At 45.9% G+C, this 288,358-nt stretch overlaps 1 protein-coding gene across 4 annotated transcripts; it reads left to right on the top strand.

Annotated features, from left to right (window-relative positions):
- The first annotated feature begins 79,987 nt into the window (after positions 1-79,987).
- ELMOD1 (ELMO domain containing 1) lies at positions 79,988-255,807 on the top strand. 4 transcript variants are annotated; one of them, XM_073583016.1, is made up of 13 exons: positions 80,014-80,106; positions 147,066-147,154; positions 185,481-185,548; positions 198,855-199,000; positions 200,353-200,381; positions 205,394-205,491; positions 228,857-228,986; positions 230,538-230,671; positions 244,187-244,255; positions 245,734-245,757; positions 250,453-250,503; positions 253,642-253,775; positions 254,921-255,807. In XM_073583016.1, the coding sequence occupies exons 4-13, from the start codon at positions 198,856-198,858 to the stop codon at positions 255,091-255,093; spliced, it is 987 nt and encodes a 328-aa protein (XP_073439117.1). In that variant the 5' UTR covers positions 80,014-80,106; positions 147,066-147,154; positions 185,481-185,548; position 198,855; the 3' UTR covers positions 255,094-255,807. The 4 variants fall into 4 exon arrangements, with proteins under 4 accessions (XP_073439115.1, XP_073439118.1, XP_073439117.1 ...); XM_073583014.1 differs by lacking the exon at positions 185,481-185,548 and having other exon boundaries at positions 79,988-80,106; XM_073583015.1 differs by lacking the exons at positions 80,014-80,106; positions 185,481-185,548 and adding an exon at positions 80,188-80,206.
- Positions 255,808-288,358: the final 32,551 nt, after the last annotated feature.

Raw genomic sequence — 288,358 nt, 5'->3', positions numbered from 1 at the left:
ACTGGCAGGGCGAGGGTTCTCTGGCTCCACTGCTGGTGTGGCTTCTGCTGCCTGATTTTCCTGATCCTCAGGATTTCCTGGAGTCACATCTTCCTGTGCTACCAATTGGGGAAACAGCAACACTGGAACCACTATAGCATCGTTCACCTTAGTCCAATTCTCAGGGAATTCTCCAAGCACTGTGCTGACCTTCTCTTCTTCCACTATGGGTTGGATGTTATCTGGTTCTTCTTTTCATTCTTTTAACTGGTCAGGGCATAACTTCAAATGATCTCTCGATACCGCTGCTGAGGTCTCTCCTCCATCTTTACTAACAAGGCATACCTTACTATTATCAAAGCTCGAGGGCAGAATGGTATAAGGTTCAGCTTCCCATTGATCATCAAATTTGTGCAATCTTCTCTTTCTTTTCAAGACTTGCTCCCCCGGCGACAAAGGAACGGCAGGTGCATTTTGATTGTAAAGCTTCTCCTGCTTTAGCCTTGCCTGAGCCAGACTCCTTTCCACGCATTCTTGAACTCTCCGGTACTGTTGGTGCCTCTCCGTGTCCCAATCAGCATCTGGTGACGCTACTTCAGGTGTCAGGACTCCCATGTCTAAGTCAATAGGCAGCTTACCAGGTCTGGCTCTCATTAAATAGGCTGGGGTACAGTTGGTGGAGTTCACTGGGATATGGTTGTAGAGATCCACTAGATCGGGCAACTTCTCTGGCCACAGATTCCTCTCCTCCAAGGGCAAAGTCTTCAGGAGGTCCATCACTACCTGGTTCATCTTCTCGCACATGCCATTGGTCTGTGTTGTCCGGATCTTCTTACAGCCATACAAGTTACAGAATTCTTGGAACACTTCTGCCTCGAAAGCTGGACCTTGATCTGTCAGCACTCTTTTAGGATATCCATGTGGTCTACAGAAGTGCTGTTGGAATGCTCTGGCTGCTGTCCTGGCTGTCTGATCTTTGACAGGCACAACTACCAGGAATCTTGAGTAGTGGTCCACAATGGTAAGAGCATAGATGTAGCCTGACCGGCTTGGAACCAGCTTCACATGGTCCAGGGCTACCAACTCAAGGGGCTGTTTGGTGATAATTGGCTGTAGAGGAGCTCTCTGGCTGTCCCGATCCTTTCTGCGCAGGTTACATTGTCCACACTCCCAGCACCACCTCTCAATGGCTTTCCTCATACCAGCCCAGTAGAACCTCTCTCGGAGCAATACTTCCAACTTCTTCCATCCGAAGTGTCCAGCTCCATTGTGGTATGCTTCCAGGACCATTGATGCCTCTCTCTTTGGGACTATCACCTGCCAAACCAGCTCATGAGTGTGGGCATTGATACTCCTCTGACACAGCTTCCCTTCATAAATGAACAGCCGGCCTCTCTCCTTCCACAACTGCTGAGTTTCTTCAGGAGCATTCAACTCTGGACGTGAGTCAGCTCGTGTCAGCAGCTCCTTCATCAGGCGGACTGCAGGGTCACTATCTTGCGTTTCTGCCCAATCATGATGGGGCAATGGATTCAGGGTGACCTCCTTCAAGCCAGACCGTCTGTTTCTCACTCCTTGAGCACGCTGGGCCGCAAGTAGCCGGTGGAAGGGAGGTAGCTATATCTCTTCAAGAGCCTCAGGGTCTTCTCTGTATAAGAGAAAACAAGGGCGGGGGCGCAGACATAGGGCTTCACCTGGTATAAATCAATTAAAATATAAAAGTACTCTGGAGTACTCACCCTTTATGGGTTGTGTTCAGACACAACCACTCTCAACGTTTGTTGCAGTCATATAGCTGCTGCAGAGCTCGTGCAGGTGGACAGCGTCCACTAGGTATCATAAGTTGAGGATCCAAGAAAAGCACTTCTGAGCATCCGCGCTGCTTTAGTGATAAGCATTCTTCAGAAAGCCATCTAAATCTTTCAAGTTCTTTATTATATGTACTACAGAAACTACGCGTTTCAAGGTGACAAACCGCACCTCTTCTTCAGGTTTACAGTACAGAGTTGTGATCGGTCTATACAAATGACAGCTTTATGTGCTGTGTGGGCGTAACCCCCCGTTGTGAGAAAAGGGCGTCAACCTGCACATGCTGCACATAAAGATATTTGAAAAAGACAAGCAAAGTGACATATATATATAGAAAAACATATATTCCGGATAGTGATAGTATTGTGTATCCTATTCAGACAATCAATACAATATCATGGACTTTTATAATTAAATAAAAAGAAATATGTGAAATATGTAGAACACAAAAAAAGGGAACAAGAGAGGATAAGAACCAGTTTCATTGTGGTGAGTTTGAGACAAATGTCTGGCGGTTTCACCACTGAGCTATCATGAGTGATGAGCTACCAGTGGTGAGGAGTAGTGGAGAGTAATTACTCATTTGATATAACTAGTGAAGATAGAGAGTGCAAAAAGCTTCCTTTCACCAATAGTAGTGATAAATGGGAGTGTATAAAAGGAGCTATATTTGGAGAAATTATGTATTTTAAACCGATGTAATTTTTTTTTTTTTTTATGTTGCCATTTACATGGCAGGTCTATGAAAGAACTAGAAGCACATTGCCACAATTCCCAGTGTGCAAATATGCGAGTGAAAAATATAAAACCAAAGTGTTTAATTAAAAATGTGTTTTAAAATTATTTAAAAAATTATTTAAAAATAATTTTGTGGGGAAGTTTTTAAATCCCAAAAACCGACTGAATGAAAGGACTGATACAAATTAAAAACAAATGTATTTAAAAATGAGAATTAGCGGTGAACCCAACTGTAATATAATTATGTCCACCAGAGGGAGTAGTGCTGAGTGAACTAGAATGACCCAAGGGATCTCTGAGGTATATCCCGGCCAAGAGCGTAGTAGGGGGAAAAAAAACCAAAAAAAAAAAACCATTAAGAAATGTATCTCACGTAACATATATTATTTTCTCATAAAACTTCTTTTCAATTCACCAGATAAAATGTGAGGATATCAGTATATGGAGAATAGGAGAATCTCTACTTCTTTCTCAATGCCATTATTCAATCCAGGTGAGATCCCCAGTACTTCCTCTGATCTGATTAATTTAGATGAAATACAGCTCTCCCTACATGAAAATACACAACCGAGTGAGAGCCAAAACACTGTTGTCATAGATAACAGTAGAAATAATTCTGAGTGCCTAGTACCGTTCCTGCCAGGAGCAATACCTAAGAAAAATAATATTGAGGATTTTTTTCTGGTAAAAAAGAACAAAAGAAAATTCCCTATAGAGGCTGCAGGGGGGGGGAGGAAGAAAAAATCGTAGTAAAGAGAGGAAAAATAGATCCGAACAAAAAAACAATGGATCAAACATCTTCAACCTCTCCTCCTATGCTCTAAAACCATTAGAAAAACAAGTGTTGTCCAAAGGACTTTCCTATTGTCCAACGTACACACCTAAGGATTTTGACACTTTCTTGGACATTCAAAACTTTTTAAGAAATCTTACCTTGAAACGACACTTCATTATGAATAAAAACAAAACCGCTAACAAATTAGAACAGGCACCAATACATGAAAACCCAGAAGTGAATGCACATGCTGAGGTAAAACCCAAATCAGGTTTTTACCCCACTGAAAGCAAAGGGAACCATATAACTGTATTTGGGGATATCATTCTTAATGAGATGAAACAATTGGGATTGAAAAAATCTGGAATAAAAAATAGATACAAAAACAATTTAACAAAGAGGGAAAAAAATGCCATTCAGGATCTTCTAGAGAATAATGAAATTGTTATACGCCCTGCTGATAAGGGAGGAGATAAACAGACAACACATGACCATAGTCCAGTCAATAAAAAAATATATATATTTTATTAGATAATACCATAAAAACAAGGTTAATTCATAAATAGGCAAAGCATCACATAATCATCTAGTTAGAAATTGAAGGGTCAACTAACCATAATCTTGAAAAGAGGTTACATATATGTGTAGGATCCCATACATCAAAAAATATGAAATAAATTATTTAATTGACGTGACCACTAAAAAGAGTGTACAGAATCATGATATGTTCATGAACCAATAGTGTTACATAAAAAAATAATATAAAAATATATATATATTAGTGTCATGAAAAAAAGTGTGTTACCACAACAACATAACAATAAGAACAAAAATAAAGTGCAATATGTGTGCAACCAAAAAACGATAAATATAATTGATAAAAAATAAATAAAGTGCAAGGTGCAGTAATGTCCAGCAGGGGTTGCTACACACAGATAAAATTATGATCTTGTGACCATGACCATATAACCCTTAACAAGTGAGAGCATATAAAGGCGTAGTTCGGAGATAAAAACACCACAGTTAATAATAGAGCAATCAGGAAACGAAAAGGTTGCTGCCAACAACCCAACTATACTATTAAATAATTATACCTGTGGATTATAAATGCTCCTACACGCCAGAGGTAGCTGACCTTCCCCAACGCGCGTTTCGGCCAATTGCCTTCGTCAGGGGGGATAAGGGAGGAGGTATAGTGGATTCAAAACTATGATATATACTGCCAGGAAGCTAACCGTATCTTATTGGATCCAGATTTTTATAGTGTTGTAAAAAATTACCCTTCAACTGAATTAACAACAACCTATTCGGATTTAATAAAAAGAGGGACTGAGGAAGGAATATTTAATGAAAAAGAAAGTAAATTTCTGAAAATAAAAAACCCTAACATACCCTTCTTCTATCACCTCCCAAAATTACACAAAGATATTAACAATCCCCCCGGATGTCCGATAATATCTGGAATAAAGTCCATCTCGAGTAATCTTGCAGAGTATATAGATAAATTAATGAAAGTACATGTGACCAATTTACCCAGCTACTTGAGGGATTCATCTCATCTTATAGAATTATTGAATGAATTTACATGGAAAAAATCCTATGCATTTTTTACCTTAGATGTAGCAGCCCTATACTCGAATATTCAACATGAATTGGGATTAACAAGCTTTTATCATTATGTTAGAAATGATGAGCGTTTTTCAGTGGCACAAAAGAGGTTTATTTATGATGGATTATTTTTTATTCTTAAGAACAACTATTTTACTTTTTTAAAAAACACCTATCACCAAAAGAAGGGAATGGCAATGGGGACAAAAGTGGCGCCAACTTTCGCAAATCTCTTTGTGGGGAGATTCGAAGAGATTTTTATTTATAAATCACGCTTTTACGATTGTATAAAATTTTTTAAACGTTTTATTGATGACATCTTCATAATATGGGACAGTAGTAAAGGGAATATTGAGGATTTTGTCATAGATCTGAATAATAATGATTGGAGGATGTCCTTTTTTCCATGCCACAATGAGAAAGAAATTAACTTTTTAGATCTTAATATTTATATTGAAAACCTTCAAATTAATACAAGAACATACTTTAAGAAAGTGGATGCGAATAGCTTCTTGCATTACCACAGTGGCCATTATAACAAATGGCTGGTAAACATACCTGTGAACCAGTTTAAACGAATTAGGAGAAATTGTACTACTGAAATTGATTTTTTGAAACAAGCTAAAATACTAGAAGAAAGATTTGAGGAAAAAAAATATCCTAAGAAACTAATAAAGGAATCCCTGGGTCATGTGCAAAGTAATTATGATCAAAAATCACTTTTAGCTAAAAAGATTAAAACTAATACTGACGGTTTTAATCTTAATTTTATTACCACTTTTAATAAATACCATAAGGAAATGCGTGAAATTTTAAAGGATAATTGGCACATTCTTTTAAATGACCCCATCTTAAAAACCATTTTACCGAAAACCCCAGGTGTTACCTTCAGGAGGCCACCCAATATTAGAAACCTTGTGGCTCCGAGTAGATTGAGAGGACAAAAAATCTCTGTGACAACTAAAAAGAAAACTGCAGTACCACCAGGAATTTATAAATGTGGGAAAAAGAAATGTTTGTGTTGTAGGGGCATTGGTCATAAAAAAACCCTTTTTAATTCAACATCAACGGGTGAAACTTTTACTATTAAAGCCAATCTCACTTGTGAATCAAGTTTTATTATATATTTAATACAATGTATTTGTGGAAAACAATACGTGGGACGAACTACTCAGTGTTTTCGAAAAAGGATGAACTCCCACAGGCACAACGTGAGGATTGGCTATATGAAACATGGACTATCTAGACATTGTGCCCTACATCATAAAAATGATTTTTCTTCTCTAACATTTTTTCCCATTGACCATATACCTGAAAATGCTCCAAATAGATTTCTGCAACTTAGTAGAAAATAATTGGATTTATCGACTCGATACTATTAATCCAAAAGGTTTAAATGAAATATGCGATATTTTTAATTAAGTCTTACCTTGAGGAATGTTTTTCATATTTTTCTGTATATTTAATATATTAATTTATTTGTAAAAAATTTTTAAAGTGTTCCTGGCAGGAACGGTACTAGGCACTCAGAATTATTTCTACTGTTATCTATGACAACAGTGTTTTGGCTCTCACTCGGTTGTGTATTTTCATGTAGGGAGAGATCCAGTAAGTCTTCTACCTGTATTTCATCTAAATTAATCAGATCAGAGGAAGTACTGGGGATCTCACCTGGATTGAATAATGGCATTGAGAAAGAAGTAGAGATTCTCCTATTCTCCATATACTGGTATCCTCACATTTTATCTGGTGAATTGAAAAGAAGTTTTATGAGAAAATAATATATGTTACGTGAGATACATTTCTTAATGTTTTTTGGTTTTTTTTTCCCCCTACTACGCTCTTGGCCGGGATATACCTCAGAGATCCCTTGGGTCATTCTAGTTCACTCAGCACTACTCCCTCTGGTGGACATAATTATATTACAGTTGGGTTGACCGCTAATTCTCATTTTTAAATACATTTATTTTTAATTTGTATCAGTCCTTTCATTCAGTCGGTTTTTGGGATTTAAAAACTTCCCCACAAAATTATTTTTAAATAATTTTTTAAATAATTTTAAAACACATTTTTAATTAAACACTTTGGTTTTATATTTTTCACTCGCATATTTGCACACTGGGAATTGTGGCAATGTGCTTCTAGTTCTTTCATAGATCTGCCATGTGAATGGCAACATAAAAAAAAAAAAATTACATCGGTTTAAAATACATAATTTCTCCAAATATAGCTCCTTTAATACACTCCCATTTATCACTACTATTGGTGAAAGGAAGCTTTTTGCACTCTCTATCTTCACTAGTTATATCAAATGAGTAATTACTCTCCACTACTCCTCACCACTGGTAGCTCATCACTCATGATAGCTCAGTGGTGAAACCGCCAGACATTTGTCTCAAACTCACCACAATGAAACTGGTTCTTATCCTCTCTTGTTCCCTTTTTTTGTGTTCTACATATTTCATATATTTCTTTTTATTTAATTATAAAAGTCCATGATATTGTATTGATTGTCTGAATAGGATACACAATACTATCACTATCCGGAATATGTTTTTCTATATATATATGTCACTTTGCTTGTCTTTTTCAAATATCTTTATGTGCAGCATGTGTAGGTTGACGCCCTTTTCTCACAACGGGGGGTTACGCCCATGTAGGGAAGGTGACCTGACGGACGGACGGACTAGTCAGAGTGAAGAAAGATAGGTTTGCACAGTGTAGGTAGGAGACAGTGATTACAGTGGGGAAACAACTAGAAAAGTGTAGTGGACGTGCAGTACCTTGGGATGACCATTAGATGGCAGGGTGGAGTGTGAGCAAAGGACTTTACAGCAGCTTAGGGCTTTAGAAACCGTTGGTCATGGGGGGCGTGGTGACAGTTAGTGACAGTTTCAAGGAACCGGGGAAGTTATAAATTCTGAGGGAGGGTTCCAGAAGGTTCCAGTCCCCAGGGGGAGCTCAGGTGACAGGAGGACTTCGCCAGTCTGTGTGTCCTGAGGAGAATCCGACCAAGGGGACTGAGGAGAGGAAACGTCAGGGGGTGGTCCTGACAGAAAGATACCGCAGGAGAGACGAGGCAGTGAGTGCCACATACCGTATTTGACACGACGACTGACCAGTGAAAGCGCTGTTGGTTATTGGGCCTAGGGCGGCCACAGTGGCGGACCTGGCAGGAGCGTCGAACAAGTGAATGAGGGACGGTACGCATATGTACGTCCTCACTGTAAAAGTACGGTGTGTAAACGGCTCTGGAAACGGAGGGCCGATAAGTGAAGACACGTGCGGTGTGCTGCGGAGGCCGTCAGGCGGACGGCAAGTAATGAAATAAACTTGGACCTGTTGCACCCAGAATCTGCCTCATCGTGTCTCTGTCATCATCTCTGCGCGGTACAAAAGTAGGACCACCCTCTATCACCCCCCAGCTCGGCACCCCACCACCGACCCTACATTTGGCGTAGTCGGCAGGATCGCCGCCGCTAATACGCTATCTTCTGCGGCAGGCCTGCAACTGAAGGACTGAGGAAAACTTAGACTGCTCTATTTCGGATTATAAATACCTGTGGACTAAAAATTACTGACCTGTGGATTACAAATTGGGACGCTGTGTCGGATCTGTGTTGCTTGCAGAGGATCCAAGGCAGTAGCTGATTCTGCCCAAGATGGCGGTATTACTTCAGCGCAGAGGAGAGGTCCGGGTGTTTGCAGTTGTTCAGAATGGACTGGGACCCCCTCCAACGTACCCCAAAAGGAAGCAGTATATGCCCGGAGACCGACGTTTCCATATATTGGACCCTGGCAGATGGATGGAAAGGTCTGCCAACGCCCCACCCAGCAGGAGGAGTGGCACAGAAGAAAAACTTGGCTGCGGCTGTCTGACGCCATTCGAGTGCTGCCCAACGGACGATATGAGATGCTGCGGGTGTCGGGGCATCGGCCGCCTAGAGTGGCAATGGCGGCGAGATATGGAGCTGCACCAGAAGTCATCTTCAGATTTACGGGCAGGCAGCGGGATGCTGAGCCGGGGAGCGGAGCCTGAGGGGAGTCAGCGAGAACGGCTGCCACCAATACCAGCAGAGGACTTCTCAGCGGAGCCCCCGAGTCCGGAGGGAAGGCCCGCAGGACAGTGGAGCAAGGAACGGAGGCTGCGGGGGAAACTGCGTGATGATGAAACGGAGGCCGCAGCGCCGGGGAAGGTGAGAGTACCCCCGGCCCTACCAGTGCCTCCGCAAGCGGCCCCCACCATTCTGCTGCAGCACGCGGCCCCCTGCGCACCGGAAGGCCTAGTTACCACGGGCCCCGTGGTGTATGCAGAGCTGAGCGAGGTCCCCGCTCATGTCCCCGAACTACCCCGCCGGGAGTCACCAGTGCAGAGCTCACCCAAAGAAGATGCTGCTGCGCTTTCCCTGCTAATAGCAGCTGCATTGTTGAAATCGGCCGTTACTCCGACTCCGTTGGAAGTAGTGGATGCGGCCTGTCCTGAGGCCGCGGTTATGCCGCTGCTGGAGTCGGCTGCGACCGATTTAGCGGGCCCTGTGATTCCAGCCCCCGAGGACCCGGTTCTCCCCATTTGCCACCTGACCCCAGCGGCTGCTGGGCCGCAGAAATCTTCGGCCGTTTCTGTCTTGCGGTCTTTTTCCGCGGAGTCCCGCCCACCGGACTCCAGGGCCCGTGCTGTTCCCTCCGTGTGGGAAGCGGAGGTGATCAGGAAGAAAAAGGCCCGGGAGCAGGAAGTGTGGAACCTGCTCCACACTCAAGGAGAGGCCGTCATGGAAAAGAAGAGGACTTGAATGGACACCCTCAGTATCCCCGCGGAGCCCTCACCTCTGTCCATTGAGAGTGGTATAGACTGTCAGGAGTTCGATGCACCGTTGTGCAGATTATAAGGACAGTTGCATTTAGAAAAAAGTTTTGTTGTTGTTTAACTGATGCAACTATTTTCTCTCTCTCTCTCTTTCTTTCTTCTTTCTATGTTCTTTATATACGAAAATATGTTTACCTGACAGAACGGGGATATGGAAAGCGGAGGAGTGTCCAGGTCCAAGGAAGGGGGGAGGAGGAAAGAAGACATGCAATGTTATGTTGTTATATGTTGGTTTTAAAATGAGCAAAAGAAAACGAAAAAAAAAAAATTATAAAAAAATGGGGTACTTGTGCTATTATAAAGTTGTATGATGTATAATATGCAAAGTAAAATGCAACAGGTCCGGGTAAGGGAAGGTCTGCGGGACCAAAGGAAAGTGTGAGATCCGGTAGGGATCTAAGAGTTGAGGTCTGGGAGACCGGGACGCCGACCATGACATGTAATTGAAAGAAGGAAAATGAGTTGGAAGACGTGAGAGAGACAGCCGTCCTAGGTCAGGTCCCCAACACCACGGACACCCCTGAAGAAGGAAAGGCGGGCGCCGGCAATGATCTGGTAGGTGAGTGGCCTCCATCATGGCGTACCGGATAGTGAAAGGTAACAGTAGGGGAGAGTAGGGGAAAGATACACGCCGTAGAGAGAATACGGGTGTACCTTGCCCAATTTGAAAGGCGTTGTCATGTGGCGTGCGCGCTGGTGAGTAGCAGTAGGCTGCTCAGAGCATAGTGCTACCAGTATGGTTCGGCCCCCGCGGATAGTGGGTTTGGCTCAACTTCTGGTCCGACAACAGAACGTAGGTGTAGATTCAGAACGACGAAGGCAGGGATGACGATTGTCGAGGACGACAATGGACAAAGGAAGGGGGAGTGTAGGGAAGGTGACCTGACGGACGGACTAGTCAGAGTGAAGAAAGATAGGTTTGCACAGTGTAGGTAGGAGACAGTGATTACAGTGGGGAAACAACTAGAAAAGTGTAGTGGACGTGCAGTACCTTGGGATGACCATTAGATGGCAGGGTGGAGTGTGAGCAAAGGACTTTACAGCAGCTTAGGGCTTTAGAAACCGTTGGTCATGGGGGGCGTGGTGACAGTTAGTGACAGTTTCAAGGAACCGGGGAAGTTATAAATTCTGAGGGAGGGTTCCAGAAGGTTCCAGTCCCCAGGGGGAGCCCAGGTGACAGGAGGACTTCGCCAGTCTGTGTGTCCTGAGGAGAATCCGACCAAGGGGACTGAGGAGAGGAAACGTCAGGGGGTGGTCCTGACAGAAAGATACCGCAGGAGAGACGAGGCAGTGAGTGCCACATACCGTATTTGACACGACGACTGACCAGTGAAAGCGCTGTTGGTTATTGGGCCTAGGGCGGCCACAGTGGCGGACCTGGCAGGAGCGTCGAACAAGTGAAGGAGGGACGGTACGCATATGTACGTCCTCACTGTAAAAGTACGGTGTGTAAACGGCTCTGGAAACGGAGGGCCGATAAGTGAAGACACGTGCGGTGTGCTGCGGAGGCCGTCAGGCGGACGGCAAGTAATGAAATAAACTTGGACCTGTTGCACCCAGAATCTGCCTCATCGTGTCTCTGTCATCATCTCTGCGCGGTACAAAAGTAGGACCACCCTCTATCACCCCCCAGCTCGGCACCCCACCACCGACCCTACACCCACACAGCATATAAAGCTGTCATTTGTATAGACCGATCACAACTCTGTACTGTAAACCTGAAGAAGAGGTGCGGTTTGTCACCTCGAAACGCGTAGTTTCTGTAGTACATATAATAAAGAACTTGAAAGATTTATATGGATTTCTGAAGAATTCTTATCACTGAAGCAGCGCGGATGCTCAGAAGTGCTTTGCTTGGATCCTCAACTTATGATCAGGGTCTTCTCTGGCATCTGGTAGGTTAGACATTCTGGACAGCTATTCCAGAAACACTATTGGAGCTGCCCAGGGGCTACAACTGTCTCTGATGACCCCTGCCTCCTTCATCTCCCTCAACATACTCTTAGCACATTGGTATTGTGTTGGGGGTATAGGTCTGTACCTCTCTTTTATGGGTGGATGTCTCCAGTGGGGATATGATGATGAACCCCTTTTGCCTGCCCAAAATCTAGTGGGTGTTTGCTGAATACCCGCTCATACTCTTGTGTCACTCTGTAAACCCCATTTTTCTGGTAGGAGGGCGTAGAGTCATTTCCCACCTGCAGTTGCTGGCACCACTCCTATGGCTGCTTCACAGAGCCATTGTCCTCCACCTGATCGGATGAGACCAAGGGCTCTGCTGCCTGCAAAGAGTTGTTGTTGACAGTGAGCAGCTTAGCAACTGTGGTGTACCGAGGTATCGTGGCCTCCTCTTCCCCACAATTCAAAAGGCGTACAGGTACTCTCCCTTTTCGTACATCAACCACCCCTCTGGCTGTCAGGACAGTGGGCCTGCTCTCGGAGTATACTGGTTCTACCAATGCCTGGTAATCTCTCCCGCTAAGACCTATAGCTGCTGACACCAAACCAACATTTCACATCTGGGGGGTATTGCAATGTGTAAGGGGTCACTCACTCTGACACTGCCAATTTCTCCGCCAGAGAGTTCTACCTGTTGTCTTTGCATCAGGGTTTCGGATCTCCTTCTGCAGGACTCGTTGTTCACTGGAACCAGCAGTCTCAGCCACCTGTTGCAACAAGACAATAACCTCGGACAGACAGTTTTCAATTGCATTTGTACCAAGAGTCATCATGGGATTACATTCACGTCGATCAATATCAACAACTATCAGACCTTGAGACTTTAGCTCTACCCGACCCACTTTAACAGTAATTTCCTTACATCCTATCTGCGGCAAAGACTGACCATTACTGGCAACTACTGTCATCAGTTGGGCCACAGGTAAGTTCAGAATCAGCCCAATACCTCTTGTAAAGAATGTACGGCATAGTGGTCACCTGGGAGCCAGTGTCAAGCAGAGCGTTCATGGGGATACCGTCAGTCACCACTGGAAGGATTGGTCCCCCTCCAACATACTTGGCTCTCCAGTTCTTTGGGCCTGGGGATCCTATTCCTGAGGGTTGGCCATCTGCCCCAGGGGTTGCTCGTTTAAAGGACAATATCTTGCAAGATGTCTGGCCTTGTAACAGCGACGACAGATGGGATGTCCGTCCTGGTCATAGCGATCGTTGTTCCTCCCTCGAAGTGGCGGGGCTCTCCTTCTGCGGAGCCACGGGACATCCTCTGGACTGGAAGCAAGCTGGATCTTTTCCTTGGAGGACACCTGCAGTGACTGCACGGTTTTGGTAAGTGCAGCCATCCCTTTGGTCAACTCCTGGACCTAAAGACGCAGCTCCTCAGTTGGATCTTTATCCAGAGTCTGTGCATCAGACTCTACCGGGATGGAAGGAAAAGATGTTGCTTCCTGATGGTAGGTGATCGCTGGGCGCCTAGGGGGCGCTGGGTGGCTGTCAGATGAGTCCTGCAGTACCCGAATAGCCCTGTCCTTAAAATCAGCAAAGTCCAGGTCAGGGTTTTGCAGGGTTATGATACGCAACTGTCCTCTGTGGGTACTGGATAGGAGTCCTTCAATGAACTGCTCCTTTAACAGCTTATCCTCCTCCTTCACACTGTCAGGATCAACTTGCTTAACTGCTCGCAGGGCCTCCTGCAGGTTGAGAGCAAAGTCCCTTATACTGTCCTGTGCCTTCTGTTTACAGTCAAATAACCTCATCTTGATTTCAGCTGCATCGCGGGTGTCAAAGGTGCTTCTCAGCTTGGCCAGGATCTTTGCAACAGTCTCTTTATCAGTGTCCTGCCAGGCTTTCACTTCTCTCTGCTCTGCACCCATTAGCTGTCCAATCAGGATATTCACTTTCTGGCTCGTAGTCAGAGGGTATACTCTAAACAAACTGCACAGTCTCTCTTTAAATTCACTCAGGGTATGTGACTCACCCGAGTACTGGGGTAGCCAGGCCGCTCCCGGTATGTAGGGCATAGACAGCGGCATTATGGGGACCGCTGCGGCAGGCGCTTCTCTTTGCGGGGCTGCTGGGTTGGCGGCGGCGTCCGCCGCTGCATTGTTGCTCGGCACAGACATTCTCTTCCCCCCTAGTTAACGTTAGCCAGGGCCGGGGGTTGTGTGAGCTCACCAGCGGCCGCTTCGCAGGCCCGATGCTCCGGGCTGTAGGCCTCAACTCGTCCTCTTCTCGTGCGCTGTCCTCTCTTCCCATGCGGCACTTCACTTCTTCGCGCTCTGTGGCAGGCTCCGCCCACAAAGGCCCGCCTCTTACTTCCCGCGCGCGCCAAGCAGCGTGGCAATGGCGGCAATTGGTGCCAATTTTCACACAGTCTTTTACACAGTCTATGGCACACAGGACCCGGGGGGTACCGGGCACTGTAATCCTGTTCGTGACACCAAGTTCCATCTACCAAAGGGAGCAATGTCATGCTCAGGTACTGTGGGTCGCCCTCCCAGGGCTGTGGGATACTCGGTACCGGGCCGGTATCAGTGGGACGAGTCACAGCAGCGGTGACCCGGACCGTGGCCCTGGGCGCCCAAGTAAAGGGGAGATGTTAATTAAATGAATAGTTCGTGACGCCACCTGTGGTGTTCGGCAAGGGAGGTGTTAAGCCGATGCTGCATGCAGATCCGCTGGGACCGTTGGTTTGGTGCAGCAAAGATGTAAAAGCTCCCCACAGGTGAAGCTATAGTCCCAGGGCAGTGTAGATGTGGTTGGCACAGGGATGTAGCAGTGCTGGAAAGGTAGGAAGCAGACAAGACACAGCGGGGTGCAATTTCTGTACCTTTACTTGATAACTGCAATCCAGGGTCCTGATTACAGCTGGTATTGGAGCAGGCTAGCCTGGAAGCAATTCAGGAATTCTCTCTCTGCAGACGGGCTGTGCAGTCTCCTTACTAGCGCTTGTTTGCGGGATCTCCAGTACTGAGTTACTCTGAAGTTCCTCTTGTCATATGGTCTTAAGAACCTCACTTGCACGGCAGACAGCTGTAGCCTATCTCGGGGACTCTCTACTCTTAAGTCCCGGCTCACTATCCAAGCTGCTGTTGTGCCCTCAAGTCTTAGATGGGAGTAGGGCATTTACAGCCTCCTACTCCTCTGGTGTCTGTTGCAGGACCGTTAGTATCCGTACAACTGTGGAGACCAGGCTCCAGTTCATGCGCTCTCTCCAGAGATGAGCTCTTCCTCTCAACTCTATCTCAGCGCTCCTTCCACACGTCTGCACACTTCACCCTCCGCAGACTAAATCTCCACTCCTTCCCCTTGGCCCTCAGAGAGCACTCCTCCCCTTAATCCTGGTTCAGAGTTCCCCCTGCTGGCCTGGAGTGGAACTGTGTTGCATGTATGGATTGACTGCAAGAGAGACCCATCATTGCCTCCAAGCCTGGCATTACCCTCCCCTGGAGGAAGGCAAAGCCACTGTGGCGACCATACCCCTGGGGCGCCACAACTGCTGTCATGCTCAGGGACTGCAGGGAGTGATGTCAAGGTTCACGTACTGCAGGGAGCGATGTCAGGATCAGGTACTGCAGGGAGCGATGTCAAGGTTCATGTACCGCAGGGAGCGGTGTCAGGTTCAGGTACTGCAGGGAGCGGTGTCAGGATCAGGTACTGCAGGGAGCGATGTCAGGGTTCATGCAGTGCGGGTACAGCTTGAGGCACAGGTATCACAGGAAGTGGTGTCAGGATCAGGTGCCGCAGGGATCAGTGTCAGTGTTCATGTACTGCGGGTGCAGCTTGAGGCACAGGTATCTCATGGAGCGGTGTCATGCTCAGGCACCGCAGGGATCGGTGTCAGTGTTAATATACTGCGGGTGCAGCTTGAGGCACAGGTATCTCATGGAGCGGTGTCATGCTCAGGTACTGCAGGAAATGGTGTCAAGGTTCATGTACCGCAGAGAGTGGTGTCAGGCTTCGGTACTGCAGGGAGCGATGTCAGGGTTCAGGTGCCACGAATGCGGCTTCAAGGCGACGGTACCACTGAAGCGGCTTCAGAATTCAGAGCTACACAACAAAGGGTAAAGGGAAAGATTCATACTAACACAGTACAGGATGCAGGGACCTGGCAACTCACTAGTTGCACATAATACCACTAAATGGAGAACGTTGCTCCTGTGGTGTGACTGGTGGTCACATGGTTAATGGTAGGTATGTGTCACAGGGATGAATGCTCTCTGCGATGCAACCCGGAGTATTTTGTTGTTAGTGCACAGGAGCAATAATATGGCATTTAGTGCACCTGGGTCTGGGTTGCAGGTAGCTATGAGAGATGGGGGGGTCTGGCTACCCATATTACCTCACCTCTGGGTGAGGCTGCTAACTGAAGCGTTCTAACTATCAGCTTCTTAGATAATTGTATAACTCATACTCACACCACCAGGCGTCCGCAGATAGTTTAACTCCACCGGCAATGCAACTGTAGAAAGACCAGGAGAAACGATACTGTTTTCTTCCAAAATCTTGTATTAGTTTACAATGAACAGTAGGTAAAAAGGAGTAATCTGTACAGGGGAGTACACATGCGTCTATAGTAATGGCTGCTGTAGGGTAAACTGAAGAAGAAGGGAGGAGCAACCGAATACAGAGCCCAACTACAGGAGGGACATAGGGACAATATTCACTCTGTCTAGTTCTACCTAGCAGCAACAGGGAATTTTGCTGATTGGAGGAAAAAACAACACAGAGAATATACACTACCGGGTGTTCCCATTTGTGGGCCACAACATTACCCCTTTTTCCCTGTGTGTATGGTCTGAGTTTCAGGACCTGCAGTGAGGTCATGACCATGTGATCAGCCCATGTGATCATTACCTCACCTGTGGGTGTGGTTACAGGCTATGTAATCGAGGCACATGGGAGTGAGTGTTTGGGAGTCTGGCAGTGTGCACAGACTTCCATGTATCCAGGTGGGACACTACAGAGTCGTCTGTGTGCAGGGAAGGAGGAGCATTCCTGTGTCTGTGGCTTCAGATAGAGCTCTGCTATGGACATTGATGCTGTGTCTGCCTGATGTAAAGACTGTTAACCTCTTTTGTTGCGGATTTGATGATTTATGGAGCAAATAAACTCACATGGACGTTGAAGAGAATGTGCCTCCAGTTTCCTCCCACACAGCTGAGTGACTACAATCATTACAATTGGTGCTAGACTGCGGGCAACGGTCCAAGAAGCACATGTTGCAGTGCTGGCTAGTCTGAGCCAGAAGAGTGGACGGTCTGACAACCGTGAGCATTACTGACTGGGGTCAGTGAGAAATGTTTGTGGGATACCTCAGAGGAAAAGAGGCATCCGGAAACCTGTGTGGCCGTCACCAACAGGTTGCAGAGTCTGTTATGCTGACTGGGGTCAGTGAAAGACTGTGTTCATGGTAGTGAGAAGTGGCTATAGGGTGCCTCTGAGGATAAGCAGTATCCAGGGACCTGTGTGGCCGACCCCTACAGATAATGGACAGGAGTGCGTGTCGTGCTGACCGGGGTCAGTGAGAGACTGCTTTTTAAAAAACAAAACAAAAAAAAAAACAGTGTGAGATGTGTTCTGTGGCTCGGCGGGGTTACAGAGCTTGCTGTGGATCGGCAGGTCCATGAAGTCTGCGGTGCGGTGCAGGGACTTGCGGTAGCGGGAGCTGCAGTGGCAGCAGCAGCGGCTTGCGAGCAGCATCCGGAGGTGCCGGTGGCTTGCGGCTGCAACAGGAGCTGGTGAGGTATCATAGGAAGACAGTGTGAACCAGGTCACACAAACTCTTAGGCTGTGTTCACACACAGCGTTTTTTTTTTGCGTTTTTCCTGCGGATTTACCAAAAAATCAGCTAAAAAAAATGCTTAAAAGAAGCTTCCCATTCATTTTAATGCATTTTGCACTTTCTGTGCATATTGATGCGTTTTTTTACCACGAAAAAAACACTTTGCGGTAAAAAAACGCAGCATGCTCATTAATTTCACGGTAAATTCCGCATTTCTGGCTATTTTCTATGTGTCTGGGGACGCGCGGAAAAAACGTGCGGACAAAAACGTGCTTTTTCTGGGAAGGAGTCCTGTTTTTATGCAGAAATTTTCTGCATACATGTGCACATAACCTTAAAGGGCAGTACAAGCCCAGAAAGACATAAGTGTACTGTGGTACTGTTGGGGCAGATAGACTGAAGGAACAGGTGGAACTCTGAAGAGGCACAGTGTGGGTGGGCAAGAGAGCCCATCTGTAAATCTAATTAACCCCTTCCTGACATCCGATGTACTATCCCGTCCACGGTACCCGGGCCCGTATGACCGTGGACGGGATAGTACGTCGGGCCCTTTAATGCGATACCGCGACTAAAGTCGCGGTGATCGCATTAAAATTCCGGCGCCATCTCACCTTACAAAAGATGGCGTCGGCATCCCGGGCTGCGATCCCGCCCCCCCGGCATCCAGAGCGCTGTGATTGGCTGTTCAATTCTGAACAGCCAATCGCAGCGTTTCTCATTGTTTCAGCCAATCAGCTTGGCTGAAACAATGATGTCCTAGGCTGGGATCGAGTACTGATGTACTCGATCCTAGAGCCGGTGCCTGGCAACGCCAGGCACCGGCAAAAAGCACCCGGATTGGCGCGATCGCCGATCTGATCGATCGCGCCAATTGCAGTGCACAGCGGCGCTATATCGCCGCTGTGCCCTGCCAGTACCGGCCAGGATCGGTGCTATATTAGCACCGATCCTATGCTGGAGCCTGATGCAGGCCCAGCAGGGCCTGCAGGAGTTGGCTGGCGCAATCGATTAGATCGGCGATCGCGCCAACCACAGGGCACAGCTGCGGTCACCATGTGACCGCTCTGTGCCCTGCTGGTGACCTGGGCATGACCTGCCTAGTAATCGGAGCTGTGAGCTCCGATTCTAGGCAGTTGCCATGGTCACCAGGCAGATCAGATCAGATTACATCGATCCCACCAATGACAGGTCACAGCAGCGATGTGACCGCTCTGTGACCTGCCTCTGACCTGTCTGACCTGTCTGCAGGGGTCCTCACTCTAGCTGAGGATTCCTGCAGAGAGGTCGGACGCAGCAAGAGCTCCTGTGCTGGGTATTGTGGTGCCACAGCTTGTAGAATCACAATCCCTGCAGAAGAAAGAAGAAAGAAAACTACAACTGTAAGTGTTAATTGATCCCTGATCCCCTGCCCAATCTTTCTTCACCCCCCAATCTATCTTCACCCCTCCAATCTATCTTCATCCCCCCTTTTACCCCCCTCCACCCCACTTTTGCGCCACCTCTGTGCGCAGCCGGCGAGCGTTGATCGGTGACGCAGTTCACCGATCAACACTTGAGCTCGCTTTTTTTTCCTTAGCCCCCTTTGCGCCACTTCCGTACACCCATGCCGCAGCCGCAAAAGTTGGATAAGTGACACACGTCACTTATCCAAGCTTGTGCCTGCCGTTTTTCATTTTTTTCACCCCCCTTTGTGCCACCTAACTACAACCCTAACTGTTGATCCCTGCCCAATCTTTCTTCATCCACCCCAATCCCCCATCCCCCTTCCCCCTATTTTTACCCCCTCCACCCCACTTTTGCGCCACCTCCGTGCGCAGCCGCCGAGCGTTGATTGGTGACACAGTTCACTGATCAACACTCGAGCTCGCTTTTTTTCCTTAGCCCCTTTGCGCCACTTCCGTACACACATCCCGCAGCCGCAAAAGTTGCATAAGTGACACACGTCACTTATCCAAGCTTGTGCCTGCCGTTTTTCATTTTTTTCACCCCCCTTTGTGCCACCTAACTACAACCCTAACAGTTGATCACTGCCCAATCTCTCTTCATCCACCCCAATCCCCCATCCCCCTTCTCCCTATTTTTACCCCCCTCCACCCCACTTTTGCGCCACCTCCGTGCGCAGCCGCCGAGCGTTGATTGGTGACGCAGTTCACCGATCAACACTCCAGCTCGCTTTTTTTTCCTTAGCCCCTCCGTACACACATCCCGCAGCTGCGAAACTTGGATAAGTGACACAGTTCACTTATCAGTGTTTGTGCCTGCCGTTTTCCTTTTTTTTTTCCACCCCCCCCTTGCACCACCCCGTGCGCACATCCAGCAGCCTAGTTTTGATAAGTGACACTTATCAGCTAGGGCCTGCTGTTTTAGACTTTTTTCCACAGCTTTTTCTTTACAGAAAGTTTACACCAATCACTCCCCCCCTCACGTACACATACAGTTTTCAATAAAGTGTACAGTCATGGCCAAAAGTTTTGAGAATGACACAAATATTAATTTTTACAAAGTCTACTGCTTCATTTTTTCTAATGGCAATTTGCATATACTCCAGAATGTTATAAAGAGTGATCAGCTTAACAGCAATTACTTGCAAAGTCAATATTTGCCTAGAAAATGAACTTTATCCCCCAAAACACATTTCAACATCATTGCAGCCCTGCCTTAAAAGGACCAGCTAACATCGTTTCAGTGATTGCTCCATTAACACAGGTGTGCGTGTTGATGAGGACAGGGCTGGAGATCAATCTGTCATGATTAAGTAAGAATGACACCACTGGACACTTTAAAAGGAGGCTGGTGCTTGGCATCATTGTTTCTCTTCTGTTAACTATGGTTATCTCTAAAGAAACACGTGCAGTCATCATTGCACTGCACAAAAATGGCCTAACAGGGAAGAGTATCGCAGCTAGAAAGATTGCACCTCAGTCAACAATCTATCGCATCATCAAGAACTTCAAGGAGAGAGGTTCCCTTATTGTCAAAAAGGCTCCAGGGCGCCCAAGAAAGACCAGCAAGCGCCAGGACCGTCTCTTAAAAGTGTTTCAGCTGCGGGATCGGGCTACCAGCAGTGCAGAGCTTGCTCAGGAATGGCAGCAGGCAGGTGTGAGTGCATCTGCACGCGCTGTGAGGCGGAGACTCTTGGAGCAAGGCCTGGTCTCAAGGAGGGCAGCAAAGAAGCCACTTCTCTCCAGGAAAAAAATCATGGACAGACTGATATTCTGCAAGAGGTACAGGGAGTGGACTGCTGAGGACTGGGGTAAAGTCATTTTCTCTGATGAATCCCCTTTTCGATTGGGACATCTGGAAAACGGCTTATTTGGAGAAGACCAGGTGAGCGCTACCACCAGTCTTGTCTCATGCCAACTGTCAAGCATCCTGAAACCATTCATGTGTGGGGTTGCTTCTCAGCCAAGGGAATGGGCTCTCTCTCAGTCTTGCCTAAAAACACAGCCATGAATAAAGAATGGTACCAGAATGTCCTCCAAGAGCAACTTCTCCCAACCGTCCAAGAGCAGTTTGGCGATCAACAATGCCTTTTTCAACATGATGGAGCACCTTGCCATAAAGCAAAGGTGATGACTAAATGGCTCAGGGAACAAAACATAGAGATTTTGGGACCATGGCCTGGAAACTCCCCAGATCTTAATCCCATTGAGAACTTGTGGTCAATCATCAAGAGACGGGTGGACAAACAAAAACCTTCAAATTCAGACAAAATAAAAGCATTGATTTTGCAAGAATGGACTGCTATCAGTCAGGATTTGATGCAGAAGTTGATTGAGAGCATGCCAGGGAAAATTGCTGAGGTCCTGAAGAAGAAGGGTCAACACTGCAAATATTGACTTGCTGCATTAACTCATTCTAACTGTCAATATAACCTTTTGCTACTCATAATATGATTGCAATTATATTTCTGTATGTGATAAAAACATCTGACAAACACACATAAAAACCAGAGGCCAGCAGATCATGTGAAAATATAATATTTGTGTCATTCTCAAAACTTTTGGCCATGACTGTACACCCAAGCACCATATTTACACAAAAATGTCATCAAATTCATCCCAACAGCGCTATTCAGTGGAGGAGGCATATGCTTTACTTGCCTCCGACACTGATAGCGATTTGGATGACGATCCGACTTTTCTTTATTTTTCGGATTCTTCATCCTCTTCTTCTTCCTCTTCCCCCTCCTCATCTTCCTCCTCGGGTCCTGCGGAACCGCCACGCAGACGCTCCAGGACAGAAGATGAGGCAGCGCCCACCATGCCTGCAGCTGACCCAGTGCTCCCCGTATGGACCTCGCCCCCGAAAATTACGAGCCACTGATTCCTGATTTTGTGGCAGAATCAGGAATCAAGTTTGACACCACCGGCCTCACAGAAATTGACTTTTTCAAAGTCTTTTTCTCTGAGGATTTTGTTAACCTCATGGTGGAGCAAACTAATTTGTACGCTCGTCAATTTTTGGAGCAAAACCCGTGTTCAACATTTTCAAACTGGTCTCCTGTAGACGCAGTTGAAATGACGCAGTTTTGGGGCCTGGTCCTCCATATGGGGATACTGAAGAAGCCGGAAATTCGGCAATATTGGAGTGTTGATATTTTATACAACACTCCAGTTTTCCAAATGGTCATGGCCCGGATGCGTTTTGAGGCCATCCACAAGTTTCTGCATTATACTGATAAAAGGGTCGGACTGGGGTGTCTAGGGCCCACCAAGGGAATTAATTTTAGGGGCCCACCTACAGTAATGTACAACTCAACATTTAGGCTTTGAGATCGCGGAATTACACCATGGGTTCTTTGGCCGTATATCCCACGCCAAATCTGCATCATTTCAGCATCCTAATTCTACTAAAAGCTGCACCGTTGTTCATATGCTGCAGATCTTTCCGCACTACGATTCATTTAATCCATTAGGGCCGCAGGCCTGTTTTCACCTTAATGCCCAGGCCATTTTTTGCAAATCTGACCTGTGTTACTTTGAAGTTAAAAAGTGACCCCATTTTGGAATCTACACCGCTGGTTACATTGTCTAATAATCATTATATTTTATATATATTTTGAACGGAGGTTACTACATCGACATGATACGAGAACGGAGCTTACAAGATAGACATGATACGAGAACGGAGCTTACAACATAGACATGATACGAGAACGGAGCTTACAACATAGACATGATACCAGAACGGAGTTTACTACATAGACATGATACCAGAAGGGAGCTTACAACATAGACATGATACCAGAACGGAGCTTACTACATCGACATGATACCAGAACGGAGCGTACTACATAGACATGATACCAGAACGGAGCTTACTACATCGACACGATACCAGAACGGAGCTTACTACATCGACATGATACCAGAACGGAGCTTACTACATAGACATGATACCAGAACGGAGCTTAGTACATCGACATAATACCAGAACGGAGCTTACTACATCGACACGATACCAGAACGGAGCTTACTACATCGACATAATACCAGAACGGAGCTTACTACATCGACACGATACCAGAACGGAGGTTACTACATCGACATGATACCAGAACGGAGCTTACTACATAGACATGATACCAGAACGGAGGTTACTACATCGACATGATACCAGAACGGAGGTTACTACATCGACATGATACCAGAACGGAGCTTACTACATCGACATAATACCAGAACGGAGCTTACTACATCGACACGATACCAGAACGGAGGTTACTACATCGACATGATACCAGAACGGAGCTTACTACATTGACATGATACCAGAAAGGAGGTTACTACATCGACATGATACCAGAACGGAGCTTACTACATAGACATGATACCAGAACGGAGCTTACTACATCGACATGATACCAGAACGGAGGTTACAACATCGACATGATACCAGAACGGAGCTTACTACATCGACATGATACCAGAACGGAGCTTACTACATCGACATGATACCAGAACGGAGCTTACTACATAGACATGATACCAGAACGGAGCTTACTACATCGACACGATACCAGAACGGAGGTTACTACATCGACACGATACCAGAACGGAGCTTACTACATAGACATGATACCAGAACGGAGCTTACTACATCGACATGATACCAGAACGGAGCTTACTACATCGACATGATACCAGAACGGAGCTTATAACATAGACATAATACCAGAACGGAGCTTACTACATAGACATGATACCAGAACGGAGCTTACTACATCGACATGATACCAGAACGGAGCTTACTACATCGACATGATACCAGAACGGAGGTTACTACATCGACATGATACCAGAACGGAGCTTACTACATAGACATGATACCAGAACGGAGCTCACTACATCGACATGATACCAGAACGGAGGTTACTACATCGACATGATACCAGAACGGAGCTTACTACATCGACATAATACCAGAACGGAGCTTACTACATCGACACGATACCAGAACGGAGGTTACTACATCGACATGATACCAGAACGGAGCTTACTACATAGACATGATACCAGAACGGAGCTTACTACATCGACATGATACCAGAACGGAGCTTATAACATAGACATAATACCAGAACGGAGCTTACTACATAGACATGATACCAGAACGGAGCTTACTACATCGACATGATACCAGAACGGAGCTTACTACATCGACATGATACCAGAACGGAGGTTACTACATCGACATGATACCAGAACGGAGGTTACTACATCGACATGATACCAGAACGGAGCTTACTACATCGACATAATACCAGAACGGAGCTTACTACATCGACACGATACCAGAACGGAGGTTACTACATCGACATGATACCAGAACGGAGCTTACTACATTGACATGATACCAGAAAGGAGGTTACTACATCGACATGATACCAGAACGGAGCTTACTACATAGACATGATACCAGAACGGAGCTTACTACATCGACATGATACCAGAAAGGAGGTTACTACATCGACATGATACCAGAACGGAGCTTACTACATCGACATGATACCAGAACGGAGCTTACTACATCGACATGATACCAGAACGGAGCTTACTACATAGACATGATACCAGAACGGAGCTTACTACATCGACACGATACCAGAACGGAGGTTACTACATCGACACGATACCAGAACGGAGCTTACTACATAGACACGATACCAGAACGGAGCTTACTACATCGACATGATACCAGAACGGAGCTTACTACATCGACATGATACCAGAACGGAGCTTATAACATAGACATAATACCAGAACGGAGCTTACTACATAGACATGATACCAGAACGGAGCTTACTACATCGACATGATACCAGAACGGAGCTTACTACATCGACATGATACCAGAACGGAGGTTACTACATCGACATGATACCAGAACGGAGCTTACTACATAGACATGATACCAGAACGGAGCTTACTACATCGACATGATACCAGAACGGAGGTTACTACATCGACATGATACCAGAACGGAGCTTACTACATCGACATAATACCAGAACGGAGCTTACTACATCGACACGATACCAGAACGGAGGTTACTACATCGACATGATACCAGAACGGAGCTTACTACATAGACATGATACCAGAACGGAGCTTACTACATCGACATGATACCAGAACGGAGCTTATAACATAGACATAATACCAGAACGGAGCTTACTACATAGACATGATACCAGAACGGAGCTTACTACATCGACATGATACCAGAACGGAGCTTACTACATCGATATGATACCAGAACGGAGGTTACTACATCGACATGATACCAGAACGGAGCTTACTACATCGACATGATACCAGAACGGAGCTTACTACATCGACATGATACCAGAACGGAGGTTACTACATCGACATGATACCAGAACGGAGCTTACTACATAGACATGATACCAGAACGGAGCTTACTACATCGACATGATACCAGAACGGAGGTTACTACATCGACATGATACCAGAACGGAGCTTACTACATCGACATAATACCAGAACGGAGCTTACTACATCGACACGATACCAGAACGGAGGTTACTACATCGACACGATACCAGAACGGAGCTTACTACATAGACATGATACCAGAACGGAGCTTACTACATCGACATGATACCAGAACGGAGCTTATAACATAGACATAATACCAGAACGGAGCTTACTACATAGACATGATACCAGAACGGAGCTTACTACATCGACACGATACCAGAACGGAGCTTACTACATAGACATGATACCAGAACGGAGCTTACTACATCGACATGATACCAGAACGGAGGTTACTACATCGACATGATACCAGAATGGAGCTTACTACATCGACATGATACCAGAACGGAGCTTACTACATCGACACGATACCAGAACGGAGGTTACTACATCGACACGATACCAGAACGGAGCTTACTACATAGACATGATACCAGAACGGAGCTTACTACATCGACATGATACCAGAACGGAGCTTACTACATCGACATGATACCAGAACGGAGCTTATAACATAGACATAATACCAGAACGGAGCTTACTACATAGACATGATACCAGAACGGAGCTTACTACATCGACATGATACCAGAACGGAGCTTACTACATAGACATGATACCAGAACGGAGCTTACTACATCGACATGATACCAGAACGGAGGTTACTACATCGACATGATACCAGAACGGAGCTTACTACATCGACATAATACCAGAACGGAGCTTACTACATCGACACGATACCAGAACGGAGGTTACTACATCGACATGATACCAGAACGGAGCTTACTACATAGACATGATACCAGAACGGAGCTTACTACATCGACATGATACCAGAACGGAGCTTATAACATAGACATAATACCAGAACGGAGCTTACTACATAGACATGATACCAGAACGGAGCTTACTACATCGACATGATACCAGAACGGAGCTTACTACATCGACATGATACCAGAACGGAGGTTACTACATCGACATGATACCAGAACGGAGCTTACTACATCGACATGATACCAGAACGGAGCTTACTACATCGACATGATACCAGAACGGAGGTTACTACATCGACATGATACCAGAACGGAGCTTACTACATAGACATGATACCAGAACGGAGCTTACTACATCGACATGAAACCAGAACGGAGGTTACTACATCGACATGATACCAGAACGGAGCTTACTACATCGACATAATACCAGAACGGAGCTTACTACATCGACACGATACCAGAACGGAGGTTACTACATCGACACGATACCAGAACGGAGCTTACTACATAGACATGATACCAGAACGGAGCTTACTACATCGACATGATACCAGAACGGAGCTTATAACATAGACATAATACCAGAACGGAGCTTACTACATAGACATGATACCAGAACGGAGCTTACTACATCGACATGATACCAGAACGGAGCTTACTACATCGACATGATACCAGAACGGAGGTTACTACATCGACATGATACCAGAACGGAGCTTACTACATAGACATGATACCAGAACGGAGCTTACTACATCGACATGATACCAGAACGGAGGTTACTACATCGACATGATACCAGAACGGAGCTTACTACATCGACATAATACCAGAACGGAGCTTACTACATCGACACGATACCAGAACGGAGGTTACTACATCGACATGATACCAGAACGGAGCTTACTACATAGACATGATACCAGAACGGAGCTTACTACATCGACATGATACCAGAACGGAGCTTATAACATAGACATAATACCAGAACGGAGCTTACTACATAGACATGATACCAGAACGGAGCTTACTACATCGACATGATACCAGAACGGAGCTTACTACATAGACATGATACCAGAACGGAGCTTATAACATAGACATGATACCAGAACGGAGCTTACTACATAGACATGATACCAGAACGGAGCTTACTACATCGACATGATACCAGAACGGAGCTTATAACATAGACATAATACCAGAACGGAGCTTACTACATAGACATGATACCAGAACGGAGCTTACTACATCGACATGATACCAGAACGGAGCTTACTACATAGACATGATACCAGAACGGAGCTTATAGCATAGACATAATACCAGAACGGAGCTTACTACATAGACATGATACCAGAACGGAACTTACTACATCGACATGATACCAGAGTGGAGCTTACTACATCGACATGATACCAGAACGGAGCTTACTACATAGATACGATACTTACTACTTACACGCAGAATGTAACTATGGCTTCTCCCCTGTAAATTTGATGCTGAAATAAAAATGTACATATCACACTTTCTGAACATAACTGTGGCTTCTTCCCTGTGTGAATTCCCTGATGTACATTTGATTTCTTTGGAGTTGATTTGACAGAAACAAATTGTGAGTGAATAATTCATTGATTTTGAATGGAGCTTACAACATAGACATGATACCAGAACGGAGCTTACTACATCGACATGATACCAGAGGGGGCCACTACACAGCCCAGGCAGAGAGGGACCCACTACAAGGCCCTGGCAGAGGGGGGCCCACTACATGGCCCGGTAGAGGGGGGCCAATACATGACCCAAGCAGAGGGGGGCACACTACACAGCCCAGGCAGAGGGGGGCCGCTACACAGCCCAAGTAGGGGGGGCACACTACAAGGCCCTGGCAGAGGGGGCCCGGCCCACTACACAGACCAGGCAGAGGGGGGCCCATCACACAGACCAGGCAGAGAGCGTCCCTGCCCACCACACAGTCAGACCAGGCAGAGAGGGGCCCACCAGTGCCACCACACAGACCAGGCAGAGGGGGCCCATTACAAGGCCCAGCGCAGCGCTAGATGCCAATGCATTCCTCCTGAGTCCTCCTGTACATTGGTGGCAGTGTGGGTGGCACTGCACTTTCACTTACATACATTACATTAATGCAGAAGCAGCAGCAGGCAGCAGCGCTGGATGCAGTCACAGGCAGCCGAGGTCACATGAGGAGGGACACCAGCCCACTACAAGGCCCTGGCAGAGGGGGCCCACTACATGGCCCGGTAGAGGGGGGCCAGTACATGACCCAAGCAGAGGGGGGCACACTACACAGCCCAGGCAGAGGGGGGCCGCTACACAGCCCAAGTAGGGGGGCACACTACAAGGCCCTGGCAGAGGGGGCCCACTACATGGCCCGGTAGAGGGGGGCCAATACATGACCCAAGCAGAGGGGGGCACACTACACAGCCCAGGCAGAGGGGGGCCGCTACACAGCCCAAGTAGGGGGGGCACACTACAAGGCCCTGGCAGAGGGGGCCCACTACATGGCCCGGTAGAGGGGGGCCAATACATGACCCAAGCAGAGGGGGGCACACTACACAGCCCAGGCAGAGGGGGGCCGCTACACAGCCCAAGTAGGGGGGGCACACTACAAGGCCCTGGCAGAGGGGGCCCGGCCCACTACACAGACCAGGCAGAGGGGGGCCCATTGCAAGGCCCAGCGCAGCATTCCTCCAGAGTCCTCCTGTACATTGGTGGCAGTGTGGGTGGCACTGCACTTTTACTTACATTAATGCAGCAGCAGGCAGCAGCGCAGCGCTGGATCAGATCATGCAGACTCAGTCAGGCAGCCGAGGTGGTTCTGCAGAGGCAGCGCGCGTTCCCGGGCTGCACACAGACAACGCGGTCACGTGAGGAGGGACACCAGGGGTGGAGTCGGCGCTGCTTTCCTGCCCTGTGTGCTGTGCTGTGTGTGGCTGAGTCGAATGGCGGAGGCGGGTGCCGCACTGTACGGGCGGGCCAGGGGCCGGGCAGACGTGATCGGGGCGGCGCCGGCGCTGGATGATCTGATTCATCAGTGACTCAGTCACAACACAGGTATGACTCAAGCGACCAGTGACTGTGACCTGTGAGTGACAGTGACATTCGGGGGCGGGGCCCACCGAGGGATCCAACGATACCTCGGTGGGCCAGTCCGAGCCTGACTGATAATGCAGAGTGTCCCGCACAAGATGACCCCAACTTTGACCATCTGTTCAAAGTTCGGCCGGTCATCGAACACTTCAACAAAAAGTTTGCTGAAGTGTACGTGCCCCAAAGGGACATCTGCGTGGATGAGTCCTTGGTTCACTTCAAGGGAAGGCTGCGATTCCGTCAATACCTGCCCAGTAAGAGGGCCAGGTACGGAATCAAACTCTATAAGCTGTGTGAGAGTACCTCAGGGTACATCCACAAGTTTAGAGTTTACGAAGGGAAGGACACCCGGATTGAACCCCCTGAGTGTCCTCCTTTCCTGGGAGTGAGTGGGAAAATTGTGTGGGATTTGGTGCACCCACTGCTGGATAAAGGTTATCACCTCTACACTGATAACTTTTATACCAGCATCCCACTCTACAAATCCCTCTCTGAGCGACGTACCGCAGCCTGCGGTACTGTCCACAAAAATCAGAGAGGCCTCCCGAAGACGCTACTTGGGCAGATGCTCCGAAAAGGTGAGAGCAGAGCCCAATGTAGCGACCACCTGCTGGTGGTCAAGTACAAGGACAAGAGAGATGTCCATCTCTTTACCACTATACACGGTGATGGCAGTACCCTCTGCACTGTACGGGGTACCTCTACACAGGTCCGCAAACCGACATGTGTAGTGGGGTACAACAAAAACATGGGGGGAGTTGATCTCTCTGATCAACTCCTCCAACCGTACAATGCATTGAGGAAGGCCAAGGCGTGGTACAAAAAGCTGGCCGTGCACATCGTCCAAATGGCAATGCTCAACGCATTCCTGCTGTCACAATGTGCATGCCCCAGCGATACGACGTACCTTCATTTCCAGGAGGTAGTGGTTAAGGCCCTGATGTTTGGCGCTCAGGAAGGAGCGGGCCCCAGTACTTCTGGTACTGAAGGTGCTCGTATTGTCCCAGGTCAGCATTTTCCGGGGGTGGTCCCGCCAACCCCAAGAAAAGGTAAGCCGCAAAAAAGGTGTCGAGTGTGTTACAAAAAAGGAATACGCAGGGACACCACTTATCAATGCGACACCTGCCCCGAAAAACCTGGCCTGTGCATGAAGGATTGCTTCAAATTGTACCACACCTCCATGCACTACTAATTTACATTAGATTAGTTGGGGGCACAACTAGATTTGTTCTTTGGGGGTCTAGTATCCAAAATGATGTCATATGTGGGTTTTTTCCTGTTTAGGCACATCAGGGACTCTGCAAATGGAACATGACGCCAGCAGACCATCAAAGTCTGCATTCCAAAACAACACTACTTCCCTTTCGAGCCCCGACGTGTGCCTAAACAGTTTTTTCCCACATGTGGGGTACCAGAGTACCCAGGACAAATTGGACAACGACTTTTGGGGTCCAATTTCTCCTGTTACTCTTGGGAAAATTAAAAATTGGGGACTAAATGATCATTTATGTGGGAACAAAACAGGATTTTATATTTTCACGCCTGGGCATTATAATCTTTAGTGAAACACTTGGGGGTTCAAAGTGCTCACCACACATCTAGATAAGTTCCTTAGGGGGTCTAGTTTCCAAAATGGGGTCACTTATGGGGGGTTTCTACTGTTTAGGAACATCAAGGGCTCTGCAAATGGAACATGACGCCCGCAGACCATTCCATCAAAGTCTGCTTTCCAAAACGTCATTACTTCCCTTTCGAGCCCTGACGTGTGCCCAAACAGTAGTTTTCTCCCACATGTGGGGTATCAGGGTACTCAGGACAAATTGGACAACAACTTTTGGGGTCCAATTTCTCCTGTTACTCTTGGGAAAATTAAAAATTGGGGACTAAATGATCATTTATGTGGGAACAAAACAGGATTTTATATTTTCACGCCTGGGCATTATAATCTTTAGTGAAACACTTGGGGGTTCAAAGTGCTCACCACACATCTAGATAAGTTCCTTAGGGGGTCTAGTTTCCAAAATGGGGTCACTTGTGGGGGGTTTCCACTGTTTAGGCACATCAGACGCTCGTCAAACGTGACATGGCGTCCGATCTCAATTCCAGCCAATTTTAGGTTGAAAAAGTCAAACAGGGCTCCTTCCCTTCTGAGCCCTGCCATGTGCCCAAACAGTGGTTCCCCCCACATATTGGGTATCAGCATACTCAACACAAATTTGACAACAACCTTTGGGGTCCAAATTCTCCTGTTACCCTTGGGAAAACAAAATATTGGGGACTAAATGATCATGTTTGTGGAAAAAATATGATTATTTATTTTCACGCCCGGGTGTTATAAACTTCTGTGAAGCCCTTGGGGGTTCAAAGTGGTCACCACACATCTAGATAAGTTCCTTAGGGGGTATAGTTTCCAAAATGGGGTCACTTGTGGGGGGTTTCCACTGTTTAGGCACATCAGACACTCGTCAAACGCGACATGGCGTCCGATCTCAGTTCCAGCCAATTTTAGCTTGATAAAGTCAAACGAGGCGCCTTCCCTTCTGAGCCCTGCCATGTGCCCAAACAGTGGTTCCCCCCCACATATTGGGTATCAGCGTACTCAGGACAAATTTGACAACAACCTTTGTGGTCCAATTTCTCCTGTTACCCTTGGGAAAACAAAATATTGGGGACTAAATGATCATGTTTGTGGAAAAAATATGATTTTTTATTTTCATGCCCGGGTGTTATAAACTTCTGTGGAGCCCTTGGGGGTTCAAAGTGGTCACCACACATCTAGATAAGTTCCTTAGGGGGTATAGTTTCCAAAATGGGGTCACTTGTGGGGGGTTTCCACTGTTTAGGCACATCAGACACTCGTCAAACGCGACATGGCGTCCGATCTCAGTTCCAGCCAATTTTAGCTTGATAAAGTCAAACGAGGCGCCTTCCCTTCTGAGCCCTGCCATGTGCCCAAACAGTGGTTCCCCCCCACATATTGGGTATCAGCGTACTCAGAACAAATTTGACAACAACCTTTGTGGTCCAATTTCTTCTGTTACCCTTGGGAAAACAAAATATTGGGGACTAAATGATCATGTTTGTGGAAAAAATATGATTTTTTATTTTCATGCCCGGGTGTTATAAACTTCTGTGGAGCCCTTGGGGGTTCAAAGTGGTCACCACACATCTAGATAAGTTCCTTAGGGGGTCTAGTTTCCAAAATGGGGTCACTTGTAGGGGGTTTCCACTGTTTAGGCACATCAGACGCTCGTCAAACGCGACATGGCGTCCGATCTCAATTCCAGCCAATTTTAGGTTGAAAAAGTCAAACGGGGCTCCTTCCCTTCTGAGCCCTGCCATGTGCCCAAACAGTGGTTCCCCCCCACATATTGGGTATCAGCGTACTCAGGACAAATTTGACAACAACCTTTGGGGTCCAATTTCTCCTGTTACCCTTGGTAAAACAAAATATTGGGGACTAAATGATCATGTTTGTGGAAAAAATATGATTTTTTATTTTCACGCCCGGGTGTTATAAACTTCTGTGAAGCCCTTGGGGGTTCAAAGTGTTCACCACGCATCTAGATAAGTTCCTTAGGGGGTCTAGTTTCCAAAATGGGGTCACTTGTGGGGGGTTTCCACTGTTTAGGCACATCAGACACTCGTCAAATGCGACATGGCATCCGATCTCAATTCCAGCCAATTTTAGGTTGAAAAAGTCAAACAGGGCTCCTTCCCTTCTGAGCCCTGCCATGTGCCCAAACAGTGGTTCCCCCCCACATATTGGGTATCAGCGTACTCAGGACAAATTTGACAACAACCTTTGGGGTCCAATTTCTCCTGTTACCCTTGGGAAAACAAAATATTGGGGACTAAATGATCATGTTTGTGGAAAAAATATGATTTTTTATTTTCACGCCCGGGCGTTATAAACTTCTGTGAAGCCCTTGGGGGTTCAAAGTGGTCACCACACATCTAGATTAGTTCCTTAGGGGGTCTAGTTTCCAAAATGGGGTCACTTGTGGGGGGGTTTCCACTGTTTAGGCACATCAGACGCTCGTCAAACGCGACATGGCGTCCGATCTCAATTCCAGCCAATTTTAGGTTGAAAAAGTCAAACGGGGCTCCTTCCCTTCTGAGCCCTGCCATGTGCCCAAACAGTGGTTCCCCCCCACATATTGGGAATCAGCGTACTCAGGACAAATTTGACAACAACTTTTAGGGTCAAATTTCTCCTGTTACCCTTGGGAAAATAAAAAAATTGTTGCTAAAATATTATTTTTGTGACTAAAAAGTTAAATGTTCATTTTTTCCTTCCACGTTGCTTCTGCTCCTGTGAAGCACCTGAAGGCTTAATAATCTTCTTGAATGTGGTTTTGAGTAGCTTCAGGGGTGCAGTTTTTAGAATGGTGTCACTTTTGGGTATTTTCTGCCATATAGACCCCTCAAAGTGACTTCAAATGTGAGGTGGTCCCTAAAAAAAAATGGTTTTGTAAGTTTTGTTGTAAAAATTAGAAATCGCTGGTCAAATTTTAACCATTATAACTTCCTAACAAAAAAAATGTTGTTTCCCAAATTGTGCTAATGTAAATTAGACATGTGGGAAATGTTATTTAGTAACTATTTTGTGTCACATATTTCTCTGTTTTAAGGGCATACAAATTCAAAGTTTGAAAATTGCAATATTTTCAAAATTTTCGCCATATTTCTTTTTTTTCATAAATAAACGCAAGTTATAGCAAAAAATTTTTACCACTAAAGTGAAGTACAATATGTCACGAGAAAACAATCTCAGAATCGCCTAGATCCGTTGAAGCGTTCCAGAGTTATAACCTCATAAAGGGACAGTGGTCAGAATTGTAAAAATTGGCTCGGTCATGAACGTGGAAACCACCCTTGGGGGTGAAGGGGTTAAAGAACTGATGGTGCGACATGCGCTGGCCAAAAGAGAACAGGATCACGAGATAGGGCTGTTTAAAGAGACAGTGAAAGAGCTTGTTGAGCGCCCCTTTAAGAACCGTCGAGCACATGCACGCACTAGACGCAATGCTGGGAGACCTGTGCGGCGAGCACAGCAGGGAATGAGAACGCCATCGGGGTGGTGAAAATGTCCACGTCTCTGCCGGGAGAACGAAGAGTGACCACACAGGAATGCAGGCATAGCGTTGCACATATACAGTAAATATGGTGAGCAGCAGTTCACATCTCAGACTAATAGAGGGGGTCCTAAGTTATGGATCCTCTTTATATCATGCCTCATCTATACACCTTAATGGGGCATACAGATTGTGGTCCTCTAGATGAGACAGTGATTCTAGTCTGAACATGTACCATAAGTTGAAAATGAAATGAAAGTGCAGATTCATTAATAATGAAGACTCGGAATTGAGTTACCTGTAGAAACACGATCCGCAGGGAGATCTCATAGTCACCTGTCTGAAACAAGAGCCGCCAGTCAGTAGGGCCCAGGTATCAATGAGCTGGTAACGTACACCACTCTGCCCATGGCCCCCAGGTATTATCAGTAGGTGGGTGCCTCTTAAGGGGGTTTTACACTAAGCAATATCGCTAGCAATATCGCTAAAACGTCACTGGTTTTGTGACGTTATAGCGATATTGCTAGTGATATCGCTATGTGTGATACTTACCAGCGACCGGCTCCCCCGCTGCTCATCGATGATCGCGCGAGAATGTCCGGCTCCATTTCTCGTCGTCTGCTTCCTGCTGGGCTTCCTGCTGTGTGAGACGAGCGACGCTGGACGCGGGCGGGAGGACGCAGGATCGCTGTGTGTGAATGGTAAGTATCGTGCGCTGCGTCGCTGCTGCATCGCTGTGAGATCTTTCTGTATGAAAGCTCACTAGCGATCATTTAGCGATGCACCAGCGATCCTGACCGGGTCGGATCTCTGGTCGGATCGCTGGTGCATCGCTAAATGTAAAAGGGCCTTTAGCTGTGAATACAGAGGGGCTTACTACATCAATGCTACATATAACAGGCCGGGTAATTAAAGCCGCAGTCCGGTGACTAGTAAGACTTGTGTTCAGGCTGGATATGACAGGTGGATCAAATTGTAAGGTCCGTATACATTGTCCATGTTGGACATTAAAATGTCGCCGATTAGCTACATGAAAATCGTTCCGTTGTTTAGTGGCCTGTTCTGACGCCCCCATGCTCACGGAATGATTGTCATATTATCGCTCTGAGCTCATACATGCTCAATGTTCTCCTTTTCCTGTAGAAAACAATTTAAAACAAGCATAAAAATTACTTTACACTACGAACTAGAGATTTGCTGGTTCATTGAGTGATCGGCAGCCTGTTTACAATGGACGATTCTCAGGAAATGATTGTTCCTTGTAACACTTGTTCCAGGCAATCGTCCAGTGTGAATGCACCCTTAGGACGCAGTCAGATGACTGTATCAATCGAAAGAGATCGGATCGCAATGCATGGACTGGCCAGCGGGTCTCCCCACCTCAGCGGTCAGTCCGTGCATTGCTCACCAATCTCGATTCTACGGTCATCTGACTGAGCCCTTAGGGTGGTTTCACACTTACTGTATTTTTGTGGGCTGATTTTGAGCTCCCAATAGCTTCCTATGGGTCCGCAAAATCGGCCCACAAAAATTCAATGGTGCGCCGTGTGCCGTACGGCCGTGAGTGAAGTGTGGCAATTGGGTTACTCCCACAGTCCTGTGTACAATGAATGGGGGCGGTGGTCGGGCACGCATACATCCTCTCCATTCAAGACAGGATTCTGCAGAGCCCCATAATTGTGATTCATGGCCCCAGTTCTCAGGATTGCCCAGCACCCCCATTCCATAGGTAGGGAATAATGAGCAATTTGGTAAATCATTAATTGGGCTCCATGTGTCCAGCACACATTGTAAACCCATCTATTTATCTGTCTGTCTAATATCTACAGTCTGTCTGTCTACTAATATATCTACTAGTAATATTACCCCAGTATATGATATATCAGGTTCATTATGACCCCAGGATATTATTATTACCCCAGTATATAATATATCAGGTGTTTTCTGACCCCAGTATATAATTGTGACCCCAGTATATGATATATTAGGTGTATTGAGACCCCAGTATATGATTGTGACCCCAATATATGATATATCAGGTGTATTATGACCTCAGTATATGATATATCAAGTGTATTGTGACCCCAGTATATTATATATCAGGTGTATTATGACCCCAGTATATGACTGTTACCCCAGTATATTATATATCAGGTGTATTATGACCCCAGTATATGACTGTTACCCCAGTATATGATATATCAGGTGTATTATGACCCCAGTATATGACTGTTACCCCAGTATATGATATATCAGGTGTATTATGACCCTAGTATATGATTGTGACCCCAGTATATTATATATCAGGTGTATTATGACCCCTCAGGTGTATTATGAGCCCAGTATGTGATATATCAGGTATATTATGACCCCAGTATATGACTGTTACACCAGTATATGATATATGATGTGTATTGTGACCCCAGTATATGATATATCAAGTGTATTGTGACCCCAGTATAATATATATGGTGTATTTTTACCCCAGTATATGATATACCAGGTGTATTGAGACCCCAGTATATGATTTATCAGGTGTACTATGACCCTTCAGGTGTATTATGACCCCAGTATATTATATATCAGGTATATTATGACCCCAGTATATGATATATCAAGTGTATTGTGACCCCAGTATATGATTTATCAGGTGTACTATGACCCCTCAGGTGTAATATGACCCCAGTATATGATTGTGACCCCAGTATATGATATATCAGGTGTATTGTGACCCCAGTATATGATATATCAAGTGTATTGTGACCCCAGTATATGATTTATCAGGTGTACTATGACCCCTCAGGTGTAATATGACCCCAGTATATGATTGTGACCCCAGTATATGATATATCAGGTGTATTATGACCCCAGTATATGATGGTGTATACTATGAGTTATTTTTAATGGTTTCAACACTCCAATTAATTAATACCAACTATTGATATAATTTCAATCAGCTCTTTGAACCTTCCAAGAAGGTCATTGAAGCTTGTTTCAACCAGATGGTCAAATTGTCCAAGCAGAGCAAATAACTGGCTTACACTTATCTACCAACAAAGGACCTTCATTGCCATCATTAGATTGGGTGGGTAAACATTCCTCCGAAGCCCCTCCTCCAGCTTGCTGTATTACTGCCATGTAGCACACATGAGGCCCCTTTCCTCCAGCTTCTTGTATTATGTACTGGTTAAAACAGGTATTGAGGGGATGTGTTTATAGCCAATGGACAATAGACTTGTGACATCATTCCCCATATGGTGGGGCTGGATACACCTTTTAGCTGGACATTTTAAAAGAACTAGGACACATGTTCTCTGGCTCTCTTGGCTCATGGAGGATGACTGGTCGACGTCTATCTGAATAATGTAATGTATGAATAATGCCTGTTTCTGATTAATGCATTTGTATTTATAGTTTTATATTGTTTATTATTTAATCTTATCACTTATTAAGTAAATCAATTTAGTAAATTCAATTCTTGTGTGAGCATTTTCTTATTCATCACAATCCATTGGAACCCTTACAATACAGATGGTTACCCCAGTATATGATATATCAGGTGTATTATGAGCCCAGTATATGATATATCAGGTGTATTATGACCCCAGTATATGATGGTTACCCCAGTATATGTTATTTGATTGTCACGCCGTCTCTGCATACTCACCCGACCATCGATCCCATGCTGCAGCCCCTCGCCGCCTGACAGCCACGGCGGTCACCTCTGACAGGAGCACGGCCAACGGCGTCTTTGCATGCAATGCGCATGCGCCGCGGCCGCGTCTCCCTTCTGCTTCTTGTGCTTCGGCTATGCCTGACCCGGAAGCACCCCCTGACCAATGGCAGACCAGACAGGGGCATATCAGGCCGCTTCCCCCTGAGGGAGGCGCCTGATCGTTGTGTTTCCTAGCACACTGGGCCTCGCTTCATCGTGTGCTCTCTGCAGTCCCGTTCTCGTCTGCTCCCTGCAGCAGCCTCTCAGTCCTGTTATCTGAGTTCCCTGCTGTATTCCGCAGTTCTGCCTCCGGTGCTCCCTCCGTCCTTCTCCAGTCATGCCTGCGGTTTTCCTGTTCCATCCTGCTCCAGACCTTCCGTCCTACTCCAGCCCTGCCTCCAGTATTCCTGTTCCATTCTGCTCCAGTCCTGGCGTGCTACTCCAGTCCTGCCTCCAGTGTTCCTGTTCCATCCTGCTCCAGTCCTGCCTCCGGTGTTCCTGTTCCATCCTGCTCCAGTCCTGCCGTCCTACTCCAGTCCTGCCTCCAGTGTTCCTGTTCCTTCCTGCTCCAGTTCTGCTGTCCTACTCCAGTCCTGCCTCCGGTGTTCCTGTTCCATCCTGCTCCAGTCCTTCCGTCCTACTCCTGTCCTGCCTCCGGTGTTCCAGTTCCATCCTGCTCCAGTCCTACCGTCTTCCTCTAATCCTGTCTCCTGTGTTGCTGCTCCAGCCATCCCTCCACGTTCCAGTCTACTGTCTTACTCCACTCCTGTCCCCTGTGTTCCCGCTCTATTCTGTCATCTACACTTCAGTCCCACAGTCCTACTCCAGTCCATTCTGAGCCGCCCCTCTCGGTACCTGCTACCGTGGTACTCAAACCCCTGGGCCTGCTCCTAACGGTCCCTGTATAGGGGTCGGTTCCACCTGGCAGCTCGCCCGAGGCCCCTCTGTGCCACGGCCCAGAGGGTCCACTCCTGGAGTTCCAGCTCCAGACCAGCCACGCTAACAATGATGTGTATTGTGACCCCAGTATATGATGGTTACCCCAGTATATGATATATCAGGTGTATTATGACCCCAGTATATGATATATCAAGTGTATTGTGACCCAGTATAATATATATATGGCGTATTTTGACCCCAGTATATGATTGTGACCCCAGTATATTATATATCAGGTGTATTATGACCCCAGTATATGACTGTTACCCCAGTATATGATATATCAGGTGTATTATGACCCCAGTATATGCTATATCAAGTGTATTGTGACCCCAGTATACGATATATCAGGTGTATTGAGACCCCAGTATATGATATATCAGGTGTACTATGACCTCTCAGGTGTTTTATGACCCCAGTATATGATTGTGATCCCAGTATATGATATATCAGGTGTATTATGACCCCAGTATATGACTGTTACCCCAGTATGTGATATATCAAGTGTATTATGACCACAGTATATGACTGTGTGGCGCCACAGAGGTACTGCACTGCACCTCCTCCTGTGGTGTGGTACCCCACCATTTAGGTAAGGTGGAGACCCCTGACCACACTCCAACACCTGCATCCCACACAACACAGTAGTGTAGCAAAGCACCCTTTGGTGGCTCCCTGCTTGGATCACGAAGCGTGCTGGGAGGCGGGTGGAGTTTAGTTTGCACTAAAGAGCAGGAAGAGGATAGGATATAGAGAGTTAGTCACAGGAGTCTGACGAGGTCGGACCTGTGTAAGGAGATCCCCTGAGAGGGATGAAGGAGGGAAAGTGCCGCAGCCGACCTCAGTGATCTGGGTCCGCTGGCACAGGAAAGGAACACTGAAAGAAAGCCTGACTCTCCATAAGAAGGAAAGGATTAGTACGGAACGGGAGGAGAGAAAGAGAACAGAGGATTGAGGGTTAGAGCAGAACCCTTCTCAAGTTCTAGGCGCAAGGCCGGGGTCCGGTCCGCGAGGTTGTTTGGATACTAATGGTCCCGCAACAGACACCAGAGGAATAGAAGTTTGTCATCACTTTATTCTCACACAAGACTTGGGGGCACAACAGCAACGAGATAGAGAGCCGGGACTTAGAAGCAGAGAGTCCCCGAAGCAGGCTGCAGCTGTCTTCCGTACAAGTAGAGTTCATAGGAACATCGGACAGGAGGAACTCCAGTGTAACTCAGTACTAGGAGTACTTCACTTAAAGGCGCTAAGAGGGAGACGTTCAGAAAAGGCACATAAGTTGGAGGAGTGTTGGAAAGGTGTGCTTCATCTTGCCTGGAGGTTGGCTGAGCTCCTGACCCGGAGGACACCGCACCGATGCGGGCTCTTGAGCCACCACAGACTGTGAGTAAAGCTTTGGAACTACATGCCCTGGTGTCCTCCACTTATTCCTGCGTCAACCTGCCCAGCACTGCTACATCCCTTGCACCCGACACTACACCATCTAAGTGTCGCTACATCCACTCTGCCCTGGGACTACAGCCCTGCCTGTGGAGGGCTATACCATCACTGCTGCACCACCCCATCTGTCCCAGAGGAACTGTCTGCAGCGACGGCTTAACATCTACATTGCCGAACACCACAGGTGGCGTCATGACTTACACATTCACACTGAACATTTACAATGGGCGCCCAGGACCATGGACCGGGTCACCGCTACTGTGACACTTCCTTGTGAGATACCGGCCCGGTACCGAGTACCCCACAGCCCTGAGTGTGAGGGCGACCAATTTTTGTCGTCATGAACAGGATGACGAAGCCCGGTGCCACCGGGTTCTGTGTGCCTACGATTTATTGAGCTTAAAAGATTGTGGAAATGTGCAGAAGACCCAATTTGATAGACTGTAAAATGAATGCTAAAAATGGCCTCTGGCGCGGAGAAGAAGGGCGTGATAATATGGGTGGTCCTAAGACCGCGAGCGATCCAGGGCCTCCCCTGTCTGAACTTCTATGCGACAGCAACATGGCCCACCCCCTGAGGGGTTAGTATACTGGCCTGGTATGGAGGAGTAGGAAGAAGACGCTGCCCCCAGAAGGAGGAGCGGAAGCCAGTGGCAGGAAAAGAGCAGAGACAGGAAGAAGAAGGAGAGAGGGAAAACGTCATGATGGAAGGAGCGCAGAGGCCAGAAGAAAATGGCGGGGAGAAGCCATTCTCCCCCTAGCAACACCCGCGGAGCATACGGCCGCTGCGACACCCTTTACAGCGGCCGCCACCACCTCCAGGCCAGTGCTGTCACTGGATGCGGCCTGCCAGAAGAAGGTACATGAGGGTTTCGGAGGCTGTGGGTCAGGAGCTGAGTCCCAGCCTGGTTCTAGCGCGGCCGCGCAGGCTTTTACCGGCATGCCCCCGTCCTGTGCCAACACGGATGCAACTACCGGCCGTTCATCAGTCCACCCCCGGGGTTGCGGCTGCCATCATTCGTCTCCCGGTACCTAAGCAGGAGCCAGCACATCACAGGGAAGCATCGGGTATAGTCGCTGCCCCGGCCATGATCCTGGTACTAGGAGCTGTGCCTGTGGACAGAAATGGTCCGGTGATTACTCAAACCATGAGTGGTGGCACTCCAATGGCATCCAGCCCACAACAACCGGCCATAGCACCGCCAACTGTGGTACCACTTAGAATCGCAGAGCAGCATCTATCGGTACCGGCTACAGTCCTTGCTGACTTGTTGGCAGCAGAAATACCACCTGTAACAGCTGATGTGCAATCTGTACCGGAAGCAATGCCAGTCGCTGCCACTCTACCTATACCAGTAGATGCCAATCTCACTCCAGGAGAAAAGGAGTACCTGCAATTTGTAGACAGCCAGCAACAGGATGAAGACACCCAGAGCATCTTCCATGGAAGCAGCAGCCAAGAAAACCAGCTTCCAGTACCCCAGGACGGGACCCCCAATAAAGAAACATTCCATTAACTTTGTTACCCAGGAGGGTATTTGCACCGTTGTGCCTTATTTGTTTATCATGGTACTTTTTCTGTTTTCCAGTTTTTATTGCCCAGTTGCATTGGCAGCATATTTTTCATAATTGAACTGAGGAGATCATGAACACTGAGTGATCCGAACTGTGTATGTAAATAGTTTGCACCTCCTTAGGTGCCCTCTCTTGGTTTTACATAGGTCTTCTGAAGATAAAGACTACCTCATCATGGAGCATGGCTCCATTCTAAGGACACTGCAAGAGATCCCGGCTGGGAGCGGTGTCCAGCACTTACAAGAATTATTGAAGTTTTTGATGTGAAGTATTTGATAATGTGTCTTATGAATGTATTACTAGTAGAAAACAGCTTTTATGAAGAATGTAGTTAGCCACAGTAACTTTTATAGGAATGTTTTAATAAAGAAATGAGAATAAAGATTTGAAAGATGTAGGTGATGAACCAGCGGTAGAAAATATGATGAAGAAATGTGTTGATGCAGAATACTTGAAGTGGTAGTGAGTTATTGCCAAAAGCACTTTTGAATTAGGTACTGTATTGAAACATAGATAGTTGATTAAGAATTGTTTGCAACGTTCAAGAATGATTGCCTCTCATATTGAGAAGATTAGATAAGTATTGTTTATTAAGCATCCCAAAAATTTTGTATGTTCCTGTATTTGCCAACTTTTGTTTTCTTGCAGCTCGCGGACGAGCTGTGCTTAACGGGGGGGTATGTGGCGCCCCTGAGGGTTCAGTCGCCACAGAGGTACTGCACCTCCTCCTGAGGTGTGGTACCCCACCATTCAGGTAAGGTGGAGACCCCTGACCACGCTTCAACACCTGCATCCCACACAACACAGTAGTGTAGCAAAGCACCCTTTGGTGGCTCCCTGCTTGGAACACGAAGCGTGCTGGGAGGCGGGTGGAGTTTAGTTTGCACTAAAGAGCGGAAAGAGGATAGGATATAGAGAGTTAGTCAAAGGAGTCTGACGAGGTCGGACCTGTGTAAGGAGATCCCCTGAGAGGGATGAAGGCGGGAAAGTGCTGAAGCCGACCTCAGTGATCTGGGTCCGCTGGCACTGGAAAGGAACACTGAAAGAAAGCCTGACTCTCCATAAGAAGGAAAGGATTAGTACAGAATGTGAGGAGAGAAAGAGAACAGAGGATTGAGGGTTAGAGGAAAACCCCACTCAAGTTCTAGGCGCAAAGCCGGGGTCCGGTCCCCGAGGATGTTTGGATACTGCAACAGACACTGGAGGAATAGAAGTTTGTCATCACTTTATTCCCACACAAGACTTGGGGGCACTACAGCAACGAGATAGAGAGCCGTGTGTTGTGAACTCATTTTCTGGTTTACCTCTGGCTTCTGGTGAGGGTGGTGGAGCTGGCTGTGTTGACAGAGGAGTCGTGAGTTCTCCATCCAGGCTCCCTCTAGTGGTGACAGTAGGTAATGAAGCTGATCTAAATGGCAGAGACCTGCCACCAGAGGAGGAGGACTGTGAGTGGACATCAGGAGTCTCTGACTGGATTTAAGACAGCCGACTCCCTAATTTTGTGCTGGTGATTTTTCCTGCCCTGAGGTTCTGGTTTCCAGTTCTGTTCCTGCCTTCTCAAGCTAAGTGTGCTCTGCTATTTTTTCACATGAGATTTGGTCTAGTGTTATGAATGAGTCACCGTAGGAGGCAAAAACAGAAATACAAGCTAAGTCTAGAAAACCAGAGAAGTTGGCAACTATCAGATTGCAGACCCCTGAACCTATCAACACAACTAGCAGTAGCCGTGGGGGGTTCCTACGATGCCCTAGACCCCTCGATCACAGCCGGAGAATTAAATAGGCCTAAAGAAAGAAAGGGGAAATCTAAACTGCCCCAGAGCAGACCCCAAAGCAATAGGCAGCCCCCAACATATAATGACGGTGAAGCAAGATGAAAACAATAACACAGACAGAAAGATAGACTGAGCAAAGACGGGGCCCAAAACTACCTAGATAGGAAAGGACAGGAAGGCTGCTGTCTGCAATCTGCCAAACCCTATCAAAGACATAAGCCAACAAGCTGATATGAAAAAGGCCCTGAAGCAGCTAGGCTTCAAAAACTAAATCAGCACTCAGGTATTTTCAGAAGACAGAGCTAAAGGAATTCAGCACACCCCAGCAGGGAATGGCAGAAATCCTGAAAAACAAAGCAAACAAAGTCAAAGCACAAATGCAAAAGGCTGAGCAGCAAACTTAGCTTTAGAGGAGCAGGAATTCAGACTGGTCTCCAAGGATCCCACAGAGAACTCACCCGCAGGGCAGAAGGGTGTCGGCAGCCTTATATCCAGTCAGTAACTCCACTCAGCCAGTCATCATCATCAGCCTCAGGTGTATGATAATCAGGCTCACTACCTTTCTTTACCAGAAGAGGGAGTTCCTTGGGCCTCAGTAATGAAGGGGAAAATGAACTCACAACAGTACCTCCCCCTTGAGGAGGGGTCACCGAACCCTCAACTACACCACCAGGGCGATCAGGGTGAGCCCGATGAAAGGCATGCACCAATCTTTTGGCATGAATATCAGAGGCAGAGACCCAGGAATTATCCTCCTGACCATAACCCTTCCACTTAACCAAATACTGGAGTCTCCGTCTAGCCAGACGGGAATCCAGTACTTTCTCTACCTCATATTCCATGTTACCTTCAACCAATACAGGGTCTGGAGGTGCCACCCCCGGAACAACAGGTTCAACAAACCTCTTCAACAAAGATTTATGGAACACATTATGGATTTTAAATGTGACAGGAAGAGCCAAATGAAAAGAGAACCCGGATTAATAATCTCCACAATCTTGTAAGGTCCAATAAATCTAGGCTTAAACTTAGGAGAAGCCACCATCATAGCAATATTTTTTGATGATAACCACACCATATCACCAACCTTAAACTGGGGACCAATGGTCCTATGTTGGTTGGAAAACCGCTGGGCCTTTTCTTGGGAGAGAGATAACTTATCCACCACTTGGTCCCAGATCTGGTGCATTCTCTCCACCACAGTGTCAACACCTGGGCAGGCAGAGGGCTCCACCTGCCCTGAAGAAAATCGAGGATGAAACCCAAAGTTACAAAAAAAAGGTGACATCAAAGTGGCAGAACTAGCTCTATTATTTAAAGCAAATTCGGCCAAGGGCAAAAATGAAACCCAATCATCCTGATCAGCAGAATTAAAACATCTCAAATATGACTCCAAGGTCTGGTTTGTTCTCTCTGTCTGCCCATTGGTCTGAGGGTGAAAAGCAGAGGAGAAGGACAACTGAATTCCCAGCCTGGAACAGAAAGTTCTCCAAAATCTAGACACAAACTGGACTCCTCTGTCAGATACAATGTTCCCAGGAATCCCGTGCAAACGAACCACCTGTTGTTAAAACAGGGGCACCAACTCAGAGGAAGACGGCAACTTAGGGAGTGGTACAAGATGAACCATCTTAGAGAACCTATCACAAATCACCCAAATAACAGTCATCCCTTGAGAGACAGGCATATCAGAGATGAAATCCATTGAAATATGGGTCCATGGCCTCTTGGGGACAGGCAAAGGCATCAACAACCCACTAGAGCGAGAACACGATTTAGACCGGGAGCACGTCCCACAGGACTGCACAAAATTCCTGACATCACGAGACAAGGAGGGCCACCAAAAAAAACGACTCACCAGATCTCTAGTACCAAAAATACCTGGATGACCAGCCAAAGCAGAGCAATGAACTTCAGACATCACTCTCTTCTTCCACTGGTCAGGAACATACAACTTTCCACTGGGACAACGCTCAGGTTTGTCCTCCTGGAACTCTTCCAGAGCACGTCTCAAATCGGGCGAGATGGCAGAAAGAACTACCCCTTCGCCTAAGATGGTAGCAGGCTTGGTCACCACAGGAGAATCAGCAAAGAAGCTCCTAGAGAGGGCGTCTGCCTTGACATTCTTCGTTCCAGGAAGAAAAGAAACCACAAAATCAAAACGTGTAAAAAACAAGGCCCACCTAGCCTGTCTAGGGTTCAAGCGCTTAGCCGACTCTAGGTAAATCAAATTCTTGTGGTCAGTGAGGACCACGACTTGATGCTTAGCTCCCTCCAACCAATGTCTCCACTCCTCAAATGCCCATTTCATGGCCAACAGTTCCCTATTCCCCACATCATAGTTACGTTCAGATGGAGAGAACTTTCGGGAAAAGAAAGCACAGGGATTCATTTTAGATGTTACAGGATCCTTTTGGGACAAAACAGCTCCTGCACCAATCTCAGAAGCATCCACCTCTACCTGGAATGGAAGTGAGACATCAGGTTGCCGCAAAACCGGGGCGGAGGTGAATCTTCGCTTCAGCTCCTGAAAGGAAGAAACAGCCTCTGGAGACCAATTTAACACATCAGCACCCTTCTTAGTCAAATCAGTCAATGGCATGGCAATACTAGAAAATGTTGCTATAAATTTCCGATAAAAGTTAGCAAAACCCAAAAACTTCTGGAGGACCTTCAAAGAAGTGGGCTGAACCCAGTCGTAAATGGCCTGTACCTTGGCCGGGTCCATTTCAATAGTTGACGGGGACAAAATAAATCCCAAAAAAGAAATCCTCTGTACTCCAAAAAGGCATTTAGATCCTTTGACATACAGGGAATTCTCCCTCAAGATCCGGAACACAGTCCGAATATGTTCCACATGAGAATTCCAATCCTTGGAGAAGATCAAAATATCATCCAGATAGATAATCAAAAATTTATCGACAAAATCTCGGAAAATATCGTTCATGAAGCACTGGAAGACGGAAGGGGCATTAGTGAGCCCAAAAGGCATCACCAGGTCCTCAAAATGTCCCTCCGGAGTATTAAATGCCGTCTTCCATTCATCCCCATGCTTAATGCGAATAAGATTATACGCCCCCCTGAGGTCAAGCTTGGTAAACCAGCAAGCACCTTTAACTCTGGAGAATAGATCAGAAATCAGGGGTAACGGATACTGATATTTAACAGTAATTTTGTTGAGGGCACGATAATCAATACAAGGTCTTAATGATCCATCCTTTTTGGCTACAAAAAAAACCCGGCACCTAAGGGTGACGAGGATGGTCTAATATGACCCTTCTCCAACGCCTCCTTAATAAATATAGGATCGCATAGCCTCGTGCTCGGGTACAGATAAATTGAAGAGCCGACCCTTGGGAAATTTACACCCCGGGCTCAGTTCAATTGCACAGTCATAACTCCTATGAGGAGGCAGAGACGCAGACTCATTCTCACTAAATACATCATAAAAGTCCGCCAAATAATCAGGAACATCATGCGACTGAGGAGAGGTGGAAAACACCGGAGCCTCACTAAAGGCACACCGACAACCCCAACTCACCACAGACACAGATTTCCAATCCACAACTGGATTATGAATTTGTAACCAGGGAAACCCCAGAACAATAGTATCATGCAGATTATGCAACACCAAAAATCTGCAATTTTCTTGATGGTCTGGGGCGACCCGCATTACCACCTGGGTCCAAAACTGAGGTTTATTTTTAGCCAAAGGAGTAGCATCAATCCCCCTCAAAGGGATAGGCGTCTGCAGAGGTGTCATCGGAAATCCACAACGTTTAGCAAAATCCAAGTCCATTAGGTTTAGGGCTGCTCCCGAATCCACAAAAACCTTGGTGGAAAATGTGGACAGGGAGCAGATCAGAGTAATAGCCAGAAGAAACTTAGGTTGAACACCCCCAACAGAAAACGTGTGTGCAAAGCGTTTCTCTCGTTTAGGACAGACAGAAATAATATGCGAGGCATCTTCACAGAAAAAACACAACTTATTACGCCTTCTGAACTCCTGACGCTGCTCTCTGGAAAAAACTCTATCACATTGCATAGGTTCAGACATTTGTTCAACAGGTGGCAACACCTCTCGTGCAGCTTTGCGTTCGCGCAAACGCCGATCAACCTGAATGGCTAATGACATAGAATCGTCAAGACCAGAGGGAAAAGGAAATCCCACCATAGTATCTTTTACGGCTTCTGACAACCCCTTCCGAAAGAGAGCAGCCAAGGCATTATCATTCCAGGTAGTAAGTACTGCCCATTTTTGGAATTTTTGACAGTACAATTCTGCAGAATCACGACCCTGGTTCAATGCCAGCAGGGTCTTTTCAGCCTGATCAATGGCATTAGGTTCGTCATACAACAACCCCAAGGCCTGAAAAAATGCGTTCACATTAGTCAGAATAGGATCATCTGGTTTCAAAGAAAACGCCCAATCTTGGGGATCGCCACGCAGCAAAGAGATGACAATTTTAACCTGCTGCGCGGAGCTCCCTGACGAGTTAGGCTTCAAGGCAAAAAATAATTTACAATTATTTTTGAAATTCAAAAATTTAGACTGATCCCCAAAAAATACATCAGGTGTAGGAATCTTTGGTTCAGCAGCATGTGAATGAGCAAGGTAGGCGGAAATTCCCCGCACTTCCGCAGCGAGCTGCTCCACACGATCAGACAATTGCTTTATCTCCATTGAGAGAAAAAAAAATTCCCCCTACGGCCTCAGAGATATAGAGGAAAAAATATACACACCTTTTTTTTTTTTTTTTTTTTACAATTCTTTCCTGCTATTGAGTACCCTAGGATCTGCGGTATGGCGGGTGATTCTGTTATGAATGAGTCACCGTAGCAGGCAAAAACAGAAATACAAGCTAAGTCCAGAAAACCAGAGAAGTTGGCAACTATCAGATTGCAGACCCCTGAACCTATCAACACAACTAGCAGTAGCCGTGGGGGTTCCTACGATGCCCTAGACCCCTCGATCACAGCCGGAGAATTAAATAGGCCTAAAGAAAGAGAGGGGAAATCTAAACTGCCCCAGAGCAGACCCCAAAGCAATAGGCAGCCCCCAACATATAATGACGGTGAAGCAAGATGAAAACAATAACACAGACAGAAAGATAGACTGAGCAAAGACGGGGCCCAAAACTACCTAGATAGGAAAGGACAGGAAGGCTGCTGTCTGCAATCTGCCAAAACCCTATCAAAGACATAAGCCAACAAGCTGATATGAAAAAGGCCCTGAAGCAGCTAGGCTTCAAAAACTAAATCAGCACTCAGGTATTTTCAGAAGACAGAGCTAAAGGAATTCAGCACACCCCAGCAGGGAATGGCAGAAATCCCGAAAAACAAAGCAAACAAAGTCAAAGCACAAATGCAAAAGGCTGAGCAGCAAACTTAGCTTTAGAGGAGCAGGAATTCAGACTGGTCTCCAAGGATCCCACAGAGAACTCACCCGCAGGGCAGAAGGGCGTCGGCAGCCTTATATCCAGTCAGTAACTCCACTCAGCCAGTCATCATCATCAGCCTCAGGTGTATGATAATCAGGCTCACTACCTTTCTTTACCAGAAGAGGGAGTTCCTTGGGCCTCAGTAATGAAGGGGAAAATGAACTCACAACAGTCTGGTTTTCTCAGTTTTTGTGGTCAGCCAGCCCCTGCTGGGGCTGTGCTGAATTTCCATTCTTATGTCTCTGTTTATGCCAGTTTGCTTTTTGTCCCTGATCAGATTGGTCTCTTTTTGCTCTGTCTTCAGAATATACCAGAGTGCTGATATAGGGAATTGAAGTCTAGCGACTTCAGGGTTTTTGTTATCAGAAAGTGTTGGACATTTTTTGGCAGGGTTTTGTGCGTGATTGCAGACAGCATCTTTCCTTTCCTTTCTAGTTAGTGTGGGCCCCATCGTTTGCTCAGCCTATTTTTCTATCTGTGTTTGTGTTTTCATACATGTTTGGGGGCTGTCTATTGCTTTGGAGTCTGCTCTGGGGCACGTTAGATTTCCCCTTTTCTTGCTTTAGGCTTATTTAGTTCTCCGGCTGTGATGACGCGTCTAGGATCATCGTAGGTACGCTCCACGGCTACTGCTAGTTGTGTGGCTAGGATCAGGGGTCTGCAATCCACTTAGTTACCAACCTCTCTGGTTTTCTGTGGCTTAGCTTGTTTTTGTTTTTCCTCCTTGGTGACTCAATCATAACAGAATCACCAGTCATACCGCAGATTCTAGGGTACTCAAAAGCAGGGGAAAAAAAAAAAGTGTCAGAATTTTTTTTTTTATACAGTATGAATTTTTTCCTCTTTTTCTCTGGGGCTGTAGGAGGATTTTTTTTCCTTAATGGAGATTAAGCAATTGTCTGATCGTGTGGAGCAGCTCGCTGCTGAAGTGTGGGGAATTTCCGCCTATCTCGCTCAATCACATGCTGTTGAACCAAAAATCCCTACTCCTGATGTGTTTTCTGGGGATCGGTCTAAATTTTTGAATTTTAAGACTTGTAAATTATTTCTTGCCTTGAAGCCTAACTCATCGGGGAAAATTGTCATCTCCTTGCTGCGCGGTGATCCCCAAGATTAGGCGTTTTCTTTGACACCTGAAAATCCTATTCTGACTAATGTGGATGCATTTTTTCAAGCCTTAGGGTTGTTGTATGACGAACCTAATGCTATTGATCAAGCTGAGAATGCCCTATTGGCATTGAACCAGGGTCAGGATTCTGCAGAGTTAAACTGTCAAAAATTCCGAAAGTGGGCGGTCCTTACTACATGGAATGATGGTGCCTTGGCAGCTCTCTTTCGCAAGGGTTTATCAGAAACCGTAAAAGATATTATGGTGGGATTTCCTGTTCCCTCTGGTCTTGACGATTCTATGTCATTAGCCATTCAAGTTGATCGGCGTTTACGTGAACGTAAAACTACACGAGAGGTGTTGCCACCTTTTCAACAAATGTCTGAACCTATGCAATGTGATAGAGTTTTGTCTAGGGTGCAACGTCAGGAGTATAGAAGGCGTAATAAGCTGTGTTTTTTTCTGTGGAGATGCCTCTCATATTATTTCTGTCTTCCCTAAACGAGAGAAACGTTTTGCACACACATTTGCTGTGGGTGGCGTACAACCTAAGTTTCTTTTGCCCTTATCCACCTTTTCCACTAAGGCTTTTGTGGATTCTGGAGCGGCTTTGAATCTAAAGGATTTGGATTTTGCTAAACGTTGTGGTTTTCCCATGATACCTCTGCGGATGCCTATTCCTTTGAGGGGTATTGATGCTACTACTTTGGCGGAGAATAAACCTCAGTTTTGGACCCAGGTGATAATGCGGGTCGCCCCAGACCACCAAGAAAATTGTAGATTTTTGGTACTGCATAATATCATTGTTCTGGGGTTTCCCTGGTTGCAAATCCATAATCCAGTTTTGGATTGGAAATCTGTGTCTGTGGTGAGATGGGGTTGTCGGTGTGCTCTTGGTGACACTCCTGTTTTCTCCACCTCTCCCCAGTCTCATGATGTTCCTGACTATTTGGCTGATTTTTATGATGTATTTAGTGAGAGTAAGTCTGCGTCCCTGCCTCCTCATAGGAGTTATGACTGTGCAATTGGGTTGAGGCCTGGGTGTAAATTTCCCAAGGGTCGGCTTTTCAACTTATCTGTACCTGAACACGAGGCTATGCGATCTTATATTAAGGAGTCGTTGGAGAAGGGTCTAATATCCTCTTCACCCTTAGGTGCTGGGGTTTTTTTCGTGGCTAAGAAAGATGGTTCATTAAGGCCTTGTATTGACTATCGTTCCCTTAACAAGATTACGGCTAAATATCAGTATCCGTTACCCCTGATTTCTGAGTTATTCTCCAAAATTAAAGGTGCCTGCTGGTTTACTAAGCTTGACTTCAGGGGGGCGTATAATCTTATTCGCATCAAGCATGGGGATGAATGGAAGACGGCATTTAATACTCCGGAGGGACATTTTGAGTACCTGGTGATGCCTTTTGGGCTCACTAATGCCCCTTCTGTCTTTCAATCCTTCATGAATGATATTTTCCGAGACTTTGTGGATAAATTTTTGATTATCTATCTGGATGATATTCTGATCTTTTCCAGTGACTGGGATTCTCATGTGGAATATGTTCGGACTGTGTTCCGGATCTTGAGGGAGAATTCCCTTTATGTTAAGGGATCGAAATGCCTTTTTGGTGTACAGAGGATTTCATTTTTGGGATTTATTTTGTCTCCGTCAACTATTGAAATGGACCCGGCCAAGGTACAGGCCATTTATGATTGGGTTCAGCCCACTTCTTTGAAGGCCCTCCAGAAGTTTTTGGGTTTTGCTAATTTTTGTCGTAAATTTATAGCTAATTTTTCTGGTATTGCCAAACCACTGACTGATCTGACCAAGAAGGGCACTGATGTGCTGAATTGGTCTCCAGAGGCTGTTTTGGCATTTCAGGAGCTGAAGCGGAGGTTCACTTCTGCTCCGGTTTTACGGCAACCTGATGTCTCACTTCCATTTCAGGTAGAGGTAGATGCTTCAGAGATTGGTGCTGGAGCTGTTTTGTCCCATAAAGATCCGGGGACTTCTAAAATGAATCCCTGTGCCTTCTTTTCCCGAAAGTTCTCCCCATCTGAACGCAACTATGATGTGGGGAATCGGGAATTGTTGGCCATGAAGTGGGCATTCGAGGAGTGGAGAGATTGGTTGGAGGGAGCTAGACATCAAGTCGTGGTCCTCACTGACCACAAGAATTTGATTTACCTGGAGTCGGCCAAACGCTTGAATCCTAGACAGGCTAGGTGGGCCTTGTTTTTCACGCGTTTTGATTTAGTGGTCTCCTTTCTTCCGGGCACTAAGAATGTTAAGGCAGACGCCCTTTCTAGGAGTTTCTTTGCTGATTCTCCTATTGTGACCAAACCTACTACTATCCTAGGTGAGGGGGTAGTTCTTTCTGCCATCTCGCCCGATTTGAGGCGTGCCCTGGAAGAATTTCAGGAGGACAAACCTGAGCGTTGTCCTATGGGAAAATTGTATGTTCCTGACCAGTGGAGAAAGATAGTGATGTCTGAAGTTCATTGCTCCGCGTTGACTGGTCATCCAGGTATTTTTGGTACCAGAGATTTGGTGAGTCGTTCATTTTGGTGGCCCGCCTTATCTCGTGATGTCAGGAATTTTGTGCAGTCTTGTGGGATTTGTTCCCGGTCTAAACCCTGTTCTCGTTCTAGTGGGTTGTTGATGCCCTTGCCGGTGCCCAAGAGGCCATGGACCCATATCTCAATGGATTTTATTTCTGATCTTCCTGTCTCTCAGAGAATGACTGTTATCTGGGTGATTTGTGATAGATTTTCTAAGATGGTCCATCTTGTACCACTCCCAAAGCTGCCATCTTCCTCAGAGTTGGTGCCCTTGTTTTTACAACAGGTGGTTCGGTTGCATGGGATTCCTGAGAACATTGTGTCCGGCAGAGGAGTCCAGTTTGTCTCCAGATTTTGGAAAGCTTTTTGTTCCAAGCTGGGAATTCAGTTATCCTTCTCCTCTGCGTTTCATCCACAGACCAATGGGCAGACTGAGAGAACCAGACTTTGGAGTCCTATTTGAGATGTTTTATATCTGCTGATCAGAATGATTGGGTCTCATTTTTGCCCTTGGCCGAATTCGCCCTAAATAATAGAGCTAGTTCTGGTACATTGATGTCGCCCTTTTTCTGTAACTTTGGGTTTCATCCTCGATTTTCTTCAGGGCAAGTGGAATCTTCATCCATGCTCAATGTGGTACACACAAGGACACAGGACAGAGGTTGAGTCAACTTTAATCCATGTCAACTGGCTGCAAGTGTGATTTAGTTATTGCCAACACCTGTTAGGTGCCACAGGTAAGTTACTGATGCTATTAATTACACAAATTAGAGAAGCATCGCATGATTTTTCGAACAGTGCCAATACTTTTGTCCACCCTCTTTTTTATGTTTGGTGTGGAATTATATCCAATTTGGCTTTAGGACAATTCTTTTTGTGTTTTTTTAATTTAAGACAAATTATATGAAGATAATAATACCAAAGAATTTGTGTTTGCAATCATTTTCAGGAAGAAGCTGAGTATTATCTGACAGAATTGCAGGGGTGTCAATACTTTTGGCCACAACTGTATATCAGGTGTATTATGACCCCAGTATATGATATATCAGGTATATTATGACCCCAGTATATGATTGTGGCCCCAGTATATGATATATCAGGTATGTTATGACTCCAGTATATGATTGTGACCTCAGTATATGATATATCAGGTGTATTATGACCCCAGAGGGGGTTCCTCTGCCAGGCACCCACCCTCCCTCTGCTCCCTCTGGTAAGCCACCACACTGTGGACCAATATTTGGATTTATTGTCTGCCCTATGTCCCTGGGATAATGTGAGATGTCTGTACATAGATGTCTCCTTTATAGTACTCTGTGATCTATCCCTGGGACTTCTATCATACTAGTGGCCAGTAGGCGTTATGTTTTAATAGGGCATATACATATATATATATATATATATTCACACACAGTTAATTCATTGTGGGATTTACCTTAACCAGGGGGAGGTTTCTTCCATCTTGGTTGGAGACGTGGGCTGTCGTGGGCATGTTTTTTCATCTGCAATTAAATTGGCACTTTATATGACGTTGTGCACTTTATATGATATTTAATAAAATTTATTGACATTTTTTGCAATTCATTGATTGCTCCTCTTTTTCTCTGGTGTATAAATGTATCATAACCCCAGTATATCATAGATCAGATGTATTGTGACTAGAGTTGAGCGATACCAGCCGATACTTGAAAATTTCGGATCGGAATGGATCGGCCGATCTTAAAAAAAAGTATCGGTATCGCCGATTCCGATACCGGGAACCAATGCAAGTCAATTGGGCCAAAATATCGGAATTAAAAAAAACCCTTTCTTTCCTTGTAGGTTAATTCTACATGAAGAAAAACAACGAAGAATAATGTAGAATGTATTGTGGGAGGTGGAGGAGACATTAAAGCCATAGAGGTTTAGCCCAATCAAATGGAATAGCAGGAATTAAACTTTTTTTTTAAAGACGTTACAAAGATATTGACTATATTAGCCTCATTTATATTTTGCCAGACATGTATGTCTTCTTCTTTCTTCTTTCTTCTTCTTTCTTATTCTTCTTCCTTTTTTTACCTTCTTCTTCTTATTATTATTCCTTTTTTTACATTCTTCTTCTTCTTCTTCCTTTTTTTACATTCTTCTACTTCCTTTTTTTACATTCTTCTTCTTATTCCTTTTTTTACATTCTTCTTCTTCCTTTTTTTAAATTCTTCTACTTCCTTTTTTTACATTCTTCTTCTTCTTCCTTTTCTTACATTCTTCATATTCTTCTTATTCAACAATTATTATTCTACATATTCAACTTCTTCATCTTCTTCCTATTCTTCTTCATCATATTCTTGTTTGTGTCAGGCATTCCTGTAGTTGTTATCTAGAAAAGTTAGAAGTTTACACCTTCCGTTCTGCCTGTCACAAAAGATTTACAACAGGATTTGTCCACGTTCAGTTTGGCCTGCAGCAGCAGGCCTTTTCCAGGGGCACCACGAGGAGGAACGGACTCACCCCCATACACTGCTTAGTCTTCTTCTGCTTATAAATAAGATAATATCATTTGCTCAGAGTATTAGTCTTATGCTTAATGTTCTTCTGCTTTGTTTTCTTATGCTTCTTTGTCTTCTCTCTCTTGTTGTTCTGCATCTTGGTGGTTGTCTTCCTGTTCTTTGTCCTCTTGAACCAGCTGACGGTACTGGCACCCGGAGGGGCAGCAGAAGGAACAAGAGCCAATGGCACTACCGAGGACCAGCTGACGGTGCTGGAACCCGGTTACTAAGCAGGAGGTACCTGTGCTACAAAGCACTACCAAGGACCAGCAGACGTTGCCGGAACTCGGATACCGAGATGGAGGCACCTAGGCCAAAGGCTCTGACGAGAACCAGCTGACGGTGCTGGAACCCGGAGGGGTAGCATAAGCTGCAAGAGCAAATGGAAATAGCGAGGACCAGCTGACAGTGCTGGCACCCGGAGGGGCAGCAGAAGGAATAAGAGCCAATGGCACAACCGAGGACCAGCTGACGGTGCTGGAACCCAGTTACTAAGCAGGAGGTACCTGTGCTACAAAGCACTACCAAGGACCAGCAGACGTTGCCGGAACTCGGATACCGAGATGGAGGCACCTAGGCCAAAGGCTCTGACGAGAACCAGCTGACGGTGCTGGAACCCGGAGGGGTAGCATAAGCTGCAAGAGCAAATGGAAATAGCGAGGACCAGCTGACAGTTCTGGCACCCGGAGGGGCAGCAGAAGGAATAAGAGCCAATGGCACAACCGAGGACCAGCTGACGGTGCTGGAACCCGGTTACTAAGCAGGAGGTACCTGTGCTACAAAGCACTACCAAGGACCAGCAGACGTTGCCGGAACTCGATACCGAGATGGAGGCACCTAGGCCAAAGGCTCTGACGAGAACCAGCTGACGGTGCTGGAACCCGGAGGGGCAGCTGAAGTTACCCCTGAAAAGCAAAGTTGGCATGCCGCAAGCTGGCCGCAGTTACCGAATCACACAGTCCTACAGGGGGTGCTTGTCCTACTGGCACTACGGAACAAGCCTTTCTTACCAGAACCCGCAGTCCACATAGGAAGCACCTAAACTGCTGGCACCCTAGCCTCGGCTAAACCAACCGCAACACGACATGGCAACTTGGGGTGGCAAACTGACATTGACACTTCCCGGAAACAGCAGGCAGGGCTGGAACCAAGTTGGGCTGGAGGGAGTACCCATGCCAAAGTCAGTTATGAGCAGCAACTGGCGATGTTGGAGCCCAGGGACAAGCACTTAGCAGGCTGAGGCCTGATGTGCTGTCAATTGGGAGGCAGCAGGACAGATTGCCATCAAAACAGCAGGGGAACAGCTGACGTTACTGAACCCCACAAACACAGGAGCTAGTGTTTTACTCTGTGAAGACGGCACTTCCGAGCAACATCTGGCTGTGTTGAAGCCCAGGGACAAGCACGGAGCAGGCTGAGGCTGCATTGAAGAAATTTTAAGATCATAGAATCATAGAATCATAGAATCATAGAATCGTAGAGTTGGAAGGGACCTCCTGGGCCATCTGGTCCAACCCCCTGCTCAAAGCAGGATTCGCTAAATCATCCCAGTCAGATGTCTGTCCAGCCTCTGTTTGAAGACATCCATTGAAGGAGAACTCACCACTTCTCGTGGCAGCTTGTTCCACTCATTGATCACTCTAACTGTCAAAAAAAATTTTCTAATATCTAATCTGTGTCTCCTCCCATTCAGTTTCATCCCATTGCTTCTAGTCTTTCCTTGTGCAAATGAGAATAAAGATGATCCTTCTACAATGTGACAGCCCTTGAGATATTTGTAGACAGCTATTAAGTCTCCTCTCAGTCTTCTCTTTTGCAAACTAAACAATCCCAAATCCTGCAACCTTTCCTCATAAGACAGGGTTTGCAGACCGGTCACCATTCTGGTTGCTCTTTTCTGAACTTGCTCCAGTTTGTTGATGTCTTTTTTAAAATGTGGTGCCCAAAACTGGACACAATATTCCAGATGAGGTCTGACCAAAGAGGAGTAGAGGGAAATAATGACTTCACGTGATCTAGACTGTATGCTTCTGTTAATACATCCTAGAATTGCATTTGCTTTTTTTGCTGCTGCATCACACTGTTGACTCATATTCAGTTTGTGATCTATTAGTATACCCAAGTCTTTTTCACATGTGCTGTTGCTTAGCCCTATTCCTCCCATTCTGTATATGCTTTTTTCATTTTTATTGCCCAGATGTAGTACTTTGCATTTTTCCCTGTTAAAAACCATTCTGTTAGTTGCTGCCCACTTCTCCAGTTTATTTATATCTTTTTGAATCCTCTCTCTCTCTTCTCTAGTATTAGCTATCCCTCCTAGCTTTGTGTCATCAGCAAATTTAATCAGTTTACCCTCAATTCCTTCATCTAAATCGTTGATAAAGATGTTGAACAATAAAGGGCCCAGGACAGAGCCCTGTGGTACCCCACTTGAGACATTCTTCCAACTGGATGTGCTGCCATTTACGACCACTCTTTGGGTCCGATCACTAAGCCAGTTATGAATCCACCTAACAGTTGCCTTGTCCATTCCATACTTAGTCATTTTTTCAATAAGGATTGTATGAGATACTTTGTCAAATGCTTTGCTGAAGTCAAGATATACTATATCTACAGCATTTCCTTGATCCACCCAAAGATCGGTTGTAGACTTCTACTAATTTTAACCAAGCTCCACTTAGGCCTGTGGCTTCACTGATATTCGTATTTCCCCTGTCCTCCAACCCCGCCAGTTACAGCTCCGAAGTGGCGTCTGCACAATCCACACTTGTTCCTGTGTTACAGGTGTTCAGTCCGGTCAGTTAATCCCCTGATGTGTGTCCGGCAATGTCGCCTGCTCTGTCCCGTTAATTCCCATTAACTGGCAGGGTTGGAGGACAGGGGAAATACGAGAGACAGTGGAGCCACAGGCCTAATTGGAGCACGGTTAAAAATCAGTAGTAGTACGACTGTGTAGGCAGCAGGAGACTTTGCCATCCACACAGCAGGGGATCAGCTGACGTTACTGAACCCCACTGAGACACGGGAGCAAGTGTCTCTTTCCGTGTGGACGGCACTTCCGAGCTACAACTGGCTGTGTTGAAGCCCAGGAAATAGGAGGGTGTAGGCAGAGGCCTACTGTATTTGGAATGTGGTGACAGCAGGAGAGACTGCCATCCACACAGCAGGGGATCAGCTGACGTTACTGAACCCCACTGAGACACGGGAGCAAGTGTCTCTTTCCGTGTGGACGGCACTTCCGAGCTACAACTGGCTGTGTTGAAGCCCAGGAAATAGGAGGGTGTAGGCAGAGGCCTACTGTATTTGGAATGTGGAGACAGCAGGAGAGACTGCCATCCACACAGCAGGGGATCAGCTGACGTTACTGAACCCCACTGAGACACGGGAGCAAGTGTCTCTTTCCGTGTGGACGGCACTTCCGAGCTACAACTGGCTGTGTTGAAGCCCAGGAAAAAGGAGGGTGTAGGCAGAGGCCTACTGTATTTGGAATGTGGTGACAGCAGGAGAGACTGCCATCCACACAGCAGGGGATCAGCTGAGGTTACTGAACCCCACTGAGACACGGGAGCAAGTGTCTCTTTCCGTGTGGACGGCACTTCCGAGCTACAACTGGCTGTGTTGAAGCCCAGGAAATAGGAGGGTGTAGGCAGAGGCCTACTGTATTTGGAATGTGGAGACAGCAGGAGAGACTGCCATCCACACAGCAGGGGATCAGCTGACGTTACTGAACCCCACTGAGACACGGGAGCAAGTGTCTCTTTCCGTGTGGACGGCACTTCCGAGCTACAACTGGCTGTGTTGAAGCCCAGGAAATAGGAGGGTGTAGGCAGAGGCCTACTGTATTTGGAATGTGGAGACAGCAGGAGAGACTGCCATCCACACAGCAGGGGATCAGCTGACGTTACTGAACCCCACTGAGACACGGGAGCAAGTGTCTCTTTCCGTGTGGACGGCACTTCTGAGCTACAACTGGCTGTGTTGAAGCCCAGGAAATAGGAGGGTGTAGGCAGAGGCCTACTGTATTTGGAATGTGGAGACAGCAGGAGAGACTGCCATCCACACAGCAGGGGATCAGCTGACGTTACTGAACCCCACTGAGACACGGGAGCAAGTGTCTCTTTCCGTGTGGACGGCACTTCCGAGCTACAACTGGCTGTGTTGAAGCCCAGGAAATAGGAGGGTGTAGGCAGAGGCCTACTGTATTTGGAATGTGGTGACAGCAGGAGAGACTGCCATCCACACAGCAGGGGATCAGCTGACGTTACTGAACCCCACTGAGACACGGGAGCAAGTGTCTCTTTCCGTGTGGACGGCACTTCCGAGCTACAACTGGCTGTGTTGAAGCCCAGGAAATAGGAGGGTGTAGGCAGAGGCCTACTGTATTTGGAATGTGGAGACAGCAGGAGAGACTGCCATCCACACAGCAGGGGATCAGCTGACGTTACTGAACCCCACTGAGACACGGGAGCAAGTGTCTCTTTCCGTGTGGACGGCACTTCCGAGCTACAACTGGCTGTGTTGAAGCCCAGGAAATAGGAGGGTGTAGGCAGAGGCCTACTGTATTTGGAATGTGGTGACAGCAGGAGAGACTGCCATCCACACAGCAGGGGATCAGCTGACGTTACTGAACCCCACTGAGACACGGGAGCAAGTGTCTCTTTCCGTGTGGACGGCACTTCCGAGCTACAACTGGCTGTGTTGAAGCCCAGGAAATAGGAGGGTGTAGGCAGAGGCCTACTGTATTTGGAATGTGGTGACAGCAGGAGAGACTGCCATCCACACAGCAGGGGATCAGCTGACGTTACTGAACCCCACTGAGACACGGGAGCAAGTGTCTCTTTCCGTGTGGACGGCACTTCCGAGCTACAACTGGCTGTGTTGAAGCCCAGGAAATAGGAGGGTGTAGGCAGAGGCCTACTGTATTTGGAATGTGGAGACAGCAGGAGAGACTGCCATCCACACAGCAGGGGATCAGCTGACGTTACTGAACCCCACTGAGACACGGGAGCAAGTGTCTCTTTCCGTGTGGACGGCACTTCCGAGCTACAACTGGCTGTGTTGAAGCCCAGGAAATAGGAGGGTGTAGGCAGAGGCCTACTGTATTTGGAATGTGGTGACAGCAGGAGAGACTGCCATCCACACAGCAGGGGATCAGCTGTTACTGAACCCCACTGAGACACGGGAGCAAGTGTCTCTTTCCGTGTGGACGGCACTTCCGAGCTACAACTGGCTGTGTTGAAGCCCAGGAAATAGGAGGGTGTAGGCAGAGGCCTACTGTATTTGGAATGTGGAGACAGCAGGAGAGACTGCCATCCACACAGCAGGGGATCAGCTGACGTTACTGAACCCCACTGAGACACGGGAGCAAGTGTCTCTTTCCGTGTGGACGGCACTTCCGAGCTACAACTGGCTGTGTTGAAGCCCAGGAAATAGGAGGGTGTAGGCAGAGGCCTACTGTATTTGGAATGTGGTGACAGCAGGAGAGACTGCCATCCACACAGCAGGGGATCAGCTGACGTTACTGAACCCCACTGAGACACGGGAGCAAGTGTCTCTTTCCGTGTGGACGGCACTTCCGAGCTACAACTGGCTGTGTTGAAGCCCAGGAAATAGGAGGGTGTAGGCAGAGGCCTACTGTATTTGGAATGTGGAGACAACAGGAGAGACTGCCATCCACACAGCAGGGGATCAGCTGACGTTACTGAACCCCACTGAGACACGGGAGCAAGTGTCTCTTTCCGTGTGGACGGCACTTCCGAGCTACAACTGGCTGTGTTGAAGCCCAGGAAATAGGAGGGTGTAGGCAGAGGCCTACTTTATTTGGAATGTGGTGACAGCAGGAGAGACTGCCATCCACACAGCAGGGGATCAGCTGACGTTACTGAACCCCACTGAGACATGGGAGCAAGTGTCTCTTTCCGTGTGGACGGCACTTCCGAGCTACAACTGGCTGTGTTGAAGCCCAGGAAATAGGAGGGTGTAGGCAGAGGCCTACTGTATTTGGAATGTGGAGACAGCAGGAGAGACTGCCATCCACACAGCAGGGGATCAGCTGACGTTACTGAACCCCACTGAGACACGGGAGCAAGTGTCTCTTTCCGTGTGGACGGCACTTCCGAGCTACAACTGGCTGTGTTGAAGCCCAGGAAAAAGGAGGGTGTAGGCAGAGGCCTACTGTATTTGGAATGTGGTGACAGCAGGAGAGACTGCCATCCACACAGCAGGGGATCAGCTGAGGTTACTGAACCCCACTGAGACACGGGAGCAAGTGTCTCTTTCCGTGTGGACGGCACTTCCGAGCTACAACTGGCTGTGTTGAAGCCCAGGAAATAGGAGGGTGTAGGCAGAGGCCTACTGTATTTGGAATGTGGTGACAGCAGGAGAGACTGCCATCCACACAGCAGGGGATCAGCTGACGTTACTGAACCCCACTGAGACACGGGAGCAAGTGTCTCTTTCCGTGTGGACAGCACTTCCGAGCTACAACTGGCTGTGTTGAAGCCCAGGAAATAGGAGGGTGTAGGCAGAGGCCTACTGTATTTGGAATGTGGTGACAGCAGGAGAGACTGCCATCCACACAGCAGGGGATCAGCTGACGTTACTGAACCCCACTGAGACACGGGAGCAAGTGTCTCTTTCCGTGTGGACGGCACTTCCGAGCTACAACTGGCTGTGTTGAAGCCCAGGAAATAGGAGGGTGTAGGCAGAGGCCTACTGTATTTGGAATGTGGAGACAGCAGGAGAGACTGCCATCCACACAGCAGGGGATCAGCTGACGTTACTGAACCCCACTGAGACACGGGAGCAAGTGTCTCTTTCCGTGTGGACGGCACTTCCGAGCTACAACTGGCTGTGTTGAAGCCCAGGAAATAGGAGGGTGTAGGCAGAGGCCTACTGTATTTGGAATGTGGTGACAGCAGGAGAGACTGCCATCCACACAGCAGGGGATCAGCTGACGTTACTGAACCCCACTGAGACACGGGAGCAAGTGTCTCTTTCCGTGTGGACGGCACTTCCGAGCTACAACTGGCTGTGTTGAAGCCCAGGAAATAGGAGGGTGTAGGCAGAGGCCTACTGTATTTGGAATGTGGAGACAGCAGGAGAGACTGCCATCCACACAGCAGGGGATCAGCTGACGTTACTGAACCCCACTGAGACACGGGAGCAAGTGTCTCTTTCCGTGTGGACGGCACTTCCGAGCTACAACTGGCTGTGTTGAAGCCCAGGAAATAGGAGGGTGTAGGCAGAGGCCTACTGTATTTGGAATGTGGTGACAGCAGGAGAGACTGCCATCCACACAGCAGGGGATCAGCTGACGTTACTGAACCCCACTGAGACACGGGAGCAAGTGTCTCTTTCCGTGTGGACGGCACTTCCGAGCTACAACTGGCTGTGTTGAAGCCCAGGAAATAGGAGGGTGTAGGCAGAGGCCTACTGTATTTGGAATGTGGTGACAGCAGGAGAGACTGCCATCCACACAGCAGGGGATCAGCTGACGTTACTGAACCCCACTGAGACACGGGAGCAAGTGTCTCTTTCCGTGTGGACGGCACTTCCGAGCTACAACTGGCTGTGTTGAAGCCCAGGAAATAGGAGGGTGTAGGCAGAGGCCTACTGTATTTGGAATGTGGAGACAGCAGGAGAGACTGCCATCCACACAGCAGGGGATCAGCTGACGTTACTGAACCCCACTGAGACACGGGAGCAAGTGTCTCTTTCCGTGTGGACGGCACTTCCGAGCTACAACTGGCTGTGTTGAAGCCCAGGAAATAGGAGGGTGTAGGCAGAGGCCTACTGTATTTGGAATGTGGTGACAGCAGGAGAGACTGCCATCCACACAGCAGGGGATCAGCTGTTACTGAACCCCACTGAGACACGGGAGCAAGTGTCTCTTTCCGTGTGGACGGCACTTCCGAGCTACAACTGGCTGTGTTGAAGCCCAGGAAATAGGAGGGTGTAGGCAGAGGCCTACTGTATTTGGAATGTGGAGACAGCAGGAGAGACTGCCATCCACACAGCAGGGGATCAGCTGACGTTACTGAACCCCACTGAGACACGGGAGCAAGTGTCTCTTTCCGTGTGGACGGCACTTCCGAGCTACAACTGGCTGTGTTGAAGCCCAGGAAATAGGAGGGTGTAGGCAGAGGCCTACTGTATTTGGAATGTGGTGACAGCAGGAGAGACTGCCATCCACACAGCAGGGGATCAGCTGACGTTACTGAACCCCACTGAGACACGGAGCAAGTGTCTCTTTCCGTGTGGACGGCACTTCCGAGCTACAACTGGCTGTGTTGAAGCCCAGGAAATAGGAGGGTGTAGGCAGAGGCCTACTGTATTTGGAATGTGGAGACAACAGGAGAGACTGCCATCCACACAGCAGGGGATCAGCTGACGTTACTGAACCCCACTGAGACACGGGAGCAAGTGTCTCTTTCCGTGTGGACGGCACTTCCGAGCTACAACTGGCTGTGTTGAAGCCCAGGAAATAGGAGGGTGTAGGCAGAGGCCTACTGTATTTGGAATGTGGTGACAGCAGGAGAGACTGCCATCCACACAGCAGGGGATCAGCTGACGTTACTGAACCCCACTGAGACATGGGAGCAAGTGTCTCTTTCCGTGTGGACGGCACTTCCGAGCTACAACTGGCTGTGTTGAAGCCCAGGAAATAGGAGGGTGTAGGCAGAGGCCTACTGTATTTGGAATGTGGAGACAGCAGGAGAGACTGCCATCCACACAGCAGGGGATCAGCTGACGTTACTGAACCCCACTGAGACACGGGAGCAAGTGTCTCTTTCCGTGTGGACGGCACTTCCGAGCTACAACTGGCTGTGTTGAAGCCCAGGAAATAGGAGGGTGTAGGCAGAGGCCTACTGTATTTGGAATGTGGTGACAGCAGGAGAGACTGCCATCCACACAGCAGGGGATCAGCTGAGGTTACTGAACCCCACTGAGACACGGGAGCAAGTGTCTCTTTCCGTGTGGACGGCACTTCCGAGCTACAACTGGCTGTGTTGAAGCCCAGGAAATAGGAGGGTGTAGGCAGAGGCCTACTGTATTTGGAATGTGGTGACAGCAGGAGAGACTGCCATCCACACAGCAGGGGATCAGCTGACGTTACTGAACCCCACTGAGACACGGGAGCAAGTGTCTCTTTCCGTGTGGACAGCACTTCCGAGCTACAACTGGCTGTGTTGAAGCCCAGGAAATAGGAGGGTGTAGGCAGAGGCCTACTGTATTTGGAATGTGGTGACAGCAGGAGAGACTGCCATCCACACAGCAGGGGATCAGCTGACGTTACTGAACCCCACTGAGACACGGGAGCAAGTGTCTCTTTCCGTGTGGACGGCACTTCCGAGCTACAACTGGCTGTGTTGAAGCCCAGGAAATAGGAGGGTGTAGGCAGAGGCCTACTGTATTTGGAATGTGGTGACAGCAGGAGAGACTGCCATCCACACAGCAGGGGATCAGCTGACGTTACTGAACCCCACTGAGACACGGGAGCAAGTGTCTCTTTCCGTGTGGACGGCACTTCCGAGCTACAACTGGCTGTGTTGAAGCCCAGGAAATAGGAGGGTGTAGGCAGAGGCCTACTGTATTTGGAATGTGGTGACAGCAGGAGAGACTGCCATCCACACAGCAGGGGATCAGCTGACGTTACTGAACCCCACTGAGACACGGGAGCAAGTGTCTCTTTCCGTGTGGACGGCACTTCCGAGCTACAACTGGCTGTCACGCCGTGCTCACCTGGGGGCGGGACCTCGGTCCCGACGTCATCTCTTCCGGAGCTGCGGTCACTCCGGGGGTCCCGTAGGGTGCGCACGCGCAGCTCTCGTCCCCGGGCCTCCTCCTACATGTCACGTTTGCGCTTGCGTGCTCCTGTCAGTGCTGTATAGGGCTCGGTCCTCTCTATGGTAATGGAGGACCTGACCCGGAACCTGTAGTGGTCCTGTGCTTTCTGGCTAGTTCCTGACCCGGAACCAGTAGTAGTCATGTGCTATATCAGACGACCTCCCCCTAGGGGAGGTGCCTGATTATTGTTGTGCTTCCTGGCTTGGTCTGCCGTGTCCCTGCCTGGCTGTGCGCTGTACTCAGGTCCTCTGCCTTGCACTCTGTTGTGCCTCTTGGCACACGCTCTGAATCTGCACTCTGCTTTGAACTTGGTTGTGCCTCCTGGCACACGCTCTGATCCTGTGTTCTGTCTCGTACTCGGTTGTGCCTCCTGGCACATGCTCTGACACTGTACTCTGTCTCATACTCGGTTGTGCCTCCTGGCACACGCTCTTACCGTGTACTCTGTCTTATACTCAGTCGTGCCTCCTGGCACACACTCTGATTCCGTGCTCTGTCTTATACTCGGTTGTGCCTCCGGGCACACACTCTGATCCTGTACTCAGTCTCTTACTCTGTTACACCTCCTGGCACACCTGCTGCCTGACTCAGTGCTCTGACGTGCTCCTTGCACGCTTCCTGCTTCACTCACACCCGGACGAACGAAGTCTCTGTATACCACGTGTTCCCGTGTCCACACTTTACACGTTCCTGCAGACACTCTCACCCACTCGTGTTTCCTGTGAGCCGGCCGCCTGGTGCCAGCAGTCGTGGTGCCTCACCCCCTGGGGCTTGCCCCTGACACTCCCTGTATAGGGGGTGGTCTTCACTAGGTCAGCTCGCCCTGGGAGGGTTGGTGTCACGACCCAGAGGGTCCACTCCAGGAGTCGTCACAGTATAATCAGGCCATGGACCCCGCTGGTGCCACCACCTCCATCCAAAAGGAACTGGTGTTCCTACGGGAGAGTCAGACCAGGATTATGGTCTTTTTGAAATCCATGGAGTCTCGTTTGTCGGCCATACAATCCGTTTCTGCCCAGTCCTCGGCCCCGCACCCGATGCCGCGCCTCGGCAAGCCACCCCGATATAGCGGGGACCCTAAGTTTTGTCGAGGATTTCTGAACCAATGCCGGTTACATTTTGAGCTTTTGCCGCAGCACTATCCCACTGAGCGCGCCCAAATTGCCTTTATTGTTTCACACTTAGAGGGGGAGGCATTAGCATGGGTGAACCCCCTCTGGGAGCGCAATGACCCACTCGTCTCTCGGCTTTCCACCTTTTTGGACACCTTCCGCAAGGTGTTCGACGAGCCGGGTCGGCTGGCCTCTATCACCGAGTCCCTCTTTAACCTCCATCAGGGTACGCTACCGGTAGGACAGTATGCCATCCATTTTCGTACCTTGGCCTCCGAACTCGGTTGGAACAACGAGGCTCTCGTAGGGATCTTTTGGCGTGGCCTGTCCAGTCGGATCAAAGACGTACTGGCAGGTCGGGATACTCCCACCTCTTTAGAGGATCTGATCTCACTGGCGACACGCATCGACCTGCGGTTTCAGGAACGTGCCCGTGAATTAGCCAGAGAGAGGAGCTCCTCTCACCTCCTCCGTTCCTGCTCCAAGAAGCCGGGAAACTTCTCCGCCTAGGGTTGATAGGAGAGGCCTCCCTAGGTGTACGTGATTCCTCTCCTCCCCTGCTCGTGTCCGTATTATTGAATCTCGGTGCCAAGCGTTATTCTGAGGAGGCTTTCCTCGATTCTGGCGCGGAGGGGAATTTTATCACACTCGAGGCGGTTAAAAAATACCGGATTCCTGTCAGATCCCTGGAGACTCCTCGGTCGATTGTTTCGGTCAATGGTACGTCCGTGCTGGAGTCCGTTACCCAGGCCACTGAAGAGATCGAGCTGCAGATCGGAGCCCTGCACCTGGAGAAGATCTCCTTCCTCGTCTTGTCCACCATGTCTCACGCACTTCTTCTAGGCCTCCCTTGGCTACGGACTCATGAGCCAACCCTGGACTGGCGGTCGGGCGAGATACTCCGGTGGGGACCGTTCTGTCAGGAGAAGTGCCTGTTGCCCGTTCGTCTGATGAACTCTGCCGGTCCATCCCCGGCACCTACAGGTCTGCCGTCGGCTTACTGGTCCTTTGCAGATGTTTTCGACAAGAAGGAGGCCGAGACTCTGCCCCCCCATCGGCCATATGACTGTCCGATTGACCTCATTCCTGGTTCTACGCCACCCAGGGGTAGGATATACCCGCTATCCCCTGCTGAGACCCAAGCTATGTCTGACTATATCCAGGAGAACCTTGCTAGAGGTTTCATCCGTAAGTCCTCCTCGCCCGCGGGAGCGGGATTTTTCTTTGTAAAAAAGAAGGACGGCTCCCTCCGTCCTTGCATAGACTACCGAGGCCTGAACAATATCACGGTCAAGAACAAGTACCCATTGCCATTGATCCCGGAGCTCTTTGACCGACTTAGAGGAGCTCGAATTTTCACCAAACTGGATCTTCGTGGGGCCTACAACTTGATCCGCATTCGTTCCGGGGATGAGTGGAAGACCGCCTTTAACACCAGAGACGGTCACTACGAGTACTTGGTCATGCCCTTCGGCCTCTGCAATGCCCCAGCGGTTTTCCAGGAGTTCGTGAATGACGTCTTCCGGGATATGCTGTACTCCTGCGTGGTAGTCTATCTGGATGACATCCTCGTTTTTTCTCCAGACCTCTCCGCCCACAGAAAGAACGTGCGTCAAGTCCTCCAGCGCCTGAGGGAGAACCGCCTTTATGCCAAGCTCGAGAAATGTGCCTTCGAGCAAACGTCCCTGCCATTCTTGGGGTACATTATCTCAGAATCAGGTCTATGCATGGATCCGGCAAAAGTGTCCGCCGTCCTCCATTGGCCACAGCCCCATGGGGTGAAGGCAATCCAGCGCTTCCTTGGTTTTGCGAACTACTACCGACAGTTCGTTCCTCATTTTTCCTCGTTGGTTCGCCCCATCTCGTCCCTTATCTGCAAGGGAGCTAACCCAAAGGCTTGGCCCTCTGAGGCTGAAGAGGCCTTCCAGTCGTTGAAACAAGCCTTCGCCGCTGCTCCGGCGCTTCACCGACCTGAGGTTAGTAGACCTTTCACTCTCGAGGTAGACGCATCCTCTACTGGGGCTGGCGCAGTCCTTCTGCAGAAATCCTCTTCTGGACGTTTTGTCACCTGTGGCTTCTTTTCTAAAGTATTTTCCTCCACTGAGCAGAACTACTCCATTGGCGACAAAGAGCTATTGGCCATTAAGTTGGCCTTGGAGGAGTGGAGGTACTTACTGGAGGGTGCCATACATCCATTCAAGATCTTCACAGACCATAAGAACCTGGCGTACATCCAGTCCGCACAGAGGCTCAATCCTCGGCAAGCCAGGTGGTCCCTATTCTTCGCCCGCTTTGACTTTGAGCTACATTTTCGGCCCGGCGATAAGAACGTTAGAGCGGATGCGTTGTCAAGATCATTCCTGTCGTCTGATGCAGAGGAAGAACCCTCTCATATCATTGATTTATCCAAAGTAATTACTGTGGCTCCTGTCAAGTTAACCACGTTACCTCCGGGAAGAACCTTTGTGGCTGAGAATAACCGAAAACGAGTGCTAAATTGGGGACATTCGTCCAAGATTGCCGGCCACGTTGGTGTCAAAAAGACTTTGGACTTAATCTCTCGCCATTATTGGTGGCCTTCACTCTCCCAGGATGTTAAAGACTTTGTAGCATCTTGCCCGTCCTGTGCCCAGAACAAGATACCCAGACAACCACCCTCCGGTCTTCTGTTCCCGCTTCCCATTCCGTCGGCTCCATGGCAGCACATAGCCATGGATTTCATTACTGATCTGCCTTGTTCTTCCGGTTGTACTGTGGTCTTGGTGGTTGTAGACCGATTTTCAAAGATGGCTCACTTCATTCCTCTTCCCGGACTACCCTCTGCTCCTGACTTGGCGAAGATCTTCATTTCCCATATCTTCAGGATTCACGGCTTCCCCCAGCACATCGTGTCGGATAGAGGGGTCCAATTCACCTCCCGGTTCTGGAGAGCTCTATGCGGACTCATGAAAGTGTCATTGGATTTCTCTTCCGCCTATCACCCCCAAACCAATGGGCAGGTGGAACGTACCAACCAGATCCTTACATCCTATCTCCGGCATTTTTCTAATGCTCATCAGAATGACTGGGTCGGTCTACTTCCTTGGGCTGAGTTCGCCTACAATAATCACTCCAGTGAATCGTCTACCAAGTCTCCTTTCTTCATCGTCTTTGGACAGCATCTCAATGTGCCTCTACCGGTACTTCCTGTCTCGGGGGTACCTGCTGCCGATTCTCAGTCTGTGGAGTTCTCCAGGGTATGGCAGGAGACCAAAACCGCTCTCGAGAAAGCACGGGACAGAATGAAATTACACGCTGACAAGAGGCGCCTGGACGTTCCTCCATTTCTCCCTGGTGACAAGGTGTGGCTCTCCACCAAATACGTCCGCCTTAAGGTACCATCTTACAAACTGGGTCCCCATTACATTGGTCCTTTTGAGGTCCTCAGGCGGATTAATGATGTTGCTTACAAATTGAAGCTGCCTCCTTCACTCCGTATTCCCAATTCCTTCCATGTGTCTCTCCTAAAACCTGTGGTTCTTAACCGATTTCATCCTTCTCCAGGCCACACACCCCAGCCTGTTGGCTTGGGGGATGAGTTTGAGGTGAATGACATTTTGGCCATGAAGAAGGTAAGAGGGAGAACCATGTTCCTGGTCGATTGGAAGGGTTTTGGCCCCGAGGAGAGGTCATGGGAACCCAGGGAGAATATCCACGCACCCCAGATTTTGTCTAAGTTCCTCTCCAGTTTTAGAAAGAGGGGGCGTAAAGGGGGGGGTACTGTCACGCCGTGCTCACCTGGGGGCGGGACCTCGGTCCCGACGTCATCTCTTCCGGAGCTGCGGTCACTCCGGGGGTCCCGTAGGGTGCGCACGCGCAGCTCTCGTCCCCGGGCCTCCTCCTACATGTCACGTTTGCGCTTGCGTGCTCCTGTCAGTGCTGTATAGGGCTCGGTCCTCTCTATGGTAATGGAGGACCTGACCCGGAACCTGTAGTGGTCCTGTGCTTTCTGGCTAGTTCCTGACCCGGAACCAGTAGTAGTCATGTGCTATATCAGACGACCTCCCCCTAGGGGAGGTGCCTGATTATTGTTGTGCTTCCTGGCTTGGTCTGCCGTGTCCCTGCCTGGCTGTGCGCTGTACTCAGGTCCTCTGCCTTGCACTCTGTTGTGCCTCTTGGCACACGCTCTGAATCTGCACTCTGCTTTGTACTTGGTTGTGCCTCCTGGCACACGCTCTGATCCTGTGTTCTGTCTCGTACTCGGTTGTGCCTCCTGGCACATGCTCTGACACTGTACTCTGTCTCATACTCGGTTGTGCCTCCTGGCACACGCTCTTACCCTGTACTCTGTCTTATACTCAGTCGTGCCTCCTGGCACACACTCTGATTCCGTGCTCTGTCTTATACTCGGTTGTGCCTCCGGGCACACACTCTGATCCTGTACTCAGTCTCTTACTCTGTTACACCTCCTGGCACACCTGCTGCCTGACTCAGTGCTCTGACGTGCTCCTTGCACGCTTCCTGCTTCACTCACACCCGGACGAACGAAGTCTCTGTATACCACGTGTTCCCGTGTCCACACTTTACACGTTCCTGCAGACACTCTCACCCACTCGTGTTTCCTGTGAGCCAGCCGCCTGGTGCCAGCAGTCGTGGTGCCTCACCCCCTGGGGCTTGCCCCTGACACTCCCTGTATAGGGGGTGGTCTTCACTAGGTCAGCTCGCCCTGGGAGGGTTGGTGTCACGACCCAGAGGGTCCACTCCAGGAGTCGTCACACTGGCTGTGTTGAAGCCCAGGAAATAGGAGGGTGTAGGCAGAGGCCTACTGTATTTGGAATGTGGAGACAGCAGGAGAGACTGCCATCCACACAGCAGGGGATCAGCTGACGTTACTGAACCCCACTGAGACACGGGAGCAAGTGTCTCTTTCCGTGTGGACGGCACTTCCGAGCTACAACTGGCTGTGTTGAAGCCCAGGAAATAGGAGGGTGTAGGCAGAGGCTAATGTATTTGGAATGTGGAGACAGCAGGAGAGACTGCCATCCACACAGCAGGGGATCAGCTGACGTTACTGAACCCCACTGAGACACGGGAGCAAGTGTCTCTTTCCGTGTGGACGGCACTTCCGAGCTACAACTGGCTGTGTTGAAGCCCAGGAAATAGGAGGGTGTAGGCAGAGGCCTACTGTATTTGGAATGTGGAGACAGCAGGAGAGACTGCCATCCACACAGCAGGGGATCAGCTGATGTTACTGAACCCCACTGAGACACGGGAGCAAGTGTCTCTTTCCGTGTGGACGGCACTTCCGAGCTACAACTGGCTGTGTTGAAGCCCAGGAAATAGGAGGGTGTAGGCAGAGGCCTACTGTCTTTGGAATGCGGAGACAGCAGGAGAGACTGCCATCTCCACAGCAGGGGAACAGCTGGCAGTGCTGAACCCCACTAACACTTGAACGAATGTGTTTGGCTCTGTGGAGACGACACTTCTGAACACCAACTGACGCTGTTGGAGCCCAGGATTAGGCGAGGAGCAGGCTGGGGCCTGTTGCTTTTGGCAGGTGAAGGCAGCAGGAGACTTGCCATCTCCACAGCAGGGGAACAGCTGGCAGTGCTGAACCCCACTAACACTTGAACGAATGTGTTTGGCTCTGTGGAGATGACACTTCTGAACACCAACTGACGCTGTTGGAGCCCAGGATCAGGCGTGGAGCAGGCTGGGGCCTACTGGATTTTGGCAGGTGTAGGCAGCAGGAGACTTGCCATCTCCACAGCAGGGGAACAGCTGGCAGTGCTGAACCCCACTAACACTTGAACGAATGTGTTTGGCTCTGTGGAGATGACACTTCTGAACACCAACTGACGCTGTTGGAGCCCAGGATTAGGCGAGGAGCAGGCTGGGGCCTGTTGCTTTTGGCAGGTGAAGGCAGCAGGAGATTTGCCATCTCCACAGCAGGGGAACAGCTGGCAGTGCTGAACCCCACTAACACTTGAACGAATGTGTTTGGCTCTGTGGAGATGACACTTCTGAACACCAACTGACGCTGTTGGAGCCCAGGATCAGGCGTGGAGCAGGCTGGGGCCTACTGGATTTTGGCAGGTGTAGGCAGCAGGAGACTTGCCATCTCCACAGCAGGGGAACAGCTGGCAGTGCTGAACCCCACTAACACTTGAACGAATGTGTTTGGCTCTGTGGAGATGACACTTCTGAACACCAACTGACACTGTTGGAGCCCAGGATAAGGCGAGGAGCAGGCTGGGGCCTGTAGCTTTTGGCAGGTGAAGGCAGCAGGAGACTTGCCATCTCCACAGCAGGGGAACAGCTGGCAGTGCTGAACCCCACTAACACTTGAACGAATGTGTTTGGCTCTGTGGAGATGACACTTCTGAACACCAACTGACGCTGTTGGAGCCCAGGATCAGGCGTGGAGCAGGCTGGGGCCTACTGGATTTTGGCAGGTGTAGGCAGCAGGAGACTTGCCATCTCCACAGCAGGGGAACAGCTGGCAGTGCTGAACCCCACTAACACTTGAACGAATGTGTTTGGCTCTGTGGAGATGACACTTCTGAACACCAACTGACACTGTTGGAGCCCAGGATTAGGCGAGGAGCAGGCTGGGGCCTGTTGCTTTTGGCAGGTGAAGGCAGCAGGAGACTTGCCATCTCCACAGCAGGGGAACAGCTGGCAGTGCTGAACCCCACTAACACTTGAACGAATGTGTTTGGCTCTGTGGAGATGACACTTCTGAACACCAACTGACGCTGTTGGAGCCCAGGATCAGGCGTGGAGCAGGCTGGGGCCTACTGGATTTTGGCAGGTGTAGGCAGCAGGAGACTTGCCATCTCCACAGCAGGGGAACAGCTGGCAGTGCTGAACCCCACTAACACTTGAACGAATGTGTTTGGCTCTGTGGAGATGACACTTCTGAACACCAACTGACGCTGTTGGAGCCCAGGATCAGGCATGGAGCAGGCTGGGGCCTACTGGATTTTGGCAGGTGTAGGCAGCAGGAGACTTGCCATCTCCACAGCAGGGGAACAGCTGGCAGTGCTGAACCCCACTAACACTTGAACGAATGTGTTTGGCTCTGTGGAGATGACACTTCTGAACACCAACTGACGCTGTTGGAGCCCAGGATTAGGCGAGGAGCAGGCTGGGGCCTGTTGCTTTTGGCAGATGAAGGCAGCAGGAGACTTGCCATCTCCACAGCAGGGGAACAGCTGGCAGTGCTGAACCCCACTAACACTTGAACGAATGTGTTTGGCTCTGTGGAGATGACACTTCTGAACACCAACTGACGCTGTTGGAGCCCAGGATCAGGCATGGAGCAGGCTGGGGCCTACTGGATTTTGGCAGGTGTAGGCAGCAGGAGACTTGCCATCTCCACAGCAGGGGAACAGCTGGCAGTGCTGAACCCCACTAACACTTGAACGAATGTGTTTGGCTCTGTGGAGATGACACTTCCGAACACCAACTGACGCTGTTGGAGCCCAGGATTAGGCGAGGAGCAGGCTGGGGCCTGTTGCTTTTGGCAGGTGAAGGCAGCAGGAGACTTGCCATCTCCACAGCAGGGGAACAGCTGGCAGTGCTGAACCCCACTAACACTTGAACGAATGTGTTTGGCTCTGTGGAGATGACACTTCTGAACACCAACTGACGCTGTTGGAGCCCAGGATCAGGCGTGGAGCAGGCTGGGGCCTACTGGATTTTGGCAGGTGTAGGCAGCAGGAGACTTGCCATCTCCACAGCAGGGGAACAGCTGGCAGTGCTGAACCCCACTAACACTTGAACGAATGTGTTTGGCTCTGTGAAGATGACACTTCTGAACACCAACTGATGCTGTTGGAGCCCAGGATTACGCATGCCGCATGCAGAGGCCAATGGGCAGCGGTTTTTATGGAGGTTGTTGACTACTACTGATTCTAACCATGCTCCACTTAGGCCTCTGGCTCCACTGTCTCTACTATTTACCCTGGCCTCCAACCCCGCCAGCTACATCTCTGAAGTGGCGTCAGCACAATCTACACTTGTTCCTGTGTTACTGGTGCTCAGTCCCGTCAGTTGATCCCCTGATGTTTGTCCGGCAAGTTCGCCAGCTCTGTCCTCATTCCCACTACTGGTTATGGGAATGTGGACAGAGCAGGAGACCTTGCCGGACACACATCAGGGGATAAACTGATGGGACTGAGCCACAGGAACACAGGAACAAGTGTAGATTGTGCTGACGCCACTTCAGAGATGTAGATGGCGGGGTTGGAGGTCAGGGGAAATAGTAGAGATAGTGGAGCCAGAGACCTAAGTTGGGCACGGTTAAAAATCAGTAGTGGTTTGAATGTTGATGGAGCTGGTGACTTTGCCGTCCACACAGCAGGGGATCAGCTGGCGTTACTGAACCCCACTAACACAGGAGCTAGTGTGTTTCTCTGTGCAGACGACACATCTGAGCGACAACTGGCTGTGTTGAAGCACAGGGATTATAGTTCAGGTGGTAGAAAAATGAACACACCAGCAGACCTGGATACAGTTGCCAACCACTAATTTAGTGTGTAAGAGGAATGGCAAAGTCTTTGGAGATCCAGGCCTTGTTCATTTTCAGAAAAATCAGCCGGTCAACATTATCGGAAGATAGTCGCGTGCGACGGTCTGTTAGTACACCACCTGCGGCACTAAAGACACGTTCCGATAATACACTGGCAGCAAGGCAAGCCAGCACCTCCAATGCATACTGGCTAAGCTCTGGCCATGTATCCAGCTTAGAGACCCAAAACTTGAAGGGGGAAGAGCCATCTGGGAGTACAGTGACAGGGCAAGACATGTAGTCTGACACCATCTGACGGAAGCGTTGCCTCCTGCTGACTCGAGGCGTCGCTGATGGTGTAGACAATTGTGGTGGACACACAAAACTTTGCCACATTTGGGCCATAGTGGTCTTGCCTTGTGCTGCGGCGCTGCCTCTGCTCCCTCTTTGTGCAGAGTTTCCTCCACTGTCTCGACGCACAGAGCTGCTTTGTAAAGCACTAGCAACAATGCTGTCGGGTGGAATGGAAAACATTATGGACTGCACCAGTGACTCTTCGTACTCCCGCAGTTTACGCTCCCGGTTCAACGTTGGTATGAGCCTTTGTACGCTGTCCCGGTAGCGAGGATCTAGGAGGGTGTACACCCAATAATCAGCCGAGACGAGAATGTGGGTGATGCGGCGGTCGTTTCTCAGGCACTGCAGCATGAAATCAACCATGTGCTGCAGACTCCCAACTGCCAAAGAACCGCTGTCCCCTGTTTGAGGCGTGACCTCGGCCTGCTCTGCATCACCCCACCCTCGCTGTACATACTGAGTAGAGGTTTGTGTACCTCCCTCCTCTGGAGAGATGTCTTCCTCCTCCATCGACTCCTCCTCATCCTCCTCACAAAGTGTCCCCTGCCTAGGCCTTTGTGAGGAAACACGTGGCGCAGACTGTCCAGAAGCAGATGGCATTTGGGACTCCTCATCCTCCACCTCTTCCGAAACCTCATCCCTTAGTGCTTGCAGTGTTTGTTGAAGCAGGCAGATAAGGGGGACAGTCATGCTGACTAGTGCATCATCTGCACTCGCCATCCGCGTGGATTCATCGAAGGCACGCAAAACGAGGCAGATGTCCTTCATAGAGGCCCACTCAATGGTGCTGAAGTGTGAACGGCGCACAGTGCGACTTGTTTGCGCCTGATGCAGCTGGTACTCCATGACTGCTGCCTGCTGCTCACACAACTGCTCCAACATATGTAACGTTGAATTCCACCGGGTGGGTAGGTCACATATGATGCGATGTTCCAGAAGGCCAAATCGTCGCTGCAGAGCAGCGAGGCGCGATCTTGCCGTGCTGGAACGCCGCAAGTGAGCGCACTCTATGCGGACCTTGTGCAACAGTGCATCAAGATCCGGATAGTCCCTCAGAAAGCTCTGCACGACCAAGTTAAGCACATGTGCCAGACATGGGATGTGTGTGAGGTTGCCTAGGCCAAGAGCTGCCACCAGATTTCGGCCATTGTCACACACTACCAAGCCCGGCTGGAGATTCGCTGGCCCAAACCACACATCGCTCTCCTGCTTGATAGCATTCCAGAGCTCCTGCGCTGTGTGGCTTCGATTCCCCAAAGAAATTAATTTGAGTACAGCCTGTTGACGTTTGGCTACGGCTGTGCTCATATCGGTCGTAACAGGCTCCTGCTCTGCTGTTTCTGAGGAACTTGAGTAGGAGGAGGAGTCTATGTGTACAGACTGGAGTCCTGCAATCCGTGGCGTTGGAAGAACACGTACAGCGCCACTCTCCAGATCTGTACCCGGCTCCACAACATTGACCCAGTGGGCAGTGAGGGAAAGGTATCGTCTCTGTCCATGGTTACTGGTCCACGCATCGGTGGTCAGGTGGACCTTGCTACTAACGGCGTTTAGTAGCGCATGTTTTATTTTGCCCTCAACATGTTTCTGCAGGGCAGGGACGGCTCGCCTGCTGAAATAAAAGCGGCTGGGCACGTTGTATTGGGGGACTGCCAATGCCATTAAGTCCCGGAAGGTGTCAGTGTCCACCAGCCTGAATGACAGCATTTCAACTGCCAGAAGTTTGGCAATGCCAGCATTCAGAGACTGTGCTCGGGGATGGTTTGCCGAGTAAGGGCGCCTTTTATCCCATGCCTGTGCTACCGATGGCTGTGATGGATGGGAACGTGCTGCTATGGGTGGAATCTGACAGGGTCTCCGGACAACAGTGGCAGAGGTTCTTCCTTGGCGATCCTGTGAGGAAGCCGAACCAGCAGTGTGTGAGCTGGAGGAAGAGGCCCCAACACGAACTGAAGAGGTGGTAGGTGGTGCTGTACGTTGGCCTACGTCTTCAGGGTGTTTCTGCAACTCCAACTCGTGCTTGGTGCGCACGTTTCCACATATTTGTGGTATTGAGGTTGCTGACATTTCTCCCTCTTTTGACTATCTGATGACACAGCTTGCATTTGACAAAGCAAATGTCATCTGCAACTGTGTCAAAAAAGGACCACGCACTGCAACTCTTGGGAGCGCCCGTTTTGCCTTTGGAATGAGGAATGCTCCTAACGGGTGCCGAAGTGGAGGGTACAGGCAACCAAGTCTTCCCCTTCCCTCTGCCTCCTGTTTTGGCCGGTAGGGGAATCTCTTCCTCTGAGCTGCTCCCACCACCTTCCTGTTCCTCACGCCATGATGGGTCAAGGACCTCATCATCTTCCCTCCCCTCTTCAAGCAGCTGCTTCTCTGGGGTTGTCTCGCCAGCACCGTACGCACCAGAAAGTGGCAACTGAGTCTCGTCATCATCTGATGCGTACTGAGGTGTGCTGATCATAGGCACTGGCCCACTCGCCTCTTCAGATTCAGAGGGACAAAGAAGTTGCGCATCACTGCATACTCCCTCTTCTTCACATTCAGGAATGCTGCTTGGCTGGCCCCCTCTTTCCAAGCCAACAGATTCCGAGAACAGAAGTAGAGACTGTGATGGCTCCTGTCCATGTCTCTCTGACTGCCTGGGCACTTTGGCAGGTGGTGAAGAGACAGATGGTTGCTCTTCGGTGCTCTGGTCCTGAGAGGCTGTGGAAGTAATTGAAATCGATGCGTTAGCTGCCATCCATCCGACAACGGCTTCAATTTGTTCCTCCCGCAGCAGTGGGGTACGTTGAGGTCCTACAAAGCTGCGCATAAAGGACTGTTGCCTGCTAAAACTGGGGGATGCTGATCCACTGGTGCCCGCAGCAGGCCCAGAATCCCCACGTCCTCTACCTGCAGAATCCCCACGTCCTCTCCCTGCAGAATCCCCACGTCCTCTCCCTGCTGAAACTCCACGCCCACGCCCACGCGCCTTACTCCCTGCCTTCTTCATCTTGCCAGACTGCTTAAGATAGGCAGAAAAGTACAAAGGGGGGCCTTAGTGTGCTTATTCCTGAACAGCTGGTTACAGGTACAAGAAACACTAATTTTATGAAGTGTGTGTGTGTGGACTACACTTTAATAGGAGCTGATGTGGCCTACACAAGTTCCAAATGTAGTGTTTGGTGAACTTTTTTTGTGGTTTCTTTGTTGGAAACAAACTCAAAGTATGTGAACAAAGAATTGAAACTGATAGTATCACCAACTTTTTGGAGCTATTACAATGCAGGCAGGTAACCTACAATGCAAAAGATGAGGCTCCAAAAAAATTGGGTAATACTAATCTGGCTGCGCCGGCAGGGCACAAGCCAGAAAAAAAGGCTCCTCTATCTACTCCTATATAGTGTTTGCAACCAACCAATGTTGATGGATACGGATGGATGCACACTAATAGGAGAAGAAAAAATGAGCTGCACTCAAAGACAAATATGTGTGAGGCAGTGACGCACGTTGAGCGTCCTACAACCAGACGTAGCTGCAGGGCACTCTACTCAGCGTGAGCTGCACTCACACACAGTCAGAGGCCTCTCAGACAGCCGTCAACAGTGCAGCTAAGTGGGCACTGGCACTGACAGGCTGCAGAAAGGCTCCGCTGTGTACTCCTTTATAGTGTTTGCAACCACCGTAGATGGAGACGGATGGATGCACACTAATAGAAGAAAAAATGAGCTGCAATAAAAGAAAAATGTGTGAGGCACTGACACGCTGAGCGTTCTACAACCAGACGTAGCTGCAGGACACACTACTCAGCGTGAGCTGCACTCACACACAGTCAGAGACCTCTCAGACAGCCGTGAACAGTGCAGCAAAGTGGACACTAGCACTGAAAGGCTGCAGAAAGGCTCCGCTGTCTACTACTAGTGTTTGCAACCAACGTATATGGATACGGATGGAAGCACACTAGATTGAAATTATGTAAAAAATGCAGCTCAAAAAATAAAAGATGTATGAGGCAGCAGTGATCACACTGGGTGGCCTACAGCCTGACGTGGCTGCAGGACCCACTCCACAGCGTGAGCTGCACTCACACAGCCCTTGCAGACAGCTGTGAACACTTGGCTTAATCAAAGCAAGCAGGCTCATAGCATGATGGGAACTTCCGATTCCGGTATCCGATATGACAAAAGTATCGGAAGTCAGTATCGGAATTCCGATACCGCTAATATCGGCCGATACCCGATACTTGCGGTATCGGAATGCTCAACACTAATTGTGACCCCAGTATGTGATATATCAGGTGTATTATGACCCCAGTATATGACTGTTACCCCAGTGTGTGATATATCAGGTGTATTATAACCCCAGTATGTGATTGTGACCCCAGTATATTATATGTCAGGTGTATTATGACCCCAGTATATGATATATCAGGTGTGACCCTAGTATATGATGGTTACCTCAGTATGTGATATATCAGGTGTATTATGACCCCAGTATATGATTGTGACCCCAGTATGTGACATATCACAGGCACCATTGCTCCTCGCCACTGCACACGGCAGACATGTAGCTGCACTGCTCTGGCACTAAGGTGAGCAGGTGGGCGTGGTCTGAGCCAATCCCCCTCTCTCATTGGCGGAGGTTGTCGGGGTCGCGCCTGTGTTGTTTCTCTGTGCGCGCCCCCGTGCAGTGGAGCAGCAGCCGGATCATGGGACCTTGAGCCCCCCGGAGCAGCCATCATACAGGTGAGAGGCCGGAGCATCTGTGCGCCCTCACCAGCCTGTGCCAGGTGCTGCGCTGCAGCCATTCACACGGGAGGGCACAGTGACGCCGCGGCATCGGCAGGTTACTGATGGGCTCGGAGCACGCACGGTGCATGCCGGAGCAGGAGAGCGCAGGCTGGGAGGCGAGGGGTTAACCCAGAGAGCGGCGGGTGACAATAGACGCATCCTGCGGGAGACCGTGCGCAGCGCTCCCAGCCAGTGATGGAGGCAGCGGTCAGGCGGGGGCTGTGCACCTGGCAGCCGCGTGATACAGGTCGCCTCCCTGCGGGGCAGACAATGGGGGCTTCGCTTGTAGGATTCCCGGATCGTTTGGTGCAGACGGTGGCGCCTGTAGGAATATTATTATTAGTGCACCATTGGTTCCGCATGTTGGGGACGGTCTGCGGCGGCATCTCCAGTGTCTGAGATATATGTGTGCAGTAATGTGTGTATGTAGTAGTGATAATCTATCCTATGTAATAGTAACTAATAGAATAATGTATACTATAACTGTAGTAGTGATAATTATGTGATAATGTAACAATGTATGTAATATATATTATGTCATAGTAATAACTAATGTATACAATGGCTATGTCTGTAGTAGGGATGGTTATGTAATAGTTTGTGGCATGTTGTAGTAATAACTAATAATGTTTAATAGCTATATATGTAGTAGTGATAATATAACAGTGTATGTAATATGTTATGTCCTGCTAATGTATATAATAGCTATGTATGTAGTAGTGATAATATATTTTGTCATAGTAATAACTAATATAGTAGTGTAATAGCTGTATATGTAGTAGTGATTTTATATAATAATATTAATAATAATCTGTGCTTTTTGTGCTCATATCCATCTTTCCATATAAATAAATAGCAGAAAATAAAATCCCGGGACTATCTGAAGGAGCAGCTGAGGATATTGTTGCTGCTGTTTGGCCTCCAGTATATTGGGGGCTCCAGGGGTGCGGGATTGTCAGGCGAGCTCTTATAAGCTACTGGCCATAACCCGGGTCATCTATACCGGGCTGGCCTAATAAGCTAAATCTTTGTTCCAGGTGCTAGATGCCAAAAGGACAGGCCAGTGAGCCCGCATCCAAACCGGCGAGCCCAGATCCAGGCTAGTGAGCCCAGATCCAGGCTAGTGAGCCCAGATCCAGGCTAGTGAGCCCAGATCCAGGCTAGTGAGCCCAGATCCAGGCTAGTGAGCCCAGATCCAGGCTAGTGAGCCCAGATCCAGGCTAGTGAGCCCAGATCCAGGCTAGTGAGCCCAGATCCAGGCTAGTGAGCCCAGATCCAAACTGGCGAGCCCAGATCCAGGCTAGTGAGCCCGTATCCAAACTAGCGAGCCCAGATCCAGGCCAGTGAGCCCGTATCCAAACCGGCGAGCCCAGATCCAGGCTAGTAAGCCCGTATCCAAACCGGCGAGCCCGGATCCAGGCCAGTGAGCCCAGATCCAGGCTAGTGAGCCCGTATCCAAACTGGCGAGCCTGGATCCAGGCCAGTGAGCCCGTATCCAAACTGGCGAGCCTGGATCCAGGCCAGTGAGCCCGTATCCAAACCGGCGAGCCCGGATCCAGGCCAGTGAGCCCGAATCCAAACCGGCGAGCCCGGATCCAGGCCAGTGAGCCCGTATCCAAACCGGTGAGCCCGTATCCAAACTGGCGAGCCCAGATCCAGGCCAGTGAGCCCAGATCCAAACCGGCGAGCCCAGATCCTTACCAGTGAGCCCCGCTGCTTTACCAGGCTCTCTATATGCAGGATTAGGGCAGCAAATTGTTCCCCCGGTGATAGAAATGCCTGCACTAGCTTACCTGTCATGTGTGCACTTGTTACATTATATCCTACATTACTGTTATAATATCCGCTTACAATTTGTAACGGGCAGATGGTAACAATAAGCAGAGATCAGAATTCAGTGTTTTCCATCTGTAGCTTCCAGGAGTAGATACATCTGTAGGTATATAATATACTGAAGTGTTGTCTTTTAACTAAAGATGATCTTGTTTCACTAAACAAAGTGCTTAAAGTGATACTTAAGGGAGACATTTGGGGAGGCTTCTACCCCCTCCGCATACTTAAAGGGGTTGTCTGAGACTAACATATTGATGGTTATCAATATTAGATCAGAAGGGGCGTCCAAAACCTGACACCTTCCAGTAACCAGCTGATATCTTCCCAAGCCATGGCAGTATGAAGACCATGTACGGAGCACAGTTTCTTACATTGCTCAGTGGTCACTTCCAAGTGCTGCACTTTATCCCTCACTGATCTGAGATTCGTCACATATTTTGCAGGTCATCATTACGTTATTAGTCCTGGACAGCTCCTTCAAAGTGAGCGTGACAGTGTATTCCTGCTGCCCAAACCGTGTGCAATATGAATCGGCCAAGTATTGTTTCCTTTGAAACGCTGCAGAGTTTCAGAGAACCTACTTTTAAAAACCGAGTAGGGTCCATGAATGTCAGATGACTAGTCCCGGAGGCATCTTCCCTCTCGTCTTGTCTAGACTTACAAGCCTCTCCCTTTACACACAGGATAGGGAGAGACCCGTCAGTCATGTGAGGTGGGGAAAAGCTGCTGGGGACCTGCAGTTTGGGCTACACATCCCATACAAATAGTCCCAGGACTCCTTTTATAATTGTGTTTGCTTTGACACTTAACAGCGTTCATAGTAAAATATTCATGGTTCCAGTAATGGAGCTAGTGTCTGATTTATGCTGTCTGGAGTCTCCGGTCAGATTCCTTTTAAGCTGTCCATACACACTACATGACAAATGAATGTTCGTCAGTCCAATGATCATTTGCTCAGTGATAGGCACATACAGACATCAGATTACACCAGCCGGTGGTCTCCACTGACTGCATCAAAAATCCAGACCAAACATTTGTCGCTCCATTTCAACAGTCCATATGATGACTGGTCATTACACGCGTAGTGTAGTGTCGCTATTGAAACTTTCAGGCGTTCATGGCTGACCTGTGTCTTTTTGGGACCCTCAAGGTCAATGTTACATGCTACAGGATGTGGAGTATGAGGAAGAGGTTTATAGATAAATATTATCTGATGTCTGGAGGAATTAAATTGTCAGTTTCTATCAAGTATGTTCTAATGTGTATGGACTTCTCTTAGAGTTGGTGCTAATCAATTCACAGGGTCTGTCGGTGACGTCGGTAATCTGTGGCTTCTGGATGGGAGCCTTTAGAACCATCTCCTACTTGATGGCATCCGCGGCTCTTCTTTTGATTCTCCCTGCCTAGAGAAATTTGACTTGTACGTCACGTCAGGCTGATTAATCACAACGAGCTGGGGATGCCGACAGGTACAAGGCTGTTCTATAGGCATCCCATCCAGCAGCCTCAGATTATTGATGTGGCCAATGGACCCTGCGTCCTGTAAATCAGCTTCAAGCAACTCTAATACCTTTACTTGGCTTACTTATTTCTGGGGTCTTTGGAAGTCTTCACAAAGGCAGCTCCTTTACGACAGAGGTTTGCATGAGCTCCACAGTAACCTCCTTACATATTCCCAGATGTGCTTCTGTGAAGGCACAGGTGGACAGATACAGAGACCCTCAAGAATGATGACTACAAGTTAGCTCTTCAGTTAGGTGTATGAAGAGCTCTGGAGCCAAAACAATAATCGAAAAGCTAAATCCAGTCTTCAGTGTTAGTAGCTTTCAGAGTGTACAAGTGTTTGTGGCATCTATCAATGAAGGGTAGTGCTGTTCACTTTCATAATAGTTTCTTAAGCAGGAACTTTTAGAGGATCTGGGGTTTTTTTCCACCTAGGTGTAAATGATGCTGTTCTCCTTAAACTGGTGTTATCCTTGTTCCGGCCCCTCTCAATATGTGAGATATGACCCTCACTTCCATGTATTTTTAGCCATGTGGTTTGGATCATCAACTCTTCTCTATTGACATAATCATCAACTTTTCTTTATATATGTCTTCTAGTTGACCACACCCAGTTGGCTAAAAGACTAGATTTACATACAGAGAAGAGGGGGTCTTATCTCAGGAACAAAACGGTGGAGGAACAAAGGATGAACATCGCCAGATTCAGGAGAACAGCAGCATTTATACCAGATAAAAAATTACACATTTATGTCAAATGACTGTTCCTCTTGGGTGGTGGCACCATTCCAATGGTGTCGGCTTTGGCTGTCCTGGGGCTTCATTGACATTATGTCATGCGATCCATGCGGCCAGTCAGCGTTGGCCTAACTCTACTCTCCTATGGACGTACCTGACCTCCAGCATGTGTTGGAGCATCTGTACGAGTAGCGTAAATCATTGATTGACTGTACTATGCAGCAACAAAATTGGAGCATGGGTTACTTTGAGATCTGAAGTTGCCAACTGATGAAGTTGGTGTGTCTCTTCTGAAGCCCTCCAAAGAAATGACAAAAGTTGTTAGTAAAAACAAGTTTGGTATCATTGATGTCATCCCCTTTGTGTTTCTCCTGTTAAAAAAAAAAACACCAATATACAAGAAAAGATGGTGAATGAACAAAACTTTCACGCGTTCATGGCTGCCCTAGTTTTTTTTTGGGACCCTCAAGGTCAGTGTTACATGTTACAGGATGTGGAGGAGGAGGAGGTTTATAGATAAATATTATCGTATGTCTAAGGGAATCCAGTAATATTTGGGTTTGTAAAGGGAAATATACATTTGTAATGTTTTTATTTTCTCATATAAGCTCATGCTAGAAATCCAAGTATATGATGATAACTTAAATTTATCGTCAATTATTTATCTGCTGCATGGTATCTGATTTTTAGAGTTTACGTATAAGATTAGTGCTGGAGCATTTCTGAACTAATTAGAGTCCTTTTGAGTTTTTTATAGTATCATAGCAGGCAACACACGTGATGATAGACCTTCAGCAGATTTTCTGTTTTTTTGTTTTTTTTTATATATATATCCAGTTAGAGGTTACTATAAACCTCAGAGATCACATCACAAATAATGCGAAGTATACATTGCAGAAAGTGACTGCTGAGCAGCAGAGTAGCCTAAATGAGAATGGTCCTAATCGGCATCTAAATTGTCCCAATAGAGAAGGTGGTGTGAGCTCAGCGCAGAATCAGCAATTTGAATTGGAATGAAGGGCAAAATATGGGGTTGTGCAGTGTCGGGCTGGAGTGGCAAGGGCCCACCAGCAACATTGACTCTGGGAGACCAATGTTCTGTTAAATGCAACTGTTGTGTTACATACACAAATTAACCTCTGTTTCTGTATAATAAAATCAGTCATTTGAGAGAATTATGAGATGCCACTTTTGTCTGTATTTAGTGAATGAATCAAATGTATTGTGCCAACTATTGCTCATGTTGGGTGTAAGTGACTTACTCCTGTATAAGAGCCCACCAGGGGATTCTCCTGTTCCCCATTGGGCCAGTCCGAGTCCGGATGTGTTCAATGTAATGTAGTAGCAAAAGTTTCTTCTCACTGCCTTTGTGAGTTGGATTAGGAAGACCAAGAGGTCGTAGTATTAATAACAGTAACTAATCAATTACTAATAGTCTCTAACCTCTCTGTATTTCACAGTAAGAGTATATATTTTCCAGGCTTGTAAAGTAGGGCAAATGATATGATGCACGTAGCATGCCACATCATCCTCTAATTCCAATCCCCAAAGGTTTCACAAGATTTTGGCAACATTACAATGTGTTCACCTCTCTCATTACTTCTATGGGCTGTGACTAACCTGTGTTGGAAGTTACAGGACCCCCGTTGCCCCATTGGGTTAGAGTCTCGGGGCTGGAACTTTCTCCTATCAGTTTATGCCTGTCAATGTTGGTACAAGTCTTTCTGCACCAGACTGTGAGTACCTGACCAGATCCATCATGCATGATCGTACTTCACGCAAACACTTTTGGACTTCTGGACATTTTGATTGGAATGGCAATGCTCATGTTGTACTGCCCCTCTCGATGGATAGGATTAGTGATAATCATTGTCTACGTCCTTTAAGTATCTTCATCAAGAAGCTTTTGCTGTTCACTAGACAGACCACTGTCTATCAAGTGCCATGTATTGGAAGCAGCTACCCCAAAAAGTCATCAGGTCTCCATTCTCCGTTGGTTTCTTTAATAAGAGCCCATTCCCGACACCCCCCCCCCCCAATCACTGGACACTTGAAAGCATTGATACAATTAGACATCTGATTTTGTTTTGTTTCTTATACAGTACTTATGATTTTATATATAACTGTGCAGAAAAATGCAAAAAATTTGCATTTTCTATTACAATCCCCTTTTGCTTTCACCTCTCTTTTCTTATGTTGCCCTACCTAAGGAGGAGATGGTAACGTTGGTCACCTGGGCTCAAGTGCACATGGGCTGCAAGAGTTTTTTGGGTTATGGTAGTGCACACGAGTGATGGTCCTTGTGGAAAAAAAATCACAGCATGCAGTGGTCTCATCCATTCTGTGGACGAGTCAGGGCTAGGTTCAGTGGCACATAGCGTATGCACCTGTTCTCGGTACAGACAAACTCACAGAGCTGGACATGGGACTGACATGTGAATTTTTACCTTCCAATGAAGGTAGACTTAAAGGAATTGTCCATTTTTTTTTTTTTTTTTTTTTCTGTTGGGCGTTCCCATATCTTGTCGTGTCCTGGACTTCTCAGCTAAACAATCCTCAACCCTTCCTCTCTGCTTCTGAGTAATGGCAGTAATTGCTGCAGCAGACTCCTGGATAGACATCATTCGAGAGCAGATTAGTAGAGGAGCATTTAGTGCTCAGAGCTCAGGACAATTTTCTGCAGATTCTGGGATCAAAAAAAGTGAATAGGTTTGAAATCTGCATCTAGAGGTTTAATTGCAACCTGCAGGTAATTGATCACTGTAAGAGTACGTTAAAGGGAACCTGACACTCGATTCATGCTGCCCAAACAGCAGGCAGCATGAATCCGACATTTTCGTAAACGTATAGTTTAAAGGTCCAATCGGGGACTATAACTTGAGAGAAGACTAGTCTGGCCCCGCCCCTGGCCTGCTTTTCCCAGTGACGTTCCAGGTGAATGACAGGCTTCTCCCTATGTACACAAATGAAAGCCACCTATCAACACCTAGAATGGTGCAAGAAGAAAAGGGCTGGACTAGACTCCTCTCAGAGTATTGTCCCCGGCCGGATCTCCAAACTATACTGTGTCTGAAACGCCAGAGCATTTCCTAAAAAATCGATCTGGCTGCAAGTGCACTGCGAGTGCCTGATTCATGATGCCCGTGGTTTGGGACCGATGACGAGTTCTCTTTAAATTGCAGATTTATTGTAGATTTTGACTTATTGAGGTCAAATGGAAAATACACATAAAGGTCTAATGATATCAACACGGACTCATTATAGTCTATGATTCTATTCACATATCTGTTTTTTCATGGATCGTGTGTCCGTGTAAAACTCACGGAACATGTCTGTTTTTCTTTGGTATTTCGGATGAGAAAGGGCCAATACAAGTGTATGGGTCTGTGAAAAACGCGTACAGCACATGGATGGCATCGGTGCGCCATTATGCCATCCGTGGGCTGCCCATATTTAACATTGCAAAGTATAGGAGAAGCTTTGTCATTTACTTATCCATCCGTAAAAAACACTGATGACTGATGGTAAAAACGGGCACACGGATGACACATGGATGGTAAAAACGGGCACACGGATGACACGTGGATGGTAAAAACGGGCACACGGATGACACATGGATGGTAAAAACAGGCACACGGATGACACGTGGATGGTGGAAACGGGCACACGGATGACACGTGGATGGTAAAAACGGGCACACGGATGACACATGGATGGTAAAAACAGGCACCCCGAAGACGCATGGATGGTAAAATCCAGGGCTGTGGAGTCGGAGTCGGTGCTCATTTTGGTGGAGTCGGTATAAAATGGACCGACTCCTAAAATATATAATAAATTGGGTACAGTAGTTCAATGCAGAATGTGCTGAATATTTTTTCATAGGAATTTGGGAAAGTTATGAAATCTCCTATAAATGGCTGTTCTATTTCTGATCTAAGGCTACATTCACACACAGCGTTTTTCCTGTGTTTTTTGAGGATATGGTTTTCAGCTGCAAAAGCAGATCAGGTTTTTAAAAAACCGCATCACCTGAAAGGTTTTTGAGCTCATAATGTTTTCAATAGCAAAAGCAGATTAGAAAAACGCCGCACAAACTGACATGCTCATTCAGCCCAGATACGGATCCTCACAAAAAAATGTGTCTGAATGTCATATCTTGAAGACCATTATCTTTGCTGGGATGCCCAGAGTCACTGCATTTTACTGCGAAAAACAGATCTGCAAAAACGCTGTGTGTGAATCATGGCAGTAGCCAGCGAGGGGCAGGGGGGGCAGCTGCCCCCCCCCAGAAGCAGGGGCACGCACCTATCAAAACTCGTATGCTGCAGTGCTCCCGTCCTTCATCGGCTCCAGACTGCAGGGGGCAATCTCCCCTCCTTTGTCTTGTCTTTTGCCGTCTTCACCAGAGAGAGGAGGGGGAGGGATGCCTGCCCTGCACAGGATCCGATTCCTGGGCCCTGAGCAGGAGAAAGTGAGAAAGTTGTGCACACGCTGCAGCTGGCAATAAGAGATAGTCAGTTTGCAAGAGGGCCATGCTGGAAATCTGATTGGAAAAGTGAGGAAATTGGTTATTGCTGCCTGAACCCCTAAAATTGATTCCATCTTGAAGAGACGTGCTGGGAAAGGGGCAATTGTCCATCAAGCCACTTGATGGGGCAGCACTTATTTACTGATTGAGCGATTGCTTGAACTAAAACCGTTTCTTATAGATATGGCGAACCCTCAGGTAACCCTAAATGAAGGTCAATGGACACAGGTGTCTGAATTGAAGGAATTGCTTAATCACCCATTTACCGTGACTAGAAAATTACAAGCTGAAGATTTAGCTCCTGGCATTTTCATAAGGGAGTGGAAGAACTTGCTATTTTGCCTGTCCCAAAGAGGAGCTTTAATCGCAGATGGCATTTCTGCTTCAATGAAATGGAGAGAGTCACAGCTAATGGAAAATAACATTTTTCTGGCAGCTGTTTATGTGGACCCAAGTCATCGTATACTGCTTGATGATCAACAGCTTACTAAAGGAAAAGAAGCTCGGACTGAGGTAGCAGTTAGGATGAGTGGCCTACAGGAGGACTGCCAGGCGCAAGAGGACTTGGGTTCTGACGGCGCTACTGCTGCCATATCTTCATCCTCATCAGATGAGGAGTTTGACTTTGACAAGTATTTGGATGACATGGAGCAGGCAAAGCGTTGCCGCAAGGAACAAGATTTCACTCCGTCTCCTATAGCAAGCAGATTGACCATATTTCAGCAAAATGTTTCACTTGCTCTCAAAGAAACAGAAAAATTCAAACGTTCATCAAAACTGACTGTGCACGAGGCAATTCCTTTATACCCGGACATTGTTAGAGATGTTCCCATGTGGCTACGGCTTTGCCTCCAACCCAAGTTAGTGTAGAGAGGTTGTTCTCTGGCCTTAAAATAATGAGGTCAGATTTGAGGTCATCTATGAAGGAGGATCCGATGGAGGCAATTCTATTTCTTAGAACAAATTCATAGACTGCACAAATGTTATTTAGTATGGTTTTGTTGAAAACTGTTTTTTGCCACTTGCATAGTTTTACATTGTGATATAATATATATATATATATATATGTAATCGATATTACATAGTGTATTACATATTTACAGTTTATTACAGTTTTTTGTGTTCTAAAGTTGTATTCCAGTAAATCTTATGTTCTATCTAAATATCTTGATTATTGGATCATAGAAATGATTAAATGTCTGATGGTCACATTGTACTACAATAAATTATTCACTTAAATATAAGCAATATATGTGGGAGTCGGTTTCGGAGTCACAGGTTTGGCTTACCGACTCCACAGCCCTGGTAAAAACGGAAACACGGATGACACACTGATGGTAAAAATGGACACACGGACGACACACCAATGGTAAAATCGGGCACAAGGATGACACATGGATGGTTAAAACGGATACATGGATAACATGGATGGTAAAAATGGGCACACAGTTGACACACTGGGAAAAATGGAGACATGGATGAAACACTGATGGTAAAAAGGGGAACACGGACGACGCACTGATGCACAACACTGACAACACCGGATGTTTAAACATGGCCATGTGAATGAAGCCTAAATCTGTAACCAAGCCTCCAACAAAATGTACATGCTGCACCCCACCGCAGGATCTGCAGCACTTTAACACATCTCATCCACGCCAGCTCCTATAATCTGTGCGGACCTTCCCTAGACCATTTGTAATATTGTGAACAGAAGTGTTTCAGTGCGACTGTCCATGGTCCTGAAATTGCAGATGCCGCACCTTATTCTGTGCCAGGACACACAGTCATCTATAATGCACCCGGCTCCATTTTGCTCAGTTAGCATAGCTGTGTCAGTCTTCGCCGCCATTCACATAGGCGCATTTATACATTTGTCTCCAGGCAGCTCCTAGCAGTCTGATGTATCAACCAACAAAGTGAAGATTATTTTTTTTTATATATAGCAAAATGCATTGTAAAACGCACAAGCAAGATGGCCGTCCCGGAATTCAAACCCCGGGGAATAGTACAGGCAGGTGTTTCCTACCTCTGGCTCCAAAGTTGGAGCCATTTACATAGCTGTTGATGCAGAAAACGTGTCTGTGTGTAAAATAGGCCTTGGAGGAATCATTAGAAGACGTCATCTACACGGCAAGAATAAGAATGGAAGCGTTAATGACTTTGCCTTTCCATATTGTACAAGACGCTGGCTGCTTTTAAACAGCTGCCAATTAGCCAGGCTGCCTTTGTTCCCATGCCCTAAAGTCTTTGCGCCACTCACACCGCTCCTTATTACCCTGCAATTTACTGACGGCTATTTTTGGTGCATGTGTTTTATGTACAGTACGTTGGTTTATGGATATTTTATCGCTTGTTCTACGATCTGTTTTTTTTTCCCTCGTACCAGATGTGGATTTCCAGCTTTAGTGATTTTTTAGTTCTCATTTGTGATCTGTCTTCAGTCGGTAGGGGTTCTGTAGACTTGGAGCATGTACTCGGTAGCCATCATGTTTTGTGAATTATGAAAGCACAACAGGATGAGTGCACTGATCTTGGCGTAAGCAGTGACCTGCCCACTCGTGGTTGTGTTACTGGGGACTTAAGTAGATGAGATAGTTAGCGGTATGGAGTAGACAGAGAAAGAAAGCTCTGTAGCCAAGTAGAAGGAATACTGAGAAGATCAGAAGAGGAGTGCTGATTCTTATGCAAGCAGTGACCTATCCAATTATGTAGTAATGTGAGTGAGAACGGAATGTGATAGAGTTAGGGAAATGGAGAAGTGGCAGGCAACTTATTTTAGTAGCAAAAATTAGATGGGACTGGCTAGCTTTGACTAAGATCCAGGAAATGGGTTCACCCTTGGTCCATCTGCTGGATGTTGAGCAGAGTGGATTGTGTTGAAGTTGATGAGGGACCAGCCAAAATGTGAGCTGTAGAGTGAAAGATAAGCCAGGGTCTCTCTCTGAATGGAGACTGCATGGGTCTTCTAAGAAAGCTGAGCAGTCTGTGTGTTGAAGCTTCAGATTAACATGTGGATCCTGCAGCCTATTTACTGTGAACTGTGCATTGAGAACACTTCTGTTGGTGTGGGAAGTTGTTGGAGGTCAGGCTGAAGGTGATATCGATATTGGTAGGACAGTATCTCTTCCTTGTGTAAAGTTTGCTCTTGCAGAAAGGACTGCAATCCGTTCGGGTGAGCGTACTCTGACATATGTGACTGCTGAATATTCTAGTTATTTGCTGTGATACTTTTGTTCCCAGAAGAGGCTGTTTTTGGTTTTGAATCCCTTAGAGTTTTGAGAAAGCAGTAAAACTGCACGTTTGAACCAAACTGCATTGCCTGTGTGAACGCTGCCTAATGCCTACCTCACAGTGTGAATCCCTTCATCTTGTAGATTAAAGGAATGATGATGAAAACAGCAGAAGAAATGAGTGCTGATTTTTAGGTAAGCAGTTATGTTACTGAGAACAGGACTGTGATAGGTAGTAGTCTGTAGTTAAAAGGCTGGATGAGAGGCAAATCTTTGTACCCTAGTAGATGAAAGGAATTATGATAGCAGCAGAGGAAGAGAATGCTGATTTTGTTGTAAGCAGTGACCAGTCCAATCATATAGTTGCCATTGTGGACTTACCTGCATGTGATAGATGTATGTAGTAGAGGGCGTAGGACTCTCTTTAGCAGTGGTCCCAAACCTTTCTGACCTTGAGAGCCACATTCAGCTTAGAGAGAGTCGCAAACCACATCCAGCTCCTACCCCTTTCAAAGTAGTGTCAACCAAATCCCCCATTACAGGTATAATGATAACCAAAGCTTTTCCACAGAAATCACTCCAAAGCAGTACACTGAGATCCAGGTGTTCCCACAATACCCCCATTCTCCCATCACACTGTCACATCCAGTTTTGAGCACCTCCTCTAACAGGTACTACCATCCTCCAGCATACCATACCTAAAACATCTCTAAACTCCTAAGACCAGTATATGTGCATCCAGATCTGCTCTTCTGTGCTGGGCTACTCACAAAATTCACCATTTTGAGATGTGCTCTTCATACCTGTTTGCTAGACCTGGAGCTAACGCACCAAGCTGGAAGACAGTCGCGAGCCACAACTCATGGGACTGCGAGCCACAGGTTGGGTACCCCTGTTCTTTAGATTAGTAAGTTAAGGGAATTGTAACAAAGAAGTGAGTGTTGATTTTGATGTAAGCAGTGACTTATTCAGTCTTGTAGTTGTGTTTCGAAGGACAGGACTGCACATTATAGGTATATGAAGGTGTCAGATAAAGAGAGTGGAGAGTGTGCGGTCCTTATGGAAAGGAATGACCTGTGCAATAATGTGGTTATATTACTAGACCATCTATGATAGGGTGATAAGAATATGAAGTAGGTGAGGAGATAACAGCCTGCAAGTCCCAACATGGCCGAATACCTAGGCAGGGAGCACGTGACATGAGCAGGCTCAGTGCTTTATGGCTTACTCGTTCCACTCTGAAGCGGGCCAGATCTGTCCAACTTCAGTCCCCCTGGCCTTCTCCCAAGTTACACAGGTAAAGCTGTTCCTGGTGGGAGCACAGTTTGGATCAGGTGACAATGCTGCTCGTCTGAACTGACTGTCCTCAGGCCTCTATGCTGCTCGTCTGAACTGACTGTCCTCAGGCCTCTATGCTGCTCGTCTGAACTGACTGTCCTCAGGCCTCTACTGCCTCTGGCAAAGCGGTAAGCCGGGAGCCGGTGTATACCTGAAGCTGCATCTTGAGTCAACCTGTTTAAGGGCATTTTGTCACCAAATTTTTGCCATTTAATCAGAGTGTCCCTTAAGGAACAGAAGGGTGGACACGGATAGAAAACCTTTTTTTTTGTAAGGTGCACTAAAATACTTGGTCTAGCCAAGGGTACACCGAGGAGTGCCTGTGCTTGATTCAAACAGTGATTTTGAACTGACCGACCCCGTTTACACTTTTACCATACGTACTAATTTCTGTCAGTCTTCCAACTTCTCGTAGATATCTGTTTATTATAGTATATCTTTAATTATATACCAAACATGGATAAAAAGTATTTTTTCCATCCCGAGTAACTATAAGAGAAAAATAAAGTTTGAAACTATTTTACTTATGCGAGGCTCCAGGGTAATAGAGACAGTTGTGAGGTTTATTGAAAGGCTTTCTGGGCAATTTTTCTTTTTTTTTCTTTTTTTTTTTTAATCCTCGCCAAGGTTCTGTATTTTGACTTTTTGATCTCTGATATTTTTCTTTTTGTGAAGACTGTTGTTACTGTGGACACATGGGGGAAACATTCCTAATTAGAAATTTTAAGGGTTGGTACCGGAATTTTGGTTCTTTTTTTGTATAGTACTGAGCATAAACAGTCCTTAGTATGATGACTTATTTTATACATATGTGGAATTTTTGTAGTTTACAGGATTTTACAGTCTGGAAATTATATTGAAAGGGATTGCCCAGGATTTGAAAAACATGACTGCATTCCTCTAAAAAACATCATCATTTCGAGAGGAAGATTAAGCCCACAGCAAATAGATTTGGGCGTCTTTGGCTGTCCCCATACCCATCCCACTTTCACTGCTGCCCAACTCCTCTTTGGTCTTTTTCCTCCAGGTCATCATGTGGCTTCCCTAACTGACCAGACCTCTAGTCAGCGGTGGTGCCCACTGGAATTCTGGAAGGGGAAGACCAAAGAAGAGTGCCGATCATAGAATAGAACAGGGAGAGTTGGTGGCCAAAAAAGGATGAGAAGGACCCAGGAAAGGAGAGTATAAGAGTACATTATTATTTTTAAACCCCTGCCTGCCCTTAAAATCCAGCAAAATGGCGGCTGGCTGTCATTTTGTTGGATTCCTGCACATTGCGAAAATTCTAATTTGTTTTTTTTAGAATTTTTGGGATAATTCATAGCGAATTCAGTTTTAGAATCGATTTGCTCATCTCTGTAGGTAATAGTAGAGCTGAGTCCGATTCACGAGCTGAGTATAAGTATGATACCGTTTTTGGAAAAGTGCAGCCATGTTTTTTTTCCATTGCTAGACCAACATTGTAAAGGCCCTATCACACTAAGCGAGATCGCTGCTGAGTCACTAGAACTGTGACGTTATAGCGATCTTACCAGCGAGATCGCTGTGTGTGACAGTGACCAGCGACCGGCCCCCCTGCCGGGTATCGCTGATCGTGCCCGAAATGTCTGGACATTTCTTTGGTCGCTCATGTCCCGCTGAGTCGCTTGTATCGTCACGTTTGACACCTAGCCTAACGACCTCGTTAGCGACTCAGAAGCAAGACAAGGTGGGGATTAGCGTTCCCGACATCGTTACAAAGGTCGCTATGACACTCTAGATCGTTGCTCCGTTGTTGGGTAGATTGGACTGACTGACCTCTCAATAGCGACCACATAGCGATGCGGCAACGATCCCTGTCATGTCGTATCGCTGTCGGGATCGTTATAGCGTCGCTAGGTGTGACAGGACCTTAAGGAGTACTTTGACAAAATCGAAAAGGGGGATCCTACTCCTGACAAATTCTGCCCTCCTGTCTCTTGTACGCCTTTTCTTTTAGCCCCCTTGCGTGTTTTTTTTTTTTTCGGATGTTTGCATCATTTTACCCTGCTTTAATCTAAGGTTGATTTTGATGTTTAGAGACATTAATAATACATCATCTTTGAAGCTAGTAAATTCTGGGAGGAAGCATTTCATCTGAGAAGACGCAGGAGCAGTCTGATGACGGTCTCGTTTCTGATGAAATGTAACAGAGGAAATAGATTCTTAACTCTGGCACAATTTACTTTTCTCAGAGGAGCAGTTATGCTCGTTTTAATTATCTTGTTCATGCAGAATTAAAGCCTGGGCGTACAGAAGATGTTCTTTGTCTTTTAGACTAGACATGAATATTGTGCAGCCCATTTTTTTTTTTGTTGTCTGCTGTATACAGCATATCTTGGATTTTTACCTGCATTTTTTTTTCTATTTTTCTCCATTTTTTTTTTTCATGCAGTATTTAAATTTTTAACAGAAAAATTTTGGCACAAGGGAAATAGATATTTGAAGGCGACACTTCCCCATCACAGTGGGGCACGATGTTAACAACCGGGGGCATTCTCAATAGTAAACTGATGGGGAGCCGAACTGGCGAAGTTCTTACAGTTAATTGTTTCACCAGTTTTTGGGTGTGGAGTATGGCTTGTATGTGGTCACTCACAATTCTAGATTTTTCCGGGATCACTTAGGTTATCCACTCACATGACATCGGAGACTTCTTCCGGTCCGTAGCCTATTTTCTTTATCTATTTTAAATCAATCTCCCATATTTCTTTATTAATCTGGCCATCTTAAATACATTTATTTCATATACGGTAATGTCTGTCTACCTTTGTAATTAAAAAAAAATTTCAATCCCCTTCAAAAATAGTTTGTTAGAAACATTTGCAAATTTTCAGCAGTTTTCTACAAACCAATGAAACAAGAACAATGCAAATAGCTTAATACAACTTTTATAATAAGTGCTCTCCTTAAATTCAGCACCAAATGTGTCTTTTAATGACTGATGTAGTCACAGAATTATTCATGAAAAGTGTCTTTAGTACTTTTTAGGGACCTTCTGGCTGTTATGACCTGCTGCAAATGTGATGCATAGCCAGCCAACAGCTTATGGAAGCATTCCTGAGGAATATCAGCTTCTCCTGGGCAATATTCTAGGGTTTACATGGTGTCACTGCATTCTTCAAAGCTCATGAAAATTTTTTATGGTGTTTAAAGGGTTTATTCAGTCATAAACTACAAGTCTGCAGTCACTGTGTGGCTTCTCCTGTGTTGGCTCCGGGAGAGGGCGGTCATGTGTATGTGATATGCATACTCCTGGCCACATTCCGACTGGACTGTCTTCGACCTTGCTGAATACACTTGCATTGAGCGAGACTGGAAACAGTCTAGTCGGAATGTGGCCAGGAGTATGCGTATTCTATAGATGCGTACACATAACCTCCCACTCCCAGCACCGACACTGGAAAATGCTCACAGCGCGCGATGTGAGCATTCACAAGTCTGCAGTCGTTTAGAGTGACTGTAGACTTATAGCTTAAGGCCACTTAAGGCTACTGTGACAGCCACTCCAGAATCTTTCAGGACTAGTTCTGAAGCCAAGCATTTGTGAACTTTGAGTTGTGCAATACTTGGTTGGGATCACGGTCCAATGATGCCCAATCTTCGACTTCCTCTTCCCTTTATCTCGAATTTATCTAATATAAATCTATGTAATTCCTGTTTATTCCAAATGTCTACGTATACATCTTATCTATTATTGTTATTTATTTTTAGAGCACCATTGATTCCATGGTGGTGTACATGAGGAGGGGTAACATACAAGTATAAAATACGGTGACCAATGACAGACTGGTACAGAAAGGAGAAGGCCCTGCCCTTACGTGCTTACAGTCTACAGGGTAATGGGGAAGTAGACAGTAGGTTGGGGGGTTTCGGCAACTCTGGTGGTGGTGATGTAACAGCAGGGTCATTGCAGGCTGTAGCTTTCTTGACAAGATGGGTTTTCAGGTTCCATCTGAAGGTTTCTAGTGTGGTGGATAATCCGATGTGTTGAGGCACAGAACTGCAGAGGATGGGGAATACTCGTGAGAAATATTGGAGGCAATTGTGTAAGGAACATATGAGTGTGGAGGAGAGAGGGAGGTCTTGGGAGAACCGGAGATTGCATGTTGGAAGATATCAGGAACTATACGGAGGAAACCAATTATGGACGGCTTTGTAGGATCTGATACCTATGTATACAGCACTCCCAAGTTTTGTCATCAAGAAACCAATTTATCTTTTATCCTGTAGTGCTTGCAAAGAGATGTAAATGAGTTCGGTTGATATTGATGGTTCTGCTCCCTAAGGGTTAGTCCACATTGATGGATTATACGCAATTTACCTATGGTGCATTTATTATGGGTGAACTGCATCTCACCCTCCTCCATCATGGGTCATTGATCCCTGGTACATACGCTACACTCTCTCCGCACACAGTACAGCTGCTCATCTCTCCAAAACATTTCTTCTATGGGAGAATTAGTCATAATACCAAATCCAATATCCGTGTGAAACCAGAAGCATAGAGATTACCCAAAGCATAGGGGCTGTGGCAACTGTTGTATTCTCGTGCCCGTGTATTCTCGCCACTCCTCATTGTTATGTCTCTGCATATCTGTATAATAAAAGGTGCAGTCTGCAGCAATAGCGCAAATGTAAATGCCAAACACAAGTCGTATAAGACTGAAGATATATACACTGTAACGTGCATCCGTATAAAGCAGGTGTAATACAGCGGCTGAAAATGCCCAACGAAGAACAAAGACCTATAAAATACAGTAAGCTGCCAAAGACGGTGCAAAATTCATTGCGCTTTTAATGATAAATATACAACTAACAGGTTAGGCCTGTTTCACATTTCCGTTTTTTGACGTCAGTCAAAATCCGCAAGTTTGTGAAAAAAAACGGATCCGCCCCTTTTTTTGACGGAACCGCTTTTTTCCACCATAGACTTGCATTAGTGGCGGATGTTGACTGACGGTCGTCCGTTGGTTCCGTTTTTTGACGGATCCGTGAGAATTTTAGCAGTTCCCGGGCGGAACTGACAGACCCTGAATCATTTTTTTGGATTGACGGTCCGCTATTTTTAAGTGCGCATGCCCGGAAGCATTGCTACGGGAAAGATGTTAACCATGAAATACCGTCCTGGGATCGGCGAAAAATTCTCTCTCTCCTTTTCCAGGCCGCGGTCGCTTTGAATTACGGCACTTTGCATCTTCCGCGGATCCGTCCCAACAAGTGGTCTGCTGACATCCGTATGTCACTAAACGGAGACGGATCAGTTGTTCTTTTACCTTTGGCGGATTTCAGTTGACCGCCGACAACGGAAATGTGAAAAGGCCTTAAAAACTGATATGTCAGACCGTAACCAGACCCACTAGTTCAGGATACTTTTGTGGCTGCCATATAACTGCTCCATAAAATGTAAGGCGTGCTTACACCTCCTGACTTGTGGGATTAAAGAACACTCGATCAGTAAATATTTAATGATCGGCGGTCAGTTAATAACCTGCTTACACAAGCGAGCCCGAACACAAGGCCATGCAGACAGCGTCAGCATCGCCATTTTCCAAAGCCAGTAGCATTTTCAACTTTCGAGATATAGTGCTGTGTGAGGTTTTTTTTCCACACTAAGCTGAAATTTTCACTGATTTTGGGGTAAATATGATGTTTTGATCACCTCTTATTGCAATGTTGCGTCTGCCAAAAAAACGTAATTCTATCGATTGATTTTTTTACAGACGAAACAATACCAAATAAATGTTTTTTTATTTATTTTTAAAGGGGCAAAAGGGGAATGATTTGATTTTGTTTTCATAATTTTTGAAAGCATTTTTATTTTACTGTATTTAATAGTCCCCTTAGTGAACTTGAAGCTACGATCATCTGTTCGCTTGTACTATACATAGAACTGCATCAGCTCTGCTATGGATAGAGAAAATCATGACCTCCTATGTATGCCAGCTAAACGCTGGCTTTCAAAGAAGAATCATATTGACAGGCACGGGGGTCTACAGCAGAACCCCCGGCTTTCATGGCGACCCATCGGCGCCCTGTGATCACGTCACAGTCGCACTGAAGGACACTGCCTCCCCTGCCGGAGAGTATTAAGTGCCGCTGTTGGAGATTGCTCCGCTCCACTCACACCTGTTAGAGGCAGATGATGGCTGAATAATTCAGCCATCATCTGCCAGGAAAGATGTGGGCTTGAATTCAGGGACCCAATATCAAATTCAGGGACGTGACATCTGACGGAACTATGTTATATGTCGGGAATAATAGGTTAATATAAGTTATAAAAGTGTAGAAGTTAGAACTCAGCTTTTGGGGGACATTCAGGGAGTGTTCTTACCACTTTTATAAGTAACTTATGTAAGGTGCCCAGGGCGGTAGCTGTGGGCAAGCAGCTTCTTCTCCACACCCTGGTAATCCACAAGCACAGTGTCCCAGTCCACGTGTAGTGTGCTGTGAATGTTGCATTGTACTCACTTACAGGCCAGAGAACTTCTCTGCGTCTACGTCCTCAAGGCTAGGATCAGGCGCACACACATCAAGGGACACCCGGTTCGTAATAACAAGTTCAACTTTGCTGGACAGGTCAAAAATATCAGTCTTTGCACAGTATGAGGCTCAGCACCATCCAGTTCCATTTTCATCAACACAGTACATTTCAAGCCTCTACTTACATTCAGTTCGTACTATCCCTATGCTTAATACTCCTTTCCGCCCCAGGGATTTCCCATCTGGCCCCACAGCATTCCCGAGATCTGTGGGGACAAATGACACCGCAAGAAACGACCTGGAAACCATCTGCAGTGACTTAGAAAACTTAGGTAAGAAAGTGAAAGAACTGGGAGCACAGGTGGTCTTCTCTTCCATCCTCCCAGTGGATGGCCATGGAACAAGGAGGTGGAATAAGATTCTGCAGGTGAACAACTGGCTACGTCGATGGTGCCGTCAGCAACGATTTGGATTTATGGATCACGGAGTGAATTACCTCTACGATGGACTACTTGCTAGAGATGGGGTGCACCTTACAAAGACTGGAAAACATGTATTTAGAAATCGCCTTGCTACACTTGTAAGGAGAGCTTTAAACTAGAACAACATGGGAAGGGAAGCAAAAGAAAAAGCCATACACCTGACAAATGCTATTGAGAACTCTGCTATTAGAAGTGGAAAGGAAGAACAAAGAAAAAAGAATCTAAATAAGAAAAATATTGGAGAAAGAGAAAACCAATCACAAACTAAAATGTTTCTATACTAATGCACAAAGCATGGGCAACAAACAAGGAGAATTGGAACTACTAACACAGGAAAAGAAATATGATGTCAATGGAATCACTGAAACTTGGTGGGACGGTACACATGATTGGAATACAAGGCTAGAAGGATGAAACAGATTTGATAAATGAGGAGGAGGTGTCACATTGTATGTTAGAAACGCGTATATCTGCACAGAGATTGAAGCTTCAGAGACTGGGAGTTCTGTGGAAACTGTTTGGGTAAGAATACAAGGACAGAACAATGGAAAGAACACCATTGTAGGCATTTACTACAGGCCGCCTGTGCAAGCTGAAGATATGGATGAACTCTTTATGCATCAGATGGCCAAGTTCTCCAAAAAATATGACATAGTTGTCATGCGAGATTTCAGCTATCCAGACATTTGTGGGGAATCTCTCTCAGGCAAAAATAACAGGTCAAGGAAATTCTTATCCTCTCTTGCTGACAACTTTATCTTCCAAAAGGTAGGGGAGAAAACAAGGGGATCTGCTACTTTGGCTCTACAGTTGTGGGCAAAAGTATTGACACCCCTGCAATTCTGTCAGATAATACTCAGTTTCTTCCTGAAAATGATTGCAAACACAAATTCTTTGGTATTATCTTCATTTAATTTGTCTTAAATGAAAAAACACAAAAGAGAATGAAGCAAAAAGCAAAACATTGATCGTTTCACACAAAACTCCAAAAATGGGCCAGACAAAGGTATTGGCACCCTCAGCCTAATACTTGGTTGCTAAAGATAGGGGACGCAGGTCGCATGCAGCGTCATGCGCCCCTAGGCAGAGCTACCAGAGGATGCGTGGCAGGGGGTGGGGCTTAGCGGCGGCCATGCGCAGGCCGACGGTGCTGCATGAAACGCCAATGTGAAACCAGCCTTAGTGATCGGACCCAAAGAGTGGTCGTAAATGGCTGCACATCCAGTTGGAAGAATGTCTGAAGTGGGGTACCACAGGGCTCTGTCCTGGGCCCTGTATTGTTCAACATTTTTTATTAATGATTTAGATGAAGGAATTGAGGGTACACTAATTAAATTTGCTGATGACACAAAGCTAAGAGGGATAGCTAATACTAGAGAAGAGAGAGAGAGGATTCAAATAGATATAACTAAACTGGAGCAGTGGGCAGCAACTAACAGAATGGTGTTTAACAGGGAAAGATGCAAAGTACTACATCTGGGCAGTAAAAATGAAAAAGCTTATACAGAATGGGAGGAATAGGGCTAAGCAACAGCACATATGAAAAAGACTTGGGTATACTAATAGATCACAGACTGAATATGAGTCAACAGTGTGATGCAGCAGCAAAAAAGGCAAATACAATTCTAGGATGTATTAACAGAAGCATACAGTCTAGATCACGTGAAGAAATTATTGCCCTCTACTCCTCATTGGCCAGGACTCATCTGAAATGCTGTGTCCAGTTCTGGGCGCCACATTTTAAAAAAGACATCAACAAACTGGAGCAAGTTCAGAGAAGAGCGACCAGAATGGTGACCGGTCTGCAAACCATGTCTTATGAGGAAAGGTTGCAGGATTTGGGAATGTTTAGCTTGCAGAAGAGAAGACTGAGAGGAGACTTAATAGCTGTCTACAAATATCTCAAGGGCTGTCACATTGTAGAAGGATCATCTTTATTCTCATTTGCACAAGGAAAGACTAGAAGCAATGGGATGAAGCTGAATGGGAGGAGACACAGATTAGATATTAGAAAACACTTTTTGACAGTGTGATCAATGAGTGGAACAAGCTGCCATGAGAGGTGGTGAGTTCTCCTTCAATAGAAGTCTTCAAACAGAGGCTAGACAGACATCTGTCTAGGAAGATTTTCTGAATCCTGCTTTGGGCAGGGGGTTGGACCAGATGACCCAGGAGGTCTCTTCCAACTCTACCATTCTATGATTCTATGAGCGTTCATTCTTCTGACAGTTGTCTCTCGCTACGTACTCCCTTATATTCTGGAAAGCTCGGCTCAAGTTCTTGATTAGCGGTTGTAATACAACAATGTGCAAAAAAAAAATACTACAAAGTCTATTAGTCCTAAAAATCTAATTTTTATTGAATCCATAAAAATAGCTGCACGGTAACAGCACATGGTTTATTGAGCTTTAAGCCTCAATTCATGTGTAAAAATGAATAATTTTGCTTCATTGCTCTTCCCGGTCAGATCTCGTCCATTTTTATCCATTTATAAAATCAGAATAAAGTTCAGAATAATTGTGTTTTTTCATTCCTGTGAGGGGGGTCCAAGTCCGTTATTTAGCATGGTGGCCCGCAAGAGTTATTTGCGCAGTGGCTCCAACCAGTGTTAAGTCAGCTTTGCTTGACCAGTTAGCGATGGATTCTCAGTATATTTTATAGAAGGTGAGGACATTCCAGGATAGCGTTACCATGGCAGGTATGAGATACCGTTCCTTTGATAAAGTATTCATACCCTCTGAACTTTTCCACTTTTTTCCCGTTACACCCACAAACTTAAGTTGATTTTATTATGATTTTTTTTAGTGATATTCCAACATAAAGTCGAAAGAATTTGTGAAGGAATCGATACATGGTTTTCTAGATATTGTAAAAATATAAATTTTAAAACTGTGATGTGCATTTGTTTTCAGCCTCCCTGAGTCAATTCTTTGTAGGACCACCTTTTTCTGCAATTACTGCTGAGGTCTTTTGAGGTCTGTCTCTACTAGCTTTGCATATCTAGAGGTGACATTTTTTCCCCTTCTTCTTTGCCCACTCGCTACCGCTCAGTGAGATTGGATGGAGACTTCTGTGAACAGCAATTTTAAAGTCTTACCACAGATTCTCAGTGGGATTTAGGTCTTGTCCGTGACTGGACCATTGACACACAGGTATATGCTTTGCTCTAAACCATTCATTATAGCTCTGGCAGTATGTTTAGGGACATTGTCTTGCTAGAAAGCGAACCTACATCCCAATCTCAAGTCTTATGCAGCCTCTAACAGGTTTTCCTTCAGGAGTGCCCTGTATTTATCTCCCTCCATCTTCCTATTAACTTTGACCTGCTTCCCTATCACTGCTGAAGAAAAGCCTCCCTACAGCATGATGCTGCCACCACTAAGGCTACGTTCACACGTAGCGGAACTCTCGCGGAAGTTACTGCGAGAATTCTGGAATGACTTTCCGCGGGAAAATCGCATTTTAAACTCCCGCGATTTTCCCGCGGAAAAACTAGCGATTTGCAAGCGTAAATAGCTTGCGGAATGCTAGCGTTTTCCAAGCGATCTGGAGCATCGCTTGGAGAACTGATTGACAGGTTGGTCACGCTCGTCAAACATAGTGTTTGATGAGTGTGACCAACTTTTTACTATTGAGGCTGCCTATGCAGCATCAGTAGTAAAAGATAAAATGTAAAAAATAATAAAAAAATATATATATATTGTTATTCTCACCTTCCGGTGTCCCGCGCAGCCTTCCCGCCTCTCTCCACGCTCCCGGTCCCAGTAATCCTTTGCGCAATTGACCGCGAGAATGACTGTGTTAGTTTTCCGCCATACATGGCATTTTGTCCAAAAAGTTCTGCTTTAGTATCATCTGACCAGTTCACCTTCTTCCACATGTTCACTGTGTCTACTACATGGCCTTTTGCAAACTGCAAATGGGACTTCTTATGGCTTGCTTTGAGAAATGGCTTTCTTCTTTCATAAAGGCCAAGTGTGTGGAGTGTACAATTGATAGTTGTCCTGTGGACAGATTCTCCCACGTGAGCTGTGGATCTCTGCAGATCCTCCAGAGTGATCATCGGCCTCTTGGCTGCTGCTCTAATCAGTGCTCTCCTTGCTTGGAATGTCCATTTAGGTGGGCAGCCATGTCTTGGTAGGTTTATTATTATTATTATTATTATTTATTGTTATAGCGCCATTTATTCCATGGCGCTTTACAGGTAAGGAGGGGTATACATAAAAACAAGTACAATAATCTTAAACAATACAAATCATAACTGGTACAGGAGGAGAGAGGACCCTGCCCGCGAGGGCTCACAATCTGCAAGAGTTTGCCAAATTTCTTCCATTTTGCATGATGGATTTAACAGTGCTCCTTGATGTTCAGAACTTGAGCTATTTTTTTAACAACCTAACCTTGTTTTCCTCTTCTTCACAACTTTATCCCTGATCTGTCTGGTGTGTTCCTTGGTTTTCAAGATGCTGTTTGTTCCCTTATGTTCTTAAACAAACCTTTGAAGCTTTTACAGAACAGCTACCGTTTTATACTGAGAATATATTAAATTCAGTTGGATGCAATTTACTAATTATATGAATTTTGGAGGCATTTGGTCTCTCAGGATTTTATTTAGGGGTATAATATTACAGGGGGCTGTAATAATTATAACTTTTGCGTCTTTGTGCGGTTGCCGCACACGTCAAATTGCCGCATGCGGATGCATCCGCATACAACGCATGTCCCTGCGTACCTAATGTTAAAGATAGGTACACAGGGAAAAGCAGGACGCATACAGAAGTAGGCGGAGCTTCAGGGAGGAAGAAGTAGGCAGCTATCCGCAGCCCTCCTGAATGCAAGTGTGAAACCAGCCTAAGTGGGTTTTGGGTTGCAGTTTGAACACTTGGTCTCCAAAAGGTTCGCCATCACTGCCCTATGGGTATGTTTTATAACGTGGATTTTTCAGACCGGAAAATACACGTGTAAAAATGGATTCTAAAAACATGTGGTTTTTTATTTTTTTGAAAAGATACTGTTTTGGTGCTTATTTTTGGCGTGTTTTTTCCACACGGAATGTAAAAATATGATGTGGTTTTGGAGCATTTCATATGCAAAAAACCCTCTAAACACAGCATGAAAATTACATGCTTTACTGCAGATTACGTTTGAAAAGTATGACAAAGAATTGACAAACTACATTTTTTCACGTAAAATTGCATTTTTAAAGACCATGCAGAAAAAAACATGACTTGCAGTTTAAGCACGTTTCCTTACTGAAATGAAAGGGAAACTTATTGCAAGCAGATATGATTTTTTTTTTCCCGTTTTAAATGTGGATTTAGGCACAGAGTCCATTCCAAAAAGTGTGTCAGAAAACATCTGGGAATGTTAGAGGTTTTTTTTTTTCTTTTTTTACACAGTACATGGGCTTTGAAGCAGAATCTGTTCAAAGCCCACATCAAAGAGAACTTGATGCTTGTAATGTGGATTTTGAACTAGAGTAAAAACTTCCATGTGAACGTACCCAAAAATCTCCGGGTGGGCAGGTGTATTCCCACTTATCCAGTTCATCATGGAATAGTTGGGAACCAATCATACAAAAAAATACTGTGTTTTTAGCATGTGCTCTGGGAAAGGTCCTGACATACATGTTAAACATGTCCATAGGGTTACATTAGCCTAATGGAGGCCAAAAGAGTGTCCTCTTGACCTACTGTTCAACAGAGCCGGACCTACCCAGGAAGGGGAGTAACTAAGCAGCTACCTTTGTGTTCAGTAGAGTCTCTAGTGGTGAGGTCAGGCTTGTGCTTCAGATGGCTGCCAGGTACCGCTCCTGGGCAGAACCCAGGGCTGCATCTTCTGACTCCAGGGTTCAGGTACGCTGACACTGATTTAGGGCTTAGTTCAGACATACCAGTCTAGGATTCAGGATCAGGGATAGGCCACTTATGGACCGACGAATAGTATTCATGCACTGGGACAAGGGGACTTGGGGAACAGGACTGGCCGCTCCGGGGCCAGAGGGACAGGGTTCAGGCACTGTCCGCTCTTGGACCAGGGGACATGTCTCAGGCCCTGGCTGCTCCTTAACTAGGTTCAGGCACTGGCCACTCCGGGATCGGGGATCGAGGACTGGCCACACCGGGACCAGGGAATAACATTCAGGTGCAGGAGGGACACGCTGGGAGACAATGCTGCGGGGCTGGGCCAGCGTCCCTGCATGCAGGGGGAAGAGGAATCCTGCAGGGGCATCGGCAGTAGTGCTAAACATATGACATGCAATTGGGGTATCTTGCTTGCATCCGATATAACCCAGGTGTTCACCAACCCATCTTCTAAGATCTCTGGTAGTCTTCACAAGGTAGTCTAAAGGGCACGTGCATGTTGATCTATAAACCACTCCAGAGGATTTACAATTACCGAAGTCCTGGATAGAGAAAAGTCTGCCCTTTGATGCACTTTTAAAGACTTTACAGCCGTCGGTCCATTCATTTGTACATACAACAGTTTCCATATTTGAAATAGCCACAAATCCTTCTATGAAGCCAGGACCCTGGTTTTCGGTGGTCTCTGGTACAGGCAGTGCACCTGACAGTCACCGATCGATCTTCCCCTTCTATGTGTGATGTTAGGGGTCGCTGAAACTAATCTTTTAGATTTTGATATGCCAGTAAGGATACCCCAATATTTTTTGAGAGTCTAGTAGACTGTCGGCTTAGTTGTCAAAGATCCCAATTACTTGTGATGTTGGTGTCCTTTTTTTCTTTTGAATTATTAAAAAGGGATTGACTTTCTTTCCTCAGAGCATGGGAGTATGGTAGATCAAGGACCTGATGAGAATAGCCCCAATCTTAGAATATTTGATATAGATCAGCAGCTTGTGTTTTGAAATCACTGATTTGGGAATAGTTTCTCCTGATACGGAGGTACTCGCTTTTTTTCAAAGCTAATGGATGGTGGCTATCCCATTTTAATAGGCTATCGGGAGCCATTGACTTTCGGTACATGCGCGTTCTAAGGCATCGGTTTTTTTGCTTTTGTTTGGTAAGATGAAAAAATGTGATCTCATTAATATTACATTCGAAGGTGAATCTAAAACCTATCTCTTTTTTTATTGAAACATTCGACAAATGACTGTAAATCGGCCTCCATGCCCGACCAGAGGACTAGGATGTCCTCTATATATCTGGCCCAGATGCCGATCTGTGAGGGCCATCTATCCTGCTCCCCATAGACCACTGTTTTCTCCCATCAGCCCAGGAGCAAGTTTGAATAAGTTGGGGCACATGGGCTCCCCATCACTGTACCCCTGAGCTGGTACTTTTTGTCAAATATGAAATAATCGCGTGTTAAGGTGAATAGAAGAAGGTCCTCAACAAACTGATTTTTGTTCCAAACATTGTACTGCCCTTGTCTTTAAAAAATGTTTTGCTGCCGTGAGTCCTGGATCATGTGAGATACTGCTATAGAGGGCCTCCATATCAATGGAGGCAAAGTTGGTTTTGTCCTCTATAGTAATATCTTCCAGTGGGTAAGAAGACTTAACGTATCATGGAAGTGTAGTGACAGAGGGACTTAGTATCTTATCAGTATCTACTCCAACATTTTGAGTTATTCAATCGATCCCCAACACTATAGGGCAGTGCTTCAGCAGATCAAGGCACATTTGACTTTTTGGTAGGTCATAAAATGTAGAAAAAATGGTATGGAAAAGTCAGCTTACCAGCATGGATGTGTATCCTCCCAATTGCAAACCAACGCCTCCCAGAGAAGAGGGTGAGGCAGCCACAGCAAACAGTCCAAAAATAAGGGGAGGAATCCAGCGAAAGGCGAAGGTTGCTAAAAAAAAAATAACTTTTAATCCAAATAATTAAAAGTTATATTAACATGTTGTGTCCAGTACTATAACACAATTGTGAGGAAAGATCAACGCGTTTCAACTTGTGTCTTATAATCTGAGATGAGAATAACGAGATCATGAGTAAGACGCAAGTCGAAATGCGTTGATCTTTCCTCACATGTATATTATAGTGGAAGACTGGAAGATATTATAGTGCTGGACACAACATGTTAATATAATTTTTACTTACTTGGATTAAAAGTTATTTTTTAGCAACCTTCGCCTGTTGCTGGATTCCTCCCCTCCTTTTGGGCCTAAAATGTAGGTATGGTAGCTACCTCTGGTACTAAGTATTTGTATTCGCTGTTCGATAGAAGAGATTTCTTCCTGACGACATCAAGAATGTCTACAATTGTCTTGGTATGTATTAGACTTGGATCAGACGGTTAAACCTTGTAGGTCTTTTGATCATTCAAGATAGACGTGCACATGGTCAGATATTTTGAATGATCCAATAGGACAAGGTTGCACCCCTTAAATAAAATAGATTACGGTAACTGTTCATTTTGGGTAAACTCTTCATAGCATGTTATTGCCAGTTCTTCAAAAGATGATCGCCAGAAGGTGTGGTGTGTATGTGGGGTGTCCTCATAGTTTTCATGAGTGGAACATCTTTGTTGGGGCGTAATTGCAGGAGACAGAGAGGCTGCAGTTCTTCCTGGTTCCTTGGTTCTGAGGTGACTTAAATGATTCCATATCTGGAAACCAATATTATAAAATCGGGAGGTCATTTTTGAATGATTCTGTTACAGATTTTACATCTGAGCCTAGTAGATCCTCTGCCTGTACGTACCGTTACTTATGGTTTTATTACACCATTTTATAAGAACTAATTTCCCTAATGCTACACCGGCCTGTCAGTAACATTCAGTACTAAGATACTGGTACAACACACTGTGCCGCCCCTACATCCACGCCGCCATGATATTGTGTTCTCTGTAGCCGCTGCGTGCCGCTTAGCAACAGGGAATCAATTAAACATGTAGCCCAGATTCTGTGAACAAGGAGATCTCGGAGAGCAGGGAGCGAGGAAGAAATAGGAGGGGAGGGGGGAAACAATAAATCCTCGGCCTGAGTGGAGGACGATGGCTGCATTTGCTGCATGAGATGAATGTAGATATCTTATTAAGAGCGCTGTGGCATCCATAGCCATGCTCGCCTCTCATGCCTCACTCCACATCTCTCTGCAATGAGTTGAGACCATGAAACAATCACCAATGTGGAAATCGCTAAGGGAGCAAATTATTTTGCCATGGGAGTGTGTGTGTGTGTATATATACATATATATATATATATATATATATATATATATATATATATATATATATATATATATATATGAGTGTCAGCTCTTATGTGCAGGGTCCTCTCACCTGTAGAGTGTCAGTTCTTATGGGCAGGATCCTCTCTCCTGTAGAGTGTCAGTTCTTATGGGCAGGATCCTCTCTCCTGTAGAGTGTCAGCTCTTATGTGCAGGGTCCTCTCTCTCCTGTAGAGTGTCAGCCCTTATGTGCAGGATCCTCTCTCCTGTAGAGTGTCAGCCCTTATGTACAGGGTCCTCTCTCTCCTGTAGAGTGTCAGCCCTTATGTGCAGGGTCCTCTCTCTCCTGTAGAGTGTCAGCTCTTATGTGCAGGGTCCTCTCTCTCCTGTAGAGTGTCAGCCCTTATGTGCAGGATCCTCTCTCCTGTAGAGTGTCAGCCCTTATGTGCAGGATCCTCTCTCCTGTAGAGTGTCAGCCCTTATGTGCAGGATCCTCTCTCCTGTAGAGTGTCAGCCCTTATGTGCAGGATCCTCTCTCCTGTAGAGTGTCAGCCCTTATGTGCAGGATCCTCTCTCCTGTAGAGTGTCAGCCCTTATGTGCAGGGTCCTCTCTCTCCTGTAGAGTGTCAGCTCTTATGTGCAGGGTCCTCTCTCTCCTGTAGAGTGTCAGCTCTTATGTGCAGGGTCCTCTCTCTCCTGTAGAGTGTCAGCTCTTATGTGCAGGGTCCTCTCTCCTGTAGAGTGTCAGCTCTTATGTGCAGGGTCCTCTCTCCTGTAGAGTGTCAGCTCTTATGTGCAGGATCCTCTCTCCTGTAGAGTGTCAGCTCTTATGTGCAGGATCCTCTCTCCTGTAGAGTGTCAGCTCTTATGTGCAGGGTCCTCACCTGTAGAGTGTCAGCTCTTATGTGCAGGATCCTCTCTCCTGTAGAGTGTCAGCTCTTATGTGCAGGGTTCTCTCTCCTGTAAAATGTCAGCTTTTATGTGCAGGGTCCCTCTCTCCTGTAGAGTGTCAGCTCTTATGTGCAGGATCCTCTCTCCTGTAGAGTGTCAGCTTTTAAAGAGGACATATCTTAAGCCAAAAATGGCCAGTTTTTTTTCCTTATTTTACGCCCACTGATCTTTACAAGGGAGTGTGGCTCACAAAGCAGCCTATAGACGAGCCCCCTTGAGAATCCTGTGAGCACCACCCCCTTGGTAAATACTATAAAATTTAATACTAATTAAAAAAATCCCATATATCTGGAGCGATATGGTGGGAAACATAAAAGCCAAAACTGGCCCTTTTTGACCTGACATGCCGCCTTCTAGGGCAGGAACCCCCTTCTTCTGTACTTACACTGGTGCTGTAGAAACGACTTTTATTATCTAAGCAAATATCTGGAGCTGAAATTATTTTGTAAAATGTTGTGGCATTTCATAAAGAATAACCTTTATTTGCAAAAAACAGAATACTCTTTAAGATTGTTGAAAGTGGTATATTTTGTATATTGGATAAAACCTGTAATTTTTCTGACTCTACCTACATAAATATGTGATGTAGATTTGTTTGGAGAGTTTCTCTGCATAAATAAATGAAATGGGGCATACGATGTGCGTGGAATTAGAAGTATAAAGTGCAGGAACAGTGTGAACCCTGAAAGCTCGCAGCCATTATGTATCCTCGACGAAGCACTTAGAAAGCAGGTTCATGTCGCGGGGCTTCGGAGCTTCTATGTCTCAAGAGTGCTTCACGGCACATAGCTCATGTGGCGTTTATAGCTTCTCTCTAAGCCGAATACTAATATTAAATGCTTTTTCTGCAATTTTATGCTGCATAAAGAGATTATTTAGTTAAGTAACCTTTTCGTGTGCCAGCTTAATAAAAATGCTGGGTTTGTCAAAGCCGAAACTGGATTTATGTTCATATGTCTTGTTTGAAGAGTATTAGTAATTCTAACTCTAATGAGCTCAAATGAATTAATATTATCTGTTAATTATTTATTGTTGGTTTCTTATACTCAATTTTACCGAGAGAGTGCCCACCCATAATTTTCACCCATAAAGTCTAATTCATTAAGACTGGTGTTGTTCGCGACGGTCTTAATTATTATTTATTATTAAAGCGCTATTTATTCCACAGCTCTTTACATGTGAAAAGGGTTATAAATAATAGAACCAAGTACAATAATCTTGAACAAAACAAGTCACCAACTGCAACAGGAGGAGAGCGTACCTTCCCCGTGAGCACTCACAGTCTACAAGGGACGGGCAAGGATACAGTAGGTGAGGTGAGAGCTGGTTATGGTGGAACGAGGGTTACTGAAGGTTGTCGGCTTGTCAGAAGAGGTAGGTCATCCGGTTACTTTTGAAGGTTTCCGCAGTAGGCGAGAGTCTGATATGTTGGGCTAGACAGTTTCAGAGTAGGAGGGATGGATGGGAGAAATCTTTTATGCAATTGTGGGAAGAGGAGACTGTGAGACTAGGTCACAGATGTATGGAGGAGACAGGTTGTGGATGGCTTTGCATGTTATGGTTATGGTTTTGAACTGGAGTCTGTGGGCAATGGGGAGCCAGTGAAGTGATTGGCAGAGAGGAGAGACTGGGGAATAGCTGGGGACCAGGTGGATTAGTCGGGCAGCAGAGTTTAGGACAGATTGGAGTGGTGCGAAAGTGTCAGAAGGGAGGCCACAGAGCAGGAGGTTGCAGTAGTCAAGGCGGAAGATGATGAGGGCGTGCACTAGTGTTTTGGCAGATTTTTGATTAAGGAATGTACAGATCCGAGAAATATTTTTGAGCTGAAGTCAGCAGGAAGTGGAAAGGATTTGGATATGTGTTTTGAAGGAGCAATTAGAGTCCAGGGTTACTCCCAAGGCAGCGAGCTTGTGGGACCGGGGAGAGTGAGCAACCATTGACTTTGATGGATAGGTCTGTAAAGGGGGTTGAGTGAGATGGGGGAAAGATGATGAATTCTGTTTTATCCATATTAAATTTTAGCTATCTACCAGAGAGAGAGGATAAAATAGCAGACAGACATTGTGGGATTCTGGTTAGTAAGGAGGTGATATTTGGTCTAGACGGGTAGATCTGTGTGTCATCAGCATAAAGATGATACTGAAAGCCGTGGGACTGTATGAGCTGTCCAAGGGCCGAAGGATTAGATGGAGAAGAGCAAGGGCCGTAGAACTGAACCTTGGGGAAAACTGACAGATAGGGGGCGAGATGAGGAGGTGGTGTGTGAGTGGGAGATGTTGAATGTCCGGACTGCTAGGTATGAAGTGATCCAAGATAGGGCAAAGTCTATTATGTCAAAAGATGAGAGAATCTGTATTAAGAGGGAATGGAGGACTATGTCAAAAGCAGATGACAGGTCCAGGTGGAGGTGGACAGAGTACTGTCGCTTGGATTTGGCAGTTAGTTAGTAGGTCATTGGAGTCTTTAGTCAGGACAGTTTCAGTGGAATGATGTAGTCGGAAGCCAGATTTTAAGCAGTCACAAAGGGAGCAGGAGGAGAGGTGAGAGGACAATTTAAAATGGACATGCTGTTCCAGTAGTTTTAAGGCATAGGGGAGAAGTGATATGTATCCCCCCTACTCTGGACCTCTCTGCCCCAACATATCAGAGTGTTGCTTACTGTGTAAACCTACAAAAGGAACCTGAAGACCTCTTCCGACAAGCCTACAACCTACAGTAATCCCCAAACCACCATACCGCTGCATGATCAGCTCTATCCTCACCTTCTGTATCCTCATCCATCCCTTATAGATTGTGAGCCCTCACGGGCAGGGTCCTTTCTCCTTCTGTACCAGTCGGCAACTCGTTTTGTTTAAGATTATTTTATTTGTTCTTTTATATCCCCTTTCAAATGTAAAGCACCATGGAATAAATGGCGCTATAATAGTCATATGTGGCGATAGCTAGACACAGAGAATGGGTCAAGGGAGGGTTTTTTTTAACAATGAGTATTATCAAGGCATAAGGGGAATACACCAGTTGTTAGTGATAGGTTGAAGAGATTGGTTAGCATTGGAATGAAGACTGTGGTAAGGTTTGGGAGGAGTTGGGATGAGATCAGGTCGACTGCACAGGTGGTGAGATATGATCAGGATTCCGAAGTTGAGTGGAAATCAAGGTGTTTGAGATTTCTCCAAGGGTGTGCAAATTTTTGGAGTGGGGATTGTGTGCCAGGAGATGAGAGAGAAGAGAGTGTGAGAGGTTAGATAATGATCAGATCCAGGTGAAGATGAGGTCCGGTGTGTGGCCATGTTTGTGAGTGGCTGCAGAAGACCATTCTGCAAGGCCAAATGAGGGAGTGAGAGATATAAGCTTAGAGACAATGGAGTGGGAAGTGTCAATGGGGATGGTGAAGTCACCCATGATCATAGTGGAGATGTGAGTGGAAAGGAAATGAAGTAGCCAGGTGGTGAAGTGATCAAAAAAGGTGGTTACTGACCCTGGGGGGGAGGTAAATGACAACCAGTTTAAGGTTGGAGAAGGAGTAGATGCGCACAGAGTGCACCTCAAAGGAAGGGAGAGTAACAGAGGGTGGTAGTGAAATTGGGGTAGAGGAGGGTAGAAAACCAATTTCACCATGCTTCTAGGGTGGGAGTGGAGGGGGGGAGAAAGATGGAGTCCTCCATAAGAAAATGCAGCTGGAGAGGCTGTGTCAGAGGAAGTGAAGGTTTAAGTGATGCTAAGGAAGGAAAGTTTGTTAGTAGCGATGGGCGAACCCGAAGAGTAAAGTTAAGCGTCCGTAACGAACACCTACTGTTCGGGTACAGACACCGAACATGGACTTCTGATCGGCGGTGAAATCATCCCCACCAGTCAGAGAGCCGCGGTTCCCACTCTATCAAAAGACAGCATAAGCGCTCAGGTGTGATCGAAGGTATAAAGTTTACCTCTGGTTACTGGTGTCAGCGGATGGGACAACAGCTTCCATCATCCAACACCTGCTGCTACTAATAACAGCGAGAGCAGGAGCAGTGGTGGGAATCAACATTAGCTAGCTCCTGCACTGTAAATAAATAACAAAAAAAAAAAAAACGACATGGGTTCCCCTGTATTTTTGTTAACCAGCCAGGCAAAACTCACAGCTGGGGGCTGCAACCCTCAACTGTCAGCTTCAACAAGACTGGTTATCAAGAATAGAGGGGTCCCCGTGCTGTTTTTTTTTTAATTATTTAAATAAATAATTAAAAAAAAATTGCATGGGGTCCCCCCATTTTTGACAACCATCCTTGCTAAAGACGACAGCTGGGGGCCGGTATTCTCAGGCTGGTAAGGTCTGCTTTAGCAGGGCTGGTTGTCAAAAATGGGGGGACCCCACTCCATTTTTTCAAATTATTTAAATAGTTATAAAAAAAGAGCGTGTGGACCCCTCTAATCTTGATAACCAGCTTTTTTGAAGCTGACAAGTGAGGGTTGCAGCCCCCAGCTGTGAGTTTTGCCTGGTTGGTTATCAAAAATACAGGGGAGCCCACACAGGGTTTTTTTAAATTATTTATTTACAGCACAGTAGCCGGCTAATGAATACTCTCATAAGCCGCTCCTGCTCTCACTGTTATTAGCGGTAGCAGGTGTCAGATGATGGGATCAGTACTCCCATCTGCTGACACCAGTGACAGGAGGTAAACTTTCTACCTACGATCACAGCTGCGCTCTCATGCTGTCTTTTGACAGTGTGGGAACCGCGGCTCTCTGACCGGCAGGGATGATTTCACCGCCGATCAGAAGCGGTGTTTGTCATGTGCATGACAGCGCGACAGTGTGGCAAACACTGGATGTTTGGGCCCCCCATTCAAGTGAATGGAGTCCGGGTACTGTTCTGGTACCTGAACTTTTTAAAACTCTTCAGCCAAACCCGCCGGACCCGAACATCCAGGTGTCCGCCCATCTCTGTTCGTTAGTAATGAAAAAATATGGATGTAGGAAAGTTTATTGCAGACAGAGCGTGAGCGTTCCATAGAGCTCCTGTTAGAGGGACTGGGGGAGTTGGGGGCTGGGCGAATGGGTGTGAGGTTAGAAAGGTTGCAGAAATTTGTGATAGGTCATGGACGGGAGGTAGAATTGACAGTAGGAATGTGGTGAGGAGGCCCAGGATTTGGAGACATATCACCGGCAGTGAGGAGGTGCAGAGAAAGTGTTAGTAAGTGACAGCAGGAGAGGGCATGAGTTGGTTGTCTGTGTTTGGAGCTAAAGGAATTGTATGTTGAGGACCAGATCTGAAGAGGTGGTGAGGTGGATGGGGAGGATGGAGGGAAAGTGTGATGGTTACGTGTGACTGGACATACCGCCTCCAGCAGGGTGAATTTCTCTGACACACGTGACCCTGGATACACCGCCTCCAGTAGGGCGAATTTATATAATATAACGTGCAGCCGGATACACCGCCTCCAGCAGGCGAATTTCAGAATTACACGTGTATCTGGATACACCGCCTCCAGCAGGGCGGATTTAAATAATAAAGGGAAACACCAGGGAAACCGATACAATGGAGGACCCTGGCATAGGGAACGGGGACGTGGAGACCTACTGGACTCCCCTGAGTCAGTGTCTCTACACTCCTGACAGTCCCTATGCAGGTTCCGCACCTGGCGCCGAGCAGGATACCTAAAAACCGTAGCTCGCCCTGCACCTAGCCCTGTCTAGTGAAATGGACGGTGCAGAAACTAATCCCACCACTGCACTGAAACACATAAAAGGAAAGGTACAAACAGGGATAACACCACTTAGCTTTGCGCTGTCAATCTTGCTCCCAGCAACAGAGTCCAGCACCAGAATGCAGCTTTCCTCCTGAATAGCTGCTGCTTCGCCAAGCTTTGTCAGAGCTGCAAGGAACTTCTCTCTGAGGCTCCTTCCACACCAGGACTCTGACTGAGCTGCAAGGAACTCTCTCTAGCTCCTTCCTCCACCAAGGATGGTTGAAATGACCAATATCACCAACACTGATTGCAACACCTGACACTTTTATAGGTCAGAGCCAGAGCAATCTCAGCTGCTTTATAATCACATGCACTAAACTAAAGTAACCAGAGTGCAATGACCCTAATGGCCACCGGGGGCAAAACTAGAACTGAAACCACCACAGTGCAATGACCCTAATGGCCACGGGGGCAAAACTAACTTTAAGCACACAGCTTAAGGAAAAAAAAGGTTACTTGTGCATTTATCTGTCATAATCCAACCTGGATCATGACAGAAAGATAACCAGTTCGTTACTACGTGTAGGGATTAGGGAGTTTTGTATGAAGTGATGGTCTACAGACAGTGTCAGGTTGGCGCCATTATACTGGTTACAATTATACATGGTGATGTAATCTGTCCTGTGGTTGTTTAATCTTTTATTTGTAGTTTCCATGTAATGAGATTCTTGTGTTCCGGAGCGGCCTGTGGATGGTCTTTATATGGTTCTCTGCTTACATATTCATCTGTATGGCTTATGACAGGTCACTGATCTCTCACTGACCTGCCCCCTATTTTACAAACTACATATGGTGTGGTTAGAACCAAAAAATTACATTAAGCAAAATGGCAGCGACGCATGTGCAGTAACATGTATAGCATTATTCCTATAGTATTGCCGGGTACCAAAAAAAAAAATTCCTTCATCAAAATCCCACCGGCAGGGGCGCATGCGTAGTAACATCTGTCGCATTCCGATAGATGCTACTGCGCAAGCACCATTTTACTGCAGCCATTTTTTTTCTCTCTGGCAAAAAGGCACCAGCGACTCTTGCGCAGTAGCATCTATTGAAACGCGATAGATGCTACTGTGTAGGCGCCGCCGACACCATTTTACTCAATGTAATTTCCCCCCCCCCCCAACCCACTATAGTAAATGCGGTATGTAAAATAGGGGGCAGGTCTCTGAGGAATCAGTGACCAGTCATAAGCCCATACAGATGAATATGTAAGCAGAGCACCACATAAAGACCCCCCCACAAGCCGCTGACAGCCCCACCCACAGGCCGCCCCGGAGCACGAGAATTAACTGAATTAACTGAAAACTACAAATACAGATTAAACAACAACCACAAGACGGATCATCACCCAGGTATCATTGTAATCAGTATAACGACGCCGACCTGACACTGTCTGTAGTTTACTGAGCAAAATCTGTGCAGGTTTGATTTAATGCGAACCTTTCAGCACTTTTGACTGATGTAAGATGAGGCCACCGCCTTTCAGGGCTTGTCTACAGCATTCTGTAATGCTGTAGATAAGCCCCCAATCCGACCTGAAAGATAAGAAAAATAAGCTTTATTATACTCACCCGGGGGCAGTCCAGTCCCATGGGTGTCGCAGGTCCGGGTCCACCGCCTCCCATCTTCTTGCGATGCCGCCTTCCTGCTTGGTTCTTGACTCCCCGGCATCGCTCTCTGCCCCTCTGTGTTCTACATAATGCATGTCTAATACAATTCATTACTAGTATTTTACTTTTCACTCCTGAGTCACACGTTGTCCCCCATACCTTGCACTAGCATAACAGAAAGCTGCCGTTTTGCCCAGAGTGCTGCTTTAACTCCACAGTATGCACATCTACATTTTGCCTGCCATTGCCCTTTATAAATGTATGTGGTTTGCTTTCACTGCAGATCACACTGCATAGCAAAGAAGAGGAGCATGCTGGGAGGACATGATCTGTGTCATCTCAGCATTTCTCTCCATGCTGATGATTAATAGTGAGCTGACGTACAGCAGGTGTCCATTCACTATTATTTGTGATCTGCATACAGAGGCATGCTGGGATAATACAGATTGCATCTTCCTAGCGTCTTCTAGCTGCTGGAAAATAAATTCTGCAGGCGGGTGTGCATTCTGCACTCAAGTTTATTCACCCATCCCATGTACCACTTAAACGTCAAGAAAGGTGTTAAAAAAAAATCTAGATTTTTGAAAATCTACATTATTGGCTATATAATGCCAAGTATCATTGTACACAGAGGTTGTAGAATAAATTTGTATAGCTAAACAATAGCATAAAATGAGAGAAAAAAGGATAAAAAAAATTTATTTATTTTTTACAGCCCTGTCATTAGGTCAAAAGTGGCTCTTATAGGATCCTCTGGGGCGTGACTTGTAGGATCCTCTGGGGCGTGGCTTGTAGGATCCTCTGGGGTGTGGCTCAAGATTGCTTTGCATTATTATTACCTAGAGATTTATGTCCATCTTGGTAAAGGCAATACAAATCCGTGCCAAATAAAAATGCTCATATCTCTGGAGCTGTACCAAGGATTTAAAAAAACAAAAACAGAATCAAAGAAGCAGTGAGAAAAAATAACAGCATGAAAAAGATAAAACTCCTGTTGTTGTACAGCAACATTAAGCATCATAAAATGGCAGAAAAATAAAAAAAATTTGTCTAAAATATTAAGTAAAAAAAATTTTTTTTTGCTGTGGGCATTCAGGTATCTGAAGGCATTGGCCTTGGAACGGTGAAACTGGCTACAATTCCCATTTTCAATTATTTACTTTAGAACTTCTGACAAAATAGAGGGGCGTCCGAATTTTGGACGTCTTCCACTTACAATGGCAAAGCGTGGCCACAAAGAGTGTATGCAATGCTTTATTACATTGGCGTTGGCAATCCCAGGACGATCGAAACGACCCCCATTTGTTTGTGGATTTTATGTAATCCACACACCTTTTTGGTCGAGGGCACTGCCAGGATTGTTTCTTAATTTTTTTTTTTTTTTTTTTTTAAGACAACGCTGGCAAACTGGGTACAGCTGGCATGTTTGGTGCTGTTGTATTTTATTTCATCCAGCCACTGTTAAATCTATATATTTCCCGCCTTCACCATGGGAAGTTGAGCATGTGGTCTTCAGTCTGACAAATAATCCCGTACGCTGATGTGTAGACAGGAAGTCAGGGCATTGTATGTCACACCCACACCGCCTGCCAACGCTTAATATTAAAGGGGGCAGTCTCAAATTTGGAAGTTAATACTTATCCATAGCATGGGGGATAACTGCCTAAATGCTGGGGCCTCCACTGATATCAAGAACGGAGGAGCAGAATTACACTAGTTACATAGGGGCAGTATTATAGTAGTTATATTCTTGTACATTGGGGCAGTATTATAGTAGTTATATTCTTGTATATAGGAACAGTGTTATAGTAGTTATATTCTTGTGCATAGAACAGTATTATAGTAGTTATATTCTTGTACATAGCAGACAGTATTATAGTAGTTATATTCTTGTACATAGGGGCAGTATTATAGTGGTTATATTCTTGTACATAGGAGCAGTATTACAGTAGTTATATTCTTGTACATAGGAGACAGTATTATAGCAGTTATATTCTTGTACATAGGGGCAGTATCATAGTAGTTATATTCTTGTACATAGGGGGCAGTATTATAGTAGTTATATTCTTGAACATAGGAGACAGTATTATAGCAGTTATATTCTTTTACACAGGGGCAGTATTATAGCAGTTATATTCATGTACATAGGGGCAGTATTATAGTAGTTATATTCTTGTACATAGGGGCAGTATTACAGTAGTTATTTCCTTGTACATAGGAGGAGTATTATAGTAGTTATATTCTTGTATATAGGAACAGTGTTATAGTAGTTATATTCTTGTGCATAGAACAGTATTATTGTAGTTATATTCTTGTACATAGAGGCAGTATCATAGTAGTTATATTCTTGTACATAGAGGCAGTATTATAGTAGTCATATTCTTGTACATAGGGGCAGTATTATAGTAGTTATATTCTTGTATATAGGAACAGTGTTATAGTAGTTATATTCTTGTGCATAGAACAGTATTATTGTAGTTATATTCTTGTACATAGAGGCAGTATCATAGTAGTTATATTCTTGTACGTAGAGGCAGTATTTTTTTTATTTTAAACTCTATTTTTATTAGAAATTTTTTTTGTTAACAACAAAAGAAAGTACAAAAAGAAAAAGCCATACAAATACATATCATGTTACAAATTTGCATTCTTCAGAGAGACGCAATATCACGGCTCTAATCAAGAGCATGTATCCCTGGTAACAATCTGTCCAGAAGTCGATGGCGTCCACTTCTTCCTTAAGATTACATATTTAAAGAACAGCTTTAACTCTGCTACCCTCTTCCCTCCCCAACAATCTCTCCCCCCCCCCAACACCCTATAACCTTTTCCTCCCTTGCTTTGTGGAGAGCCTACCCACTCACAGGCTCTATGACTCTCCATAATTGACTTTCATTGGCTCACAGAAATCATTTGCCTCAGTTCAGTTTTAATCTTCCCAGTGTTCCCCCCAAAGATTCCTTGTGGTACCATGTTGTGTCCCTGAAAGGAATAACTATGCGTTGAATTTCCTCCTTGTTACAATGTTCCACAATATAATGCCTCCACTTTGTAAAAAATCTAGATGTTTCGCAAGACTTCCTCTTTTCTGCTTCCAACCTTTCCATTAGCATTACATGTTTCAGGCGACCCGAGAGTTCTTTTATGGTGGGCATGTCCTTTTGCAGCCAATTTGTTAGTAATATTTTTTTCATGAGCATTATGATTATATGGACGACATCCGGGGGTCCTCCCCCCCCTTCATGAGCAACGGGGGACTTCTCCCAATAATGAAATAAGATCAAATCTCTCGGGATTTCATCACCCCAATCCCATATGTTCTTTATATATTTTCTAACCGCACCCCACATATCCGCCACGTGCTTGCAAGTCAGCAGGCCATGGAGTAAGTCAGTAAATGGGACATTACACTTGGGACACTGCGTGATTCTATCTGGCTTATCAGAACTCCTTGGAAACTGAAAGGCGTATATTGCCCTATGTATTATTTTGAATTGAGTTTCTCTCCAACTCTCATTAATAAGGGACTGTCGAGCTTTAGTCCACCCCTTCCTTATTTTGTCTCCAATAGCCCTGTCCTCCAGCTGCGATTCCCATTTTTTATAGAAGATATCTGGATGACTATCTAAGAGCACCCCTCTCATCGTGTTATACAGCAATGTAATAGACGAAAAATTTTTTGCTGCATCAACCATTTTATCAAACTCGTTGCATGTGAACTCCGCCTGCGTGTCTACTAAGTGGGACATGATATGATACCTAATCTGTTCAAATTGTAACGTTTGAAATTTTTGGAGATCAAATTTTTCTATTATTTCGTTTTGTCTTAGCCATCTGTTCTCTGTAGGATGAACCAGATGAGCTATCTCCTGTATACCCCTATCTCTCCATTCCTTAAACAGTTTATTCTCTACTCCCGGTAAAAACTCTATGTTGTTCCACATTGGGAGGTATTTAGATATTCGGAACGAAAGTTTATATTTTTTTCTCACCGTCTTCCAGGTGGCAATAGTATCCCGGAATATCAAAGAATTTTTGATTTTGGCTGGGAGCATCTTTAATCTTGCATGCAACAAGGACCTAAGATCCCAAGGTTGGGCATATTCCTTCTCTATGACATAGGCCGAATATTTACTCTCACCATGCAACCAATTTAAAAAGTACCTTGTCAGACACGCTATATTATAATTTCTAATACTTGATAAGTTTAAGCCCCCTTCCGTCTTTGGATTCATCATCTTTTTAAGACTTATGCGTGGTTTTTTGTTCCTCCAAATAAATTTGGAGAACGCAGAAGTCAATGCTTTTACATCCGTGTGTTTCAGCAGGAGTGGGATTGTTTGAAGGTGGTACATTAATTTCGAAGTACTCATCATTTTAATAAGTTGTATTCTCCCTGTCAAATTTAATGGCAGATCTTTCCACTTTACTAGATCATTTACTATATTTGTTATTAAAGGAGGGTAGTTTAATTTGTATATAGAAGATGGCTCTCCCCCTATTTTAATGCCTAAATATTTAATATAAGATTTCGCCATACCCACCCCCAATTGAGCTCTATTTAATTTCTGTCTATTCGTCTCGTCCCACCTTCCCAGGGGAAGCAGTTCGGATTTAATCTTGTTAATTTTAAAACCCGCATAATCCCCATATGTATTTATCGTTTCTATAGCCGGTTCCACCTGCGCAAAGGGATCCCTAAGGAAAAGCAAAATGAGGCAGTATTATAGTAGTTATATTCTTGAACATAGGAGACAGTGTTATAGCAGTTATATTCTTATACATAGGGGCAGTATTATAGTAGTTATATTCTTATACATAGGGGCAGTATTATAGTAGTTATATTCTTGTACATAGGGGCAGTATTACAGTAGTTATTTCCTTGTACATAGGAGCAGTATTATAGTAGTTATATTCTTGTACATAGGGGGCAGTATTATAGTAGTTATATTCTTATACATAGGGGCAGTATTATAGTAGTTATTTCCTTGTACATAGGAGCAGTATTATAGTAGTTATATTTTCGTATATAGGAACAGTGTTACAGTAGTTATATTCTTGTATATAGGGGCAGTATTATAGTAGTTATATTCTTGTACATAGAGGCAGCATTATAGTAGTTATATTATTGTATATAGGGGGGGCAGTATTATAGTAGTTATATTCTTGTATATAGGGGCAGTATTATAGTAGTTATATTCTTGTACATAGGGTCAATTTTTATTATAAAACCAAACATAAATACAGTTGTAATAAAACAATTCATCCAGCATTACAAAACACAAATCACTTAGGTTATATATACACAAGCACTAAATAATCAGATCATATTCATAAATAAAGCGTCCACACCTGGGGATGAAAAAAGAAAGTTAGAGATCATATTTCCTAACTGAATTTTACGTTCCTCCATAACGTAATGTTTCTCGGACTCCTTCCAACTTCTAGTGATTTTATCCACCGGAGATCTGACATAACCTGATTGGCTGCAGTGGTGTGATCGAACGGTTCATTGTGCAGTGACACCCGGGTTCTCATGTGCCAGTGATAGTATTTGATGACACTGATTATAATGTACATCGTCTCTCTGTCGATGTCACTAACAGTGGAGGGGACACCATAGATTATGTCAGGGTACTTTAGGGTCCGCAGTCTGGGGATTTTTAGTGTATCTGACACTTCCTCCCAGATCTTCCTCCCTCCCCAGCAATCACATATAAAGTGCTCCATTGTCTCCTCCTGTTGACAACCAAGGGGACAATTCCGATCAGAGACACACAGATGTTTCAGGTTCCCCCTAACAAAGAGCTGACTATGTAGTGAAAGCCAAGTGATATCGAACAGTTTAGGAGGAAGTCGTTTCCATTTAGGAACCTAAGACTTTCCTGCAGGGTGGTGGTGACACAATCTCTCAGGGCCAGTGGAGCGTAGAAGAAAGTCCTTCATACACGAGCATACAGGTCTCTTCTCGTACTGCTTTCAATGTAAGACTTCTCCAGTCCCCACCTCCTAACACATTTCAGACTGTAGTCCAGATACTGGGGGAGGTGGTCACCTGTCCATCTCCTCCTCTTGAGACTGCCGCCTCGCACCCAAGATTCTGCAAAAGGCCATATCCAGTACCTGATACTATTTACCCACAGGGAGCTACTGTTTGAGTCCATGTTCCCAAAATTCACCTTTAGAAACAAGGAGTCAAAGAAAACCCTTGGATTCAACATATCCAACCCACTCTCTCTCCGCCGTAGGTACGTTATTCCCCTCTTTATTAGGTTCAACCTATTCCCCCACAAGAGCTAGAAGAACAGGCTGAAGAGCCTCGCTGAGAAAGATTCTGGCAAAGGGAAAATGACAGAGACATACAAGAAAACGGGGACCAGGTAAGTCTTCAGCATTGTGACCCATTCTCTGTAGGTCAGCCTCCAGGTCTTCCATCACTGAACCTTTGCATTTCCGGTTTCCAATTTCTCCTCCCAATTTAGCGTGGCATTATCATCCCTCCCAAATTTATCCCCTAGGATCTTAATATGGGTGGAGGCTTTGGCAAACTGCGGCAGATCAAAGCTGAGCTCAGTATCTAATGTCCACAGAGCTTGACTCTTTTCAAGGTTGACCAGAGACCCGGAGGCATCTGAGTAGCTTTTGATGGACGCAGATAACATCTGCACCTCTCGAGGATTGGAGATCACCGTCACATCATCCGCGTAGGCAACAACATTCAGAGGCGGGCAGTGGGGGACTGGCACCCCCTGAAAATCGCACTCCTGCAGTGACCTCAGAAACGGGTCTAGGGCAAAAACATACAGGAGCGGACTCAGTGGGCAGTCCTGCCTCACCCCCGCCCCAACTCCAAAAGTGTCACCCTGCCATCCATTAATCAGAGGAAAGCTCACCGCCTCTCTGTACAACGTCTTCAGCCAATCCACAAATTGTCCCAGAATACCGTACTTTGACAAAGTGGCCCACAGATAGTCATGATCAACCCTGTCAAAGGCTTTAGCCTGGTCCAGACTAACAACATATCTCCCACACCGCAGTGCTTTACTTCTCTCAAACATCTCCCTTATCGAGATGACTGCTCCAGAGATGTTCCGCCCTTTTACTGTGCCAAACTGAGAGCCTGCCAGCAGTGCTGGGGACAAACAGACTAATCTAGAAAATAGGATTTTTGCTAGAGTCTTCTTGTCCACATTCAAGAGGGCAATCGGCCTCCAGTTCTTGATGTCGCTCGGCTCTTTACCTTTAGACAGCAGTACCAACGAGGACACTCTCATGGATGGAGGCATCAGGTGATTTTCTAGACAATTTCTATACACATCCACGAGGATTGGAGCCAGGAGGTCTCTGAATTTCTTATAAAAGTCTGCCGTTATACCATCTGGACCTGGTGCCTTCTTCAGATATAATTTATCAATAGCCTCCTTAACTTCCTTCACCGTTAATTCTGCTGTCAAAGGAGAAAAGTCCAGATCATTAGTATCAGGCACTGGAGTTGCCTCCAAGAATTGCGCCATCTTATCTTTATCCAAAACGTTCCTCTGAAACAAGTCAGCATAGTAAGATCTCACCACCTCCAGGATACCCTCCCGTGAATCCTGCAATACACCCTGGGAGTCAATGAGACCTGTGACCATTTTTTGGGCCACCCTCTCCCTGCAATTCTCAAAGGGATCAGTGGCCCCTAAGGACCCATAATCCCGTTCAAGAACCAGGGAGGTATACCTGCTATACTGATACTGCCTTATCTCAGATTTCAGCCGGTCAATCTTCACTTTGTCATCCCCGCCCGCCGAATACAGTGACTCCAATTCTTTGCACAGCTTTAGGTACTGGCTGTACTTATTCCTCCCTTTATTAACTGACAGTCTCTTTAAGAGGGATCTGATATCCTCCTTGACGTCCTCCCACCAGTCGGACATGTTGTCATAGAAGTCAACCCTGTCTAGATGAAGCTGGATAAGGGAGTGGACACGGCTCTGAACATAGGCATCATCCAGGAGACTGGAATTGAGCTTCCACAACCCTCTACCAATGTCCGGACGGTTAGAGGTCCCCAGAGAGAAGCACAAGGCGAGGTGATCAGAGTAAAGGATGACCTTCTCGCTCAGGGCGCCGAGAGCCTCAGTAGGACTGACAAAAGCAAAATCTATTCTACTGCTCCTGTTGGAACATGAATACGTGAATTTTGGCTGTCGACCACCCTGTGTGAAAACGTCAGTCAGTCCTGCCTGCATTATGACGTATGTCCTGTCTGAGGAGCTGTCACTTGATGTCGTCAGTAGGGCATTAAAGTCCCCCGCCATCACCACTGGAAGAGAAGTGAAGAGGTAAGGCTTGACGTCATTAAACAGCTGGATCCTGTCAGTCACCGTCTGTGGCCCATAGATGTTAATAAGCCGGAGTCGCCTACCATGGATAGTGACTTCCAGAACCAGACATCTTCCCATGACCACCTCCATCATCCTATACACAGTCACATCGGTGTTAAACAGGACAGCGACCCTGGCGTAAGGCTCCACAGCCAGTGACCAGAAAGGAGGACCGGACTGCAATTCCTTCTCAACCTCTCTCATAAGCCCCAGAGATGTCAGCCGTGTCTCCTGCAGGAAGATGACATCTATGTCCAGATATGTGAGATGTTCATACACCGCGTGTCTTGTCCTCCTCAGCTTAATGCTATTCACATTACTCGAGGTCACTGTCAATGAGAACCCCGCCATCACAACACAATATAGAAGGAGCAGAGTAACAGCCATCATCATGAGTCAGAGATGTTCTGTCCACCACTGGTGTCCATGTCAGACTCTACCTGAGGGTCTACAGATAAGGGCTTCCGCTTTGGCGGGGGATGGTCCTCTATGTCCCTGTCACACTCGGCATCAACTTTCCTCAACTCTTCCTCATAATCGTCACCATTGGAGTCAGATAAAACTCCATTCTTGTTGGACACGACCATCACTCCTGCAGAATTCTGAACCTTCTTACTAGCACTCTGACCAGTGTCATATTCTTCCTCAGGTTTACGGGAGGATGTGTTCTTTTTCTTCCTTTTATTTTGATTAATGCTCCAGTCATCAGATACAGACAGTGATGCTGAAGGGGGGGGCTATCTGAGGCTGTTGGACCTGAGGGATGACCTCCATGTTCCCCTCTGCACCCTGCTTCTCTGGTGCTACCTGAGTGGACTCCTGGTGTGCATCTGAGCTGGTCAGCATATCTCCTGACATTAAATCCTCCCCATTTGCCCCTACCACCACATCCTCATCCTCCTGAGCCTCTGCCCCTGCCATCACAAACTCATCAGGGAAGACTCTACAGATGTTGTGCCAGGTGTCTGGACAGCCCCTGTGAGGGTGGCCCATCTTACCACAGAGGTTGCACCTGACGTCCCGGCAGTCTGCAGCGACATGGCGGATTGCCCCACACAGACTGCACTTCAACACTGTAAAGCCGTTAGCCAGATGACCTTTCCCACCACATTTGAAGCACTTTCTGGGTTGCCCGGGATAATAACATCTTCCCTTCTCCCTCCCAATGAAGAAGGAGTTGGGTAAGTGGGCAGTGATATTATCATATTGCCGCAGTTTCACCAAGATCCTCCAACCCATTGTCCTGATACCATCCTCATTTCTGACCTTGGTGAGTCCAGAGACGAGGTCACAGTGTCTCCGGAGCCACACCTCGATGTCCTGTGGAGGAACGGCCTCATTCCAGAACGTGATGTTTACTGTGACAGTGTCCGGCCTGGAGATAGGAACCAACACAAACTTATTCCAGCCCTCAGCATCTCTGAACTTGGGGTAATTGGCCCAGAGTCTATCCAGGTCAGACATGAGCTTGAAGCTGACCTCGTAGCCCTGCCTGTCCTGAAGATTAGACACTGCCAGTATCTCATTTGCCACAAACCCCATCTGGCCGCAGAGCAGCTCTCTCACCACATACCTGCGTTTTGGCAGATCCTCCTTGGCACCAAAGTATTTAAACCGCACCACATTAATACGTTTGAATGTCTGGCCGGTATACCTGGCGCTGGAAGTGAAGGATGGGGCACCGCGGCTCCAGGCATTCCTGGGGGGCACCTGCCGGGTCACACTGGGCCGACTGACAGGGAGAGGGCCTGCAGCAGGGGGGGCTGTCACACCTTGTGGACTAGATGGCAAAGGGGGATAGTCACACATATCATGCACATTATCATGAGCAGCATCATTATCATCAGACAGTGCGAAGTCCATTACAGAAGGTGAAACCCCTCCAACCCCCGACCCCATGGACACAGCATCACCAGCCTGTCACGCGGCGGCTGCCGCGCGCTCCTCTCTCTGCCTCCTCCCGGCCGCAGCTTACCCTTCCTCCGGCATCCTGCTTCCCTCTGCGCCGGCGTCCTCGGTCCTCCCCGGCTCCTCTTCTCTGTCCGGCGGTCCCCTTCGTCCGGTCTTCCGGACCGCGCCGGGTGCACGCCCCCGCCCCTCCTGCTCGGCGGGCGCGCGCACATACTGTACCTGGGCACGCGCGTTTCTCCTCCTCCTCCTCCTCCTCCTCCTGAGGACGCGCGCCTGCTCCTCCTCCACTTTAGGTCACGACCCGGAAGTCCTCCTACTAGCCCCTATATCTGGCCGCCTCTTCCTGCCAGCGGTGCCTGAGTATCACTGCTTTTCCCTAGTGATTCTGGCCGCCCTCTATGCACGCTATCGCGTCCTGTCCATCCGTTGTTCGTTCACCTCTCCATTTTTCCTCTCTCCTAGGTCCTGTGTCTCCCAGCCGTGCCCACCTGTCCTGTGTCTCCCAGCCGTGCCCGCCTGTCCTGTGTCTCCCAGCCGTGCCCGCCTGTCCTGTGTCTCCCAGCCGTGCCCGCCTGTCCTGTGTCTCCCAGCCGTGCCCGCCTGTCCTGTGTCTCCCAGCCGTGCCCGCCTGTCCTGTGTCTCCAGGCCGGTACCGTCAGTCCTGTACCCCCAACTCGGCTCTAGCTGTCTGTCTGTCGTTACTCTCCAGGGTACCAGCTGCCGTGGTAATAGTTACCCGCGGGCTTGCCCCAAACGCTCCCTGTATAGGGGGTGGTCCACCTGGTCAGCTCGCCCCCGGGAGGTTCGTTGCCACGGTCTAGCGGGTCCACCCCAGGTGTACCTTACAGAATACTCAGGCCATGGATTCCGCTGGTACCCCGACCCCGACCCAAAAGGAACTTTTGTTCCTTCGTGAGAATCAGGCGAGGATCATGTCGTTCCTCAAGTCTATGGAGTCCAGACTTTCATCTCTGCAAACCTCCGATCCGGGGATTGCCTCCCAAATCTCCGGCTTACAGCAGGAGCTTGCTCAGCAGCGCGACACCCAGGCCCATATTTTAAACTACATAGCCTCTGTAGATAACCGCCTTCTAGCTCTACAGACGGCGGCCGCTGTCCCTGTGCCTGCGGCAGCTTCCCAGTCCTCGCCCCGCTTGGCTAAACCCCCACGCTATAGTGGGGATCCCAAGCTCTGTCGGGGGTTCATTAACCAGTGTCAGTTGCACTTCGAGCTGGCTCCCCTGCAGTATCCCTCCGACCGGGCCAAGGTGGCCTTTATGATTTCCCACTTAGAGGGTGAGGCATTGGCTTGGGTGAATCCTTTGTGGGAGCGAGATGACCCGATAGTCTCCCAGCTCGCAACCTTCTTGGAGACATTCCGCAAGGTCTTTGATGAGCCCGGGCGTCTGGTCTCCGCTACCGAGTCCTTATTTTGCCTTCGCCAGGGTGCTCTCTCTGTGGGACAGTACGCCATCCAGTTCCGTACGTTGTCTTCTGAACTAGGATGGAACAATGAGGCTTTAGTAGGGGCTTTTTGGCGTGGCTTGTCGCCCCGAATCAAAGATGAGTTGGCAGGCAGGGATACACCTACGTCTTTGGAAGATCTCATCTCGCTGGCAACGCGAATTGACCTGTGTTTCCGAGAGCGTTCCCGCGAGGCCGTCAGGAGAGAAGACCCACTCGGTTCTCTCCTCCGATGCGCAGTCCTCCCCGCGCTCGGCCTTCCACCTCGGCGTCAGCCCCTGAACCCATGCAGGTTGACCGACTCAGGCCCGCAGAGCTACGCCGCCAGGAGAGACTCACTCATGGTCTCTGTCTCTATTGTGGCAGTGTCTCCCACCTTCTACGTTCCTGCCCTGTGAGGCCGGGAAACTCCTCCGCCTAGGACAGGTAAGAGAGGCCTCCCTAGGTGCTTTCGACACCTCTCTACCTTTGACCCTTCCTGTTTTGTTTATCCAGGGATCCAAACGTTTCTCGGAGCTAGCCTATATTGACTCAGGGGCTGCTGGTAATTTCATCCAACTCGAGGCGGTGAAGAGATTGGGGATACCTGTTAGGTCCTTGGAGGTTCCCCGGCAGTTAGCCTCAGTCGACGGGATTCCCTTGCGCGAGACCGTAACGTTGGTCACTGAAGAGCTGGAATTACAGATCGGGATCCTGCACCGTGAGAGAATAACCTTCTTCGTGCTGCCGTCTCTATCCCACACCTTGCTCCTGGGCCTTCCGTGGTTGAGGATGCATGAACCTGTCCTAGATTGGCGGACCGGAGACATCCTTCGCTGGGGCTGCGTTTGCCAGACTAGATGCCTTCGTCCAGTACAACCCCTCAAATGCTCGTCTCCTGTCTCGGGTCCTGCGGATTTGCCCTCGGCCTATTGGGCTTTTTCAGATGTCTTTGATAAGAAAGAGGCAGAGGCTCTTCCACCGCACCGGCAATATGATTGCCCCATCGAGCTTGTACCCGGCTCGACTCCGCCCCGGGGGTGAATCTATCCGTTGAGTCCACTCGAGTCCCAGGCCATGTCTGAATATGTACAAGAGAATTTGGCCAAAGGCTTCATCCGAAAGTCTTCTTCTCCCGCTGGGGCTGGCTTCTTTTTTGTTAAGAAAAAGGACGGGTCTCTCCGCCCCTGTATTGACTATCGAGGTCTTAACCAGATTACCATCAAGAACAGATATCCTCTGCCTCTCATCCCCGAGCTGTTCGACCGGCTGCGAGGTGCGCGAATCTTCTCTAAATTGGATCTCCGTGGAGCCTATAATCTCGTCCGTATTCGCTCCGGAGATGAATGGAAGACCGCCTTCAACACCAGGGATGGACACTACGAGTACCTCGTCATGCCCTTCGGGTTGTGCAACGCTCCCGCAGTTTTTCAAGAATTCGTGAACGACATCTTCCGAGACCTTCTGTACTCCAGTGTGGTTATATACCTTGACGATATCCTGATCTTCTCTCCCGATCTGTCCACCCACAGAAGAGATGTCCGCCGAGTGCTGTTCCGATTGAGGGAGAATCGCCTGTACGCCAAATTGGAGAAGTGCGTCTTTGAACAGTCCTCCCTTCCATTTTTGGGATATATCATCTCCGACTTCGGCCTGCGTATGGATCCGGTGAAGGTGTCTGCCGTGCTCAACTGGCCACGTCCCCAAGGGGTGAAAGCCGTTCAGCGATTTCTCGGCTTCGCAAATTATTATCGGCAGTTCATCCCTCGTTTTTCCTCTTTGGCCGGCTCTATCTCATCTTTGATTCGTAAAGGAGCCAACCCGCACGTCTGGACCCCTGAAGCAGAGGAGGCCTTCCTATCTCTAAAACGAGCTTTTACCACGGCTTCCGTACTCCATCGTCCTGAGGTCAACAAACCGTTCGTCCTCGAAGTGGATGCATCAGCAACTGGAGCCGGAGCGGTTTTGTCTCAAAAATCTTCTTCCGGTAAACTCGTCACGTGCGGCTTCTTTTCCAAGTCCTTTTCCACCTCAGAGCGGAATTATTCCATAGGGGACCGAGAACTGCTGGCCATCAAGTTAGCTCTAGAAGAGTGGAGATACTTATTGGAGGGCGCCGCACATCCCTTCACAATCTTCACAGATCATAAGAATCTAGCTTATCTTCGGTCTGCGCAGAGACTCAACCCACGCCAGGCCAGGTGGTCTCTGTTCTTCGCTCGATTCGATTTTGATCTACATTTTCGCCCAGGCAACAAGAACCTCAAAGCTGACGCCTTGTCCAGGTCCTTCCTTCCCGCAGATGTCGAAGAAGAACCCACGCATATCTTGGATCCATCCCGGCTCATCACGGTGGCACCACTCTCTCTTCTCTCACCTCCACCTGGCAAGACTTTTGTGCCGGAGAAGGACCGAGGACGAATCCTTCACTGGGGACATGCTTCCAAGCTGGCTGGCCATCTCGGGATTAAGAAGACACTTCACCTGGTATCCCGCTACTACTGGTGGCCGACTCTTCCCCAGGATGTCCGGGATTTCGTCGCCTCCTGTCTCTCCTGTGCCAAGATCAAGGTGCCTAGGCAGCTGCCTTCTGGGCTTCTACACCCGCTTCCTATACCCTCGTCCCCCTGGCAACACATTGCCATGGACTTTATTACGGACCTACCCCACTCTGCCAACTGTACAGTCGTCCTAGTGGTGGTTTTCTAAGATGGCACACTTCGTTCCCCTTTCCGGCTTACCATCAGCCCCAGCCTTGGCGAAGATCTTTGTTCAGCACATCTTCCGTCTTCATGGACTGCCCCAACATATTGTTTCTGACAGAGGAGTCCAATTTACCTCTCGCTTCTGGAGAGCCCTATGCAGATCAATGGATGTCACTCTCGACTTCTCCTCATCTTACCACCCCCAGTCCAACGGTCAGGCCGAACGGACAAATCAGTGCTTGGTGAACTACCTCCGGCATTTTTCCAATGTCCACCAGAACGACTGGGCTGAACTTCTCCCGTGGGCTGAGTTTGCCTATAATAACCACGCCAGCGAGTCTTCAGGCAAGTCCCCTTTCTTTATCGTCTATGGACAACATCCTGGTGTACCTCTACCGGTTCCTCCTGCCTCGGGTGTACCGGCGGCTGACCTTCTGACCGGGGAATTCTCCAGGATCTGGCAGGAGACCAAGGCCGCTCTCGAGTTGGTACGTAACAGAGTTAAGAGACACGCCGACAAAAGACGCCTGGATGCTCCGCCATATCACCCTGGTGATAAAGTTTGGCTGGCCTCCAAGTTTATTCGCCTCAAGGTCCCTTCCCATAAACTGGGTCCCCGTTATATTGGACCTTTTGAGATCTTGTCCCGTATTAATGATGTCTCCTATAAACTACGGCTTCCTGCCTCTCTCCGTATCCCTAATGCCTTTCATGTGTCCTTGCTAAAACCAGTAGTCTTCAATCGTTTCCTTTCTAAGGCCCCTCACTCACCTCCGCCTGTCTCCGCAGACGATGTATTTGAGGTTAAAGATATTTTGGCCATGAGGAAGCAAAAGGGGAGAACCTTTTTCTTGGTTGATTGGAAGGGCTTTGGTCCCGAGGAGAGGTCCTGGGAGCCCCAAGAGAACATCCAGGCCCCTCGAATCTTGGCCAAATTCTTTTCCGGACTGCGGAGGGGGGCGCGTAAGGAGGGGGGTACTGTCACGCGGCGGCTGCCGCGCGCTCCTCTCTCTGCCTCCTCCCGGCCGCAGCTTACCCTTCCTCCGGCATCCTGCTTCCCTCTGCGCCGGCGTCCTCGGTCCTCCCCGGCTCCTCTTCTCTGTCCGGCGGTCCCCTTCGTCCGGTCTTCCGCACCGTGCCGGGTGCACGCCCCCGCCCCTCCTGCTCGGTGGGCGCGCGCACTTACTGTACCTGGGCACGCGTGCTTCTCCTCCTCCTCCTCCTGAGGACGCGCGCCTGCTCCTCCTCCACTTTAGGTCACGACCCGGAAGTCCTCCTACTAGCCCCTATATCTGGCCGCCTCTTCCTGCCAGCGGTGCCTGAGTATCACTGCTTTTCCCTAGTGATTCTGGCCACCCTCTATGCACGCTATCGCGTCCTGTCCATCCGTTGTTCGTTCACCTCTCCATTTTTCCTCTCTCCTAGGTCCTGTGTCTCCCAGCCGTGCCCGCCTGTCCTGTGTCTCCAAGCCGTGCCCGCCTGTCCTGTGTCTCCCAGCCGTGCCCGCCTGTCCTGTGTCTCCCAGCCGTGCCCGCCTGTCCTGTGTCTCCCAGCCGTGCCCGCCTGTCCTGTGTCTCCCAGCCGTGCCCGCCTGTCCTGTGTCTCCAGGCCGGTACCGTCAGTCCTGTACCCCCAACTCGGCTCTAGCTGTCTGTCTGTCGTTACTCTCCAGGGTACCAGCTGCCGTGGTAATAGTTACCCGCGGGCTTGCCCCAAACGCTCCCTGTATAGGGGGTGGTCCACCTGGTCAGCTCGCCCCCGGGAGGTTCGTTGCCACGGTCTAGCGGGTCCACCCCAGGTGTACCTTACACAGCCACAGTCTGTGCTTCAGCCTCAGCCTCGGCCTCATCAGCACAAACAGTCTCACATATACTGTCCTGCTCCTGTGTGGGGCATTCTGGGACCTGTGGTGCCTCTGCTGGAGTCTGAAGTGTGTGCTCCTGTTCACACTGAGCTGCCTGCTGCTGCATTTGTTTCCCCTCCTGGAAGCAGAAGCGGGCAGCCTGTAACACTGGCCGTGTCCGCTGCTGGGGGGTCCCGTCCTGAACATCAGGGGTCCTGGCCTCTGCAGCACAGTCCTGCTTATAGGAGGCGAACCGCTCCCGGTTCCTGTAGGTCTCTGCCAGGGGCCCCATGCTCTCCAGCACAGATTCAGTGTCCTGCACAACACTCGCCAGCTGTACACCCAGTGTGTTCAGTCTCAGGTCATAGGCGTCATTACTGGCAGGATTAGTGGTCTTTAGACTATAGATGAAGTCTACCTCCATTTGCAGTGCTTTTATTTGCTGCTGTAACTCACCCATTTTTCGTACAAGTCCCGGTATCTCATCCGCTAGCTGCAGCTCGGGTGCACGCGCCGGCCCCACAGGTTTAGTCTTGACCAACTGGTACAGAGGTTTGAAGACAGTCTTGTTCCGTTCCTCCACGGATGGTTTTGTGACCCCTTGGCTGGATGCAGGCTCCGCAGCAGGTTTATCGCTGCCACCTGATTGCGACCATGTGTGTCCTGACCGCGCCATACTGCCAAGTTGCTGTAGGTTCTCCTGCATTGTCTGTCTTTCCAAAGACGTTCGTCTCTGTCTGGGAGCAGGAGACGTGATCTGCACAACTGGGGCCGATCTCACCTGTGCACCTGGCAGGAGCTGCTTACTGACTGGGGAGCTACAAGACTTCACATTCAGCTGGATTCCATCACTCACTGACACATTGCCTTCTGGCTTCTGTGCTGGGCTTGGAGAAGGTTTTCCTCCCAAAACTTTACTCGCAGCTTTTTCCTCCTTCATAGAACTGCTGCAGCTTTGGCTCGCTGCATTCACTGGTCTGACAGTGGCTTTGGGATTAACATTCCCATTGGTAGAAGCCTGGGAAGCTTGTCCCAGTGTAGGCCGGGAAGCCTGGGCCTTGCCTGGGGAGCTTCCCCGCCCAGGGTGGCCCCTCCCCGGGCTTGCTCCAGACATGAGGAGATCCACAAAACACAACCTCACAGCTAGGAGGCAGTATTATAGTAGTTATATTATTGTATATAGTGGGGGCAGTATTATAGTAGTTTTATTCGTGAACACGGGCACAGTATTATAGTAGCTATATTCTTGTACATAGGAGTAGTATTATAGTAGTTATATTCTTGTACATAGGGGCAGTATTATAGTAGTTATATTCTTTTACAAAGGGGCAGTATTATAGTAGTTATATTCTTGTACATAGGGGCGGTAATATAGTAGTTATATTCTTGTACATAAGGGTAGTATTATAGTAGTTTTATTCTTGTACATAAAGGTAGTATTATAGTAGTTATATTCTTGTACATAGAGGCAGTATTATAGTAGTTTTATTCTTGTGTATAGGGGCAGTATTATAGTAGTTTTATTCTTGTACATAGGGGTAATATTTTATTAGTTATATTCTTGTATATAGGAGCAGTATTATAGTAATTATATTCTTGTATATAGGGTGTGAGGCAGTGACTGGTGTTACATGTGAGGGTCACTGTATTTCCCCCCCCATGGAGGCACACTGAGGCCATGACAGGGCGTCGCTGTGGTTGCAATACAGACTAAAGTGAGTATATGTCTTGGACATTCTGGTTGTCCAAGGCAGATTTAAGGAAAACCTGCTCTGGGCTTTTGGGTTTTGAAACAAACTACAGATGGTAGTGGTGCAGTCTGTTTGAATCCGGGCTGGGTTTTCCATGTGGCTGAAGGCCACAGGTTGCCAGTTAACCCTGCAGTATAAGGTTTGGGTTTGTCACGTTCAGAGTCAGTGTAAGTTTGGTGTTTGAAGGAGTACAGAGCAGAAGGCTCTGCAGAGCTCCACCTGTGTGAGGGAACACAGGTCAGTGGAGCCAAACAACCAATGCAGCTGAAAAAGCCTGACACCCACAGTGTAAACAGCGGTGCAGTCGCCCACAGCATCAAGTCTGAGGAGGACTGGCATGTTTAGTGACTGTAAACTGAGGGATATGGTTCCCCCTGCAATTTGGAGGATTTCGTGTCCTGTGAGTAGAACATTAACACGGTGGTGCAGTTGCCCACGGCAACCGGTCAGAGGTGGACTGGCGTGTTTAGTGACTGTAATCCAGATGATATGTGTCCGGCTGTGAACTGGAGGTGGACTGTTTTGTTCCCGACTGCGATCGGGAGGTGGAATGTCCTGTTTCCCTGCTGCGATCCAGAGGATATTGTGTGCTGTCTTTTGTGAGTTGAACATTAAAGAGCCGTTTTGCTTTGAACTTTGCTGGGTCACTGCCACATCACTGCACAGTTTGCTACCGCTGCACTACAAGAGGCAGTATTATAGTAGTCATATTCTTGTACATAAGGGCAGTATTATTGTAGTTTTATTCTTGTATATAGGGGCAGTATTATAATAGTTATATTCTTGTGTATCGGAAGCAGTATTATAGTGGTTATATTCTTGTACATAGGGAGCAGTGTTATAGTAGTTATATTCTTGTACATAGGGGGCAGTATTATAGTAGTTATATTATTGTACATAGGGGCAGTATTATGGTAGTTATGTTCTTGTACATAGGAGCAGTATTATAGTAGTTATTTTCTTGTACATAGGAACAGTATTATAGTAGTTATATTCTTATGCATAGGGCAGTATTATAATAGTTATATTCTTGTACGTAGGGAGCAGTATTATAGCAGTTATATTCTTTAACATAGGAGCAGTATTATAGCTGTTATATTCTTGAACATAAGAGGCAGTAGTATAGTAGTTATATTCTTGTACATAGTAGTAGTATTATAGTAGTTATATTCTTGTACATAGTAGTGGTATTATAGTAGTTATATTCTTACACATATGGGGCAGTATTATAGTAGTTATATTCTTGTATATAGGAGCAGTATTATAGTAGTTATATTCTTGTACATAGGAGCAGTATCATAGTAGTTATATTCTTGTGCATAGGAGCAGTATTATAGTAGTTATATTCTTGTACATAGGAGCAGTATTATAGTAGTTATATTTTTGTACATAGGAGCAGTATTATAGTAGTTATATTCTTGTATATAGGAACAGTGTTATAGTAGTTATATTCTTGCATATAGGGGCCGTATTATAGTACTGATCAGATAAATAATTTTGCGCTGATTTCAGGTATATTGTCCTCTTATAACCTAATAGTATCCTGATATATAGTAATAACACAACACTCTAGTCAATGTAGAATTCCATTACCTTGTTTCAGCCGTGTGCAGTGTAGATCCTGTGGAGATGCTGCTGTACTCGGAACCTTACAGAAAAAAGTCCAGGGATAAAAGATTGTCCCAGTTAGGGGGCACTCTGGATGACTGGTATACTTGTGGGTAACGTTGCAGCGCTGTCCCGGCCAGTGACAGGCGCTGGAGATCAGTGTCCTGTGGTACTAAGAAGAGCACGTGTTAGCGCGTCTACCGGCTGTAGGACCTGCGTGACGTCTTCAGTCACGTGACTCTCCCACGGTCATGTGGTGCGCACTTATCCACAACGGAGGATGATATCAGTTATATTCTTGTATATAGGAGCAGCATTATAGAAGGTATATTATTGTACATAGGGGCAGTATTATAATAGTTATATTGTTGTACATAGGAGCAGTATTACACTAGTTATATTCTTGTATATATGGGCAATATTATACTGTAGTTACGGTATATTCTTATACATAGGGGCAGTATTATAGTAGTTATATTCTTGAACACGGGCACAGTATTAAAGTAGGTATATTCTTGTACATAGGAGCAGTGTTATAGTAGTTATATTCTTGTATATAGGGGCAGTATTATAGTAGTTATATTCTTGTATATAGGGACAGTATTATAGTAGTTATATTCTTGTAGGTAGGAGCAGTATTATAGTAGTTATATTGTATATAGGGGCAGTATTATAGTAATATTCTTGTATATAGGGGCAGTATTATAGTAGTTATATTCTTGTATATAGGGGCAGTATTATAGTAGTTATATTCTTGTACATAGGAGCAGTATTATAGTAGTTATATTCTTGTATATGGGGGCAGTATTATAGTAGTTATATTCTTGTATATGGGGGCAGTATTATAGTAGTTATATTCTTGCATATAGGGGCAGTATTATAGTAGTTATATTCTTGTATATAGGGGCAGTATTATAGTAGTTATATTTTTGTAGATAGGAGCAGTATTATAGTAGTTATATTGTATATAGGGGCAGTATTATTGTAGTTATATTCTTGTATATAGGGGCAGTATTATAGTAGTTATATTCTTGTACATAGGAGCAGTATTATAGTAGTTATATTCTTGTATATAGGGGCAGTATTGTAGTAGTTATATTCTTGTACATAGGGGCAGTATTATAGTAGTTATATTCTTGTGCATAGGGGCAGTATTATAGTAGTTATATTATTGTACATAGGGGCAGTATTATGGTAGTTATGTTCTTGTACATAGGAGCAGTATTATAGTAGTTATTTTCTTGTACACAGGAACAGTATTATAGTAGTTATATTCTTATGCATAGGGCAGTATTATAATAGTTATATTCTTGTACGTAGGGAGCAGTATTATAGCAGTTATATTCTTTAACATAGGAGCAGTATTATAGCTGTTATATTCTTGAACATAAGAGGCAGTAGTATAGTAGTTATATTCTTGTATATAGCAGCAGTATTATAGTAGTTATATTCTTGTACATAGTAGTAGTATTATAGTAGTTATATTCTTGTACATAGTAGTGGTATTATAGTAGTTATATTCTTACACATATGGGGCAGTATTATAGTAGTTATATTCTTGTACATAGGGGCAGTATTATAGTAGTTATAGTCTTGTACATAGGAGCAGTATTATAGTAGTTATATTCTTGTGCATAGGAGCAGTATTATAGTAGTTATATTCTTGTACATAGGAGCAGTATTATAGTAGTTATATTTTTGTACATAGGAGCAGTATTATAGTAGTTATAGTCTTGTATATAGGAACAGTGTTATAGTAGTTATATTCTTGCACATAGGGGCCGTATTATAGTAGTTATAGTCTTATACATAGGGGCAGTATTATAGTAGTTATGTTCTTGTGCATAGGGGCCGTATTATAGTAGTTATATTCCTGTACATTGGGGCAGTATTATAGTAGTTATATTCTTGTACATAGGAGCAGTATTATAGTAGTTATATTCTTGTACATAGGATCAGTATTATAGTAGTTGTATTCTTGTACATAGGGGCAGTATTATAGTAGTTATATTCTTGTACATAGGGAGCAGTATTATAGTAGTTATTTTCTTGTACATAGGGAGTAGTATTATAGTAGTTATATTCTTGTACATAGGGAGTAGTATTATAGTAGTTATATTCTTGTATATAGGGGCAGTATTATAGTAGTTATATTCTTGTACATAGGGGCAGTATTATAGTAGTTATATTCGTGAACACAGGCACAGTATTATAGTAGCTATATTCTTGTACATAGGAGTAGTATTATAGTAGTTATATTCTTGTACATAGGGGGCAGTATTATAGTAGTTATATTCTTGTACATAGGAGCAGTATTATAGTAGTTATATTCTTGTACATAGGGGGCAGTATTATAGTAGTTATATTCTTGTACATAGGAGCAGTATTATAGTAGTTATATTCTTGTACATAGGGGGCAGTATTATAGTAGGTATATTCTTGTACATAGGGGCAGTATTATAGTAGTTATATTCTTGTACATAGGGGGCAATATTATAGTATTTATATTCTTGTACATAGGAGCAGTATTATAGTAGTTATATTCTTGTACATATGTGCAGTAATATAGTAGTTATAGTCTTGTACATAGCAGTATTATAGTAGTTATATTCTTGTATATAGGGAGCAGTATTATAGTAGTTATATTCTTGTATATAAGGGGCAGTATTATAGTAGTTATATTCTTGTACATAGGGGCAGTATTATAGTAGTTATATTCTTGTACATAGGGGGCAGTATTATAGTCGTCATATTCTTGTACATAGAGGCAGTATTATTTTAGTTATATTCTTGTACATGGGGGCAGTATTATAGTATTTATATTCTGGTACATAGGAGCAGTATTATAGTAGTTATATTCTTGTATATGTGGGCAATATTATACTACTGCAGTTATATTCTTGCAAATAGAGGCAGTTATATATGTGCACAGAAATAAAAAATATTTTCCAGCATTTGTCTATAAATCAGTTGGGACTTGTAGTTCCATAAAATCTAGAATCACTCCTGAGTTCTGATAATTTGGGATCATAGTCCTTGAGCTGTTGATGGGAAGTGTGTGTGATTTCCCCGTTTCTGCCCGGCTCCAGGAACTTTGTGACTGTACTGACAAGTGACAGCCAAAGCTGGTGATCCTGTATCTCGCTCTGTTACATGCGCGGACCATCCTGACGTGCGCTTTATCCGCTCAGACAGACGGCTCGAGCTCACCCCCTCAGACACCATTCTCATGGTAGCACAATAACCAGGTCCCTGAATGCGTCTTGCTCTGTCACAACAATCACATCCCCGCTGAAATCATGTCTTACAGATTGTTATTTGAGCATAATGTGAACCTACAACTGCGCAAGACAGTGATGAGCTTATTGCCATAGTCCATCTCCAGATGGGTGTAAACTCCTGAGGGCCGTCATTAGTTGATGTGCAAAATCTACACCATTATTTTTTTTTTTCTGTGCCCTAGTTTTGTTTTTTTTTCTTTTAAAGAGCGTGATGATTCCTTATACCCTCTGAGCAGATCAGGAAAAAAGGAAAAAAGATTGATCTAAATGAATACAGTATTTTTGTCACCACTAGGAGGCGCTAACTGCATACAGATATGGGTCGCCCTCCCAGGGCCGTGGGGTACTCGGTACCGGGCCGGTATCAGTGGGATGTGTCACAGCAGCAGTGACCCGGACCGTGACCCTGGGCACCCAAGTAATGGGGAAATTGTGAATATTGAAATGTAGTTAGATGGAATAGTTTGTGACGCCACCTGTGGTGTTCGGCAAGTGAGATGTTAGGCCAACGCTGCTTGCTGATCCTCTTGGGCTGGTGATGGGTTGCAGCCAAGATGGTGAAGCTCCCCACAGGTGGAGCTGTAGCCCCAGGGCAGTGTAGATGTAGGGGAAGAGGAGAGGCGCAGGCGGTGTAGAAGCTGGTACCCAGATGTAGCGGTGCTGAGTGTGTTGGCGCAAGAATCAATGGAGGACACCAGGGCTTGTAGTTCCAAAGCTTTACTCACAGTCTGTAGTACACACAGGTGCCGGCCTCCATGCCATGTCCTCCGGGTCAGAGACTCAGCCAACCTCCAGGCAAGATGGGTTACTCCCTTCCAACGCTCCGCCAACATGTTCCTTTCTGAACGTCTCCTCTTATAGTGCCTTTTAGTGTGAAGATCTCCTAGTACTGAGTTACACTGGAGTTCCTCCTAACAGATGTTCCCAAGAACTCTACTTGTACGGCAGACAGCTGTAGCCTTCTTCGGGTACTCCTTACTCCTGAGTCCCGGCTCTTTATCCGTGTTGCTGTTGTGCCCCCAAGTCTTAGATGGGAGTAGTGCATTTACAGCCCACTACTCCACCGGTGTCTGCTGCAGAACCATTAGTGTCCATACAACCTCGGGGACCGGGCCCCGGCCTTGCGCTTAGAACTTCTTGGCAGGGTTCTTCCTCTAACCCACGTCCTCTGGGTTCTCTTATTCTCCTACGTTCCATACTTGTCTTTCTTTCCTATGGAAGCTCAGGCTTCAGTTCAGTGTCTTTCTCCTTTTTGTCTTTCCCGTGCCAGCAGACCCGAGTCACTCAGGTCTGCTGCAGCACTCCTTCCTCCATCCCTCTCTCAGGGATCTTCTTTCCTCAGTCTCTCCGACTGCCTGACTCACGACTCACCTCAATCCTAAACCTTCCCACTGTTTTATGTATTCTTAACTCCACCCACCTCCCAGCACGTTTCGTGTTCCAAGCAGGGAGCCACCAAAGGTGCTCTGCTATACTCCAAGCAGGGAGTCGCAATGTGGCTTTGCTGAACTACCCTGTTGTGTGGGGTGTGAGTGTTGGAGTGTGGTCAGGAGTTCCCACCTTACCTGGATGGTGGGGCACCACACCTTTGGAGGAGGTGCAGTACCTCTGTGGCGACTGAGCCTCAGGGGCGCCACAGATACATTATTGAGTACAAACGGTGCTGCATGAATGCATCGAGGCCCCTCTAGTGGCAGCCGCAGGCGGGCGGAATTTTAACATTTTAAGGGAACCTGCCATGTTGAAAGTGGTATCTGATCAGCAGGCAGGAGGAGATTAACAAATTGACATACATTTTTAGTGCGGCATGTCATCGTAAAACTTGCGTTTTATTGATTGAAATACTTGTTGATTATACTAATAGGAGTTCAGTGAGCAGTTGTATTCAGAGATTGACTTCCCTATATGACTGGGCATGCAGATAACTAACAATGTAGTACAAAAACTTGGCACTCAAAAGAAAAATTGATTTGACAGTTCCTTTATTGTAAAAGGCATCCAGTTAAATATACTTCTTTTACTTCTTTAAACGTTTTCGGTCATACAATTGACCTTCATCAGAAACAGAATTTTTTCACAGTTGGTTTTAACTAGAATGAGTTTACAAGAAGACAAGACAGTATGGTTAGTGAACAAATAAGTATATAACAAATATCTGAGCAACAGGATGCTGATAATGACCGTATGAACATCATGTAAAGTTTAGACGAAAGGTCGATGACTAGATAAATACTGAAATAGCGAATCCTGAGATAAGGTTCAAGTGAGCTTAGTGAAACTCCACAGGTTCCATGGGCAGTGATAGAGAGTCCGTGCTGTGATGGTATATAAGGAACATATGTAAAAGACGTGCCCTAGGAGGTTAAAAAACAAACAACAAGTGTGACACTGGTCAATAAAGGATACAGTGAGATTCGTGGTCGGCTGGTGCTACAGGATGTGCAATACCACATGAAAGGTAATAGCCGACTGGAATGAGTGCCAAGACAGGTACCTGAGAGGAACTGTAATGGAAAATTCCATATATTATTATTAAAGAACCCGTGGGTCTGGTGATTTCCTACATGAATGGGTAATTTAGTTCATATTACGTGCATATCCTCAGCCTATCTCAGTACACACATTTATACTCTTTTTATCATCCTCAGTGTCCTTTCATCCTCAGTAGCTGCTGCTTCCCAGACGTCTGTTTCTCCACATTATTAATGAATATACCCAGGTATTAATTGACTGTTTTGGACTTTTTCTCCTTCCTCATTCACATAACATCGCCCAATATGTTTATGTGCCATAGTCACTCACCGTCTTGATCTTTTTCTTTTTTTCCAGTACTGAATAGTGCCTACTTATGACAGCGGTTCTTTAATAATAATATATACTTATTTGTTCACTAACCATACTGTCTTGTCTTCTTGTAAACTCATTCTAGTTAAAACCAACTGTGAAAAAATTCTGTTTCTGATGACGGTCAATTGTATGACCGAAAACATTTAAAGAAGTAAAAGAAGTATATTTAACTGGATGCCTTTTACAATAAAGGAACTGTCAAATCAATTTTTCTTTTGAGTGCCAAGTTTTTGTACTACATTGTTAGTTGGCTGGATACCCGACTTGTGCACCTCCCTCCTCATTGAGTGCCGTGTTTTTTCTATTGGGCATGCAGATAGCTGTCAATCACTGAGTAGGAGCGCCCACTTGACTCTATTTCCAATAAACGTATATATCATTCTGCTCAGCTTCTCCTTCTATATACAAGGCAGCCCACAGATCAGACTGCATGTACATCGTTTTGCTTTCCCTTAACTGGACAGTTGTGAGAAAGGAAGCAGAACACCTAACTGAAAGCCGGTTCCTGGGAGGACATGGTCTTAGTTCCTCCTGGAAACCTCCGGCTTTCAGTCATAGAGGCGTGGACAGCGAGGCTTTACTCACCGCTCACTGCACTATAAGCATGCCCCAGCACTCTGCACACCTGTGCTGTAGAGTGAGCTGTCAGTCAATGTGCAGGGGCATTCTTACAGCCCCCGCCCACTGTGTACTGACCAATGACTGCGGCCGCTCTGGGCACACCCCTATGACTGCAAGCCAGCATCTTCCAGGAGGAATAAAGTTATTTTTCCTCCCAGTGTCTGCACTTTCAGTAAAGCAGACAGATAGCATTGGAAAGCTGGTAACCTGCTGGTTAATAGCGTTTGGGGACATGGCAGGTTCCCTTTAACCCCTGACCTTTACAGCCAAATTTTTAATCTTTTTTTTTTTTTTTTTTAAATTCTAACTCCGCTTTTTATTTTGGATGTAGTATAACTGAAAATTGCTAATCAGGCGTTTCGATTTTTTCATGTCGTTGACCATATACGATAGGTTATGATTTTTAAATTTGATGAGCTGAACTTTTACAGAGGTGGCAAAATCAAATCCTTGTTTTTTTCTAATCGGAAAAAGAGGAATGTTTCATGCTATTATATACCATTTTTTTTTGGTAAAGTTTAGTGAGACAGGATCGCCTAAAAGTAGGGCCGGGACTATGTCAAAGTCATATTTATGTGATCAAGATTTCGGCAGTCATTATGTTATTAATATGAGAGCATGGACAGAATCACTGACCGACAAGATATATTTGCTATTCAGGACCCTGAGCAAGTTGGGTCACTACTATGGGAGTTAAAAATGTTGCAATGGAGTTATTTAATTTTCCCCAAATTGGATAAAGTCAGGGCTGTAGCTATATGAGCACAGGATGAAGGGGGGGTAGCAGTCATGCCCGGGTCCTATTAATGATAGGTGAGAGCCCTGTTCCTGAGTTTACATTTTGGAAAAGTAATTGCAGCATGCCTGAGTTTGGTCTGCTATTCAGATCGCACTCGGCCATGCAAGTCAGTGAGTGTGTGTAAACCATCAGACTGTACTCGGATGACATCTGAGTGCATTCCGATTTCCGCGCACATGGAGAAAATGGAGACTTTTTTTTTCTCCATCTTCTCCTCATCAGACAGAATAGGATCACGCAATGATGACGCTCCGATCAGAGTGAGATTGGCATAGTTGACCCGATTTTCTACGATGAGAAAAAAAAATACAATTGTGTGACTTCAGAGCTGCACACTTGCGGAACTAGCTCACTGACGAATTCTCAGTCAATAAGGCTGTGTTCACAATTTGCATTTTTGCTGTTTTTTTGTGCAAATTAAAAGCTGCTTTTTGCAGTACCAGCAAAAGCTGTGAGATTTCAGGAATCTCATGCGCACACATTGTTTTTTTTTTTCCTGACTTACTTGGAAAACTGCTGCTTTTTTAAAACTGCAGCATGTCACCCATTTTTTTCACCCGTAGAAAACAACGAGAAAGTGCAAAAAAGGAGAAACAAAACATTGCTGCATTTCTAGTGAAAAAATGCATGTACAGCAGGATGTGAAACCCATTTTATTTTTGTGATTTTTCTCAAGTTTAAACCAAATTGTCTCAGTGTCCTTACAGGAGAATGGCAGCTAGGATTAGTACAGGTTAATTAAATTAGTGTTGTGTTGAAGACAACATTGGCCGACCAAAGTGTGAAATTGAACAATACCTAACCAACTCAAGGGCCGACCAAGGTATGAAAGTAAACAGCGTCCTACAAAATGCTCTGCCAATGTCTTAGGTAAACTATTCCTGACCAATTCACCTCCCCCCGCTGTTGTTACATTTGCAATTGTGTATTTTTTCATGAACTTTTTTGTTCAGAATAGTCACTATTTTTTCACACGCATAAAAAATTCTTTTTCCACTAAATAAATTGATCAATTTGCCCTTTTTTTGTTCCCAAAAATGTTTTATGATGTCACACATTTCTTGCATTGGTGGCTGAATATCTGGTATTGTTCGTGCTCGTATAGTGGAAGCAAAGCTGAACTTTAGGATCTTGAACAACGCAGCAAGAAAGGCAGGAGAAAAGCCATCAAAACCTGTTTGTCTGCAGCTTTTTTTTTTTTTTTTTTTACTGCCAAGAGATTTTTCTATATGTAGGTGGTTACCGTTTAAACTAATTGTGATATTATTAACTAATTTCTTCCTTCCTTTCCCGACCCCACTGATCTGCAGTTTGCAGCCTGATTCAAGTTTCAGATTTGTCTCTTGTGAGAGTGTCTCTCCCAGTAATATAGGCTGGATGTGAGGTGTCTGTGTATCCAAGGTGCTGCTGTCTTCACTTGCTCTCCTGTGTCAGCATAGTTTCTATCCCTCTCTGACTTCCTCACTGTGGTGTTTGCTACTTTTTCCTTAGAGCGTTGTTTTTTCTGCCCACCCTGAGAAACTCTTTCCCCTCTCCACTGCAGATCTGTGTACAACTGCCTTCCCGCTTCTGCTATATCTAGGGGCTGCCCCAGACGTCTATGCGAATCGGTTTGAACAAGGAACACAGTGCACGGCACAGCCTTTCGGCAAGTCTTGCGATCCAAATACATTGCTGTCCATGCTTGGACTGATTTGCACCGATGTCCGCAGCAGCCCTAACACTGAAAGAAGGGAAAGTAGAGCTGTGAGTAGCAGAGGGAACTCTGATGAGCACAGTGAAATGGTAGAAGATTTTAAATGAAGATAATTTAAATAAATCGCGTGTGACGTGTAATGGACATAACCCATTTGGTTTCCACGCCATGCTATTCACTATTGCTAGTCACATCGCCGAACGTAGTGTTTTCTGACATTCTCAGATCTGCTAGATTTGTTCCTTTTTACCCTATAATATTTGACCTGAAATTGCAGCGTGATGGTTTCAGGGAAATGTAAAAGTGTAGCGGGAATTTATAACATTAGTGACTATGTAAATGAAGATGAAGGCCCATAGTAATAGAAGTTCACAGACTAGCTGGCGAGTCGCCGGCAGAGGAGAGGGAGTTCTTTTCTGTCTTCTTACCGCTCTTCCCTGCTGATTCTTTTCAGATCCTGCCGACACCAGTCTATTTCCGGGGAAATTGCTGAGGATTCTGCGCTTGGATTGCTGAGGCGTCGACAATGAAGCACTTCATGAAGTGAGTAATCGCCTCTGTGATTTCAGGGTAACGGTGCTTGGTGTTTTAAGGTGTTCCTGCTGCTTTCAGAGAATGGAGGGAGCCGCACTGTGGGGGGATCAGGAGCACGTGCCATCACCGAGGCCTGTAACATCTCACTCTGGGGTCTCTCCTTCTGTCTTTGAAGAGTTAAATAAAATGTCACTTAATTTCTGGATTGATGCAGATAAAAAAGCTTAAAGGGGCTGTCCAGATAAGAAAACTCATAATGTATGCTTTATGGGAATTCATGATTAATAGAGGAGGGTCCTCATCTCCAGAAAACGACCTAGTGTCTAAATCAGGTGTTCTAAGTATCTTATTAACAATTTTGAGATAGATATAGATATATATAATATATCCATATCTATCTATCAATATATATACACAGTTATGGCCGAAAGTGTTGGCACCCTTGAAATTGTTCCAGGAAATGAAGTATGGTATTTATCCCAGAAAATTATTGCAATTACTCATATTCATATTTGTTATATACATGTTTATTTCCTTTGTGTGTATTGGAACAACACGAAAAAAAAGAGAAAAAGAGGCAAATAGAACATCATTTCATATAAAACCCCCAAAATGGGCCAAACAAATTTATATTAGAGGTGTTATCTGTCATTGTAATCCTGTCTGCAGTGATGACGAGACTGCTGAAAAGTCTTCTGTAACTATCAGGAAGTATGAATCGAGAGGCCTGTACTAAATTTGTAAAATATATATATTTGGCGTAACAACCCCACAACACATTTTCTTTAACTGGGCATTATGTAATACTTTATTTTGCCTGTAGTGCTGCAGGGAAAATTGAACATTTAGGCTATGTGCCCACGTTGCAGAAATGCTGCGGAATTGTCCGCAGCATTTCCGCAACTCCCTGCCGCAGGTAAAACGCATGCGGAGTTCACATGCGTTTTCACGCAAAACACAAGCGTTTTGCAAGCGTTTTTCACTTGCAGAATGCTTGCACTTTTCCAAGAGATTTGAAGCATCGCTTGGAAAAGTGATTGACAGTTTGCTCACAAGCATAGTGTTTGACAAGTGTGACCAACTTTTTGCTATTGATGCTGCTATGCAGCATCAATAGTAAAATATAGAATGTGAAAAATAAGATAAGATAATCCTTTTAAAATAGTAAAACAAATAAAAAAAAGAGATATGGTTGTGATGGTGTGATATATTATGTGGATATCATTTTTTGTATATTCCTATTTTTAACAATTCCAGTTATTTTCATAGTGTTTTTCTTATTACATTGTAAGTCTACAGCCTCACTGTATCTGTCTCTTGATGACCCCCTGTAGTGCATTTATCCCTAAGGCCCTTTGTTCTCCTCTGGGAGGCCTGGAAACCACCTCAACTTGTTTGACTACCCTTGGACAAGGAAGGGGGTGGGGGGAAGAACAGCAGCTGGACAAGTCAGTTCCGGTGTGGACAGGATCGTGTATAGACAGCACTTCAGAGAGAGAAGGACCCATTTTATCCTCTGGTGCTAGAGTTTTGGAATCTCGTTTCCCTGGACATTTTATCCTGATACTGGACTGCATTCTTATTCTGGACTATCTTATCCTTTGTGTGGTGGACTGAATAGGGACCTTTTCGTATTTTTGCCTGAATAAAGGTCTTGGAATTGTTCACTCTTCGCTTGCTCTGTTGATTCTGTGATACCAGAGAAGGACCCCGTGACAACTTACCCTCTGTCAACCCCTGGAGTTCTCCCGGTCCTCAGCGACGCTGCCGGCAACTTCCGTTCCCAGGGATGCATTGCGCGAATGACCTCTGATGACATAACGGTCACACGACCGCTACGTCATCAGAGGTCATTCGCGCAATGCATCCCTGGGAACGGAAGTTGCCGGCAGCGTCGCTGAGGGCCGGAAGGACTCCGGGGGCCGTCAGAGGGTAAGTATATCTCTATTTTTTATTTTGATTCTATTTTTTACAGGAATATGGTTCCCAGGGCCTGGAGGAGAGTCTCTTCTCCTCCAGACCCTGGGTACCATCCGCACATGAAGCGCTCACTTTACGCATGGTGGGCATAGCCTCATGCGTAAAGTGAGCGTTTCAATGCAATCCTATGGCAGCGGAATCGCTGCGATTCTGCAAAATTAATGGACATGCTGCAGATTTTTCTGCTATGTGATTCCGCAGTGGTAAAATCCGCAGCATTGACACAGCAACTGCGGAATCCCATAGGATTGCATGGGGTGCGTTTTGTTAGCGTTTTTTAAGCGTTTCCACAGCGGCAAAAACGCGATGGAAATGCTTAAAAAACGCAACGTGGACACATAGCCTAACTGTCAGGTTTTTGCACAAATTGAAGCTGATCGGTGGGAGTCTTAGCAGAAGGGGGACAGTTTGTTTTGTTTCTTTTCGCCTGCGGAGGCGCTGTAGGGTAACTGCACGCATACCGCCAGGTCTTCCCACACTCTGAAGAGGATCGCTGGGGATCCCAACAAGGCAGGCAAGTTATCCATGTGTTGTGAAGGAATTGTCTTACAAATGGGGATGGACCAAAGCGGGGAAACTTTCTTACCAGCAGGACAGGAGATTGCCGCTCTCTAATACCCTTTGGTGTCTCAGTCCCATACCATATTTAAGATCTCCGTTCGCGAGAATGGAAACTCATTGATTGTTGGCAGCTAGAGGTAGTAATCTGTATGGGCTTAGTTCTTTGCACAGCTCAGCATCTGCAGTAATTCAACACAGTCTTTGTAAAATCTTGTGTATCTACACAGTACCCAGGGTTGTCAATCATCTGTAAATTTCTGCATATTCTGTAAAAAAAAAAAAAAAAAAATTGGAGTTTTTTTTCCAGAGTCCAATTAAAAATTATGTTCAAACTTCTGAGTTCACTTCTCTCATTGGCACGTGATACGTCGGAAAGGGGTTAAATGTATTGTTTGCTGGCAACACATTGCCTCATGTAAACCATGATGTGCTGACGACAGTGAGACTGTATGTGACTGAGCAGTCACATTAAATGGTTTGTCCGGTCTTTAGCTACATGTCTACAGTCAATCTATGGGACTGCAGACTTGTAAATCCTCACATCACGTGCACTGCCCACTGTGCGGCTTCTCCAGTGACCACAAGTAAGTGATAAGCATACTGCTGGCCACGTTCCAACTAGACTGTTTCCCATCTAGTCGGAATGTTGCCAGGAGTATGCCGATCGCATACTTTAGGTCACATGATCGCCTGCTCACGGCGCTGACACTGTAGCATCTTTACAGCGTGCAGTGCGCACAGTGTGCGCATTCACTAGTCTGCAGTCACATAGAGTTACTGGAGACTTAGATATAAATGTACAAGGAACATATGTTATCCTTATACTTTCAAAACTCATTGTCTAAACGGTATCTTAGTTTTTTGTTCTTTGTTGTTTTTTTCTTACTGTAGACTTGTAGCTTAAGACCGGACAACCCTTTTAATCGGGGCTGTGGCGTCGGTAAGCCCAAGCTCCTACTCCGACTCAAACTCGTCAATTTCCATGACTCCGACTCCACCAAAATGGGCTCCGACTCCACTGCCCTTCCAGGGCTGTGGAGTCGCTAATTCAAACCTCTGACTCCGACTCCTCAATTTCCGTGACGCTGACTCCGACGCCACCAAAATGGGCTCCGTCTCCACGACTCCGACTCCACAGCCCTGCTTTTACCGATCGTATGATCATACAGTGCGCATAATTGCTCCTTGAAAATGGACCCGTGTACTTGTTTTATTGTTGATCAACGCTTGTTTCAAGCAATAATTCTGTCCTTGTAAGAGAACCCACAGGGGGCGTGCACACACAGTCTTTTAGATGTCGGCGTACCTACCGACTTACCCAAGGTGAAGACTCTTCGGAAAAACAGCGACCGTGTTTTTCCGAAAGTGTGCTTTAGGACACGGGACTTTTTTTGCCGTGTTTTTTTTTCTTCTACATTCTTTCTATAAAATAGTAACTGCTTCCAAGCAGCCAGAAGAATGGACCAGTCACTTGTTTTTGCATGTTCGCGGCTTTCGAAGCCTGAAACGGTTAAAAGAAGTGATAAAAGACGGGACATATGCACCGCTCGTCATTTTCACATTCCATGCAGAAGCTTCCTGAAAAAGACATCGCGTACACATGGCTTAAGGGTGTGTTCACACTAAGTTGTTGTTTTTTTGCTGAATTTTTATAGCAGAAACTCCCTGAAAACCACAAGGAATTTAAAAAAAACACAACTGTTTATGGAAAAATGTAAATGGTTAAAAGAAGTGACATAAGACTGAACATGTGCACAGCAATATCGTTTTGACATTGCTGTGCATTATGTTCATTTTCCGTGGTGCTTTTTCAGTCAGATTCCCAGTGTAACATGCCTGAAAAAGACGCCGCGTGCATATATGTTCACGCTGAGTTTTAGGAGCAGAAATTCTCTAAATGCTTTTGAAAAACTACTTCCGAATCTTGAGTTTCTGCTCAGTCTCCACAACAAAAATTCTACAAAAAGACTGTGCACCCACATTTTTTTTTTTTTTATTTAGTAAAGAACGCTTTCTAGTGAAAACAACTTTAGGAAATGCTTTTTCTTGGAAGAGTTTTCCATTTTCCAAAGAATTTTAAGTGTTTGGAAACAGTTTTTTTCCTGAAGTGTTTTTTTTTTGCAGCCTTCTGGTTGGACAGTGCTTAGGTTGGAGCGAATTCCATCAAGAGATGCTTTAAAGAAGTGACATACTTTTATATTTTTTCTCACATTTGCATTTTTCAAATCCTGAAGCGGAAGAAAAAAACCAAAAACCTTTTTTTAATACAGTAAAATTCCTAGTGCTTAAATGTAAATGTTCCCACTACCCCATCTTAAAGTTTGAGATCCTTCATAATAGAAAAAAGTTTGTTTCAGCTCTGAAGACTTTATTTGAACAAGCTAAAATAGCACGGCTCTAGACTTCATCCTACAGAATCTTTTCTCTGAATTTTGCTTTGTGTATTAATACCGTATATTGACCACTGAGTGTTACCATTCACCTTGTTAATCTGACATTGTCCAATCAGTGTTGACTTAGGAGCCCATAGATCCAGAATCAATATTCACTTTATAAGAGCGGCTAATGTTCTGGAGGATACTCCAGATGCTGGTGGAAAATTGCGGCAGTGGTGTCTGGACACTGCAGTGGAGGAATGGTGGATCATGTATGTAGGATCGGATTTATTTTCTTAAAAAATCTGTAAAACAACGAGTTTCAGCGTTTAATTAACTTCTTCTTCAGGTACATCTGAAGGAGTTGATCCAACTCCAAAACGCATTGATTTATAGTTTTTTTTTAAATAAATCCGATCCATCACACTTGGTCTTCGTTGCAGCGTTTGGACACCACCTTTTTCTCCATCACCTTGATTCTTTTCTCCTGTCGCTGGGTGTGAATGCGGTGGCCGGAACAGCAGCCTTCTATCATTTGCTTCTATTCCTAAATTGGAGTTGTGCCTCACACAACTCATCCAGGTGAGCTATATACATCCTTCCATCACTCTACGGTCCTACAAAGGGAGCACTACCTCCTTCTCTCTTGTTTATCGTGGACATTCCAGAGGAATTGTTTAGCAGGAGAAGTCTACCAATGGCAAAATAGGCTACAGAATTCTGAAGTCTCTAATTAGACGGACCTTTTAAATTTGGTGCCCGTGAACAAGTTTCTGGCTTTTTTTTTTTTTTTTTTTACTGTATCTCAATTGTGATGGCACATCATTTTTTCTTAATTATGCTAGACATATTATTCAGCTAGCCAAGAGACTAACCTATTGCTCATATGAAGCTGCACATTAACACTTATTATATATTGACTTGTTGAAGATCTGCTGATTATCTATTGCATCAGCCTCTATAATGTATTCTTCAAAATAACCTTGGAGGACAAAGATGCAGCTTAAATGAACAATCAATGATTGTTAATTTGGTGAATGCCTGCTGACTACTTATTGTATCAGTCCATGCATCTTGTTATTCTGCAAACATTGCAGGACAATTGCAGGTTAGCACTAGAACAATGTGAGATGACCTCCTACCAACCTCCCAAGTTCCCCCAAACCTGTGGATAATGGCCGGATGGACAGCTGTTGGCATAAAAGAGAGATCTGTGTCCGTTTGCAGAGACTTTAGATGACAGCAGCCAAGGCGCCATGACTCCAACCAGAGGTAACAAATTAGATCCACTGCCCATCACTGAAACTGTGGAGACGTATGGAGACCTCAGATTGGGACAATTGGGTAATCTGGCCACATAGTTCAGTGGACTATCAGCTTCCTAAGCTTGCCACTACCTACTCTCTGTGGGTGCCTGTCAAAAGCAGGGTGCCACTGGTTGGGGTACTAGTAGTTGGCCCTGGAAGCCCAGAAATCGCATATGTTCTAATTTCTAACGAGCCAACGGAAGGGTGATACTCTTACCATCTTATGTGTTTGCTGGAACTATATTATATGTTATTGACTGTATCACCTCATTGTGTTACCCTCACCCTGTGTTGTCTGAGTAGTATTCTGCCCATGGGAAAGGAGTACAGGCGTTCAGTGGTATGAGCCTTGGTCCATGCCTTCTTTCTAAAGACATGCCAGCAGACGAGAGCAACAATAATATGTCATCTGCCTCCACTTTGAAAGCAAAGTAAGACCCAAATTACCAGCAAGACTACCAAAAACATTTTTTTTCTTGATGGCTTAGTCTGTTGGCTGTTAATAAAGGGAAAAAAAGAATTGGAATCTTTGACTCTATAACTTGTGCCAAGATGGGGAATGGAAAATACTGGCAGGTCCAGACTTGTTTGGGGGATTTCCCTTCTTGGGGGTAGCATGACGGAGTAAAAATTTTTTCCTTTTCTTAAAACTTTACTGACAACCGTACTTTGAGGCATACTTCTTCAGCAGTTGTCTTCTGAATGAACACAGCAAATACGGCGTTAAGTCTCTGTCGCACATTCACAAACACGAAGTCTCACTTGGTTTCTCTTCTGGACTTTGAGTCGATTAGTCCAACTCAAATCTTGAGGCTTGGTGTTCACACTAGGCTGATGGTTCTCTTCAGTTCAGCGCCTCACTGGATAATTCTTCCAGACGTGCAACTTCAGGTTCTTTTATCTTTTGCTCTGTGTACTACACTGAGTAACCCCCCTTCCACATAAGCAACCTCTGGATCTTCCGGCCTTTGTGTTCAGCATCTCATACACGGTAACTCTTTACACATGGGCAGCCTCTGGGTTTTTTGGCCTTTACTGTGAGCATCTCACACTGGGTAACTGTTCCATGCGGAAACTTTCTATGTTTTTGTCCTTTGCTCTCAGCATCTCACACTGGTTAACTCTTCCACATGGTCATACTCTGGCTCTTCTGGACTTTTAATCTAAGCGCTTCCACTATTCTGCGCCACGTCTGGCACATTCCAACTCTAGTTGTCTTGATTCTTTTCAGTCTTAAGGCAAAAACAGGTACTCTGACCCCATCTGGCTAGGGTCACACCACTGTTTTCTCTCCATTATGCTAACTGAAATTTGATCAGAGTTTGACCAGAGTGGGATCTGATTTTCTCAGCGGTGGAGAAAAAAACAAAGTTTCTCCACCTCCTTCATACAGTCAGTCTGTGAAAATCGGACCACACTCTGATGTCATCCAAGTGTAGTCTGATTTTTTTTTTTTGTCATGGACCCATAGACTTGAATGGTGGAGTGCCATCCGATCCTCGGAAGCAAATAGTGCATGCAACGTCTGATTTATACAGTCATGGGCAAGAGCCCAGAGGCTGATTTCCAGCACTAGATCATGGGTGGGCTTTTCTCTTTTCCGATACAGCCTGTAAGCTGAATGAAGACGTTTAAGTGAGTGGACTTCTGATTGCCAAATCCACTGCATAGTCAGCACCAAGGTCACGTCAGCTTTGCCTGCTCACTTGCTCGGGAAATGGTCTCTTATCGAGTCTCTGGTTGCTAAGGTGGGGGGTTTCTCAACACACTCTTGAGCAGCGCTCTCTCCTGTGAGTCATTCACAGACAACTACACCGTTCCCCATTAACCCTCTTAGTAACTAATATTAACCATCACTCCCATTATAAAACCCTTGCCTTATACATGAGGGATGATTCTCTCGGGGTCTTTTCAGCCCCATTACAACACCAGTATGAACCAAGATTTTCGCATCAGGCCACCCCTTGACGTACATTTTTTCCGATCTATATGTTGTATTTTCTGATATTTAACGTGCAGATGCCGTAATAAAAAAAAAAGTAATAAAGAGCGGCAAAACCAACCTGGCAGTCGGCGTTTACCATAAGACTTCCATGACACCGATCCCAGACCCGATAACACTGATATGTACCCCGACGAGTATATTGATAATTATAGGCCGGGATGCAATAAGGCAAAGCCTCCTGCAGACGAGAAGGTATTTGTTGGCTGAAGTTAATATGCGAGCAGCACAATCCTCTTAGCGTCGTGCCTGTCGCTGTGATGAATCTGATGAAAAGGACGGGAACGCTATGTTGCCATGGAGATCCTCTTGCAGATTCCAGAGGTGAGAAGCGGAGATAGCTTCGTGCAAGAGGGAGCGAGGAAAAAAGAAACTTACCCAAATCACCAGAGGCGCAAAGATCCACGCATGATGCAGAGAAGACGTCTGCGACGAGGAGAAGGACTGATTCTAAATGGGGCGCGCGTAGCAGGGTCAGAAATCCTGCCGATTCCATTAGTTTCAAACCTAAGGAGACTGGGACCCTCGTTGAAGCCTAATATCTAAAGGGATTTTCCAATAATAACTGTTTATGAGGGGACAAAGAGTCATAAATGAGTCATATCCGTAGGAGATCAAGCAACGGTCAGATCTGGGTATATTATGGATAAAATATGGGAAGAAGTGTCTGAATAACCTTCCGACAGCCAGTAAACGATGCCAATGAAAATCTTCATTTATAAAGTAAAATTCCTAAAAAAAAAAAAAAGAAAACCTCTGTGCTAACGATTGAAAATGTAGGTACAATACGGACCCATACTGGTCTTTAAGGAAAGTGTAATTTTATCACAATAGTCCCATAGCGCTCATTTACGGTAAAGTTATGGAAGAAAAGAAGTTAGTCACGCCTGAAAAAGTGGATAGACTTTAAGGTGTTTTATCATTATTATTTAAAGACTTTCTTCTCGATCTGGAGCCATGGTGACTTGAAGGATGAACAATCTGTAGGAAGATCAATCTCGTGAAGGCCTAGGTAGGTCCACCAGGATCTTCTCCGATATTGTGAAGGCCTAGATAGGTCCACCAGGATCTTCTCCGATATTGTGAAGGCCTAGATAGGTCCACCAGGATCTTCTCCGATATTGTGAAGGCCTAGGTAGGTCCACCAGGATCTTCTCCGATATTGTGAAGGCCTAGATAGGTCCACAAGGATCTTCTCCGATCTTGTGAAGGCCTAGATAGGTCCACCAGGATCTTCTCCGATCTTGTGAAGGCCTAGATAGGTCCACCAGGATCTTCTCTGATATTGTGAAGGCCTAGGTAGGTCCACCAGGATCTTCTCCGTTCTTGTGAAGGCCTAGATAGATCCACCAGGATCTTCTCCGATCTTGTGAAGGCCTAGATAGATCCACCAGGATCTTCTCCGATCTTGATTGTATCAACCCATTGGGTTGCTGGTCTTCCTCTTCGCCTCATCAGCTGATGATCTAGTGCCCGACATGACATCCATCTGTCTGTGGGGTGAAAGCTGTTACATGTTATTTTAACATTTCTACTTTAGAATAAAGCAAATTATTTTAGTAGCTGGAATGCTCCTTCCTTCCTTTGATTTTTTTCTTACAGGCATGTACTTTAGGCTAAAATATTTGCAACTGGGTTTCATGAAATATTTAGTACAGTTTAGCTTATAAAGACACTTTATTCTCTTGAACATTCAACTTTAATGTGCCCTGTGGCCATAAATTGGCTCAGAAATAAACAGATAAAAGATACAAGCTTCTCCTGTCAGACCTTCCTTGTAGCTGACTGAAGAATTATCAGTTAACTCATTCTGCAGTCAGCAATCAACAGGACAACACAGAAGGCAGATGGTGCCAAAACCCAATTGCAACATTTTTTTTTTAATCCCCAATTACATATTTATATGGAATCTGTCAGGAGGTGTTTGCTACCTCATCTGAGAGCTGCATAATGTAGGCAAAGAGACCAGGAATCCAAGGATGTATCACTTAGATGACTTGGTGCAGCTGTTCTGTTACAGAGTTTTTAGATTTAGCAATGCAGCAGAGCTGAGAAAGCTGACTCTGCCCACACCAGGGCGGGGGAAGCTATACAATATATACAATGTTCATAGACAGTGAGCTCCTTATCACAGAAGGGGACAGAGTCGTACAATTGCCCACTAGTCACAGCAATGTTAATCACAAGGTGATTAAAGCTTCAGTGTAAGCAAACCTCATCACACAGCTTGACGTGTGACACATCGTTGCGTTCAGTGCTTTAACCCCTACCTCATTCTGTCCTTAGATTACATAGCAAAAACCTGCTGACAGATTCCCTTTAAGTAGTAAAAAGTGGACATCCCCTTTTTCTATGATTATTTAGTCTAAAGGTTTGAACTTGAGGGACCTGGGGTCTTTTTAACCCATGATTCAATTAAAAATTGATGCTTTGAATTGATGGAAGGTGCAGGGTTAGCCCCCAGAATTATTTTCTGATGGGCACAACCAACACTGGTAAGTGGCAATTTTTAGAAGAACAGAACAAAGGTAGATGTGCCATAAACATCATGTATCACCTACTTACAGTATGATCACTGGGAATCTGATCTCCCTCCTGATCACGGGAATTAGGGGGTCTAAATTCATGTATGTGAATGAAGAAAGAGTATGCGACCACCATTCCTCTAGATCGCTGTTCACACAGGGGACTTTAGGACCATTGTTCCCAGTGGCCAGACCTCCAGCACTTACACATCATGTATCACATATCCTGTTGATCCACGATAAATGTTCTGTATGGGACAAATCCTTTAAAGGGAGTCCGTCAGCACAAAATGACTGCTCAAACCAAGGCGTGGGTGCACGGTTCACCCTTGCCATGGGCGGCATGCAGATTGGTACAGCTTCCCGCCTGTTTCTTTTGCATCAATCTCCGTTTCCCTCTACCTTGATTGCCAGGTCTGACCTTACAGGAGCTAGAGAATGGTGGAGATAAATGGACCGCGAGTAGGGAATGTGCACTGAATTTGCTCCGCCACGCCAAGAGTGCACTGGACGCCTGTGCTTGGTTTGATCAGTCATTTTATGTTGAAAAGACTCCCTATAAAGAGATATATTTCATTCTTTGCCAAACTGGTTGTCGAGCTGTCAGTGTGCTGGTAATTGTTGTTCTTCAACATCTGCCACGCTACGGGATTTCCAAGTCTCCTTTATGTAAGAATCTCGGCACCGCAGCGCTCGCACCGCGTAGGCTCCAGAAGTCGTATCACTTGGATCACAGAGCATTCACTCTGCCGTTCGGAACAGGTGCCTGGTTTCCAAAAATGACTTTGGCAAACAATCTGACACTAGGTGCCATTCACAGCCCGAGCGGTGACTCATTTATGTGTTAATAGCGGTTTCATTTCCTTCTAATCTCTTTTCTTTAGCCGGCGTATCGTTACCTTCACATTATTTACGTGGGCCGTTGTGACTGCTGTCACCACCTTTTATTTGTGACCGTACAATCAAAATTCTCCAAACATCGCTACATACAAAATAGTTTTACATCTTCATTAACCGTGTTCTAATCAGGTCATATAAATCCACCCTGCCTATTTACACAGTGATTCTTTACAGCAGCGCTCACTGAAATCATAGGGCCCCACAGCAAAAATTTACAATTGTACCCCACCTCGGAGTTAAAGGGGTGTGGTAGAGCGACTCACTCAGCTGATACAGAGCTAGGCACAGGAACACTGTCTCTTTAAGCCCTGTTTCACACATCCGTTTTTTGTGTCCGCCAAACGGATCCGTTTCCGTTTTTTCCGCAAACGTATGCAAACGGATCCGTTTTTTTTAAAAACAGATCCGTTTTTTGACGGATCCGCAGTAACCGCTAATGGAAGTCTATGGGACAAAAAAACGAATCCTCAAAAAAAATGGCGGATCCGTTTTTTGACGGAAACCGACGGATTTTGACGGATTTGAAAAAACGGAAGTGTGATCCAGGCCTAAGTCCTTTCACGGGTTTATTGTAGACATGCGGCATAAACCATGGTGAGGACAAAATAAACATGGCCCCTCAGGACAAAACAGGAAAATAAAACAAAATAGTATATAACACAGACACATTCCATTCATGAGTGGGAAGTCCACCTGCTCAGGAGAAATCCGCATCCAAAGGTTCAGCTTTTCTTCACTGGACACAACACACTGGAGCTCCACTCTCCAGGCCTACTGAACGCTGAATGCCTCAGGAAGCCAGCTATTTAAGCCCCAGACCACGCCCTGGGGTGGAGATAAGGTGGACAACCTCCCACCCACTCTATGGTCATCCACATAAAACCCAGCCCATTATGTAAACTAGCGGTTAACCCCTCACAGCACTTAGTGTGCTGGAGGAAAATCTATGGGAATGATATCACTGATTCCATTAAGAGTAGTGAAACGTATCTCCCCTCCAGCACTTTACCAGTGACTTTGTTACAGGAGTTATCTGGTTAAAAAAGTTATTGCCAGTCCACAGGATAGGTGATGACTTACTGATCGGGGTAGAGGTCCGAGCACTGGAATCCACAATGATGGGCAGAACTGGAAATTGTTATCCTCAACAGAACACCTTTATGCCTCGTACAGAATAGGTCGGACACCCAACCGTCACTCCATTCATTCTTCGTGGGGCTACCGGAAAATGCAAAGTACAGGACTTTGCAGCCACCCAGGGAAGGAATGGAGGGTGGTCCAGCATGTGCACTGCTGCTCCATTCTAACAGAAAAGTTCCCTGTTCTGCCAATCATTGCGGGTCCACATGGTCAGCTATCACCGATCAACAAGTTTTGATCTTTGCTAATAATAATAATAAATGTTATTTCTATAGCGCCGACATATTCCGCAGCACTTTACATTTCAGAGGGGATTTGTACAGACAATAGACATTACAGCATAACAATAATCACATAGATTATAACAGATACCAAGAGGAATGAGGGCCCTGCTCGCCAGCTTACAGTCTATGCTAAGGATAGGTGATAACATGTATTCACTGGGCAACTGCTTTAACGTCTGTCAGTGTGGCCAGGTTGGACATGGTCCTCGCTCCTGTACCTCTTCTAATAGTGGCAGAGATTTTGTGAGTCTGTTAGGCATCATTTATGCTCTAGGTGTCTGTGTGAGAATGTATCAAATCTGTACAGGGAGAAAATGGAGTCCTTAAAGGGATTTCTAGGATTAAACCCCTTAGTGACTTCCACCTTGCATTTCTGGCGTTTGTGCGCACTTACTGTATTGAGAGGCCTCAGTAACCCAAGAGTGATTGCAGCAGTTTAAACTCTTTGATGCTGCTGTCAATCATGACAACGGCACTTAGGAGGTTATAAACCGGAATGACCACGCCCCCCCCCCCCCGGTACAGCTCCCTTACAAATTGGACTACAGTCGTCCATACCTATCAATTATTGGAAAGATCAGCCAACAGTCTAATGTCTATAGGGGCCTTCTGACCAGTGGCGTAACTAGTGTCTGATGGGTCCCGGTGCAAGTTTTGGAATGGACCCCTCCCATTCTGGTATATATATGCCCTCCATTCTGGTATACAGTGGGGAAAATAAAGTATTTGATACACTGCCGATTTTTCAAGTTATCCCACCAACAAAGAATGGAGAGATCTGTGATTTTTATTGTATTTTTATTCACCTGTGAGTGACAGAATCTGAATAAAAAAACTGAAAATTACATTGTATGATTTTTAAGTAATTACTTAGCATTAGCATTCCATTGCATGAAATAATATATGATACAATAGAAAAACAGAACTTAATATTTGGTTCAGAATCCTTCTTTGAGGTCAGGCGTTTCCTGTAGTTCTTAACCAAGTGTGCACACACTGCAGCAAGGATTTTGGCCCACTCCTCCATACAGATCTTCTCCAGATCTTGCAGGTTTCGGGGCTGTCGCTGGGCAACATTGAGTTTCAGCTCCTTCCAAAGATTATCTATTGGATTCAGATCTGGAGACTGACTAGGCCACTTCAGGACCATGAAATGCTACTTATAGAGTCATTTCTTAGTTGCCCTGGTTGTGTTTCAGGTCATTGTTATGCTGGAAGACCCAGCCACGACCCTTCTTCAACAGAGAGAAGGAGATTATTGGCCAAAATCTTGCAAAACATGACCCCATACATCCTCCCTTCAGTATCGTGCAGTCATCCTGTCCCCTTTGCAGAAAAGCACCCCCAAAGAATAATGTTTCCTCCACCATGCTTCACGGTTGGGACTGTTCTTGGGGTTGTACTCATCATTCTTCTTCCTCGAAACACGGCGAGTTGAGTTGATAACAAAAAGTTTTATTTTGGTCTCATCTGACCACATGATCTTCTCCCATGCCTCCTCTGGATCATCCAGATGGTCATTGGTGAACTTCAAACGGACCTGGACATGTGTTGGCAAGAGCAGAGGGGACCTTGCGTACCGTGCAAGATTTTAATCCATGACGGCATGGTGTGTTACTAAAGGTATGGTTTGAGACTGTGGACCCAGCTTTGTTCGGGTCATTGACCAGGTCCTCCCGTGTAATTTTGAGCTAATTCTTGACCTTCCTTAGATAGAATCATCCTTACCCTACGAGGTGAGATCTTTCATAGAGCCCCAGACTGAGGAAGATTGACAGTCATCTTGTGTTTCTGCCATTTTATAATAATCGTGCCAACAGCTGATGCCTTCTCATCAAGCTGCTTGCCTATTGTCCTGTAGCTCATCACAGCCTTGTGCAGGTCTACAATTTTGTCCCTGATGTCCTTAGACAGCTTTTTGGTCTTGGCCATGGTGGAGAGGTTGGAGTGTGATTGAGTGTATGGACAGGTGTCTTTTTATACAGGTAACAGGTGCAATTAATACAAGTAATGAGTGCAGTGTAGGAAGGGTTCACAGGTCTGTGAGAGCCAGCATTCTTGCTGGTTGGTAGGTGATCAAATACTTTTTTTCATGCCATAAAATGCAATTTAATAATGAAAAAATCATACAATGTGATTTTATGTTTTTTTTTTTTAATTATTTTTAGCTTCTCTCTCACAGTTGAAGTGTACCTTTGATAAAAATTACAGACCTCTCCATTCTTTGTAGGTGAGAAAACTTGTAAAATTGGCAGTGTGTCAAATACTTATTTTCCCCATTGCATATGTTTCTCATCCAGGCCCCATCCTGGTATGTACAGTGGCATGTAAAAGTTTGGGCACCCCTTGAAGATTAAACGATCTTTTAAAGACCTAAAGTTAAAGATGAAATATTTCCTTTGTATTTTTAAGGAAATAAAAATAGCATTTTTTTTACATTTTAAAACTTGCAAAAAGGAAAATGTGGTGACACAAAGGTTCGGGCACCCTTGGAGATTTGTGTGCTTAGCTAACTTTGACCAAGGTCTCGGACCTTAATTAGCCTGTTTGGGTTTTGGCTTGTTCACTATCATTGATAGGAAAGGCCAGGTGATGCACATTTCCCAGCTTTATTAAAACCCAGCCTCCTCTATCCTTGTGCCAAAAAACAGCAGCCATGAGTTCTTCTAAGCAGCTGCCTAGCACTCTGAAAATGAAATGAAATTGGTGGAAGCCCACAAAGCAGGAGAAGGCTATAAGAAGGCTATAAGAAGATAGCAAAGAGTTTTCTAGTTGCCTCAGTTTGAACTGTAAGGCCTCTTTCACACATCAGGTTTTCACCGTCAGGCGCGATCCGGCGCTTTTGACAAAAACCGGATCCGGCGAAATGCAATGCCTGATCCGATTTCCCCCCCATTGACTTGCATTTGCGCCGGATCGCCATGCGTTTCATCCGGTTTTCGCCGGATCCGGCAATGTGTCGCAATCCGGCGTCTGGAAAAAACGGCTACTGTAACGTTTTTTGTCTCCGGCGAAAAAGCCGGACACGCCGGATCCGGCGCGTCCGGCTTTTTCACACAATGAAAGCCTATGAGCGCCGCAATGCGCCGGATCCGTTTTTTTTTGGTCTGAGCATGCTCAGTAGCTCTGCCCACAAGACACATATATAAAAGCATGACAGTGGGACCCTCAGCCACACCCAACATGCCACCCAAGACAGCAACCAGGCGCAGTAGAAGGCAGGAGACCACTGCAGCAGCACCATCAGCACCACCACCACCCCAAATGGAGCAGCATGCTGAGCAACGGGAGGGGAGTCCAGCAGCAGATGAGAGACGGTAATTATCAAATCCCCCATTCCTCCAAACTAGGGCCATGGAATATCAAGATATTCATTGCCCCTTTGTTTCTCTTTATTCAACAGCCGCCCAAGAGATGCAGCAGCAGCAACAGTGGCAGCACTGGCAACACTGGCAGCAGCAGTAACACCACCCACAGGCATGGAGTGTGGCCAGCAAGAGGACAGCACATCTTCTTCTGGGAGCCCTCCCTCGCATCGTCAGCGTTTGACGGTAAGTTTTTCTTTCCAAAATCCATCATCTCTGTAATATATGTCTATTCATTGCCTTTTATTTCAAAACAGGAATCACAAGATGAAGAGGAGCTCCCAGAAGAAGAAGGAAGGGGTGGACAGACACCTGGAGTGGGCTCACAATTGGTAAGTTTTTTGCATCAAACGCAGAAACACAACATCACACTACACACAACACATAGAAAACAATGTTCTGCAGACCACACACAGCAAACAAATGCCTACATCCAAAGACATAACATTTTTTGTTTTCTTCTCTAGTCTTCCCAATCTGGTGCTCGGCCAAGAGGTCCTCGCAGTGCCTCCCAGGGTCGTCGGCGACAGCAACGCGGCGATCACCAGCGTGTAAGTATAAATATTTTTGTTTTGTTTTTTTGCACTTTTTATTTCATTTCTTTTGTGGAGGCTAATTATGTTATTTTTCCATGGTACATGACGGCACCACGAGAGAGGGGATCCGCCCAGCGAGGACAGGAAACCTTCAAGATAAAAGGGGCGGCTCCTCTCTCCGCATCAGTTGGTTTCCTGTCCTCGATGGGGAACCCTCAAGATGAAAAGCTCTTGAAGATTCTGGAAGAAAGAAGAAAGAAGAGGATGCCTGGGCCTGGGTCGGGTGATTACTGGCAGGCACTGGTCTGCTACACCCGTCACCAGGTACCGGTAGTCGCCTCGGGGGCCATATATTCCTATGTCCCCCCTGAGCGAGTGCATGGCCACAGCCCGTGAGGCAGTTACCCGGGTGAAGTAATGATGCCTCGGAGACCATGGTTCGTGTACCCTCCAAGATGACCAAAACTTGTCCCATAGAAGTCCACGGAGGCCACTTTCCGTGCTCCCTCCCTGTCGACATATAGTGGCCATGCAGCCTGTGAGACACATCGGTGTCAAGGCAGAATTAAAGCTCCACGGAGGCTATGTGGGTACCCTCCCTGTTGAGACAGGCACTACAGAAACGGCCCTGATGAGGAATTACCTGATTTCAGTGGTGGCAGTGGAGATGCTTCACCTGGTAAGGCTGGACTACAGGTATGACGGGCGATAGCGGGGCTCTCCGATCCAGTACCCGTTGTCAGTGGTGGTAGTGCAGTTGCATCTCCCGGTAAGACCAGTCGGCAGGTTTGACGGGCGACAGCGGGTCTCTCTGATACGGTACACTGAAACAGTGGTGGCAGTGCAAGGTATGGCTGACAAACTGCGCTATAAGAGAGCTGGTCGGGTCCATGGCGTCGGAACACCGAGAACAGACCGCAAATACGCATGGGAAGCATTCCAGGCGCATACCGGAAGTGACCCCTGACGCGCACCGGAAGTGAAGGGTACACGGGTCAGGGGAACGCGCATCGCCTGGTGCGTGCTTCAGCCGTGCTTACGCCTGAAGGGAGCATTGGCACCGGAGGAGAGCGCGCACCGGATGTGATTGCCGGGTGTGCGCATAGGCCAGCTATAGTGCGCAGGCGTAGGGGCATAACCAGGAAGTGCAAGCGGCTGGCAGGTGCAGGATCAACCAGGGGTACCAATTAATTTAAAAAAAAAAAAAAAAAAATAGAGTGCTGCTATTTATAGGCAACAGGAAGTGCTGGCAGGCGTCACCACACCATTATTTGGTTAGATGTGACTGCTCTCATCACAAGACAGCAGCAGTTAGGCAGTTTATAAAATGGAGAGCCCTTCGCCAGAGCACTTGCAGCCGCACCAGGAGGCTGTTGCGCTCAGAGGAGAAGAGCCAGACACGCTGCAGCAGCAGTGGGAGCCACTCGGACAGCACACGTACGGGTCGTCGCCGCAAAAAGGAGGGGTCCCTAGTCTCTTTGGGAGACAGTGAGAAGACCAGTCAGCCTCCAGATCCGGTATCCGTTCTGTGAAGCGTCCTAGTGGTGAGTGAACTTCGAGAAAGTCCAGCACTCTAATGTCTGTTCTCTTTCTCTCTCTCTTGTCTCCTCTCTCCCCTATTTTACATACATTGGCGGGGTGGAGTATAGGAGGTCCCTAAGAAGAGTAGGAAAAAAAAATATAAAAATAAAGGATGTCCTTTATGCAATAGTCCCTTAGGAGCATCCTGGAATAAAAGATTGTGCCAGGATTGTATTAACAAGACAGTATCGGAAGAGACACCCTCATTCTCTGACAGTCTGAGATCCCTAATTCAAACAGAGGTTTGCAAATCAGTGAGGGCATTACAATCAGCGGACTACAAAAGAAAAAAACGTAGAGCCTTCCCTATTAATGAACAACTGGAAGGACTCATAAAACGGGAATGGGAAAATCCAGAGAAGTCCCAGATAATCAATTCCCTAAAAAGGAGGTACCCCTTTGAGGAAGAGGCATCCTCATCCTGGGATAGAGCTCCAAAAATTGATGTAGTGATATCAAAACTCGCCAGGAAATCCTCCCTACCCTTTGAGGATTTAGGTTCTCTAAAAGAACCTCTGGACTGAAAGACAGACAATTGTCTTAAGATGGCCTGGGAGGTCTCGGCTGGGGCACTAAGGCCCGCCGTCACGGCCACTTTTGTGGCTAGGTCCCTGAAAATATGGGTGGAAAACCTGGAAGACCAGCTAGAGCAAAGAGAGGAATCTATTCTGGAAGCATTACTGGCCATCAGAGCAGCGGCATTCTTTCTTGCTGAGGCCTCAGGAGATTCAGCCCGGCTAGCAGCGAAGTCAGCGGCCTTAACCAATGTAGGACGCCGGGCAGTATGCTCAAATGCTGGCCGGGGGACACTCAGGCAAAGATGAAACTCTGCTCTCTGCCATGTGAGGGAAATTTCCTGTTTGGACCGCCATTGGATGACGTGTTGGAGAAAGCCGGCGACAAAAAGAAGAATTTCCCAAAACAGCCATTTCAGGCCTTTTGGCGCTCCTTTCAGAAGGGCCGAAAATTCAGAAGACAGCAGTACAGGGATCGAGACAGAAACAATTCTGACAAGCGAGCCAGAGGTGGGAGAGGCTTCTATTTCAGCAAGCCCTCCAAAGACACCAAAAAACCCTCCCAGTGACGGTCCTTCTCAGGTGGGGGGAAGGCTCTCTCACTTCCTCCCAGCCTGGGAGAGGATCTCATCCAGTACCTGGATCCGACAAATAGTAGGGTCGGGTCTGGAATTAAGATTTCACCACTGGCCGCCACGAAGATACATGCAGACTCCAGTACAGTCATCTCAAGAAAAACAAGAAAGTCTGGAAGGAGAAGTATTATCACTTCTAGAAAAACAGGTCCTGGGAGAAATTCCGGAAAAAGAGAAGGAAGGTTTTTACTCCCCCCTATTTCTTATAAAAAAGCCAGACAATTCCTGGAGGACGATTATAAATTTGAAAGGCCTCAACAAATATCTGATAGTTCCATCATTCAAGATGGAAGCGATAAGGTCAGTGGTGAAGCTCCTTTATCCTCAGTGCTACATGGCAGTCCTGGATCTCAAGGATGCTTACTATCATGTCACGATCCGGCAACAAGACCGCAAATATCTCAGAGTGGCGGTTCAGATAAGGTCTCAGTGGCGTCACTTTCAATACAGGGCTCTTCCCTTTGGTGTAGCGATAGCTCCCCGAGTCTTCACACAATTAATTGCAGAGGTCACAGCCCATCTCAGGGAAAAAGACACTCTGGTGATACCATATCTGGACGACTTCTTGATAGTGGGAAGAAATTTCTCTCACTGTCAAGAACAAGTCAAAATAGTGATGGAGACACTACAGACCCTGGGTTGGCAACTGAACCTCAAAAAATCTAAACTGGTACCAGCGATGATCCAAAATTTTTTGGGCCTAACATTGGACTCGGTGGTACAGGAGTGTCGCCTCCCAGAGGAGAAAAAAGACAAGATCAAAAATCTAATCATGGCAACATTAAAAAAAAAAAAAACTCTGAGAAGGGCCATGTCAGTATTGGGGTCCCTAACTTCCTGCATACCAGCAGTAAAATGGGCACAGTTTCACACAAGAGAACTTCAGTGGTGTGTTCTACAAAACGACCTGAGGCTTTAGGGGCAGTTAGAGCAGAAGCTCACCCTCCCGGACCCTGTACTCCAGTCACTCAAGTGGTGGTTACAGATAGAGTCCTCTCCAAGAGGAGTGCCCTGGACATACACAGCCTCCAGAGTAGTCACAACGGACGCCAGTCCATGGGGCTGGGGAGCCCATCTAGACACACGGTGGCTCCAGGATCCCTGGCTCCAGGAGGAAAGAAATTATCCTCAAACGAGTGGGAGCTACTAGCCATCGAAAGAGCGCTGGAGGGATTGTTGACACACCTAAGTGGACATCATGTGAGAGTCCTATCAGACAACCGTACAGCAGTCGCATATGTGAACCACCGGGGGGGCACCCGTTCTCGGTCCCTGATGCGAATAGCAAAAAGGATCATGAATCTAGCAGAACACCAGTTCTTTTCATCATCGGCCCTGCATATTCGAGGCGCAGACAACCTGAAGGCAGACTTTCTGAGCAGGAACCACCTGAGGCAAGGAGAATGGCGCCTAAGATAGTCCATTTTTCAACGGATTGTGCATATGTGGGGGAAACCCATCATAGATCTCTTCGCCTCAAAAACCAACAAGAAGGTTAAAAAATTCTGCTCCCTAAGTCCAGCAGACTGGCCGTTGGCAGTAGACGCCTTCAGGATAAAGTGGACACCAGGTCTCATGTATGCCTTCCCTCCAGTGTGCCTCATTCCAGCAGTTCTGAGGAAGATCAGGGAGGACCAAGCCAGAGTAATTATGATAGCTCCCTTTTGGCCGAAAAGACCGTGGTTCTACTGGCTGAGAGTGATGTCGGTGGCGGACCCATGGGTGCTCCCAGAGGACCACGACCTGCTAACACAGGGTCCCTTCAGTTACCCTCCGAAGTCCAGGCTGTATTTGACAGCCTGAAATTTGAAAGGTCACTGTTAGAGAAAAAAGGTTTCTCAGCGGGGTTAATATCCACCTTACTCAGTAGCAGAAAACCAGTGACTACAAAAATTTATGGAAGGATATGGAGAAAATTTTTATCTACCTCAGGCCCGATACAGGAGGGAGAAGTACTGATAGGGGCAGTACTGGAGTTTCTGCAGAAGGGCTTAGAGTTGGGGTTAGCTGGCAGCACCCTCAAAGTTCACGTTTCAGCCCTGGCAGACTTATTCAACTATGACCTGGCAAACAATAGATGGGTGGCCAGATTTATCCGGGCCTGTACTAGAGCTGACTCTGTCCCGTCTCCTATGCCTCCTCCCTGGGATCTAGATTTGGTTCTATCATCTCTGACAGAGAGTCCATTTGAACCACTAAACGCAACATCAGATAAAGTGTTAACTTTAAAGACAGCTTTATTAGTGGCACTCACATCGGCCCGTACGGTTGGGGACTTACACGCACTATCAGCAGACCCGCAATACACTCAGGTCATGGACAATAGAGTTGTGTTAAAATTAGACCCAGCATACCTCCCTAAGGTAGTGTCAAAATTCCACAGGGCTGAGGAGATAGTCCTACCATCTTTTTGTCCTAACCCCGGTAAACAGAAGGAGGAGAGACTTCATTGCTTAGACGTTAGGAGATGTATCCTACAGTATTTAGACATGACAAGACCTTGGAGAAAACAGAGGGCCTTATTTGTCTCATACCAGGGGGCAAGAAAAGGCCTTAAAGCCTCTAAGCAGACTATAGCTAGATGGGTGAGAGATGCCATCATGTTAGCATATAGTAGTGCAGGCAGGGCTGTTCCAGAGGGCCTAAAAGCCCACTCCACGAGGGCCATGGCAACGTCCTGGGTGGAGAGAGCTGACGTCTCCATCGACCAAATCTGTAAGGCGGCCACTTGGTCCTCTCCATCTACCTTTTTCAGACGTTACAGATTAGACCTATCTGCTACCTCTGATCTCACATTCGGGAGAAGAGTGTTACAGGCAGTGATCCCCCCCCTAAAGAGAATACAAATCTCTGTAACTCTCTCGTGGTGCCGTCATGTACCATGGAAAAACACGGGTATTACATACCTGGTAATGTGTTTTTTCATGAGACATGACGGCGCCCTTATATTCCCGCCCTATTTGATCACGTCATTAGTTGGGTGGTTTGTTAGTATTATACACTCCCTTGGTGTTGGAAATTTAGCAGTATAAAATATGTACTATTTATGTGTCCACTAACCTGCGGAGTTCCTCTCGTGCTCTGTAAAACAACTGATGCGGAGAGAGGAGCCGCCCCTTTTATCTTGAAGGTTTCCTGTCCTCGCTGGGCGGATCCCCTCTCGTGGTGCCGTCTTGTCTCATGAAAAAACACATTACCAGGTATGTAATACCCGTGTTTTTGTCTTTTTCTTTAACAGCCTTCACAGCGTGCTCCCGACTCTGACGGTGAGGATGGAGGGATTGATGTGGACCACCTCATCGATCTCGTCAGAGAAAGGGAGCCGCTATGGAATATGGCTGACCGCCGCCATGCTGACCTGATCGTTACCCGACGACTCTGGGAGGAAATCTGTTCGCTCCTTGTGGACCGCTGGGAGGACCTCGATGCTCGGGCCCAGATTAAAGAGCGTAAGTATATACAATACCGGTTGCTTGATGTAAACCAGTGTTTCCCGAACTCCAGTCCTCGTGGTCCCCACGGATCATGTGTTCAGGATTTCCATTTACTATGGAAATCCTGAAAACATGACCCCTGGGGACCATGAGGACTGGAGTTTGGGAAACACTGATGTTGTATACTAACCACTTTGCCCTTTCTCGTTTCAGGGGACAGAATTGTGAAGCGGTGGCGGTCTGTGAGGGATCGTTTCAAGGAGTTCAATAAAGAGATGCGGGCCCCGAGTGGATCTGGAGGACGCAGGAGCAAGTACAAGTACGCACGAGCCCTGTCGTTCCTCCGGGAAACAATGGTCACCAGAAGGTAAATATTACACAGCACATGTGAAAAAAAATGTTTCTATGTAACTTTTTTTTTTTCAGCCAGGGCCATACCATGTCACTATTTTAATTGTTTTTTTTTCTCTTTATTCCACAGCACGGTGAGCAGCACTCGGGAGCCTGCACGATTGGACCCTTCTGAGGCGATCCCTGAGGAGACCGGCACCGAGAGACACTTCGACCGCCCTGGTACATCTTCACCTTCCCAGCCTTCCCACACATTCGACCCATCTGTCCCATCTACCAGCACAGGAGCATCGTGGCCGCCTACATTACATGAAGCTGCTGGTGAGGAGATCGCTTTCCCTTTACCCCACCCTTCTGCCCCTGCCACCTCTAGTACACCTGCGGGTACTGGGCGGCAGCGGCAGAGGGGTCAGGAAAAGACTTATGCGCCAGAGTTCTTGCATCTGAATGCATCTTTCCAGAACTGTCTAAAAGTCTTGTCAGAGCAAATCTCCGCAGGCTTTCAGCAGATCAACTCCAGCATTCTGGAGGTGAAGACACTTCTGCAAACCATGCATTCAGAAGCAAGATCTTCGCCAAACCACACCTTTTTCAGGTCTGTTGTGGAGCGCATGGAAACGCTCTCTCCTACCCAGCAGATGCATGTAATGCATTCATGCCACGGTGCTCTCCAGCACGTTACCTCCCAACCTCCTCCTCCCACCACAGTAGTTCCTCCACCTGCACCCCCTCCAGCCACTTTCCATCCTCCCCCTCCTATTACATACCAGCCACCTCCCCAGCAACAGCCACCTCCCCAGTACCAGCAACCTCCCCAGTACCAGACATCTCCCCACTTCCAGCAACCTGCCCCGTACCAGACTCCTTCCCCCTACCAAACTCCTTCCCCATACAACTTGCCATCAACATCATCTGCTCCTACAGTCCCTGCCCAACCCTCCACTCCACCGCCCACCACCTCTTCTGCCTCCCACATGTCCACCCATTCTGTAGCTTTTTCCACACCTTCACCTCTAACTGTTCCTTCCCCACCACGATCCCAGTCCTCTCTCCACACTCCCAGTGTCGAAGTGTCCCGCAGCCCCTCCAGCAGTATTTCCACCCCACACTACACAGGTTTGTAATGTGTTTTTTAATAAAAATGCCTACTGTTTTTAAAACCTTTATTAAAAAAGTTTTTTGCACATTAAAAACATTTTACAAAAAAAAAATATTTTAAATAAAAGTTAAATTATCGTTTTACAATGGTTGTCTGTCATTTCTTTCTGCGGCGAACTATGTTTAAAAAAAAGGTTAAATACAGGGTATTTCAAAGGTAAAAAGGTATTCAAAACCAGGTATATAACTGTGGGTACATTTTACCTTTTTGCCACAGTTGTGTTCCTGGTTGTGTTTGAAGCAAAGTATTTCACCGAAAAAGTTGTGTTTATTGTTGGTGATTTCCTAACAATGTACACAACTTTTGTTACAAGGTGAAATACTTTGCATAAAACACAACCAGGTACACACCTGTGGCCGAAAGCTAAAAATAGTAAGACCATGACAAGATAGCCAACTTTGGTTGGCAAAGGTATATACTGTTGGTACAGAAGGTACACAAGTTTGGTTAAGGGCACAAATCTTTCACACTCTGTCATCCTGCCAGTGTACTCTGCCTTGAGGTGACATAAAGTATAGTGCAAAATTGTCCCTCATTACTGAAACCGTCACAGAACTTCTAGTGGTAATGTCATGGTAATCTTGCAAGGTGGTTTCTTCAGAGGTGTCCTCAATGGAAATGGGTTCCTTGCAGATAACAAAATTGTGGAGTACCACGCAAGCTTTGATCACCTCGTCCACAGTTTCTGTCTTGAGGTTGATCGCAGTCAATAGGACCCGCCATTTTTCTGTCAGAATACCAAAGGTACATTCAACCATTCTTCTTGGTCTTGTGAGGCGGTAATTAAAAATGCGTTTTGTTCTTGTCAATCCTCTGCTAGAGTACGGTTTCAAAAGGTGTTCTGACAGCTGGAAGGCTTCATCCCCTACACAGACAAATGGCATAGGTGGACCAGATGTTTGCGGCAGCGGTCTAGGGGGTGGGAACTGGAAGGTGTTTCCATACAGTTTACGCCCCATGGCAGACAGTTTGAAAACTTGAGAGTCATTGGAGCGGCCATAGGCCCCAATATCAACAGCAATAAATTTGTATTCCGCGTCAGCGATGGCCATGAGGACAATGGAAAAATATTTCTTGTAATTGAAATATTCCGATCCCGATCCGGCTGGCTTTACAATGCGGATATGTTTCCCGTCCACAGCGCCCAAGCAGTTCGGAAACTGACATATCTGTTGAAACTTTTCTGAAATTTCAATCCACCTCTCTGTTGTGGGCTCTGGTAAAAACTCTTCAGCTAAGGAGTCCCACAGTGCACGGCATGTGTACTTCACTATTCCAGATATGGTGGAAATCCCGAGTCTGTACTGGAAATGCAAAACATGCAAAACAGAAGCCGCGGAGACACCATCACATGTTTCTCAACGCAAGCAATGACCAGCCAGGTCTTTCCCCGGGAAGGAACAACCACAGGAAGGGCAGTCTCCAATGAAGGAAACCACCTATGCCAAAACATGGTATCCATCCACAGACAGCTGTTTCGGGGTATTGCCCCTCATCAGTGTGGAGTAGGAAACTGGCTGGTAGGAGCAATGCCTAGTAAAAGACTGTGAAAATGAGGATGAATGAACTCATGGAGATCAACATCCAACACTGCGGAGACACCATCACGTGTTTCTCAATGCAGTGATTCTAGAGCACTGCCCCCATCCCTTATGGGAAATATGCAAAATAGAAGCCGCGGAGACACCATCACATGTTTCTCAACGCAAGCAATGACCAGCCAGGTCTTTCCCCGGGAAGGAACAACCACGGGAAGGGCAGTCTCCAATGAAGGAAACCACCTATGCCAAAACATGGTATCCATCCACAGACAGCTGTTTCGGGGTATTGCCCCTCATCAGTGTGGAGTAGGAAACTGGCTGGTAGGAGCAATGCCTAGTAAAAGACTGTGAAAAAGAGGATGAATGAACTCATGGAGATCAACATCCAACACTGCGGAGACACCATCACGTGTTTCTCAATGCAGTGATTCTAGAGCACTGCCCCCATCCCTTATGGGAAATATGCAAAACATGCAAAACAGAAGCCGCGGAGACACCATCACATGTTTCTCAACGCAAGCAATGACCAGCCAGGTCTTTCCCCGGGAAGGAACAACCACGGGAAGGGCAGTCTCCAATGAAGGAAACCACCTATGCCAAAACATGGTATCCATCCACAGACAGCTGTTTCGGGGTATTGCCCCTCATCAGTGTGGAGTAGGAAACTGGTTGGTAGGAGCAATGCCTAGTAAAAGTCTTTTACTAGGAATTGCTCCTACCAGCCAGTTTCCTACTCCACACTGATGAGGGGCAATACCCCGAAACAGCTGTCTGTGGATGGATACCATGTTTTGGCATAGGTGGTTTCCTTCATTGGAGACTGCCCTTCCCGTGGTTGTTCCTTCCCGGGGAAAGACCTGGCTGGTCATTGCTTGCGTTGAGAAACATGTGATGGTGTCTCCGCGGCTTCTGTTTTGCATATTTCCCATAAGGGATGGGGGCAGTGCTCTAGAATCACTGCGTTGAGAAACACGTGATGGTGTCTCCGCAGTGTTGGATGTTGATCTCCATGAGTTCATTCATCCTCATTTTCACTGTACTGGAAATGCAGTGACGAAAGGGATTCTCCAGTTGCAAGAAATCTGTGGGGAATTAAAAAACAATTAGTTTAAAATCACAGCATTACATACCAAAACTCAGCTATAACACTTGGAGATACAATCTACCACCAACAAGATTGCAGTGAAAGTGTGCTCTGATGCGAGCATATCCAATAAATGTGGCTTACCTTAAAGTCACCATCAGACGCTCTGCGGGTGAAACAGAGAAGCGGCAATAGGTGTCTGCTTTTCTTATGAGGTGTGCAATGCGCTCCACCAAGTAATCAAAATTCTCCATTTTCATCCGAACATATCCAAAAAATTTATCCGGGTTTCGTCTAAGGTCCATGCAGAGTGTAGAATAGACCCCACGCGTCATTCTCTTGGCTGTGATGGGGTGGATCCACAAACGTCGTCTACGATGCCTGATGCGCTGCTGTCTCGCTCTCTCCTTCTCCAGAACAATCACCCTCAAACGATTCGCCTCCGCTGTAAAATCCGCCAAATTCTTCAAAATATTTCCAATCACAACATCCATCTTCGCCAGTAACTTGCTCTTCTCTCCAACCTGCACTTTCTCCTCTACAACCTGTCAAAGAAGGGCTGTAGGAACATGCTATATATAGTTTTCCAGTAGCCAATCTCGTTCGGAAGGCCACAAGGGTCAATTTTAAAAACCGGATCCGGCGTAATCCGTCAAAAAACGGAACAAAAACCGGATTAACCGGATGAGACGGATCCGGTTTTGTCTGTCAAGAACAAGACGGATCCGGCAGAAAAACGGATCCGTCACATCCGGTTTTACGAAATATTTGCCGGATCGCGCCTGACACCGAAAACCTGATGTGTGAAAGTAGCCTAAGAAATGATGGTTGACAGGAACAGAGGTCAAGATAAGAATTTCAGGAAAAGAGCATCTCTCCGACCATTAATCATGGGGTGGATCAATCATGCTTTGGGGTTGTATTGCAGCCAATGGCATGGCGAACATTTCACAGGTAGAGGGAAGCATGGTATTCAATGATATTTCAACAAATTCTAGATGCAAACATAACACCATCTGTAAAAACCTGAACCTGAAAAGAGGATGGCCTCTACAAATGGATAATGATCCTAAACACACGTCAAAATCCACACTAGACCACCTCAAAAGGACGCAAGCTGAAGGTTTTACAATGGCCCTCACAGTCCCCTGATCTGAACATCATTAAAAATCTGTGGCTAGACCTCAAAATAGCAGAGGATGGAAGACGACCCAGAAATCTTACAGAACTGGAAGAATTTTCCGAGGAAGAATGGACGAAAATCCCTCAGTCAAGAATTGGAAAACTCTTGTCTTTCTACAAAAAGCATTTACAAACTGTGATAATTGCAAAAGGGAGTGCTACTAGATGCTAACCATGCAGGTTATTCAAACTTTTGCATGAGCACATTTTCCATTTTGTAATTTTTTTAAACTGTAAAAAAAAATGACTATATATAATATTTTTATATTTGCTTAGAATGTAAAGGAAATGTGGCATCATTAACTTAAGGCCTTTTAGAGATCATTTCATCTTCAACTTGCTTAACTGTTTACAATGACCAGGGGTGCCTAAACTTTTAGTTGTCACTGTATATCCTCCATCCTGGTATATATACCATATATCCCCCATCCCGGTATGTATGTTCCCTGTCTATATATATATATATATATATATATTTCTATCCCCCACTCTGCTGCTGTTCTTTAATGCATAGAAAAAAATAAACCATTATACTCCCCTTCCCTTCGCTACCCCGCCGCTCTTGAGTTCAGTGTGCAAGCTACAGGAGCGCATGGCATCACGTCCATGTGCCCCCAGTCACATGCACACTGACGTCAGTTGCTGGCCTTTGATTGCCCGGCATTGTGTATTGCCGCACACGGACCCGACCGATCTCTGCACCGTGATACAGTTTACCAGAATGTGCATCCGAGGATGTGGCGCCCCTGAGTGTTCAGTCGCCACAGAGGTATTGCACCTCCTCCTGAGGTGTGGTACCCCACCATCCATGTAAGGTGGAGACACCTGACCACGCTCCAACACCTGCACCCCACACCACAAAGTAGTGTAGCAAAGCACCTTCGGCGGCTCCCTGCTTGGAGTATAGCATAGCACCCCTTGGTGGCTCCCTGCTTGGAACACAAAACGTGCTGGGAGGTGGGTGGAGTTTAGTTGACACAAAAGAGCGGGAAGAGTTGAGTCAGTCAGTCCTGGCATTCAGTCAGAGAGTGAGGATGTAGACGGACGGAGTGTGAGACAGAGAAGATCCCTGGGAGAGGGATGGGAGAAGGAAATGCTGCAGCAGGCCACAGTGATCTGGGTCTGCTGGCACAGGAAAGAGACAGAGAAAGAAAGAGCTTGATTCTCCATTGGAAAGAAGGATTAGCACGGAATGTAAGGAAAATAAGAGAACAAGGACCAGTGTTAGAGGAGAACCCTTTTCAAGTTCTAAGCGCAAGGCCGGGGTCCGATCCCCGAGGTTGTACGGCTACTAATGGTCCTTCAGCAGACACCGGAGGAATAGAAGTAGTGACCACTTTATTCCCACCCAAGACTTGGGGGCACAACAGCAATGTATTAGTGAACCGGGACTTAGTAGCAAGGAGTCCCTGAAGCAGGCTACAGCTGTCTGCCGTACAAGTAGAGTTCATAGGAACATCTGATAGGAGTCACTCCAGTGTAACTCAGTACTGAGAGTACTTCATTCTTAGATGCTATAAGAGGAGACGTTCAGAAAAGGCACATTTGTTGGCGGAGTGTCAGAAAGGAGTACTTCATCTTGCCTGGAAGTTGGCTGAGCTCCTGACCCGGAGGACACGGCACCGAGGCGGGCACCTGTATGCTCAAAAGACTGTGAGTAAAGCTGTGGAACTACATGCCCTGGTGTCCTCCACTTATTTTGGCGCCAACGTGCCCAGCACTGCTACATCTCTTGCGCCTGACACAACACCATCTACTGTACGTGTCACTTCACCTACACTGCCCTGGGACTACAGCCCTGCCTGTGGAGGGCTATAACATCACTGCTGCACCACACCATCTGTCCTAGAGGATCTGTCTGCAGCGTCGGCTTACATCTCTATTGCCAAACCCCACAGGTGGCGTCACGAAACACTTATAAACTTTCACCACCATAAGCACACTGAAACAACCCCCTTTGCAATGGAGCCCCAGGGCCACGGACAGGGTCGCCACTGCCGTGACAACCCCCATTGAGAAGATCAACCGGCCCGGTACAGAGTACCCCACGGCCCTGGTGAGTGAGGGCACTCCAACTTGGCATCACGAACAGGATGACGAGACCCGATGCCATCGGGTTCTGTGTGCCTGAGATTTGTTGGACTTAAAATTTTTGGAAATGTGCAGAAGACCTAATTTAATAGACTGTATAATGAATGCTAAAAATGGCCGCCAGCGCGGTGAAGAAGGGCCTGACACTATGGGTGGTCCTAAGAAAAGAGCGCGGACTGTCCTGTGCCTCCCCTGTCTGAACTTCTATGCGACAGCAACATGGTCCACCCCCCGAGGGGTTCGTATACTGGCTTGGTGTGGAGGAGTTGGAAGAAGACGCCGGCCCCAGAAGGAGGAGCGGAAGCCAGTGGCGGGAAAAGAGCCGAGGCGGGAAGGAGAACGCCAGAGCGCCATGATGGACGGAGAGAAGCCAGAGGAATGTGGGGAGGAAAAGCAGCTCGCCCCCAGGCCGCCCCTGCGGAGTATACGACCACTGAGACACCCTCTGCAGCGCCTGCCACCACCTCAAAACAGATATTGCCATTGGATGAGGCCTGCCCGAAGGAGGTATATGAGGATCCCGGAGCAGAATGGACAGGGGCTGTGTGACGAGTGTCAGCTTACGCTGAGTCATTCTTAGAAAGAGTGGACCCTCTGGGCCGTGGCACCCACCCACCTAGGGCGAACTGATCTAATGAGAACCACCCCCTATACAGGGAGTGTCAGGGGCAAGACCAAGGGGGTGAGCCACCACGGCAGCTGGACCAGACGGCCGGCTCAGGGAAACAAGACAAGGCAAGACGAGTCATTAATTCAAAGAAACTTCATTAAGGAAGACTTCAGATACAACAGGTGCAAAACGTGAACACACAGAACATAAGACAAGGTGCGTGCAAGAGCACGCCGAGGTCAAGACTTGAGGAACTCTTCAGGGTGCAACAGGAGCAAACGTGAACACACAGTTCATATAACAGGGTGCGTGTGATGGCACGCCGAGGTCCAAGCATGGAACGTGCAGATGGTATGCGGACATCGGACTCCGGACAACAGTCCACGATCAACCAGGGCATCAGGGTCTGTAGCTCAGAGGGTGATCGGCAGGATCCGGACATCCAGAAGTTAGCCAGGGTTCCATGCATGGCAACAAGAGAGTTAGTGACATTGTGCGTGTCAATGGACTCGTCAGGATCAGGTTCACAGGACAGAGACCTGCGCATGCCGAGGGGCATGCCAGGAACGGGTCAGGTTCACAGGACGGTGGCCTGCGCATGCCAAGGGGCATGACAGGGATGGGTCAGGCTCAATGGCATCGGAATCCGGGGTGCTGGCATCGACCGACAGGGTCCAGGAATCAGGCTACGGACATCAGCTCCGGACAATAGGCCGCAGTCATCTAGGTCCGGACCTCTGGCAGCGGTCGGCAGGTTATGGAATCCGGCAGGCAAACTAAGGGTCAGAGAAGAGCATAAAGAGACAAAGGCTTTGTGCAAGAGTAGCACGAAAAGGCACAGTGTGAGAACCAGCGTGAGTGCAAGGAAGCACAGAGACCACGGCTGGGGAGCACCGGCAGGTGGTACTGACGATGGCAGTTGCAAGCGGGCACGACTAGAGGCGGCACCGCTGCGGGGCCACGCAGCCAGACCACTATAGCACTGGACGGGGCACGGCTGGGGCACACAGGCGAGCACGCCTAGAGGCGGCACGGCTGAGGCACACCAGGTAGGCACAGACGACCAGGCACATGCACGGAGGCACGGAGCCACAAGGCAGGGCTAGGCAAAGGGTACAGGACAGAGACGCGTGCGATACCGCACGGCAAAGCCTAGTACGAAATGTGCAAGAGCGCACAAAACATCAGGGACAATACAAAGAACTAGGCAGAGACCTGCGCATGCAAAGAGCATGTCAGGGACAGTCTAGCAGCGGAGCGTAGGCCGAAGCCCAGAGCCGGGCCAAGGAAGGACCTTGGGACTAGACAGGGCACAGAGCGAGGCCTGCACGCGTAGAGACACACCAGGGAGAGGTTCAGAGCGGAGACCTGCACGTGTGGAGACACGCCAGAGACAGGGACAGTCTAGCAGCGGAGCGTAGGCAGAAGCCCAGAGCCGGGCCAAGGCAGGGCCTTGGGACTAGACAGGGTACAGAGCGAGGCCTGCACGTGTACAGACACGCCAGGGACAGGGACAGTATAGCAGCGGAGCGTAGGCAGAAGCCCAGAGCCGGGCCAAGGGAGGACCTTTGGGACTAGACAGGGTACAGAGCGGAGGCCTGCACGTGTAGAGACACGACAGGGAGAGGTTCAGAGTGGAGGCCTGCACGTGTAGAGACACGCCAGGGAGAGGTTCAGAGCGGAGGCCTGCACGTGTAGAGACACGCCAGGGAGAGGTTCAGAGCGGAGGCCTGCACGTGTAGAGACACGCCAGGGAGAGGTTCAGAGCGGAGGCCTGCACGTGTAGAGACACGCCAGGGAGAGGTTCAGAGCGGAAGCCTGCACGTGTAGAGACACGCCAGGGAGAGGTTCAGAGCGGAGGCCTGCACGTGTAGAGACACGCCAGGGAGAGGTTCAGAGCGGAGGCCTGGACGTGTGAGGAGACACGTCAGGGACATGGTACAGAAACTGAGACCTGCACGTGTAAGAACACGCCAAGAACAGAGACAGAGGCAGGGTACCTGAAGCCACAAAGCAGAGCAAGACATGACACAATGACAGAAACACAGAACAGAGTTAGAGCAAACAAGGACTACAAGGCAAAGCAGAGCAGGGACAGAACATGGCACGAAAGACAACACTAGACGAGACAAGAGACGGAATACGAGCACGGAGCGTGTGCAGAGATGCACGACAGAGCAGAGTGCAAGGGCACAGAATAGAGGGAGCACCCCACAGACCAAGCAGCCATGCAGGGACACCACACAATACTCAGGCCCTGAGCATAGGAAGGGGCGGCCTGATATAGGGCATAGCACCTCCTCTTCCAGGTCAGGACCAGGGGAGCACTTCCAGGTTCAGATCCACAGGGCAACAGAGCACAGTCACATGATCGGAGTTCCAGACATGATGAGACGACTGCAGAATCAGTGCTGAAACCTAGACAGGTCACATGATCAGAGTTCTAGACATGACGAGATGATTACCAAACCAGACAGTGCAGGATCCTAGGAAAGGTCACATGATCAGCGTTCCAGACATGACGAGATGATTGCAGAACCAGACAGTGCAGGATCCAGACAGAGACACCTGATCAGAGATTCTAGACATGACGAGAAGAACACAGAAGACAGAGCAGAAACGCAGGCATCCTGCAGCTCAGACATGAGGTGAGTGTGCACACTGCTCTAGGGAATGAGCAGGATAGCAGACAAGATATGTGCATGCACATCGCTCCAGGAGTTCTTGAGAGAAAACAGACAGGTCAGATATGACAGACATGGCGGACATGACAGGCTGTGTCCCCGCCCGAACCCGGCGCGGCCATGCAGGCCTCTACCGACGGCTTTGGCCGAAACCAACCTTGCCCCGGCTCGGATCCAGCTGCAACCCGCTCCGCAGGCGACTTCGGGAGTAGCGGCCACCGCTGTCTGCTGCCATGTACCTGCGCCGGGACCGGAGCCTCCTTGTCAGGAAGTGCAAGATATGATTACCGCGCCTGACATGACCCTAGTGCTAGGAATGGCGCCAGTGACTAGGAATGGTCTAATTGCCCCCTGCCGACGACCCCAGGCCGCAGTGCCGCTCGCTGAGGTCCCGATGGACCTAGAAGAACAAAATTCGGCGGTACCGGCGATTACATTTGCGGAGTCATTGGTGGCAGCGGGGGTACCATTGGCAATAGCTGACACGCCATCCCCGCAGGCAGTCGATGTATCGGTCGCCCTTTCCTTTACCCCAACCACTCCAAATCTCACCCCTTGGGAAGAGGAGTACCTGCGATCGGGGGACGATCAGCAACAGGATGAGGACACTCAGAGCATCTCCCCTGAAAGCAGCCCAAGCAACCAGCTTCCAGAACCCCAGGAGGGACGACTAGCCATAATGTCGACTTAAACTAATTTTCGTTACCCAGTAGGGTATTTGCACCGTTGTGCCTTCTTTTTGGTTATCATGTTTTTGTTTTCTTGTTTTTCTGCCCAGTTGTTGCCCAGTTTGATTGGCAGCCTTTACACTTGAACTATGGAGATCATGGACGCTGATTGATCCAGAACTGCAATTGTAAATAGTTTGCACCTCTTTAGGTGCCTTCTCTTGGTTTTACATAGGAACCTTTCCTTGAAATAAGGACTACCTCATTATAAGGACATTTCCAGACACTTTGGCCGGACCAGTGTCTACCATTGCACTTACTAATAATGCTTAATATTTTTGACTAGAACCTAGATAGTGATAGGACAGATTTTAAAGAGATTCATTGAAAGAGAAATAATGTGTTACAATGTTTGAATAAAGATATGCAGATGATGAACCAGACACCAGCAGTTGTCACTTAAGGGTAAGAAAAAGAAAAGTAGAAAATGTGAAAAATGACAGAAAGGAAATGTGTTGCTAGAAAATGTGTTACTTGAATCAGTAGTGAGTTTGCTTTTATAGCACTTTAACTTAGGTAGCATAACTTTGAGTTTAGATAGTTAAAAATTGTTTGCACCGTTCAAGAAACGGTGCCTCTCATATTGAGAAGATTAGATAAGAACAGTTTATTTTGCATTACAAAATTTTGTATGTTCCTGTCTTGTCAACTTTGTTTTCTTGCAGCCCGCCGACGTGCTGTGTTTGATGGGGGGGTATGTGGCACCCCTCAGGCTTCAGTCGCCACAGAGGTATTGCACCTCCTCCTGAGGTGTGGTACCCCACCGTCCAGGTAAGGTGGAGACACCGGACCACGCTCCAACACCTGCACCCCACACCACAAAGTAGTGTAGCAAAGCACCTTCGGCGGCTCCCTGCTTGGAGTATAGCATAGCACCCCTTGGTGGCTCCCTGCTTGGAACACGAAACGTGCTGGGAGATGGGTGGAGTTTAGTTGACACAAAAGAGCGGGAAGAGTTGAGTTAGTCAGTCAGTCCTGGCACTCAGTCAGAGAGTGAGGATGTAGACGGACGGAGTGTGAGACAGAGAAGATCCCTGGGAGAGGGATGGGAGAAGGAAATGCTGCAGCAGGCCACAGTGATCTGGGTCTGCTGGCACAGGAAAGAGACAGAGAAAGAAAGCTTGATTCTCCATTTGAAAGAAGGATTAGCACGGAACGTAAGGAGAATAAGAGAACAAGGACCAGGGTTAGAGGAGAACCCTTTTCAAGTTCTAAGCGCAAGGCCGGGGTCCGGTCCCCGAGGTTGTACGGCTACTAATGGTCCTGCAGCAGACATCGGAGGAATAGAAGTAGTGACCACTTTATTCCCACACAAGACTTGGGGGCACAACAGCAACGTATTAGTGAGCCGGGACTTGGTAGCAAGGAGTCCCCGAAGCAGGCTACAGCTGTCTGCCGTACAAGTAGAGTTCATAGGAACATCTGATAGGAGGCACTCCAGTGTAACTCAGTACTGAGAGTACTTCATTTTTAGGCGCTATAAGAGGAGACGTTCAGAAAAGGCACATATGTTGGCGGAGTGTTGGAAAGGAGTACTTCATCTTGCCTGGAAGTTGGCTGAGCTCCTGACCCGGAGGACATGGCACCGAGGCGGGCACCTGTATGCTCAACAGACTGTGAGTAAAGCTGTGGAACTACATGCCCTGGTGTCCTCCACTTATTCCGGCGCCAACCTGCCCAGCACTGCTACATCTCTTGCGCCTGACACTACACCATCTACGTGTCACTTCACCTACACTGCCCTGGGACTACAGCCCTGCCTGTGGAGGGCTATAACATCACTGCTGCACCACACCATCTGTCCCAGAAGATCTGTCTGCAGCGTCGGCTTACATCTCTATTGCCGAACACCACAGGTGGCGTCAAGAAACACTTATAAACTTTCACCACCATAAGCACACTGAAACAACCCCCTTTGCAATGGAGCCCCAGGGCCACGGACCGGGTCACCGCTGCCGTGACAACCCCCGTTGAGAAGATCAACCGGCCCGGTACCGAGTACCCCACGGCCCTGGTGAGTGAGGGCGCTCCAAGGACACACATCCAGTTGAAGTTTGTGCTGGCGTCGGCAAGCCCCCAACTGCACGTACCCAGTCGTTACACCCTTGCTTATGACTGTTCCTCAATAGATGATGTTGGGGCAGAGAAGGATCAGCACATTGGATCTCCAACAACTGATCCTTCCTCCGTCAATTTAAGCAGTCCATTGTATGAAGAAGTCGGGGAAAACAGCTGTCGGCCAACGCTCGTAATTACAGGGGTCTCTATGGTTAACAAAAAAGATTTGAGTATATTAATACTCTGAATAGATATCTGGCTCCCTCATACACATGTACGCTGGGCTCGGCATGTGTTCGTAATGGGGAGACAGTATTAAGCCACTGCCCTAAAATAACATATGACATTGCTTTCTCTCAGCATCTGTTGTCGAGGAGGAATCGGCTAGACTTCATACATGGTGACTCGTGATACCATTCTGTGTGCCCCCCCCAAGCCATCTCTAACTTCTGTGTTCAGTACCTCTCATGAACTATGGGAATAGCTGCACTCATTGTATTATCATCCTGACTCCTTTTTCCGCAGAGCTAAATATGGGAACAAAGGACCCTCTTTTGACTACAATGGTGGAAGTTCCAGAAATGGAACCCCCCCATTTATCACATTATGTCATATACAGTAATGTGGATATATACCTCGGATTAAAATACCGCTGTGAATTTACTGCGTCCATTGGGAATGGCACAATGACCAAATTGGGCGCTTGGCCCAAAGAAGATTGTGCAGCCACCTTTACTCCACTCTCTCAAACCATATACTTTTCACTATCATACTTTTGGTAGATCAGCAAGAATTTTGGGGACAAATGGAAGAGAATATGATACACTGCGTAGACGTGTAGTCTGTAACCATGTACATGGATTGGTCTGCATTGGAGCCAAAGACCAGAAAAAATAAATATGCTAAAACAGCGATCACCAAAAAAATATAATATCAATTGCGGTATTTATTATGACATTATGGACAGCATATAGAAATACAAAACAAATTAAAATCATTTAAGAAAAACAAAACAATGAAGGCCTACAAGAACCACACACCAAACAGTGGCTTATAATATGGCCATTGAGGAACCCAAACATTTTATGGTCTTTTACCAAGGGAATACCACTCATAAGTAAATAATACAGAGCATCCTAAAGACACGCCCCAGAGGATCCCATGATCCACGCCCTCCTAGTAAAATTTATAAAAATTAACAGTAAATAAAAAAGTCCATACCTCTTGAACCGTATGGTGGATTTAAAAAGAAATAAGTAAAAAAGGAAAAAAAAAGGAGATACTCAGGAGAACGGCAAGAATAAAATAAAGCAAATCCCATCCACGTCTGACCTGGGGATACTTCTGTGTACATATTTAGGCTTGACCTTATACATAGCAAGATAAGAACACAAGGTTCATGGCAAATGGAAATACAAATATAAGCCACTAGGATGAAATGTCTTCAAGTGCTCTAGGCAGGTCCAAGTGATATTTATTACTATCAGATAGCCTGGGATTTTCTAGTCGTTGGTTTATGTTTAAGTCTGTGAAATATTGTCTAAATTCTATACCCATTGTACAATAAAGGAGGAAGGCTGCCTTTAAATACTGAATGCTATTCGCCCCCATTAATGGTATGCAGAATTAGATTATACATATATAGATATATAGTACATATATATATATATATAATACATATAATGATATGATTATTTCTCTCCGTAGAGTGCTGGCTCCGTGCATATTTGATGCAAACAACTATAAACCAAGAGAAACAGTTGAATAACTTGCAGGTAACTGTAGGAAGTAAGACCCCGTGCTGTTCCTCTTCCAACTAACCATGTGTCTTCCAATTAATAGTAGACTATAAACTAATCTTTGTGTGAATGTACTGGAGGTAATGTGCCCAAAAATGGTGGTAGTGGAAGAGAAAAATTGTGTCCCTGTCCCAGTGTAGTGATAGGTGCGAGGTGCTCCACACTCACTTGTGGGCCATAGGCCTCCACTGGCTCCAGGCTTCCATCTTCTGGAACGGTTGAACACAGTCCAGGTAGCAAAACCAGTTACAGTCGTTTCCTCAGGTATGGGACATAACTTCAGCCCTAGCGCTCACTTTATTTGGAGCGTCCCTTTCCCTTGTGACTCCTCTAACGCTAGGGATTCTTCTCCACCGATGGCAGTGCACCCGGATTCCATTACCTTCCGCTTTAGAGAGTCCATGTCCATCTTTCCCTGCATCATAAAGAAAAACAGTCGGACTCAAAAAATCATATCTTAGTAAAGAAAAAGATTTTTTTCAATCGCAAAAAGGTGCAATAAATTCACCGCAGTCAGGTCAAATGAAGAAGACAAAGGTAACGTTTCGACCCTATCTTGGGTCTTTTTCAAACCTTGCTGGAAAATAAATATGGTGAGTATACAAGGTGTGAATATGCAATTCTACAAAAACAAGATACATATAAAACTAAAATTAAATTAAAAATAAAACCAAATCCCATGCGTGCTGTACAATTACATATACATGTCAAAACAGTAAAGCGTATCACCAGGTCAGTACTCCCCTTACTAACCTACTACACGGGTTTGCCTGTTCCTACTTATCACATAAGCTTCTTCTGTTCCAGCAACTTTATGGTCTCTTCTCTATCCACAGCCCCTAACGGGATTCTTATACCATTTGTGCACAATTTCTCTTCATGAACCTTCTATATGAGGTTAGTGACAGCCACTCTGCCCACCTCCGCAATATGCCCCCTCCATTTTGTAGTTATGCATTAATTTAACATGAAAAAAACTCCTGATTTTCTTTGTATTTACGTATTCATAGAATAATCACCTTGTACTTCATGACAGTATACTTCTACCATTCTGTGTTTACATACATGTACTGTATATATATTTTTAGTAGAATGTCACACATATATCTTATACTGTACCTTATAATTGGTATTTGGGCCCGACATTGGGCTCGTATTGTCCTTTTATTTTCATCTGGGACCTGCCATAGCCAAATTCTCTCCGTCTCCCTGGTATGGTTTACTGGATACTTAATAATCATATTCAGAGCTTATCATTTGACAATATTGATAACAAGCCCACTACCTGTACCCCACCAACATGGGACTTGTTATATGCTTTATTGTTTTGACATGTATATATAATTGTACAGCACACATGGGATTTGGTTTTATTTTTAATTTTATTTTTATATATATCTTGTTTTTGTAGTGCATATTCACTCCTTGTATACTCACCATTGTTATATATTTATTTTCCAGCAAGGTTTGAAAAAGACCCAAGATAGGGTCGAAACGGTACCTTTGTCTTCTTCATTTGACCTGACTGCGGTGAATTTATTGCACTTTTTTGTGATTGAAATAAATCTTTTTCTTTACTAAGATATGATTTTTTGAGTGAAACTGTTTTTCTTTACGATATCGTTTGTGGATTAAATCCACATCCAGTCTGCACCTCCATTATAGCAAAAGTGCACGACTTTCTCTCCCTACCATCTTTCCCGGCAGGCATGATGTGCCCTATGGCCCCGACACCATTCTCGAGATCCCGGGCCTGACCGATGGAGCCGCATTGAGGAGTTATATGGCATTCCACTGCCCCAAGTGATAGGCTCACTTTGGCCCTAACAGCCCACTGCACTTGACCTCAACAATGAACTTGCTTGTCTTTTCATCTACTACCGACTCACTTCGATCACTATTTTATTAACACTATTGCCTGCCCTCCCATCTTTGCACTTGTACCTAACTTTAACTATTTCTTATCAATTCCCTACCCTTACTTTATATTACTAATATCATTTCCCCTTTTATCTATAAAAAAACTCTTTAATGGGGGCTCCCACATTAGCCCCGCTATTCTGCACATTACTATATCACAGCACGTAAGGATTATATACATACACGTTAAATGCATAAAAACGCATTGTTCACATTTCATTTATGCAAACTTTGGTTGTCTTCAGGACATTTCGTCTGCGGTGTTGCTATCAGTGTGTCAAGAGTGGGAGAAGAGGGTTGCATAGACAATCCAACACAATGGGCTTTGAACACATTTTATAAGTGGTCATAAAGTTGTACATAACTCTTGAAAGAATAAAGTTACGTTAAGACCAAGCAAACCATTGTTTTTCTTGTGAAGTTCTCAATAAGTTTGATGTGTCACATGACCCTCTTTCCATTGAAAAAAATAAAGTTGGTTCCAAAATAGCCGACTTTAAAATGGCCGCCATGGTCACCACCCATCTTGAAAAGTTCCCCCCTCCCATATTCTAATGTGCCACAAATAGGAAGTTGATATCACCAACCATTCCCATTTTATTTAGGTGTATCCATATAAATGGCCCACCCTGTATATATAAAGCTGAGTGCATATCCCCGCCCACTCCGCATAGCCACACTCATTCTAATTTTCCATATCATCCCGTCAGCCAGAGCCACCGGACTACTACCCCTAATATCCCACATCACCCCGTCAGCCAGAGCCACCAGACTACTACCCCTAATATCCCATATCATCCCGTCAGCCAGAGCCACCGGACTACTATCCCTAATATCCCACATCATCCCGTCAGAGCCACCGGACTACTACGACTAATATCCCACATCATCTCCTCAGAGCCTCCGGACTACTACCCCTAATATTCCACATCATCCCCTCAGCCAGAGCCACCGGACAACTACCACTAATATCCCACATCATCCCATCAGCCAGAGCCAACAAACTACTACCCCTCATATCCCATATCATCCCATCAGCCAGAGCCACCGGACTGCTACCCCTAATATCCCACATCATCACCTCAGCCAGAGCCACCGGACTACCACCCCTAATATCCCACATCATCCCATCAGCTAGAGCCACCGGACTACTACCCCCAATATCCCACATCATCCCGTCAGCCAGGGCCACCGGACTACTACCCCTAATATCCCACATCATCCCGTCAGCCAAAGCCACCTGACTACTACTCCTAATATCCCACATCATCCCGTCAGAGCCACCGGACTACTACCCCTAATATCCCACATCATCCTGTCAGCCAGAGCCACCGGATTACTACCCCTAATATCCCACATCATCCCGTCAGCCAGAGCCACCGGACTACTACCACTAATATCCCACATCATCCCGTCAGAGCCACCGCACTACTACCCCTAATATCCCACATCATCCTGTCAGCCAGAGCCACCGGACTACTACCCCTAATATCCCACATCATCCCGTCAGCCAGAGCCACCGGACTACTACCACTAATATCCCACATCATCCTGTCAGCCAGAGCCACCGGACTACTACCCCTAATATCCCACATCATCCCGTCAGAGCCACCGCACTACTACCCCTAATATCCCACATCATCCCGTCAGCCAGAGCCACCGGACTACTACCACTAATATCCCACATCATCCCGTCAGCCAGAGCCACCGGACTACTACCACTAATATCCCACATCATCCCGTCAGAGCCACCGCACTACTACCCCTAATATCCCACATCATCCTGTCAGCCAGAGCCACCGGACTACTACCCCTAATATCCCACATCATCCTGTCAGCCAGAGCCACCGGACTACTACCCCTAATATCCCACATCATCCTGTCAGCCAGAGCCACCGGACTACTACCCCTAATATCCCACTTCATCCCGTCAGCCAGAGCCACCGGACTACTATCACTAATATCCCACATCATCCCGTCAGCCAGAGCCACCGGACTACTACACCTAATATCCCACATCATCCTGTCAGCGAGAGCCACCGGACTACTACCCCTAATATCCCACATCATCCTGTCAGCCAGAGCTACCTGACAACTACCACTAATATCCCGCATTATTCTGTCAGAGCCACCGGACTACTATCCCTAATATCCCATATCATCCCGTCAGCCAGAGCTACCGGACTACTAACCTTAATATCTCACATCATCCCGTCAGAGCCACCAGACTATTACGCCTAATATCCCATATCATCGCCTCAGAGCCACAGGACTACTACCCCTAATATCCCACATCATCCCGTCAGCCAGAGCCACCGGACTACTACCCCTAATATCCCACATCATCCCGTCAGCCAGAGCCACCGGACTATTACCACTAATATCCCACATCGTCCCGTCAGAGCCAACATTGTCAGGTTGGCGCTGTTACACCGATTAAAATGATCCCTGGGATGGCGAAATCAGTCTTGTTTCTTTTTTTAATCTGTGTTTGAAGTTTTAAGTTAATGAGATGCTTCATGCCAGACAAAGAGTTCCAGATCTGGGACCCCTGCAGTCTGTGTCAGAGGGTGGTCTGTTATGATTGGGTCACCGAGGAGGAAAGCAAGACCAAGCTAAGCCACAGAAAACCAGAGATGTTGGTAACTAAGCGGATTGCAGACCCCTGATCCTATCCACACAACTAGCAGTAGCCGTGGAGCGTACCTACCATGATTCGAGACGCCTCGACACAGCCGGAGAACTAAATAAGCCTAAAGCAAGAAAGGGGAAATCTTATCTGCCCCACAGCAGACCCCAAAGGAATAGATAGCCCCCAAACATATATTGTCGGTGAGACAAGATGAAAACACAAACACAGGTAGGAAAATAGGCTGAGCAAACGATGGGGCCCAAACTAACTAGACAGGACAGGAAAGGAAAGACACTGTCTGCAATCATGCAAAAAACCCTGCAAAAAATGCCCAACACATCTGATAGATAAACACTGAAGTCACTAGACTTCGCCCACTGTATCAGCACTCTGGTATATTCTGAAAGCAGAGCAAAGAGAGGCCAATCTAATCAGGGACAAAAACAAACTGACAAAAGCAGTAACATAAGGATGGAAATTCAGCACAGCCTAGCCGGGGTGGCTGACCACACAAAACTAAAATAGACTAAACCAAATCAAATGTGAACAATAGCAAAAGAACACTTAGCTTGAGCATGCAGGGACTGAGCTGGAAACTAAGACCTCAAGAGGCAGGAAAAAATCACCAGCAGGGATAGAGGGAGTCGGCTGTCTTAAATCCAATCAGAAACTCCAGATGTCCAATTGTCCTCCTCATTATCAGGTGGCAGACCTCTGTTAATTAAATCAGCTCCATTTCCCTTCTGTAACCACCAGAGGGAGCCCGGAAAGAGAACTCGCGACCCCTCCATCAACACAACCAGCTCCACTACCTTCACCAGCAACCAGAGGCAGGCCAAAAAGTGAATTCACAACAGTGGTCTGTGTCGTCACGGTAATAAATTGTGTTATTTCCAGCTTTACAGAAGGACGATAACACCATAGAAATGATAAGAATAATAGGCCTCAGTTACCACAAATGTCTACAAGGAAAACTGTTGCTCATAGCAACCAATCACAGCTCAGCTTTCATCTTTTAAACAGTTTTGGTGAAATGAAAGATGCTCAGTGATTGGTTGCTTTGGGCAATACAGGCAGTGTACTTGTGGTCAAGAAGATGTGCCTATGAAATATATATATATTAGACATTTATTATACAGGGTGGGCAACAGGTCATTTATATGGATACACCTAAATAAAATGGGAATGGTTGATGATATCAACTTCCTGGCGTCAACGGGTTGTCTCCGGTTTTACCCACTGAGCCCCTAGTCCATAAGCCTGTGCAGCTAAAGTAATGATAGCTACAGCAATCCCAGGATCAAGTGTGGGCTGATGTGTGCTGTCTAGCAGAGGGGGTCGCAGCCCAGTGTACTGTAGACAGCCCATGCTTCTCTACACGTGTTCGGTCTTTACTGTAGCTGGGCGCATGGCGCTCTCTACAGAAGCTGTCAGCTGCAGTGCGTTTCAGCGCTGATGCTCGGGGTGCGGAGCGCGCTGCTTACCCTCCTGCACTCTCCCTGACTGCGTAAAGCTCACTGCTGCTTCGCACGCTTTCAGCTCTGTTTTCCTGCTTAAACACGCCCCCTCTTCCCGGGTCATGGAGCTTGTCCGCTCCCCTATTCCTTCTCTCGGGCAACATGGGACTCAGCCTTGACCGTTCCGGACCCAGCTCAATGTAGGTACCCACAGCCCGGTCTTCCTCCTTACAATACCACCAGGGAATTGTTGCAACAGAAAAATGGGGTGTAGTTCATTAGATAGAACCTGGCATTAGGTTTGGTGCCACTCAAGCAATAGAATGCAGATGAGGTTTAGGATTCCAGAAATGGCCATGTCAAAACCCATTGGACGGGAAAGAATTTATACCTCACCCAGATCCATTTGAAATTCATGTGTATTGTGCTGATGAAGCTGAGGACCATGCTGGACATGCACAATGAAGTCACAAATGCTATTCTCTGCCTTATCTGTGCACTGTCCTGTCTGCTGCTGATGGACTCCTCTTTTTGGGTAGTATGTATGTTTTTTTACTGCCTACTGACGAAACATTTTTTTTGACATGGGTGTTTATAAAAGGCTACACATCAGCTTCATAAAGACACGCTGCTGGTTTCATGGCAGCAGACCCAGTGGCAGATTCCTTTTAAAGAGTACTTGCAATCAGTGGAGAAGTAATGTGTAATGTACTATCCTGGTTAAGAGATGTGAACAGATTGCCGCATCAAATAAATGGCGCTTACTTGAATATAGCAGATAAAGAGGAAGCAGTCGCATCCGGGTCATGGTATTTGATGGGGCCCAATGGACACCAGTATTATAAATCATACATGGCATAGATGTGTACCTCCTAATTTTTTTTTTTGGCTCAACATATTCCGAGCTGAGTGGAGAGAAAAAGTACCGCACTTGTTTTTTTTTAACACGCTTCTCACATTAAGATTAAGTACATGCTTTATTTGTGGTTGTGATTTAATGGAATACATTAGGTCGGACTTCTGATTTAAGTTCTCTCTGTTTTCACCAGTAGTGTAGGGTAAAGGTAAAATTTTCATCTGCATGGGAACCTGTAAAGGATAGCAGCGGTCATATAACAAGCCTATGGGAAAGCAGGGCTCTTAACTAGTGATGCGTGAGTATACTCGTTACACTGGTTTTTCCGAGCATGCTCGGGTAGTCTCCGAGTATTTTGGCGTGCTCGGAAATTTAGTTTGTGTCGAAGGAGCTGCATGATTTACAGTTAGGTCCATATATATTTGGACTGAGACAACATTTTTCTAATTTTGGTTCCAGACATTACCACAATGAATGTTAAACAAAACTATTCAGATGCAGTTGAAGTTCAGACTTTCAGCTTTCATTTGAGGGTATCCACATTAAAATTGGATGAAGGGTTTAGGAGTTTCAGCTCCTTAACATGTGCCACCCTGTTTTTAAAGGGACCAAAAGTAATTGAACAGATTAAATAATTGTAAATAAAATGTTCATTTCTAGTACTTGGTTGAAAACCCTTTGTTGGCAATAACTGCCTGAAGTCTTGAACTCATGGACATCACCAGACGCTGTGTTTCCTCCTTTTTGATGCTCTGCCAGGCCTTCACTGCGGTGGTTTTCAGTTGCTGTTTGTTTGTGGGCCTTTCTGTCTGAAGTTTAGTCTTTAACAAGTGAAATGCATGCTCAATTGGGTTGAGATCAGGTGACTGACTTGGCCATTCAAGAATATTCCACTTCTTTGCTTTAATAAACTCCTGGGTTGCTTTGGCTTTATGTTTTGGGTCATTGTCCATCTGTAGTATGAAACGACGACCAATCAGTTTGGCTGCATCTGAGCACACAGTATGGCTCTGAATACCTCAGAATTCATTTGGCTGCTTCTGTCCGGTGTCACTTCATCAATAAACACTAGTGACCCAGTGCCACTGGCAGCCATGCATGCCCAAGCCATCACACTGCCTCCGCCGTGTTTTACAGATGATGTGGTATACTTTGGATCATGAGCTGTACCACGCCCTCGCCATACTTTTCTCTTTCCATCATTCTGGTAGAGGTTGATCTTGGTTTCATCTGTCCAAAGAATGTTCTTCCAGAACTGTGCTGGCTTTTTTAGATTTTTTTTAGCAAAGTCCAGTCTAGCCTTTTTATTCTTGATTCTTATGAGTGGCTTGCACCATGCAGTGAACACTCTGTATTTACTTTCATGCAGTCTTCTCTTTATGGTAGATTTGGATATTGATACGTCTACCTCCTGGAGAGTGTTGTTCACTTGGTTGGCTGTTGTGAAGGGGTTTCTCTTCACCATGGAGACTATTCTGCGATCATCCACCACTGTTGTCTTCCGTGGGCGCCCAGGTCTTTTTGCATTGATGAGTTCACCAGTGCTTTCTTTCTTTCTCAGGATGTAACAAACTGTAGATTTTGCCACTCCTAATGTTGTAGCAATTTCTCGGATGGGTTTTTTCTGTTTTTGCAGCTTAAGGATGGCTTGTTTCACCTGCATGGAGAGCTCCTTTGACCGCATGTTTCCTTCACAGCAAAACCTTCCAAATGCAAGCACCACACCTCAAATCAACTCCAGGCCTTTTATCTGCTTAATTGAGAATGACATAACGAAGGGATTGCCCACACCTGTCCATGAAATAGCCTTGGAGTCAATTGTCCAATTACTTTTGGTCCCTTTAAAAACAGGGTGGCACATGTTAAGGAGCTGAAACTCCTAAACCCTTCATCCAATTTTAATGGGGATACCCTCAAATGAAAGCTGAAAGTCTGAACTTCAACTGCATCTGAACTGTTTTGTTTAAAATTCATTGTGGTAATGTCTAGAACCAAAATTAGAAAAATGTTGTCTCTGACCAAATATATAATGGACCTAACTGTATGGCCTGAATACATGTGAGCGATGCCTGTTTGTTAGGGAATCCCCACATGTATTCAGCCTGTCCAGCAGCCATAAATCACGCAGCTGCGTCGACACAAACTAAATCTCAGAGCACACCCAAATACTCGGAGGGCACCCGAGCATGCTCTGGAAAACCAGAGCAGCGAGTATACTCCCTCATCACTATTCATAACTCCTTTTAACTTGGACCATTACCATGGCTCACAATCTCTACTCAAGTTCATCCCAAAGATGTGTGATGGGGTTGAGGTTGGGGCTCTGTGCGGCCGGTCATGTTCTTCCACACAAAATCCAGCCACCCATGCCGTTACTGACCCTTGCATTGGTCACAGTCCTGCTTGAACAGTGAAGGGCCTTCCTAAAACTGTACTCACAAAGTTGGAAGCTCCAATTGTCAAACTATGTTTTGCATGCTAAGCATTAAGATTTCCCTTCACTAGAACTAAGGGGTCAAGGCCAACCCCTGAAAAACAGCCCATAGCATTATCCCTCCTCCACCAAACATTTTGGCTGGCATAATAGTCCAAAGTCCAGTGCTAGTAACGCCACTAAAGTATATCATTCTTGGTAATGTAAAGCTTGCAGCTGCTCAGACATGTAAACCCATGTCATGAAGCTACCACCAGTGTCGCAGGGCCACGCTGGTATTTGTTAGCTCTTTAGAAAGAGCTATTCGGTCACATGTTCCTTAAAGCAGACGAGATAGCAAGAGATCGGGGAAAATCAGACTATGGTAAATGGAAAAACCTGAATTTATTGATTGAGTTGCATCCCAACTGTCCATATATATACGTATATGCTTTTTTCACAAATCGTTACACTCTTCCTTTGACACCAGGCCGACCCTTCAATTGCCCAGATTCTTACATAACTTGACGTAAGTTCCATTAATTAGCCAATACCACAGTACACTGCATTGCTGTCGGTCATCATACATTATTTATTACATCTTGGCTGTGATCTCTAACGACATCTTCAAGTCGGCTGGAGATGATTTTAACAGATAAATCCTTAAGCTTCTGAAATGTTGGTGGTTCATGCCGTGGGCTGCATAAAAAAAGAGACCAGAAGTCCGCTGTTGTACTATATCCTAGATCAGGAACTAGGTCAGAGAACAGTGCGCTTCTTTCAGGAATCAAAAATTAATTGCTCTTGCTTCAGAATTGCAAGGGATTATGCCACCAAAGTAAGTATATTAACCCAGGCCCTTAAAAGATATGTTGTTTTCTTGATTGTGTTTCTGACCCTGAAAAAAGCTCTGATACCATCAACAATTTAAGAAATAGTTTTAGGCTTTGCAGCGTATTACTTAAGTATCCTGTCCGAAAAGATTACTCAAGATTTCTTAGAGGTCAGAATGTAAATCTCTAACCATACACATCTATATTCTTGTTTGTAGAAGACCATGTAATAAGAGATGTCATGCAGTTAGGATCACAGTGATCCACCAGAGGATCCTTCTGTTGACCATGGCTCTGAAACGGTAATGAGCTGCAAATATGAAGCAGAAGACAACATTGTTTGGAGGTGACTTTGGGGTCATTTACGACTAGGGTCTGTTTCTTACGGGATGGTCACAACTTACTAGATCTCACTGATAATACGGTATGTCCTATATTTGCATATATGTGGGGCAGCACGGTGGCTGAGTGGTGATTAAAATCCCACCAAGGACATTATCTTCAAGGAGTTTGTATGTTCTCCCCGTGTTTGCGTGGGTTTCCTCCGAGTTCTCTAGTTTCCTCCCACACTCCAAAGACATACAGAAAGTCAATTTAGATTGTGAGCCCCAAAGGGAACAGCGGCGACGATCTCTCCGCTGTGGAATATGATGGCGCTATGTAAGTGAGTAATATATACAAATATGTGCAAACATAACAATATAGATTATGGTCGAGTTAAAAGTGGATGAGCACATGGGTGGTTAGACCTTCAGAATCATGTTCTCCAGTTTACCCAGTTTGACGGTGGGAACAAAAAAATTGTGCTTGGGGCTATTAGCACTTAATGTGGTAGCTCATGCAAATACATTACTTAGCAGGAGGTGATGATAAGCCCATAAGTCCATCACCCCAAGCTGACTGTATCTATTATGACCAGAAGTCTCGCTATGTTGAGGCCTGGAGCTCAAGAGCTCCTCAGCTTCACAAGATGGTTTCTAATATTATAATTGCACATCTTAGATGAGCGTGCAATGTTACCGATGTGGTTTTGTAACTTCAAGTTACCCCAATGTTTCAATGTTATAACACAATTCCAGATGCCGGACACACTGTTGGTTCTGGTCATACTCTCTACCACAACTGGCTTCCGCCATCGGTTGTCATAATTACTTTCAGAATGATCTCCAGTCATTTATACAGAATTCACAGGCAGCTCAACTGGATTAAAAGGAGCACTCTGGAAGTGGTCAGAAACCTCTCATCGAAACACCTTAGTAGTGGGGAAACCGTGCAGTCCCCTCCGGCCAGCACCGCTGTCTGATAGGTCAGTTCCTATATAGTTTACCTCCACCCTAGGACAGAGCAGTGCCATACTAATGCATCCGCACACATGACCAAAGACCCTAAATTACTAGTCACATACAGTACACCATAATGCAGTCGTATGTACTTCAGTACATGGGACTGAACATGGGAATTCAATTTTATCACAACCCTCCAGGCTTATTTCTAGTGTCTTAAAATGATATCAAATATGGTGCTGGTGATGAAATATATTTGATATCTATTGGCAAGAGAAGCTTCTACCAAATCTCATTTTTCTTGCTGAATGCCGGTACATTTATCCATTATAGTGGAAGAAGGAATGTATAGGAAATACAGAACTTTCTTTCTAGGAAATTGATGAATGAACAGTAGGGGATGGGGTGATTGTGGGGCTGTTAGACGCAGTGTTTTGTATTACTTGTACCTGTTTTTAAAAAAGAGCTTATCTGATAAAGAAAAATATATATATTTATTGCTTGTAGAGAGGAAAAATGGTGAAAAGGCAGGATACAAAACATATAATGGTTAGACATCGTATTCTTCATGTTCATACAGGACAAATTATTCTGAAAATTTACTTGAAAATAAATTTAACCACTACAAAGGTGGATCGAAACCAAGTTTGAATTTCATCTTAAATGTCCATCTATCTACTTTAATAACCTAATTATGATTTAAACTTTCCGATGACCTTTCATTTGAGAATCTATAGTGCATTCTGGGGTTCATAAACGGTGCTTCGGCAGGGGGGCATAGCTGTGGTCACTCCTGCAGTCACCTCTGCACCTACTTTCCTCAACCTGCAACTAAACATCATCAGTGGCGTCTGTTTTGGGGGCTGGGCTAGTCTATGCTCTATTGAGCATGCGTTGTTTGTCAGTTCTGACGCATGTTCAGTATGCACTCCATGCTCACAATGCTATATTCCTTTGCGCAGTGACAGTGCACTTCCTCTCCAGGTCTAACGAGAAGAAACAAATCTGCTAGAGAGTGCACTGTCAGTGCGCATTGAAAAGGAGAGAACTGAGCAAGCAGAGAGAACAGGTGTCAGTCCAGCCCCAAAACAGGCATCACAGCCCTGAAACTGGATGTTTTTGTGCTGTTTAGAGAGTGGGTTATTTTGCACTCCTGAAAATAGACCATTCAGATCATTGGCATGGTTGCGCTGCTGATCTGAACTGAGCACTCTCCTAGGTAGCAGATTTGCCTCTGAATAGTATAGTGGGACTGAGACTGGTCGGATCCAGCTATCCGGTCAGCCTCAATGTTGGGCTAGCAGGCTCTAAAGTAATAGATCCTTCTAGTTGCACTTACTCGTTACCCAGATAATGGGTCAATGTCGAGCTGTAGAGGTGGCCGGTAACCTAGGTTGCAGAGGTGGCCGGGAACCTAAGCATTGAACTGTACTCTTTTATTATATTTTGTTCTCGAGAAGAGCGGGCAGTTTGATAGTTTTAATAAGAGAAAGTTGCTTGTTTTTGCAAACATTTTGCAATTTTACCCATTTAACATGTGTATTCTTTGTTTGTTAAGACTTACTCCACCCAAGGAATTCAGTCTGTAAACGGGTGACTTACTTCTAATGACGGTTTCTTATTCACAGTGGGTAATGCTCTAATGGTCCGAGATGATTATCTCATGTGCTCGGTCAGAAGTCTCCATACCGGTACGCTGCTGTCATAGGACCATGACAACGAGAAACCTGTAGACAAAAACGTCCTGCAATAAGATTTTCTATTGCTTTGCCTCTGTGGATTTATTACAGTGTGCTTCCTTTAGGGTGGAGGGATTCTTTCAAGTTGTCATTTATGGGGACTTGTCATAACTTGAAAGTTTTTTTTTTTTATTATTATTTCTTCCCAGGATGGTGGTTCAGGTGTGGTTGTACTTCTACTGCATCTGTCTCTGGCGTTGTCTCAAGTTTATGGTGAGGAAGCTGACCGGACGGTGTGAGCTGCAGAGAATCTGCTACAAGAACAAACCTGGAGCCGGACGGACCCTAAAATTAGGTAATTGTCTGTTGTATAGTGCCGTTCTTTTTTTCTACCATTCATGTCATATTGGTTGGAATTCCAGATTTTATGGTTGCTGGTTTGAATATTTAATTTTCCATCCTGTGCAATTTTTGGGGGACTAACCCTTTAACACCAAATCTCAATTTGTACCTAAACGTAGAGAAAGATGGCTGGATAAAGAAGCCGCTATATACTACCTAGATTAGTAATTGGGTAATGGTATTTAGAAAACCGTCTCATGGGGTTATCTGGGCATTTTATGATGGGGTTATACAGTATGTTCTCTTATCTTGTCATTTGGGTACCATATGATACATGTAAGGAAACAGGACATCAGCAGGGGCTACTGCTCAGGGCATCATCCAACTTAAAGAGGTCGAAGGGGTTGTCCTCTCATACAGCCAGATCAGATCTCAGGCTTTGCACTGAAGAGTAGCAACACCCTGAAACACGTGTCTGCAAATTGAGATTTTGCAAAGACTCGTTAAGGGGCAGTATTGACTTTTAGGATTGATACCCCCAATAGGTGGCACTAAAATTTAAGTCCTCTTCCCCTCCTAAAGAAGCAATTTGCATACCCAACTTAAAGGGAATCTATCGCCGGGTTTTTGCCATCTAACCTGTGAGCAGCACGATATAGAGACAAAGATCCTGATTCCAGTAATGTGTCACTTACTAGACTGCTTGCTGTAGTTTTAATAAAATCACTGTTTTATCAGCAACAGATTAGCACTACAGGACAGGTGAACCTGCTGCCAGGTAGGCCTTCCATATTCATGATCTCTGTATAGACTCGCAGCTTTCTGTGTACACTGTACGTAGGCAGAAAGCTGCCAATCTGTGGTATGGATGGGGTTTACAGGGCTCAGCATTTAGAGCACTGCTAGGTCTGCAGCAGAGAAAAGTGGGATTGCCTTAAAATAGCAGCAAGCAGCCCAGTAAGAGACACATCACTGAAATCAGTGTATCTACCCCTGTATTATGCTGCTCTCAGATGGGGTGGCAAAAGCCTGGTGACAGATTCCCTTTAAAGAAATATACACGTTACTGCTCCTCTCCATTGGTAAAGACATCTAAGCCATTGCTGCATGTGGTAGCATGTGTAATGGGCTTTGCTATGAATATAGGGTGACCGGTGAGCCCTGGTAACCCCATTGTGTTTGGCTTTTTTGTTCCACCACTTACCATGAAAAATGCCTTAAGGATTCTTGTTGTAAAGAACTGAATCTTTATAAAAGTGACGAGGCCAAAATGCCCCCACTGAAAGATCTGACTAGTGTAGTGAATACAGTGCTTATTGTCCATCTGCTTCACTGGGATTTATTACATTCAATTTTATTTTGCAGAATCCTCCTTGAAGTCATCTAAAAGTAAGGTAAGTTTTCCCTCCCAGCTTTTTAAGTTCATTCACGATATCCCCCTATGTCCACTGCTTTTGATTTAATGGGGACAGCATTCACATGAAATGTCCACCTATGACACCATGTTATTTCTAGGGCCAAAATCCCATGCAGATTAATTTTCTCACATCTCATAAAACGGCATATAGGACATATGAGTTATGATGTGTGATTTAGAGTCAGTGGGGGGGGGGTCATGATAGCAGGTAAGCAAAAGGCTTCCACCCAGAGGCGTAGCTAGGGTTTTATTCCGAGGGTGACAAAACTACTGAGATGGCCCCAAAACAGGTAACCCTGATTACAACTATGGTGGCGCACCCTAATAGTGGTTGCTGTGGAACCTCAGCAGATGACCGCGCTTTTACAGGAAAAAAAAAATCTCTATACAAAGAACATCACTGATATTACCGCCATATTGTGACCATACATGTAAGAGATTACAGTACAGTTATAGATTCTGACTTACAAATGACGTTCTTTCTGATGGAATCCTTCACTTTTCCATCTGACCCACACTGAGATGACAACTTCTTCCAGCCAGGACTCGTGTGCGGACATTACAAAAAAGTCACATTTGACTTCTCACATTGTCAGAATGACCCCATCTATTCCTAACCTGCATAAACTCCACATCCTACTGACACCCCAATGCTGAGCCGCTGCTGCCGTATGTGCCCTCTAGATGGTAAAACAAACCTCTAGGATATAGTAATGCCCTGTCCAAGTAGCCTAGAAAATAGTGCCCACATTTTATCCTCTGTGTCCCCCTTTGACAGTCACAATAACCAGAGTTCCCCTATAATAATAAGTGCCCACTTTACATTTATAATGTCCTGACTCTCCTATTTGTACGGCTGCCCTCTACACAGTATGATGCTCTCTCATGCACATTATAATGCCCCTTCACTGTATAGTACCCCCCACACAGTATACTGACCTCTAAGTAGCCCTCAAACTGTATGATAGCTCCTACACTGTATGATGGCCCGTTAACTGTATGATGGCTCCGTCACTGTAAATCCTACACTGTATGATGGCACCCTCACTGTATGATGGCCCCCTAAATAGCCTCCATATAGTATAATGCACCCCATAGTCTTCCATATAGTATAATGCACTCATATGCCTCTATATAAAATAATGCACACCCCATAGGCCTCTTTTCAGTATGGTGCACTCCTCGTAGGCCTCTATATAGATTGATACACTCCCATAGTCCTACATATAGTGTAATGCACTCCCCATAGGCTTCTATATAGTATAATGCACTCCCCACAGGCTTCCATAAAGGATAATGCACTCCACACAGGCCTCCATATAGTAAAATACATTTCCCATAGGCCCCCATATATTATGATAGACTCCCCATAGGCCTCAATATAGTATAATTCACTCCCCACAATCCTCTGTATACTATAATGCACTCCCCATAGGCCTCCATATAGTATAATTCACTCCCCATAGGCCTCCATGCAGTAAAACAAACCATAAAAAATACAATACTCACTTCTCCTCATCATTCCTCCGCTGTTCCGAGCACCTGCGCATCTCTGCACTGTGGGCACCATGTAGTGACGTCATCACACCTGCTGTCCGTGTGTGCGACAGTGACGTCAGACGCAAAAGGGGAATGATGGTAGAGGGAGCTTGATGCTCCCTCTCTCATCATTGCTTTCAACTCTATAGGCACCCAACTGATACAGTTGAACTTGCGATGGCGGGAGAGGGGGCGGCAGTGTAGGGGGATCGAGTTTCAGTAACAATAATGTAGCTGCGGGTGTGGCCTTCAGATAGCAGGGCCCTGGGTGACCATCCACCTCTCCACCTCTGCAGCAACGCTACTGCGTCCACCAAATTGGGCCTCCACCATCAGCTTTTCCCTAAAGGGTCTTGAATTCGAAGAGTTTTTTTCCAACATACTGTAATTAGTGATCACAGCGAATCTGTCAAATGTGTCCAGGAAATTTGATGTGGTTCGAATATATTTGATGCAAATCAAATTTGCTTTATTATGTTCTGTTATCTTTCTAGACCTCAGAGTATAATAAATGTAGAGTGAAAAAAAATTCTAACCTCGCTGCTCAACTGTCCTGCCCCTTAGCTCCTCCGTCCGGTCCTCCGCACAGCTCCCATTGGGTGATGTGCTGCTTATGGCGATTATTTTACTCCCAACATAAAAGTTGCTATCTTCCAACAAATGAGCCTTTTGCTCATAAATAAGGCAATCGCTGACGTATTTAAATAGTCTATTAAATGAACTTTTAGTAATGTATAGAGCCCAATTTATAGAGGAAAATGCCGACTATGGTCACATCAGTCACGGGCAGTGCTGATCAGCCATAACGGGTCTGCCATGCTGGAGGCGCCTTTTGAGATCTTTTTGATCGCTGAGGCCAAAGAAGTCCAACCAATAAAAAAAATAATACCTATTAATTCAATGCATTGCAATATTTGTATGAGGATACAATTTTTAACTCTGCGTTCAATCCTAAAATCCACTTTTCAATTTGGAGTGTGTTGTAAGAACAGTATTTCACCTATCTGCTCCCGATCTGGTATGTACGGCTGTCGCTGTGCTTGAAAATGTGTTAAGCCCTAGGGATTAGTTTCTGTAACACCCTGAGAGCTGAGGAAAGCTGATTATCCTCTGATGACATTGTCAGGCGGCTCCAGATTCTGGAGCAATCATATTTATTAATGTGTAAATGGATTGATTGATGATTGAGTTGTGTCGCCTAATGGAGCCTGAGGATGGGGAAGGCGCCTCATTTCATTCACAAGAAGCAGCGTTGGCGGATAAAGCGATTGGCTCGTACGGTAGTATTGTGTGCTTCCTTCAATTTAGGATCTACATAAAAAAATGGTCATACTCCTTTGGATGTTGTATTATGGGGGGTCTCCTTTTCTTCAAACTTTGCTTTTAGGGCAAAAATAAGCTCTAGTTGCAGTCAGGGCCGGCGTTAGGGGAGAATATTTGGGCAATTGACTATCATAGGGGCCCTCAGCGTTATTATTCCAAGGTTAAGACTTCTTAAAGGGGTTTTCCCAAAAACAAAGTTAATTTTAATACACGTTTTAATCAATTGATCTTTGAATATTAATAAGTTCCACAAATGGATGTGTTTTAAAAAAAAATGTTCCTGTTCTTAAATTATCTTCTACATGTGCCCATGTCTGTGCCTCACCGTGCAGGAACATGCTCTGATCATTCCAGAGCCAAGGGTGGATGCAAAAGAGTATACAGGTTACAGTAGAGGATCACAGCTGATTTGTTCTGTGAGGTCAAACATTGATTAAAAAAAGGCAGTGAAAGGTTTTTGCTCACAGAATCAGCTGCGATCCCATTCTGTCCTGTCTGTATACTTCCTTTTGCTTCCGCCACTGCCCAGGAGCTGTGGTATGATCAGACCATGTTCCTGTACGGTCAGACACGGCCATTACACAGTACACAGCAGGGGCACATTGATAACATGATCTCAGCACAGGAACATTTATTTTAATACATCCAGTTGTGGAAATTATTATTATTCCAAGATCTATTAATTCAGATTTACTTTGTTCGTGGGAAAAATCCCATTAAGGAACTTTGACGACATAACGGTCATGTGACCATATTGTCACCAAAGAATTGCTGTTTTTGGGGAAAAAAATAAGACATCCCCTGAAAATAAGCCCTAACTCATCTTTCAAAGCAAAGAATAATATGAGACACTGTCTAATTTTCAGGCAAACACAGTATTAAAGGGAATCTGTCACCTATTTTTTCGACAATAAGCTGCGGCCACCACCATCAGGGACTTATCTACAGCATTCTGTAATGCTGTAGATAAGCCACCGATGTAACCTGAAAGAGAAGAAAAATGAGTTATATTATACTCACCCAGGGGCGGTCCCTGTTGAGGGCAAAGCAGAGTTCTGCAGTGCACAGGCGCCGGACCTCTCTGACCTTTCCCGGCGCCTGCGCTGGAGCCGCGACGGGAAGCAAAGAAGAGGACGTCATCGCTAGAAGATGGGACGCGCCGGACCGCAACACCCATCGGACCCAACCTGGACCGCCCCTGGGGTGAGTATAATATAACTCGTTTTTCTTCTCTTTCAGGTTACATTGGAGGCTTATCTACAGCATTACAGAATGCATTACAGGATGCTGTAGATAAGCGCCTGATGGCGGTGGCCGCAGCTTATAGTCGAAAGAATAGGTGACAGATTCCCTTTAAGCACTGGGGTCGATGCCGACCTCTTCTTTCCTTCCCGTCGTGGCTCCTGCGCAGGCGCACTGCTCTGCCCTATTGAGGGCAGAGCAGAGTCCTGCAGTGCGCAGGTGCCGGGAGAGGTCCGGCGCCTGCACACTGCAGTATTCTGCTCTGCCCTCAACAGGACAGAGCAGTGCGCCTGCGCAGGAGCCACGACAGGCAGCAAAGAAGAGGACGTCACCGTTAGAAGATGGGAGGCGCCGGACCGAACCGCCCCCCCCCCCCGTGAGTATAATATAACTCATTTTTCTTCTCTTTCAGGTTACATCGGGGGCTTATCAACAGCATTACAGAATGCATGACAGAATGCTGTAGATTAGCCCCTGATGGCGGTGGCCGCATCTTATAGTCGAAAGAATAGGTGACAGATTCCCTTTAAGCACTGGGGTCTTGGTCTAACTTACAAGACTAGATCAGCACAGCCAGTCTTGTAAAGACGGGACCCCCTATTATGGATGTCTTGGATAGTTTATGCTGAAGATGTTTTCATAGGAATTGGTCAGTAGAGTAGGCCCAAGAACATCCATGGCAGCTCATTTGTGGCTCCATATCATACGCACCAAATTATGTCCCTTTGTGTAAGGCCCTAAAATAAGATACTAAAATAGAGGAGTCTGCATATATTTTATTATTCCAGCGGTGATTCAGAAGGCTTGATATTTCCTGTGTTATAGGAGCTATATTAGAATGATTGGCAGATATTCTTCTTACAGCTGTCTCGCTTTCTCTCCTAGCTCCTGCAGTCAGCAGTGGCGGTGCACCCCGATGCAATTGAAAAAACTATAGAAGACATCCTGACTCTGAAGAAAGTGAATATAGACACCAATCCGCAGTAAGACGTCTTGGCACAATCTGAATTGACATTTATGAAATATCTTTCCCTCGTCTAGACAGTCTCTTCATAAGTAAAAATGCATCCGGCAAAGATCTTATGCATTATTCCCATCTAATACAGTTATGGCATATCTACAGAATATCCTTTACATATGCTGTAAATATATGATAAATGTGTGTTCTTCCACTGGGACAGACCTGCATCTGTCTCTAGACAGGGGCCCCGTTATGCTTTGCCCTCTGTATGGGAGGTATGAGAATTTCTGAGATTTGTGCACTCTGTGTATACACCATTAAAATAACCCGAACTGTAGTGGAAATGTATACACACTAATGCTAAATTGCCAGGTCTTTGTCATGTGAAAAAAAAAATCATACCAGGGAGAATAATTTCAGAACTTTTTCCACCTTAATGTTACCCATAATCTTGAAAAGATAATTGAAACATAAATAGAAATGTTTTCTGGTGTAAAAAGAAATATAAGTAACTAAAATAATGTGGTTGCATAAATCTCACACTTACAATCATACTTTGTTGAAGTACCCTTTAAATTGGCAATCTTTGTCCACTCTTTCTTGCAGTAGCACCAAATCTGTGACATTGAGGGGTTATCTGCTTACAGTGCCGTCTTCACATTACTCACAGATTTTCACTAGGTTTCAGGTCTGGTCTCTGGCTGGACCATTCCAAAACTGATCTCCTGGCGAATCCAGTCTTTTGTAGATTTGGAGGTATACTTCAAGTCATAGTGAAATTGTTTTTCATCTTCAGCTTTTTATCAGACGCCTGAAAGTTTTGTTTTGAAATTCACTGATATTTGGAACTGTTCATAATTCCCTCCACCTTGACTAAAACCCCAGTCTCAGCTGTCGAAAACCAGCCCCAAAACATAATGCAGCCTCTACTATGCTTCACTGTGGGTATGTTGTACGTTTGGCAATGTGCAATGTTGACTTTACGCCAAATATACCTTTTGGAAATGTGGCCTAAAAGTTCAACCTGTCTCAGCTGTCTCGTAACACATTAATGTAAGTTTTGGCAACATACAGTTGGGCTTAGACGTCTTTCTTCGTAAGAAAAGGCTTCCATCTTGCCACCTTACCCCACAGGCCAGACATATGAAGAATTTGGGAGATTATCACCCCACCGGGTGTTGTGTTCAGCAATTATGGCAGCTGTTACCCAGCTTTCAGGATCGATATTGTTCACAGCTTTTTGAAGAGAGGGTGGAGGCTCCTTTCCCCCCTCCAATCGGCACTCCTGCAACATCATCGCGTAGGTCCAATTGTTGCCATGGTGAACCAATGTCATCATGATGACTTCCGGGTCACTAGGCACTAGCAAGATGGTTTAACTATGCATAGTGCATGGTCTGACAAGCTTATGACTGCAGCACTGACAGTTTATAAAGCATGGCAATGCTTGTACAGTGCTATGCTTTTTAAATGCGATCAGACTGCAGAAAGTGAAAGTCCCTTAGTGGGGCAAAGTAAAAAAGTTTAAAAAAAATTGTAAAAATATATTTTTTTAAAAATCACAAATTATTAACAAAAATATATTGTACCCATAAATAAATATTTTTATGAAGAAAATAAAAACAAACCCGAACTATAAAACTTTCCCACTAATTAACCCCTTCAGTAGCACCGTAAAAAAATAGACTAAAAATGATGCTTTTTCATCATACCAAAAATAAGTGAAATAAAACATGATAAAAATTCTGATGTATATAAAAATGATTTAGCTGAAAATGTCATCTTGTCCTACCAAAAAACAAGCCACCATACCATCATCGGAAATATGAAAAAGTTATAGGTCTCAGAAGAAAGTGAAGCAAAAAAAAGTTATATTTTTCTTTAAAATTGTTTAGTTTTTTATTGTGTAAAAGCGCCAAAACATAAATGTGGTATCTCTGTAATCTTATTGACCAAAAGAATAAAGCTGCTTTATAACTTTTACCACATTCAAAATGGCAGAAAAAAACTACCCCCTGAAAAAATAAATTCCTGAATTGCTGTTTTTTTGTTCATTCTGCCTCCAAAAAACGTAAAAGAAAGAGATCAAAATATGTGATGTGCGTGAAAATGGTGCCAATAAAAATATTCGCTCATCCTGCAAAAAACAAGGTCTCACATGACTCTGTCGGCAGAAATATTGAAAAACTATAGCTTTCAAAATATGGCAATGCAAAAGCTGATTCTTGCAAAAAAAGTGTCTTCTAGTGTGTGACAACAGCTAAGCATAAAAACCGATATAACTCTTGTATTGCTGTACTCACTAATCGTCTTATCACTTATACTGCATGAGGAACAGTGTAAAAAAATAAAACCAATTCTTCACCTGCTATTGACTTGTTCATCCTGCCTCCCAAAGATCGCACTAAGGATCGGCTAACATTTATACTCCTCTCTACACTGAGTGCTTACATCGGGGTTTCCGTTTAAATCTTTTAAATACGTATTTCAGGCAAAACCCCTAGTAGAAGATTCCCGATAATGAGGCAGATCATAGAATGTTAACACTAGAACTACCGATGGAATCATTATGACTCCTCGCAATTTTTATGTCTCTTCTGTAACTACATTTTTCTGAGTTCTGGCTTGAGACTTTGTGACTTTTACTTATTTAGGATGCAAAAAAAGATTTTGTGACAATAAATAAATTAAAAAAAAAAAAAAAGTACCTTTTTTCAAAATTTACCTTTAACCCCTTCACTACCAAGGGTGGTTTGCACGTTAACTCCCGGGCCAATTTTTACAATTCTGACCACTGTCCCTTTATGAGGTCATAACTCTGAAACGCTTCCATGGATCCCGGTGATTCTGACATTGTTTTCTCGTGACATATTGTACTTCATGTTAGTGGTAAAATTTAATTCAAATAACTTGCATTTATTTGTGAAAAAAATGGAAATTTGGCGAAAATTTTGAAAATTTTGCAATTTTCCAACTTTGAATTTTTATGCCCTTAAATCACAGAGATACGGCACACAAAAAACTTAGTAAATAACATTTCCCACATGTTTACTTTACATCAGCACAATTTTGGAACCAAAATTTTTTTTTGTTAGGAAGTTATAAGGGTTAAAATTTGACCAGCGATTTCTCATTTTTGCAACACCATTTTATTTTTAGGGACCACATCACATTTGAAGCCACTTTGAGGGGTCTATATGATAGAAAATACCCAAAAGTGACACCATTCTAAAAACTGCACCCCTTAAGGTGTTCAAAACCACATTCAAGAAGTTTATTAACCCTTTAGGTGCGTCACAGGAATTTTTTGAATATTTAAAAAAAAAATGAACATTTTACTTTTTTCACAAAAAAAATATTTCAGGTTCAATTTGTTTTATTTTACCAAGGGTAACAGGAGAAATTGGACTACAAAAGTTAATGTGCAATTTGTCCTGAGTACGCGGATACCTGATATGTGGGGGGGAACCACTGTTTCGGCGCATGGCAGACCTCAGAAGGGAAGGAGTGCCATTTGACTTTTTGAATGCAAAATTGGCTGGAATTCAGATCGGACGCCATGTCGCGTTTGGAGAGCCCCTGATGTACCTAAACAGTGCAAACCCCCCCAAGTGACCCCATTTTGGAAACTAGACCCCCAAGGAACTTATCTAGATATGTGGTGAGAACTTTGAACCCACAAGGGCTTCACAGAAGTTTATAACGTACAGCGGTACAACTAAAAAAATCATATTTTTTCCACAAAAACGATCTTTTCACCCCCAATTTTTATTTTTCCAAGGGTAACAGGACCCTCAAAGTTATTGTGCAATTTGTCCTGAGTACGCTGATACCCCATATGTGGGTGTAAATGACTATTTGGGCGCATAGCAGAGCTCGGAAGGGAAGCAGCGCCATTTGACGTTTTTGGCTAGAATTGAGATCGAACAGCATGTCGCGATTGGAAAACCCCTGATGTACCAAAACAGTGGAAACCCCCCACAAATGACACCATTTTGGAATCTAGACCCCCCAAGGAACTTATCTAGATGTGTGGTGAGAACTTTGAACCCCCAAGGGCTTCACAGAAGTTTATAACATACAGCCGTACAATTAAAAAATCATATTTTTTCCACAAAAATGATCTTTTCACCCTCAATTCTTATTTTTCCAAGAGTAACAGGACCCTAAAAGATATTGTGCAATTTATCCTGAGTGCGCTGATACCCCACATGTGGGGGTAAACCACTATTTGGGCGCATGGCAGAGCTCGGAAGGGAAGCAGCACCATTTGACGTTTTTGGCTGGAATTGAGATCGGACACCATGTCGCGTTTGGAAAGCCCCTGATGTACCAAAACAGTAGAAACCCCCCACAAATTACACCATTTTGGAAACTAGACCCCCCAAGGAACTTATCTAGATGTGTGGTGAGCACTTTGAACCCCCCAGTGCTTCACAGAAGTTTATAACGCCCGGGCGTGAAAATAAAAAAATCATATCTTTTCCACAAACATCATCTTTTAGTCCCCATTTTTTTTATTTTCCCAAGGGTAACAGGAGAAATTGGACCCCAAAAGTTTTTGTCCAATTTGTCCTGAGTACGCTGATACCCCATATGTGGGAGAAACTACTGTATGGACACACGTCGGGGCTCGGAAGGGAAGTAGTGACGTTTTGGTATGCAGACTTTGATGGCATGGTCTGCGGGTGTCATGTTGCTTTTGGAGAGCCCCTGATGTACCTAAACAGTGGAAACCCCCCCACAAGTGACCCCATTTTGGAAACTAGACCCCCCACGGAACTTATCTAGATGTGTGGTGAGCACTTTGAACCCCCAAGTGCTTCACAGAAGTTTATAACGCCTGGGCGTGAAAATAAAAAAATCATTTTTTTCCGCAAAAATTATATTTTTGCCCCCAATTTTTTATTTTCCTAAGGGTAACAGGAGAAATTGGACCCCAAAAGTTGTTTTGTAATTTGTCCTGAGTAGGCTGATACCCCATATGTGGGGGTAAAACACTGTTTGGGCGCATGGCAGAGCTTGGAAGGGAAGGACCACCATTTGACTTTTTCAACGCAGAATTGGCTGGAATTGAGATCAGACGCCATGTTGCATTTGGAGAGCACCTGATGTGCCCAAACAGTGGAAACCCCCAATTATAACTCCAACCCTAACCCCAACACACCCCTAACCCTAATCTGAGCCCTAACCCTAATAAATACATTTTCTTTTAGTTTTATTATTTTTCCCTAACTAAGGGGGTGATAACGGGGGTTTGATTTACTATTTATGGCGGTTTTTATGTTTGGCAGCTGTCGCACGCTAAAAGACGCTTTTTATTGTAAAAATAGTTTTTGCATCACCACATATTGAGAGCTATAATTTTTCCGTATTTTGACCCACTGAGTCATGTGAGGTCTTATTCTTTGCGGGACGAGTTGACTTTTTCATTGGTACCATTTTCGGGCACGTGACATTTTTTGATCGCTTTTTATTCCGATTTTTGGGACGCAGAATGAACAAAAACCAGCGTTTCATGAATTTCTTTTGGGGGGTGCGTTTACACCGTTCCGCGTGCGGTAAAATTGATAACGCGTTTTTATTCTTCGGGTCAGTACGGTTACAGCGATACCTCATTTAGGTCTTTTATGTTTTGTCGGTTTTTTGCAATGAAAACAATTTTATATAATAAATAATTATTTTTGTATCGCTTTATTCTGCGAGCTATAACTTTTATATTTTCTTGCGGATGACGCTGTATGGCGGCTTGTTTTTTGCGGGACAAGATGACGTTTTCAGCGGTACCATGGATATTTATATGCGTCTTTTTGATCGCGCGTTATTGCACTTTTTGTTCGGTGGTATGATAATAAATCATTATTTTTTGCTTCGTTTTTTATTTTTTAAGGGGTTCGCTAAAGGGGTTACCTAATGGGACAGTTTTATAGGGTGCGTCGCTACGGACGCGGCGATACCAAATATGTGTGCTTTTATTGTTTTTTTTTTTATTTTGAAAAAATGGATTTATTGGGGAATATTTTTTTTTTTTTTTACTAATTTATTTAGCGATTTTTTTTTAAATTATTTTTAACACTTTTTTTTTAACTTTATTACCTTGTCCCAGGTGGGACATCACTGTCCTGTGACAGATCGCTGATCTGTCACATCACAGATTACTGTGACAAATCAGCATTCTGTCACAGGCAGTTCTGCAGACTTCCTCATGCCTGCGCTTTGCAGGCAGTGAGGAAGTCAGCTCCCTACAGTCCCCCGAAGGCCCCCGTCGCCATCTTGGATCCGGGGGCCTGTAGGGAAAGAGACCCCGCAGCAGCGCTGCACATTGCGCTGCCGTGGGGGGCTCAGGGAATCATGGAGGGAACCCCCTCCCTGCCGATGCTTCCCTTTAACCCCCGGTACACCGCGATCGCGTTTGATCGCGGTGTACAAGGGGTTAACGTGTCGGGGGCGGTCCGTGACCGCCCCTGACACATTGTGCCCGGTGTCAGCTGTGATAATCAGCTGACACCTGGCCGCGATCAGCGGCGCTCACCACGTGGGCGCCGCTGATCACTGTGACGTAATATTCCGTCCATGGTAATTAGGTCCAGGGTCACATGGATGGAATATTACGTCCATTGTAGGTAAGGGGTTAATTACCAAAAGGAGTCATTTTGACTCCCTACTATAAATATAGTAGCCTTTGGTAATTGAAGGTAAATTTTGATTAAAAGCATTTTTTTTTTGCTAGTCTTTGTCGCTAAATGTTATTATTTCTTTTAGTTTTCATTTACTTGTGTGTTTAGAATAAGTGTAGAATAAGTGTTGGCTTAGGCTACTTTCACACTAGCGTTTTTTTGCGCTGCACTGCGTGCGCAGTCCAAGCGCATACAAAAAACGCATCAAGCATTTTGTATGCGTTTGCTTATTTTATGCGCATGCATTTTAACCAGCTTGACTCTTAAAATGCATGCATTTTTAAACGCTGACGTGTGCATGTCCATGCGCACGCTAGCGTTCCCATAGACTGTAATGTGTTTTTTTTGCGCATTCCTTGCGCTTTTGTGCACATGCTTTTTTTTTATACAGGTTGGGCGCACAAAAAATGCAACAGGGTGCGTCTGGCGCGCATAGGCGCACACTGCAAAAAACGCATGTGCACAAAAACGCATGACAATGTACACCCATGTTAAACATAGGGGCGCATGCGCATGTATGCGCACGCAGCGCAAAAATACGCTAGTGTGAAACCAGCCTTAGGCTAGTTTCACACTAGCGTTTATTCCATGCAGCGCACGGCACCGCTAAGCCCCGCCCCCTGCCGGCTCCCTGCCCGCCCCATCCGGTCATTGCAGCCTATTATCGCACATGGACGCATGCGATCTGCGCACCCTATCTTTAGCAGATCGTGCGCTGGCCGTGTGCTAGTAGGATTTTAGCGTGCGCTGCGCACTTTTGAAGGTGCGCCGAACGCGCCGAAATGCAACATGCTGCGTTCGGCACACACGGGCGCACCTTCAAAAGTGCGCAGTGCACACTGAAATCCTACTAGCGCATGGCCAGCGCCCGATCTGCGCACCCTATGCTAAAGATAGGGTGCGCAGATCGCATGCGTCAATGTGCGATAGTAGGCGGCGATGACCGGATGGGGCGGACAGGGAGCCGGCAGGGGGCGGGGCTTAGCGGCGCCGTGCGCTGCATGGAATAAACGCTAGTGTGAAACTAGCCTTAGACTTATAATAATTAGCATTTTTGCAAATATACTTGACATATACATGACATCCGTCAGTGAACTAGTGAACTCTCGAGTGGGTTACATAATCTCTATAGAATACGGCCTGCAGTTTTGCAAATTGTTAATATGGTTAGAAGAAGTGTGCTAAAGCCTGATAATATTCTTGCTATTTTGCATTCTATACCATTCTATAAAATTATAAATTAAAAAAATAAACGAAAACAAGCCAGGAGTCAAAATGACTCCATTCGGTAGTTCTAGGGGGGTGAAAAGTACGGTAGTCCTAGTGTTAAAGTTCGAAGGGACCTCCAGGGTTAAACACCCCCAGTGACTCCACTCCACCAGCGCTGCTGAACCCCCCAGGGTAAGCTGCATTCAGGACTGTAATACAGACCCCCATTTGACGCATTAGTTTTCTCTTTCGTCTCATTGGGGGACACAGGAACCGTGGGTGTGTGCTGCTGTCACTAGGAGGTTGACACTATGCATGAAAAAAATGTTAACTCCGCCTCCGCAATATACACCCCTCCGACCACCTGTAGGACAATCAGTTTTGCTTAGTGTCAGCAGGAGGTGGACAGAGGTCTCTCGCAGACCCATGCCTACCTCAATGTGCGTCGTTCCTTTTCAGGTAACCATGGAGGGATACAGAGTAGATATGCTACATCTGTATTCCCACACCGGGATTATGAGTACGGCGTGTATTACCACCCCTTATCCTCATGAATCCCGCAGGCAGGACCCTATCCCCTAACACAGGACTCGTGTTCAGGTGGCAGCTCCTGGTCCTGACCTTCGTCTCCCATCACTCGCCCACCAGAGCCTGATGATCGAGAGAGACGCCCTGCAGAAAAGGTTTGGGACCGCAATCTTTTCATGCAGGTAAACCGACCCCCTGTTACGGGGTGAACTGGAGGTAAGAGGCTGTAGCGTTGTATGATCTGCTCACCAGCCGCTGTGGCTGAATGTGACCGCTGTAATCAGCACTCGGGCTTGCAGCCCATGGCTCTATACTTAGTTTAAGAGCCAACATTTACTTTTAAGCACGTGGTGCAGCGCGGTTCCAGCCTCCTCCCGTGGCAGCGTAATGGCCCTGGGCTCCAGCAGTAGCTCAGTACGGCCGACGCCAGATTCCGGCTCCCGGCAGGCTCCCCCCCCCCCCGACTTCCTCTTCCTGTACCAGCGCCATCTTGGTGCTCCAGGAGGCCAGAGCAGGGCCCCGCCCACCACTTCCAGACGGGAATTTCATAAGGCTTCTAGGCAGCGGCAGGGTTGTTCACCTCGCGCACTCTCTCTCATCAGCCTTCGGGCGGCAGCTGCGGCGGGGACACAGGTCGTGGGTATGTGAGTACTGCACTACAGGTTGCTCCCTCACTCCGCTCTCTACCCCCTACGGTTGGCACCAGGTAAAACCTGTCAGTATGCCCAAGGGAGAGCAGTCCCGCTGCTCCTCATCCGCTTCAGTGACCTTGGTCAAATATTTTGTATGTACCAAATGCAATGTCAGGCTTCCTTCAGGTCAGTCCTCGCCACTCTGCTCAGATTGAAGCAGACCTACGGTGTCACCCACGCTAGAGAGCAGGTGCAGCCCCCCCGCATTGCCGGTCAGAGCTCCCACATTACCCCTGGAGCAGGAGGACGCCACCTTGCCTGCCGCCTAGGGGCCATCCATCGCCACGGGAGACAGCGAGTGTCCAGGATGGGCCTCTTCCTTATCTAAGTCCGTGACCGACCTTACCAAGGTATCACAGACATTGGTAATGGTGCTTAACAGATTGCCACTTCAGACTCCAGTGGACACAGGAGCACCAAAGGAGCCTCCTTTTGGGCCTTCTAGAGGCCGTAAAAGGTTTAGACAGGACCACCAACCCAGGTCCCCTTCTCACTCCATCTCACCGCCAGAATTCCTCTGGCCGTCTGCCTCCTCTCGGTCCTCATCCCCGGAATCAGGCGAGGCATTATCAGAGACACACTCAGAGGAGGGTTCTGAGTACGGGCCAGAACAGTCCCTGGTCAAGGATATGGTTCAGGGCCTCATTGCCACACTCAATGAGACTTTTAACATTGGGGACACCACATCAAAACCTAATGATCAGGTTTTTTCATTTAAGCGTCATAAGTCCCCCTCTAGGGTCTACGCCTCCCACAAGGATTTTGAGGAAGTGTTGGCCAGGGAAAACCCAACCAGGCGGTTTCAGAGAGGGACTCATTTTGGGATTCTATATCCATTCCCTCCAGATCTCACCGCCAAGTGGACCGCCTCCCCTTCGGTGGACCCACCAGTGTCCAGACTCGCTACCAATACAGTCCTCCCACTCGCCAGTGGGGCAGCCCTAAAAGATCCCAATGATAGGAGGATAGAATCCCTGGAAAAATCCGCCTTTGAGGCAGCAGCTGCTACATTGTGTCCAGCCTTCGCCTCAGCCTGGGTAGCTAAGTCTGTTACAGAATGGGCCAAACAGCTTAGACAGGGCATATTGGCCGGGACACCACCAGCGGAACTGGCGGAGTTCGCAGATCAAATCTCTCATGCCGGGAGGTATACGGTATCAGCAGCCCTGGATGCTGTGTCTTGCGCAGCTCAAGCATCCAGTAACATGGTAGCCGTCCAGCGGACGGTCTGGCTAAAAGCTTGGCAGGCTGATTTGTCCTCAAAGAAATCACTGACCAATCTGCCGTTTCAGGGCACCCGGCTCTTTGGGTCAATGTTAGATCAAATCATTAAGGATGCAACGGGGGGTACAAGCTCCCTTCTCCCTCAGACCAAACCTCGTTGATATGTTTTCAAACGTAGGGCTCAGCCCTTTCACCGTACCCCAGCGACAGGCACTTATGTTCAGGGCCCGCAGTAGTCGCAAGCACAGAGAGATAGGAGGAAGGTATCATTTCAGGCCACCCCGTCATGGCATTCCCGCAGTTCCAACAGCAGAGCTACCAGGTCAGGGCCGGGCAGAGCCACTTCAGCCTGACGCAAGCAGGGAGTCCAGTACCTCTCCCAGACTAGTAGGCCGCCTTCTCCTCTTCAGAGATGTCTGGCAGAATTCAGTAGAGGATATCTGGCTAAAGGAGGCAGTATCAGCAGGATGCAAGATAGACTTCAACGCGCTTCTGCGAGATCGCTTCTTTCTATCGAAGCCACCAAAAGACGCTGCTATGGCTCTAGGTTTTTTTGCGCCAATCGACTCTCTCCTCAACGCAGTAGTAATTGTCCCCGTTCCTGAGCAGGAACGTTTTACCGGCTTTTACTCAAACCTGTTTGTGATATCAAAAAAGGATGGCTCAGGTCATCCCATACTAGACCTCAAAAGGCTAAACAGATGGGTCCGTTTACACTTTTTCAGGATGGAATCGATTCGGTCGATAATTACGTCTATGGAGGATCAGGAATTCCTATGTTCCATAGATATCCGGGACGCCTACCTACACATCCCCAGGGACATTAGAGGTTTCTGCGTTTTGCTGTCCAAAAGCAGCATTTCCAGTTTGTGGCCCTGCAATTTTGGTTTGGCAACAGCCCCCAGAATTTTTACAAAGATTATGGCAGCGATGGTAGCTATATTAAGGGTCAGAGGCATAATATTGGTACCATATCTCGACGATATTCTCGTCAAGGCGCCCTCCTTCACTCAGGCCCAGGAAAATCTAGCGGTAGTTTTAAACACGCTCTCCCGGTTTGGTTGGATCATAAACAGGGAGAAATCCCACCTAACGCCAACACAACACCTAGAATTCTTAGGAATGGTAATCGACACCCGCTCAAGGGTCTTTCTCCCAGAAAGAAAGTGGATTACCCTCCAGCAGGGAATTCGCTCTCTGTTGAAATTCCGGCTTCTATCCTTTCGCGCTGCCATGAGAGTCCTGGGAAGAATGGTGGCAGCTTCAGAGGCGATACCCTTTGCCCTGTTTCATTCCAGGATACTGCAGAGGAACATCCTCCTTCAGTGGGCCAGGTCCATCTCTTCGCTGGATCGCCCCTTCCTCCCCTCCATTCATACCAGGGAGTCCCTCAAGTGGTGGCTGACCTCCCCCCTTCTTCATCTGGGACGGCCTTTTCCACCTGTCCACTGGCAGGTAGTAACTACAGATGCCAGTCTCCTGGGCTGGGCTGGGGTGCGGTATTCCGCCACCTGACTGTCCAGGGACGATGGTCGAGGCAAGAATCCTCACTATCAATCAGCATTCTAGAACTGAGGGCGGTCTTTCTAGCACTTCTACATTGGGAAAGATACCTCAGCAACCAGCCAGTTTGGATTCAAACGGACAACGCCACGGCGGTGGCATACATCAATCACCAAGGGGGAACCAGAAGTCCCCGGGCACTGGCCGAGGTATCCAGAATCTTCAACTGGGCAGAAACCGCAATTCCAGCAATTTTGGCAGTTTACATTCCCAGCACAGACAACACGGCCACCGACTTCCTCAGTCGGGAGGGGCTCGCGGCAGGGGAATGGTCCTTACACCAGGAAGTGTTCCGTCAGATATTCCAGCTATGGGGGACTCCAGAGGTGGACCTCCTGGCATCGCGACAGAACAGAAGGGTCCATCAGTTTGTCTCAAGATACCGTGATCCTCTAGCAATAGGGGTCGACGTGCTGGTCATTCCCTGGACACAGTTCAGACTCCCTTACCTGTTCCCTCCCCTTCCTCTCCTGCCCAGGCTGCTAAAGAAGATCAAGGCGGAAGGGGTGTCGGTTCTTTTGGTCGCCCCGTACTGGCCCAGGAGGGCCTGGTTCGCAGAAATTATCAATCTTCTCACAGGCACCCCTTGGAGACTCCCCGACTGACCAGATCTCCTGGCTCAGGGGCCGTTTTACCACCCGAATTCTCGGTTGCTCAATTTGACGGCATGGCCGTTGAAACTACAATATTGAGAGCAGCGGGTTTTTCGGACCGAGTCATTAATACAATGATCCAGGCTAGGAAGGCTTCCTCTTCCAGGGTCTATTATCGAGCCTGTAAGGCCTATTTTGGTTGGTGTGAGTCTAATCACGTCACACCTGTGTCCTGTTCCCTGCCATCTGTCCTAGCTTTTCTCCAGGCAGGGTTAGATGGTGGTCTGGCCCTAAGTTCCTTGAAAGGCCAGGTATCTTCTCTCTCTATTCTGTTTCAAAAGAATTTGGCCTCCCGCTTACAGGTTAAGACCTTTCTGCAAGGAGTGGCACATGCGGCCCCTCCTTACAGATCCCCTGTGGCTCCATGGGATCTTAACTTGGTCTTGGAAGCCTTGACAGGTTCACCCTTTGAACCCCTACAGGAAGCTCCCATGTCTTTATTGTCCTGGAAGGTGGTATTTCTCGCAGCCATCACCTCTATTAGGTGGGTTTCAGAATTAGCGGCATTGTCCTGTCGTCCTCCATTCCTAATTATGCACCAGGACAAGGTTGTTTTGCGGCCTCCTCCTAACTTTCTTCCCAAGGTGGTATCGACCTTCCACCTGAACGAGGATATAATCCTTCTGTCATTTTGTCCTGCTCCAACCCATCCTCTGGAGCATTCTTTGAATAATCTAGACCTGGTCAAGGCGATAAGGATCTATCTGGCCAGGACCGCTCCTTTCAGGAAGGCGGACTCGCTCTTTGTTATCCCCAATGGGGTGAGAAGAGGCCTGCCAGCCTCTAAGACAACAATTGCCCGCTGGATCAGAATGGCAATTCTGGAAGCCTACCGGGTAAAGGACAGGGTGTCCCCTGCTGGGGTCAAGGCCCATTCAACCCGGGCGGTGGGCGCCTCCTGGGCGGTACACAACAGGGCATCAGCCATGCAGTTGTGCCACATGGTCGTCCGTGCATACCTTTTCAAGGTTCTATAATGTCCATAACTTTGCTTCAGCGGACGCCAGCCTAGGCAGAAGAATCTTGCAGGCGGCAGTGGTGAGTTCTCCCACCCGAAGGAAGTTTCTGTCTTTTCCCACCCCAGGGACTGCTTTTGGATGTCCCACAGTTCCTTTGTCCCCCAATGAGACGAAAGAGAAAACAGGATTTTGGTTGCTCGCCGTAAAATCTATTTCTCAGAGTCTTCTTTGGGGGATACCACGCCCTCCCATGATTTTATTACGTGTAATGAATATATGATGACTTACATAATAATGTCTCCTCCTACTGCTTTTTCACTAACTGATTGTCCTACAGCCGGTCGGAGGGGTGTATACTGCGGGGGAGAAGTTAACATTTTTTTCATGCATAGTGTCAACCTCCTAGTGACAGCAGCACACACCCACGTTCCTGTGTCCCCCAATGAAGACTCTGAGAAACAGATTTTACGGTAAGCAACCAAAATCCTGTTTTTTTCCTCATTTTCCTTCTATAAATTTGGGGTGCGTCTTATGGTCCGGTGCGTCTTTTAGTCCGAAAAATATGGTAATTAATCTGGATCAGGAAATTTAAATTAATTTTAAAATTAGCTAAGTGTTCCCTCTCCATCTCTCTGTTTGCAGATAGTGTTTATTCTTCTATGCCTTCAATAGTACAGAGAAGATCAGTTGATGTGACATTTGCTTTCTGAGAGAACTCAGATGCAAAATAGAAAATTAAACTTTCGGCATTCTCAATATCATTTCTGACCACTTCACCATTTTCTTCCTGTAAAAATCCTATAGCATCTTTGACTTCTTTTGCATTTGACATACCACCAAAATCTATTTTATTGCTTTTGGTCTCACTTGCAAGCCTCGCTTCATTACTGGCTTTAGCTCTGCATTCCCCGCAGGCAGCATCATATTATTCTTTAGATAAGCCCCTCTTTCGATTTATTATACATTTCTTTTTTGCCTTTTTAACAAGTGCTTACGTTTTGTTTTCATCCATCCTGGTATCTTTAAAATCTTCCAGTTCCTCATTCTTTTCAGGATTGTTACTGATTGTGCAGTCAAAATTTCATTTAGCAAAATCTCTCATCCTTCTTGGACACTTCTGTCCTTTAGAACATCCAGCCATTGAACCCTCTTTCTAATTCCATTAAAATCTGCCTTTCTGAAATCCAATCTTAAAGTCTGAGTCTCACTCTTCTTCCTACTCTTGTAATCCCAAATTCTAGGATAGCATGATCGCTGCCTCCTAAATTCCCAGTCACCTTTAACTCCTCAACCATTTCTGTTGGTAAAAATAAGGTTAAAGATGGCCGATCCTCATGTTTTCTCTTCTACCTTTTTGAAAGATAAAGTTGTCAACAAGAGAAGATAAGAACTTTCTGGACCCATTACTTTTGCCTGAGAGAGATTCCCAACAAATATCTGGATAGTTAAAATCTCTTATAAATCGCTATGTTACACTTTTCAGAACAGGGCCATCCGTTGTAAAAAGGGTCCATCATTATCTTCTGTCTGTCCAGATGGCCTATAGTAAGCACCTACAATAGTGTCCTTTCTGTTCTTTCCTCTTTGTATTCTTATCCAAACCAATTCTGCAGAGCTACCATTCTCTGAACCTTGGATCTGTATGGAGATATATGTTTTCCCAAGATACATTGCACCTCCTCCATTCTTGTTATTCCTGGTTCTATTAAATAAGTTGTAGCCTTCATGGTTTTTATTAAAATCATGTATATCATCCCACCAAGTTTCAGTGATGCCTATGACATCATACACTGCTCAAAAAAAAAAGGGAACACTTAAACAACAGAATATAACGCCAAGTAAATCAAACTTCTGTGAAATCAAACTCTCCACTTAGGAAGCAACCTTGATTGATAATCAATTTCACATGCTGCTGTGCAAATGGAATAGACAACAGATGGAAATTATTGGCAATTATCAAGACACCCTCAATAAAGGAGTGGTTCTGCAGGTGGGGACCACAGACCACATCTCAGTACCAATGCTTTCTGGCTGATGTTTTGGTCACTCTTGAATGTTGGTTGTGCTTTCACACTCGTGGTAGCATGAGACGGACTCTACAACCCACACAAGTGGCTCAGGTAGTGCAGCTCATCCAGGATGGCACACCAATGCGAGCTGTGGCAAGAAGGTTTGCTGTTGTGAATTCGCTTTCTGGCCTACCTCTGGTTACTAGTGAAGGTAATGGAGCTGGTCATATTGACAGAGGGGTCGCAAGTTCTCTTTCTGGGCTCCCTCTGGTGGTTACTGGAGGTAATGGAGCTGATCTGATTAACAGAGGCTTGCCACCTGATAATGTGGAGGACAATTGGACATCTGGGGTTTCAGACTGGATTTAAGACAGCTGACTCCCTCTATCCCTGCTGGTGATTTTTTCCTGCCTCCTGAAGTCTTAGTTTCCAGCTCAGTCCCTGCATGCTCAGCTAAGTGTTCTTTTGCTATTGTTCACATTTGATTTGGTTTTGTCTATTTCAGTTTTGTGTGGTCAGCCATCTCCGACTGGGGCTGTGCTGAATCTCCATCCATATGTTACTGCTTGTTCCAGTTTGTTTTTGTCCCTTATTAGATTGGCCTCTTTTTGCTCTGCTTTCAGAATATACCAGAGTGCTGATATAGTGGACGAAGTCGTGCGACTTCAGTATTTTTCTATCAGACGTGTTGGACATTTTTTGCAGGGTTTTTTGAGTGATTGCAGACAGTGTCTTTCCTTTCCTGTCTAGTTTGTGTGGGCTCCATCGTCTGCTCAGTCTATTTTCCTACCTGTGTCTCGCCGACAATATATGTTTGGGGGCTATCTATTCCTTTGGGGTCTGCTCTGGGGCAGTTTAGATTTCCCCTTTCTTGCTTTAGGCTTATTTCGCTCTCTGGCTGTGCCGAGGCATCTAGGATCATCGTAGGTACGCTCCACGGCTACTGCTAGTTGTGTAGATAGGATCCGGGGTCTGCAATCCGCTTAGTTACCAACCTCTCTGGTTTTCCGTGGCTTAGCTTGGTCTTGCTCTCCTCCTCGGTGACCCAATCATAACAGTTTGCTGTGTTTGTCAGCGTAGTGTCAAGAGGCTGGAGGCGCTACCAGGAGACAGGCCAGTACACCAGGAGATGTGGAGGGGGCCATAGGAGGGCAACAACCCAGCAGCAGGACCACTACCTCAGCCTTTGTGCAAGGTGGAGCAGGAGGAGCACTACCAGGGCCCTGCAAAATGACCTCCAGCAGGCCACAAATGTGCATCACTCCCTGACGAAGCAACGTGTGAAACGCGCATTGGAGTGTGAGGTAGCGGCACCCGCATGCACAGTATGAATTCGGGTCAGTAGTTCACTGAACTTTTCACTTTGATGGTTAAGTCACTTTCAGGATGAAATTTGCACTGTGCCATTTAAGTCTTTTTACTGATCATAATGTTTTGCTCCTGATATTTATATAATGGATTACATATAATATGACTTTCTGGAATGGTGGGCAAAGCAGACTTAAAATGAATAATATGCACTGCATTTCAAATTAAATAACACAACTGTTTATGTTCTGCTTTCCCATATCCCTGATACACTGATACATCATGCTTTTGGAATTATAACCCCTTATATTTCCTACTGTGCATGTGGACCTGCTCCCTCTATTTTTTATTTTATGTTTTCTTATTGTTATGCTTTTAAAAAAATTCTTGTTGGTGTCTATATAATTAAGCAAAATTGAATATATTTAATAGTGATTATTCTAAGAGTTTTCTTTTTAAGTAGTCTTTTTTGGTCTCACAAATGTGCATGTGTCTGCAAAAACGGTTAGAAACTGACTACATGTGGATGGTCTGAGTGCCTGACGTCCATAGATGGGGATTGTTCTCACAGCCCAACACCATGCAGGATGCTTGGCATTTGCCACAGAACGCCAGGATTGGCAAATTTGCCACTGGCACCCTGTGCTCTTCAAAAATGAAAGCAGGTTCACACGGAGCACATGTGACAGACGTGACAGCGATCTGCTGCCTGCAAACATCCTTCAGCATGACCGGTTTGGAAGTGGGTCAGTAATGGTGTGGGGTGGCATTTCTTTGGAAGGCTGCACAGCCCTCCATGTGCTCGCCAGAGGTAGCCTGACTGCCATTAGGTACCGAGACGAGATCCTCAGACCTCTTTACAGACCATATGCTGGTGCGGTTGGCCCTGGGTTCCTCCTAATGCAGGACAATGCCAGACCTGATGTGGCTGTAGTGTGTCAACAGTTCCAGCAAGATGAAGGCATTGAAGCTATGGACTGGCCCTCCCGTTCCCCAGACCTGAACACATCTGGGACATCGTGTCTCGCTCCATCCACCAACGTCATGTTGCACCACAGACTGTCCAGGAGTTGACGGATGCTTTAGTCCAGGTCTGGGAGGAGATCCCTCAGGAGACCATCCGCCGCCTCATCAGGAGCATGCCCAGGCGTTGTAGGGAGGTCATACAGGCACGTGGAAGCCACACACAATACTGAGCATCATTTTGACTTGTTTTAAGAACAGTACATTCCATTTTAATTTTGTGTGTGACTCCAAATCCAGGCCTCCATTGGTTAATAAATTTGATTTCCATTGATGATTTTTGTGTGATTTTGTTGTCAGCACATTCAACTTTGTACAGAACAAAGTATTCAATGAGAATATTTCATTCATTCAGATCTAGGATGTGTTATTTGAGTGCTCCCTTTATTTTTTTGAGCAGTCTATCTCTCTTCCTGTGTTAGCAGCTCCAATGCTCCTTGTTTGTTTCCCATGCTCTGTACATTTGTACACATTTTAGTTTGTAGTCTGTTTCTCTTGTTCCTCTATTTTCTTTCAGAATTTGTTGTTTTTGTTCTTTAATTCCACTTGTAATAGTAGGGTTCTCAAAAAAAATCATTAGTTGCATATTTTTCCCTAGCTGTATATTTCCCTTAAATAGTAATGGCATACTTCGGCACTCTAAGAAAAAAAAGGAAGTTTTATTAAACAGAAGGCAGAACCAAATACTCAGACCCATATTAATTCAGATATGTAAAAAATGATCAACGTTTCAGCACATCATTGCCTTTTTCAAGATATACCGTATTTTTTGGATTTTAAGACGCACCGGATTATAAGAAGCACCCCAAATTTGGAGGAGAAAATTAGGGAAAAAAACTCTTTTTAATAAAATGGTGGTGCATTTTATAATCCATGCGTCTTATTGCTTATTGGGGGTGGTGGCTGCAGTGAAGTGGGGTCGCTGCTAGAGGAGGCAAAAGTGGAGCGTTGCTGCAGGCCGCAGGCTGGGATAAGGGGGTGATCGGATGTGCGGTGCGCCGCTGCAGATGTCCGATGCTGCGGGAGTGTTCGGTGCTGCTGCGGGGCTCTGCCGACATCTTGTGAAAGGCCAGAGCCCCCGCAGTTCCATGGTTTCTTATGCGGTGGACTCTGGGAGAATGGTCACCGGGGGAGGCGCATACGCAGATGGAGATCTCGGCACCAAGATCTCAGGAGATGAGCTCTCAGCGCCGAGATCTCATCTCTCGACATCTCCATCTGCGCATGCGCTGCCCCTGGTGGCCATTTTCTTGGAGCCCACTGCATAGGAAGCCATGGAACTGCGGGGGCTCTGGCCTTTCACAAGATGTCGGCAGAGCCCCCTCAGCAGCATTGGAAACTCCCATAGCATCGGATATCTGCAGCGGCATGCCACACATTCGATTACCCCCTTATCCCAGCCTGCAGCAATGCTCCACTCTTTCCTCTTCCAGCTGCGACCCTGGGACCCGCTCCACCGCAGCTGGTAAAAGTATTTCCGAATTATAAGAACCAACCCCATTTTCCCTCCAAATTTGAGGGAGAAAAACTGCGTCTTATAATCCGAAAAATACGGTATCTGTATGGTATGGGTTCGCCATGTGAAGGAGTGAAGTGTCCACACATGAGGTAAGTGTGTTTGCCATTACTACTTACTGAACTTATTTTCTTCAGAGCACCAATACAAACAGAGAGCAACCCATAGCCAATCTTATTGTATATTTTGCATCCCATATTGCTTTAGTTCACAGTTCTCCTGATGAGTGTAGCAAGGAATCTACCAAATACGTGTTGTCCTGTTTTTGTAAGACGCAACCCATCTGTAGCAGGTAATTCACTCCATGGTCAAGAAACCCAAAACATTGCTGACGGTACTATCAACGTAGCCAGTTGATGATCTGTAGAATCCTGTTCAATCTCCTTGGTCCATGTCCATCTACTGGGAGGATGGATTAGAAGAAGACCTGCGATCCCAGTTTCTTCACTTTCCCGCCTAGGTCTCCAAAGTCTGTACATACAGTGGAGTCACTATGGACGCCATCTGACCTATAATCTACCCATCATTTTAGGTGTGCATAAAAGCACGGTCGGCCATAGTTTTGTGCACCTCTGAAAAGAAGGATACCACTGAACAGAGGCCAGACGGTGTCCAGAGTAATTCTGCTGCCTCATTATAGTGAATGGATCCCTCGGGGGTTTCATCTTAATGTTGTCATTCAGAGATTTAGATGGAAATCCAGATGTAAGTGCTCAGCGTAGAGTGCAGGATAAATATAATCCAAAATGTTTTGTAAAATGTTCCCAAAAAAGCATTAAATTAATCTCCAAAAAAGCAAGTCTCCACTCAGGTCTGTCATCTGTTAATGAAAATATAGGGGGCTTCCACATTACTGGTAGTACAAAGGCACTTTGGCACCTCACCTCCAAAAAGTAATTCAGTTAATTCTGCACTCTAACATCCAAATGCCTCCCTTCTGAACCCCACAGTGTGCCTAAACCACATTTAGCGTCCACATGTTTGGCATTTCTGTAGCGATGTGAGCCCGCCTACTTTATAGGTGAATGAGCTGGACACTACAATGTACTGGGCACTACAATAGCAGATTTGCAATTTTCAGTCAGCAACATCCAATGTTGCTTGTTTCTGGAAAACATTCATGGAGTCAAAATTATCACTACACCTGTAGATAAATTTCCAAAGGGTATAATTTCCAACATTCCTGCATTCTCATCGTTTCCCATCCCTCAGTTGAACGTGATGGACATGTGTCTTTTTTCAACCGTTCTTACAATATAAATTTTGCAAATAGGATATTTTTTTTCCTCTATCCTATCAATTTGTGTATATAGCTGCTTAAAGGGGATATCTGGGACTTTAAAAAAAAAAAAATCATGTAGGCGCTAATGGGTCGCTCTCCCAGGGCTGTGCGGTACTCGGTACCGGGCCGGTGTCAGGGGGAGAATGTGTCACAGCGGTGGTGGTGACCCGGTCCGTGGCCCTGGGCGCCCAATTTCAATGGGATGATGGTTTTTGTGGTTAATGGAATAGTTCGTGACGCCACCTGTGGTGTTTGGCAAGTAAGGGTACCGTTACACATAGCGATGCACCAGCAATCCCGACAACGATATGGATCGCTGGTGCATCGCTAAGTGGTCGCTAGTGAGCTGCCACACAGGCAGATCTCACCAGCGACATCGCTGGGGTCGGGGGTCGCTACTTACCTGTCAGACGCGGCGATCCTGACGTCCTCCCGCCCACGTCCACGCGTCGCTCGTCGTCACAGCAGGAAGCGCCGCAGGAAGCAGACGACGAGAAATGATCCAGGACCTTCTCGCGCGACCAGCGATAACCAGCGGGGGAGCCGGTCGGAGGTAAGTATCACATGTAGCGATATCGCTAGCAATATCGCTGCTACGTCACAAAATCGGTGACTTTACAGCGATATTGCTAGCGATATCGCAGTGTGTAACGGGGGCTTAAGATGTTAAGCCAACGCTGCTTGCAGATCCGCTGGGACTGATGGTGTGATGCAGCATAGATGGTGTAGCTCCCCACAGGTGGAGCTGTAGTCCCATGGCAGTGTAGGTGCAATGGATCTGGAGAAGTGCAGGATGGTGTGGATGCTGGTACCCAGATGTAGCAGTTCTGAAGGTGTTAGCGCACAAATCAATGGAGGATACCAGAGCTGCAGTTTCAAAGCTTTACTCACAGTTTGTGGTACACACTGGTGCCTTCCTCTGTGCCGTGTCCTCCGGGGTAAAGACTCAATCAACCTCCGTGGCAAGTCAGGGCTCTCCTCTCCAACACTCCGCCAACATGTACTTTACTGAACGACTCCGCCAATGCGCCTTGTGGTGTGAAGCACTCCAGTACTTATTTACCCTGGAATACCTCCTGTCTAGATGTTCCCAGAACTCTACTTGTATGACAGACAGCTGTAGCCTGCTCGGGGATGCTCCTGGATCCCGGCTCTCTATCCGTGTTGCTGTTGTGTCCCAAGTCTTGGATGGGAGTAGTGCATTTACAGCCAACTACTCCACCGGTGTCTGCTGCAGAACCATAAGTGTCCATACAACCTCTGGGACCGGGCCCTGGCCTTGCGCTGAGAACCTATAGGCAGGGTTCCTATCCAACCCACTCCTCCTCTCTGTTCTCTTTACTCCTTCGTTCCGTACTTGTCTCTCCTTCATATGGATGCTTAGGTTACAGGTCTACGTCTCTCCACCTTTCTTACTTTCCCGTGCCAGCTGGCTCAGGTCACTGAGGCAGCTGCAGCACTTCTTCCTCCATCCCTTCTTCCAGGGATCCCCACTCCTCACTGAGTGGCTTCCTACTCCGCCGACCTTCTGTCAGACTGAAACTCTGTAATTCTAAACCTTCCCAACCTTTTATATGGATCTAAACTCCACCCACCTCCCAGCACATCTCGTGTTATGAAGCAAGGACCCATGAAAGGTGCTCTGCTACCCTCTAAGCATGGAGCTGCAATCTGGTCCTTTGCTGAACTATCCTGTGTGCGGGTGCAGGTGTTGGAGTGTGGAAAGGAGCTCCCAACATGCCAGGATGGTGGGGCACTACACCTTAGGAGAAGGTGCAGTACCTCTGTGGCGACTGAGCCTCAGGGGCGCCACACTAACAGAAGCAACTCCTGCCACAACTTCAGCTACTCCCTATCAACACAGCAGCAGTTTCTCTTCCTGTTGACAGGGCAGGACTACTGCGTCATGCTGATTGATAGCTGGCTTCCAATGCCAAAATGCTACAGCTAGCCCTTTGTCCAGGTTTCTACTTACCTTTTCATAAAAAAATCAATCAGGTTGGTTTGACAAATTCTGTCCTTAGGAAAACCGCGATGATGATCAATTATATTCGTAAATTCTACCACATACTCATGTATGTAATCCCTTACAAGCACCTTAAACATTTTTCCTACTTTGGATGTTAGGTTTCTGATCTACAATTACCCTGGAAAGACCTGGAGCCCTTTTGGAAAATAATACCACATTAGCATTACACTTGTCGCTGGGCACAGTAGCGGTCACTGGAGAGTCTCTATAGTTTATGTACTGAGGTCAAGCAATAACTGATCTAAGTACCTTAAGAACTCTTGGATGCAGCCTATCTGGCCTGGGACCTTGTTCACATTGTTCATTTTGTACTTTAGCTGGTTTGATTATTTTTTTTACAGATTCTTTGCAGCTATTTGTAGTTTGCCCTCAGGTATTTATTTCTTTATTTTCATTAGGAACCTTTCTAGCCATAAGTGTCAGCCATTTTGGATTTCATGTCTGTCGTCTATGCTTGTTTCCTACAGGAATATATTTTGTAGTCTGAGTGACCAATATAGACTTAAACGCTCCTATTTATCATGTGTATCACTATCTGACATTGGCTGCTTTGAAAGTGCAGTCTTCAAGCTGCAAAAATTGGCCCTTTTTTAAAAGTTATTTATATTTTTAGATTCATGGGAACAGTGAGCATACACTTTACAGTTGTACTTCAGAACCAATTTCCTTTATTTCATTATCACCGGAAGTGATATATATATTTCTTTACATTTAGGTTTTCAGTGTCTCTTCAAGCTTGCCTTCTCCAGATTGTGGGCTACAGAAATCTCACCGTAGAGGTGGAAAAACTGCGCAGGGAGGCATATGACTCCGATAATCCTGAACATGAGGAGATGCTTGTTAAGGTGAGACGATAATGAGGCGCTGCCAACAGAAACACACATCACGTGGCTGCTATCGTAGATGGTTAGAGTTGGTGTGAATTTATTCACAGGACCCGTCCCATCGACCATATTGGTAATCTATGCTCGCTGATTTGGAGCACTGAGAACCGCCCTTTTCCTCTCAACATCACAGGCTCTTCTTTTGATTAACCAGCCTGGAGTGATGTCATTGCTACACAAGTGGCATCTCCCCGGGCTGGCTGATCAAAAGTAGAGCCGTGGATGGCATCCTGTAATAGGCAGTTCTCGCGACTATTCTTCAACAACTGCAGATTGCTAACGTGGTCAATGGACCAGGTCTTGTGAGTCAATTCATACAAAATCTATGATTGAAAATTCCTTGCATAATTGGTTACAAATCCACAGGATAAGCAAAAAAAAAACCTTCATAGTGACAGGGTCATTCTTTCAAACTGTGGTCACCAGTGACCTTCTGTGAGTGACGAGATGGTGGAAAATATAAACCCTACTATACAATCGTCTAATTCTGTCTGTCTGTTTATAACAGAAATCCCCCGTCACTGGTTGGTTGCGCCCGGTCGGCTACAACCAATCGGTGACAGGCGCAGTCCGGCCGCGAATTGGCGTGGAATTCGAACGATGCACGCCACCGCTACCGTCGGGAGATCTGCGGCGCTAGCTGCTGATCTCCTGACAGTTGCCTCGAGTCATCTCCTGCCGCACGGAGGTCAGCGGCGACGCAGCCGGGAGATGACCGGCGCTAGCCGGTACCCGGGGTCCGGAGGAGGTGAAACTCTCTTCCAGGCCCTGGGTACCATAAACCTATAATAAATAGAATTTAAATAAAAATAGTGATATACTCACCTTCCGACGGCCCCCGGACTCTTTCCCTCCTCTCACCACGCGCCCAGCATCATCCAGTCCCAGTAATGCTTTGTGTGAAAGACTGCTGATGACGTCGCGCTCTCCGGTCCTTCTGATGTTATGAAGTCTAACCATGTCTAAGTGTTTTCGACCTCATTTACATTAAAACCTGACATCAGGACCCAGGGCCTATTGCTTTGTAGAGCAGAACCGCTGGTACAGCCTCCATTTATGGTGCCATCTTTCCTGTCATAATTGCTGCCCATGATAAAAACATACAGGCATTCAGACCCAATCCAATCTTGGTTCATAACGGCGTTTGGTAAGATCATACCCAAAAGTGGAAGCTCGGGGGGTATGTTCCATGTCCCAAATTTTGAGATTTAAATATTTGAACGTATGCAAAAGGAAAAATAAAAAGGACCGATCTCTGGTCCATCTCATGTGCGTTTTTATTTATTTTACCATACAAATTGCTCTGTGATTTTATTTTTCTGTTCATTTTGGCCAGATTTTTTTTTATGGTAAACTGTATATTATTCTTATTATTTTTTTAAATTGGTTCATGGATTGATTTGCACAGTTGTTTATTCACTTAGTTACCGCACCCGTCATTTTATTTAATGCGTGAGATCTCGATAAGAAGACCAAACACTTTCCAAGATAACAGTCATTTCTCATTTACAGCTGTGGAAAATGCTGAAACCTGGCGTCCCTCTGGAAGCGCGGGTCTCCAAGCAGTGGTGTGAAATTGGTTTCCAAGGCGATGACCCAAAAACAGATTTTAGAGGAATGGGTCTCCTGGGATTGTACAACTTGGTGTAAGTATCTGCTGGATCGGAGTAGAGCGCGGTGCAGGGAGATCACGAGCAGAGAGAATTTGGCCAAGAGTTAATGAGTGCCGTCCTTGTGATCTGTAGAAATTAGAGAATGATCTCCGAGCTTCATCCATTTATATACAATGGCTCACTCACCTTCTCTGTGCAGTTCTGGCTTTACATCTTTCCCCGAAACATACAAGGTGATAATTTGTTAAAATTAATTTTGTCTTGGCCAATTGCAGGAGTTCTTTTTAAAGATGGGACAAAAAATGAATTGTTCTCCAGAAGGAGAAAAAATTGTCTTTCTTGAAACATATAAGTGACTTTTCTGTAAATCAATGTCCAGCCCTTTATCCCTTACCCACTCTTATTCAGTTTAACCCCTTCATGACGGAGCCCTTTTTCATTTTTGGGTTTGTTTTTCGCTCTCCTTCTTCCCCAGAGCTATAGCTTTTTTAGTTTTCTGTCAATATGGCCATGTGAGGGCTTGTTTTTTTGTGAGACGAGTTGTACTTTTGAAGAACACCATTGGTTTTACCATATTGTGTACTCGAAAACAGGTTACCAGCCGCGGGTGGATCACGATTCCACCCACGGCTGTTAGAGTGACTGCACACAGTGCGGATCATCTGCGGATTTTTCCGCGTAGATTTGCAGGTAAAACTGCAGGTAACATGCAGTTTATTTTTTCTGCGGATTCCAGAGCGGTTTGACACCTGTTCCATTGTCCAGGTGTCAAACCGCTGTGGAATCCGCAGAAAAAATTGACATGCTGCGGATTTAAACCCGCAGCAAATCCGTGTGGAAAAATCCGCAGCATGTACACTGCGGTTTTGAAATCCCATAGATTTGCATTGTACTGTACAATGCCTGCGGATCTGCTGCGGATCCGCAGGGCCAAATCCGCTGCGGATTCGCAGCAGAATCCACAATGTGTGCACACACCCTTAGAGACACATGTCAACTGTTTTGAACAGGTGACATGTGCCAGAAAAAATGTGGGCTCGGCCCTTATTTCTGCCTTTAACTGGGCACCTCCTCAGTATTATTAACACATCCAGCCTAGAGGATGTTATTGAAAATTAACTTTAAATTAAATCATAGCTTAAAAAATCCAGCAGAGCAGCAAGAGCCCAAATCCAAACCTAACACCTACTATGAAGATACTACACACCACAAAAAAGCATTCCCGTCCTTACGTAAGAATGCTAGCTCCTGGACTGATTATCAGGTCAATCCATAAGTAAAATCTGAAAATTCTATAGTTCCTATAACTGAGATTGGACCTGACAGTTGGTGCTTATAACATTCTATGGAGAAGTGAGAGGATGAGGATAAAGGAGCTAGAGGCAGACACAGACACTCTGCTGCAAGTTCACCTAAATCAACCACTTTCCGTAGAACCTTGTCAGCACCAACTGTTATCTCCTATCTCAGTAGAGTAGTGGGATAGTGTGTACGCACTGAACTGCAAATTGAGGATTTTGAGATTGAATAATAAGATATATTACAGAATTTCCTATTTTCATATGTACTATTGATTTCTGGGGAAAAAAAACAAGTTAAGATGATGGTTACTCTTTAAACAAAGGTAGTGTTTTTTAATAGTTTAATAAATGTGTTTTGGGATTAAAGTAATTTTTGCTAATATATTTCATTAACAATTTTGCACTGTTTTCCGTCTATGGCTTCTGCACTGTCTCTTGCTGACTCTGTTAGCTAAGAATCTGTGGGTGATTTAATCTTGTATTTACTGATCGTCTCTCATCTGATTTATGATCACATGAAAGAGAAGCTCAGAAAAAAAGGAGCTCAGGAAAATAAACACAGATATGAGTTACCCCCTTATCAGAAAGAGCTCATTGACTGATTCTCAGTTAACTCATTCTACACCCAGAAGTTTTCAAGGAAACAGACTATATAGAAAGTAAAACGCATATTTACTGCAAGAGGGGTTGACATGTTGCATATCTCAAAATTGCACCGCAGGTCAGTTTCCAACCACAGAGTTAAAAAAAAAACAAAGGCTTCTTTAGGTCACCCACAGTTAATCAATTAGATTAAGGTCTGGACTAAAGGCCCCGTCACACTAAGCGATATCGCTAGCAACATCACTATAACGTCACTAGTTTTGTGACGTAGCAGCGATATTGCTAGCGATATCGCTATGTCTGATACTCACCTCTGACCGGCTCCCCCGCTGGTCGCACGAGAACGTCCTGGGCCGTTTCTCGTCGTCAGCTTCCTGCTGGGCTTCCTGTGGCGCCGACGAGCGACGCGTGGAGCCGGGCGGGAGGATGCAGGATCGCCTCGTCTGACAGGTAAGTAGCGACCCCTGACCCCTGCGATGTCGCTGGTGAGATCTGCCTGTGTGGCAGCTCACTAGCGACCACTTAGCGATGCACCAGCGATCCTGACCGCGTTATATCGCTGGTGCATCGCTAAGTGTGACAGTACCTTAAGGCTGGGTCTTTCCAAAACTTTGATCTTCTTCTGAAGCCATTCTTTTGTGGATTTAGACGTGTGTTTAGGATCGTTGTTGTGCACTATTACTTTATGAGGTCATAACTCTGGAACGCTCCAACGGATCCCGGTGATTCTCACAATGTTTTCTCGTGACATACTGTACTTCATGATAATGGTATAATTTCTTTGATATGACTTGCGTTTATTTGTTAAAAAAATGGAAATTTGGCGAAAATTTTGAAAATTTCGCAATTTTCAAACTTTTAATTTTTATGCCCTTAAATCAGAGAGTCATATCGCACAAAATAGTTAATAAATAACATTTCCCACAGGTCTACTTTACATCTGCACAATTTTGGAACCAAAATTTTTTTTTTGTTAGGAAGTTAGAAGGGTTAAAAGTTGACCAGCGATTTTTCATTTTTACAACAAAATTTACAAAACCATTTTTTTTTAGGTATCGCATCACATTTGAAGTGAGTTTTGGTGGTCAATATGACAGAAAATGCCCAAATGTGACTCTATGCTTCTCTTAATACATCATAGGACTGTTTGCCTTTTTTGCTGCTGCATCACACTGTTGACTCATGTGCGGTCTGCGATCTATTAGTATACCTAAGTCTTTTTTACTCGTGTTGTTGCTTTGTTCTCTTCCTTCCATTCTGTGGATGTAATTTTCATTTTTCTTGCCAAGATGTAGAATCTTGCATTTGTCCCTATTGGTTTCTGCTAAGTGTGTAACAGTACAGACACAGAGGGCTAATGGATGCATAAAGCATGTGGGAACATGATGCGGGGAACCTGGTTATGGTAAAACTTTATTTTTATTTTTTTTGATCCAATCTTATTTATTGGTGTTTAAACATGACAAACAAAAACTGACATAAAAAACATCTGTGCTACAACATTAGCACATAACATGACAGAAGAAGACATAAGCATTAACAAACAGTAAATGTCTTGCATTAAAATTAAAACAGGAAAAAAAAAAAACAAACTCAGGCTTATCTCCCGGAATGATAGTGTAGTAAGTCTCTTGCCATCGGATGTATTACAAAGGTAGGAGCCTAATTCATGCTCACAGTGAAAGTTAATTTTTTCAACTACTTCTGTAATAGTCGGAACTGTAGCACATTTCCATTTAGCCGCCACTAGCAATCTACCGTATATACTCGTGTATAAGCCGAGATTTTCAGCTCATTTTTTGGGGCTGAAAGTCCCCCCTTCTCGGCTTATACACGAGTCATATACCTGGGGGTCAGCGGGGGAGGGGGGGCGGGGGTGTCACAGATCATACTCACCCGTCCTGGCACTCTCTGCAGCCTCGCTTCTCCACTGCTCCCTTCCTGCCTTCAGCGGTCACATGGTACCGCTCATTAAACTCATGAATATGCGCATTTTCATGAGTGGTAATGAGCGGTATCACGTGACCGCTGAAGGCAGGAAGGGAGACAGTGGAGAAGCGAGGCTGCAGAGACGTTCCAGGACGGATGAGTATAGCGATATTCACCTGTCCTCGTTCCCAGGCTGCTCACTGCCATCTGCGGCTTCCTGTGTCTGTGATGTTTAGCCAGCAGGGGGCGCGGTGATGTGGTTAGTGCGCTCCGCACCCTCTGCTGGCTGAACAGTCAATGACAGAGGACGCGCAGACAGTGGTGAGCAGCGATGGACCCCGGACAGGTGAATATCACAGGTGCCGGGTCCTGAGCAGGAGAGGTGAGTATGGCATTTTTTTTTGCAGCAGCATATGGGGGCATAATATATGGGGCAGCATATGGGGCATATTCTATGGAGCAGCATATGGGGGCATAATCTATGGAGCAGCATATGGGGACATATTCTATGGAGCAGCATATGGGGGCATATTCTATGGAGCAGCATATGGGGGCATAATCTATGGAGCAGCATATGGGGTCATATTCTATGGGGCAGCATATGGGGGCATATTCTATGGAGCAGTATATGGGGGCATAATCTATGGGGCAGCATATGGGGGCATAATCTATGGGGCAGCATATGGGGGCATAATCTATGGGGCAGCATATGGGGGCATATTCTATGGAGCAGCATATGGGGGCATATTATATGGAGCAGCATATGGGGGCATATTCCATGGAGCAGCATATGGGGGCATAATCTATGGAGCAGCATACGGGGGCATATTCTATGGAGCAGCATATGGGGGCATAAACTATGGAGCAGCATATGGGGGCATATTCTATGGGGCAGCATATGGGGGCATATTCTATGGAGCAGAATATGGGGGCATAATCTATGGGGCAGCATATGGGGGCATATTCTATGGAGCAGCATATGGGGGCATATTCTATGGAGTAGCATATGGGGGCATAATCTATGGGGCAGCATATGGGGGCATAATCTATGGAGCAGCATATGGGGGCATAATCTATGGAGCAGCATATGGGGGCATATTCTATGGAGCAGCATATGGGGACATATTCCATGGAGCAGCATATGGGGGCATAATCTATGGAGCAGCATATGGGGGCATATTCAATGGGGAAGCATATGGGGGTATATTCTGTGAAGCAGCATATGGGGGCATATTCTATAGGGCAGCATATGGGGGAATATTCCATGGAGCAGCATATGCGGGCATAATCTATGGAGCAGCATTGGGGGCATATTCTATGGGGCAACATATGAGGGCATAATCTATGGAGCAGCATATGGGGTATAATCTATGGAGCATTTTATGGGGACATAATCTATAGAGCATCTTATGGGGGCATAATCTATGGAGCATCTTATGGGGCCATTATTAACCTTTGTGCAGCATTATATGGGGTGTATTTTGTATGGAGCATTATATGGGGCTCCTGATTCAATATGGATATTCAAAAACATTTAGCCTACTGATGTCTCAATTAATTTTACTTTTTTTGGTATCTATTTTTATTTTTGAAATTTACCAGTAGCTGCTGCATTTTCCACCCTAGGCTTATACACGAGTCAATAAGTTTTCCCAGTTTTTTTGTGGCAAAATTAGGGGGATCGGCTTATACACGGGTCGGCTTATACACGAGTATATACATTAACTGCTATCAGTATGTGAGATAAGGCATCCCTATTCATATGCGGAAACTCCTCTGTTCCAATATGTAAAGTTACCAGGCTAGGAGACAGCGTCAGGCCTACCTCAAGGATTTCTAGTATTAATCTGGCAATGTCCTTCCATAGATTATTCAGACCTGGACAGTCCCACCACATGTGTTCTAGTGTCCCCGGAAGCCCACATCTCCTCCAACATAATGGGGATTGGTCCAGGCCAAAGTGAGCCACTTGTACCGGAAATCTATACCAACGAAGGTAAATTTTTTTCAATTTTTCAAGATAGTTACGAAATGATGAGACCCGTAACACCTCTCCCAGAGCATCTCTCCAAGCCCCCGGCTCCAGGGATATACCCAGTGAACGATCCCAGAGAGACATATAAGGAAGTTTTATATCCACATCAGGATCATTCAGAGCCTTGTATAGGATGGACACTCCTTTGGGGCCGGATTCTGGTATTAAGAAATATCCATTAGCTCTGCGATCTATTTTGGAGTTAAAAAAGGGTGATTCCGGTGAAGTCGACAAAAGATGGCGTATCTGTAAGTATTGATAGAAATATCTGCGTGTACCTGGGTGTTTGGATGCTAAGTGATCAAAGGGCAGAATCCCCGAGCTCCCCACCAAGTCCTGAAAGTTCATAATCCCCCATCTCACTCTACCCCTCCACCAGACCTATCCATTAATGTCAATGGCTGCTCTCTTTCCCCAGTCCCGCACACTCGGTGCCTTGGGGTGATCTTCGACTCTGCGCTCTCTTTCAAACCACATATCCAAGCCCTCGCCTCCTCCTGCCGCCTCAAACTCAAAAATATTTCCCGGATCCGCTCATTCCTCAACCACGAAACCACAAAAACACTAGTGCACGCTCTTATCTCCCGCCTCGACTACTGCAACCTCCTACTCTCTGGCCTCCCCTCTAGCACTCTGCCTCGCTCCGCTCCAGTCCATCCTACACTCTGCTGCCCGACTAATCCACCCGTCTCCCCTCTATTCCCCAGCCTCCCGCCATGCCAGGCCCTTCACTGGCTTCCCATTGCCCAGAGGCTCCAATTCAAAACCCTAACCATGACATACAAAGCCATCCACAACCTGTCTCCTCCATACATCTGTGACATGGTCTCTAGGTACCTACCCGCACGCAACCTTCGATCATCTCAAGATCTCCTTCTCTGCTCCCCCTTATCTCTTCTTCCCACAACCGCATACAAGACTTCTCCCGTGCTTCCCCCACCCTCTGGAACTCTCTGCCGCAACACATCAGACTCTCACCATCAACGGAAACCTTCAAGAAGAACCTGAAGACCCACCTGTTCCGACAAGCCTACAGCCTGCAATGATCCTCGGTCTACTGAACCACCGCACGACCTGCTCTACCCTCTCCTACTGTATCCTCACCCATCCCTGTAGACTGTGAGCCCTCGCGGGCAGGGTCCCCTCTCCTTATGTACTTGTGTGTCCCTTGTCTTACACATGTTTATTATACTTGTCTATATTTCCCCTTTTTCACATGTAAAGCGCCATGGAATAAATGGCGCTATATAAATGCATAATAATAATAATAATAAACCCCGCCGTTATCCAGACTTGTAAGTCTATATATGGAATATGTGCCTCAAGAGCTCTCAGAGACACAATACTTAGGGGGATTTTAATTAGGGACGGGGCTAATTTTCTCCAATACTGTAATGCGGCTACCATTGTTGGCAAACCTGGTGTATACTGGCTAATCTTAATAGCTTCAGCTTCCAAAACTAGGCGAGGAGAGTTCCTTTTAGCATAGAATATTTCAATTTGAAGCCATCTGTGGTCCCTGTCCATATGCCACCAGTCCCTGAGTCCAGTTAGAACAGATGCTCTGTGATATGCCAAGAGGTTCGGCATGCCCTTCCCTCCAAGATCATATGGATAGTATAATAGGTTACTCGCTATCCTTGGCTGTTTATGTGCCCAGATATAACGATTGGCCATTCGTTGAAGTAACAGGATATTCCTATTAGGGATTTTAAAAGGGATGCACCTAAAGAAATAGATAATTTTGGGAAATATCATTTTAAAAATCTTGATTCTTGCTGTCCATGAGGTCATAATATTATGAAGTTTATCTAACTCTGATTTAATAGTTTTAGCTAGATTAGAGAAGTTATTATCCACTACATTTTGGGAGCTTGTTAGTGTAATTCCTAAGTATGGGATACTGTCTGGCATCCACTTAAAGGAGAATCTATTCTCAAAAATATCTGCGCAGTGCATCTGGGACTGCAACTGGATATATCAAGGATTTCGTAGGGTTTAGTTTGTAATATGATATTTTACCAAATTCCTCCAGCACGGACATGACAGCTGAGAATGATGGCCCAATATTCACACGAGATTATGACATCATCTGCATAAAGTCCCACTTTATGTGTTACCGGGCCCTCTTTGATCCCCGAGATATTGGAATCTAATCTTATGTGCTCAGCCAACGGTTCCATACATAGTGCAAATATAATGGGTGATAGGGGGCAGCCTTGTCGTGTTCCATTTGTTATTTGGAAAATTCCAAACAAGAAACCCGACGACAGTACCCTAGCACAGGGAGTCGAATACATTGAACTAATTGCTGAAAAGATGGGACCCACAAAGCCAAATTTAGTCAAGACAGCCCGTAAATATCCCCAGTGCACCCTGTGAAACGATTTTTCAGCATCCAGTGACAGGATTGCACTGGGTACACCAGAAAGCTCCGCTATCCCTATCAAATCCAGCATTCTCCTTGTACCATCTTTTGCTTCGCGTCCAGCCACGAACCCTACCTGGTCCGGAGAGATCAGTGATGGAATAATCAATTTCAAACGTGACGCCAGAATCTTTGTGAATAGCTTGACATCACAGTTCAATAGTGCTATAGGTCTAAAATTGCCTGGGACCGTGGGGGACTTCCCCGGTTTAGGGAGGCTAGTGATCATAGCCTCCAACCCGGGCGTAGACACTTTGCCCGTTTCTCTCCACGCTGTAAATAGACGTAATAGAAAGGGAATCAAATTTTGTTGAAAACATCGGTAATAGACATTTGAGAATCCATCCGGACCAGGGGCCCCATATCGTTTAGTATGGTTTATAGCGAATTGAACTTCTTCCTCAGTGAAAGGGGCATTCAAAAGCGTTAATTGATCTGGGAAAATATGGGGCAGATTGATTGATTGAAGATATTTGTCTATTTCTTGTTGATCAGGTTGCGGAGTAGATGTATATTAAATTATAAAGATGGGTATAGTATTTGGAAAATACTTCTACAATTTTAATCGGATTTCTAACAAGCCGTCCCTCAGAATCCACTAAATATTCCACTCTAGATTTCACTTCCCTATGGCGAACTCTACAAGCTAGCAGGGCACCCGCCCTATCACCTGTGGCATATAACTTAGTTCTAAATTTCTTTACCTTATGGGCATATATAGACAGGAAAGTTTCACATAGTTTAAATCTAATCTGGAAAATTTCTTTTGAAACAGCAAGAGAAGGATTAGACTTATTTGTGGACTCAAAACGGTGTAAGCGGGATATAGGGTCATTTCTGCTTTTTTCCCTTTTACGTTTTAAAAAGGACGCCTGTTGTAGTAAAATTCCCCTAATCACCGCTTTGTGAGCGGCCCATAGAGTCTCATCAGTGATCTCTTTGGAGTCATTTGTCTGGAAATAGTGCTTCAGTTCAGATTTAATCTTTGCAACTACCCCATCATTCAGTAATAATGACTCATTCAATCGCCACCTGAAGGCTGAGCTAACCTGATGAGAGAGTGCTAGTTATAGAGAAATAGGCGCGTGGTCAGACCATGTGATTAGGCCTATGTCCGCAGATATACATCTCCGGAGGACAGCACTGTCTATCAAGAAATGATCTATCCTGCTGTATGTACGATGTCGGAAGGAATAGAATGTATACCTGCAACCTCCTGCTCAGTGGCCTCCCCTCGAACACTCTCGCACCCCTCCAATCTATTCTAAACTCCGCTGCCCGGCTAATACACCTGTCCCCCCGCTATTCCCCAGCTTCTCCCCTCTGTCAATCCCTTCACTGGCTCCCCATTGCCCACAGACTCCAGTACAAAACCCTAACCATGACATACAAAGCCATCCACAACCTGTCTCCTCCATACATCTGTGACCTTGTCTCCCGGTATTTTCCTGCACGCAACCTCCGATCCTCACAAGATCTCCTTCTCTACTCCCCTCTTATCTCCTCTTCCCACAATCGCATACAAGATTTCTCTCGCGCATCACCCCTACTCTGGAACTCTCTACCACAACACATCAGACTCTCACCTACCATCGAAACCTTCAAAAAGAGCCTGAAGACCCACCTCTTCCGACAAGCCTATAACCTGCAGTAACCACCGATCGACCAAACCGCTGCATGACCAGCTCTACCCTCGCCTACTGTATTTTCACCCATCCCTTGTAGATTGTGAGCCTTCGCGGGCAGGGTCCTCTCTCCTCCTGTACCAGTTATGACTTGTATTGTTCAACATTATTGTACTTGTTTTTAGGTATACCCCTCCCTACATGTAAAGCGCCATGGTATACCCCTCCCTACATGTAAAGCGCCATGGAATAAATGGCGCTATAACAATAAATAATAATAATAATAATAATAATATAGTCCCTTTCACTCGCTTTGGAGTATCTCCCGAAATCGTGATAGTGATATTCATGTGCTAGCAATCTTAGCTCCCTCCGACTTCGCCGTTTTCCTTGTGAACAATCCAAATTTCTATCCATAAGGAGATTAAAATCACCACATACTATTTTCCCCCTTGTTCCAATTCGGAAATTTTTTTGAAAACTTTCCTCAGAAAAGAATGTTGTCCCTCATTAGGAGCATAAACAGCCGTTATAGTGTGAGGTTCACCATTAAGGGTACATACAAGAATCAGAAATCTACCCGCCGGGTCCTCATATTTCTGCATGCATTTAAAGGCCACTGTATGCTTCACCATAATACACCCCGCCGCCTTCTTATTAGAGTTATTGGCGAAAAATATATGTGGGAAATGAGGATGGTGAACCCTACAATTATCCTTCTCTAGCAAATGTATCTCCTGCAGACAAACGATGTCAGCCTGAGATTTCCTTATTCCCTCCACAACATGGATCGTTTACCAGAGGCGTTTAGCCCTTTCACATTTAACGATAAGAGCTGCACACTCACTTTTGCATAAATGTACATATTAATTTTGCCTCAGAGGGGTATATACTGGCTGTCACATAATTATATCCTATAATCATATATTCCATCACACTTAAGCTACCAAAGTAGACGCGCATGAAAAAACAAAAAAAACACAGACAAATAAAAAGAGAAAAAAGGAAAAAATTGTAACACATAACCATGAACCGCGGCCTGGCGGACACCGGGTAATGACCGACATAGGTCGGATGTGGCGCAGAATCAAAATCTGCAAAGGGCAAAGTGAAACAGTCACAGTCCAGGAGTCCAAACAGAGAAAGGACCCGTCAGCGAGCTCCGGGTCATCCCGACCACGACCCTTCCCTCATTTGAAGCCGGAGTCCAGTCTGGAACAATTCTTTTCTCCCCTGCAGACGGCTGTCTAGGTGGCAGTGGAATCTTCCAACTTGTCAGCTTATCTTCTGCTTGCTTAGGAGATGAACAAGTCACTGTGTGACCTCGATACATGATGATCAATTTTACAGGATTAAATCCCCATTTATACTTAATGTTGCCATCTCTGAGGGTCTTGCATATATGAGCGTATTCCCGTCTTTTAGCCAAGGTTGCTGCTGATAGATCTGGGAATACCTGCAGATTGTTTAGTTCAGTAGGTAATTCAGGAGGTTTCCTCATCTGCTGTATAAATGCATCCTTAGTAGAGAATAAATGGATACGGGCTAAGGTGTCTCTAGGCAGAGCATGATCTATGTGCCTGGGTTTTGGAATTCTATGAATCCTGTCAATCAGGAGATCCCTTGGAGACAGTGTGGGAAGTACAGCTTGTATAAACTTATGCATGAAGGGGGCTAGGTCTTTATCAGCTACCTCTTCTGGTATACCCCATATACGAACGTTATTTCTTCTGGATCTGTCTTCCAGGTCATGCAATTTGTCAAGCACATGAACTAGTTCCCCCTTAAGTGCCTCATTTTCATCCACCAGGGCATTAATGAAAGTAGCATATTCCGCCATTTTGTTTTCAACATGTGAAGTATGTTCTCCCAGGGAGCGTATGTCCCCTCTTATTTCTTTTAACATGGAGTGCATGTCCTCTTTTAGGGAGGAACGGATGGAGGCTGTGAATTCCCTCATATCCCCTTTAGTCATTGGGGTAGAGCTGCTATGCCTCTCCCACTCTGCGTTCATACCTCTTCCAGAGCCTTGTGAGGACATGGAGGACCTGGAGGGGGATGCAGCCGACATCTTCCCTGAAGCAAGTGCAGTCTGTCCCTTAGGAAAGAAATCTGGGAGCCGCAGCGGGGAGCTTTTCTGCGTCCTACCGCGTGTCATCATGAGCCCAGATATGTGAGGCAGCCGGCAGTTACTTTTTTGAAGGTCGGGTGCACCGTGGAGAACTGATTTGTGCTGCTTTCGGTCAATAGATGCTGGAGCTCTGGCTCTAAGCAGCCATCACAGTCTGCATGCAGGCCACGCCCCTTATGGCAAAACTTTTGACTGTGCCACACAGAGATAATTAGGTTAATGTGTTGAGGCGGTAGGCCAGTCTGAATAAATGTGTTTTCAGGGCACGCTTAGGGTACCGTTACACCTAGCGACTCACCAGCGATCCCGACCAGCGATATGACGAGGTCAGGATCGCTGGTGCATCGCTAGGTGGTCGCTAGAGAGCTGCCACACAGGCAGATCTCACCAGCTACATCGCAGGGGTCGGGGATCGCTACTTACCTGTCAGACGCGGCGATCCTGCGTCCTCCCGCCCAGCTCCACGCGTTGCTCGTCGGCGCCACAGGAAGCGCCGCATGAAGTGACCGACGAGGAATGGTCCAGGAGCTTCTCACACGATCAGCGATAACCAGCGGGGGAGCCTTTCGGAGGTAAGTATCACATGTAGCGATATCGCTAGCAATATCGCTGCAACGTCACAAAATCGGTGACTTTACAGCGATATTGTAGGGATTGGGGACTAATCGTATTGACCTGGGAAGTGCATTCCAAAGAATTGGCACAGCACGTGTAAAGTCTTGGAGACGGGAGAAGGAAGCAGAACGGAGGGCGCGGAGGAAACCCTCTCCAAACTAGTTATTGTCAAATCAAAAGGGTCTGTGCACACAGAGTTGTATAGAAGATTTCAAAAACGACTTCAGCCAACGCTCCTAGATTGAGGAGTTTTTAGGAGGAGTTATTTTTTTCTGAAGCTGTTTTGGCGAATTCTTTTGAAAACCCTGGAGATATGTTCTGCAAAGTGATTTTACAATAGAAATCAATAGAAAAAGTCTTTCAGGTATTTTTGATGCGATTTTTGGGCATTTTTCATTGTGGATCCACTCCAAAATCTCGGTGTGCACGTACGCGAAGGCTGCAAGAAAGCTTCAGAAAAAAAACAACTCCTCTTTAACACTGCATCAGGAAAAGAAAAATTCTTGCAAAAAGTCCACAGAAAAGGGAGTGTTTCCAGAAGCGGTTCTCACGGCAAAAAAAAAAATGTTTTTGAACGCCTTTAAAAAACAAAAAAACACAAATCTCTTCAAAAACTTGGAATTTTTGCTCTGAAAACTAATCCTAAAGCCTCTGTGTGCACATAGCCTAAGACACTTTTTTGTTTCAGATTACTGTGATGTTCCTGGGGTAATAATTTTACACCTACCAGAATTACCAAGCCACCTCGAGCCATAAAGTTATGCTGGGAGAGTTGACCTCTGAAGCCTGGGGAATTACTAATGCTATATAATACAATAAATGCAATTTCTTGGAATTTTAACCCTATGTGATGTAATTTTGTTGTTTCTTATTCATTGCAGGTACTTTGCAGAAAGAGATAGCAACTCTGCTCAGCAGATACTTTCTGATTCCCTTCAGCCAAAATGCAGGTACACTCATATTATATATTTATGGATCTAGATTATTCTGTATTTTTTCTTTTACTTGCACAGTCCTTAATATAATAAGACTTATTTGTGAATTACACGCTGTGTCTTAACTCTGTTTTGTCCAAATCAGAAACCACTTCCTGCAATCAACTGTCTGGCTCTGTCCCATAACAAAGTTCTCAGTTGTCCCAGATTTTCCAGGTCTCCTGGGCCAAAAGTGGCAGGGTTTATGGGAGTCTCACCCAAAAGTGGGCTTTCCTAGTACACATAGGTGTTACCGGGATGTATGTGGGTGGCCCTAGGGGAAGGGCTTAATTGTCCCCAACGTTTTGGCAGCTAAGCTATAGGGATACCCATTTCTGAGCTAGGAGTCATAAGTAGGAAAGTTCTGCTATAGAACATTCCACAGTATGGTGACTCCATATGACAATGCTTTTCCTAGAAGTAATATTTGTAGAAGTGCCTTCTATAGTTGTCATCTGAACAAGCTCCTTCACGTGACCGCTATCCAGTCCCAAACTCAACGGCCTCCTAAATGTCTATGAAGCTGTCATGTTTAGGCCAAGAACACCACAGCCGCTCTGGACATTGCTGGCTGGACATGGTCCATGAATTGCAGATGTATGATCCAAGCCTTAGACCAGGGGTGGGGAATCTGTTTTCTTCCAAGGGGCATTTGGATATTTATTCCATCCTTCGGGGGCCGTACAAACTCCACCCACAAAGTACATCCTGTCTCTGGCACTGGTGCCAGGACTTAATCTTTCATTGCATGCACTTCAGTGTTCAGTAGTGAACACTGCATGTGTGTGCTAATAGAGCAAGAAGAAATTAATGAGTTGGTGTCAATCAAAATACAGCTCCCTGCCCAAGCACTGCGGTCCCTGAGAATCTGCCCGGGGGCCTGATAAAAGGTCATCGAGGGCCGTAAATGGCTCGGGGCCTGAGGTTCTCCACCCCTGCCTTAGACAATGGAAACATAGTTCCGACATCATGATGTATGATAAATTTGGCACCTCTGTAGACGTTTTCGTCCAAATTTCATGCCACCTATTGGTTGGCATAAATTTGCCGCACTTTTTTGCACCTACATTTGATGCACATTGTTGCACTTTAATCCCCCTTTGTGTGTAAAATGTGTGGTGCTTTATTATAACATTTGATGTGACAATGCCCCATATTTTGCCCCGTTTTTCACCTTTGTCTGGGCGCAAATAAATTAGTAACCCTGCCCCATTGTGTTACTAGCTCAGGATCATGCAAGATTGAAAGCTCTTTACATTGCCCTTTAGAGTTTTAACGAACAGACCTTCAATCTTCTCCCTAATCTACTATGAGATCTGTATCCAGATATTACTGCTCTGAAATAAAGTTCCCTGGCTTCATAGGTCCTCTTTTAATTTTTGCTTATTGCATTATTTATGTTTCCTATAGTATTTTAGTTGTTTTATTTTCTTTTTTATGTTTTGCAATTTAAGGGATGTCAGTAAAGAGGACTTCAGGTATATCACTTTTTGTGTTACTTTTTGTCTTTTATTAATTTTTTTGTGTAAAGATTTAGCTAAAGATGCATTCCCACTCGGTTTAGTTACACATATGATAAAAAGTATTATATTATCTGGCTCTGCTCACATTTGGCAATAGTGATGATGCCAAAAACTAAAACACCTCTATTCCTAAAAATAAACCTATTATAGACACCAATACATTTTTTTAAGTATGTTGGGGGAGGAGGGGGTCCATCAATTATTCCTGTTAAAGGGAAGCCAGACCACATTACAGTCCCCATTGGGGCCCACAATCTAGATTCCCTATCAGTATGGTCTTTGGAATGTGGGAGGAAACCGGAGAGCTTGGAGGAAACCCACGCAAACACGGGGAGAACATACAAACTAATTGCAGATGATGTCCTTGGTGGGATTTGAAACCAAGACACTAGTTCTGCAAAGCAACAGTGCTAACCACTGAGCCACTTGGTGCCTCTATGATGGTGTTATTTGGGCACTATGTGGTGGTGATTAGTTTGGTGAGATTATTTGTGTACTTTGACAATATTATCTGGGTCTTATGCGTCATAAGAGAATCATAAAGCATTGATTGCATGTTTAAGCCGGATACAAAGTGGGATTTAAAAACCGAAACACTCGCTGCCATTTGAATAACTTGTGTAATATAATGAAATAAATTATAATATATAGATGAGTAATATCTGGTCATCAAACACCACTGATGCCATGGTCACAAACTGCTTGGTGTGAGCAGCGCCTGTCTTAGTTTGGACAATTGTCTATTTTTTTTATCCTATCCAATTTGATAGAATACTTTATAATATATATACCGCTCTGGCAAAAATTAAGAGACCACTGCATAGTTGTATAAAAATCAGCTTCTCTACATGTCTGACAGCCATTCCATTCCAGTGTCAGTTGAATTCCAACCAGAGTACACCTCATTCTACTTAATGTGCTTCTGATTAGGTGATCACCTGAACCAAGTATTATTTAACGAAGAAAAGTATAAAAAACCCTGCTGTGGTGTTCACAATCCTCTTGCAATAGGACAAGCTGGATGGTAAAACAAGTGCTAATAATATCCCAAAGTAATAGGAAGGAAAAAATAACTTTTAATCATGCCAAAGTTGAAAAGAAAAGTCTTGAGTGAGGAAAAGAAGGGCTCAATTCTGGCTTTACTAGCAGAGGGATACAGTGAGTGCCATGTTGCCTCCATACTTAAAATTTCTAAGACGGCAGTCTATTACAACAAGGTCAAGCAGCAGACATTGGGGACAACAAAGCTACAGACCGGCAGAGGGAGAAAACCACTCTCCACTGACCGGGATGACCGTCGTCTTATTCGAATGTCACTCAGCAACCGCAGGATGACATGAAGGGACCTACAAAAGAAAGGGCAAATGGCAGCTGGGGTGACGTGCATGGCAAGAACAGTTTTTAACAGGCTCCTAGAGGCCGGACTCAAGTCATGCTAAGCTAGAAAAAGCCTTTCATCAATGAGAAGCAAAGGAGAGCCAGGCTGAAGTTTGCCAAAGACTATAAGGATTGGACCATAGAGGCCTGAAGTAAGGTAATCTTCTCTGATGAGTCTAATTTTCAGCTTTGCCCAACACCTGGTCGTCTAATGGTTAGATGGAGACCTGGAGAGGCGTACAAGCCACAGTGTCTGGCACCCACTGTGAAATTTGGTGGAGGATCGGTGATGATCTTGGGATGCTTCAGCAAGGCTGGAATTGGGCAGGTTAATCTTTGCAAAGAACGTATGAATCAAGCCGCATACAAGGTTATCCTGGAAAAACAGTTGATTCCTTCTGCTCAGGCAATGTTCCCCAACTCTGAGGACTGGTTTTTCTAGCAGGAAAATGCGACATGCCACACAGATAGGTCAATCAATGTGTGGATGAAGGACCACCACATCAAATCCCTGTCATGTGCAGCCCAATCTCCAGACCTGAACCCCATTGAAAACCTCTGGAATGGAATCAAGAGGAAGATGGATAGTCACAAGCCATCAAACAAAGAAGAACTGCTTAAATTTTTGTACCAGGAGTGGCATAAGGTCACCCAAAAGCAGTGTGAAAGACTGGTGGAAAGCAGCCAAGATGCATGAAAGCTGTGATTAACAATCATGGTTATTCCACAAAATATTGATTTCTGAACTCTTCCTGTTTCTAAATGATTATGAACTTGTTTTCTTGGCATTATGTGAGGTCTGCAAGCACTGCATTTTTTGTTCTTTGGACCATTTCTCATTTTCTGAAAATAAATACAGAATTTAGTGCTTGGAAATTCGGAGACACGTTGTCAGTAGTTTATAGAATAAAAGAGCAATTTACATTTTACTCAAATTATTCCTATAAAGAGAAACATCAGACAAACTGGAAATTTTACAGTGGTCTCTTAATTTTTTTGCCAGAGCTGTGTAATATATATATTATTTTTTTTACATTTAGAACATTGGTGATTTTCCGTATTTGTGAGCAGGACTGCATCTTTTAAACCATTCCTTACCAACCAGTTGTGTCTGCACTGTGTTACTTGGTGTTGTGTTGTTTTGTGTCAGTTCCGCACATGAGTTATGTGATGTTTCTGGAGGTTTTCTGGGAATTTATATTGGTGGTCTTTAGTTGTATGAGGCTGAGCTATAGTGCTGCAGAAGGCTGCGTGTCTGAAAGTGTTGCTGTAAGACATTGACCTGGTCTGGGCTCTCACAGGAGCAGTGTGACCTTTCATGTCACTGATCCTTGGCGATCCAGGGGTCAGACTGCCATAAAGCACATCCCAACCATATATCTGCAATGTGTTATCCTGAAAACCTCTTTGACCCCTTAATAACCAGGCTAGAAAGGGCCTTAAGTGGAACCTATCCTGTTGAATATGCTATCTGATCTGCAGTCAGGATGTTATAGAACAAGAAGAGTCGATCAAATCGGTAAAGCTTCAGGTATAACTTGCATTTTATTCACTGAAATCCCTCGTGTTTGTATGTATAGGAGTCCAATGGGCGGTCCTGCGTCCCTGTATGACTATACTCTTGGACCGCCCACTAGACTCCTACATACAAAGCCAGGGATTTCTTTGAATGAAATACAAGTTTGAATATTTTCCCTCTAAACGATCAATCTTTCTGCTCAGCTTCTTTTTTATGTCATGCTGTTCATAAATTAAACTGCACGTACAACATGACTGGTTCCCTTTAAGCACTGACCACTTTTATTCATTTTTGCCTCTGCAAAGTCACAATTTTAGTTTTTTTTTTTCGCTAACCTGGATGTATAAGACTGTTTTATGCAGGACAAATTGTGTTATTTTTGTGTTAAATTTCACCATAATTAATATACCGTATTTTGCGGCTTATAAGACGCACCCCAAATTTTGAGGAGTAAAATTGGAATAAAAACTTTTTTTTAATAAAATGGTGGTGCTTCTTATAATCCATGCATCTTATTGCTTACCGGGGGTGGTGGCTGCGGTGAAGCGGGGTCCCAGGGTCGCTGCTCGATGGAGGAGGCAAGAGTGGAGCGTTGCTGCAGGGCGCAGGCTGGGATGAGGGGGTGTTCTGATGTGCGCCGCAGCGGGTGTTCCGTGGTGCATGGGCTCTGACGACATTTTGTGAAAGACCAGAACCCCCGCACTTACATGGTTTACTGTGCGGTGGACTCCGGGAAAATGGCTGCAGGGGGCAACGCATGCACAGGCGGAGATCTCGGGAGATGAGATCTCAGGCATAATTAACGGGGTATTTTCATTCCATAGATGTATGGCTTATATTGTATATGTTATTTTTTTTTTTTTTTTTTCAGATTAAGGGCTTACCAATAAATCCAGCATCTATTAAAAAAAAAACAAAAAGCTAGCCGTGTTCTCTACTGACAGGGCAGGGGCACTAGAGAAGAAGCAAAATATATTTTAATTTTAAAGCAGATCTGTCACCAGATTTCACAATGCAAAGTGTACTCCTTATTATATCGATCTCTTACATCAGACGAGGCCGGTGTAATTACCTTTAATGTCCAAATGGCTGTATAATACCATTACTAAAACGAGCATTTTAAGAATCTGTAGAATTAAATATCTTATGGATCCAAGCATGTTCAGTCTCCATCCACCCAACCTGACAGCTGCAGCTTATACTGAGCAGTGTGAGATTTCTACAACAGCAGGGAGGAGAGACACTGAGGAGCTGTCAATCAGGCAAGCTAAACCGAGATTGAGTTAACCATTTATTGAGGATTATGCAAACATTCTGACAGAATTTTCAAAGTAAGTACACCAGCCTCATCAGGTCTATAAAAAAAAAAAAAGAAATCTATTTAATATTTTTGCCTTTTGTACTTTGAAATCAGGTGACAGATCCACCTTTAATATTTTCAAAATGGGGTCATCTATTGTACATGTCCAAAAGGCAGAAAATCTAACACTTTGGGAGTCTTTTTGTGATAGAACAATTACAAATAACATACCAAGGAATCATTTCTACGAGCATTTTCCTGGAACTGGGAATGACAGAAACTCTCACATTTATTGTGGTTTTGTTTCAATCGTGCTTTTTTTTAAACCATACCATTATAACCTGTGTCTTAACGTGTTGGTTACACATCCCACTCATCTCTGTACCTTTACGGATTTATAGGTTTCCAGCCTATTCTTTACTTGGTTTGTTAATTGGTATATTCTTTCTTCTAGTAAATTCAATAAAATGGAATGGGAAATGAAAAAGTTTGACAAGGCTATTGGGTATGTCTATAACCGAAAATGTGAAATGTCTCTAAACTATGCATGGTACCAAACAATATGTATTTCCTTTTTTGTTTTGTCGCTATTTGTACATAGAAACCATCAGCAATTTATTATTTACCAGTTGTAATTTTTTTTTTAATTTTGTGCCTATGTGAAATGTGTAGCTAACATCATGTCTGTCATATGCTCAAAGCCATATTAAAGGGAATGTGTCAAATTAAATGCAAGTTACCGTATTTTCCACACCTAGGTTTTAGAGGAGGAAATTATGAAAAAAAAAACTGCAGCAAAAAATGTGGTCAATTCTGTACGTAATATCCCCTATCCTGGTATATATGGTCCCCATGATGATACACATGGCCTCCTCATCCCTAGCCTGGTATGCATGGCCCCCTCATCCCTATCCTGGTATGCATGGCCCCCTCATCCCTATCCTGGTATGCATGGTCCCCTCATCCCTATCCTGGGTATGCATGACACCCTCATCTCTAGCCTAGTATGCATGGTCCCCTCATCCCTATCCTGGGTATGCATGACACCCTCATCTCTAGCCTAGTATGCATGGTCCCCTCATCCCTATCCTGGGTATGCATGACCCCCTCATCCCTATCCTGGGTATGCATGACCCCCTCATCCCTATCCTGGGTATGCATGGCACCCTCATCCCTATCCTGGGTATGCATGGCACCCTCATCTCTAGCCTAGTATGCATGGTCCCCTCGTCCCTATCATGGGTATGCATGACCCCCTCATCCCTATCCTGGTATGCATGGCCTCCTCATTCCTATCCTAGTATGCATGGCCCCCTCATCCCTATCCTGGTATGCATGGTTCCCTCATCCCTATCCTGGGTATGCATGGCACCCTCATCCCTAGCCTGGTATGCATGGTCCCCTTATTCCTATCCTGGGTATGCATGGCACCCTCATCCCTAGCCTGGCAGCAATGATCGCCCTCATCCCTATCCTGGGTATGCATGGCACCCTCATCCCTAGTTTGGTATGCATGGCCCCCTCATCCCTAGCCTGGGTATGCATGCCCCCCTCATCCCCTATCCTGGTATGCATGGCCTCCTCATCCCTATCCTGGTATGCATGGCCTCCTCATCCCTATCCTGGTCTGCATGGCCCCCTCATCCCTATCCTGGTATGCATGGCCCCCTCATCCCTATCCTGGTCTGCATGGCCCCCTCATCCCTATCCTGGCATGCATGGCCTCCTCATCCCTATCCTGGCATGCATGGCCTCCTCATTCCTATCCTGGCATGCATGGCCTCCTCATTCCTATCCTGGTCTGCATGGCCTCCTCATTCCTATCCTGGTCTGCATGGCCTCCTCATTCCTATCCTGGTCTGCATGGCCTCCTCGTCCCTATCCTGGCATGCATGGCCTCCTCATCCTTATCCTGGCATGCATGGCCTCCTCATTCCTATCCTGGCATGCATGGCCTCCTCATTCCTATCCTGGCATGCATGGCCTCCTCATTCCTATCCTGGTCTGCATGGCCTCCTCGTCCCTATCCTGGTATGCATGGCCTCCTCATCCCTATCCTGGCATGCATGGCTTCCTCATCCCTATCCTGGTATGCATGGCCTCCTCATCCCTTTCCTGGTATACATGGCCTCCTCGTCCCTATCCTGGTATGCATGGCCTCCTCATTCCTATCCTGGTATACATGGCCTCCTCATCCCTATCCTGGTATGCATGGCCCCCTCATCCCTATCCTGGTATACATGGCCTCCTCATCCCTATCCTGGTATGCATGGCCTCCTCATCCCTATCCTGGTATACATGCCTATACATACATGATCCAAAGACATGCTGATAGGGAATTTAGATTGTGAGCCCCATCGAGGACAGTGATGATAATGTGTGCAAACTGTAAAGCGCTGCAGAATATGTTAGCGCTAAATAAAGATTATTATTATTATTATTATTATTTTGGTTTACAAATACTGAAGTAAAATACTCACCAAATACTGAATGTGTCATCGTGGCATACCCATTCCACTCCTGGTGGGATCTAATTAGGCTGAGGTATATGGCAGACAGGAAGACTATTGTTAGGCTTCCTCGTTGCCAAAGGATCCATCGACACCTCGCAGTGTGGCGGCAGGGGTTCCGGTGGGCTGACAAAAGGAGTCCTCACATGTCGTGATCACTGCTGATCACACAACATATGTAGGGTTAAAATGCTGAAATAAGCGCTATGTCCATCTCGGCACATGTTAGACAGCCGCAAAACATGCGGGGATTGCCTAACTAACAGCCGCGAATAGTGCAGCAGCGGGGACTTGAACATGTTACTCGACCCCTTGCCGTACTTGGATAAACACTATATCCGAACACAGTCACTCAACACCACTGGTTATGTGTAACAGACGGCTCCTGATGATGATGGCAGTGGCACATCTCCATTGCCGTGCCATTTATCAGACACAAATGAGCCTTAATATGGACGTACAGTTGCGTCCATTTGCGATAAGGTAAAATTGGTAATCTTGCAATTTTCACACTGGCGATTTGGAAATTTTAGACTCTTACTTTCAGGAAGAGTTTACAGCAGTTTCCTTATCATCAGAGACAGGATTACGATGACAGGTAACACCTCTATTCACGGCTGATGCCCCCCGATCCACCAACTGGAATATGTGACATCAAAGCTGACCTGCTCCCCTTCCCTTCACAATGATCTTTGCACACACTCATTAGATGCTTCAATGCAACAAATAGGGTCAGAGTCTGTTCATTGTGGCAAATGTGCATGTGTTATTTCCTGAAACAACAGGAAATTTAAAAAAAAAAAGTAATGGCTATTGCGAAAGTGGTGAAAATTTTATTTTTAATATTGCAAAAAAATACTAATTAAAAAGTACATTAAGCACAAAAAAAACTGATTTATACAAACATGTCATTTTCAGTTGACACATTCCCTTTACTAAGGCATTTAGTCCAGTTATATAAGTGGCCAATGCATCAATTATCTATTCTAATTTTCATAAGGTAAGGTGTGTCTTATACTCAAGTTATAAAAGAAAAAAAAATGCAAAAAGAAACGGACACAAGCCTGGTCACTTATTTTTTATACCATGTATAGCTCCTTTTGTAAAACCTTCACTCTTTAATCATCACCCAGATACTCATTTGCCATTGTTGGGATTAACATTACCGACCTGGCCTACAACCTGCTGATAAGTGGGGCCCTGAAGACACATCTGTACAATGTTGCCCCAGAAGCTCCGTCCTTGCATCACTTCCAACAAACTTTCTGTAAGTATTTATGAGCGCGTCTGTATTTCTGCTGTCCTGGGCTATAAATTATAGAGGGTTTTTTCTTGTCTGAGTTTATTTTTTGTTTGCCAATATCTAAATTAAAATCATAAAATAACATAATTTGTACAGAGAAGCTGTCATGTTCAGTGTATTTACATATAAAAATATATACCAAAGGTGAATTCCAATGTCTTTTAACCTAAATGGGCAGTGGCTAGGAAAAATCCAGTAAGGGGGGGGGGGTTATGGTAATTGGGACCCAAGCCTTTTGGTCACTACAAAGAGGGTAATATGGGTCAGAAACAGTGTGAGGAATAAATTAGGGTTAATAAATATACTGAAAGCTCATAGATTCAATGCTAAATGCATTTGCTTATGGGTAACCTTTGTTTCACCCTAAGGTATTCAGGAAGCTTAGTATGCCAAAATAGGTACCACAGGTGGCAATCAGCAGTAAAGAGATTTAATTGTCATGAGGAAAAGGATCAAATGAATGATAGCTCATCCTCTAACTTTACCTTAGAGTAATTAATACCACCCCCAGGGTATTTATAAAAGGCTATTGGGGAGTAATTTTTCCATGTGATCGGTCATTGCTAAAAACACATTTTTGAATCACTCTCTCCTCCCACATAATTGAAAGGTGATACAGGAATGAGATTAACGTGATTCCTTCATTCAACTGTCCGCTCACTTTCATTTCCTATTGAATCCTGGTTTAGAAAACATTTTTTCTAATATCCTGTTTTCTATCTTAGTAGAAGTGCATTTTCTATCTAGGGTCTTAATCGAATAGCCAGAGTGAAGCGTCTTCTACTCTGGGGGATCCAACACATTCTTTCATTACACAGGGAGCCATGTAATAGATACCATGTAATGCTTTTTTTCTCCTGCGGAAGCGCTGCAGGAATATTGAACACTTGCTTCTGAGTTTCCACACTGTTTACAGCCTGATCTATGGGGTCGTCAAGTCTGTCTTCACTCGTTTGCAGTGGGATCCAATCCACTTTCTGACTACAGAGAGGACCAGAAAATAAAAGTATATAACACTCATGATCCAAAATTTTGGCACACATATCTTCACTTTTGAGAACCTGCATCTCTTTACGTGAACTTAACAATTTTGAAATATTTCGCCCTAGGTTTCCTCATGCACGAGTTTCACAAATTTTGGATTGACGAAGATCCCTTGGACATAATGGAGTTCAATCGCGTCCGCAACAAGTTTCACAAGCGTATCTTAAAGCAGCTCCAGAAGACGGACATGGCTTTGTGTCCCCATTTCGCGGCCTCGGAAAGCTTGGTCAATGTGTAGCCATCTACATTGTAGAATCCCAGATCACTGCCTCACTATAGTGTCCATTATCATGGCGGCCGTGCTGTATGACCACAGCGATTGTATGCATGCTTTTTTTGGTAAAGTATTCATCATCTGTTTTGATTCTAAAATACAAAATCCCACGGGTTTTAGGCACCACGGGATTTGCTCATTTGATGGTTGCGCATATTGCGGGTTACGCAGTGTTATATTTTCATCTGACATGAGTTTTCTATTTTTTTTTAGATTTTATTCTTGTTCTCATAGTTCAGCACTGACGAGTTGTATTTGTACCATTTACCATAGGTTGATGTCTGACCGAGCCAGCTCTTGTACTGTAAGCATTTTATGATCCCTAATATTTCTACTGACCTGATGCTACGTTTACATCATCGAATTGTCTTTACTATATATACTGTATATACATTGCTTCTAGGTGTGTCATAAGAAGGTTCCAATTCCAAAAAAAGTGCTAATATCAAGAGCTTAGAGCAAAACGGCAAGTTTCGAAGGGCCTAAGTGTAAATGCCTCCCTCCCCGCTATGCTCTCCAAGTTGAGTATTCTTGAGTTAAACGGTCTGTTTGATAAAGATTCCACCTTCATAATATGTGGTGGTCTTGATGGCCATTTTATGGTCTCAGTGCACTATGATTATAGATAGCAGATGGTTTACAGTTTCATAATAAAGTGGTTGAAAATGTATTACTAAATTCATGTTGGAAATGTATTACTAAATAAGTTGGCTATGTCAAAACGCATTGGCTTGAGGCAACTTATTTTTGAACTCTAGTTTAGAAAAACCCATTTTCACTATTAGGAAGTTTTTTTTGAAGGGAAAGTCCATGTTCAGGACCCTCATCTACTGACCAGATCATATAATGCCTCTCACTCTGGAGGACTTAGTATATCCATACATTACACAAACAGTCTGTTGATTTCAGAAGTCACCATGTAATACGTCATGTCCCAGGCGTGGCAATTGAACACGATTGTCTTAAGTTGATCAGTGGTGACCCAGCAGCTGGACTCCATATGAGAAGTGTAACTTCAGGGGTTCCTTCGTACAAAAAATAAGAATTTGCTGAAACAACCTCAATGTCAAGTCTCTATTGGAGCCGGAGATCATCCGGTCTGTCAGCCAGCTGGGTAGTCTGCGATGGCTAAATATCTGCAGGATACGCTCGTGCGTGCTAGTAGTAGGGAATGGTTTACAGATCTGTCATTGAGAATATAGAGATTCTAAATCTAAACAAGCAGGGGCACTATAGAGATCTACGGGCACCAGAGTCAGTGCGAGTTTCTTTGCACGCCCTGAAATACCACCTCTTACCTTTTGGAATCCTCAGATCTTCTTTTGATTAATTGACCTAGTGCGACGCCAATTAGTGGCATTGCACTAACTCTGGAAAAACAGGAATCTAGCGCTGCTTTCATACCCGTGGTGTGCTTTGAAACAGCAATGATGAAACGAACTAGATTCAGCAACTGATTAACCCTCTCAGTGGTTCTCACCAGGTAATAGCCCAATAGTAATCTAGGGAGAAAATGGGACACTCACTACTGTGCGTTAAAATAAGTTTTATTTGCGATTCCATAGCTAGATTGAGGAGACAATGTGGCTGACAGCTCTTTCGTTTGTAGGTCACGCTTCTTCTGAGCCATTATGGCTGTCAGCCACATTGTCTCCTCAATCTCTGTATAGAACCCCATATAAAACGTATTTTAATGGTAAGTGGTGAGTGCCCCATTTTCTCCTTTTATTACATGTGATATGGCACCAGGCAAGTTAATCAAAAGAAGGGTTGTGGATGCCATCAGGAGCTTTACTCATATTCCTGTGCAAGACCACCGTCGTGGCTGATGGAATAAGATCTGTGACTCGAATGGCACCAACTCTAATGGGCACCTTGTAAGAAATAAGAGGGATAATAGAATGGATAACTTATACTTTAGTTCAGTAAGATTTTAAATAACATCCGATTATGAGTTAGTTTAAATTTATTAGATCCTTAAAGGGAACCTGTCTCCAGAAATAACGCTGTTAACTTCTAGATATGCGGTTAATCTGCAGGTTAACAGCATTATGATGCTGCCCGGAGCCTGCATGTAGCCCAATGCAGCAGGGAGAAAGTGAACTTTATTCTCCACGCCAGCATTTGGTATTCAGTCATGGGGGCGGCACCGGTTCAGTCACCGCTCTGATGAGTATACAGAGCAGCCGCTGTAACCGCGCCCTCCAGCCCTGACCGAGAGCCAGCTTCAATGTAGAGCCAGTGTCAATCAGGGCCGGGGGTGAGGTTACAGCAGCCGCTCTGTATACTCAGTGGTGACTGAACCGGTGCCGCCACAGCTTCCATGACTGTTATCCCCGCCAGCATTCAGTATTCAAAGTTCATTTTCTCCCCACTGCATTCAGCTACGTGTAGGCAACGGGCAGCATAATAGCGCTGTTAATCTGCAGATTTACCGCATATCTGCAGGTTAACAGCGTCGTTTCTGGTGATAGATTCCAATTAATAGAACTCCTGAAGATACAGTGTGAGTCAAATGTCATGAACCACCCAAATATTTGGATCATGTTATTTTTAATTAGTCTAATATAATTTATTGCAGAAAAATAAGAAATAAAAGGAGTATTCCAACTTAAGGAGCAAATAATGTGTTCCATGTGCTAACCCCAGCAACCAAGGATAGTAGAATTTCAATTAGTGGGAATGCATTTTAGAACCAATATTTGGGTGGTTCCTGACTTTATTAACTTTCATAATTCTGTTATAAAGTTAATTAACTTATTTGCCGCCGGCTACAATTGGTGACACATGTATCCCAATGAAAGAGTGGAGTTGGGCAGAGTATAGATACAGTGGGGAAAAAAACTATCAGCAATAGTGCAAGTTCCACCACTTAAAAAGATGAGAGGCGTCTGTAATTTACATCATAGGTAGACCTCAACTATGGGAGACAAACTGAGAAAAAAAAATCCAGAAAATCACATTGTCTGGTTTTTTTTTCATTTTATTTGCATATTATGGTGGAAAATAAGTATTTGGTCAGAAACAAAATTTCATCTCAATACTTTGTGATATATCCTTTGTTGGCAATGACAGAGGTCAAACGTTTTCTGTAAGTCTTCACAAGGTTGCCACACACTGTTGTTGGTATGTTGGCCCATTCCTCCATGCAGATCTCCTCTAGAGCAGTGATGTTTTTGGCTTTTCGCTTGGCAACACGGACTTTCAACTCCCTCCAAAGGTTTTCTATAGGGTTGAGATCTGACTGGCTAGGCCACTCCAGGACCTTGAAATGCTTCTTACGAAGCCACTCCTTCGTTGCCCTGGCGGTGTGCTTTGGATCATTGTCATGTTGAAAGACCCAGCCACGTTTCATCTTCAATGCCCTTGCTGATGGAAGGAGGTTTGCACTCAAAATCTCACGATACATGGCCCCATTCATTCTTTCATGTACCCGGATCAGTCGTCCTGGCCCCTTTGCAGAGAAACAGCCCCAAAGCATGATGTTTCCACCACCATGCTTTACAGTAGGTATGGTGTTTGATGGATGCAACTCAGTATTCTTTTTCCTCCAAACACGACAAGTTGTGTTTCTACCAAACAGTTCCAGTTTGGTTTCATCAGACCATAGGACATTCTCCCAAAACTCCTCTGGATCATCCAAATGCTCTCTAGCAAACTTCAGACGGGCCCGGACATGTACAGGCTTAAGCAGTGGGACACGTCTGGCACTGCAGGATCTGAGTCCATGGTGGCGTAGTGTGTTACTTATGGTAGGCCTTGTTACATTGGTCCCAGCTCTCTGCAATTCATTCACTAGGTCCCCCCGCGTAGTTCTGGGATTTTTGCTCACCGTTCTTGTGATCATTCTGACCCCACGGGGTGGGATTTTGCGTGGAGCACCAGATCGAGGGAGATTATCAGTGGTCTTGTATGTCTTCCATTTTCTAATTATTGCTCCCACAGTTGATTTCTTCACTCCAAGCTGGTTGGCTATTGCAGATTCAGTCTTCCCAGCCTGGTGCAGGGCTACAATTTTGTTTCTGGTGTCCTTTGACAGCTCTTTGGTCTTCACCATAGTGGAGTTTGGAGTCAGACTGTTTGAGGGTGTGCACAGGTGTCTTTTTATACTGATAACAAGTTTAAACAGGGGCCATTACTACAGGTAATGAGTGGAGGAAAGAGGAGACTCTTAAAGAAGAAGTTACAGGTCTGTGAGAGCCAGAAATCTTGATTGCTTGTTTCTGACCAAATACTTATTTTCCACCATAATATGCAAATAAAATGAAAAAAAAACAGACAATGTGATTTTCTGGATTTTTTTTTCTCAGTTTGTCTCCCATAGTTGAGGTCTACCTATGATGTAAATTACAGACGCCTCTCATCTTTTTAAGTGGTGGAACTTGCACTATTGCTGACTGACTAAATACTTTTTTCCCCACTGTAAATGGTAGGACCTGGCAGCCATATGTGGTGCCAAAGAAGGACACTGGGTCTGGTGGGTCCTGTAATTCTTCTCCAAGCTCAATCCCAATCTACAGATATAAGGTTGACAACCAGCCTTGCACAGTCATGGAGAGAAATGAGTTTGTTCTACATCCTAAAAGTTAAACACCAAGGGCGGTGAGATAATATTTGAATCTTCCGTCTTTGGCATTTATAAAGTTTGTCCCACCCCTGAGGTCTAACCGGAAAAGCTCAACCTGTGTTTCCCTGAGGCTGTGTGCACACGCTGCGGATTAGGTGCGGATTCATCCGCGCGGATTTTGTTAAATCCGCAGGTGAAACCGCAGGTCAAAAGATCTGCGGTTTTACCTGCGGATTGCTCTGCGGTTTTGCCCTGCGGGTTTTCATCTCCTCAATAGAGGAGATGGCAAACCGCAGGAGAATCCGCAGAAAGAATTCCATGTCAATTCTTTCTGCGGATTGAAAACCGCAGATAATCCGCGCGGAAAATTCCGCACCGTCTGCACTGCGGTTTTTGATTCCCATAGGGAATCATGGTACTGTACACCGCAGCAAAAACTGCTGCGGGTCCGCAGCGGCCAAAACCGCTGCGGAACCGCAGCAAAATCCGCAGCGTGTGCACACAGCCTCAAAGACAGGCTATAGGCAAGAAATCTTTAGGTCCCATAGATACTACTTATGTTTTTGTCTTGGATTACAAAACCGTAGGGGTCTGTGATATTGAAGGTTTGGATTAGGACAACCTCAGGGGTCTCGATGTTACTTCACGAATACAGATAGTTTAACATGGGAACAATCCATATAAATAAGGCCTAATTAAAATGTACTGGTCAATTAATGGGATTTTCTTCTCCCCAGTCAAGTAGGAAGTCAAATTGTAGATAATCCCTGATAATGATTTTTTTTCCTGGAATTATTGAATTTTACACTAATACCCTACCAGTATGTATCAAAGTATAATATATCTATGATCGCTTCTTGACACTTTTATGGATAAATCATCTATTTTGTCAGAATACAAACTCTTCATAACAAAATTTTGATGTAAAGCAATCTATTTTCCAAACAAACTTTTTTATATCTGCTTATTTCAAAAGCATTTCTCCTATTTTTGAAAGCTGAGGAACAATTTCAATAATGTTCTTAAAGATAATGGAATAAGAGATGGAGCAATAAGGGGAGAGGACCTTGGAGCCCTTTGTCTGGGGGAATCCAGGCGCTTCTCCGTTAAAGATTAGTGATATTTTTAATTGGATGATCATGTTCTATATAGTGGCGATGTTTTACTACATCCATTTCACTATATGGATACACAGGTTGTCAGGGCACACTCGTAGGAGATGCCGCTTTTCTACAGCTGGAAAGTTTCTGGTTGGAGACTTCTGCTGTGTTGCATGCCATTGTAAAGGCCTGGGTCACACTTGCGAGAAACTCTCACGAGTCTCGCGTCTCAATACCCTGCACTTGGGACCGGAGTGTGCGGCTGCATGTATTTCTATGCAGCTGAGCGCTCCGGTCCCGAGTGCCGGCGGCAGTACCGGGTATTGAACCGCGAGACTTGTGCAAGTTTCTTGCAGGTGTGACCCTGGCCAAAGCCAGTAAACCACCTTGCAAAGTACAGATGGGTCTTTCCTTATGTAGCCTCTTGGTTCAACTTACCCCTAGATGAAGGGCAAAAGATTACCAGCTTTGAACAAAAAATGATTTTGTGATACTGTCAAGAGATATTTATGCTATATGTGCCTAAATGCAGACACCCAATTGTTTGTGATGTGTATTGCCTCCTGTTGAGGGTTTTGCTCGCTGGAATGTCATGATAATGTATTGTATTTGTATGGTGAAAAACACTGAGGATCTCAAAGGAAATTTTGCAGAAAGGTAAGGGTGGATCCTTTAGATGAGCAGTCGGTTCGTGCTCCCATGGTCAACGACCAATTCCTCCCTTCACATCTGAACCTGGCATCCTCTGGCTAGTCAGTAGGCCTTACTTCCCATTATTACGTGCGTCACGCCGTCAGATCATGACGTTGCAAAGCCTAGTAAGCGCAAGACTCGCCCAGGATGCTCGGTCCAAGAAGACCCTCTGTCCCGGAAGACAGGACACTGGAGCAGCAGATCTCAAATGTAATCTCTCACTTTTGGTGACCACACTGACCTCTCTACAAATTTCCTTTAGTGCACCACCCTCTTGGACCCTGCACTCGGGAGTCTCTTCAGATATTAATTCTATGGGTTATTAGGTGTGACTAGAAACCATTTTTCTCCCCCCAATTTATTCCGCTGCAAAAAATGAACATGATACTTGCTTTAAGAATGAATGTCAGCAGAACCGAGTTTTCTACTGCACATTATCATTTACCGGGGGCTTCTTCTATACTGTGCAATATAAATGAAATAAAAAATAGATGGAATTGCTATTTCATCCATAGGCACCAAAATCAGAACACCAAATGCAGCAAATATATGGAGAAGCATTTTCTGTAATGTTACCTAGGTTATTCCGGTTTACAGCCCATTCATCCCAGTGCAACAATGTGGCAGTGGTTGACACGTGCACAGGTTTCTCCCATGACATAGAGGACGGCTTTATATTTTGCTCATATTCATGCCTTTTTACTGAATGTTGCATCGTTTTGGAATATGCTGTTATTCGACTGTGTGATCTCATTTACTAGAATTCATTTTTTTTTTTTTGTTTCCGGCTTCTAATTGTGAAATCACTTGAATAAATCTCATGACGTTCCAAACAAATGTGCCTTTAGTTTGCTTTATTTTCTTGTCTTGATAAATCAATGGAGTTTTTGGCAAAAAGCGGCTCCAAGCAGCTTCTCTTATTCTCATTACATCCATGAATTACATAGATTACACACATTAGTAAATACTTAATTTCCCCTGTGGTGGCGCTGCAGGTTATTGAACACTTGCTGCCGGGTTCAGCCACATATTACATCTGCTCTCTGGAGATCCGAGAGGACAACTTATAACTCTGCTTGACCTCACCGGAGGGGTACATGTGGCCATCTGTCCAGTGACAGCCATAAATCAATGGAAGGGGTTCCCTGGACCCCTGTTCTCTTGACAGTATAAGATCTTTATAGCATGTTTACAATATATCCTTTGAAACAACCCCTTTAAATGCTAAAATCTTTTCCTTCAGAAGTAGCCATGATTAAGGTGTTCTCTAGGACTTCTATTCTTATGTGATCTTTTATAGTTAGAAGTTTTTTTCAGTTTTACCCATATTTTCCAGTTTATGCAGCAACCATGAAGTACAGGACCTATGAGTCTCCTCCATATTGATGGCGTTGGTGCTTGCTGTTTTCCTGTTGCAGGGGAAAATGGTGGGTGAGGGGTTCTGGTGTTGCAGCTGACACATTCTACTTGAACACAGGAGTAGACTGCTTCTTCCGGCTCGTATGAAACATGTCATTACATGACAGCATGTGAGCCAGCAGCTGTGACTGGCGGTAAAAAGTTTACTGACGGTCACAGGCGTCAGATGATGAGAGAGTGCTACTCTCATCAGTGTACGCATACTTTCGGTTATAACAGTAAGAGCAGGCGTACGATGATGCGAGTTTTCATGCCTATGCTATAAAAAAAAGAAAAAAATAACATGGGCTCTCTTCTATTTTTGATAACCAGTGTAGGCAAAACTGACAGCTGCGGGCTGCACTCCTCAGCTGTCAGCTTTATAATGCTTGATATGGTGAAATCTGGTCACCTCACTTAAAGCACCGTGGGCTGTGTGAGAGCTTTTTCACGCCGCTAGCGCTGACATCAGTGAGGTGACCGGGGTTCATCACTACAGGAGCATGATTCAGCTACTGTCTGTGTGAGCTGGCTGGCATGGAGAACCGTCACTGATGTTTTTTTTTTGTTGGTTTCAGTTATGAGCTGATATTAATAGACTGGGAACCTTTATGGCTACTGGCCCGTTACCAGAATATTATTATTATTAATATTTATTTCTATAGCGCCATTGATTCCATGGTGCTGTACATGAGAAGAGGTTACATACAAATTACAGAGATCACTTACAGTAAACAAACTAGCAATCACAGACTGATACAGAGGGGAGAGAGGACCCTGCCCTTTCGGGCTTAAGGGCCTGTCACACTAAGCAATATCGTTAGCAATATCGCTGTAACGTCACTGGTTTTTGTGACGTAGCAGCGATATTGCTAGCGATATCGCTATGTCTGATACTTACCTCCGACCAGCTCCCCGCTGGTTATCGCTGATCGCGCAAGAACGTCCTGGACCGTTTCTCGTTGTCAGCTTCCTGTGGCGTGGACGAGGGCGGGAGAACATCAGGATCCCCTCGTCTGACAGGTAAGTAGTGACCCCCGACCCCTGCTATGTCGCTGGTGAGATCTGCCTGTGTGGCAGCTCACTAGCGACCACTTAGCGATGCACCAGCGATCCTGACCGCGTCATATCGCTGGTCGGGATCGCTGGTGCATCGCTAAGTGTGACAGTACCTTTACATTCTACAGGATGATGGGGAAGGAGACAGTAGGTTGGGGGGTTGTAGCAGCTCCAGTGATGGTGAGGCGGTGGCTCCAGTCGTGGTGAGGGGGCAGCGGGGATCATTGCAGGCTGTAGGCTTTCCTGAAGAGATGGGTTTTCAGGTTCCGTCTGAAGGATCCGAGTGTGGTTGATAGTCGGACGTGTTGGGGCAAAGAATTCCAGAGGATGGGCGCTATTCGGGAGCAGTCTTGGAGGCGGTTGGGTGAGGAGCGAATAAGGGTGGAGGAGAGAAGGAGGTCTTCGGAGGATCGGAGATTATGTGAGGGAAGAAATCGGAAGATTAATCCAGAGATATATGGAGGAGACAGGTTATAGATGGCCTTGTAGGTCAGTATTAGTAATTTGATTTGGATACGCTGAGGGAATGGGAGCCACTGAAGAGATTTGCAGAGGGGAGAACCGGAGGAGTAGCGAGGAGAGAGATGAATTAGTCAGGCAGCAGAGTTAAGGATGGACTGGAGAGGTGCGAGGGTGTTAGCAGGGAGGCTACAGAAAAGGATGTTGCAGTAGTCGAGACGGGAGATGATGAGGGCATGCACAAGCATTTTAGTAGAATGAGGGTTGATGAAGGGACAGATTCTGGAAATATTTTTGAGCTGGATGCGGCAGGAAGTGGAGAGAGCTTGGATGTGCGGTTTGAAGGACAGGGCAGAGTCAAGGCTTACTCCGAGGCATCGGACCTCCAGTACGGGGGAAAGCGTGATGTCATCAATTGTTATAGATAGGTCAGGTAAGGAAGATCTGTGAAATGGGGGAAAGATGATCAGTTCAGATTTGTCCACATTCAGTTTGAGGAAGTGGGAGGAGAAGAAGGAGGATATGGCTGATAGACACTCCGGGATTTTGGAGAGCAGAGAGGTGACGTCTGGGCCAGAGAGGTAGATCTGGGTATCAGCATAAAGGTGGTACTGGAATCCGTGGGGCTTTCTGAGTTGCCCCAGGCCAAGTTTATAGATTGAGAAGAGTAGGGGTCCTAGAATAAAGCCTTGGGGGACTCCAGAGAGAGGGTGGGATGAGGAGGTAGTGTGGGAGTGGGAGACGCTGAATGTGCAGTTGGAGTGGTATGAGGAGATTAAGGATAGGGAAAGGTCTTTGATGCCAAAGGAAGAGAGGATCTGTAGTAGGAGGCAGTGGTCAACTGTGTCGAAGGCAGAGGACAGGTCTAGAAGGATGAGTATAGAGTATTGTCCGTTCGCTTTGGCTGTAAATAGGTCGTTAGTAATTTTGGTCAGGGCTGTCTCAGTGGAGTGATGGGGGCAGAAATCAGATTGTAGATTGTCAAAGAGCAGGTTAGATGAGAGATGGGAGGAAAGTTCAGTGTGGACGTGCTGCTCCAGGAGTTTGAAAGTGAATGGGAGCAGCGATATTGGGCGATAGCTGGACATAGCGGTTGGGTCGAGGGTCTGCTTTTTGAGGATAGGCGTGATTGTAGCATGTTTGAAAGCAGAAGGGAAGGTACCGGAAGTTAGTGATAGGTTGAAGAGGTGGGTTAGAGATGGGATAAGAGTGGTGGCGAGGTTGGGGAGGAGGTGGGATGGGAATGGGTCAAGTGCACAAGTGGTGAGGTGTGATTTGGAGAGAAGATGAGCAAGCTCCCTTTCAGTGATGTTGGATAAGGAGGTTATGGGGTTTAGGCATTGGTTCTGGTATGCAAAGGGGTTGTGGTGGTTGAATAATAAAGACTTGCCGTGTTTGGTCTATCTTGTTTTTGAAGTGCATGGCGAAGTCCTCAGCAGAGATTAGGGAAGTTGGAGGGGGCATTGGTGGGCGGAGGAGGGAGTTAAAAGTATTGAACAACTGTTTAGGGTTGTGGGATAAGGAAGATACAAGGGATGTAAAGTAGGCCTGTTTAGCAGAGGTGAGAGCTGATTTGAATGCAAGTGTTGCGTGTTTGAGTACAGTGAAGTCGTCTTGGGAATGCGTTTTCTTCCAGCGCCGTTCAGCAATTCTGGATGCTTGCCGAAGCTTTTTAGTGGTGTTGTTGTGCCAGGGTTGTTTATTGATTCGTCGCACTCTGTTATGCCTGACAGGGGCGACCGAGTCGATGGCTGATGCAAGAGTGGCATTGTAGAAACTAGTGGCAGTGTCTGTGTCATGGAGTGAGGATATGGAGGACAGTGGTAGGATAGAGTCAGAGAGTGTGTGAGGGTCTAGATGTGCAAGGTTTCGGCGGGGGTGCGCATGTTGCTGGACATGGGTGACAGGTGAGGGTGACAGGGATGAGAAGGTGAGTAGATGGTCAGAGGGAGAGGGGAGGTTGTGAAGTTAGATAGGGAGCAGAGACGAGTGAAGACCAGGTCTAATGTGTGTCTGTGTGGGTGGCTGAGGAGGACCACTGAGTAAGTCCAAAGGAAGAAGTAAGGGACAGGAGTTTGGAAGCTGCTGACTGGTGGGTGTCAATGGGGATGTTGAAGTCACCCATGATGATGGTGGGAATGTCAGCAGAGAGAAAGTGAAGTAGCCAGGTGGAGAATTGGTCAATAAAGGCGCTGGTGGGGTCTGGAGGTCGGTATATGACAGCCACTTGGAGGTTGGAGGGAGAGTAGATGTGGACAGAGTGGACTTCAAAAGGGGAGGACAAGGGAGGGAAGAGGTGGGATTGGGTTGAAGGTGCAGTTGGAAGAAAGGAGAAGGCCCACTCCTCCACCAGGTCTGTTGCCAGGGCGAGGCATGTGGGTGAAGTGGACGCCGCCATAGCATAGCGCAGCAGGGGAGGCGGTGTCGGAGGGTGTCAGCCATGCTCCAGTGAGGCCAAGGAAGGAAAAATTGCGAGAGGTAAAGAGGTCGTGAATCACATGGAGTTTATTGCAGACGGAGCGGGCATTCCAGGGTGATCCAGAGAGAGGGAGCAGGGTGGTGGGCGTCAAAGGCACGGATTTGAGGTTGGAAAGATTTTGGGTGTTTTTTTTGGATTGGGAGTGATAGAGGGGGGTAATAATGGGAGGTATGAGCTGTGGGGGTCCAGGATTGGGAGATATGTCGCCAGGAGAAGCAGAGAGAGGAAGAGCAGGTGGGAGGAGGAGAGTGGGAGATGTGTTTTGTGTGTTGTTAGGAGAGATCTGAAGTTGAGGAGCAGGTCAGCGGAGGAGGTCAGATAGGGGGCAAGAGGGAAGGAGAGATTATTACTTGGTTAGAGGGTGCTGGGGTCTGTGGATAGCGAAGGAGAGTCAGGAGTAATGGAGGCAAAGCCATTAGAGCGTATTTCAGCATGGTAAGAGTAAGTGTGGAGCTGACAGAAAGAAATTTGATATATTTAAACAGTTTTGGCGTACCTTCTGGTCACTTCTTGCTCATTTCTGGCATATTTCAATTGTTATCCTTATAATGGCATCCTTGCAATGGCAGACCAGGGTCTAGGCAGGCCAATCTCTAAGAATTTATAACAGCTCAAAAGCACATCAAACAGGCTCAGGTATGATCAGGAGGGAGGAGGGAGGAGCAGCAGGGACACTGCTTGCACACACAGGAGGGGATTAATTAGATGTTAGGAAGGAAGAGAGAAAAAAAAATCCTAAAGAGCATAGACTATTGATAGCAGACAGATACAGGAGTGATTGGGGTTCAGGAAAGATGGGTGCTGAAGGTATTGCAGCCACGGGACATACCTGAGGATGAAGCAGATCAATTGTCAGATTGATACCAATAGTGAAGCATAGTGACAACAACAATGAAGCATCTATAGCAGGGAGTTATTTGTCTGGCATATTTCAATTGTTATCCTTATAATGGTATCCTTGCAATGGCAGACCAGGGTCTAGGCAGACCAATCTCTAAGAATTTATAACAGCTCAAAAGCACATCAAACAGGCCCAGAATATTGACATTGGCTTTCCATCTGATCCTTATGAAAATTAAGGGGCACCTGCACGCATGTTTTTTTTCCACTTGCCCCTGGTACAGTGTCAAGTTGGGTAATAGTTGTGGGGTTGATGTCAGCTTTGTAATGTCAGCTGGAATGAAGCCCACAGGTTAATAATGTTGTAATAAAGACAGCAAGAACAAAGTCCTTTAATTGAAATACACAGACACCTTTTATATGAAATAAAAATAATAAAGCAAAGTTATACTCACCTGTACGCCTAATGTCCCCTGTAAAAGACAAAAAATAATAAAACACCATAATCCACACTTGTCTGACGAGAAGATAATCTATTTTTCCCTCGATGAATTCAACTCTGCTACATCTAGATGCCTTTCTTAACAGTAGCATGATGTGACCGTTAAGCCTGGCATCCAGCAGAGACACTGAGCTGCGTGTGATAGTGAAGCATCAGTGCCTCATGGTGACGTAAGAAAGGTCCCTGAAGTTCATAGCTGATGAACTCCGGTCACTCACTTTATCACTCAGCGAGCGGTGTCATAAGTGAGGTGACTGGGGTTCATCAGCTATGAACTCCAGTCACCTTTCTCATGGCATCTCAGCGCTACACAATACAGGAGCGTGATTATGTTCCTGTGTCAGTGTGAGTCGGTTGGCGTGGATAGCGGTCAGCAGGCATACACTGGTGATAGTACACTCTCATCATCCGATGCCTGTTACCGCCGGTCACAGCTGCTGGCTCATATGCTGTCATCTGACAGCTCTCTGATGGGTGGTAACTAACTTACCCCCGATCAGAGGTGCCAGTGTTTCTCGAGTGGTAACACGCTTGACAGCCTGGGAAACAGCCGATGTTGCATGAATACTAGGTGTTCTGTACTTTACTGTTTGGGTTCGTCCATCTCTGATTTTAATGCTTAATTTCTCCTGTGGGGGTGCTGTAGGATATCCTTGTGATCAAGCAGGGATTGTCCAGATTGAACTACTCTTTTAATAGCTGTTTATTTTAGTTCTCTAGCTTGCCTTGATGGTACTCTGCTGTCTACCCATCAGTATGTGTTGTTTGTATTCTGGGCGACGGGTGATTGTACACATCACATATTTCATGGGCTGCTGAACCTGTTAGTATTTTATCAAACAGCATCAGCTGTGAGCAGTGAAAATCCATTACAATTCCCCTGCAGTAATACGTTACTGTACAACACTGTGATCTCAAGCATGACTGATGGCAGAAGTGATAGGGCTTGTGTGTTACCGACCCTGGTTCTTGCTTTGATTTGACTTAGTCATACGTGTATGATTGTATTTTCCTTATCAGTCTCCCCACAGACACTATGTATAATGTATATACAGTAATGTTCAAAATAATAGCAGTGTGCGCAAAAACATGAGTTAACCACAAAATCTTTATACTAGTTTTTTATTTCCAGCATTGGGAACATTGCACTCTGTTTTCTAATTCAAAACATGAAGAAAAGAAATGTATAGAATTTAACTTCTGTACAGAAAATAACAAAACATGAACATTGTCCTGTTCTAAAAAATAGCAGTGTCTGCATTTGTCTTTACAAACTCACAATATGTACTTTTTTTGTGGGTTTAGCATTCCTGTGAATCACTAACATAATATTTAGTTGTAACCCACAGTTTTTTAGAACTGCTTCACATCTACTGTATGTTGCATAGAGTCAGACAACTTCTGTCATCTGTTATTCCAGCCCAGCATGCTTGGACTACATCCCACAATTTTTGGCATTGGTTGGCTTTGTCTTACGTACGACATTTTCTCTATCGCTTCATTGGGGGACACAGGAACCATGGGTGTGTGCTGCTGTCACTAGGAGGTTGACACTATGCCGTGAAAAAAATGTTAACTTCCCCTCCGCAGTAAACACCCCTCCGGCCTGCTATAGGACAATCAGTTTTGCTTAGTGTCAGCAGGAGGTGGACAGGGGTCTCTCGCAGACCCAGGCCTACCTCAACGGGCGTTGTTCCTTTTTAGGTAACCATTGGAGGGATACATGTGATGCTATCACTAATTTAGTCACACATAGGAGCTTTGAGTACGGCGTGTACGGCCACCCTGTATCCTCGCAGCCCCCATAGGCAGGGCCTTAAGCACAGAGGGAAGTGTGTTGAGGCGATTGGACCCGGCCCTGACCTTCGTCTCCAACCACTCGCCTACCAGAGCCTGAAGGTAAAGGGAGACATCCAAAAAGGATTTGGGACAGCAATCCTTTCTCTCAGGTAATGCGGCTCCCCTTCACAAGGGGAGCTGCGGGAATTGTTTTGATTGTTAACCCGATCCTCCTCCCCAGAACCAGGCGAGGCGTTATCAGAGACACCCTCAGAATAGGGTTCTGAGTATGGGACGGAGCATTCCCAGGACATCAAGGATATGGTCCAGAGTCTCATTGCCGTGGTCAGTGAGACCTTTAACATTCAGGACTCCACATTGAAACCCGTTGAGCAGGGGTTTTCTTTTAAGCGGCATAAGTCCCCCTCAAAAGTCTTGACTTCCCACAGTGATTTGAGGAAATACTGGCCAGGGAGAGGCAGAATCTGACAAGGTGCTTTCTGAGAGAAAGCCGCTTCGGGACCCTGTATGTACCCCTTTCGTCCGAAGCTCACCACTAACTGGATGGCCTCGCCTTCGGTGGATCCGCCAGTGTCAAGACTAGCTACCTATACAGTCCTTCCCCTCACCGGTGGGGCAGCGCTTAGGGATCCTAACGACAGGATGGTGGAATCCTTGGCAAAATCCGCCTTTGAGGCAGCAGCCGCCATATTATATCCGGCCTTTGCTTCAGCCTGGGTGTCTAAATCAGTTACAAGATGGGCAATGCAGCTTAGACAGGGCATTTTGGAGGGGGCTCCATCAGCAGAACTGGCAGATCTCATGGATCAGATCTCACAGGCAGGGAGATACATGGTATCAGCAGCTTTAGACGTCTCATCCTGCACGGCTCAAGCATCCAGTAACATGGTAGCTATCTGGCGAACGGTCTGGCTAAAAGCCTGGCAAGCCAATTTGTCTTAAAAAAAAATCCCTTACTGGCCTCCCTTTTTCAGGGGTCCTGCCTCTTTGGTCCAATGTTGGACCAAATCGTTACGGATGCTACCGGGGGCACAAGTTCTTTTCTCCCCGAGTCCAAAGGTCGTCGATACCCCCTGAAATGAAAGGCCCAACTTTTTTGTTCCTTTTGTCGTACTCCGACGACGGGCACTTATGTCCAAGGTTCACAGAGGACGCAGGCGCCTAAGGACAAAAAGAGGGTTTCCTTTCGGGTCACCCCGTCTTGGCGTTCCTGGAGCTCTCCCAGCAAATCTGCCAGGCTGGGGCCAGGCAGATCTTTTTCAGCATGATGCCCACAGGGATCTCAGCTCTTTTCCCAATCTAGGGGGCCGTCTTCTCTTCTGGGGTCGGTAGAAGACGCTTTGGTAAAAGAGGTGGTATCCACAGGTTACAAAATAGACTTCAACTCGCTCCTGCGAGACCGGTTTTTCTTATCCTGGCCTCCAAGAGACGCTTGTCTCGCCCGAGGTTTTTTTTGCAGCTGTCAATTCTCTCCTCAACTCAGGAGTCATTGTTCCCATTCCCAAGCAGGAACGATTCACAGGTTTCTACTCAAACCTGTTCGTGATGCCAAAAATGGATGGCTCAGTTCGACCGATTTTAGACCTCAAGATGCTGAAAAAGTGGGTTCGCCTACGGCGTTTCAGGATGGAGTCGATTTGGTCGGTGATTGCGTCTATGGAGGAACAGGAATTCCAGTGCTCCATAAACATTCGGGATGCCTACCTACACGTTCCTATTTTATCGGGGCATCAGAAATTCCTGCGCTTTGCCAACCGGCAGGATCATTTTCAGTTTGTAGCCCTACCTTTTAGGCTGGCAACAGCCCCCAGGGTATTTACAAAGGTTATGGCAGCGCTGGTAGCCACTTTAAGAGTCAGAGGCATAGTGATTGCCCCGTATCTCAACGCTATCCTCGTCAAGGCACCATCCTTCACTCAGGCTCAGGAGAACATATCGGTGGTCATAGAATCATAGAATAGTAGAGTTGGAAGGGACCTCCTGGGCCTTCTGGTCCAACCCCCTGATCAAAGCAGGATTCTCTAAATCATCCCAGTCAGATGTCTGTCCAGCCTCTGTTTGAAGACTTCCATTGAAGGAGAAGTCACCACTTCTCGTGGCAGCCTGTTCCACTCATTGATCACTCTAACTGTCAAAAAGTTTTTTCTAATATCTAATCTGTGTCTCCTCCCATTCAGTTTCATCCCATTGCTTCTAGTCTTTCCTTGTGCAAATTAGAATAAAGATGATCCTTCTACAATGTGACAGCCCTTTAGATATTTGTAGACAGCTATTAAGTCTCCTCTCAGTCTTCTCTTTTAGGGTTCTTAGGCATGATATTCAACACCAGTTGGTCAAGGGTCTTTCTCCCTGAGGAGAAAAGGACAACCCTCCAGCAGGGAGTTCTCTCTCTATTAGATTCTCGTCTCCTATCATTCCGCACTGCCATGAGGGTCTTGGGGAGAATGATAGCAGCCTCAGAGGCAATTCCTTTTGCCCTGTTTCACTCCAGGATACTTCAGGGGCACACCCTCCGTCAGTGGGACAGATCCATCCCTTCTCTGGATTCCCCCTTTTTCCCCACTACCCAGACCAAACAGTCCTTCAAATGGAGGCTAACTTCCCCTCTGATCCATCTGGGTCGGTCTTTTCTTCCTGTCCATTGGCAGGTGATAACCACGGATGCCAGCCTACTAGGCTGGGGTGCAGTATTCAAGCAGCTGGCGGTTCAGGGACGTTGGTTGATTCGAGAATCCTCGCTGTCGATAAACATTCTCGAGTTGAGGGCCATCCTTCTGGCCCTACTCCATTGGGAAGGTCCCCTTCGAGGCCAGCCGGTCCGAATTCAGACAGACAATGTCACAGCAGTGACATATATAACCCACGAAGGGGGACCCAGAGCTCCCAGGCAATGGCCGAGGTATCCAAAATCTTCAACTGGGCAGAAGCATCGATTCGGTCAATATCGGCGGTTCACATCCCAGGCATAGACAACAGGGCCACTGACTTTCTCAGCCAGGAAGGACTTGTGGCAGGGGAGTGGTCTCTTCATCAGGAGGTATTTCGTCAGATCTACCATCTATGGGGTACCCCAGATGTGGACCTTCTGGTGTCCCGGCAGAAAAGGAAGGTCCAATAGTTTGTCTCCAGGTTCTGCGATCCTCTCGCACCTGGGGTCGATGCTCTGGACACTCCTTGGTCACAGTTCAGACTCCTTTACCTGTTTCCCCCCCTTCCTCTCCTTCCCATGTTATTGAAAAAGATCAAGGCGGAAGGGATTCCAGTCATACTGATTGCTCCGTATTGGTCCAGGAGGGCCTGGTTTGCGGAAGTAATCAACCTTCTCGCAGATGCGCCCTGTAAACTCCCCGACAGACCAGATCTCTTAGCCCAAGGTCCGTTCTTCCACCTGAATTCTCGGTTGTTCAATTTGACGGCCTGACCGTTGAAGCTATGATACTAAGAGCGGACGGATTTTCGGACTGGGTGATCAGCACAATGATCCAGGCTAGGAAGCCATCCTCTTCCAAAGTCTATCATCTAACTTGGAAGGCTTACTTTAACTGACGTGAGTCTAACCACGTCACACCTATGGCATGCTCTTTACCAGCCATCCTAGCTTTCCTCCAGGCAGGGCTAGATGTGGGTCTTGCCCTCAGTTCCTTAAAACGCCAGATATCTGCACTCTCTATTCTTTTTCAGAAGAATTTAGCTTCCCGTGCGCAGGTTACAACCTTTCTTCAGGGGGTATCCCATGCAGCCCCTCCATACAGGTCCCCACTGGCCCCATGGGATCTCAATCTGGTATTGGAAGCTTTAAGAGATTCTCCCTTTGAACCCCTCCGGGAGGTTTCCATGTCCTTCTTGACCTTTAACGTGGTATTTCTTGTAGCTATCACCTCTATCAGACGTGTCTCAGAGCTGGCGGCCCTCTCGTGTCGCCCCCCCCCCTTTTTGTTCCTTCACCAAGATAAGGTGATTCTGCGGCCTACCCCTTCCTTTCTACCCAAGTTGGTGTCCGCTTTTCACGTAAATGAGGATAAAATCCTTCTTTCATTCTGTCCCACTCCAACTCATCCTCTGGAGCGCTCTCTGAATAAGCTAGACCTGGTCAGGACTATAAGGGTTTACCTGGCTAGGACCACCCCCTTCAGGAAGACAGACTCGCTTTTTGCCATTCCAGGTGGTGCGAGAAGAGGCCTAACGGCCTCCAAGGCTACAATCGCCTGCTGGATCAGAATGGCAATTCTGGAGGCCTACCGGGTTAAGAACAGAGTGAGTTCTCCTGGTGTTAAGGCCCACTCTACCCGGGCAGTGGGTGCCTCCTAGGCGGTACACCATAGGGCATCAGCCGTGCAACTCTGCAAGGTCCATACCTACGCTTCTGCGGACGCCAGCTTAGGTAGAAGAATCTTGCAGGTGGCAGTGGTGAGTTCTCTGACCTGAATGAAGTACCTGATTATTTTTTTTCCCCCTCCCCAGGGACTGCTTTAGGACGTCCCATGGTTCCTGTGTCCCCAATGAAGCGATAGAGAAAACAGGATTTTTGGTTGCTTACCATAAAATCTGTTTCTTTTAGCCTTCATTGGGGGACACAGCACCCTCCCATGTTTAGCTTAATTGTTATGGTTATGTTTTTGATGAATGTTCCTACTGCTTTCTCACTGATTTTCCTACAGCCGGTTGGAGGGGTGTATACTGCGGAGGCGGAGTTAACATTTTTTTCACGGCATAGTGTCAACCTCCTAGTGACAGCAGCACACACCCATGGTTCCTGTGTCCCCCAATGAAGACTCCGAGAAACAGATTTTATGGCAAGCAACCAAAAATCCTGTTTTTAATGTCACCCCACAAGTGTTCTATCAGGTTGAGGTCCGGGGATTGGGCTGGCCACTCAAATCCTCAATTTTCTTGGACTGGAAACAAAATTTTGCTCGCTTACTGGTGTGTTTAGGGTCATTGTCTTGTTGAAACACCCGTTTTTAGGGCATAACCTACTCAGCATAAGGCAACATGACATCTTCAAGTATTATAATATATGCAAACTGGCCCATGATCCCTTGTATGCAGCAAATAGGTGTGGCACCATAGTAAGAGAAACATGGCCATATTATGATACTTGCACCACCATGCTTCACTGTCTTCAGAGTGTACTGTGGCTTGAATGCAGAATTTGGGGGTCATATGATGAATGGTCTGTGGCCCTTGGACCCAAAAAGAACAATTTTACTTTCATCAGTCCACAAAATATTTCTCCATTTCTCTTTAGGCCAGTTGATGTATTCTTTGGCAAATTATATCCGCTTCAGTAAAAAAAATTTTTTTAAGTGTGGGACTTTGCAGGGACTTCTTGCTAAGAGATTAGCTTCACACAGGCATCTTCTGTCACAATACTGACAGGTAGCTTCTCACAGGTAGCTTGAGACTGTCTGTGATCATCCTGGAGCTGGTCATTGGCTGAGCCTTTGCCATTCTGACTATTCTTCCATCCACTTGAATGATAGTCTTCCTTTTCTTCCATGTCTCTCTGATTTGGCTTTCCATTGTAAAGCATTTGAGATCATTTTAGCTCAACAGCCGATAATTGTCTTCACTTATTTATAAGTTTTACCCTCTCCAATCAACTTTTCAATCAAAGTACGCAGTTATTCTGAACAATGTCTTGGAACGACCAATATTTCTCAGGCTTTCAAGGAGAAATGCATGCACATGTCCTGGCCACCTGATTCATGCCTGTTTATTCACAGAATGACTGACCTCATTAATTGATCTCCACACTGCTATTATTGTGAACACCCCCCCTTTCAATTAACTATTTTAATACACAGGCTCAAAAACCTGCAGATCATGAATGTGGAGTCTGTTGGTTTTCTTAGAATGTACTGCACCAACTGGTAAATTGCTTGATATGTGGTAATAAGTATAATTTATATAAAAAACAGTGATAAATCTGGTTAGTCTTATTGGACTGCTATTATTTTGAACACTACTGTACAACGTATTGTCTAGGCAATGCCAAACAGAAGAACGTGCCTAGCTTGCATCCAGTATATGTGTATAATTAGCACTCCAGGCCCTAATATCTGAGGAGGCCCATTTCTGGGCCGGCTGGGGTTATTAGTATGAAAAGGAGCCAATATCCATGGCCCATTCCCAGTCTAATTACTATCAGCTGGCAGCTGTCTGCTTAACCTTTGCTAGTTACTGAAAATAGGGGTGACCCCACATTACTTTTTTGGGGGGTGACCTTTTTGTTAATAACCAATAAAGGCTACCTAGATAGCTGAGAGATGTTATTAATAAGCTGTGAGGCTAAATGGATATTGGCCCCTTCCCAAAATAATAACAGCAGCTCATGCCATTTTGTTAAAAAATATTTATTTAATAGATTAAATAAGGCTAAATACTTTTTTGTGCTACATGAAAGGCAATAAAGGGTGCTAGTTTATTATATGTAGGGGGCTTGTGTTATTAAATATCTACATGACATCTGTCCTATCTATTCTATCTATATCTCTATATAAGATTCCTTTATTAGTTATAAAACTAGCTTGAAATGACAGTATTACTGTATGTAAAAGCTGATGTTATAAATTCATTGCATGTGGATGGCAATCACATGTCATACAGATGATACTGGGGCCGTTTCTCGCTGTCAGCTTTCTGCTGGGCTTCCTGTGGCGCCGACGAGCGACGCGTGGACGCGGGCGGGAGGACGTCAGGATCGCCGCGTCTGACAGGAAAGTAGCGACCGCCCACCACTGCGATGTCGCTGGTGAGATCTGCCTGTGTGGCAGCTCACTAGCGACCACTTAGCGATGCACCAGCAATCCATATCATTGCCGGGATTGCTGGTGCATCGCTAAGTGTGACAGTACCTTAAGGGTATGTGCACACGGTGCGGATTTGCCTCTGCGGATCCGCAAGCAAGGTACAGTACAATGTTAACCAATGGATTTTAAATCCGCAGCATGTTAATTCTTTCTGCGGATTCCACAGGGGTTTGACACCTATTCTATTGTACAGGTGTCAAAACGCATGGGCAAACCGCAGGCGAATCCGCAGGTAAACCGCAGGTCATTTTACCTGCGAATTTACCTGCAAATCCGCGCGGAAAAATCCGTAGCTGAATCCACACTGTGTGCACTCACCCTAAGGCAACGTGCACACATTCAGGATTTGTAGTAGTGAAATTCTGCTGTAAATCCTGATGTGTTGGCAGGAAATATGCATAAAATGTGTTTTTACCATGTTTTTTTACATTCATTTTTGTTGCATATTTTTCCCACTGATTAGCACGGGTGAAATACGCTGCCAAGAATTGACATGCAAATTTTAATCTGCTGTAAATCTGCAAGGAAAAAATAAGCAGCGTGAGCATGATACTTCAGAGATCTCATTCACTTTGCTTGTAGTGTAAAACGCTGCATATTTTCCACAAATCTGAGAAGCAAAAAGCAGCAAAAACGCAACGTCTGCACATAGTCTTCAAATTAATTGGGAGAGGGTCAGAATGACTGATCAAATTATATTTATTGGGCAACAGAGACTATAGTAAATGGGGGGCACAGCGCTGGCTAATCACTTTATATTTTGATTGGTATGTGGCCAATATATATTATTAGTGTAGTACATATTTATAGTCATGGGCTCAGTGTGGGTGAAACAAATGTATGCATACAACATATGAGACCTTGTTATTTTCCGGGTTGCAGTGATCAGTGTGACAAGATGAGTTGTGGCTGGGAGATGTCGACACGAAGGTCTGACCAGATGGAGAAGAAACACCAGAAATTGGCTCTGATCAGACGAGACGTCACCAGTGTTCGGATATAATTATTTATTTTTTTTATACTGTGTAATTTGGCGCAATTCTGTTATTTGTAAAACAACTTCCCTAAGCTACATTCTCACATTCATGTGAAATGTCTGTGTGCTGTCCGATTTTTTATTGACCAGTACACGGACTCAGAGTTTCACCAATCCATTCACATAGCCATGAAAATCACGTATCCGAGAAAGAGATCTGAGAAACTCAGAGCATGTCCTTTTCTGGTCCGATTTTGAGGATTAGAATAAGACATACTCAATGGGCCTGTGTCCAAGAATAAAAATCGGGCAGCACACTGACACTTCACATGGATACAGGAATGTAGCCTTATTATGTATGGTATAATCCCTTAGTACAGGGGTGGGGAATCTTTTTTTTGCCAAGGGCCATTTGGATATTTATACCATCCTTCGGGGGCCGTACAATCTCCGCCCACAAAGTACATCCTGACTCTGGCACTGGTTTCATGACTTAATCTTTCATTGCATGCCCTTCAATGTTCAGTAGTGAACACTGTGTGTATGTGCTCACAGAGCAAGAAAAAATTAATGAGCTTGTGGCAATCAAAATACAGCTCCCTGCCCAAGAATGCGGTCCCTGAGAATCTGCTCGGAGGGCCTGATAAAAGGTCACCGAGGGCCGTAAATGGCCCTGGGGCATGAGGTTCCCCACCCCTGCCTTAGTATATAGTGTACTTACTTGTTATATCTAGCACCGTCTCTTAGTATATAATGTACTCTCTTGTTATGTATAGCACCGTCCCTTAGTATATAGTGTACTTTTTTGTTATATATAGCGTCATCCTTCAGTATGGAGTGTGCGTTCTTGTTGTTAATTCTGCCGTCCTTAATTGGATAGCTTCCTCTTTTATTATGTACTAGCTGAACAGCCTGGCGCTGCCCGAGCATAGTAACTAACTACGGTTAGTTATAACAAATTATAATGATTATATCTATATATATAAAGCTGAGTGTAGAGCCCCACCCACTCCGCATAGCCACATTCACTATAATATCTCACATCATCCCGTCAGTCAGAGCTACCGGACTACTACCCCTAATATCCCACATCATCCCGTCAGCCAGAGCCACCGGACTACTACCCCTAATATCCCACATCATCCCGTCAGCCAGAGCCACCGGACTACTCCCCCCTAATATCCCACATCATCCCATCAGCCAGAGCCACCGGACTACTCCCCCTAATATCCCACATCATCCCGTCACAGCCGCTGGACTACTACCCCAATATCCCACATCATCCCGTCAGCCAGAGCCACCGGACTACTACCCCTAATATCCCACATCATCCCGTCACAGCCGCTGGACTACTACCCCAATATCCCACATCATCCCGTCAGCCTGAGCCACCGGACAACTACCCCTAATATCCCACATCATCCCGTCACAGCCGCTGGACTACTACCCCTAATATCCCACATGATCCCGTCAGCCAGACCCACCGGACTACTACCCCTAATATCCCACATCATCCCGTCAGCCAGAGCCACCAGACTACTACGACTAATATCCCACATCATCCCATCAGCCAGAGCCACCGGACTACTACGACTAATATCCCACATCATCCCGTTAGCCAGAGCCACCGGACAACTACCACTAATATCCCACATCATCCAGTCACAGCCTCTGGACTACTACCCCTAATATGCCACATCATCCCATCAGCCAGAGCCACCGGACAACTACCACTAATATCCCACACCACCCCGTCACAGCCGACGGACTACTACCCCTAATATCCAACATCATCCCATCAGCCAGAGCCACCAGACTACTACCTCCATCCTGTCAGCCAGAGTCACTGGACTACTACCCCTAATATCCCACATCATCCCATCAGCCAGAGCCACCAGACTACTACCTCCATCCTGTCAGCCAGAGCCACTGGACTACTACCCCTAATATCCCACATCATCCCGTCAGCCAGAGCCACTGGACTACTACCCCTAATATCCCACATCATCCCATCAGCCAGAGCCATCAGACTACTACCCCTAATATCCCACATCATCCCGTCAGCCAGAGCCACCAGACTACTACCCATAATATCCCACATCATCCCGTTAGCCAGAGCCACTGGACAACTACCACTAATATCCCACATCATCCCGTCACAGCCTCTGGACTACTACCCCTAATATGCCACATCATCCCGTCAGCCAGAGCCACCGGACTACTCCCCCCTAATATCTCACATCGTCCCAGTAGCCAGAGCCACCGGACTACTACCCCTAATATCCCACATCATCCCGTCAGCCAGAGCCACCAGACTACTACCCCTAATATCCCACATCATCCCGTAAGCCAGAGCCACCGGACTACTATGACTAATATCCCACATCATCCCATCAGCCAGAGCCACCGGACTACTACCCCTAATATCCCACATCACTCCATCAGCCAGAGCCACCGGACTACTACCCCTAATATCCCACATCACTCCATCAGCCAGAGCCACCGGACTACTACCCCTAATATCCCACATCATCCCGTTAGAGCCACTGGACAACTACCACTAATATCCCACATCATCCCGTCACAGCCTCTGGACTACTACCCCTAATATGCCACATCATCCCGTCAGCCAGAGCCACCAGACTACTACCCCTAATATCTCACATCGTCCCAGTAGCAAGAGCCACCGGACTACTACCCCTAATATCCCACATCGTCCCATCAGCCAGAGCCACCGGACTACTACCCCTAATATGCCACATCATCCCGTCAGCCAGAGCCACCGGACTACTCCCCCCTAATATCTCACATCGTCCCAGTAGCCAGAGCCACCGGACTACTACCCCTAATATCCCACATCATCCCATCAGCCAGAGCCATCAGACTACTACCCCTAATATCCCACATCATCCCGTCAGCCAGAGCCACCGGACTACTACCCCTAATATCCCACATCATCCCATCAGCCAGAGCCACCGGACTACTACCCCTAATATCCCACATCATCCAGTCAGCCAGAGCCACCGGACTACTAGCCCTAATATCCCACATCATCCCGTCAGCCAGAGCCACCGGACTACTACGACTAATATCCCACATCATCCCATCAGCCAGAGCCACCGGACTACTACCCCTAATATCCCACATCATCCCGTTAGCCAGAGCCACTGGACAACTACCACTAATATCCCACATCATCCAGTCACAGCCTCTGGACTACTACTCCTAATATGCCACATCATCCCGTCAGCCAGAGCCACCAGACTACTACCCCTAATATCTCACATCGTCCCAGTAGCCAGAGCCACCGGACTACTACCCCTAATATCCCACATCATCCCATCACCCAGAGCCACCGGACTACTACGACTAATATCCCACATCATCCCGTTAGCCAGAGCCACTGGACAACTACTACTAATATCCCACATCATCCCGTCACAGCCTCTGGACTACTACCCCAAATATCCCACATCATCCCATCAGCCAGAGCCACCAGACAACTACCACTAATATCCCACATCATCCCGTCACAGCCGCTGGACTACTACCCCAAATATCCCACATCATCCCATCAGCCAGAGCCACCGGAATACTACCCCTAATATCCCACATCATCCCATCTGCCAGAGCCATCAGACTACTACCCCTAATATCCCACATCATCCCGTCAGCCAGAGCCACCGGACTACTACCCCTAATATCCCACATCATCCCGTCAGCCAGAGCCGCCGGACTACTACCCCTAATATCCCACATCATCCCGTCAGCCAGAGCCGCCGGACTACTACCACTAATATGCCACATCATCCCGTCAACCAGAGCCACCGGACTACTACCACTAATATCCCACATCATCCCGTCAGCCAGAGCCACAGGACTACTACCACTAATATCCCACATCATCCCATCAGCCAGAGCCACCGGACTACTACCCCTAATATCCCACATCATTCCATCAGCCAGAGCTACCGGACTACTACCCCTAATATCCCACATCATCCTGTCAGCCAGAGCCACCGGACTATTACCCCTAATATCCCACATCGTCCCATCAGCCAGAGCCACCAGACTACTACCCCTAATATCCCACATCATCCCGTCAGCCTGGGGTCAGACCCAGAGCGCTAAGTGGAACAGTCGTAACTTCCATACCGGGGATCCCTTTAAGAGAGGCCTGGCATCATAACCAGAGCGCTGAGTGGATTTGCCCAGACTTCCATACCAATGATCCCTTTAATAAAAGCCTGGGGTGAGAATCAGAGCGCTGAGCGATTTACCCTAACTTTCATACCGCAGATCCCTTTAAGAGAGGCCTGAGGTCAGTTCCAAAGCGCAGAGTGTATTTGCCCTCACTTCCATACCGGGGATCCCTTTAAGAAGGGCCTTGGGTCAGAACCAGAGCGCTGAGTGGATTTGCCCTGACTCGCATACCAATGATCCCTTTAATAGAACCCTGGGGTCAGAATCGGAGCACTGAGGGATTTGCCCTAACTTCCATACAGGAGATCCCTTTAAGAGAGCCTGGGGTCAGTACTAGACCATTTGAAGGCAATTGCCCTGACTTCCAAACCGGGGATTCCTTTAAGAGAGGCCTGGGATCAGAACCAAAGCGCTGGATGGATTTGCCCTGACTTCCATATCGGAGATCCCTTTAAGAAAGGCCTGGGGTCAGTACCAATGTGCAGAGTGGATTTGCCCTAACTTCCATACCAATGATCCCTTTAATAGACCCTGGGGTCAGAACCATAGAGCTGAGTGGAACGGTCCTAACTTCCATACCGGGGATCCCTTTAAGAGAAGCCTGGGGTCAAAACCAAAGCGCTGGAAGGATTTCCTCTGACTTCCATACCAATGATCCCTTTAAGAGGGAAGATGTGCCTATGGGATGGAGGATGTGGGATGGGTATATTGGCAGGGAGGGGTGGATTCATTTCTGCCATGTGCTCTCTGCTACTTTCTGGGGGGCAGACAATGGCTGGGAGCTTATGTTCCCGAGGATGCTAGATTTCTCCCACCATTTCAGTGTCTGCTGAGGTGTTGTCAAGTGGGAAAACTGGTTCAGAGCAACCAATCACAGCTCAGCTTCTTTTAACCAGCTCCGGTGAAATGAGAGATGTTTAGTGATTGGTTGCAAGGAAAACTGTTGCTCATAGCAACCAATCACAGCTCAGCTTCTTTTGAACAGCTCTGATGAAATGAAAGATGCTTTGTGATTGGTTGGTGATACACACACACACACACACACACACACACACACACACACACACACACACACACACATTCAGTTTTATATATAGAGATAAAGCCATCCCTTGTTACAAAACATCCTCTCTATGTATGGTGCCGTCCTTTATTATGTAGTGTCCTCTGTTATGTGGAGCACTGTCCATTATTACATAGTATCATCTCTTGTCATCTACAGCACCGTCCCTTACATTGAGTATTCTCATTATTTTTGTTATTCATAGCGCCCTCTCTTTATTACATAGAGTCCTCGCTTGTTAAATGTAAAATGAGTGCTGATGGAGCAGCATCTGACCAGAAAACCAGTCCATCATCCGCATCCATCACAAAAGAAGCTTTCCGGTGCTTGATCAGCAGTCATTTCAGTTTAAATCTAACAAGAGAGGGCAATATGTAATAAAGAGAATCAGATATGTAAGGGGCACTGCTGTACATAACCAGAGGGAACTATGTAATAAGGGATGGCGCTATACATAAAGAAAGGGCACTGTGTCATAAGGGAAAGCAATATATATATATATATATATATATATATATCATGAGAGGAGACAGTAAAAAAATACATATACAGTGGTGGAAAGTTTTTGATGCCTTGCTTATTTTGTAAGTTTGCCCACTGACAAAGACATGAACAGTCTATAATTTTAAGGGTAGGTTAATTTTAACATTGAGAGATAGAATATCAAAAATAAAATCCAGAAAATCACAATGTATAAATTATATAAATTTATTTGCATTTTGCAGCTGTCACGGGTGTAATCCTTCTGACTTTGGGACCCAGTGGCAACCTCTCTCCGGCTCTAGTTTACACACATGGACCTGGGTGTTTATAGACTCCCAGTCTGCTTCAGTGAGTCGCTGGTGATATTCACATTTTTCCATTAAAACATCAATTTTAATAGATATTGGCTAAAAATTCACCAACCCAGTGTAATAAATAACACAAGCAAAAAAACACAATAACCTAATAATGCAATAATAATAATGCAATTCTAGGATGTATTAACAGAAGCATACAGTCTAGATCACGTGAAGTCATTATTTCCCTCTACTCCTCTTTGGTCAGACCTCATCTGGAATATTGTGTCCAGTTTTGGGCACCACATTTTAAAAAAGACATCAACAAACTGGAGCAAGTTCAGAAAAGAGCGACCAGAATGGTGACCGGTCTGCAAACCCTGTCTTATGAGGAAAGGTTGCAGGATTTGGGAATGTTTAGTTTGCAAAAGAGAAGACTGAGAGGAGACTTAATAGCTGTCTACAAATATCTAAAGGGCTGTCACATTGTAGAAGGATCAACTTTATTCTCATTTGCACAAGGAAAGACTAGAAGCAATGGGATGAAACTGAATGGGAGGAGACACAGATTAGATATTAGAAAAAACTTTTTGACAGTAAGAGTGATCAATGAGTGGAACAGGCTGCCACGAGAAGTGGTGAGTTCTCCTTCAATGGAAGTCTTCAAACAGAGGCTGGACAGACATCTGACTGGGATGATTTAGCGAATCCTGCTTTGAGCAGGGGGTTGGACCAGATGGCCCAGGAGGTCCCTTCCAACTCTACGATTCTATGATTCTATATGATTCTAACCTGTCCAAAATCCCTACAATATCCTGCTGTCCCTTCCTGACAGTGGAGGTTGGCACCCTAAAAAGATACGATTTTTTGGCGCCCCCACTCTGCGGCGGCTATCCCGGGCTAACCCTATTTGCCCCTAATGATCTACAGGTTGGAAAGCAATGGGCATAGTAAAGGGATGAAGGATAGATCTTAAACAAGAATAGACAGATTATATACATAAAACAGTCAAAGACAATGCTCTTTGTCTCTTAACCCCTTCCTGACATCCGACGTACTATCCCGTCCACGGTACCCGGGCCCGTATGACCGTGGACGGGATAGTACGTCTACCGCGATCAGCGGCGCCCACGTGGTGAGCGCCGCTGATCGCGGCCGGGTGTCAGCTGATTATCACAGCTGACACCCGGCACTATGTGTCAGGGGCGGTCACGGACCGCCCCCGACACGTTAACCCCTTGCACACCGCGATCAAACATGATCGCGGTGTACCGGGAGTTAAAGGGAAGCATCGGCAGGGAGGGGGCTCCCTCCATGCTTCCCTGAGCCCCCCACGGCAGCGCAATGTGCAGCGCTGCTGCGGGGGGCTCCTATCCTCCAGGCCCCCGAATCCAAGATGGCGACGGGGGCCTTCGGGGACCTGAGGAAGCTGGCTTCCTCAGTGCCTGCAAAGCGCAGGCAAGAGGAAGTCTGCTTCAATGCCTGTGACAGATTGCTGATCTGTCACAGTGATCTGTGATGTGACAGATCAGCGATCTGTCACAGGACAGTGATGTCCCACCTGGGACTATGTAATAAAGTAAAAAAAAAATTAAAAAAAAATGTAAAAATAAATTAAAAAAAATCGCCAAATAAATTAGAAAAAAAAAAAAATATATTCCCCAATAAATTCATTTTTTGAAAATAATAAAAAAAACAAACCAATAAAAGTACACATATTAGGTATCGCCGCGTCCGTAATGACCCGCCCTATAAAACTGTCCCATTAGTTAACCCTTTTAGCAAACCCCTTAAAAAATAAAAAACGAAGCAAAAAATAATGATTTATTATCATACCGCCAAACAAAAAGTGTAATAACGCGCGATCAAAAAGACGCATATAAATATCCATGGTACCGCTGAAAACGTCATCTTGTCCCGCAAAAAACGAGCCACCACACAGCATCATCAGCGAAAAAATAAAAAAGTTATAGCTCACAGAATAAAGCGATGCAAAAATAATTATTTTTTATATAAAATAGTTTTCATTGCATAAAACCGACAAAAACATAAAAAAACGACCTAAATGAGGTATCGCTGTAACCGTACTGACCCGAAGAATAAAACCGCCTTATCAATTTTACCGCACGCGAACGGTGTAAACGCACCCCCCCAAAAGAAATTCATGAAACGCTGGTTTTTGTTCATTCTGCGTCCCAAAAATAGGAATAAAAAGCGATGAAAAATGTCACGTGCCCGAAAATGGTACCAATAAAAACGTCAACTCGTCCCGCAAAAAATAAGACCTCACATGACTCAGTGGGTCAAAATACGGAAAAATTATAGCTCTCAAAATGTGGTGATGCAAAAACTATTTTTACAATAAAAAGCGTCTTTTAGCGTGTGACAGCCGCCAAAAATAAAAACCGCCATAAATAGTAAATCAACCCCCCGTTATCACCCCCTTAGTTAGGGAAAAATAATAAAACTAAAAAAAAGTATTTATCTCCATTTTCCCGTTAGGGTAAGGCTGTGTGCACACGCTGCGGATTAGGTGCGGATTCATCCGCGCGGATTTTGTAAAATCCGCAGGTGAAACCGCAGGTCAAAAGACCTGCGGTTTTACCTGCAGATTGCTCTGCGGTTTTGTCCTGCGGTTTTTCATCTCAATAGAGGAGATGGCAAACCGCAGGAGAATCCGCAGAAAGAATTGACATGTCAATTCTTTCTGCGGATTGAAAACCGCAGATAATCCGCGCGGAAAATTCCGCACCGTCTGCACTGCGGTTTTTGATTCCCATAGGGAATCATGGTACTGGGGTCCGCAGCAGCCAAAACCGCTGCGGAACCGCAGCAAAATCCGCAGCGTGTGCACACAGCCTTAGGGTTAGGGCTAGGGTTAGGGTTAGGGCTAGGGTTAGGGCTAGGGTTAGGGTTAGGGTTAGGGCTAGGGTTAGGGCTAGGGTTAGGGCTCAGATTAGGGTTAGGGGTGTGTTGGGGTTAGGGTTGGAGTTATAATTGGGGGTTTCCACTGTTTGGGCACATCAGGGGCTCTCCAAATGCAACATGGCGTCTGATCTCAATTCCAGCCAATTCTGAGTTGAAAAAGTCAAATGGTGCTCCTTCCCTTCCAAGCTCTGCCATGCGCCCAAACAGTGTTTTACCCCCACATGTAGGGTATCAGCCTACTCAGGACAAATTGCAAAACAATTTTTGGGGTCCAATTTCTCCTGTTACCCTTAGGAAAATAAAAAATTGGGGGCAAAAATATCATTTTTGTGGAAAAAAATTATTTTTTTATTTTCACGTCCGAGTGTTATAAACTTCTGTGAAGCACTTGGGGGTTCAAAGTGCTCACCACACATCTAGATAAGTTCCGTGGGGGGTCTAGTGTCCAAAATGGGGTCACTTGTGGGGAGTTTCAATAGTTTAGGTACATCAGGGGCTCTCCAAACGCACATGACACCCGCAGACCATTCCATCAAAGTCTGCATTCCAAAACGTCACTGCTTCCCTTCCGAGCCCCGACGTGTATCCATACAGTAGTTTTCTCCCACATATGGGGTGTCAGCGTACTCAGGCCAAATTGGACAACAACTTTTGGGGTCCAATTTCTCCTGTTACCCTTGGGAAAATGAAAAAATTGCGGACTAATTGATCATGTTTCTGGAAAAAATACGATTTTTTTATTTTCATGCCCTGGCATTATAAACTTCTGTGAAGACCTTGGGGGTTCAAAGTGCTCACCTCACATCTAGATAAGTTCCTTAGCGGGTCTAGTTTTCAAAATGGGGTCATTTGTGGGGGGTTTCCACTGTTTAGGTACATTAGGGGCTCTCCAAAGGCAACATGACACCCGCAGACCATTCCATCAAAGTCTGCATACCAAAACGTCACTACTTCCCTTCCGAGCCCCGACGTGTGCCCATACAGTAGTTTTCACCCACATATGGGGTATCAGCATACTCAGGACAAATTGGACAACAACTTTTGGGGTTCAATTTCTCCTGGTACCCTTGGGAAAATAAAAAAATGGTGACTAAAAGATCATGTTTGTGGAAAAAATACGAATTTTTTATTTTCACGCCCGAGCGTTATAAACTTCTGTGAAGCACTGGGGGGGGTCAAAGTGCTCACCACACATCTAGATAAGTTCCTTGGGGGGTCTAGTTTACAAAATGGTGTCATTTGTGGGGGGTTTCCACTGTTTAGGTACATTAGGGGCTCTCCAAAGGCAACATGACACCCGCAGACCATTCCATCAAAGTCTGCATTCCAAAACGTCACTACTTCCCTTCCGAGCCCCGACGTGTGCCCATACAGTAGTTTTCTCCCACATATGGGGTATCAGCATACTCAGGACAAATTGGACAACAACTTTTGGGGTCCAATTTCTCCTGGTACCCTTGGGAAAATAAAAAAATGGTGACTAAAAAATCATGTTTGTGGAAAAAATACGAATTATTATTCTGTGAAGCACTGGGGGGGTCAAAGTGCTCACCACACATCTAGATAAGTTC

The sequence above is a fragment of the Dendrobates tinctorius genome, unplaced genomic scaffold (genome assembly GCF_039654945.1).
Source record: "Dendrobates tinctorius isolate UK_male_01 unplaced genomic scaffold, ASM3965494v1 ptg000075l, whole genome shotgun sequence".
In the NCBI taxonomy this organism is placed as follows: Eukaryota; Metazoa; Chordata; class Amphibia; order Anura; family Dendrobatidae; genus Dendrobates; species Dendrobates tinctorius.
This window is presented reverse-complemented; position numbering and strand designations above follow the sequence as displayed.

Excerpts from the sequence above, each read along its gene's own strand:
- ELMOD1 (XM_073583014.1), top strand. Across the intron at positions 228,987-230,537 it reads ATGAGGAGATGCTTGTTAAG|CTGTGGAAAATGCTGAAACC; the intron begins GTGAGACGATAA and ends TCTCATTTACAG. Across the intron at positions 244,256-245,733 it reads TCCCTTCAGCCAAAATGCAG|GGATGTCAGTAAAGAGGACT; the intron begins GTACACTCATAT and ends TTGCAATTTAAG.